Source organism: Gallinula chloropus (assembly GCF_964237585.1).
Source record: "Gallinula chloropus genome assembly, chromosome: 3".
NCBI classification, from domain to species: Eukaryota; Metazoa; Chordata; class Aves; order Gruiformes; family Rallidae; genus Gallinula; species Gallinula chloropus.
In genome coordinates this window covers 101,395,434-101,683,791 of record NC_140087.1, presented here as the reverse complement: position 1 = coordinate 101,683,791, position 288,358 = coordinate 101,395,434, and the positions used below count along the sequence as shown (strand labels likewise).

The 288,358-nt window shown below is 41.6% G+C and overlaps 3 protein-coding genes across 3 annotated transcripts; 1 reads left to right on the top strand and 2 right to left on the bottom strand.

The window, feature by feature from the left end:
- Positions 1-70,987: 70,987 nt before the first annotated feature.
- On the top strand, positions 70,988-98,864 carry FBXO25 (F-box protein 25; the record flags this gene model as incomplete). Its single annotated transcript, XM_084261829.1, has 10 exons — positions 70,988-71,124; positions 76,639-76,748; positions 77,967-78,016; positions 80,969-81,061; positions 85,354-85,447; positions 86,181-86,365; positions 88,171-88,353; positions 90,780-90,923; positions 94,840-94,866; positions 97,670-98,864. 10 exons carry the CDS (start codon positions 70,988-70,990, stop codon positions 97,757-97,759), a joined length of 1,113 nt encoding a protein of 370 aa, XP_084117955.1. The 3' UTR covers positions 97,760-98,864.
- Positions 98,865-106,898: 8,034 nt separating this feature from the next.
- Positions 106,899-131,726, bottom strand: TDRP (testis development related protein; the record flags this gene model as incomplete). Its single annotated transcript, XM_084262038.1, has 4 exons — positions 106,899-107,244; positions 109,496-109,599; positions 118,632-118,691; positions 131,604-131,726. The coding sequence occupies 4 exons, from the start codon at positions 131,724-131,726 to the stop codon at positions 106,899-106,901; spliced, it is 633 nt and encodes a 210-aa protein (XP_084118164.1).
- A 385-nt stretch (positions 131,727-132,111) lies between these two features.
- Positions 132,112-283,033, bottom strand: ERICH1 (glutamate rich 1; the record flags this gene model as incomplete). Its single annotated transcript, XM_084261167.1, has 6 exons — positions 282,920-283,033; positions 266,839-267,033; positions 250,685-250,819; positions 221,025-221,402; positions 218,452-218,646; positions 132,112-132,503 (listed from the first exon to the last, which is right to left on the bottom strand). Exons 1-6 carry the CDS (start codon positions 282,939-282,941, stop codon positions 132,112-132,114), a joined length of 1,317 nt encoding a protein of 438 aa, XP_084117293.1. The 5' UTR covers positions 282,942-283,033.
- Between the last annotated feature and the right edge of the window lie 5,325 nt (positions 283,034-288,358).

Here is a 288,358-nt window from a genome sequence, read left to right as displayed (position 1 = left end):
AACATTAAGATAAATACTATGTACAATTATTCTAAATTCAAGCCACAGGTCTTCAGGTCACATTGATCCTTTATACCTTAATATGCATCTGTAGTTGGAGCTTAAGGGGATCTGTACAAATTAGAACCTCCTGGAGCACAGCCTCGGGTATTATACTATTCACACACAGTTTTGTGGCTTGCCTTGTCTAATTAGATAGAGGGTTAGTGCTGTGGTCATATAACCTTCATGAACTCACAAAGCTGTGTATGTAAATGACTACAGGTACAATTGCCATGACCCCAGCAGTTTCTGAACCTGGTAAGATCCCACTCTTCAGGGACTGGGAATTAATCAAACAAGCCTCCCAGGAAAAGAGGTGAAATCCTAGCTGTACTGCAACAAATGCCAAAATTGATGGCAGGATTTTATTTAGAAAATTTGGCTTACATTCTTAAAAGAGGACATATTGGATTTCTTTTCTTATAAACAACCTTTGCAGTACAGAAGTTGCATGTAACGTGCAATACCCCATCCATAGTAACCTTCCTGTGGTTGCATCTTCCAGTAAATAATTTTGAGACAAAGGCAAGAGTTGAAAACAAATCTCTGTTTGTGATGACTGTGCAAACAGAACAAGAACCAACAGGACACAGGGAATTCAAGGTAGGGAACTGTTGTAGGAAAAATGGACAAATATTCAGGTACCTGACCGTTCAGGTACAGCCTGTGCCTCTGAAAGCCAGTCTCACTAAGTCAGTCAGATAGATGGTATTGTCTCTGCCTATAAACCCTGGCATGCACATAACTGTACCTACTAGGCTACTGTTAGACTGATAACGCAAATACATTTGTTTCTGAGTTAGAGGTTGACCTGGGGAAGGTAAGAGGGTAAAACCAAAGAAAGACAACATAAAACTTGTCATATGATGTTTATAGGCTTCATTAAATATATTTTACAGGAGTCCAGTCACTGAATGATTCAATTGTTCGGGGCATTTGTGTTAAAAGTAAACTATAGATTGTCTAATTATCTTGAATTTTCAGTAAATACACAGCCTGATGTTCATAGATAGGCACTTTGATGTGAGTTATGCATGATGTGGCTTTTTATATAACTGTTACATGTCACCACCACCCCAAAACAGTCATCAGCAATTTGTCAGAAAAAAATGTTTTCTTACTATGTGACACATACCTAATTATGTCTATTTAATTTTGGTGGTGTTTAAATGGACTTAAATTCAATATGAATGTTAGATTTCCTCCTTATTTTATGCATTTGTTATATTTATTTTTTATATTCTTATCAGTTGGATAAACAGCTAAAATGCAAAATCACAGTAAACTGCAGAAATCAAAGTTAACCTTGTTGCTTAAAGACATAAAAGATCAGAATGAGCAGCATCCATTAGTTAGTAACAAACAATTCAAGAGTCCAATTCCTCTCTTTGTCAGCTTCGGAAGAAGAAACAGATACCACCAAATGGAAACGGTGATTCTTTTTTCTCTTCCATTAGAGGTGCAGCTTCTTATTACTTTGTCTGTCCAAGGTTCATTGACTGCTGAAAAGCATTTATCTTCTCAGGTAAGCTCAGAAAAGGGCACATATTTCTTTTCACATGGTCTCTAGGTAACCATGGAAAAAGCTGCATACTTGACACTGGACCTGAGCTGTTCTAACTGCAAGGGAAGACATTTTGTGCCATCTAAAACCTGTAGCATATCATGTTACTGAGGTGAAGGTGATATCAGATCTGGGGGCCAAAAACACGGAGTGATTTTCTGTAGCACGGCTCTACATCAGTTAACTGGCAGCCCACTACCGAGGACGGCTGACCTGCAGTCTGTTACACAATTAAGGTTGGGCTTTCCACGCCTCAGCAAGCAAATCAAACCCTTCTGTTTAAGTCCCAGAGTTCAGATCCAACAGTGATGAAATAGCCAAGAGGCAGAAGAAAGCATTTGGCAATGCCTTAAGCAAACAAGAGGCCATGGTTTGCTCTAGGAGGCAGACAATAGTAACATTTTACTCCAGGGAGAAGCTTTATGTAGCCAAGTATGCAATCATACATACTCTCCCATACCTCTTCCTAAAGGAAGTGGGCATTAAATACATTTTCCAAGTTGAAAAAGAAGGTGGCCTTTTGTGACATTCAGTTAGATACCCCCATCTATTGTGCCAGAGTCTGCTGCACTCCACATCTTCTGGATGAGAAATTGGCAAATCAGGGACAAAAATTAAGGCAAGTTTCTTCACACATCACAAAAGCATTTTATTGGGTCATTTAACATTTATCAGAATTCACTATACATTGTTTAAGTTATTTCTGTGAGGTCTGCTTTTATCAGTTATGGTAATGTCATGGTTCAATGTGTCCAGCAGCTAAAACAACCATGCAGCCCTTCACTAACTCCCCACACCCACTGGGATGGGTGAGAGAACCAAAAATGAAAAAAAAAAGTAAAACTTGTGGGTTGGGATAAGGATAGTTTTATTGGAAATAATAATAATAATAAAGAATAATAGAATACACAAAGCAAGTGATGCACAGCACTATCACTGACCACCTAGAACCAATGATCAACTAGTTCCTGAGCAACCCCGCCTCCCGGCCAACCTCCCCAGTTATGTGTGGAACATGTAATTGCATGGTATAGAGCATTCCTTCGGACAGTTTGGGTCACCTGTCCTGGCTGTGTTCCCTCCCAGCTTCTTGGGTGTCCTCCCCCCCCTCCCCAGCTCATTGGCAGGGCAGCGTGAGAAGCTAAAAGTTCTTGACTGCTTGGCAACAACTAAAACATGCATTTGTTACCAGCACTGCTCTCATCCTAAATCCCAAACACGGCACTGCACCAGCTGCTAGAAAGAAAATTAACTCTATTCCTGTCAAAACCTAGACAGTAAATAATAATCATACAGAGTTCTGAGATGCAAAAACGCTGCTTTAGTTTCTATTTCATGGAGAAGACACTTTATTGTTTTTTTTTTTTAAATTTTGATTTACTTTTGTCTCCCTTGGATTTTTTTCAAAATCTGCAGCTTTGGCTGGTTTGAAAATGTATAAAGGGTAAAAGGCTTCTAAAATGACATTTTTGACCAAACAGTAAGTGCATCCACCCTAAGTTACAAACACCAGCTTGTTATAACTCAGCCATGTTCAATGAAATAAAACAATATTAACTTGTAATTCCTAAACCTGGCATCAGTACAGTGCTGGTCAGTCAGCAATTAAACTACAGGCTGAAGTTGCCATCAGAGAGAAGAGTGGAGAGATGAAAAGGTAAGAGTGCAAAAGAAAACTGCTGGCTTTTGAGAGATTCAGCTGGAAAAAACAGGTGCAGGGAAGTTTTAAAAGTGATTTAAATGCTTGAAAATAATAGTGCTCATATTTCTAGAACTGCAGTATGGCATGGCATCCTTTCATTTGGATATAGCATAAATGGCTGAATGTGCTTATATGCTTGGAAGGGAAATACGGTGCAGTGAACTCTGTACATCGACATAATCCCACCAATGTTCAAATAGAATTTAAATATGATTTTTTTACCAGGTCTTCTTTATCTCATCAGTTATCTACGTTAGCCACCTGAGGTTTCTCTTCTAGTCACCAGAGAAGCTCTTGCACTAGTGGGATGGTAAGAAACACTCATCCCCCACCTACATTAGGCAAGATGAGATCGTAAATTCCTGGAGGTTCCTATTGTTCCTTGCTGACCTCAAGGGTGCCTGCTTTTCCAGACAGTTGTGGTGGTTTAGCCCTGGCTGGAGGCAAGACACTCACCAAAGTCAATCCCCTTTGTAGTTGAACAGGGGAGGAAATACATATTGAGAGGCTTAGGAGTCAATGTAAGGACAGGGAGAGATCATCCTGTTATCAATGACATGGGCAAAACAGACTCAACACAGAGTGAAGGAAAGAAAACTCTCTAATTGATTATACTACAGAAACAGTGAAACCGGAGTCAGAAAATAAGAAGCGTGACCAGATCTTAAAACAACTTCCCCCACCCCTCCCTTCGTAGCAGACTTTAGTCAGGATTCTGCTCCCTTCTTCCCTCCTGTTGTGGCACAGGGTGGGCAGGGACTGGGGAAATGGGATTCTCGGTCACTTCTTCATGAGCTGTTTTCCTTTTCCAGATCTTAAAACACCTCTACCATCTTTCCATCTGAGCCTTGTCCTCTATGCCTCATACTAGAGCTGCGTGACTGGCGAGTAATGACTAGCTGAGAATGATGTGGTGACATCCTTCCTCTAATGCACAAACCATTTACTGGAAAAGTGTTACAATACCACAGGAAATTTTACTGATTTTTGCCCAAATGGTTGGGTTTTGCTGCAATTTTCAGTGCCCATTCCCAGGTAGCCTTACTGCTGTAATACCTAGCTATGAAAACAAGTTCTAGGAGAAAAAGTTTCCTGCCGATTTCTCATCTGGACCACATCCTGACTTGCAGATGTGACAAGGCATCTATCCTGCTCTTGCTAAAATTGCTCAAGAAGACAGTTTTCCTGTTAGCAAGAGACTGAAAAACTTCAGGGAGGTGATTAAACAGTTTACAGCCAGATATCAGGTTGTGCATAAGTGCTGAAATTTAAAATAATTGGTCTTATAATTACCTTCTGCTTTTCCAGATCCAAAACCTTTTATAAATGCAACCTTTCCAGAGAGCTCTCACTAGGTCATATTAAACAGCTTCACACTCTGAATGCTGAACTTTGAGCAGGGGAAAATCTGTTCTTTTGTTTAGTAGTCATCAAACCTGGCTTTTTTTTTTTTTTCCTCTGTAAGAGAAGGACAGCTTGACTGCATCATAAAATGGAAAAGCTGTATTATCATGATCACAAATTTCATTACTTCAATCTGTGCAGACATTCTTGCATTTACAGTTAAATTCCTCCGACAAACAATTCATTACCATATAACCTACCGCAAAAATCAAGGCATCTCTGTGAAACAATCTGCCCTGTTGCAGTTTCATTGAGCAGCAGCTGGGAATAAAGGCAATTTAGGTTGCTTAACAAATAGACAAATTAAATCAGTACAATAGCAGTGGAGAAATCCCTAAAAGAAAAAAAACAACAACCAAAAACCAAACCAACAACAACAAAGAAGTTGTAACTCTTTCAATAAATAAGAAACATTAAAGACAAGCTGCTCAGGAGTTTTGCTTTGCTTTAAGTAGAGCCCTTTTGTAGTTTGCTCATTACAAGTAGATATTGCCAGCTTGTAAGGCTCAGCTTTGTGCAGTGCTGCACATGCTCAGTTTTCAATGAAACCCGGATGGGGCTCATGGAGCAACGTGGCTTTAAGTCCCCATTAAGTGCAAACAAATGCAGGCACTTGGTCTGCCAAGGAGAAGAGGCAAAATGTGTTTCATTCTCCAGAAACCAGGAAGAATGGAAGAGTATCTGCTGCGTTGTGCATTCACAGTCAGGGGGAGAAGCTGCAGCAGGACGTACTGCAAACATTTCAGTTCAAGGACAGGTCATGGGAGCAGCAGCATGTGGAAATCCCAGTGGGCTGATGTATAAAGCAGTGGCATCACAAATCAGCACCACTCTAATTGTACTGACAGGTGAGGTGCTGAGAGGCGAAGGGGAACACAAACGTAACTGTACTTTACCCTTTCACTTAAAAGATCAAATGCAAGAATCATTCCCCTAATTTGTACACTGTGTAAATTCAAGCTGTAGGCTTTTGTCTTTTCAACCTTGTTCTTCTGGTCATGTTCTTGATTATCAAGCATTATTCACGAGCAGGCCTTGGCTAAGTTTAGACTCCTTGAAAGTAGTTCATTAGCTGTGCTCATCCCTCACTGCGAATTCCCAAAGCACAAAGAAAACTGCTCTGCTAAATTTCAAAGGCGTTAAAGATAATCTGGCCAGCCTAAGAGGCATTTTTCTTTCCAAAGGATAATACAATGCCTTAGAGCTTTTGTTGTGGGGTAATTTTTGGCTAAGCTTCAGACTGCACGGATGTGTCCCACGCATTTGCCAGCTGTTGCTGCTTTGCCCGGGACATCCTGTACCTGTAGTACAGATTCATGGCATGTAGCTCTTTAAAAGGGCACAAACTCATCCAGTTCCAGCATAAAGCTGTGCATAGCCTAAGCACTGCTTACCAAAAAAACCTCTCAATCTCAGGGCAGCTCTGACGTTAGAGGCATCCTACAGATACTCTTCGTCCTCAGACTCTGGGAAAAATGGATCAGAGATTTGGCATCTCCAGCTTCATCTGTATCAGTGAGTAAAACGGGCCCTGAGGCTAACTGGCAGAGCACAGTGCACCTTGAATCCGTATGGCTTCCGCCCTTGCTCACACCGATTTTCTAGGAGCAGTCCCTGGCAGACACAGTGGTCCAGGCTGTGCAGGGCATTTCTCAGGGGAGAGGCAGTTGGTGCATGCCAAAACCTGTACCAGGGATTATGCTAAGGCCACGTCCCAGTGCTTTAGCCCTGGCTTACTTAGTGTTATCACCTTGGCCTCTGTTCGCCCTGCCAGCCCAGAGCTGTTCTCTCCTCTAAATGGAATGAACCCTTTAGGAGATGGAAAACCAAGATCACAGAGTACCATGACAGCACTGTGAATAAATTAAACTAATATCAGGTCATAACTCAGTGCCAGGGAGTAGTGGACACTATCTCCAAAAGCAGAAGTGGGCATCTGTGGCTTCAGCTGTGACACAGCCACCGAGGTGCAGAGTTGAGTCACTTGGCTCCAAGTCTGCTCATCTGAGCATCAGAGAGAGGCAACCATGTATCTTATCTCTGCACGCAATTTCAAAGTCCCTTCCCCTTCAGATGTTTATTTTCTGCAAACACTTGGGCAGAGTAGTGTGAAGTGAAGGTGTCAATACAATCCAGGGTTTGTAGCTGCTACAGCAATGTTAACACAAAGCAACTATTTTCTTACCACTGAACTATTTAAAATCAAACATTTCAGAGTTTGGAAAAAAAACAAAAGAGCAAAACTTTCATTGATTTAATTGAAAGCAGAATCCCACCACTCAAAGCAAGGCACAAGCTCCTGTTTGGTAAATAAGCAATCTGTTAATTGTCCAAATAAAACCACAGCTTGGCTGGTATTTCTCAAGCACCCAAGACCGTGAGCCAGAACAAGTTAGAACAACTCAATAATTAAGGTTTAATTATTTCAGACTGCATTTACTTGGATGGAGGGATCACACTTCTTTTTCCTCAGAGTAGCCTGTCATGGCAATTAGTTTGGAACTGAAAAAGGACTGGTGCTGTTCCTCCTTACACCCCAGGGAGCTCACAGCAGTTAGCAGCGTTTGCAGATAGTACAGCGCAACAGATGGGAGGAAGATAACTTGTACCAAGAGATGAGCCTGCATGGAGCTGAGCAGATGTGTCCCTGTGGTGGTTTAACCTTGGCTGTCCACCAAGCCACTCTATCAGTCCCCTCCTCAGCCGAACAGGGAGGGGTCCTTCCCAGGATCTTACCTATCCCCAGCCTATTTCTGAGGGAGAGAGAAATGTTGGAGAGGCAGCCTTGATGTGCAGCAGCACTGCTCAGTAACAGCCAAACCCCTGGTGCGTTACCAACACCTTGCTGGCTACCAATACACAGCACAGCACTGTGAGGGCTGCTGTGAGGAACATCAACTCCACCTCAGACAGACCCAATATAGACCCATTTGCCGAATCCTGAGCACAGCAGCTGCTCCATTCATGGGTTAGTCCTGGTTTAGTTTCCATGCAAAGGAAGGCACAGTCCCCAGCACGCGCCAGCCTGTGCCCATATGATCTTGCCCCGTTCACTGAAAAAGAAGGTGTTTCAGGGGTGTTCAGAGCTCTGTTGGAATCTCACCAAATATCTGTGAATGCTGTGGACCTGTGGAAATCTGTGGAATGCACCAGCTGTTCAACACCAGACCAAGTCTGTGGACAGCAGCCATGCCATCTTTAGGGGAAGAACTTAAATATTCATCCCTGAACACATGGGCTGGTGTTAGAGCACGCAGCTGAGCTGGCATGAGGCTGCAAACTTCAAAAGCAGTAGCCTGAGAGAGCTAATTCTGAAAGGCAAAGCATCTCAACATCCTCGAGCATATCCTTGAGTTGGAAAGATACGTCTGCCATTAAAAGGCTGCCAATGACTGTCTCATCACACACTTAGTGTTGCCTGACCCTTACTCTCAGCCATAAACCCTCATCACCACCAACCTGCCCAAGTCAGCTCCCCACACTTCTCCTTCAGGGCTGTGGGGCGGCCACATGAGTTTACCAAATCTTGAGCTCACCTCCTTGGCTGTCATATGAACCCCTGATTTTCTGAGCATCCACCTGCCTGTGTTGATATTGCTGTGTCAGCCCCATCCTGTCCCCAAACCATTTTGAAAAGGTCATTCTGTGCATTCAGTTAGTGAAGTATTACCATCATACCTTCCCTGGCACAAAACAAGAGGTCAGAGCATGCTCTAATAACCAAGCAGCAATCAGTCTTTAGAAAATCCCACTACTCACATTTCTGTATGCCTAATTCAAGTTCCTGCATCCATATATAGCCAGTAAAATGAAATGTCTCGATTTTCAGAGATGCTCAGCTCTTCCACATAAGTGCCTTCCCAAGACAGATGATTTACAAGGCTGTGCTGCTAAGCTTGTTAGCTGCTGGCTCTGAAGTTTAGAAGGCTAATCTAAACTGACAGAAATAGGAATTTTGCAGAGGGACTATCTCAGAGGAGAAATATTTTATATGAATACTCGCTGAATCTATATATAGAGAGATTGTTACCTGTCTTGGACTATCAGCCAGGGTTTGCAGTCCTGTGGGTTGTTTCCACCAGAGAGAGGAATTGATAGACAAATCAGTTATTTCTTAAATGTGGTCCCATTTATTCTCAACAGTAACAAGAACAAACATGCAAGCAATCATGTTCCCTTCATGACACTGATTTAGCAGGGGAACTAGTAAACCTACAGATCTCCTTTCAGTAACCCACCCAGTAAAACATGACCTCCCAAAGACTGGAGAAGAGGAACTGCTCCTTCCTCACCATCCAGACTACATCTGCTTCGGAGCCCCATATGTGGAATAAAACAGTTCAATGATGTTTCTTCCTCCTTGTCACCAAGCCCCTTTTCTGCCTGCCTGTAAACCCCCAAACTCTCTTTTTCTTAGCATCATGCAACACACAACCTTTTTTTGTCTTTTATCTATTTTTGCTGATTGCCCTGCTTCTTTCTAACACATCCAAATATGCCCTGGCATGAACCCTTTTTCCCTGGAAGCTACTATTATCTCCACTGCAAGTACAGCTAGCTACCTGTTTCCTGAAGTGAGCAGTGGCTGTCCTGTCCCTGGTCACGTGCCCACAGAAATCATAAGAAAGAATTTCACAGGCTTTGCTGTGCCTCTCACCGGGTTCTTCCTTTGTGTGAGAGGCCTTCCCCCCACAGCCTTCACAAAGTTCTCAACATTCACTGACAGCTGCAAAACCAATTCAGAACCCAAAGTCAGTGGGGGAAAAAAAATAAAATTTTGGATGAAGCAAGAAATGGAAAAATATAAAAATAATTTTAAAATCCCAGTTTGGACCAACTCTAAATCAGAGGGAATGGCAGCAAAAAATATGGCTTGAGTGGGGCGTTTATTTCTTACCTAATGACTATGTGCAATGACTGATGTTGACTTTGTGATAAGGGGAGATCAGCAACATAGCAAACTGATGGGTAACTATTCAATACTGTATTTGCACACTCTTCAAAATTTTAATTATTCCGGTGAGTAGACAGAAAGTAATTTATTCTTCCCATGAGACAGCAAATGAGCAAAAGACAGACAGCAAGCTCTGTTCTTTTAATTCATTAATCTAGTAATCTATATTCCACATTTTTGCAAATCAAATTTATCCTGCATAGTAAATGTAGCCTGGCAAGACTTCACTTCAGTATATGTGATTTTACTAATCTCCTTTCAGAAATCCTTGACCACTCCACTTTTTTCCAAACATCAAAGCAGAGATCATGGCAGCTGTCTTTTTTCTTTTGCCAGGCTGGAACTGAAATATCCCATGAGTATATTCTGAGAAATAAAGATGCTGATTTGACCAGTTTTAAGATTCTGTGGTCTCTGGAAAGCTGGGTGCTCACAAAGGATCAGTATTGCAGATCTCTCCTAAACCTTGGGGTTGGGTATATAATGATCACAAACACTTCACACACATCCTTTGTTAATTTGGTTTTTTCTAATGGGTTTTGCCTCCTTCAAGCCCCTCTACAAACTATATTATCAACCCCTTTTGCTTATGTTACCAACTTGCTACACTTGCATATTTTCTAACAAGGCAAAATAAAAGTATGTGCACCCAGTAATGGCTCCTCCTGTTTGTGCCACACATTTGGAAAAAATATAGACTCATCTTGAGGAAAAAGTGCAGTTTCCTGCAATGCTGGTTAGAGGAAACTGTGTAATTGCTTATAATCCAAAAGCCTTTTCATTTCAGTATCTGCATACATTCATTAGCATCACAAGAATCACAAGAATCACAAGGTTGGAAGACACCTTTGAAGATCATCGAGTCCAACCATTCCCATCCTATGCTAAACCATATTCCTAAGTACCTCATCTACCCTTTTTTTGAACACATCCAGGGAAGGTGACTCAACCACCTCCCTGGGCAGCCTGTTCCAGGCCCTGACAACTCTTTCAGTAAAAAATTTTTTTCTAATATCCAATCTAAACCTGCCCTGGCACAGCTTCATGCCATTTCCCCTTGTCCTATCTCCTATCACCTGGCTAAAGAAGCCATCGCCCACCTCTCTACAACCTCCCTTCAGGTAGTTGTAGGTGGTGATAAGGTCAGAAGTATTACATTTCCCTACACTCAGTGCTGCTAATCTGCTCATTCAGAAGCATGAGCTGGCAAAAGAGCATCCCGTCAGCTTGAGGAACGACACAGAGCGCAGCAGGGTGAGGACAGGAAGCCTGACCCATAGCAAGTACTGTAGATATTCTGTGACTACTGAGGGCACCATAATTTAAACACAGCTTAATGTCATGCCAAAGGTCCAAGTGCAGTCCAAACAAAATTGAGCCTTACAGGGCTGTGTGGAAGTATTTCTTTTCCAATTGAAGACCCTACTTGTCTGGCTGCACACTGGAAGCACTATGCATTTCCATACACCACTAACCGTGTCTTCTTTACGCTTCAACCACAGCGTATGCAAAACAAGTCTCAAAGCAGCTTGGAGACATGGTTTAGTGGTTGGACTTGGCACTAGGTTAACGGTGTGACATGATGATCTTAAAGGTCTTTTCCAGACCAAAAGAATCTGTGATTGTATGATTTTACAACTCTGTGATCTTCCAGGCCTGGCATTTTGTACACATCAAACAGATCTTCCATACAACTCCTTTAAGCAGCTTTCATTTTGTAAAACAAAATTTATTTTTTGAAAGCCCCCACATTATTGCAAAGTTATTAAAACAGCTTGATTCAATTAACTTCACGCTGACAGAGTCCAGGAAATTATGATTTCTGGACCTGTTTAGAGAACCAAGCAAGAGAAGAATTTTATGTTTCAGCCAGGGTTTAAATCCCATGTTCTTTTAATTTCTAGAGCACTCCTTCTGTGAACTGAATTTGGATTCTTGTCACATGTATGTGAGTTGTCACATGCACATCTAACATATCGTGGAAATTGTTTCCAAGCTCTAAGGTCAAGTTATATATGCGTAGCAGAAAAAAACTCTTTCAAAACTGAAGATCCATGTGTAAACCTGCAGCTTCTTCATACTAGGAAATCTATCGATATTCCTATTAGATCCTATAAAACTTCCTTGTATGAGACTTCTGGATTACATTTCTTGGTCTTAAGGTCTATGCAGAAGCATTAATGTTATTTGTGTATTTTTGCTCCTAGACCATGTTCAGCTTCTTGCTACATGTCCTTATCATACACCTCTAAGTTAGAAGTCTCACAGGGACAGACATTCCTGTAGATACTAATGTTGATGGGCCAAGGCAACAAATGGATGTAAGCATATAAGAATAATTAATATAAAAACATACCTTAGTTATTCTGCTTTTAATAATTCACCAGCATTCAGTCATGGTAGGAGACTTGTTGCCCATGAGGAAGGTGTTAGGTTTATCCTATGCCACACTGGGGGTCAACAGCAGCAGAATGTCTCTGTAGTAGTACTGGATAAAAGACTGGGCTGGATTAGATTTAAAAGATTAAACAAGGACAGGAAGAAAGAGATAAAAGATTAAACAACCAAAAAAAGATTATAGTAACTAGATAAGAGCAGGTACCTGAGATGATGGTCAAAATAAGTCTCATTTGATACATTTTTACAAATAATTATTTCAAGTGTACAGAAGATGGACCTCTTAAGGTCCTTCTATCTTCCCTACCCACTTGTCTGTTACTCCCCTCTTTTCATTGACATTCTTTTTCCTTCCCCATCATATTCAGCTTGAAGGATAGGTCCTATTTCATCTTTTGTTCATCAAATACACATGCGAATATGCATATTGTTAATCCTAATGTGTATGAGAACTGTGGCCCAATTTAGGGGTGTGAATTTCCTCATGGAAAAAACTATAGTGGTATAAATCCACGTCAGGAAGAATTAACACTAACGATGCCAGTGTAAGCAGTTTTAAACAAGCATAGCAGTCTTTACATGGACAAAATTACGGTATGGAAACAAAACTAATGAAAAGAAAACTATTGATTTCAATGGTATTTCTTGCATGAATAAACTGCTACATTGAGCAATCTGTTGTGCACAATAGACTTGCTTCCTCTTCACTAAAAAGAGAATGCTGACTCTGAGTCGCAGAGTCATCATATTCATGAGCTGTCCCAACCTTTAAGATGTCATTGGACTGTCCTCAAATAATGCAGTTTTTAAAAGAAAAGCCACAAGTGTTCCTTTGCAAAATACATCAGGACAAACATCTGATTATGTTTTCCTGCTGCACCCTTATCACTTCCAGTTCTAAATTAACAGAGCTGCATCCTGCACAACAGCTACATGTTCTTGTGTTCTTAGCAGAAGCCAGCACAGCTTGCTTAGAAACTACATGATTGAAGTGAGGACAGTCCCCCTCTATAGGAAATAAATAAACCAAAATAGAGGTACTGGCAAATGCCATACCACCAATGAATATGTCTGTAGTATATCTCAGGGAATTTCTGTTAAATTTGGATACAAGAAAAAGATTTAATTAATAAGAAACACTAGTGTTGCACAGACACAGAGACAGAAGTGTACAACAAATTTCAGTATGTAATGCATGGTATGTATTTACCATGGACATTTAACTGACACAAGGTTCCCATCCTGTTTAGATTAGGTATCTGGTGTTTGATTTGTCAGGGAAGATCATTCTAACAAGGATGTAAAAGCTTCCTACCATTTGTTCACATAACATTTGTGCTTCTCATTTGCAAACCCTGGGATCATTATTTATAGATAAGGGTACTCTGGACTATCATGCAAGAATGAGAGAGTTCTTCATCTGTTCATAATTTATTCTAGTACTGCTGTTACTTCTGGCAGTTCAACCATTAGACACAGTCAAACAATAAACGCTCACAGCGTGGTGTGTATCTCTGAAGTTTTGCTCTGTTTTTGTAATTTAGGCAGCAATATTATTTTGTGAAGTAGGGGCAAAATTCTGTGTACCATGCAAATATGTTTTTAGGTCAGCTATGTGCATTTTCTGCTGTTGAAACAAATATAAGCCATATATAACCAATGACAGAATCTGGTATTTTATTTTCAAATACTTTATGCTCACCCAGGTTCAGAATTAAGTTTGGATGTGACATAATAAGCAAAACAAAATCCACTTTAAAAAGATTAACTGTTTTATAACCCTTGCACATTTTACTATTTTATCCTTGTAATCATAGCTATGCTCACAGGTCCAAACGAATATCTAAGATAACTGACAAGATCACCAGAAGCTGACAGAAATTATCATTAGTTATCAGTCACTTGTACCTGCAGCAAGGCTAACATGGCACTACTGTCCTGTTCATCATTCTGCTTTTCCAATTCCTTATTACAGGGAAATTTTGACAGGCGGTTTGGCCAACTCTCCTAAGACCAAGTAATTCCTATTTCCCATGTCTACAGAAGGACATTCGATGGTTTTGGTCTTGCTGCCTGGACAATTGGCTTCCAAAGGAGGGTGCGTGGTGTGTAGGCAGCTCTCCAAATTCCTTTCCTGACAATGGTGATATAACCCCTCCTTATGTGGCCTTTTGCAAAAGTTAAATGACTCCTATGGCACCCAGCCTGACAGGTACAAGATGATGCTAGAATGCCTGATCTGTTCCAGGAACTGAAAGATAGATGGTGACACACAACCTCATGTACACTGGGCACAGAAGACCTTGCATTTGGATGATACCCATTATACTTTGAAGATACAGAGCCCTTTTGACACTAAATACAGAAATACAACTTCTCTCAACAAACTTTAAAGTGCTTTAGAAATGCAAAATACACTGTTTGCAAGTTTGCAAAATGCATTGAACTTCAACCTGCAATTTTTTCCTGAGGGAAATAGCTATAATTTTTGTTGGGATTTCTACTGAACAAGGCTAACCCTTCAGTGATGAACCTAAATGAAAAAGATTCAGGTTAAATATTAGGGCACATTTTAAAATGAAACTCTGGATGAATTTTGCAAGGACATTGATATCCATCCCTAGAAATCTTTGAAAAAGAGAAAAAAGATGTAGTGGGGCAGCTAGTTGAACTATATAAATGCCTGAGGTCAGGTCCAGCTTTATTTTTGTATGTTCTGTAACTTCCTTTGAGGAATATCACAGGACAGTTACCCTCAGCCTGGCTGAAGCATGTCCATGACATCTGACAGTGTGCTGAGATGAGCAGCATGAAATAAACCGCCGCAGCAGATGAGATGACCCACAGACACCTCAAGCAGCCACATAGGAGGTTTAAGCCACGTCAGCTTGGGTGAACTCCTCCTAATGCTGACCCTTCACCCTGATAAACATGAGGGACAAGACGTGGGGACAAACAGAATTAAAAGCAGAATAATTATGTGAGACTCCCCTTTCTCAATATTAAAAGGGGGAAAAGGGCTGCCTGTAGATTTTGCAAGAAAGCCACTGAGATATTATTAGCAAACGTACTCTGATTCTGCACTTTCTGCACAGCTAGAGCACAAGAGAGCTCTAGACTTTGGCTTTTTTAATCAGTTTCTTGCAGGCTTCATTCCAGCATGGATTATAGAATTGAAGAGGAGCAGCAGGGTAGGAGACATCTATTAGGACTGAAGAGCAGCTATGACACTTTTCAGAGTAAGCATGAGAAATGCTTCGTAGGATGCCAATAATGAACAGGAGGCCTACCCCATCCTATAAGTTCTTCAAAACACTGTCCAGAAAGTGCTTATTGCATAACTTCTAGAATTTTAGAATTAAATATAATCACAGTGATGGCCAGAGAGTCTTTCATTTTAGCAGCATTAGATAAAATGCAGGTGACAAGTGGTCACTGTCATGTTGAGAATATTTAGTCTTCTTTATGAATTGAAACACTGTGCATAATTCCTACTGATTACATGTTTATATCCTGAACAAATACATTTCCTTATGTCCCCAACTGGTCATTTCATCAAGGAGGCTAAGATTTGAAAGAAGTCTAAGGAATTAAATACTAGGACAAATGAGTTGCTGTGGGGGTCTTGTAATTTTAATTCAGATTATAATATAATTTTTAAAAAATATTCTGGAGTATTGGAAATATTGCCTGATCCCCTTACAGCTGCAAAAGAGAGACAAGATAAGGAAGTATTAGCAAATTTACTTTGCCAAGACAAACACTTTAACAAACCTTGTAATGCAGAGCAAAAGATTTATTTTTTAAAACTGAAGATGTTTTATATTAATGTGGTATCCAATGCCTAAAGGTTAAATGTAGTCTCTCTTTTAACATGGTGTTTGGTTTAGATGATGGCAGGCACAGATGGGAATTTTCTGTCTCTTTTCCAAGGCAAGATTTCTGACGTATCCAATGACTGATCCCAAGACATAACAGTTGGACAGCCAAAGGAAGATTAGTCCCATTTCATGAAGAATTAAGGGATTTCTTGACACTAGCAGGATGCATCTTCAGTGACCAAGACTGCAGCACAGCTCTGCCACGCAAGGCTCATTAATCCACAAATAGCCACAGAATATGGCTTCTTCTCCAACTCCTTGCTCTGATCTTTCTGCGATTTGCAGCCATAATTAAACTTTAAACATGCATTTTAATAAAATGGCAGAAAACAGACATCTTTCAGTGCCCTACATTCAGCTTGTGAGGCCTGTAATCTTCCTGTGGTCAAGGTCAGCAGCCTCATTAGCTTTGCAGTGGCTGAGCTGTAGTGAATAAGCCAAGTTCACAAAGTCTTCTACAAATGCAGCTGTTTACAGTACTTCAACACTTTAAAAAAAAAACAGATTGAAAAATAGGAAGTTGATCAATAATTACTACTCCCACAGTGAGAAAGATGTGAATTATTTTAAACAGACTGGAGTGTGCTCAGCCTAAACATTTATTTCTGCTGCATTCCTTTTGAAGCATCTAGAAGTTGTGCTGTTGAATACAGTGGGTTTCTCTATTTTAGGCTGAAAAAATAGCACCAAAAGAAGAAAAAAAAAACAGAAGCAAGGAAGCATAACATATCATTTCTCATATACTAACTGCTTAACTACTTCTGTTGGCCAAATAAGCAATAAAGCTGTGTACTTTTGCTTTTAGGGTTACAATATTCTGTATGAATACATTTGTGACTGTGACACTGATATATTTAGCTACATCTGTGGACAATAAATGGAGATGGAGAGCCTTCTTTCAAAATTATATAAACCCAAATAAGCAAGCTCAATCTGATGCCAGCTGATGCCATGAAACTGTAGGGTTGCAAGTAAAAAAAAAATAATTTAAAAGATGGAAGGAGATAGAGGTAGAAAACTGGCCTGCTGGAGTAAAGTAGAGTTTACATCTTGGGCACTTTTTCTGCTGTAGTTTTTGTTCTTGTAATCCATTGAGGTGCAAACTGCACCAATGTACCTCTATGTATTCTTAGTGGAATACTCTAGTTTATTTCAGGTAGAATTTCCATCTCAGATTTCTGCTTTTTCTGTTTCAAAAAGTTCAGTATTTTAAAACATAAACTCTAAAACCTTGCACTAAAAAAAATTATCCCCCATTGGATCAACCTTTTTAATTCCCCCAAAACATATTCAAGCAAATTAAGGGCAGCTCTATTGTTCTCTTTCCGTGCTTTCTAATTTTTTTCTCCTTCATTAAGTCTGCCTCAGAGCTTTCCTTTTCTCTGGCTTGAGGATGAGCCTGTACTCTGCATCTGAGGCAGAGTGAGTCAGGGGAAGTGATGCCTCTCCGCAGAAACTTTGCACTTGCCATTCTGCTGACTCAGCAGAGATTTCTGCATGGCCAGGCTGCAAGTCCTGAAATTCAATATTATGCAACAGAATATATCACTTTGCAGCAACATTTTAATAAGATATTTAGAAATAAGCTAATAAAGCAATGAAAAGAAGAGAGAGATGAGAGGACAAAACTATAATGCATGGAAGTTATCTTTAAATTTACTGTTTCGTCAGACGCTCAGGCATTCATTAATCTGCTGCTGAAATAATATATTGAACCTTTCCTGTTATTAATTTGTGCACTTTATCAATGGCAGTGCTTACTGGCCAGCGTTATACACGTACATGCAAATGAACAGAGTTAAGAATTTCCCTTTTTTTTTCAGTTTGACTTCTTAAGGATTGTGGAGCTCTCAGTTTTCCAAAGACTGAGCTTTCAGCACTTTCATCAGGAAGCATCCTTATCAGAAAAGGCACAGAAAATGAGTGACTGAGTTATCTTTTAATGTCAGACCAACTTCTGTGGGCAAAACAGGTTAGTCCAGAACAAAAGAATCATTGTGTTAAACTTAAAACAAAGGAGTACACAGGTGCTCCAGCTTGGACTGCTAAACGCATTTTCTTTGTCAGGAATAGAAGAAAGAACAACGTCCTAGAAGACAAGAAGCAATTGTACAGGGGACTTCTAGGGCTACTTCATTAGACGCTGCTGCATGTTGTCCAGCCATACCTACCATGTCATTTGCTGAACATGGTATTGGATAGATTTCAGTCCCAATTTAATTCCTGTGAGAGAAAACATAGCTATGACCCTGAAACACAGGAATGGGAGTGTAGGTATCAGGAAGTTCCTCCTGGCTGAGCCCCAGAGGTATAGTGGAAAGGATAACCATGCACATCACAGACTGAGCACAAGCAGTTGTTCTGAAGGTATCAGATTCACATGAGCCTCTGCTATGACAAAATTTTTGCTCCTTTCCCTCTTCCACCACTCAGCATAGTAGCTCAGAGGCTGCATGGCACAGAATCCTAATAAAATCACATTGATTTGTTATGTATTAAGGTTTGCCAAACACTAACCCACAAACTTGGGAGAAGATTAATTGCTTCTGCCAAAGCAATTCATCTAAATGCTGCAACAGTTTAATGAGGAAAATGTTGATTTGAAGGTTGCCTGGGAAAAGGATACACGTAAATATTTATGCCGTGAATCTAAGAGATAACAATATGACAAAGTTATTCCAATAAAAACTTGCCGATTGAGTAACTATTCTGTCATGGAATCAGTAGGAGAAAAATCCTCCCAGCCCAGCATGGAACATCAAGTAAGAAAATATGAAATCTTTAATTACAAAATTCCTCCTTCAGCATTTTGCTGAAATTATTAAGGGATTTATGTGAACTACAGTTGTTTTCTTTGGCACGCAACTTGAATCAGGAGGTTTTATACTCCCTGATAGAAGTGACTGTTGAAAACAGGGCAGAAATAATGAGGACAAAAGCACACGAGTTGTGGCAGGCCTTTTATTATTTCACTGAAAACTGAAAGGGAGAGGCAGGGAATATTTTATGTGTAACGTGTTTCTCATGTTTTGGAGTAAAAGAAATCATAGAAATATGGTGGGAAACACCAGGAAAGAACGTCTCAGAGCTGTGAAAGTCACATAGTGCTCTATTTTGGGATACAAAGGGAAAAGAATAGCTAGAAAGAAATAAAACTCGGCAAAATTTGCCTCCTGTGTCTCAGTGACCAGAAACACAGTCCAGAATGTCTACTATTTTGTACTGCTGGGCTGAGAGGTGCACACAGCTCTCCTGAGAGATACAACACCAAGGCAGCAGCAGACAATGGTCCATGCATGTGTGGAAGCTGGGAACCAAACGCACCTCTGTTCCTGTAAGGTCTCTCAAATCACACAAGGGTTTAGGTTCTTGCTTTATCTTTCCTGATCTGACTGTGCTCCCACCCATGCACTGTCTTGTGGATCAGCCCTGCCCAGCCACTAAGGACCACATAGCTGCTCGTTCCCTTCTCCCTGGGGGGAACAGGGCAGAGAATCAGAATGGTGAAAGTGAGAGAACTCATGGGTTGAGGTAAAAACAACTTAATATAACACATAAAAGAGAAGATAATAATAATAATAATAGTAACAATAATATATACACAAAACAAGTAATGAAAAGCACAATTTCTCTAATGATTTTTAAGTATGTACTAAAGCAAGAGCTAAACAAAAATAAGAAATCCACTCTGGAACAAGTTTTTCAGCTCCAGGTACTGAATTCACTAGTCCCTTTTCAAAGATATGGATGCCAAAATTTGGATGCACTTCTGTTCCTTATCTATATCACACATGGGCATTTACGGTTCTCGTGCAGCTCCGTATTGCATAATGAAAGTGGTTGATAGTGGTGAAAAATAGATGGTGGCCAAACAGAAATGTTGATGTTAGACATATCTAATGATTCAAATAGTCCAGAGATCACAGACTGACCCCTCTACCCAGGAACACTTTGAAGATCCCACTCAGTCACCTTTCCTGCCATCCATCTCAGCTAGCTGTTGTTTCATGCAGACCCAGGGAGGTGCCTTTTGGGGGAAGCCCAACACTGGTTACATGCTGATCATTTTAGAGTTCTGATCTACTTTTGGCTGAAGAGTGTTCACAGAGTAAAAGTATTAAGCTGTGTTCTGTAGACTTCCCAAAGCAAAAGTGTTTCCTGATCAGACTTTCTAGGACTAAAAATGCATATCCAATTCCTATGCCAGAATGGGCCCTTTCTGGAGTTTCTCTTTCCTTTGGCCATGGTGAGTGTCATTTTCGACTATTGAATCATTCAGACTTTCTAAATCACTTGTACTGCCATCACCTCCAACATTTTTACCACTTATAGCTGAAACTTAATGGAAAATGCTTTAAGGTAGTGCTGTTCTGGTGATTATCTGTAGGCTTTCAACTGCAGCCTTGAAGACCTCTTGAGGATGAGTTTGGGAAATCCCTTTTATTTTCTAGTATTTTTAAAAGGAAATCTGTTTTTCATTATTTCCCTGCATTGCAAAGAGCAGTATGACTGGCAAGCCTGTAGTGTGATCATAAGCCCTGCAAGCAAACCTAGCAGAGAATGAGATCAGGGATGTAGAAATTGCATCTCTGGTAGATGGGAAGGGAGTCAGTTCCTGAACAATGACTGCTCTTAGGTCATCCTCTTCCTTGCGGTCAGAAGCCCCTTGATCTAAGCTAGCAGCTCTGTGAACAGTGGCTTTTGTCTGCAGAAATATGTCCTTGCTAGAAGACTGGCAGGCTTAGTGACACCGAGCAGACCGGCAGAGAGCAGCAGCATCCCTTTCAGGAGCATGAGGCAGAAATAGCAGAAGACAGCGTTTCAGCTGCTTGGCTCTGTGAGCCCTATCTCCATGGAGAGGAAACCAGTCACTTTCTAAGATTAGATCCACCTCCGCTTAGCATTCCCTGCACATCCTCTGGTGAATATACACACAAGATGGCAAAGTCCACACACTTATCCCTTTTCAGAAAAAATGCAACCATGAATTGGGTGCACATACTGATAGTGCTTGTGGAGAGCAGAGATATTGCCCAGAGACCGCTGGGATGTTCAGCCACGCACTGAGCCACGTCCAGAGAGGCGCCTGCCCAGGCAAGGCAGAGCTTGGTGGTCTACACCTCCTGGGATGCTTCTTCTCCCTGGATTGGAATGAGCACATGCAAGATTAGAGGTGCAGAGCAGAGCATCTGCAGGTCCTGGTACTCTGTAAGGACATCTAGTCGTTTCAGTCTTCATTCATAGCTGGCACCAGACTGACTCAGAGACACAGTGACAGAATGTCACAAAGACATTCTCCTCCAGGACTAGGTGCAGCAGTTCACTGCTAACTTCCCAGCTGCCAGCACAGTGCAGCACTGTTAACATCCAGTTAAATGCATACTATTTCTCCCCATCCCCAAATGTCAGCTTACCCCATAATTGCCATTTCTATAAAGCCTATGACTTTAAGAGTTGGGTGCTATCCACTGTGTACAGGAGAGGTCTAATCTCACCCAAAACGATTTTCTTATCACTTTGACTAAACCACCACCCTCCTGTTTCTCTTTACTGACTGCCTTTTTATTGATGAGAAAGAAAACTGATTTTCAGAGTGACAAGAGAACTATTTTTCTCTCATTTATTGCAGTATCAAGATGGAGAAACTATCAACATCAAGAATGCTGAACAGCAGAGAGGAAAATCAGACCCCAGTAGTTCACAGAGGATTTAAAGAGATCACTGGTTCAGAAAAGTTATAATGCAATTTTCTCTGTCACCAACAATTGTACCTTTCCACCAGGAAGGCAAACTTCAAGATGGTTTTCTTTAAAAGGTCACTACATACTCACTCATCTTCTGTTGATTGTTAATTAAAAGATAGTTTAGGTAAAGCAAATGAGATGATAGGTGGAACCTTTTTGTCATCTCATCTCCCACATTAAGTTGTGAGGTGCTGAGCCACCTGTGGACCACCAAACACATGATTCTGAAGTCTGTTTATTTGTACAAAATCCTGCTGATGGATTTCATATGCTTAAGCAAAACCAGTTCACTGGAACATTGTTTAAACTCCTGTTCATTCACAGAAATATTCCATAAGGAAAAAAGTGAATTTTCTGGTTCACAGAGCGTATTTGAACTCTGTCCTGGACTGCAGAATGTACAGTTCATACTGCCCAGAAACACAAAAAAAATCAAAAATATGAGTGACGTGCTGAAATAAACTCAGACTGTCAAGAGCTGACATGAGTGATGTGTATTGTGAACAGCTGCCATGTAAGTCATTCCAGATATTTGGTCCTTAGCCCCACATTTATAGTTCCTTTATAGTTGTTATTTTTATCCATTGCTCAAATTCCCCAAACAATGCAGTCAAACAAATATGTCTTTTTTCTTATTGAAGCCAGTAAATTTCTCGGCCTCTTGCTTCACAGCTCAGCTATCACATCACCACTTCATTTAACTGCATTCAGCCAATCCTTTATCATGTAAGAAATCCGTGATGGTTAATGTTGTCTTATTGACTGAAGTGATATATTGATCATTATATTATTCCATTCTATAATATAACGGTCTAGATTACATATGCTATAATTAGAATCATATATATAATGTAATTATATAATTGCAGCATATGTAATATAGGCTATTACATTACTGAATAGAATAATGTATATGATATAATGAGCATTTTATTATATCAGTAATAAATCATACAGCCATCATACATTTATATTTTTGTTAATCATCTCATTGATTTTTAACAATCTGCTCAAAAGCTCATACCAACATCAAAAACTGTTTCTTGCCCACAAAAATTTGCCCTAAGAAAAAGGCTATTTATTAGATATTATTCATAATAAAAGATCATTTCACTTCCACAACTCATAATATTACTTGGCTCCCCGACTGAAGAAGTAAAATTCTTTTAAGAACATTGACCCTGCAGATCAGGGTGCTGATACTAAAGCTTTCAGCTGCATCACATCTCTACAGATAAACAGGCCAAATATATCTACAGCATGGATCTTCCCTGGAGTTCACAACATAGTTTCTTGACATATCTTTTGGGGAGTATTTTGAAGCTTGGTCATAGACCATGATCTGTTTACAGGAAAGAGCTTCCGACCTAAATGCAAACACACAGACCTCTCTGGCAAAGACAATTAGTGAGAGTCGTTATGTAAAAGGGGATATTCCAGCAGAATTTCTGCTTTATTTATGGTGCCAAAGGCTTTATTCAAAGAAATCACGTCCCTTGATTCCTGCTTATTTAATAACATAATTTAGTTACTCATGCACAGAGAAAAACATCCAAATGGTATCGAGACACCTTTTCTCTTTCAGGACAGTATTGGTTCTGAAGTGTAAAAAATCACTAGGAGTACTAGGTCATTACACCAAAACTATTTCAGTGGGTTTAGCTCTACAAAAAACACTGATCTAATTACTTTTCTTTTTCATGCTGTGGGGGTTTTCATTAGTCAATGTGCCAGGAAAAAATATATCTCCATCTATCCACTTATAAGCCTGCTTGATCCTGGCAAAGGGAGCATAAATATCCTATCACTTAAGAATGAGAACAAGTGGTGAAAATAATAAAAAATGAAAAGGCTGCTCTAACAACAGAGGAGAATGGACCCAACATATTGTTTTCTTTTACAGATTTGAGCAAAAGTCATGATACACTGCAATAGCTGTCTGAAAAGGGAACCTCCCCTTCCGAACTGGATAACACCTCACCAAAGGGAAGCATACACCAGGTATTTCCTAGGCAGGCACCCACTGCAGCTCTTGCATCCTGCTATAGCTCATCCACACCTCAGGGTACTGCACGTGTCTCCACCATCCACTCTGAGAGCCTCCAGTTTTGCCTCCTCATGTCATACATGCCTAGCTGCATCCTTCCTTCTGTTCAGGTTACAGGCAGGCAGTGCTGCTCAACAGTGGCATTACCTTTTTACACTTAGGCACTGTCCCTGGATGTGTTTAAAAGAGGGGCAGATGAGGTACTTAGAGATATGGTTTGTAGAGGACAGGTATGGTTGGACTCGATGATCTTAAAGGTCTTTTCCAACCTTGTGATTCTGTAACTAAATTCTCCATGCACTGCCTTGAGGGTTACAGAAGCCATCCTTTGCCTCTGCACTACTGAGATCTCCATTGGTTGTAGTGGAAACTTAAGATATTCAGTGAGTTTGCACATACCTACAAGTAGACACCTATATGTAACTGTCTTAACTTCTGAGCCGAACCCCGGTGTGTATGCTTAGGTGTAAAGCTTTGAGATAATCTCATCATTAACTCAACTTAAACCACTGAAGCCACTAACAAAAGCAGAATTCAGATTTAATGACTCTGTTTTGTAATGCGTTTTGAAATATTTTGAAGGCAGAATACTTATTGTTCTTATCATTAGGAAACAAGCAGCAAAACTAAGAAAAGTAATTAAGATCCAGGCCTAAAGTAAAGGGTTCATCCCACTTTTGTAAGGCAGCCATGCACTGCAATAAAGAACAGCTAGCAGAAAATGGCTGGATTTCCCATCCTCCCTGGCACAAGAGGCAGGAGGTCCACTGTGAACACCTGAGCTCCTCCCTGATGGCTGCTATTGCTCCATGGCCTTGCTGGAGCTGATCAAGGCACCTTCAGGAGGCTAAAATGTCAACAGTTTGTAACTTTGTTGTGATTTAATCCCAGTCAGCAGCTAAAATCCACTCAGTTTCTTGCTCACTCCCCCTCATGGGTTGAGATAAAGAAAACTGAATAAGTGTGTGCAAGCAAAGCAAACCAAGGAATTCATTCCCCAATTTCCACAATCAAGCAGGTGTTTGGCCATCTCCAGAAGAGCAGGGTTTTATCATGAGTAACAGTGACTTGGGAAGACAAGTGGTATCACTCTGAATGCCACCAGTTCCTTCCTCTTCCCAAAGGCCCTTATTAGCTGAGCTTGACATCATATGTTGGGGAGTATCCCTTTGGTCATTTGGGGTCAGCTGTCCCAGCTGTGTCCCCTCCCAGCTTCTTGTGCACCCCCAGCATCCTTGCCGGTAGGATAAGAAGCAGGAAAGGCTTCTGTGACTCTGTGTAAGCACTGTTCAGGAACAACAAAAGCATCTCTATGTAACAAAGCCTTCTCTGCACTGTGAACACTGCTCTGAGCACTAATTGAAAACACAGCTACTATGAAGAAAATTAAGTCTCTCCCAACTGAACCCAGAACAAAGCTCCTCTGGCCCACCCTTCCACATGCTGCTTGGGATAGCACCAGCAAGTCAGACTGCATCTTGCGTACGTTGTACTTTCCTAATGAAGCCAATTTAAAGACCAAGTCCCAGCTTGACAGTTAAACCCAAAGTAGGAGGTTTGGCTGCATCTGGGCAGGAACTGCAGCTGCTGTGGGTTGGCCTTTAGCCCTGGTGTCATTTTTGGTTAGGTGTGGACTCCAGAGGATGGTGCCAGTGGAGCCAGTCCATGTCTAGCACATACACCTTGGGAAGCAGAGCCCCAACACATGTGTTCAGATCTGACCAGTCTGGCAGAAAGCTTCCCATGGTAGGACTGGTGTCCTGTGGGAATTTGCATCTCCTCTCCTTAAGTAGGCTGATCAAAGGAACCATGACTCACTTGAGATTTGTACCACTGTAAATAACACCAAAGCCTTAGCCTCAAACGCTTTACATATGCTACTTAGCAGTGTGTAAGCTATATTCCTAGTCCTTTTTGGTTTTTTGCAACTAGTCCAAGATTCATTTATTACCATTCCATGTGTCTAACACTATCCTGCTGATCTATAGGAAAAAATACATAGTAAGCAACAACTGAATATTATAAAAGGCTCCCACTTTTGCTGCTTAATGCATTATCTGACTCATATATCTTTGCATTATCATGAGGTTTCTGGAAATTAAAGTGTTGGGACGTGACTTGCATGGTAGACAAGATTTTCTGGTAGGCTTACAAGGTATCAAAGGATCAACTGAAATCTGCGTAAGATGTAGGTCTAATAAGTGGAAAAATGGGTGCGTGGTTGTATAACTGTTAACAGCTGGTGCAGGCATGCTCTCATTCCACATACAAGCACTTTATGTACTGCTGCCTCACAAGTAAACATTTCTCCTTTCTAATCTTGAGGGATAGTTTTAAAGCTGAATGTCCAAACACACAAGATACAAAAGAAAACTTTCAGCACTTCAGCATTCCATAAATGGGACTGATTTGTAAGCAGATGTTGCATCAGTCTCAGAAGCCAAGGTATGAAGCAGAAATGTCCCAGGGCAAGAGGCTTCAGCTCCACAGTCTGCAGCCACAGCAACCTGCTGCTGTGACCTTGGCACATCACACGGGAGCAGAGGGGCAGTGTGTGTCAGATGTGCATGGGAGATTTGATACTTACCCTCAGTCCTACAAAAACCCTGTGGCTGAACAGGGAAACTCTGTTCCAGTGAGGTACACTCAATTTTGAAAGCAACTGCCAACCTAAGGATAACACTGAGGTCAGAGGCAAAAGGTCATTGTGCTGTAATTTAAAATGTTTGGGGAATGGACTCAGGAGAGGCTTTGAGTAATGCAGCTTCCATCCTTTCTCTTTAGATTTTGCCATTACCAATTAATTAGAAATAAGCAACATCAGAATTAGTCAATATACTAATTAACTAAAAGGGCACAATTAAGCAAAGCATTTAGCATACCCACAAGAACACTAGGGACGTATCACATTGCATTTTAAGCAAATACAGGAGAGAGTAAAATTTTCACAAGTGTGCAGGTCCGACAGACATGTACAGGAGAACTTATAGGGTCAGTCAGCAAGCACAACTGGAGTCCCTAAAATTACAAGTGGCAATTTCCCGTTTTCCCGAGGGATTTCACACAACATGAAATAACTTTGCTGAAGACCAATTAGAAAGAATATAAAGACTGGAATTTGGGACTTTGGGGGACCACTCTGACAGGTACATAACTTATTGCTTCCCTGCAGAAAATTATAGCCAAATCTGATCTGAAATTAATGTCTTAAAATAAAATCTCAAATTATTTAAATGACAGGCTTAGTGGATGGATTTGGGATGGAGGAGGATGGTGTACACACAAGGATCTGAAGAACTTTCTCCCCTTTTAGTTACTAGCACTACCTATGAGGGATAAACATGAAAAGCCACACAATTCATAACCCCTACCTGGAATACTTGTCTAAAGAAGTCTTAATCTTTCTGATGTTATTTTCCAAGAAACCTTAGAACTCTGGAAAAATTCCAGACAGCTGAATGCCAACAGGAGTCAGGTATGAAAAAGGACTGACAAAGAAAAATATTATGTAGACTACTGCTTCTGAGTAACATAGATAATTGGCTTGGTGATTTCTAATCAACACTTTATGTATTGGAAGCTTTTCAGGTGAATTTGAACACTTCTGGAATTTTTTCAATTCTGTCTACTATGTCATCATCTTCAGATCTCAAATGATTTTTTTAAAAAGTTACTGAACCAAACTTTATAAATGATGATGATGAATGCAAGCCAATTTAAGCAGTTACCTGTAGCAGAGGGTAATTAATTCACTCTGACAAGAGGGGAAAAAATTGTGTCTGAGTCTGACCAGACTTTTGTAGGGTTACCATGGTGTCTGTATGCCCTGAAAGCCAAATCGGGGGGAGGGTTCTCACCCCAAACATACCATCAGTCCAAACCTGCTTCGTTGTCATCACTTCCAGGCTCTGTCAATAACTAGTAATAAGGCGCTTTCATAATTCTTCTTTCCATGTTTATATAAAACATATTTCTGATATATATGATATAAAGGCCCATGAACTAAGGTTTATTCCACTCCTTAACACTCTGCAAAGAATGTTTGATTCTTGACAGGGCAATGGTCTGTTTATCATCAAGTATCAAGCTACTCATTAGAAGCAGCCTCTAACCTACGTTTCGATTACTGTCTGGACAAGTGCTAACTCTGATATGCCCTGGGGACATCCACATTTCTAAATCCACAGTTCTTTGGAATATGGTTTAAAACTGTCAATATTTTTTATTAGCAGACAACCAGATGATTACATCTGATTTTGAATGGAGTTCCCAGAGAAAAGGGCCAAAAAGTAAAGGCGTGATCTCAGATAACATTCTGATCCTGACAATGCAATCACGAAAAGAGGTGTTTTAAAATGCTGGGGCCCTAGCTGGTAGAACTATATGACTGCCAAGATGTCATTGGCCAATGGACTAGGAAACACCTTGAAGTTACTGAGCAAAGCAGCAGTAGGTAGAAACACCAGGATTTCTTTCTATATACATGCTACAAATAAAACTATTTGTCAAGTCTTGCATGTCAACATGATTATTGGTTTGTTTTGCTTTTACTTATGGTCTCCCCATTCTTCACACCATTAACCAAGCACCTGACAGGCCGCAGAGAGTGTGTCCACCCAAACAGGGTGACCAGACCACCTCTGTGGTGTGCAATGTGCAGGACAAGGCAGAGACTTTTTGGAGCTAACAATGGACACTGTCAGATGGGAATGATCTTTCCTACGGGACATTTGCTGACCAGTGCACCCTTCACACCAGCAAGAATTTAAGGGAAAAAAAGTCCTATAGGTATTGTGTAAATTTTAACAGGTATTAAATTCTGATTTGGCTGTTTATCCCCAGCTACTTGAATTCATAAGTATGATAAAGCGCTCGGGTGAGTAGCTTAAAGTCATGGTATTTTCAAAGCAATACTTTGTTTCCTGCCTTTTTTAATATCTGCCAACTGAACTTTGAGACTTGCGACATGTAGTTGAAATTGTTTCCCTGCAAGAGCTTTCTTTGAGCCCAGTGGACTCCAAACCCTTCTTTTTGATGGGAGTTCATGCATATAGTTTCAACATAAGCAATACTAAAAACATCTATGTTTCCACCTCCAGATTGCTGGGTTTTTCATAGAATCATAGAATTGTAGGGGTTGGAAGGGACCTCGAGAGATCATCGGGTCCAACCCCCCTGTCAAAGCAGGCTCCCTGTGCCAAGCTTTGCTTTCTGTAATATGTAATATTAAAGACATTCTTCCTATGTTCTCTCACTACGTTTTATTTTCTGCTCTTGTCACTTGCCTTAATTGAAATAAAAGAAGCTGTAGACTGCGAGAGCATGATTTGTTCCTTGTGCATGAAAACATAATGCCCTTCTAGGTTATCTCAGTGGGGTGCACTGTGACTGCAATGCACCAAAACTCTCTGAAATTAAAAGCAAATAAACAAACTGGGTTTATGTTAAACAAAACAATGGAAAATTCCTATTAATACAAGAGAGCGAGCTTGCAGAAAAGATATGTTCCCTGCTCTTTGCCAAACACCACACTTTCTTTTCTGCTCAGCAAGAAAAGTGGCACTGTGCTGCGTTTTCCTCATCAGTGACCATGTTATCATAATGATTCTTTCTTTCCTACCATCATAAAATATTACAAACAAGTAACTTAGAAAATTGGTTCTATTACAGCTGCTCCTTGCAGTTGCCCTCACATTGGGATGTAGCGCTATTAGCCACATAACTCAGCCTCGATGTTACAGTGGAAGCAGCACCAGCCTGAAAGTACTATAAAAGTTTTCAGGGTAAAAGGGACATTTTCATCTCCCACAGCTGAAATCCGTGTGATCACTGTCTGTGACCAATAAAATAATAATTTCTACTTCAGCTGTAAGCCTTTGTTAACAGTAACAGGCAAGTCCATTCTATTTCCCTTTACACTACCAGCAGAGACATCACAGTCATAAATGAGGGCCCTTTTTGTACAAATACAGAACAGAAATGATGATCCTTGCCTCTAAGTTCCCTGTTTGAAGTATAGGTATTACTTAGTGATGACAAATGTCAGGTTGGCTTCCTATGTGCTTTACATGACACTCTCTAAAATATATAACTACGCACCAGTGATAGTAAACCACACCTGTCTGCAAAAAAAAGTACTGATGATAGGAAATTAAGCACCTCCAGATTTTCTTTGAATCCCTACCAGCCTACCTGTGATTATTTCTGCAACTTGAAAAAAATTAAGACAAAACATACCACTTCATTCTGTTAAATCAGGAAAATTACCCCAGAATAAGTTTAGATGGCCAGAGTGGTCAGAATTCCCATGCCATTCCTGTAGGAGTTTGCTGGGTAAACAAAATTCTCTTTTATTTTTACAGAACGGTCCAAAGGCTTGAAAAAGTCCCCAGAAGCCTTTGATTTGGAACATATTTTGCAGACTAGGCCAGGTAGAATCCTGTTGTGTTTCGGAAGGAATTGCAATGGTAATGTCACAGGTAATAGAATTCAGCACGAGGGCGGAAGCATTTCATGTAACTGCTCTTATCAGCATTGAGAGCATACTTGGACATAGATCATAGAATCACAGAATATCCTGAGTTGGAAGGGACCAATAAGGATCATTGAGTCCAACCCCTGGCTCCACACAGGGCCAGCCAAGTTAGAACATGGGGCTGAGTGCATCGTCCAGACACTTCTTGAACTCAGTCACGCTCGGTGCTGGGACCACTTCCCTGGGGAGCCTGTTCCAGTGCCTGACCACCTTCTCAGTAAAGAACCTCTTCCTAATAACCAGCCTAAACCTCCCCTGACACAGCTTCATACCATTCCCTCAGGTTCTATCGCTGGTTGCCAAAGAGGGGAGATTGGCACCTGCCCCTTTGCTCCCTCGTGTCAGGAAGCCACAGACCATGATGAGGTCTCCCCTCAGCTTTCTCTTCTCCAGGCTGAACAAACCAAGGGACTTCAGCCTCTCCTTGTAAGACTTCCCCTCCAGACCCTTCCTTCTTGTTGCCCTCCTGTGGACACTATCCCATTTTTTTTTGCTCCTTTCTAGCTAACTCTACCTGTGTAGCTAATCCAGGGCCTCAGAAAGCTTTAGTACATGCGGATATATAAAGGGAAGGTTTCTTATCTCCATAGTTTGCAATTAGCTTTTCCTTTCTTAAAGTCTTCTGCCTTAGTAAGCTTACACCCCCACAAAACTGAGTTAAAAATAGAAATAAGATACAGAATTGCTTGCTCAAATGCCAGGAGTTAATCTGTGCTCCCAGTATTTCTCATGAGAGGTTATCTTTTTGATCCTCCCTCTGACACCTGGCCATGGCTGTGGCTAAAACTTGAGCTATGATGCAACATGCAAAAGGAATTCAGGACCTCAACACTCCCAAGGTGTCATAACAACAAAAATGCCATCCACAAACACATTTTTGTGCAAATACCCATAAATATAGCACTTTGTCTACTAATAAGCACTGCAGAGCACAAGTCCCCAAAGGTAAGCACCAGGGATATGATAACCAAGTCCTTCTGCAAATCTTACTGTGACTCTATTAATTTCTTTTAACAGCTACATCACCTCTGGGTGACGTTTCAATGCAGCACTCATCTTACTAGAATAATTTCCATTTCTACATATAGAGAAGTCAATTTGGATTAATCATGGACAAAAAGATAAAGCTGCTCAAAATGTATTCATTCCCCAGGTTTGGCAGTCTGCTTGCCTTAAACAGTGGTTGAACTGTTTGGTCTCTGAGAAGCAGCCTGCTGTGTTTTGAGGAAGCACACCAAATATTGCACTACAGTAATTAAACAGGTTTAATGAACCCAGTATTCTAATTCAACCTGAAGTTCAATACCAGTTCCTGTTACAAAGTAGCTAAGAGCTTACATTAGATACTTAAACATGAATTAACATGCCTGAAACAAAATAAGACATCTGTGCTAGTAAACAAAATGAGTCCGGTGACAAAAACCATACAGCAAGCCTCACACCCACATGGCAAACTTCTCTTCCAGTTCAAAATAAGGTCTTAGCTGCTGGGATGTGATGGGATGGCCGGTGATCTTCCCTGAACTATAGCAAATATGTCACCATGGGGCTGTATCCAGTCCCTGTAGAGTTTGTGTATCTGACTTCAGCAAGCCACATTTTTAATTGAACCCATCTGTTGATAGTGCTTCTTCAGAGCCACAGTATGTGTTCAGGGCTTTGCTATTTTAAGGTGGTTTATGCTGACAAGCATTGTCCAAGACTGTCCTATGGCCAACATATTAAACCCTCTTACCTGGCAAAATGCAGCATCCCCACACAAATCTCTCATTTGGAATGGCCTGTGCTAACTCAGAAGTTGTGCACAGGAATTGCCAAGTGCTACATGGCATGGGTCAAATCTTGGAGAAAAAAAAAAAAAATTCTAAGAATTTAACAATTGAGAGCATCTAGATCCCATACCCAGGGACATACACTGGTATGGCTTAATTTATGAATACAGATATAGCCAGAGAGGCTGCTTTTATCCATACATATTCCAGTAGTAGCTACAGGCAGTAAAACAGCACACAAGGCAGGCCTTCCTTCAGCAGTCTCAGTCCCCATGTTCACTGTCTACAGAACAATTCCATGCAAGAATTAACTATATTGAAAAAAACCCCAGACAACATCGTATTTTTCTCTGGGAACTTTCTCTACCCAGGGCTTTTTATTAGCAACAACAACAAAATTACGTGACTTCTCTTTTTTAAAGGTAAATGTTTGTTTGGACATTAAAAATTAAATGGTGTATGTGGCATACATCACAATAAATCATTTTGAATGCGCTAATGTATAAAAAGAACATCTTTAAGATTTGGAGGCTGCAAATCCGAGACTAATGAAATCCGTGGGAAGATTGCTACATACTTCAGTAAATGCAGGCGCTAGCTCGCAGTTCCAGCAATGTTAAATTTCCAGTAACTCTGTTGGTTAAGTGGGAATTCCTCCAGCTTTGAAGAAATGTGCCTGAGAGCCAAATTCAGTCCTGAGTATTTTTGAAAATGTTGTTTTGATCATGCCAAAATACCTGGCATGAAAATAATCAAGATACAGGAAATTCCTGCCACGGTTACTGACATTTGTTTAAAATATTATATACCCCGAGTATAAGGGCAAAATATATTGTCTCTGGTTTTGGCATATCCAATGTTGTGTTGGGTTTCTTATAACAATTTTAATACTAAAAATACACAGTTTTTAGGCCAAGACTTTTATATACAGCATATTGTATGAGCCAAGAGGATGTACTGAGTAAAACCTTGAGGCAGTCTTTCCTGGCTCTAGCTGTTATTCATGGGACAGAGTATACTTCCTAGACATGCAGACTTCATAAAGCTGAAGAACTGATTTTTACAGCCTGGAGAAGAGAAGGCTGAGGGGACACCTTGTCACAGTCTATGGTTTCCTGACACGACGGAGCAAAGGGGCAGGTGCCAATCTCCCCTCTTTGGCAACCAGCGATAGAACCTGAGGGAACGGTATGAAGCTGTGACAGGGGAGGTTTAGGCTGGTTATTAGGAAGAGGTTCTTTACTGAGATGGTGGTCAACACTGGAACAGGCTCCCCAGTAAAGTGGTCCCAACACTGAGCTTGACTGAGTTCAAGAAGTGTCTGGACAACGCACTCAATCCCATGCTCTGACCTGGCTGGCCCTGTGTGGAGCCAGGAGTTGGACTCAATGATCCTTATGGGTCCCTTCCAACTCAGGATACTCTGTGATTCTGTCAATTCATCTGCAGGACAGAGTTATAATCCAAAATTAATATGACAAGCTGGAAAAGTGTTCTCAAAACATAGGTACAAGTGCAGAATATTACTTTTAAGGAGTAATAATGATTTGCAAAATACAGATATGGGGATAACTCAGTTCATACTCATTCAAAAAAGGTTTAGCACAGAAGCCAACATTAAGATAAAAAATCAGACTGCAGGGTAGTGGAGGAAAGCCACAGTGGCATATATAAACATAAATATGCTTCTACAGACACATAAGGAAGTAATATTTCTATTCTACTCTGCTTTAGTAAGACTTCACTTGGACAGCTGTACCTTATTTGGGTGTCAGCATTACAGTAAAAGCATAAGAAAAGCATACAGTAAAAAAGGTATCCATGACAGTTTCTCCACTGGGATGGCTTTTTGAGTGTGATGTTTGACTATTTTTATTACCTTAATTTCAGAGATGTTGGCATTGAAGCTGAAGAGGATGTGAAGAGCACTCGCTGCATCAGTAATATCTTCTTCTGGACACTGCTTTTTATAAGTGAGATAAATTGTATAAATATACAAACACTTCTCCCCGTCTTAAGTACTTCTCCAGACTTGAACTGAGTAGCCAATGTACTGCCTTCAACAGGATAAGGGTAGAGATAAAAATGAAGCAGACCCCAAAACTGTTTTCATAGCCACAAAAACGCAGATCCTCAAGAATCTATTGTTAGAAAAGTCAATATTAATTAGGTTGCAAGTTCTTCTCCTCAGCTGAACTCATGATTCACCTTATTTTTTATTGGTATTTATATTAGAAATAGCAATAAATAAAGAAATACCACAGTTCCTTTGAATTCTATTTCTGACATGAGATGGATTTATCGCTCTGCTTGCAAAATGAGCAGGTTTCTGACGTTATTTTCTTTGTTCAGGGCTCTGAAGCACTCTCGATCCCTGGGGCAGTGATAAGAGATTCGACATTCTTACTTTTTGTCGTGTAGACCTTTGACAGCTTTCAGAGAGAAGCAGTTACAATGAAAAAAAACCCAAACGTGTCAGCACCGAGCATCTCTCTCCATTGTGCTGTCTGGAATGAGCCATTTCAGTTCTCCATGCTGCTGTGTAAAAAAGGACAGAATATCACTGTGTTGTCATACAGGAACAAATATTTCTGGCTTCAAACCTTCAGTAATGTCATAAATTTACTCAACAACAGTCAAGTACTTCAATAAAGGCCAACATAAGTGCTTATGTAAATATAGAGGATTGTTTAGTTCTCTTCAGGTGAGGAAGATGATTATTTCCCTCAGCTGCTGCCTCTCCCTTCGGAGTTTATAGATGCTTAGCATTTTTTAGGGTTTTCTCCAGTAATAGCATGAAAAGTGTAAATACAATTCAGCATTATGTACTCATCTTCACTGCTTTGCAGATGAATATTGCATACAAGGGAATCAGTGACCTCTTCAATGGCAGACTGTAACAGAATGAAATACAGTTCAATCTATATTCCTTTTCCCTTTCTCACTCAGTACTTAAATCAACATACCAAAAGGACAGAATCTCCCTGCACCATAGTGCTTTTGCTAATACATTAGCAGCTATGAACCCACAATAGTAATTCTTTCCTCTCCATACCTCTTTCACTGGCAACCATCCCCAGCAAAACATACTCAAAACAAAAACAAATTCTGCCCTAAAATTCTCCACAGCCACTCTGCTCCTAGATGCCTTTTCAAATAAAAAAAAAAAATTAAAAGGCTTGACAGTATGCCAAGTATGGAGGCTAAAACTCAGGGATACTTTTGACCAAGTAGCTCTTCTGCTTACAAGACCCTAACATATCCGGCAGCACAATGACCTGACTGCTCCTGTTGATACTAGCCAGACCCTCACCACTGTTTATGTAAACCCTTCTCACTGGAGCCAGAGGAAATGGTTACTAAACACTTGTTATTAAAAGCCCTAGCAAAGTGCAGGACTTTTCACAGCAAGCTGATAATACATTTGGCTTGCAAGTACATAGAATGGCCATGGCGAATGGGGAGGGCAGAGTTTCAAAGTTGTAAGCAGAGAAGGTCTCTTCTGTACTGCCTATTATAAAAAAAAAAAAAAGAAAAAGAAAAAGAGAGGGAATTGGCAGATGGGTGGATGTGACAGCAAGTTACCACCTCACCCACACACAAATCAGATCCCTTACCCCTGTTCACTGCAGTCCCTGGGTTCAGTCAGAAATGGGAAATACTGAGACACTTTGCAGTACCCTGAGCTCAGCCGCTACATGTGTAGATCAAATGCCACATATGTAAATCAAGTGCAGCCACATACTGGACTGGATCTCGATATGGATCTGTGGGTGCTGGTTGACACTCGCCTGAACACGAGCCAGCAGTGTGCCCAGGTGGCCAAGAAGGCCAATGGCATCCTGGCTTGTATCAGGAATAGTCAGCAGGACCAGGGAGGTGATCATCCCCCTGTACTGAGCTCTGGTGAGGCCGCACCTTGAGTACTGTGTTCAGTCTGGGGCCCCTCACTACAAGAAAGACACTGAGGCCCTGGAGCATGTCCAGAGAAGGGCAGTGAAGTTGGTGAAGGGTCTGGGACACAAGTCTTACGAGGAGAAGCTGAGAGAACTGGGACTGTTTAGCCTGGAGAAGAGGAGGCTCAGGAGAGACCTTACTGCTTTCTACAGCTACCTGAAAATAGGTTGTGGTGAGCTGGGGGTCAGCCTCTTCTCGCAGATAACTACCTAAAAGACAAGAACAGATGGCTGCAAGTTGCACCAGGGGAGGTTCAGGTTAGAAAACAGAAGAAGTTTCTTCTCAGAAAGAGTGTTTGGGCATTGGAATGGGTTGCCCAGGGTGCTGGTGGAGTCACTGTCCTTCAGGGTGTTCAAGGAAAGGTTGGACGAAGTACTTTGACACAGTTTAGTAAGTAATATAGGTGGTAGAGGAACGGTTGGACTAGATGATCTTGGAGGTCTTTTCTCTCCTCAATGATTCTGTGATTCTGTGTGATTTTTTTATGAGCAAAAATATAGTCAGCAACTTCAAAGGAAGTTGTTATTCTCCTGTACCTAGTACTTTGTGCTGATGGAATACTGTGGTTTCACATCTGGCCCCCAGAACAACAGTGACAAGACCAAAACATAGCAAGCCCAGCAGCAGGTTACTACAATGGTTAAAGCACTGGAGCAGCCAATGTAGAAAGGGATACTGAAGGAACTGCATTTGTTCAGCTTGGAGAAGAGAAAGCTGCAGTAGGGAGACCTAGTAACAGGTTTCCATTTCTGAAAGGGAATTTATATAGAAGATGGAGTTAGACTCTTTTCAAGAGTTGCACAGCAAAAGGACAAGAGAAGATGCAATCTGCAATAAAGGAAATTCCTACCACATATGAGGAAAAGAAATCCACACCAAGGGTAACCTGAACAGACTGCCCAGAGAAATGGTGCAATACCCATTCTTGGAGATACTCAGATCTAGGCAGAGCCCTGAAAAAACACTATCTACCTTCAAAAATAACTCTGCTCTGAGTAGGAGTCTGAACTAGGTAACCCGCCAATGTGCCTTCCAATCTGCATCTTTCCATGAGTCTCTGATGCTAAGTATTCACCATGAAAACAGGCACACATGTCTAACAGTAATTTCTCTATTTGCTTGCAAAGCAATCACTACAGCAGAGCATGAATTTCAATGCACAGAGATGGAGCAGAACTTCAGGGGCAAGATCCTGCTTGTGGCTCAGGAAAAGTGTTAGGCCTTGACAGATACTGAAAGTCTAAGAGTCACTCATAATTATAACCTAATGTTAACTGAGTTATACAAAATGTCTAGAGTAACAGCAAAACTCTTTAAAAATTAACTAGGACAGAGGAGGAAAAAAAAAAAAGCAGCTTTGCCAAACACTTCAGGTTTTACAGGCAGAGAATTTACAGTCAGGGAGCAGCAAGAGATGGGGCCGTTTCCTAAGGAGGGTGAGCTGGGAGCTGGGGGGTGACTTCCCACCCAGCAGTGCCCTCAGAGGCCAGGGCACAGCCCCACAGCATCTGAGCTGCTGTGCTGGTAATAGGGTACAGGGACAGTCCCAGTCATAGTGAGGACATGAATCAGGTCCATGGTCCACCCAGGGACCATCAGGAGAATAAAGACAAAGACAGTACTGGAGACAAGGCTGTAGCAAAGGTCCAAGATTCATCCAGGAGACAGGACCAGAAAGACACAGCTGGGCAGAGGCCCAAACACAGCACAGGGCCAGGGCTGGATGCCCAGACCTGAGCTAAGATGGAGCCCTCAGGCAGTGGGAGGCCGGAGAGTCCAGATGAGGGCCATTCAAGACTACTAGTGAGAAATTCATTCTGTAAAGGCTCATCTGTTAGAACACAGGTCTTATGAGGAGCAGCTGAGGGAGATAAGGAGATTGAGGGGAGACTTCATCGCTCTCTACAACTACCTAAAAGGTGCTGTAGTGAGGTGGGGGTTGATCTCTTTTCCCTGGTAGTTGGTGACAGGACAAGGGGAAATGGCCTGAAGTGGCACCAGGGAAAGTTTAGGTTAGATATTAGGAAAAATGCCTTTACTGAAAGGGTTGTTAGATATTGGAACAGGCTGCCCAGGGAGTCACCATCCCTGGAGGTGTTTAAAGGAAGAGTAGATGTTGTGGTTAGTGACATGGTTTAGTGCCAGACCTAGTAGGGCTGGATAAGTGGTTGGACTCAATGACGTTGAAGGTCTGTTCCAACCAAAACCATTCTATGATTCTATCTTGTCTAAAGCTATGTGGTCCCAGCCTGTAATTATCAAAACACATTAAGAAAAAAAATACTTGGTGACTCTGAAGACCATTTTCCAGAATGCAGCACAAGATGAAATTTATTTCTTATTAATGGAAAAATTACAGCTGAGTGTGATTCAACTAAACAGACTTTCCTACTGCTTAGTAATAAATCAAGCTATGACAAGATTCCTAAACTCCTTAGTATCATGCCTTCTATGTTTATAGCACCATCTCACAGGTCAGACCTATTCACTGCAATATTAGAAACTGATTGGCATCTTGACTTTTTACCTCCATTCCAACTTGTGCATGGTGGTCACACTTCCAAGAGAAATTGAAAATGCTATCTAGGCCAGATTCATTTCAGTGAAGTACACAAAGGATAAATTTGACCAGCTGTCACAGATTTCTCAATTTATTTTAGAATAGCTTCAACAATGTTAAATAAGCCTCCCCAGAAATTGGAAAGGCTCCATCAATAGCTATACTTAATACCAATAGATTAAATGCTGAGCACCAGCTCTGGCACTGGTTGGAAATGTGACTCTTACTGTATCCCTTATCACATGTCAAAGGACATGTAAGATATGTTCCTATCATTCTTAACTGTAGGAAGTTCCTTCTGCCCTCCACATGATATATATTGTTTCCTAATCATCTGACACCCAAATCTGTTTTTCCAACATGTACAGCACCCTCACTTATTTGCATCCCTGAAATTTGTGCATGTTATGAATTTACATGAAACAGGCCCAAAATGCTATCTTTAGGGGTGGTTCATTGATGTTATGATATCAGTGACAGCATCCACCCAAGACATCCTGAAAAAATTAAAATTTGAGTCTATGCAGAACTCCTGCCAAGAAAATAAAGCAATGCTTCCCACCATGAGATAAAGTTATCACCAGTATGGGTGAGCATATGGGTAACAAGCTAAGAACTGCTTGAAGTCTCTTGCTGGCATTTTAGCAACAGCTTTTGTATCATTTTCTTTCAGCAAAGTTCACAAACTGAACTAAGTCTTCTGTGTTTAAAAAACAGATAGGAAAACTAGTTTATCCCTTCCTAACTACTTAGAGGTCCACCCTACTGATCACTGTTATTGTTGTTGTTACTGCCTCATGGAGCTGCGCAGCATATCACCAGTTTTCATCTTGAAGGTAGGTGTCCTACTGATCAGGGGAGAGGGGAACTCTGCATTCACAGTGCTCCTGATGAGCTTCTTCAGGTACCAGAAAGCACACTGGTTACAAAGTCAGGACAACTGTGCAAGACCGTTCATCAGCTGTCTTAAGCATCTTGCCTCCCCATCAGGCAGGACTGCGCTGATAACAGGCCAGGGTGGCAAAGCTTCCAGCCCCACTTTGAATCTCAGCAGCCAGCTGAAACTCTGCCAGAAACACTCCCTCCTCTGGGAATGCTGCACATTGGTGCCGCTGTTGCTTTTCCTTCTGGGCTTCCCATAAGTCAACATGATGTTCGTTCACTAAAAGAAAGTCTGCAGCAGTGTAATTAAAAGTTAGCTTTTAATTGTGAGGTTTCTCATTAAGTGAAATCAGCATCTTCTGTATAAAATAATTCTTCCCTCATGTTTCCTTTGGGCCACTGTTTTTTTCTCAGTGCTGGCATGTTATCATTCTGGGGCACTGGTAAGCATGTTTATTTGCAAGAGTGCTTTGTGGTTTCCTAAGATCAGAACCCAAAGCAAATGGCCAGTACCCCGTGAATGACCCACCCTCCACTCTAATGTCATTTCACAAAGACACGTGCCTTTCTCCATGGGAATAACTGCCTTTCCTATATCCAGTTACATTCCCCTGTAGTCAGAGGTTGAAGCTATTCTTTAATTTCCTCTTCTATAAATAAACAGTTATCTCTATACCCATGTCACTCAGCCGTCTGAGTTTCCCTCCTGGATCCTTATCAATGACTTCATCAAATTCTATATTTTTTTGCCAGTACCATAAAAAGGTCTGCCTATCCCTTTGATAATTCTGTACTCTTAGCACCAGAGGCTGTCTGGAAAGCACAAGTGAAGTCTACAAAAATCAATTATTATTGTCACTAGTCTTATAGAACCACAGCAACTACAAAAGACATCAAGTTCATCTATTTCACCATCCTACACCAAAGTAGGATCACGTGTATCCAGATTATTCCTGGTAGACATCTCTCTAACCTGTTGTTAAAGTTCTTCAAAGACACAGATGCCATGACCTTGCCTAGGCAGCTTTTTCATCCCTTTTCTATTCTTACTGCTAGAAAACTTCCATGGTGTCTAACCTGCATTTTCTGATGTAATTTAAGCCCTTACATCTCGTTGCATTAATATATCATAGAGAACAAATCATTCCCTTGATCTTCACAGAAGTCCTTTACTTACTTGAAGATTAACACTCCTTGTTTTTTTCCCCTGACAATCCTCTCTTCTTTCATCTAAATAACCCTTGTTTGTTCAGTCTTTCCTTGCAGATCATGTTTTTCAGACCTCTGATCCTTTTTTGTTGATCACCTCATGGATTTCTCCTTTTCTTCTTCCACAAACTGCTTCTTCAGAAACCTCACTAATGTGGTGTAAAGGCTAAGGATTACTTCATATATCTTGCAAGCTGTGTTTCTCTTCATCTGGGCATCTTTATTTAAATGAGGTGTATTAAACATGTAGGCATCATTTGTGTGTGCACACAAGTAGCAGAATAACAAGTCACATCTATTGGTTTTCTTTCATCACCTCTTTCTTAGCCTCAGGTTTGTCTGGCATTCCAACATTTCAATTATGAAAGAAAAACAGAGTGAAGTCCTGGACAAATTCCAGTAAAGATGAGACAAATTGTAGCACTTGACATGAATACAATTGTCAGAGGCTTTTCTAAGGACAATACTGAGGAGACACAGAGAGGTCTGAGTGACAAAGACATATTCACAACTGGAACTTTTTGTTTAAAAAAATATGGAACTTGGGTTTTAAAGGTGCCTGTTCTCTTCTGCCTGTGTGAGACCTACACGCAGGCAGTTCTGCTGAGAAGCTACTAAATCACAGAATTGCAGAATGTTTTGGATTAGAAGGGACCTTAAAGATCATCCAGTTTCCAACCCATCTGCCATGGGCAGGGACACCCTCCACTGGACCAGGTTGCCCAAAGCCCCATCCAGCCTGGCTTTGAACACTGCCAGAGAGGGGGCAGCCCCAGCTTCTCTGGGCAGCCTGTGCCAGGGACTCACCACATTTATTATAAAAATTCGCTTCCTTATGTTCACTCTTTCAGTTTAAAACTGTTGACCCTTTTCCTGTAACTACAGCAGTCTTTGTATACTGAAAGGCCATAATAAGATCTCCCCAGAGCCTTCTCTTCTCCAGGCTGAACAAGCCCAACTCTCTCAGCCTGTCTTCATAGATGAGGTGCTTCAGCCCTCTAATTATCTTCATGGGCCTCCTCTGGACTCACTCCAACAGGTCCATGTCTGCCCTGTTCTGGGGGCTCCAGAGCTGGATGCAGTACTCCAGGTGGGGTCTCACCAGAGTGGAGCAGAGGGGAAGAATCACCTCCCTCAACCTGCTGGCCGCAATTTACTACAGTTCCAAATGAAATGTAGAGGACTCCACACCGGCTTTAGGCTTATTCCTGTTCATAAGAAAAGGAGTTACCTGAACACATCATTCCCATCTGACTATAAAAATAACTCCTCAGGATCTGGTAGACCAAAAGAAATATTGTTAATGGGACTAAATAACCAACAGTAATGACAGAAATTTTGGCAGCGATTGAATACAATTTTGAAAATGAATGTTACAAAAAGTCATGTCCTCGATTATTTTTGCCAACTTTTTAATTAAAAAAGTGAGTCATACTTCATGTAACTGTGCTTCCTAATTTTACTGACTCACTGGATTTAGTGATCAGGAAAAGAAACCCATTATCTGGAAGGTTCACAGACTTTCACACTGTTGTAAAAAGTCCATGGGCTAAACCTGTTAAAGCATAGTGGAATTATAATGTTATTTTCTATTTTAATTGTGGTTTTCTGATAGAAATTTGTTGTATTTTTAAATTTTATGTTTGAAAAATAAACTATAAACAAATGTGTAATCACCAGAAATGTCAGTTACAACTTAAATAACTGGCTAAAATACTGGAAGTGTGAGAGAAGACTACAGGTTAGAGGAATAAAAACCGCTTACATAAAAGGATATTCATTGTTAAGGAATACAACTGAGACTCAAGAATTAAGAATTTTGAAGGTAATCTTGAAGTTGTTTCTGTTACTACCTTGATGTACCTTTCAGCAAGTCACTTTACCTTTTCTAGTTACATTTCATTGGTAAAACAGGAATAATCATATCTCCTTACTTTATAGGAGTATTAATGAGGGTATGCACATTGGTGAGGAAGGCTATTGTGGTATTGAGTCATGTTGAAAATTCTTCAAGTAATTAAAAGAGAACTTGCATTTATATTCTTCCTTTCAACTAATGTTTAATAGCTCAGGTGTCACCAATAGAATATTTGTCAACAAGTGAGATAACAACCTAGCAACCAGAGACTTAGAGAAACAGTTTAATTTCCACAGTTTGTCCCCATATTTGCATGCTTCAATACCATGGAGCAGCTCAGCCAAGAAAAAGCGACTGATACAAAGCAAAAGTTGGTTTAGTGAAGTTCTTTCCTGCTTCTGAGGAAAGCGTTACCTTTTTCTGAGCACTGAATTGGCAGAGCACAGGCCTGACAAGGAGCTTGTTTGCCTGAGTTAACTCCACAACCGGTAGACAGCGAAAGCACATTTTGCTACCAATGGCACCTGTACTGCTGCATGTGAGTCAAGGGTAACTGAGCTCGACTTGTCAAAGGCTGTAGCAGAACAAGTTTCAGAAGGAAACATGTAAAGCCACCAACAAGAAGTTGAAAAATGTAACCCTACAACCCCACTGCTAAGGGATACTCCTCAGCTGGAACTCTATGACACCCTTTGGGAAGACAAAGTACAGAAAAGCAAAGGTAAAGATGAAAGATGGTGTGAAGATGCCTTTATCCTTATCTAGGTCTGAACTACTCTGTAATGAAAGCAGTTCTTAACAACCACCAGAGCAGCCAAAAGATGCCGAAACTAATGATTTCCTTACTTCGCAGCCTTCAGTAGACAAGATGCCAAGTAACTGTATATATTGTAAGAACATGCCTTTTATTCCATAAATGCCCTCTTCCCCTCCCCTCTGCCCTAGTCTGACTGACAGCACTTGTAGAAGCTTCTACGTGGAATATTGCTTGCTTTTGTCTCTCTGTCCTCTCTCTCTTTTAATCTTTTGAAGAAAGGTAAAAGGTATTGCCCAGGACTGGGGATTCACAGTTCCTGAATTTTTATACAGGCACATTCAGATGGGTTCCTTCTCTTGGACTTATGATTTCAGAAATTAAATGGGAGATGTTTAATGGCTTATTGGACAATAGTGAAAAGTTAGGCTGATAACCTGCTTCACAACTATATAAGATCTGCATGTTATGTGAATTTACCTCTCATTTTCATCTACCACTGCCACACAAAAAAAAACCCCAAAACAACATTTTTACTAATAATGCAGGAGTTGCACTGTGTTCAGATGTTTCAGAACTACGTAAAAAAATTGCAGGTCTTAAGCCCCTCACAGAAGCAAAAATTTTTGCAGACTTGAAAGGCAATTTAAAAGTCAAGAGAAACCCCCCAGATTTTATATAATGAAAAGGAATCAAGACTCTGACAGTAGACATCATAACATTTAAGACCGATATATTTCGCAATTGATGTTACTCTGTTATTCTGTATTTTTCTACACTTTTCTCTGAAGTATACTGTCAGATTTTCACTATGACTTCTACAAATCAAACTCACCAGAAACTTGGCTCCTGAACCATCTCTTATTCTAAGAAACGCTGCTTGGGTTTTGCTTTCCCTCATTTTTATTCTTAATGCTAGGAAGCTTTTAGCAAACAGGTGGATCTTGCAATCTGCTCCAAAGGGAATTTCTCTGTGGTTGTGTCTAATATCTGTTGGCTTCTCTGAATCAAATCACAAGGAGGTTTAGAAAAATGCTCTGAGAATACACTGCTACATGCTGCCAGTTACAGTAAGCAACAGTTCAGCAGTGCAAACAGCACAAGGAAAACAACATGTCCCCATGTTTTTTTTACATACCTGAGGCTGTGAAAACCAGGGTGGGAGAAAAGCTTCTTTGAAAGGAGAATTTTGATTTTTCCTTAATCCTTTGTGCAGCTAGGATGCACAAAGACGAAACCATAGATTGAGCATCACAGCACTCCTTATCAGGGTGTATGATCAAAATCCTACAATAACCCAGTTACTTTAGTGATGGGACTCTTATGGAAAAGAGTGCTAGTCCTAGCAAATGTTGCCCAGAGTAAGAAAAACGGTAGCAATGGAATGACATATCTGTTTCCGCATCGTGTGGATAACAATATTGAGCTCTCCTGTACATCTGCTTTAATACAATGCTTAATTGCACACCGCAAATGGTTCTTCCCAAGCTGTGCTGAGGATCAAATCAAGGCAGAATACTGAAGGAGGCTCTTATTTGTAGCAGTCTCATTTCCTGAGGGAATAACAAGGTCTCTAGTGAATGAGGCAGGGTAATTCTGGAACAAAAAAGCTGATGTCAAGCTTAAAGCAGCTGATTTTTCGGCTTATTGTTTTTGCTTCCAGCCTTCTAGCAATTGTTTTCCATCTGCAGCTTCCACAGAGTTCCTGTGTGATGCCAGGCTGCCTCTTAGATAATCTTTTACAGATTATCACTATGTTTTCTGTCTTTCTTAAGAGCTGGAGGCTTGACAGAAGTGCTAAATGCCTCTTTGTCCCATCCCAAACCAACCAATTTGGAAGATCTGCTGCAAAGGCATAAGAACTTCATACTGTTTCAGAAAAGAAGGCTGTCTGTATGTTCTACATTGAGAAGATAAATGTATCTCTCTTTTACTTCATTCTTAGCAAAAATTCCTTTGTTTTAGTTGAAAATTTCCATATAAAAATCAGGCTATGACCACATTAGTAAATCCCACGCTCCAGTAGTAACACTGCTAACAACTGAGAACAGCATCTGATCATGGCAGTTTGATATGTCTGTAATAATACGTGGAAGACATGCAAGTACTGATCATCCTGCCTGAAATTACTTCTTGTCGGAGGGGGCGGCTTTTACACCTGGCATTCTCATACTCTCTTTATGAAGGTACCATATGAGTTTTATATCTTTTAATTGAAGCACTCTAAGATCAGGTCATTCATTATTTCTAGTTCATCCGAGTTTTTGGAAAAGGGAAACATATCTGATTTTTTGCAAGTAGAACAGTTTGAAGTTTGCCTTCCTATGACAATGTCATCTGAAGTGCTATGGATGATTTACATTGATTCTGTGTTTATAGCTCAATACCAGTATAATTAGAAGGACTTATTCCATTAAATTACAGCAAAGCTATATTTGTATTAAGTACTTGATTAAATAACTTTCAGAAACATTTGGTGTTTAAAAAAAAAAATCACAATTAATTAAAAGTTATTTTCTGAGGACGTGAAGCTAATGAGCGATGGTATTTGTATGTAAACAAGCCTGTGCAGATTTTCTTGCAAAGTATCTGCATGAGCTCATGTCTGCAAGTCAAATGAAAACCTACTAACGATACAGAAAACTCATTTTTGTTTCTAGATAAAAAAAACATGGTGGGATGTTTGTCTGAGACACCAGACACCACAACAATTAACAGCATCATTTCAGAGCTCATTGAATCTGGATGACATCTTACTAAATCCCTTTTATCCTTAACTTGTGAGTGTCACTGTGTGCAACACGTTATATCATTCCTCTCTTGCAGTTACTGTAGTGCATTTCACACTCAAGTATGCAAATATCCTCCATAAACTTTAATGCTTCAGGCCTGACTCTTCAAGGCCTTGCATCTTTATAGCAATGATTCACTTCTCGGCTCAGAGAAAATACAGATGACACCACACTCTTAGAGATTTTTTGTGCTAGACCAGACACTGAAACCTCTCTAAGACCATCTGTGCTATCAGATCTTGACTTCTGGGAACTATGGATTACTTGGGGACCACCATCACATCCCCCATTCATTGGAAATTCGTCTTCTAATCTAGAATTGCCAAGATGCTTCTCCTGTTCAGAGGGAGATGGAAGACTGAGTTATTCTGTAGAGTAAGAGACTTATTTTTTTCTAAAACCATCACCTCAGCCAGGAAAGTGAGTCTGATTGCCAGGGGAACCCCCCCCCATGACATGTATGACCTGCTTCCTCCTCACACAGTTTTGTGGCACTATTACCTGATTTGCTCCAGTAGCCACCTAAAGAAGTGTGGCTTTAGAGTTCACTTGCTTTAGAAACTATCAATCAAGGTGATACAGCTGATCTTCACTGATGAGAAAGCAACTGAAGGAAAAGGAGTTTCACGGGCAGTCCAGCAGAGAATAACTTCATAGTCAATCTTCACAAGCAATTACAATGCCAGTAGAGAGCATAACTGAAATTGTTTGGTTTCCCCTATACATTGGAAGCAGTTACTCTTCAGCACTTTTTATTCTGCAAGATGCAATGGGGGCACAGCTCGAGAGCAGACATTGTGTTTTTTCCCCTCTGTGCAGACCTGCCCTCTCAACTGCAAACCCTCTATTCTGAACCAGTTGAATCTGTCCATAAAAACAACCCTCTGAGGAATACCAAGAAAATATCCACAATACAAATGCTCTTTACCTCCTCAGTTTGGAGTTTGACCTTTAGGACTGGTTCCTTAATGCACTGCAATATATTTGGTTCCACAATGTATCTAATTTCAAGACAATTTGACCCTAACAGCATCTTAATCTTCTTGTGCCTTAACATACTTCAACAGTTCAAGAAAGAGGTGCTTGGTTTTACTTCTATTTTACTTTCAAATCATATTACAAGCTTTAGTCAGATGTGTAAAAAAATACTCGCGACATTCCCAAATTCTTTCTTGTTTCACCATAAATATAATAGCCCAAATCCTTAGGTCACAACACATAGCCTTGGGAAGCCAATTAAATTCTGAAAGGTTTGGGAACTGGAATATTCTCTGCAAGTTGTAAAGCAACAACAAAGTGCCTCATAACTATGCCTCATACCCATGCTACGCAGCTAAAGGCTTCAAATAAGGCAGGTACCTTAGTTAGTATATGGTAAAATCCCACTGACTTGTGAGACATTTGCATGTGCTTCATGCCGAGCATGTCTTTTTGTTGAATCATTGTCCTTGGAGATGTACTAGCCTAAGAGCTAATGCACTGCCTACACCAAAGAAGAGGGTAGCTCATGTAGACACGCATTCAACAGGTCCACTCTTGTTCAACCTGAAAATCTCCCTCTGTACAGACATGGAAAAGTTCCTGCAACGTAGCTTTTCAGTGCCCAGGAGATTCTCCCTGCTATTCCCAGGCACCATAGATTCTCTTCCTTCCCCCAATGAAAGGATCATTTGTGGTTCACCCTGGGTCTTCTGCTCACGCTGGCTGTGACAGGAAAGGTGAGTGCACAGATTCTGTCCCATATGCAGACACATTTTTCACCAGACGGAGACAATAAAATTGTTCATATCTGAAAAGGGAGAGAAAATAAGCAGGTATTATCATTCAGGGTCGAATGGAGATATGTCCTGACATACAAAGGCTCACAGAAGATATTTTTTCCTCTCTGTGTGCACTGTTGGTACCAAGCCGCTTAAAATTTCTCACAAATACCTCAAAAGGGTGGAAAAGAAAGTTAGTGTCAGGAAGCAGACATGACTGCAAAGTCATTTTTACAGGCTTTGGAAACTACATTTTGAAAAACAATAATAATAATAATGGGATTTTTTTAGATAAAAGCAAATCCAAGGACAGTCCTAGGAAGGCAAGGTTGACACACCACGTGTTTTGCTGGATTTAGATTGTGAATGCTTTGAAGATGAATAAATGCTTATAAGAGTTAAGAATGATTATTGCTGCACATTCACAAAGAAGTCCCTTCCTTATCAACAGTACTAATAGCATCTGCAGTGCTGAGACTCATAAAGCATTACCGTTGGCTTTGCAGATGATTCATAGGCCTATTTTAACAGAGAGAGGTATCTTAGCATAGCACTGGGAGTCAGCAGTTCCTCCCTTCTGATCTGGGCTCTGATACAAAATTTTCTTTATAGCCTTGAGCAGTTCACTTAATCTTTCTGCCTCATACTCCACATCTGTGAAATATGAAGTTACCATATTCACCTATCAGGAAAGAAAGGTCATTGTTTCTCTTCTCCAAAAATATTTCCCTTAGGACATGCCTCACCTCAAAGTCACACGAGAACTCAAAGTTATCTTGTGGATCATGAACCTTTGAGACTGGGTTAAAAGTTTGCCCCTGTTTGATGCTACAGAATTTCTTTCCACAGAAATACCTACTGGCAAGCTCAGAACTCGAATCCTGCATACACTCACTGTCTGACCATAGCACTGGCCTGCATATAGATAATGTGGATGCTTAGTGAGCTTCTGCTTGAAGGTGGAAGGAAGAGTCCACTTAAAAGACAATATAGATGTAGCTCTTGCAGTTGGGAAGATGGCTTCAATGCCTATGTTCCAAATCTCTACTCTGCTGTATGATTTTTATACAAAGAACAAAAAAACCCCAGAAAACCCAACCAGGTAATTCTCACTTTGACCCTTAAAAAGATCTCTTTCTGTTTATTGTGACCCCATGCTGTGGGTTTAGTCCTGCAGAAAACTGCAGTATGCTGATTCAGTCAATGCCCACTTTGTGTTAAAGGACTACAAAAGAAAATGGTAGCAATATCAAAGGGATACATTTATGACTAGACCGGAAATTTTACTTCACATTTTGTTAACCTGGAAACAGTCCATTCTTCTATTTTTTAAAAGTCCAATATTCCCATTTCCTGTAGAAACTGCATTGTGGTATCACAGATCTAATGACTCATCAGCATTCATTCCACTCATCAGTGGGATGTTGACAGTTGTCGGATGCTCCATTAACATTGTCACTGGGAACTGAGCAAGTTCAAATGAGAGTTCACTGGGAGTGCACAATGAGAAAGCTGTATTCAGAAAAAATATCTTAAACCAACAAGCAGTGAGGATTAGGGACGTTTCCTTAAGCAGCTGGGAAGTCCTACACAGGTATATCGATGCTATCCTCCCAAAGGAACTGCCAGCATCAAAAAATCACTTCCTTATGTTCCTCTAATGACACCCACCAAAGCAAAAGGTTTAGACCACTGTGAAAGAAGTGCAGCTGTGATCTCTCCTCCCAAACTAAGGCCACAATTTCATCTTTCTGCAGTCTTTCCTGCTTTTTCTTTTTTTTGGTTTTTTTTTCTTTTTAAATTAAATGAGTCACACAGTACAGTGTATCTACTACTCTGTTGCAGAGCTGGAAACGAAAATTTGATTCATAAATTTATCAAATGTATTTGATCATAAAACAAAGCTCCTCTCAAGCTCTGCGCATACACCAGCTGGTTTAGGGAGTTGAGGAGCAAAGGAGTGGAGCCTTTGACCTTCAGACCGTCTGTAGTAATCCAGTCAGTAAAAGCTACATTTAGCCTTTGTTAATATTGATAAATCTCTAATAAATATTGTTTCCTGGGAGGGCAATTTCTAACTCAGAGTAATTACAAGCTTTTTTATTAGATTTAGATCAGTTTCTCTAGGTTCCATATCTCGATAGCAGAAACATATGATACTCTAAACATGCTTTATTTTTTGTAATTTAATGTAAAAACTAGTCTAAAAATAATCTATGTGATTTTTCTTCATTCAATTCCTTGAGTGTTGTTTATTTTCACTGGTTGAGAATTCTCTATTTCTAATGTATACTGTTGCCATCTAGTGTCTACACATAGCGGTGTATTTGAAGGTCGATTTTCTACCATTTATGAGGTTAAGCACATATTTTTTTGCCTCCACTAATCTTTAAATTAGTTTGATTCTCTTTTGTACCCATTCTTCTCGTTTTATCGACCACTAGTGGTAAAAGCCACCCAGTTTCTACTACGTCTACTTCTCCAAGGTCAGTCAGTAGGCAGCAGTGCTTTGGTTTCAACTCTGTTGGGCCACGTAGCCATGCTACAGCAGTTAGGAACTACACTGGGAACTGAAATTGTTCCCCAAAAGCTGTGAGGAATATGGGACATCCTGCAGGAAAATGAAAGGTGATCACAGAGGGAGTGAATCTCACCTAACCAGACATAGCTATGACACAGACACCTACCTTTAAGGCTCCCCTTCAAGTCATTGGAAAGACACAGGCACTCTCAGGGAACAAGTCATCTCATCCGAAAGCAGAAGTGTAAAATAGGCCAAGTGGTTGATGTGCCTTAATATTGCCTATTTCTCCCCCACACACACACACCCCACACCCCACACCCCTGCGTACATAGACAGCCAGCTCAGGTGGAGATACCTAAACTAGAGATGGCTACAGTCAGATGAGACAAATCCTACTTTAATTTACCCTCATGAGTTCTGGAAAGAATTTACTAGCTGTCCAAATCTGGACGTGAGCCTGTCATTTAAATAGCCCTGTTCTGAATATTCCTCATGAGTGGTAATGAGATTTTCGAGTTATGTGCTCACTGAGGGCATCTAGTATCCTCTAAATCTTTTCTAATCATTTCAAGAGGTCTACAGAACACTGGAAGAGGAAGGACAATTTGATTACATAATTGATTAAAGCGAAGATACAGCAAAGCTGCCAAGACAATCCCGTTAGACCTGGAACCCCAAAGCACGATGCAACCCAGTAATTCATCATAATGGCAAGTAACTGAAGAATAGGGATCCAGTTGTGGCATTTTCCTGTAATACTCAGAAAGACAGAAGAAAGGTTTTTTGGTTTGGGTTTTTTTTCAAGCCAACATTTTTCAGAGAATTGAATGTACATTAAAAGACAAATCCTGGCTCACCCCAGTCCACTGGAGTCTTGCCACTGATTTCAGTGAGATCAGGGCTGCATTCTCAGTGTTACTGCTGCCTACTCTATCAAGTAGTTAAAACTTATGGAGCACAGTGATACACGACAGAGCATATGAGGTGAAAGCTTAAGCCAAAAGGGAGAGAGCCTTGGAAAGAGTAAGATTCGAGAAATGTGCAACTTTTTCCTCTCTTCACTGTCAAGTGTTCCTGCCTGACTATTAAATGTACACTCCCAGGACTCATAATTCCTGTGATTCTCCCCACATGTGTTTAAATTTCTGTTAACACAGTTAGCTCTGCATCCATATGGCACAGCAGTGGCACTTAGTTGCTGTGATTAACTCTAAGCATTGGCTGAGAAGGTAAATGAAAAGGCATGCTTTCTGCTGAAGCAATTTGTCGGTGAAGTACTGCAAGCCATATGTTTCTCTATCTTCTTCCAAATATTTGTGCTGATGTTGCTGGAAGGTGATTTCACCCAAGGAAAAGGAGATGCATGATTGATTGTGCTGTGATAGATTATTGAAAGTACATAGCACTTGCCTAATGCATTTTCATCCTCTGAACTCAGTGCTTTACAGCCACTGAGCTGCTGCCACCACTGGAATTCATCAGACTACTATTCCCACCGCCGGCACCACCAGTTTGTGGGGCCCACTACATTCTCACAATGTTGGAAGCTGTGAAGGCTTTTGCTAACATTTATCTCCTGGTGGACTTTATGCTCAATGCATGTACACACTACATAAAATTGTAAAAAAACCCACCCCAAAATGATCAGATCAGTGGTTGGTACTGCGTTAAATTAAATGGATGGTCTCAAGTAAGGGTAAATAATTTCAAATTTGGTTTAGTTCAGTAACTTTTCTGACATGAAATAAAGTAAATTCTCCAGACTGGCATAGAATTATGTGAACTGTATTTATGCCTGTAATTAACCTACTGCCTCTCTTTTTACTACATTTATATCAGCTAAGATGCAATAGAAGGTGGGAGTGCACTAGTCTTAGGTAAGGAGGATAAAAACAATAGAGAGTGGTCCATCACCTGTCTTGTTCCTCCTTCTTCACCCACACAAAAGTTCTGCCAAGTTCTGGACTTGGGTTACGAGCAAATATGCAGGTGGTTCCATTCCCTTAGCAGCGAAGGCGGCAGCTAGACCAGCACATGCCAAGTACAAGGCTTTCAGCCATTTCCCACAGAAACTGTGCCACATTGCTAGCTATGTTGACTAATCAGGGCAAAATTATGGGTGGAAACTGGCTTCAGCATCCTCACAGGAAAGGCACTGGATGTAAGACAATGTTGTCAGTGCTAATTCACAGTTTGTGATCACACAAAAAGTACTAAGAGCTGCATAGATTTTCTACAAGTCCAGTGACTGCGAGAGCCATGGGATGTGATTGAGGCTGTGTTGAGAAATAGATGGGATCTTTTCTAAAAGTATATGGACTAAATTCGGTACCCACACCCCACTGCAATCCTAACCTGGGGTTCCACCAGTTTAGGGTGCAGTTATTTCAGCAGGGAGCTTTTCCAGTGTAGCAGAACCATAAAGTTATGGAATAATAGAGCATGTGTTCAAGAGGTGACGTGGCTCCTACTTAACTTCTTACACAACAACAGCATCTTGGGGCCAGTATTCACCCTGCCAGGTTCTGATTGACGTTACTGAGCCCAGTTCACCTCCCAGATATAATGTCTGCAGCACCACCGTATTGACCTGTCTCCCTAAGACAGGCAGTGCCGTAAGAGCAGCATGCAAGCAACTATGAAGGGAATAAGCATCCAAATTACTTCATCAGTCACTACAGGAACTTGAACTAGTACTGCTTTGAGGGTTGAAAAAACACTTTTCTCCCGATCCTCTCACCTCTACTATGCCAAATACAGTTTTTACAGAGCCTAACTCTGGAGATGAAAGATCAAGTATCTAAGTTCTAAATTACTTCTTCCTTCGGACTTTTTATTTAATTAAATGAATAAAATATAACTGTGCTATAAAATGGAGACACAAAAATAGTACATGGCATGCACTTACATTTTAGAACTGTCAGCAAATTTAATCAGGAAATGATCTCCTTAATATAAATGAATACAGGAAGGCGATTAACTGTTTTTAATTTAGCAGCAACAAATTGTAGTATCTTTCAGGCAGGTAAATCAGAATGATGTGCTAACTGTAATGATCAACAGATAACTGCTGCATTCTCCCAAAGTTGAAGAATTAATATAAGGGTAGAGGTTAACAGCAACAATTAATTATTAGTAGAACCATAAATATGTTCTTTTAAGCATATTGATTTAAATGTCATGAAAAATGTGATGAATTCTAAGGGGTGTAATCCTGCAGCCATTACCTAGGCAAAATTCCTTTCAGTTTTCCATGAATGGTATCATCACAGAACTGGACCTTTATGACAACCATAGGATACAAAAGGATCTCACTGGGTCACCTTTAACCAATTCAACTATACCTCTAAACAAACTGGCTACCTCTTTTCTACACGCTATAGAGTCCTCCAAATTCTAATTCATCCCAAAGACCTACTGCTAGTGACTAAGGGCGGCTTGCTGACCTCTCCCAGTTATGAATGGTTCAGCTTTGGGAAGGTAAAACAATCACAGACAGACCATTAGAGACAGCACACCTTTCTGATTAACATACTGCCCTCACACGCAGCCTGCATTCTGGTTGTTTTCTATGAAGGAACCTTTGGAGCTCTCCTTTTTCTGCAAGAGCAGCTGGAACATCTGCATAGCAGGTGATGTGCTCTGTGGGATGTTTTAAGCACTGTACAAACCCAAAATTTCCTTTGAGGGACACTAGCAGCATACATCAGAGAGTGCTGTGATGCCTGTTATGTTACACCAAATATTTAAAAAATGCCATTTTTTGCCATAAAATTCACTGTCCAGTTGTCTAATGAGACAGTGTGGATATAATAACTGGGTACCATTTTGTTTTCTCAAAGGGCCCACAGGATGATCACCATATCTTCAAAAGAGCAGAGAGCCACCACAGTCTGGGGAGACAATCCTGGTCCAGGGCAGCCTTTTCCTCGGGTCAGAACTGGGAAGGATATAAACCTCCCCAGTACCCAGAGGCCAACTGAAAGGAGACAGGCCACCGGCCCACAGCTCTCTGCTGTGTGTGTAGGCAAGTCCTTTGGTTTTTACTGGGGAGCAGTGTGGGAAGTAGACTGTCTGAAACCTAGAAAGTCAAAGCAGGAAGAAGTAGAAGAAAAAAAAAAAATGAGAATCAATGAAATGTCGTTCCTGTTCCATTCTCAGACTTTCCAAGACCTTTATTTATCCTTTGTGTACAGATGGGTGATCGCTGCTGCAGTAGATGCTCTGTTCATTTAACTAGGGTGCTTGCGGGAGTAAAATATGTGAGTCATTCTTGCCTCTAGATGGTGGGATAACTGTACACCTAGTGACGCGATGTCAGTCTCAATAGCATTCCCAATGCTACCAGCAAGACTATTTACATTGTTTATTGGTATTCACTAGCATAAATTTCCAACTTGAAAGGCACATTGCTCACTTCCTGCTGTTTCTGCAGTGTAATGCGGGTGTTAATTAGTCAGTTTTATCTTAATAGGTTTTTAAAATGATTTAATTCTTTGCATATTACTTGTGTTCAAATAACAAATGAATGAAATCTTCCAGTCCTGTGTACTTCTGAAAATGACTATGTTTAGCTTAATTATAATCCTCCTTTTTCTGTCAAAATGTAGCAGGGTAAAGAATTTCACTACGCCCAAGGCCTTTAACTGTTTCCCAATAATTCCTATCCATTTCCATAGATTTTTATATTTAGGATAGCCACAAAATCATAACCAAAGTTTGAGTTAAACTTGAAGAAGTGCACACTTGGAAGTAATTTTTCTAAACCTTGCTGAGAACTGGACAAATGGGCTGCCAAGGAGTCCCCTTCTGCATAGCAGAACAGTCCCAAGAGCTAAGCAGAAATCTATTTGTGACTCAACAAAATGCTGCTTTTGTTTCTTCCTTCTTATAAATAAAAGGAAAGAAAAATGAAAAAAAAAACCACCCCAGAAACCCAAGGAAACAAACATGAAATTTGTCCAGACCTTTCACGATTGCTTTTAGTACTAGACTGACACTGAATTCAGCTATAAAGTTTAGAACCGTAGTTACATATATGCAGTTGCTGTATAATTTTCTTACGATTCATTTCTTGTGAAATAAAGCTCAAAATCTTCCTTCACTCCCTTGAAGCTTGGCTGTACTTAAAGGCGGCTATCATACAAAGTGGTGTTCATATTAATGCAGCACGCAAAGATCAGATAACCAAATGCAGGAAGTTCAACCCATAAAACTTTACTGGACAAACTCACAATAACAATAAAACCCTAGCATTTTGGGTTTTTCTGTAGGAAATGTGAATTTAGGGATTGTAATTACATGGTGAGAAAGACTATGAATAGTGATCATAAAAATATATTGTGCTCCTATTTCACAAAATATATCACTTTTAAGGCTCCCTCAGTTTAGTACTTCCAAGGGGAACTCTTTACAACCAGAGATCGTGTAGGATTACTAATGATGAGGTACAGAATTACTGATCATGCACTAATCTCTGGGAGACTTCTGAGTAGTTAAATTAGCTGTAAGTATACAATATAGAGAACATATATTATAGACCAACCTCTCTATAATAGTCAACCTTCAGATTTCGGCTTCACCCATTAGAATCACTTATCTTTGTGCCTCTCCAAGAAAGGATAAAATTATTCTGAACCCCATCACTCTAACACCTTGCCAAGTAAAGGTTTTGTCATATCTGGGTCAGACTGGTAATCCACTGGTGCCACTCTCCTTCAGCAGCACTGCAAATTACTCTGTTAAAACCAAATGATGTTATGTTATTTATAACCACAATTTATTTCTTGAAAAAACCCCATAAAATAAAAAAGAGAAGCAGCCTAACAGGCACGCAAGGTTACGTGCTTGTAGACTAGATTAAAAACACTGATTTCCAGTGGTGGTGCATTTTAAATATGACAGTGACTCCCTCTGGCCAAAGCCACGAACAGCCTGAGCTCAAGAATGAACAATGGCTTTGAGAACGCCAACACAACTCAGATCTCCTGAGAAAGGAGAGAGTGAAAATGAGAGGTTTCAAAGTCATTACAGGACACCTGAAAGTGATGAAAGCTTACACGGTATCTATCCATCTGTCACTATTAATGGCAGCTATAACACATCTCAAAGAAAATAGCCATTAAAACCCCACCTGATACATAAACGTCTACAATGACTCAATGCCCCAAAGCTGCTAAAACATCACTTCTTGTCAAAAAGACACACAATTTTGTTCTTGTTTTAAATCTTAGAATGAGGCAATAAACATAAAACATGGTACCAAATATGTTTGTAAAAAATGAGCATCAGGGCAAAGCCTGCATCCCACAGAAGCAGACATTGACACTGGCAGAGTTTACAATGCTCCAGTGTATGTTGTGTGATTATCCCCAAATCCTAATTCTGCTACCTACCTTTACAGAAATAATTGGGTTTATTTCAGCATCTCCCCTTCTTCCTTGAGCCCCTACCTCATTCCAGCCTCTTCCCCTCCTTGTTCTACAAATTACTCTGGAGTCTTCTATGTCAGCGGAAAGACACCCTGACTTTTGCACAGAATCACAGAATGTTAGGAGTTGGAAGGGACCTCGAAAAATCATGAGTACAACCCCCTGCCAGTGCAGGAACACCTAGACTAAATCAGACAGGAATGCATCCAGGCAGGTTTTGAATGTTTCCAGTGAAGGAGACTCCAGAACTACTCTGGGCAGCCTGGTCCAGTGCTTCAAGGGGCTTCAATCAGATTTTGTGTTGCACTAGACATTTCCTCTTTCCTTACTACACACGTGCGGTTCACTTCAGAAAGCAAACCTGAAGCAGGACCGTTAGGAAGCCAGAGCCACATTTCTTTGACACCACTGAGCTAAAGTACAATAACTGAGTGTGTGTGCAAACCACAAACACATGGAAGTTTTACCTCGAATTTAGGATTCTGCATTTCATGTAGATGAAGCACTCAGATTAAAATGTTTGTTGGCTTGCATTAAAGCTTTTGATAAATCAGAGAGCCCAATTCTGTTCTCACATTACTATAAGCAAGACAACATAAAGTTGACTACCATAACTATTATTTAAGGGTGCTTCACCTGTACAGGCAAAAGCCAAGTAACATTCAGTATTTTTAATCTTCTTCAAACTGCTTCCTTTTTGATTTCCAGAATGGTGAGGTTTATCCAAATAATGTTACTGTTATATCAGACACAGCTTCTGCTTTTGAGATGAAGACAGTTACTGGTAGCACTAGTAACTTAGTTTGGTTTTATGTAATTTCATTAAACAGTGGTTATATCACAGGTATAGTCATAAAGGACAGGAGCATACTATGGGCAGACATTTTAATTGTGAGTGGATATATAAAAGAAGGTCTGCAGGGAATTTCATTCTGCTTTTCAAACTACTACTACTCCAAGGTCACTTTTAATTCTTACCATATCTTTCCACATTCTTAAAGATCCTGCCAGTTTCCTACCACCTACCTATCTGTGACACACTCTATTCCATATTCCAGCTCACTAAAGAGGTTGCGTTAATTCCATTTTTTTCCACTAGAAGTTAAATTTACAAATTATAATTTCTAGTTACTATTTTTTTCCCTTTTTAAAAAATAGACACTTCATTTGCCCTTTTGGCAGTTGTGCCATACTTCTCCAATCCTTCATATGTTTTTGGCATAATTGCTAGTATTTTTAAGATTGCTTACCAAGTAATTCAAGTTTTCAGGTCTAGCCACATTGGTGAACAACTGATTTCTCTAAATAGTCTCTAGCTATGCTTCCCTCTCTCAAAATACATCTTTTTTACTCACTCTGTTTTCCTCTGGAAAACTACCCTTGGCAGCTAGCAGTTGTGTTAACCCTCTCCTTCAGTTGAGGACTGTAGCAAACACCACCGTGTATCACTTTGTAGGACAGTAGACTAACAGTTTAACACATTTCTTAGACTTTCTGGTACCTCTAGCAGTTTTTATTCAGTTCCCTGCAGTCAGATTCAACTACATCATACAGCCCCCTTCATATACTGATTAAGCTTCTCTTTAAAATTAATTAGATTTCTTTGTTTCAGTTCTTCCTATGGGAAAAGTTGAAAGAAAGAAAGAAGAAAAGGAGAGAGAATCTCTGTCCTGTAGCATATATCTTCTCATTAACAGATTAATTTTGTATCTATTTTAATTATTACAATGTTGTCTTCAGTTTCAATCCATTTTCTCCTTGAGCTTGATGTCCCTGGATTTTGCTGCAGCACTTGTTTTCTCTTATGAACATATTTGAAAACAAAGCATCTCAGTGGTTATGTGGATGCATACAAATTATGCTGACAACAGCTGGCAACTTACCAATATGGGAAGTCTCCATCTAAAAATTGTGGGGTTTTGATTAAATGTTCAAAGTAAAAAAGTTAGAAAATCTCTCACCATCCTTCATTAGCATAAAAGCAATAAACCTCGCTTTTATATGTCATTTGTTACCCATTTCTATAGCTTGAACTGCCATGAAATTCCACCCCACAGAGCAAATTCCTAAACTAGCACATTTCCTTTCTAAGCCATCTCTCTTATACGGACTAAGCTCACATTTTTTGAAAAATGAAAATTTCTTTTCCAAAACTTAGTTCTGACCTCACATTTCCCCTACTGTGAATGAGTTAGTTGCAGTATCCAACCTGTCATTGATCAAGCAGTGTAATTTCTGTCGGTGTCCCAGTGCTTTCAATTAAAGATTTCTCTCAAGATATGGTACATGCTGTTTTTCAGATTGTTTCTCTGGAGTTTAACTAAAATCGTGGCTTTTCCCTGCAACACTGAAACTTCTTTTATTTCTCCCTAAATGTTATCTCCCAGCAAAGTGTTACCATTTTTTCCTAGAATAATTACATTTTCAACATTCTTTGCCCTACACTATACAGGGTTTCTTCCAACCAAAATAAATGTTTTTACATTCAGCAGTGAATTATTATATGATAAAACATATTTCATATTAAAGTTCTACATCCAGCATTGATTTGTGAATCGATGCTGAAAATAATTACATCTTTGAATGTAATTGTTAATAACCTACTGTATATCTGTGAATTCATTCTTTCACAAAGCTCATATAAAATGTTTCTTTTCATAAAGGCTTTCCATTCCCTGTGGAGTCTGGAGTGCACTTTGATTACGTTATGTCCCTGTGGACTGGGAAGCTGAGAGGAATCAAAGCCACCAAGGACCTTGCCAGCCAAGGGCTGTCTGCATGGGACAAACAGAATCACAGGTTCACAGGACAGTCAGGGTTGGAAGGGACCTCTGGAGATCATCTAGTCCAACGCCCTCTTAAAGCAGGATCACCTAGAGCAGGTTGCACAGGACTGTATCCAGGCAGTTTTTTAATATCTGCAGAGAAGGAGACTCCACAACCACCCTGGGCAGCCTGTCCCAGTACTGTGACACCCTCAGAGTAAAGTAGTTCTTCCTCATGTTGAGATGGAACTTCCTTCGTTCCAGTTTATGCCCACTGTCCCTTGTCTTGCTACTGGGCACCACTGAAAAGAGTCTGGCCCCATCCTCTTCACAACCACGCTTTAGGTATTTGTAAGTACTGATCAGATACTCAGTCTTCTCAACTGAACAGAAACAGATCTTTCAGGCTTTCCTCATACAAGAGATGCTCCAGTTCCCTAATTACCTTTGCAGCCCTTCACTAGACTCTCTCCAGTAGTTCCCTGTCTTTTTTGAACTGGGGAGCCCAGGACAGTACGCCAGACGTGGCCTCACCATGGCAGAGTAGAGGGGAAGGAGAACCTCCCTTGACTTACTGACCACACTATTCTTAATGTACCCCATGACACCATTGGCCTTCTTGGCCACAAGGGAACATTGCTGGCTAATGGAGAGCTTGTTACCTACCAGGACTCCTAGATCTTCTGCAGCACTGCTTCCCAGGAGGTCAGCCCCTAACCTATACTGGTGCTTGGGGTAATTCCCCCCTAGGTACGATACACTTGCCCTTGTTGATCGCCATTCAGTTCCTCTCCATCCAACTCTCTAGCCTGTCCAGATCTCACTGAATGGCAATGCAGCCTTCTGGTGTGTCAGCCACTCCTCCCAGTTTATTATCATCAGAAAACTTGCTGAGGGTACCCTCATCCAGGCCCTTGATGAATATGCTGAATTGGACTGGACCCAGCACTGACCCCTGGGGCACACCACTAGCTACAGGCCTCCAACTCAACCCTGTGCCGCTTAACACAACCCTCTGGGCTCTGTCCAGTCATCTGGCCCACACTTCCCAAGCTTGCCTATGCCAGCTGGGGGCAGGTTTACAAATGGTGGTGAGATTCAACCAAGAGTCCAGATCATTTGGCAAGTCGTGAGGCAGAACCGAGGTCAAGCTGGGAAGTCAGCCTGCAGGTCTAGGTTGGTGCTGAGCTCAGCAGGTTACATGGTCAGGCTGGGCTGGTTGCCCACTGTACTGTGTGTGTTTCTCTCATCATTGTCCCTGGGGGTAAGGGGATTGCCTTGGGCTGCACCACCCCCAAGCTGGCTCTGAGCCCCAGCAGCCAAGCCTGTAGGAGGGGGGATACTCTCTTATGCATCTATAGTTATCCTAACACATGTAAATATCTCCTCACAATATGGGGGGAGTAATAAACATAAAGAAGGAAGAGCAGCAGCATCACTTCTTGTTTTGGCAGTAGTGATGATAAAGATTTAGGAAAAAAATATGCCAATCACAAAAGAAACTTCTGAGCATTGTGTAATGCACTGTAAATCACACGTTAACTAATATTTAGGACAATGAGGCTTTTGTCCAAGTTTTGCTTTTTTCCACAGTTTGGAAGCTTTCCTGAAAAATGAAACTAGAAACAACAGACTCCTTGGAAAAGTTACAACTGCTTGGATAATGCGTTCTTTTCCAGTTCTGATTTACCTACAACACTTCTGTCTTCATTAGTGCATGAGTTCCCTTCTGCTGTCTAATGATTTTTATTGCTGCTGCATCACATTCCTGTCTCTTTTTGTTAGTGTTAAATGTTGCTAAGAAACTGAACCAGGCTGTGGTTATTATTTGGTATAACTATTCTTTGAAAGAAGTACAGAGATTACACAGCAAAATTAAAATGAGTGTTCCAAAGGAAAGAAGGCCATTTGCATCTACCACAACTCATTTTCAGATGATTTCTAAGAAAAAATGAAAGGGAATCCTATAAGCATGACACGTATTTTTGAACCAGGTAGGTCAGGAAAAATGAATACTGATAAAAATTGCTTCACCTTCTCCATGATGCTATCCTAAGCCACCCTAAAAGATAGCATTTATTTTGCTTTTAATCACGTCTCAGCTCTTATAAGCAAAGTAACTTAAAAGCAAACCAGCTTAGGTTTCCACCAGTGCAAGCTCATATAGAGAATTCACCTTTGCTGTGGCTTGCTAGACAGAAATCATGACTTAAGTAATTTAGTAAGAAAAAATGGGAAAGATTGAATTTTCTGTTTTATTTAGGCCTCCTGGTTTCATGTTAGCATGGCAATGATTGCCTGTACTACTCACAAGGACCTGCTATCAACAGTAAGGGTGACCCCCGCCCCCCTGCAAAACAGGAGACAGTCTGGGTTTAAGGCAATCTTCACTTTATGTCCCTCTGAAATAACTAGTTTGTTCAGCTTCCACTGCAAAGGTTTAAAATGCTTTAGTATTAAATAAAACGTAGCAAGAGAGGTCCAGATGAAGACTGTGATGCCAGAATAGAAAAACTCACATAGAATTTTACCAAGAATGTCTGAAACAGAATAGCATCAATCATTGTTAAATTATTCAACAATTGTTTGAGCTGCTTGGTGTCGATTAGAATAGTCTTAGAAGTTTCCACATTATTTTAATGTTTAAAATCCCCCCCCAAATGACCAATATACTGTCTTTTTTACATTTTTATCATAAGCATGCACTACACATAAAAAATATTTTAAAATAAATTTCTCAGTCTTAGAATGTAAATCACCCAGGTGAGTTTTTCACAGACAGAAGCTTGGACTGAAGATAACAACTATTCTTTCCAGGGGAAATATCTCTAAATTTGCTAATTTGAAAATTTAACATATCTTATTTTAGTAAGTAAGTAAGTAAGTAAGTAAGTAAGTAAGTAAGTAAATAAATAAATAAATAAATAAATAAATATGGAGAAATATCATAAATACTAAATAGAAAAAAACCTGGGAGTACAGAGAGCTAAAATTACACTTGTGATAGAGAAGATGGCTAACTACAGGCAATAATCACTTTACATCTGCTTGTTGAATTTGCACACGATTTTTAGACATTTGGAATGAAATCACACATACACAAAGTGTTACAAGAAGTGGCTCTGTACTAAAAAGAAAATAAATTAAATCCACATCATTGTAGCTCCCTCTAATGTATAATTAATATAAATATGCTGAAGCCAGCAGGTAACATACTGTAATTGCTGGATATGAGTAGCAGTGAATATTCAGGAAAGAGAGCTGTCATACAAAACCCAATTACATATGTACTTCAGCTATTAATGACTTTATTAAATTTTCAGCACAAGTTAGAAATTGTGGTTGCCCATGCTGTGAAGGCACTCTTGTCCCTGACCTTCTAGAACCTATACCATAAAAGACAAAATAGGTACAAGAAACACACCGCTTCCTTTGCTTCCTCTTTCTATCTTGTATCCTTGCTAAGGTGTTAGTTACTCGCCCAGGGTACCATCTACCAGGCAGGCTTCACAGTGAAGGGAGCAGGATGGTGTCAGGTGCCCACTCAGCCACTCTCTCACTCCCCCTCCTCAGCTGGACAGGCAGAGAGAATAAGATGAAAAATTTCTTTGGTCCAGATAAGGACAGGGAGATCACCCATCACAGGTAAAACAGACTCAGCTTGGGGAAGATTAATTTAATTTTCCATGATTTAAAAATAATTTTTAAAAATATTAAAACAGGAGAGTGATAAACCTCCTCTCCCCCAAACCCCTCTTCCCAGACTCAATGTCACTTTTCTGTTCTTCTCCCCTTCACAAGTGTCACATAGGGATAAGGAATAGGGGTTGGGGTCAGTCCCTAATGCTTTGTCTTTGCCACTTCTTCCTCCTCACCTTGCTCCAGCATGGGGTCCCTCTCTCAGGTTACGGTCCTTCACAAACTGCTCCCATGTGGGTCCTTCCCACAAGACTGCACTTCACTTACTCTTTTTCAGTGTTTTAGTACTGTCTGTTCCTCAGGTAAACACAGGAGTACTACATCATATTTTCTGATCTGCACAACTTTTGAATTAGGTGTTTCAGCTGTGGTGCTCTACTAGTCAAATCCCTACTGAGCTGTGAGGTAACTCTGTAGATCTATGTCCACACCACAGGATACTTCAAGAGGCAGAGAGAAAAATGCAGAAGGAATGTAGAGACATAAGGATTTTTGCCACATTATTAAGGAATTTTCTAGATCTAGATCCAAAAGAGAAAAACGACCTTTTCATGGGCTGGGCAAGGAGCCTTACAAGATCCTGGCAGAGTAGTGTTGTCAAGACATACATTTATGACAGAATCATTCAGGCCAGTGAATGTGAGGGTAACTGAGGGTAGGCTCACCTGTCTTGTTGGCTGTGTTTGGCTGAAGGCTGCCCACATCAGCCAGTGATGCCAGCAAGAATCTAGATGGGCTAAAGACATGAGAGAAGGGGGCTAGCAAGGTTAAAACCTTTATAAGAAATCGCACTGCCCCATAAAATATTCCAGACCAGCATAAACCATCAACATTGACTCACATCTTTTCCCAGTGGGAGACTGGGAAACACTTCTAAAGCACTGTATTCTCCTGTGCAACAATCAGCCTGGCAGGCACCGTGGCCTACAGCCATCTTCCTTGCAAAGGCAGCTCCTTTGCCATGGTTGTATTTGTGTCAGGGCTACAGGGTCTCAAAAAACCCCTAGGGTATAGGGGTTTTTTCCTCTCTTTGTGAGAAGAGATGAATCCTACCTCTATGTCAGTAGTTTAATTAATAAGTTACATATTGAGAAATAATCAATCTTGGGCCAAAAAACCCACCTACTTTTAAAACTTTTCCAAGTCAAAAGAAAAAAAAAAAGCCCTTCTAAAACATTTGAGCCTACACTGAATTTTGTGCTCTTACAGCACTGAGGTTATAAGATCATAAACTCCAGTTTCATATGGGAAAAAGCTGCAAAAGGATTAGGGCATACTTCTACACAGGGACAAGCTGCAGCAATTGTAGTACTGACAATCCTGAACATTCAAACAATTGAAAGTCAACCCCTTGTTCTACAGCACAAAATATTTAAGACATGTAAGATAGTAAGTCCTTGACTTACTCTTGTGATACTCTCCTCCACTTTTGTACAGGGGAAAATTACTGAATTTTAAGTGAAAGCTGAAAAGTTCATACAACTTAAAGCTTTAAAAACAAAGGTGCTTCATGTGCTTGTTTTCCTACAGACTCATTTCCCATTCCTTCCAAATCTCTCCTTTACGACAAGAAGCCCAGCATAGCTCCAAGCCACACACAACACCCATAAGCCACCTAGAAACGTGCCCTGTTGAGGACGTACACCCAGGCCATAGCTGGCCAAGTCACCAACTGACCCACGTTCCACAGCTGCTCCTGGGTGCCCAGATTCCTCCTGCTCCCCACGGCAGCTCTGCACTGGTGTCCCCCCAGCCACTGAATCTTATGGCTCCTACAGGAACTTGAGTGTCTCTAAGACCACTGATGATTCAAACTCGGTTGAAAGAACGGGGTTTAAAAAGTGAAGGGCTGGCAGCACAACCCTTTCTTCCCTTAAGGCTCCTGTTGTACTTTTGCATGGCCAGGTTCTGGTGGAGGAGGGGGAACTGTAGGGGTGGGTCCTGCAAGAAGCAGCCAGAATCTCTCTGCAGGCCCCAGAAAGTAAACACTGGCCGTTTCAAGGCCAGAGTTGCTGCTGACCAAGGCCGAGCCAATCGGCAATGGTCACAGCACCTCTGTGAGTCAATTTAGGATTAAAAAATGCAAACAGCTACTTTTTGCCACAGAGAAGGGAGTGAGAGGATTTATAACACCAAGGTCAGTGAAGAAGGGGTGGAGGAGGTGCCCCAGGTGCTGGAGAGAAAGATGCCCCTGCAGCCCAGGGAGAAACCCATGGTGGAGCAGGTGTCCCACCACAGCCCATGGAAAAGCCTGAGACCCCACTTGTAGCCCATGGCAAGGCACCACACTGCAGCAGGTGGAAACATACAGAAGCCACTGTGACCTGCGTTGGACCAAGCCTCCACCAGCACTTGCAGCCCATGGAGAGAGACAGAGACACAGAGATGAGTGAGAAAGACCCATGCTGGAGCAGGTTTGCTGGGGTGGGGAAAGCTTCTAACCCCATGGGGACCATGCTGGAGCAATCTGGGCCTGAGAGACTGAGATGCATTCTATGATTTTATAATCACAGCAGTGACCCACGTCAATGAAGCCCTGTGGGAAAGGACTCACGTTGGAGAAGTTCATGGAGCCCTGTCTGCCATGAGTGGGACCCCATGCTGGAGCAGGGGAAGGATGTGAGGGATGACCCCCCTCTAGCTAAGAAGGAAAGCAACGCTTGAGTAACTGACCAAAACCCCCATTCCTCATTCCCTGCCCCTCCTCATGCCACAATGAGAGGGAAGAAGGGAGAGAAATCATGACTAAAGTGAAGTCTGCTAAGAAGGGAGGGGTTGGGGGATGTGCTTTAAGATCTGGTCACACTTCTCATTATCCAACTCTGGTGTCACTGGGTGTGCAGTGCAGGGTAATAAATTAGAGAGTTTTTTCCTTTATTCTGAGTTGAGTCTGTTTGCCTGGGACGCTTATTGCCGAATTATCTCTCCCTGTCCTTATCTAGACTCCTAAGCCCCTCAATGCATATTTTCTCCCCTGTCCAGCTGAAAATGGGAGTGATAGATTAGCTTTGGTGGGTGTCTGGTCTCCAGCCAGGGCCAAACCACCATAGCCCTAGCGAGGCTAATGCACGCACCGCCCGGGGCACACACGACCCTGCAGCAGACAGGAGACCACACACAGCCTGGGCCTCGCCGCCACCCGGCCCCACACCCACCGCCCGGCCCCACACCCACCGCCCGGCCCCACACCCACCGCCCGGCCCCGCTCCCGCCCCTCAGCCCCGCTCCCGCCCCTCAGCCCCGCACCCGCCCCTCAACCCCGCTCCCGCCGCACGCCCCGCCCCCAGCCGACCAAAACATTGCCACGTGCGCCTCGCTACACCCTCACGTGACACGCCCGTCCCGCGCCTGCCTGTGACGCCATCGCCCCCGTTGGCCAATGGAGAAGGGCGCTGCGGGGTAGCAACAAGCGTCGCGGCCGGCGGCCAATCAGCGGGGTGTGGGGGCGTGGGGAGCGCAGCCCCATGTTACTTCCGTCAATAGCCCCGCGGCTGGGGCTGAGTGCGAGAGGCGGGTGCGGGGATCGGTGGGTGCTGTGTGGGGCGGCGGCACCGCTGCCGTGAGGTGAGCGATATGGCCGGTGCGGGCGGGGCCCGGCTGTGCAAACGCGGGGGGAAGAGGGAGTCCGGATACTGGGTGTGTGAGGCCCGGGGGTCTGGGGCTGAGTGTGGGCGTGCTGGGCCCGGGGGCATGCAGGGCTGGGGCGGTTCGGGGCAGGGTGCTGGGGCCGGGCTGAGCAGGTGGCCCGGCGAGCGAGGAGCAGCGCTGAGGGGCCGTGGGGAGCTGACCGGGGACTGCCTGGGGGAGCGGGGTATCCACCGACCTTGTGAGGGCGGGAGCGTCGGGCGGTGCAGGGGCAGCGGCAGGCTGGAGGGGAGAAGGCGGAGGTGGGGGGCTCGGCTGGAGAGGAGCAGCGGTTGTGCCTCTCGGGGGCTGACCGCTGTGTGGCCTGGGTGCGCTGACGCGTTTGTATGGGGAAGGATAGGGGTGGGCGAGAGCGAAACCGGGGGCTGATGGATCGTGTCTTTGCTGGAGTCTGGGGCTTAATTTGAGACAGTCGTTTGATGTGGATAAACACGGGGTGGGGTGAAGCCTGTAAGCAGACTCTGACCTCTGAGTCATAGAGGTTGGTAGGGCCAGCTCCCTGGAAGAAGGTAGTGTGGAACTCATCTGCCTTTAATGAGCGCGTAAAGGAGCGGCTTCTATTAAAAGTTAAGCTGCTGAAGAGGCTTCCTTAGCATGCTGAAGGAAGGGATGGGTGTGCCGTTGGGTTGTTATGGAAGGGGAGAATATCCCCTGTTCACGTGATGTTGGAAACAGTCTTGCTACTTAATTAGAAGAATGGTTTGGGTCACAGTAACACGTTCTTACCTGTAGGAAGAGACATCCAGAAGAGATCTTCTCCAGTGCAGTGGCAGAATAATAAGATGACTTACTGCATTTCTGTGTGTCTTTGCAGGGAATTTTGCTCATGTTGAGGTATCTGCCTCGTGGAAAGCAGAACTCACAGGTGTAAGCATGGCTAGAGCATTTGCTGAGATATTTAGCTGTGCTAAGCCACCATGTGCAGCTCTCCTTGGCTTCTTTCTGGTAGCTCTTGTTTCCTCAGAGCTTTTCCCCTTTTTGTGAGGAAAAGGTGTATGATGCAAAGCAGAGAACCTTTGTTCTTATTTGTTTTTAGGAAAAAAGTTAAGTGCAATCAATATCTTGTCTTAAACCTTTGCTATTAGATAATGACCACATGCCTTTCCTGGTGCCCTTTTGCTTTAAGGAACCCTGTCTCACTGCATCCTCTCCAAAGCCCAAGTCAAGGGAGCTCATCGTTTGTTGTGGTCCAAGTTTTAACTAGTAAGCAACTGCTTGCTATTACTGAAGATAGACTACGTAAAGTATGCTAGAGCTCCTGAAAGCAAGCTCTGGTCTGTAAGCCACGGGAATGTACTGGGAAGCAAAGTTTGAGTGGAGGCAGAGTAATAGTGTGAACCTTTGTATCTGTCCAGGAAGTCAAGCTCCATTACTTCTCATATGGGAAACGCAGAGTTGAGAAGTTGGATACTTGGCAGCATATTAAAATTTGGTGACTTTCTTCTGAACAACAATTGAGTCTATACTTCAGTCCCACAGGAAGTGAGAAGCAATGGGACTTCTATTTTTTTTACTAGTTGCATGTGTGCTGTTACTAGGAGTAGCTCATGGAGTCAGAAATGTATGAGTATACAACTTCTGAGGGGGAGTACAGGTCATTTGGTGGGATTGCTACTGACAGATGCAATCTTAGTTGGACCAGTAGTGAAGCAAATTGGACTTGTATCTGCTTTTTTGGAAAAAAGATTAGGTCAACGTGTACCAACCTTGCAGAATTACTGACTTTCTGTAATCATCCACAAATGTTTAAGTAATTTTAAATAAGTTCAAGTGATCTGTGATTTTTCTAATACCTTATTTTTTTTTCCATTAGAAAAAGAACGTGCTGAATATATACACACAAATGTAAATCATTCATATGTCTCAGCCTTTTGTTTTACATATGGCTTTCCAGGATTTCTGGAACAGACATGGGTAGCCTTTGATGTGTGTGCATGCACTTACTGATAACCACTGCTATTATTTTGAAGACACTTAATGTCATTCTTGGAGGGCAGATGATGGAATGTTTATTCTCTGTTGAAACCTTGCAGTGAAAGATCATTGCTTTTCAGGCTGTGAAGAGCTGGGAAGTGCTTTGGTTACATGCTCTGAACTATTGAAGTGTGTCACAAAGCACTTAACACTGGCAGCCCCAAACCTTAAAACCATAGAGGTTTTTCCCAGAGTTTAAGAATTTCTAAAGCAAGTAAGCATCCTATTCTGTAAATTATCATTAGTTTTGGATTTCAGCCACTTCCATCCACTTGAACAAAATGCTCCATGTTTTCATGTATTGTTTTCAGGATTTTTTTTCCTTTATCTTCAATTTTTTTGTAACTTAGGCTGTTAACTTCTAACAATAAACATTCCCGTCATGCTCTCCATGTTCTTGGAGTTTTCATTTCCTTTTCCCAACAATTCTTCATCAATGTAAGTATTACTGAAATATTTTTTTAATCCTTTTTTTTTCCCCCCAAGTTATACTATTGGGCCTATAATGCTTTCTGTGGTTGTGAATTCTCCCTGAATTTTAATATTTTAGTAGTGATATGTGGCTACAACAGCTGATTTTTATATCGGAGCTGCTGACCCGGAATAGATAGTGAGATCTGTAATTGCAGAAGTGGTTCAACCCTTTTGGTTTGTCTTTAAGATTATGGTTTTGACTTTATGCTGTTGGCTGTTTTCTTAGTCTCTTTCATCAACTTTACAATTTTTCAGGTAAATTCTACTCATCTTGGCAGAAGTAAAAATGCTGTAACCTATGTTGTTCTGAAATGCACTCATGAGTACCAACTACTTAAACAATTGTCAAAGACAAGAGGCCTTAGTTTCAGTCAAAATGACATGAGTTCCAAACAGTTTGGGAAAAAAAAAATTATGGCTCATACCACTCCTAGGAAGCACTAAAAAGATTGGAAGAGTGTGTGGGCATGATTTGTGGTGACTGGAGGAAAGGATGTGGTACATCTTGGAAAAGATTGCAGTTAGGTGCAGAGGGAGGCTGAGTTGTGATTAGCAGTCAGTGCTGGGGGCCAGAGAATGCACTTTGTTTTGTTGTGTGAGGGGTTATTTAAAAAAAAAAAAGCTAGCTTGCTCAACTTGTACTTCTTCAGGGTGTTTGTATGCTTCTGTGCCTTCTGACTAGTAAATTGTGCAGATGCTGGTCAAGAACACAAATGGATAAATAAATTCATAGTGATGTTTGCCTGGTGTGGACTAGTATTTTTTTTCAAGATGAAGAAATACTAGGGAATGCATACTTGTTAGGAACAAAGTTGTTGGTGTTATCAAATTTGAAGCACGTGTTAATGTATAATACTGTTTTCCTTGTATAGTTTGCATGTAAAATTTCTAGTTAAAGAGCAGCATATATGTATGATGAATGGGAAAAGGGCAAAAGCTAAGAAGGTCAGAGACTTCAAAGTGTAGGAAGCTGCTTTGTTCAAATTATTACTTAATGTGTGAGAAGTCAATCTCCCTTCTGAAAAGGGTTACAGAACACAGTTTGAATTGTATATCTGGGAGGACTTGTATCTCTCTGTAGGAATTTCAGGAGATATTTCGCAAACTATTTTGTTGCAGTGTCCCTTTGTCCTGGTACCTGGTTAATAGCCAAGCGTGGGAGGTGACCCTCAACAACAACAGAAAATATTTGGGAAAATGAAAAGCCCTTTAACATCACTACACAAACTCAGTATTTATAAGGCTTGGGGAAAAAATAAAAGGAGTAATGTTGATTTTTGTGGACTGTCAAACACTTTAACAACCACTTACTAGTCAGGTCTCAAAATCAGTAATCTGATCATGGTGGAACAGATTACACAGGGTTTTGCTTCTGTTGGTATCAGCCCTTTCCTGGACTACCATGATTCTTTTTCCTTGTTCTCTAAAGACTTGGGAAACCTACCTTAGTCTAATAAATGCTGGAAAACAAGAAAAATAAGGTTACAGAATCAAAAAGGTACTTAAGAAACCACTGAATCAGTTTCTTAAAAGGATGGTCTGCAGAGAACTATCTTTCCGCTGGGTAATCATGGAAAGAAAAAACTGGTACAATTACAAGAAGTTTTGCAAGTTTTTCTACTAATTAAATATACAATCTTCTTGCTGCTTATAGAAAAAACATGCCATTTTTGGGACAAGATTGGAGGTCCCCTGGATGGAGATGGGTTAAGACAGAAGATGGATGGAAACGATGTGAACCCTTCAGTCCTGCACTTGAGGATGGGAATAATCAGCTGAATGATATCAGTCATGCTGTGTAAGTTAAAAGTGATTCTGCATGAGTTAATATCAGGTGGAAAGGCAAAGGTTGAGTTGATATCCATTCACATTGCAAATGTGTGTAGTAGGTGTTGTCCACTGGGTATGCTGAAAGCCATGTATTTTGTTCAGTTAGGTGGACAGGAGACCCCTGTGGAGGTTGTCCTTTGTTACTGCTTTGTGAGTTGCTTATTTTAGGTAGACAGATCCCATCTTATGTTATAGGTATTCAAAAATAATATAAACCCTTACAACCAACCAAACAAAAAAACCTGTCAAATACTATGTAAATATGAAAGTGATACTTGTCAGTGCAGCAGGCATATTGAAATGTTACCTGGAAGTGAATGAAGACCTTCTGTTCACTGGGTGCTGCATTAGGGCTGTTCATATTACACCTTTGCTCCAACTACACAATTAGTGGTAGTTTTCTGGTAATTCTGTAACACAATATATGACTGTACGTGCTCTGGTAGAACAGGTGAGAAAGAGATTAGTTAAACTAATATTCATGGCAGATGTCCATGGATTGGTGTGCTATAAATAGCTTTGTCCAAACAAATTTCTGCTTAGTTTCTCTACCAAGAAGTAATTCTCAGGGATATCTCTCTTGGTCATAAATTCCAGTGTAATGTGTTCATAATGAGAAAAGGGAACATTCAGTGTTTTGTTGTTAGTCCAGTAAATGATACAGTATAACTGATCTGATTTAGAGGGAATTTACTGGCAAGCTAGGACTTGCTCTACTCATATGCCTGTGTTTTCTAAATTTGTGAAATAAACCTCAAGAGAGTTATCAAGCAGAGAAGAATTATTATTAAGCTTATAAGCTGTTTTCTTCATGCCTTTTTTTCTTTTTATGTTCATCTGTCACTGATATTATTTGGGCTTCTTTTTCCATACACTCTGGCCACTGTGGATACAAAAGTCTGTTTGTCTGGAAGAGTGTTCAGTAAGCCTCCAACATAAAAGTTGCCTTAAATACCTTTCTGAAAAAAATTTTTCCTATTTTCTATATTTTTAATAACATAGTTGACAAATGAAAGGAGATCTAATTTAATTTTGATAGCTATTTGCACCACTACTAACTAGATGTTGCATATTCACTGAATATCGTTTGGCAAGTGTGACATAATGATATTCACAAAGACAATGAATGTTTAAAGCTCTTGCTTTTCTGATCCTAACTTTTTATATATATGTATTCTTCAGAGAGCAAGGTGAGGTACTTTATCAGTTCTGCAAGCAAAAATGGTTGCTTTCTTTTGTTTGTTTTCCCCTTAGTCTTGAAAGAACTTAGTATTGAACTCCTCTGGAGTTTTCTCACTAGAAGCATGCTTAAATCAACTGTTTTTGGAAAGAAATGAGTATTGAAATTCAGGGCTAAATCAGGTACGTTAATTTCAAGGGACTAGCCATGAAGTGCTCTCAGGGAAGTTTTTAATTAAGTCTGAGGTTTTTCATGTCTTGGGTTTCTTAGGTGAGGTTGTGAGTTTGTCAGAATCCCAAACTCAGGCACCAGCTTAGTCTACAGTAGGTACTATTATTTGTATTCCTTTCTGTGAGAGAAAGTATGGGTAGAGTTAAGCGCCAGATTTTTGTCATATATCAATTAAATACTTTGTTTTCAGAAAATAGAGATCTACTCACAAACAGATCCAGAAAGAAACTTACTAAGCATGTAAATAACTTGCATAAATTGAAGACTAATATGCTTTTATTAAAATAGAGGTTTTTATTTTATTCAGTTAGTCATCCAATGCTTGGTGAATTAGTCAAAAATAGTCACCTACAGAGAACTGTGCCTGAACAAATCTAATCACTTGTGCGGGAACAACTTAAAATTATTTGGAATAATGCTTGAGTAGTTGCAGTTTGAATTAGTTTCATTATGGAAACTGAGATGGAAAAAAGAGACCCTTGGTTGTGTAGCTCATATTTCTTTGGATAATTAATAAGTGAAGAATGCTGTGTATTCAAGGTAGCTGGAACGGAGGCTGAGGCAGTACCTGTGGGCTGAATACTGGCCATTCCTACCAGCAATCTGTACCTATGCATTCTAGCACAGATACACATTAACAGTGCTGTGGCACTGTGTTCTTGAAGTTCGGTGGGGGAGAGAACAGTATTGCCCTAGAGTTGTATGCAAATAGCCTCTCAGTAGTCTGCAATCTAGGAGTAAAGCTGTCTTACACTTTCATTCTGAGGTACAGGAAAGAGTCAGACTAATCATACTATGATTTTCTTGATGGTAATACTGTTTTTTTAAGTGATTTAAGTTCATACGAGCTACTAGGGCTGGCAGGGTGGTGATTTGAGTCTGTAGTGTTTAAATCTGTAGGTGAGATACAGTGTTCACAAAGTGGTGGCCCTGGATTGAAGCCCTTGGATTTGAATCTTGTCTTAGGTAATATTGGCATTTGACAAATGCATTATAAGGTAATTTGGTGCAGGCACTTACCTCAGGATTTTCCATGCATGGTCAAACTGTAAATTGCTTTAAGCCTCTTCTAAAAACACTTATCATATCTCTGTATGTAATTGCATGTCTTGAGGGCATTCCTTCCTCCATGAGAAAAGAAGCAGGTGGATGAGGAAAAATAGTTTTGAGTTCGTAAAGGCCTGTCAAGTTTTCTGTCATTTTAAGTGTCGTACCCAAGAGGTTGTTGAAATTCTGTTATAAAATTGCTTGTTTGAAAAAGCAGAAATTCTTGTATGCTTTTTGTAGGGTGTTGTAGTTCTAAGGACACAGGGTACTTTGCTTTTTAGATGCTTCAGAGTAATTTATTTTTTCTTATGGAGTACATCATCAAGACAAAGTAAGAACAGCTCTAAACTGGCAGTATTATGCATGTATTTAAATCCTCCCAGGTGTGCTCAGATGTCATGTGCAGCATTATGGCAAAAACATTAAATTAAGGCTTCTGTTACACCATATGGCATGTGTAGCACTTGATCCAGTTTCTTGTATCTTAGCTTGGTGTCTGGTGGGGGAGATGAGGAACAGGAGTTCCTCTTGGAAATGAGGAGCGGCTTTGTTACTCATCAGCCAGCTTTCCAGTTTTCCGGAAGGAGGATAACCGTTGTGGGAAGTGCCTGTGTTCCCATCCTGCTCTCCTGATGCCAGCAGGACCCTTGCTTTCATTCTCAGTGAGGGACTTAATGTTTGCCAAGAAGAATGGTGCTGGTTACAGGTAAGTAGGGAAAAACTCTCAACATAAAGCAAGGCAGATTATGAGCCTTATGGGAGAAGCTCCTCAGATAAGAGTCAAATCCATCGTTTATGTAAAATGGCACAAAGTGTTCCAGGAATGTCACAGGCAAATTTGAATGTTGGACAAAAGTGCTTGAAACAACTCTCTTCATCTTTGCAATTCCATGTATTAAGTGAATGTCCTTAAGCTGCCTTCCATGTTTATCTGATGCTTGTGGAATTGTGTGTTACTGGTAGGCAGGGGTGGGCTTTAAATCACTTCAGGTATGTTCCTGGCCTAAATTGTTTTCTAAGGACACTGCCTCTCCAGGTACAAAAGAAGGAATCCTACCAGAGTAACTTTGTTCTTCTCAAATGGACCTTCAGGAATGCCACCTTCCCTTTCTCCCCATTGCCATCTTCCCTTCCTGAGTCAGTGGGAGGGGGTGTGTTTCTGTTCCTCCTCAGTTACATTGCGCTGTCAGGCCATATCTCCCTAGTCTTGTGTCTGTTGCAAGGGTGATAAAGCTAGGTCTGGGAGCTTTGGGCTCTATTTCTGATTCTGCAGCAGCTTCTTGTGTGATAGGCAGTGCTGTCAATATGCTACAGTGTAATTAAATTATAATTCTAATTAGTTTAAAAGATATTTACTTTATTATAGCTCTCTAAAAAAAAAAGACAAAAAAACCTGCAGCACCAAAAAAACCCCAAACACATGTAAAGTAACTTTTCAATGTTGATGTTCTGCTTTTGTTGGTTGCTGGTTTCTTTTCTCTAAACTCTTGGTGTTCAACCAGATATGGTATTTGGCAGTGTTGAAATAAGGTTGTTGAGTCTTTAGCCTCTACTTTAAAACTAATAAGGCATGAACTAAGGCTCTCACCTTGGATTGAGCTCTATCTGAATGCCGCAGAGGTATGTTAGCTTTTCTTTTTTTCTTCGAGCTTTAAACCTAAGATGAAAAAATACTGTCTATTTCTGAGTCTTCTTAACTTGAATATCTTTAAACTGGACAGGCATTAACTAGTCACAGCAATTAAAAAAAATAAAGCATTTTTACAGTGTTTAATCATCCTCCTTAACAGATGGTTCAAGCCTGGGAATTTTAACTGTATAAGCTAGTAGAAATAAGACTAATGTAATTTGATTTTTTTGCCACTTAATGCCCAAATACAGGTTATTTTTGACTAAACTGGTGTCCTTCAGTTTTACAGTGTTCAGCTGGCACAATTTGATGTTCAAACTGACTTTATAGATTGATCTGGAAAATTTAGATTAAAAATAGTAAAGAAAGGGAGGAATGTAGTATACAACTTGCTTGTCAAAGAGTATTAATGGAGCAATAACATAATCCTACAGTTAAGCTTCACTACCACACATCCTTATTTACTCTGCTTATCTGTGCAAGGCTGTGGCCTTCATATGAAGCATTCCCTGTGCTTGAAAAATGAACACCCATTCCAGTCTGTATTGCAATCCCTTATACCTAATAGCAAAAATGGGAAGCAGAACTTAAGGAAACAGTGTAGACTTAAGGAAACATTGTAGCACAGCCAGTGTTTAAATGTATGTGAATGTTCAAAAGGTTAGAAGGACCCAGAAAAGCTGTTTTAATGTTTTTTATGTGTGTGTATATATACACTTGCACTATCCATATATACATTATGTTTAAATGTTCTGTATAGTTCTTGTTATTAGCTTACATAATTAACTGACAGAAGTGACATAGGTATAGTTGATCCTCTCTGGTAGAAAGGAGACCACGTGATTCTTGGTGCTGTGTAAGTCATGGTAGAACATGACTGTGACACCCTAAATTATGTACAGTGTCGTGATTCAGGCATTTATTGAGAGACAGACTTCTGTTGCCCCAAAGTTGATAGTGGTAAGAAAGAGTCACTGCTGGATTTCTGCCTGTGCAAGGATGTGCAGTAATTCTGCACAGACATCTACCTGTGTGCCCAGTTTTTTCAAGGCTTGGTCCATTTCAGATAATGAATTTTTGTGCACTAGAGCGTTGCAGACAGACAGTTGTCCAGTTAGTACTGCCTTCTCAGTAGTAACTTCTAAATGTCAACAATGATTTGAGATACACAAAGGTATCTTCCTAATAGGTGTTTAATCACTTTGAAACAAAATTCAATCCCACTAGGAAAAGAACTTCTCTCTTAACATATATGTTGCTATAGGCTGTTGGTTGGTTGAACATCATTAAAAATATGAATATTTTTTCCATCTGACAAACTAATGCAGAGAATTATAATCCATATACGTCTCAATGTTTAATCATTGCTGTTCTAATTGATGTGTTTATTTCAGCATCTTAACTGGTGATGATGAAGATGAAGAAATATACAGTACAGAAGATTGTGAGTCTGCAGCCAAGAAAAGAAAAAAAGATCATTTTAGGGATAACAGGGATTCGCAATGTAAGGCTGTTTTTATTATTTATTTATTAGGAGATTATTGTAGGTTCAGCAAAGCTTTCTAATAGCCACTCATTTATACTCATATGTAGAGTAGTAGCCTTCTGAGTTACGTTTACTTCCGTATTAGCAACGAATTCCGGTGTCAGGAGTCATAGATCTTGACTGAACTGTGACATTGATCATCTGTTAATTTTTTTTTCCAAAGATCCAAAGGGAACTGATTTAAGAATACTCATTCCTGAATAATAAATGTCTTCTGATACTAGCCACTGTTTAGTGGATGAGTTTGAGATAAAATTATTCTGGATGTCTATGAAAGCTCCTGCTTATCAAAGCAGTTGTTTTATTTTTGCTTAATTCAGATTCTGATTAGTGTTGCAGCTCTAGAATCAGTTCATAAATAAAGCTATTTTGTCATAATACCTATAGTTCTTGTAAAGACCTTATCACTATTGAATTTCTTAAACTTTTTAGCATTTCTGATGCTCTGATCTTGAAATGATCTCCATTATTTTTCTGTTCCCAAAATTGTAACAGAGATGGTCTTGCAGAAAGCTGCAAGTTTCCCCAGGCCTGTCTGGGCATAAAGAATTTAAGAGATTAAAGTAGCTGTATGTAAGAGCATGCTTTCATTTGACAACTTATCAGACTTCTGAAAGCTGAAGATGTGCCTAGTTGCCTTTGTTAGTTTTATATACTTGGCTTCCCTGCAGCGTTCTGCAACTAGTTGAACCAAGCAGATGCTGAGTAGGCACCTTTACAGAAGAAAATAGATTAAAAGTGTGGATTGTTTGGGATCAGAGATGTTCTTTGTTAGTTCATTTTACGTGCTAAGGAGCCTGTTGGATTAAAAAATATTGGGGATTTTGTAGGATAAATTGACTGTTTTTGTCACGTAGTTGGCAAAAGTTGTGCTACATCTGCCAACTGTGTATCAAGTCCTGTGTTTGGTTTCTAAAAATATTTTTCCTTTAAATTTTTGAAGTACATAGCTTCTGAAATTTTGTAGTCATCCCTTTCAGCTTTTATAAACTTCCTTCACTAAAACTTTTTAACCAGGAGTTGGACTTTATGATCCTTATGGGTCCCTTCCAATTCAGTATATTCTATGATCTCTCCTATTTATGAAGCATTTTATTGAGCATGGTCTGTTTTGTTCAGTTTCTTTCTGGAAGGTATTACCTGAAGTGGAAGCTTAAAAATGCTTTTTTTTTTTAGGTTTTTATCGTGAAAAGTGGATTTATGTTCATAAAGAAAGCACCAGGGAAGTAAGTACTGCATGCTGTGGGTCAATTCCTACAGTTTTTGTGCTGCTTAATTGACAAATAGCGCATTAAAAAAAAAAAAAACACAAAACCATTTTTGTTGTCATCTTAGGGTTTATATTCAGCTCTCTTCATTGGCAATATAGTACAGCTGCATGTGGTGAGGCAAAGGCAGCCACCAAAGTGACTTTTACATGGGTCATTGTGGCAGAGATGTGGTGACTTGCAAGGATGGACATAATAGTTCTCCACTACTTCTCCAAGCCCGTCTGTCTCTAACAGTATATCTGAACTAAAACTTAAAGTGTTTGCAGAACCTGAGTAATGGCTTCAAAGAAGGTGTCAGCAGGCCACTACCTGATCTTCTCGAGTTTTGATGTAAATTTGAATATAAGTTTAACTTCAGTTTCAAATTTTGCAAAGAGGACCTTTGTATTCCATAAAGTCCAGATGCTTTCAGTTTGGGATACATGAAAAGTCTTGGAATGACCTCCTGGAAAGGCAAGAGTTAAAACACATCCATAGTATGAAGAGGTAAACTGGTTTGCAGTTTCATTCTTGTGGTTATTTGGGATGGGTGGGACTTGGACACCTGTAAGAATGTCTTTCATCACAGTAATGCCAGCTGGGAGAGGGGTAAGGAGGGGATTGTGATGACCCCTAGTCATACAGCCAGAAGTTGGCTTTGCATTTTGGAGCTGAGGGAGACCATGAAGAGCACTGCACTGGGAAGAGCATGGTGCTGTGGAGAGAGCTTACTTTGAGGAGACACTGAAAGACTTTACCTTGCAGGCTGGGGACCCAGAGGTTGTCCTTCTGCATCTGGAGGGTATTACAAAGCCTTTCACTAGATTCATAGCCCTCTTTCCCAGTTTTGTCTTTGATAGATACGTTGGTTTGCAAAAGCCTCGAGCATGCTCTTTCCATTTGTGCCATCTCAAATTGAGGGTAAGAAAGACAGGAGTGACAGACTGTCACCAGTCATCATGGTGTTCTGAATGAGAAGCTGGTTAAGCTGAGTTTTCAAAGTACATTCAGGCCAAAGTGCTTAAAATCCCTCTCTGCTGCCCTTCGTAGCCTGCGTGTTAGGATTTCCCCTACACACACACCCCGAATTTCTGCAGATGTTGGGCTGCTGGTGATATGTGACTGCCTGCTTGGGCTTCTTGTCTAGTCAGAGAGTGGACAAATATTTTGATGTAGCAGTTGTCTTATTCCTGTCGCTGCTGTTGTCTTCTAATAATGGACCATTCACCTTTCCTCTTAAAATACCAAATCACCAAAAACTAACAAAAACCCCAACAAACAGCCAACAAAGATGACTCATTCTAATCACTAATCTTTTTCCAGTAATTTCTTGTATAAATTCAAAAGCTTAAAGTAAAAAGTTTTGTGGCAGAATGAAAAAGCAGTAAGGAATAAGCATACTGAACAAAATAAATTCAAAGCAACAATTTAAGTTAATCTAAAATGTAATTTACAGAGGCTCTAGTCTTCCTTACAGGTTGCAATCTTACTTGATTTTGACATGGCAAAGTCACGCAACTGGGAGGCTTCTCCCAAGTGGGTACAGAATTTTAGGGCAGAATAACAAGAGTAGGAGGTTCTTGATTGAACACATGAAAAATGGTGTAGGAGAGCATGGGAAAACCAAACCAAAACAAGCACAGCTGAAGTAAAGTAAGAGATGCTCTTTGAGTAATTTTAACATGATAGTGTTTTGGGAAGGGTAGAGATGAAGCTTCATAGAAATGTGCTTCCAGCTGTTGGTGGAGGGAGTTCTTCTGTTAATATATTTAAGCATAGCCTTTTGGTAACTTTAGCTAGAGAACAGCCACAAATATTTACATTTCAATAAAAGGATCATTGTCTGCAAGTGTTAATTCACTGCTGTTGGCTATAAGCCAACCAAGTTGTGCATTCTGTGAGAGTGCAGCATGCTTGGAGCTCGGTTATATTAACTGCATGAGCAAGCAGTATGATCCTGAATTGAGTCATTAACCAATAGGCAGTAATTACCTGCAGCAGTTAACTATCTCCTGTCTCACTGTGGTACATCCAGGGTAAGCTTTCATTGGGTTGCAAAAAGGAGTGTCAAATTGTGATGCCAGCTTCTCAGCATTGCATCATTCACTGAGGAAGGCTGTCTAGGAGTGAACTTCAAATAATTATCACTCCTTTCCTGGGCCAATTCAGCGATACTAGCACACTGCTCTGCAATACCTTTCATGAGTTGCAGGGTTTCTCTAGCCTCATATATAGCTTGTGCTTCTAAATTTACTCAGTTGATTTGATCCCATGCATTTTGGGCTGCCACTTCCACCTTAAGTAGTTCCATGACAGCCTCTGAAACTCCCATTTTTCACCATGAGACACCTGTGCAGAAGAACCAAAAGAAAATTTAATTCTTCTTGGTACCTAAGAAAAACTATGCCTAAACTTCTGTCAGCAGAAAATAAATTCTAGATGTTGAGACCATTTGATCTCCAACCCCAGGAGCAAGTAGGTATGCTCTTACCCTCAAATGTGAACGTAAACTCAGTCAGTTAATGCCTGTGGCTATAAGCTCAGTGCTGTACAAACAAGATCTACTTTGTGCTCAGGCAAATGGGGAGCATGGTACCTATGGAAGAATACTAGCATTCTTGTCATGCAAAAGTAGAATAGATTCTGCAGACACTCAGCTACCAGTGACTACAGTTTGCTTGATAAGTATGAATTTCAAGGCCTGGACACTGAGTAATGTTGCCTATGTACCTGCTAGTTCCAGCTAGCATATCTGGTTGCATTTGTTCTACAAGAAATTAAATAAATCCTCAGTACTGATACATTGTGTTTCCAGGGGCCATGATGTATATATAAGCATCAGTTTCATGGTAAAGTGCTTTTCTAAATATTTTCCTTGATTCTATCTTTGTTTCTTTCCATTTAAAGTGTGCTTATTTCTCTTCCCAGAGACATGGCTATTGCACTTTGGGAGAAGCTTTTAACCGCTTAGACTTTTCAAGTGCAATTCAGGACATCAGAAGGTTCAATTATGTAGTCAAAGTAAGTTCTTTATTTTATATACATATTTTAAAAATGCATTTGCTGATGTGCCTGTGTGTACAAAAGAAACAATTTTGCACTGAACAACTGATGATTTGTGACTGTATAAATATCCTGTTCGTATGTAATTTATACTACATGAAGCAACTCTAAACTAAGTAATTTTTCTTTGGTGAAAGCTCATTATGTTGCTCTGTGAAAGCCTATTGCTCAAGGAGGATGGGGATGGTCAGTAGGCTGTGTATTTACAGGGAAACAGTGGTCGTACTATGTTGTGTTTTATCAGTCTGGGTAGTGAACTGTTTGAAAGTAAAATAATTCCTATTCAACTAAAAATAGCAAAGTGTAGTACACTTTAAATAGACTTTATTGCATCTTAAATATGCTTAAAATACCAACTGAAGAATATTTGATGTGCAAATATTGCATTTGTGTCTTCTGCAGCTTAATAGTCCTGTGGCTTCCTGTGCTTTATTTTTTTTAATCTAGAATCAAGATATAAATGCATTAACCTTTGTTAACATCTTGTAAAACTTGAGACTCCAGCTTTTTTAGTATTTCTACTCTTTTTTTTTTTTTGTCTTCTAGAAATGACTTTATTGCAAGTTGTCTTTTATAAATGATGTAGTGACACGAAGTTCACAGAAGCAGTTATGATGCCCTAATCTCATGATTCCTTGGAAAGTCCCATTCTCACTAGACCTGACCCAGAGATTCTAACATAGGCTTTAGCTGAGAATTAAGTGCGTGTAACTTGTAAGTTCTGGGCAACAACAATGCTATCTGCCTGTTTTCCAAAGCTATGTAACCTGTATTTTAGGAAGGCACATAATGTCATGCCTTAATTTCCTCGATGCCTAACCAGTTGCCCACTTTAAAATACCTGTTCTGGGAGATACTGGTCTTTCTCTACCCCCAAATTTCTTTGTCATCTAACTTTAGGTAATAAAGTGCTTGTCCCAACTCCTAGAGCAGCTCAAAATGTGAGACATAGCAGGATTAGAGGTCAGTTCAGTGGTGAGGCTGTTCACAAGTAATGTAGTGGTTGGAATGTATCCAGGGCTTGAGAAGACAAATCAAAATTAAATAAACATATGAAGAGGACACCCTTAGCACTAGGCTGTGGAGTATTTGGATAGAAAACACATTCTACCTATCCTGGTGAAGCTGAGACACAGTGTATTATACTTTTAGAAAAGCAAGAGATGTGGGACCAAAGAGAACAAAGCAAAAAGGATTTGCTTCCAGGCTAGTGGTTAGGGTACTTGCCTGCTTTATTCCACTCACATCATTTTTTTTGTGTGTGTATGCATTGTGGCTTATTACCTTGTTTTTTAATGCTGTTTGGGGAGCAGAAACAAATTTCTTGATCTTTCCCAAGATTTTTCAGCTTCAAGCAGTAGGAAGGAAAAAAAGTGCCTTAAAAAGATGAATTGTGTTATAAATGGGGTCAACCTCGAGGGCCTCACTCGAATGGCAAACTGGTGGAATGAATCCAGAACTAGAATTTTACATGTTTTGTCAATGCTGCAGTGCCTATCCTGTGTTGCTCAGAACAGTTCATTAGAACACAGTGTGAAGTCCAACATAGTGAACAGAAGAGAAGGTGGTCAAGGTGTTTCTTAAAAAATACCAAGTGGCTGGTTTAGTTAACCAGACTTAACCTTGTTGAGAAAGGAGCAATGCTTAAATTCAAAAATTTGGCTTTGTGATCCAAACTATTGCTAGAGTAATGATAGAGTAGCAGGAAGGCTTCCAAAAATCCCTTTAACATTTTAGAATTTATTTAAATTTTTTTAAAATTTAGAATTGTTTACAATTACAAAAAATTAATTATGTCTTTGCATCATTTTCCATGAGGTGATGGAGGTTAAACTGACTTTATCAACAGGTATAGAGACTGTACAAAAAAACCTTACAATTTCCTAGGTTGCTAATAGATGTGATCCATATAAATGAGAGCTGCTGCTCATTCTGTAGCTGTAGAACTTGTTGACTTGAGAAACATTTGTGGTGTTGTATCTAATAAATTAAAATATTTATGTGGATGTCAATAATATGTGAAGTTGCAAGATTTTTTCAAAAGATGTTTAGTCTGCTCTACCAGCTTTTGAGCCAGTCTGCTGCTGAGCCTTAATGAAGAAGCAAGTCATCCCATACACACCTGCTTTATACAAGGTCTTACTGACCTGAAGTTTCTAATGAGGTGATGTTTTGTGTAGATCTCCCTTAATGCAGTGCAGCAGTTCTTATTCCTTCTCTAAGAATAATTCCTAGTTATGCATGAGCACAATGATGATCACTTTGTGCCTGGTGTTCTGCTTGTTGCATTTAAGATAGCAATATATAAATTAAGAAGACTTTTTTTTAAATACTATCCCAGCTGGATAGCTGTTCTTTGATCCCAGACCATCAGCATGATCCATTCTGATGCTCCAATTAACTAAACCCCTCCCAATTATTATTAAAAGTTAATACAGATGTCTGATCAAGGTCTTTTTAGGGTGGGCACTGGTAGGAGGAGGTGGCAGGATAAGCTGTTTTTCTGTGCTTGTTGGTACTGTAGTATAACAATCCTTTCTTGGCTGTTAAGTGCCTGATAGGTTGAATTTGATATGGATGGTCTGTTTTCAGAATGATTCCATGTGAAAAAAACAGTTAATCCACGCAAAATTATAATCTGTAGTGGACAGCATAAACCATGGCTATGCACAGATCAGTAAGGCTCAATTTGGGTCTCAGATCCATGTACCTGCTAAAAATCTCCTAATCCTTGCGTGCTAACTTTCACTGAAACTGGAATCTTTGTTAAAGTCAGCCAGGTGGGGTTTGTTTCTTTGATTTGCTCTTTAGTCTGAGTGACATAGCTCCTTGATTTTTTTTTTAATTAAGTCAAGAGAAATGTACACACTTGCTTGAATTGGCAAATTGCCAGGGACCTCTAGGTGTGCTCCAAATTATTACTCCAATTAAAAAGCTTTGACAATGTCAAGGAAGTGGTCCTGATACCTACTTTCAAAATGTAGAAATACTGTTTTTATTTAAATACATTGGGAGAATTATTTCCTCCTTTGGTAGCACACAGTGTTTTGTCAGGGATCATGCAGAGAAGCCAGAAGGAACATTATCATATCAGGGAGAGAACAGGTGTATTCCTTTGGCAGAAGAAGGAAAGTTAATGTTGAGTGTGGTGTCAAAGGAGTGTTGTAGAAATGAAGATACAAAATCACTTTTGGCAGGGTTACTCTTTGTTCACCCTCTGTGCCAATAGCTGACGCTGCCCTACAGAGCACGGCTCTGCGGGTTGGTGTTTAGAGCACTCTGTAGGGGATGCTGGGTTCCGCTCCCTGCTTCCCCATGTGTTGAGAACACTGGGCTGAAGTCAACACTGGGAATAGCAACTGCAAAGCTCAGTGTCTCAGCTCTAAACACTGCGATACTGTCCTAACATTGAAATCTCTCTTGCATTTCATACTAAGACTGTTTTGTTGAAGAGGCAACAGTCCTTTATCAGGTACAAATCTGAACCTAAAATGTAAATGCACAGGTGTTTTAGAATGGAGCAAGGACTGCCTCCAGTAGCGAAAACTCCATTCACGTGCTGCAAAAGCTTGAGCTGCTCTGGCTACTTTCCTCCAGACCATTCACCCTGTTCTCAATGCTGTCTTTACCACAGTGGTTCCAGAGAGAAACGTAGGTAGATAGTTATTGTCACTTAACTATATAGTAAAGATGTCCTAACGCAGTAATTGCATTAGTGATACTGCTCATCATTAGGTTACAGTGGTTTCTGAATGAGGGAGTAATACAGATTTATTTTCCCTCCATGAGCAGAAAGCAGTGTGCTACACCCTCTACACCTGGATTTGACCACTATGATACTTTCACTCAGAAACTGGAAGTCTGGTAGTTGGTATTGGTTCAGAATGATGTTCCTGGCCAGTAAATCTGCCAGGGGCTTCAGGACCCAGCCACATCAAAGACTGTATTTCTCTTTGTGAGCCTCCAAACCGGACTCCCTCCACTGTTCTGTTATAGCTTGTAAAGACCACATATCATGTGTTCTATCAGAGATGAACACTAGTATCTGCGTAGTATTTTGTATAGTAAGTTGTTCATGGGAATGCTTGAAGCTTGTTTATCTAGCTTCATTTTCTGAACTCTGTAGTTATGCTCCCATGAAATAGAGTTGCAGTGCTCTGGGCTGTTGTAACCAACGTATGTACTGAAAGTGTATATATGAAATTGTCCTTTACTTCTGTCATTCTTCTGAGTTTAATTCTTTGCCCTAGCTTCTGCAGTTAATTGCAAAATCCCAGTTAACTTCACTCAGTGGTGCAGCCCAGAAGAACTACTTTAACATTTTGGACAAAATCGTGCGGAAGGGTAAGACCCAAAGTTTGTAGTCAGCTTGTTTGCATTTAATCACTGTGACTATGCTATCTGACTTTTTTTGTTGGCTTTATTACCATTTTTGCATTGTAAGACAAAGCAATAGCATATTTAATGAGTAGAAGTTTTCATACTTCCCATCCCACAGTTTCAGTAGGTTGTTTTCTCTTGATTATTGAATCATGTCTGTTGAAACAGATGGGTAAAGTTAAAATGGCAGTCAGATTCTATTCAGAAACTAATGGCTACTATTAAATTATACTCTTAATGAAATGTGAAAGCTTTTAGATTAAGTAACATGTTTGTTTTTCAATTTGCATGATGTACTGAGATTTAAAGTATATAACTGCTTTTCTTTATTGTTTATTCTTTAAAAAGATATTACATAATATAGAAAAAAAATCTGGCAACCACACTAAATGGAGATGTGATATTGTCAGATTTGAACAGAAGAAATCTGATTTATTCCTGGCTATTCAGCCTTAAGTCTATTAAATGCATAAGATGAAATGTTACATTAAACCTATCTGGGAGATTCTTACTTATTGATCTTGCACTTGTGGAACCGCATTAACAAATGTCATGGTGGGAATTAGGGCAGCTGTTTGCACAGAGAAGTTGACTTGTAATTAGTTTATCTAAAAAGTGTCACTTAGCTTGAGCTAACTGTACTAGCATGCTTGAATGACTTAAGCCAAATATAAATTCTGGTTGTTTTGTTTTCCAGTCATGGAAGACCAATATAACCCAAGATTAATCAAAGATCTTCTCCAGGATCTGAGTTCTACTCTCTGTATACTGATTAGGGGAGTAGGAAAATCAGTGTTGGTAGGGAACATTAACATTTGGATTTGTCGATTAGAAACTATCCTTCTGTGGCAACAACAGCTAAAAAACCTTCAGATGAATAAGGTATTTTATTAAATCATGCTAAAAAAGTAATTGGGGAAGGGGGGTATGTTGAACGTTGGTTTATAACTTGTAAGTGATTGAAGTTTCAAATCTTAAACAGTTTTACTTGTTTTCTTTTGGTTTTAGAGAAGTGAAATGGAATACGTTGGAATCAACTTGATTTTCTAATGTTTTAATAGCTCATTTATAATGAGGGCTTCTCTGGTGCCTGTACTGCTGGTTTCTGGTAGAGATAAATTTCCAAAGAAATTTCCAAATGTTTGTCTCTAGATTGTCCAATAGAGGTGGAAAAAATACCAATTTTTATTCCAAAATTGTATTTCTTCAGTAGTAAAACTCTAATCTAAAAGGAATTTGAGGTGGATCAAGAAAACAGAAATAAAATATTCAAGTAGCAAGTCTACAGCTTTATTCATTAGCACAGTTACTTCTTGGAAAAAATAAAAAGGCTAATGACTTCAGCATCTGGCCACTGATCATGTGGTATGCACTGCTCCAGGTCTTCATGATGGAAACTTCTGATAAGTGGGCAATTTTTTTATAGCCTGTCTGGGTTCCTCCTGGAGGAAGAAATGCTGCAGCATGTTGCTCACAGCAGAGTCATACAACAGTTTCAACTGCTCGCTTTCAGCTATGAAACTGTCCTTGCTGTGTGTGCCAGGTACCTGAATAAAAAGCTAGGCTTGGAATAGAAAGGAGAAATGAGGAACCCCATCCTGGCAGTTTTATATGCCAGGCAGCCACAGCATAGACAGTTTTGAGACGCTGCAGTCGCTGCGTGTGCTCCTTTCCAGCATGCTGCTTCCATCTGAGCTGTTCTACATCGGTTGAGAAAACCCATGAGAAATCTTGTGTTTGTACTGCTCATGTATTCCTGAGCAGAACGATAGTCCCAGAGATGTTTATAACAGATGACACTGGAAAGCTGAGTCTTTAAGTGAGATGAACGGTCATGAAATAAACTGACACAAGTGAGAGCCTGCTGGAGTACAGCTGCTGTGCTGCCAGCGCCTTGCGACTGGGCTGCTCTGCTAGGTGGGGCAGCTGCCCACACTCCCTCCCTCCCTTATGCTGGGACACCACCTCCAGCCCCAGGCTTAATGCCACCTGGCAGCGTGGGCTCCAGAGTCAGTTGTGTGAGTTGTGCTGTAGGTTACCAGGTTAAAGAGAAAGTTGAGCGGAGGTGGGATTCCTCATTTATGTGCAAGGGGAACCATCTCCCAACTGTAGAAACAAACCTGCTTTCTTCTGCCTTCGACTTCCATAATGTTTGAATTCTGTATTTCTGCTCTTCGGTCCTATATTCTGTACTTTGGTTGTATTAAGGAAAATTGATGTGTGCTCTGTTTCTTAAGAAAAACTGAGAAACTGTAGTTATCCTACAGATTATAAACAATTAGCTTGTACCTTTGTTATTGTTAAGAGTTCTAGCACACTCCTCTCCAGAATTAAACATACCATAGCTTTCAAGACTACAGTTCTGAATTCTCTTCTGAGAACAGAAGTGTTTTAAAATGATTTGAAGTTTCAATAATTTAGGATATGTTTGTTTTAACAGTAGGAAAGCTTTAAGTTATAATGCTATAGTAGGTCCTTCTGTACCTGTTGTCATTTAAGTTTTCAATGGCAGCACTTAGACAATAATAATAACCGAGTAATCAAACCGTTACATAATTAACCACAGTTATTACTCAACAGTTTTGTACAAACTAAATGAGACCTGAGACACCTCTAAACTAAGACTCTTTTTTGTACCTCATCCTGTCACTTTTTTGTAGTTAAAAGTCTTTAACTCTTACTTCCAGCACGTCAACAATGGTCTTACGCTTAGCGATCTCCCTCTGCATATGCTGAACAACATCTTATACAGGTTCTCTGATGGCTGGGACATTATTACTCTGGGTCAAGTGACCCCAACTTTGTACATGCTCAGTGAAGACAGGCAGTTGTGGAAGAAACTCTGCCAATATCATTTTGCAGAGAAGCAGGTAATATATAAGCTCTATCATTGTATAAATGATAAACTCTAATCATTGTATAAATAACTATATCATTGTGTAAATGTGGCTCTTATCTTTGCATTATGGTATACTGATAATGAAGTGTGATAATAATGAGCTCACCCTCTTGAGATAAAAAGGTGACAGTGCGCAGTCATAGTGACAGTGATCTCTTTTTTGGGGGGGGGCTTGGTTCATATGAAAAGCTGTATTCAGCATGTCTGTGAGTTTAGGGTTTATCAGGATGTTTCCTTGTGTTACTAAAAAAAAGGCTACTGTAAGGTGATTATTTTTTCTTTAAACAACCCAATCAGCAGCAAGTGTGGTAGAGGATACCTCTAAGGTGCTTCTAATTTTAGTACCTACAGTAGAAATTCTTTTATTAATCAAGGTAGGCAGATAAATTGCTCAGACTTTTAGGCTACATTAGCAGACTGGTAAAGCCAAAATTGGAGTTTTGCAAAAAGGAATACAAGAAAATGTTTGAGATTTTTTTGAAATAGAGAGCAAAAAGAGAAATGGTATTTTTCTGTCACTTCCTCATAAAGAGCATGAAAGTAATCTAGGAATGCCTCCAGAACTGTCTTTGTTTTCTCACAGTAATGTATGCTGCTCCAAAATGAAAACAGAAATTACCTCATTAGAGCTGGAGGAAGAATTTTAAAGACCTAGTACATTACAGACTGGAGGAAGGGAAAATATGCATTCTTAAATCTGACAGGTTGGAGTGGTGCCACTTGGTTGGTTACCACCAGGTTAAGTATTATTGTAACAGGAGAGGTAGAAGTGAAGATCAACTAATTCACGTGCAGCGGACCCAGATAAGAATTTTGGCAAGACAAAAGGCTTTTAAATTAATTTAATGGAGCATATAGACAAAGGTAAACCTCATTCTTTTTATGAGGGTGGTGAGGCCCTGGCACAGGCTGCCCAGAGAAGCTGTGGCTGCCCCCTGCCTGGCAGTGTTCAAAGCCAGGTTGGACGGGGCATTGAGTAACCTGGTCCAGTGGAGGGTGTCCCTGCCCATGGCAAAGGGTTGTCTTCAAGGTCCCTTCCAAACTAGCCTGTGGTTCTATACTATTCATCAGCCTTTGAAACACACATTATTATAGGAAAAGATTTAACTTTATACAACATTCCTCCTATTTATTTTAATAAGTACATCATTCTTTTCTCCTCCACAAAGAATCTGTGATCATAGAAGACCAGACAAAATTATGGCATTTAAATGGCAGCAAATCATCTTTATCTTCAGATCTTACAGGGCAGGCGGGTTGAAACTGGGTGATCTTTGAAATCCCTTCCAACCTAAAATAGTCTTTGATTTTTAGCGAAGAGAAACACCCACCTCCAGAAGCAGTTCAGGAGAGGGCAAGGTGAAGTTAGGACAATAAGAAGGCTAGGCTTAAGCTTAATGTAGCAATTGAATGGACTTTAAGGCTGGATGAGGTAAGCTCTATTGAACACTGACAGAGCTGGTTGGAAAGGAAGCTGTTGTACCAAGGTAATGCTGGCATTGAGCATCTCAGTAGAATTAGTTAGCCCTGTGCCTTACAAAGGACACTTGTACACAGTGTTTCCAATGCATTCAGTTTCTTACTAGGTTATTAATGATAGAAATATAATGATTCTATTTAGTTTTTCCAATATCAATTCTGCCTTTTCTGTTTTAAGTGTGCTAGCATAATAAGCTACAGAGTCATTTTAGGTTGTTTTTCCTGACCTGTGCAGTATATTTATTGAACCCTTGAAACAACCACAGAAACATACTTGATATTTGAAGAGCACTTTTGGAAAAAATGAGAGCTCTACAAAGGGAAGCTGTTATGAAATGAAGTGTAGGTGAAATCATAAAGGCAGCGTTGTTCTCCCCGTCTAGGTGTTGTCTCCTGAATGAAGCAAGCCTGTAATCTATTAGCTATTAATCCACATCCAGTGGAACAGAAGCCTTTTGCAAATACATACTTAATAAACCTTGGCTGTGTATTAAGATGGGGATGAAATAGCCATTGTGCATCAGCTAATCTTTACATGGAGATTATGTCCTCAAGAAGTATCATTCCTGTGTGTCTTTTTAAAACCCATAAAGCTGCTTATGCCTCTAAATATCGGTTTTGTTATTTTGTTCTTGACTGCAGTTAAAATAATTTCAAGACAAGAGTTTGATCAGCTGTGTATGGCCTACTTTTTCTTGGCAAATATGCACCCTCCTGTTTTTAGTGTATTACAGGGGTTTTTTGTGGCCAGACCTATCCCACTGCTTTGCAGAGATGTATGATGTCAGGTTATCATCGACTTCAAAGAATTCCAGTTACAAAACTTCAGTTTAACTATCTTTTTTTTTTTCTAGTCCTTTACCTGATTTGACTAGTTCGTGAACAGTTTTTAAAGAAAGACATTAACTTTATGTTCAGTTTTGTAGGCATTTGATTCCATCAGAGAAAGGTCACATTGACTGGAAACTGATGTACTTTGCACTCCAGAAATATTACCCAATAAAGGAACAGTATGGGGACACCTTGCACTTCTGTCGACACTGTAGTATTCTGTTTTGGAAGGTAAGAACTTTGAAATAGATAATCAGAAATAAGTTCAAACAGCTCCTGGTGAACATCTGAAAAGAGAAATATTAAGGTCATCTTGTAGGTTTCTCATGTGAAATATGATTGGAGAACTAGTATCTAACCCTTTAAGTAATATATAAAACTTGCATATAAAAATCAGTATTTAAGTCCAGAGTTGCTCTCTGTCTGGCATTCTTATCTCTTCATATCTGACAGCCTCAATACCTAGCTTGTAAGAAGTGCTATGCAAGAGTTGCACTCTGACTTCTTGTATCTCTTCAATCTTATGCAAAATTACTAGGAACTTCTATGAAGTTAGCCATTTCATGGCATCCCATTTCTAACGATGGCATGGCAGTCAGGATGTCTCTAATGAACTTACTACTGTAGTATTCCTACCACATGGGTGTAAAACGTTGTATTTTCATAGTCTTGCTTCTGTCCCATATGAAATTCAGAGGACTGTTTCAAACCTTGTTCAGAATGCATCTGATGTTGATTCTGATGTTTGCCATGAAGCATATCCTGCCTTACAGGATGATTTTAATTTCTGTAGAGAATTCTTATGTTTAACTCCTGTGGGAACACACAGTCCTGCTTTTACTTGGTGTTGCACTGTAATCTAGCCTTCTCGTTCTTGAGACTTCTTAATTTTGCACCTCAAAGACCAGATATGAGTAGTGGTGAGCAGACAGTGAAGAGCACAAAATATTTGAGAACTTCTAAGGTACTCCTATTCTGAGCCACAGAAAGAACTTGCTCTTATGTTGTCTTTCTGTAACTGTAAGAGGAGTTGTGTATCAGTGTGAGACTTTCTTATTTGCCACAGCAAAAGCCTGGACTTTAACAGGATAAACTAGTTTTCATAAAGTAACGTTACTAAATGATGTTGTCTTAAAGCTGAGTATCCCTGACATCATGGGAGCCCTCAAAGGTACTAAATGTTTTTGCTGAATTCATGGTAGGAAAGCAGGTAGTCAGAATTGGCTTCTGCTGAAGAACCTGTGTCAGGAAAGGCATTACAGTGGAGTTGGTCTCAATTGTGTTGCTCACTGTGTCAGGTAAAGCTTTCCCTGTGAAAAAGGAAATGTTCAAGTTAAGCTCACAGCAGGCAGGCATTGTTGGTAGCAGATTTGTTTGGATTGTCTGGCTTTGCTTAAAGGGTTAATGCTTTCTACAGTAAACTTCTCTCATTCTGGCCTCGGGAGAATGGAAAGTATAGCACTTTGAGGAATGACTGGAATGTCTTTGGAATTAAATGTTTGGCTGCAGAGCCCTGTGTGACAGTCAGAGGCAGTGAACCTGTGCAGGCAGATGCCTTGTTACCTTGACTACTCCAACCTGCTCCTTTTGTGGTTTTACATTTTCAGTGACAGTTGTACAGGTACTTTGTTTGGATTGACGAGCAGTACCTGCTACATCACTACTCCAGTGCTCACTGCCTCCTGCTGGAGACTTGGGCAGGTCTTAAAGTGATGGTGTGGCAGTTAACCTAAAATTCTGTGGTTTGTGTTGGGTTGCTCTAACAAGAGCATGGGCAGCAGGTTGAAGAAAGGGATTATCCCTTTTCACTTGGCACTCCTCTGAGATACTGCATCCAGCTGGGGATCCCAATACAAAAAGCATACTGACAAACTGGATGGAATTCAGGTGAGAGAGAGATGGTCAGAGAGGCTTGAGGACTTGCCCTGTGAGGAGAGGCTAGAGAAGTGCTTCAGAGGAACCTGAGAGCCTGCTGTGAGGGCAGCCAAGCAAGGGCTTGACCACAGAGGTGGTATAATTTCCATCCTTTGTTGTCAGGACCTGACTGGATAAAGCTCAGAGCAACCAGGTTTGATCTCATAGCTTGGCCTGCTGTAAGCATTGTTACACTTCCTTATGCACAACTGACACCTCACTGCTGGGACACAGAGGTTAGTCAGAGGCCTGAAAAACAGGCTCTCTGTTTACAGGGCAACGTGAGTACAGTGGTGCTACCCAGAGGTATGCAGGTGTGTGGGGGAGGTGGGGATAGTTCTGCTTTTTTCCAAATATTTCTGAAGACACATGACAAACAGAGCTGGGGGCAGTGGAACACAGAGGTGCTTTATTAGCTCTAGAAAATTTCTCCACTAGGGGAAAATATTTCTTAAACACAAAGAACTCTTATCAGGCTTTGACAACTCATTCAAGCTCCAGTATCATATCTGACAAATTTCTAAATTAAATTTATATGTGAGTGGTTGACATATAAGTGTAGCTATGATGTACAGATTTTTGTTACTAACTGAACCTTTTACTCAGACTTTTCATTGGGCAAATGGGGGAAAACCCCACAAAAATAACCCAAAACGAACTTTAAAAGGGAAATCACAGTTACTTTGTAAAGGAAAAGTCTCAAGTGTTTGGAGCTTGAAATAAATGAAAGCACTGGATTCTTCAGGCAATTTATAATATATAAAAATTTCATTTTCTCTTTTAATGGCTCACTTGCAAGATCAGGCAGCTTTTGCTTTCAGGCACATTGAGAAGTAGTTCAGGCATTGAGCTGAATACTTCTGTATCCTGTGTTGCTTCCCTTGTTGTGGGTTGTTTTGGGGTTTGGGTTTTTTCTGCTGGTGGCTTTTTCTTTTTCCCTCTTCCCTCATTCAAGAACAAGGCCAAACATTGGACTAGTGGCAAAGGAAAAAGTACTTGGGTGATCGGGGCACAAAGAAGACTAGAAGGCATTAATGGTTTTGAACTTGGCAGTATTAATGCTGATAAGGAAATGTGACTGACCTCCATAAATTCCTCTCAGAGACAAGAAAAGGGGTGAATAAATGTGAGGCTACTCAGGGAAATTAAGCAAAGGGACAGCCTTGTAGCAACTAGTTGTGGGTGAATTCATGCAGTGAGTTGAGTTTCTAAGAACCAAAGCAGCGAGGCTCTGAAATGGCCACAAAGCACAGGCCTAGCCAGTGGTGAGGAGAATTTTCATCCGTTTATGAAATGGATCATGTAACTGCTGGCAACGTGAGAAGGCACTTGATAACCCAGTAGAGTCTTTCAGTCATGCATTTTGTGCCCTTTTAAAGAAGGCCATCTAAACAGAGGATCTGGTGGTTACTAAATTGAAGTAGCAAACAGTTCAAGTAGGGAAGTGGCTTCTTGCTTCTTGCTATGCTCTAATAATCTTAGTGTTACTTTTAACAAGTCTTTAAGAGCTTTTCAGGAAGCAGCACTTGTATTCCTCTATCTGTTAAAAACCTGTGACCATAGTTATGTTAAATACAAGAAGGAATTAATTGTAGAATCATTCAGGTTGGCAGAGACAGAATCACACAGAATCACAAGGTTGGAAAAGACCATTAAGATCAAGTCCATCCAAATCCTAAATTCATTGTAGGAAGTACAGTGATACAATAGAACATCTTGTACTCCTGTGTTAAAAGAGGAAATGATTTCAAGAAACTCTAATCTTTCAGAAATTACTTTTTGGTAAAGGATTTGTCCTACATAATTTCAGCAGTATAAGAGTAACAGCAATCTGGTTACTGACTGATACCTCTGTGAATGCTTTTAATGTATCCAGTTCCCACTGTTCCACCAGGCAACATGCAATTGTGGGCAGTTCTTTAACTTCCTCAGCTAACTCAGCAGCACATCATAGTTATCCCAGAGATGTCCACAGAAGCTGAAATGCTTCTTTCAATATTGAGGGCTTTATGTAAATTAGTGTAGTTGTTCTGCACAAGTGATATGCTTCACACTTGGTTTTAGTTACCTTGGGGCTTGGGCTGGTTTTGGTTCTCCAGCTGCTTGTGATTTGCCACAAGAATTAAGGCTCATGTGACATTTAGAAAAATAGTATTTATCTTCAATAAACCTTAACTCTTGCTTCTTTTACTTTACGGCTCTCCTTCCCGCTTCCTTCTTCCTGATCTCAAAGGACTACCACCTTGCTTTGTTACTCAAGGTATTTCTTCTGTGTGTGTCATCTGTTTTCATTGCTGACTGTTCTTGCCATGTCAAAGTGAATAACATGTTCATTTCTGATTGTTTGATACTCTTTGTTTTGATTTTTTGTTTCCCCACATCAATTTAACAGCAGGAATATTTTTGTTTCTCGGCTCTCTATTGGATAAGGTAGAGATGACTTTCCATCGTGTTTTTTAAGCAGATTAGGGTTTGTTTGCTGCAATATTCCCTGTTAATGTCATTTAAACTAGGGACCATAGGTGGGCTTCTAGATTGCACGGTGTCTGAGATAAGGCAGATGTTGCTAAGAAAAGGGTTTCTCTACACTGGGTGTTACAAAGTGTTTCAGCGCTCCCCGATGGTTTGAATTCAGTGCTTAAATCTGAAAAGAGTAACAGGAACTTCAGGTAACTTCCTTTAATGCAAAGGTACTAAAATGGGTTTTACTCCAGGTAGAATGCTGTAGTCACACATACTCACATGGAAAAGTCTCTCTGAAAAGAAGTGCCCAGAACAGGCTGCATGTGACTTGGGGGTGGGGGGAGGCAATTGTGGGGTTGCTTTTGGAATGAAGAAATGGTGGAAATGATTATACAGAAAAGGTCAGGAGCTCCAAAGTTGTTACTAGAGCTTCTTAATGTCCAGTTGTGATTAAAATTTGAGGAATGAAAGCAGCTTTATTGGCCAGCCAGTACTCCTGGTGAATTTTCTTGTTAATTTTAAAGAAGGTCTGCTTTAGCTTGAAATAGATAGGGTTCAGATCCTACTGACTTTTCAATGTGTTTATTAAATGTCACTTCAAGGGAAATCCCTCTTTCTTGGGAGGAGGAATACTCATAATTACAGGAAAAGTTGTAATTCTTCTTTTCAGTCCTCCTGTTAAATTGCTGTTTCTCTTGCTTTTAAAAATTAAAAACCCCAAGAACTGATCTTACTGAGATTTTTTTCACCTGCAATCCTGACTGAGCAGAGCGTTCAGAGGCCTTTTAATGATAAATGTTTAGAACAAAACAGCACGTTTACAAATTCTGTCTAAAATATTTAGGAGTTTAAATAAGCACTAAAAGGGGTTAAACCCTAACTTCTTTCCCAGAATCCTGATTCTGATGCAGGGGTGTTTTGGGCCTTTTTTCCTGGAAAATAGTAACATAATAGCATGACATTGACATGGCAGCGGGTAGTGAAGATAATAGTTCATTAGCAATTACCTTTGAGTGTTTTGTGCTGCAGTCTATCTCTTCCTCGCAGATGTCATCTCAGGGTGAAGGTGTTAAACTTAACACTTCTGGTTTTAGACTCTTCCTCATCTGCAACTTCCCCAAACAAGCAATTCTACCTGGTCTCTAATCCTTCCATCTGTTCTTTTTTGTGTGGTTTCCCCCTGTGTGTCACGAATGTATCAACTGGTTCTCACATGGTCAAAACAATTACTTTTAGAAAGTGGGAGGATGAGGAGGTGAACCATGACAGCCATCTATAGGTGGATGTCATGGCAAAGTATAATGGGAAAACACAGATAATTTATCTGTAGAGTAACGATTTTCATTGGAAAAGCTGAGTAGTATTTGGAATGTTGTTTTACCCAGCGCACTTGAGTGTTGCAAAGACTTAGGAAGGGAATGTGGCTTCTTTGACAGCACTTTCCTTATTTAAGTTTCTCTGTGTGGGAGGGGAATTTCACTTACAGGTTCTTCTCTTAACTGGATCACAGGTAGCTTCATTTGCTATGGAAACAAAAGAAATGAAGGCTTGCAGTGGTCTGTGATCTCCTTCCTATGTGATTTACTCTAATTTTCTTGCCCCACGTGTTGAATTCATCAACACTGGTAGAAAAAGGAGAGAGATCCCTTAAAACCTGGGGAGGACAGTTCTGAGCCTTTTACTGCATTATTGATCCAAGTGTTTAACCTCTCCATTGAACTGTCTGGGACTTTGTCATTACATTTCTAGCGCTTCATTCCTTTTAGAGGGTTCTAGTAAGGTGCAAAACTAAAATCTTTCATTTGAAGAAGAATTTGAATCTTAAATAACCAACCAGTTGTGTTGAGATCGTTTCTGTGATATTAAGCCACTGAAGGCTTACTGAATCTGTAATGACAAAGCCTTTCTATCCAGTCCTCCTCCTAGAGTCCTAACTTCTGGGCGGTAACTTCTGTTTGAGGGCAATGCTGGCCCTTGGGGAAAAGGTAGGAGGGAAAGAGGAGAGAAAGAACTTGGGGAGAAACTAAAAACAAACGAGGTAAAAATCTTTTATGACCTGGATTTCAAATGTGCTGTTGAGGTTTCTTTGGGAAGTGTCAGCTGCCCACTGCTTTGAAAGCAAGGAGCTCCTGTTCATCCCTGAAGTAGTAGTGGATTTCAGATTTTCATTAAACAGGTACTTTGGGTTCAACAAAGTTGTTTGTTTTGTTTTAGTTACACTTACCAAAAAATAAAGAATAAGGACTGAAACGTTTTTTTTTTTTTAAAGAGCTCTGCGTCATGTTCTGGTTTTGGTAGGAGGAGAGGGGTTAGGTGAGGGCTTGTTTTCTTTATTCATTTCCCTGAAATCTGAAGCTATCCTGCATTACTGAAGTCAAACTGGGAAGGCCAATTTCCTTAACAACTTAGCCTGGAACAGTTAAAGAGAAATACAGTGAATTCTTAAAAAGAGCAAGTTCCCATCAGTTTGTTTACAGTGGAAGCAGTTACATGTGTCTGAATTTTCTCTGTTCTTTTTTTATCCAGTTGGGAGTAGAGGGAGTGTTTGGGTATGGAAAGACAACTTACTCTTTTTTTTTTTTTTCTCCTTTGTTTTGCAGGATACTGGACACCCCTGCACAGCCAGTGATCCAAACACCTGTCTCATGCCAGTGTCTCCGCAGCATTTCATTGATCTCTTCAAATTCTGAGATGTTCAGTAGCTGTTCTCCTGTGTTTGTGGCCATTTTTGTGAAGAGTCAGGCAGGATGCGTTATGCTTGTTGTGCAATATATTTAAGTGTCATGTTTTGTTGTAGCTTAAAAAAATATGGGGGGAAATTATCAGACAGGTTTGTTTGGTGTGTTATTTTTGTGCAGAGAAGAGCTGAGGAGGAGGAGACACATTAAGAAAATTTCTTTGTCAGGAAATCTGCAGCGGACTTCTTTTCAAGTCCAAGGAAGACCATTTTAATTTCAACCTTATATCCATTCTACTGACGCCTTAATAGTTGGTTAAAATTATGTGGGGGAGTCTTGAAAGCTTAATGGAAGAGTTAAACTACTCTTACAGGGACCAAAGGAGGGTGTTTGGGGGGGGAGTTTTTTGTTCATTCTTCCTTCAAGCCACTGCTTTCAAAACACCTCCATATAATTTGCACTATTATAAAGAACAGGCCAATATTCTCTTGGACCCTTAATACATCATTTACCAAGGTGGCACTAACCGTGAGCTGGGGAATAAAACACGGCTGTGGTTGTGTCGTGAGGGAAGGAAATCAGCCTATCTTTGTACATACATTATACAAAAGTATTTATTTTTCTTAAGGACTTTATTAAACAAACATATAGCCTCTCTCAGCACACCCCACGTAACTCAAGCAGCAGATCTGGGGCTACTGGAAAGTGAATCTCTTTTTTGATGGTAGCTACAGCCATCACTTAGTGTTTGGTATGTCTACAAATGCAGTGGCATTAATTCATCTTCTAAGAAGAAGACATTATTGAAAACTAATGAGAATGGAGTTGCCTGTTTCTAGACTGGTACAGCAGCAGGGCATTATGCTGCCAACAGAGACTCTAACCTGACAGGGCTCTACAAGTTACAGGAAACACTGAAAGTCAGTCTGAGCTGAAGCACCTTCTGCCAAGCTAATCAGGTGACACATGCTCCAGGAAGCTCTTTTCTTCTGTCCTGTAGAACAAAATTAATTGCTTGGCATGGCCAGGTAGAGGAAGAAATTAGGGAAGTTTTGGGTTTGTGGATGAAACTTAACAAATAATCTGTAATGTACAGAAAAATAAATCATGTACTATATTCTGCACTTGAGCGTTCTGAATCTAGTTTTGTACAGTGTAATAAATCATGCTTTTATTTATTCTAGGAACCTCTTCTGTATAGAGATGAACCCATTTGAATTTTGTAAGGTTTTTCTCTAACCTGTTCTTTAGTTACTGGTAATGGGAGGAGAAGCAGACAGGCAGCCCAAGTGACACTGCTTTTTGGTAATTGGTTATTGCATGTTATTACAGCATGTCTGCTGTAATAGGACAGCTGGACTGCTAATGGGCTGTACAGAAGAGGAGGATGTTCACTTCCTCAGGAGATAGTTTTATTTGCCTTTAAACTTCAGTGTTACACCAACCTTCTCCACTGAATTTGCTGATAGGTGAATTTTTTTTAATACAGGTTTTTGGGTGCTTTTCCTTTCTTTCAATTAAGGTGCCTGCTATGGCAGTGATCTGGTGTGGAGCCAAGGATGTCCATTTTTATTCCTACATGCTGGCTTTGAGAGCTTTAAAGAAGGGTTCTAAACTCAGCATTTGGTTTAATGTGGTGCTGAGCTCTGCACCCATCGTGCTGACTGAAGGTCTCTGCAAGGACCCATCCCTCCTGCAGACAGAGTGGAAGCTTTTAAGGGACACACCATTCCCTGGACACCTGCCCACTACTGAAGATGGAGATAATGTGGGAATTGGAGAAAGGCAGTGAGAGCCCTCACCTCTAAATTGAGGAGGGGAAGTAGTGACTTAAAAGGGCTTATAAGAAGTTTAAAATAAGAGTTGGAAAGATCAGTATCTGTAGTGAGTGAGTTTCAGTTCTCTTGGCAATGTCATGTGCCAAGAGTCGGGCTTTATCCTCCTTTCCCTTCTACCATGTGCTGTCCTGTTCTGTAGCAAAAACAGGCTGAGGGATAGGTGGTGATAATGAAGGTGGCAAGAAGCAAGACTACAGATTTTAGTCCTCTGTTCTGGAGGGTCTCTCAGCCTTTCCTCACAGGGGAGATGCTCTGGTCCCTTCCTCATCTTCCTGGGCCTGCACTGGCCTCGCTCCAGTATGTCCTTGTGTCTCCTGTAGGAAGGAGCCCAGAACTGGAGGTGAGACCTTGTCAGCAGAGGGGACTGTTCACACTCCTGTTCACACTCCTCAGATGCAGCCCAGGAGTTGAGTAACCTTATTTGTGGCCAGAGCATGATGATGGCTCATGGTCAGCTTGGTGTCCACCAGGACTGGTGGCTCCCTAAGCCAATGAAGTGGCTTTTATAAAAAAAAAAGCTGGAAAAGGGGGAGGAGACATGCATGCATGCCCTGAGCCATTTAGTATTAGCTCATTATACTATTCATTTGCATGTTTTCTATGGTTTCAGCTGCAAGGCTCAGGTCCAACCCCTTAAGAGACACTGGAATGTAATTCCTGACTCCTGCAAAGGTCAGCAGGATGAAGGTTACCTTTAAAGTTTGGAATGGCTGTACCCAAGAGCATGTGAGGTAAGTGGATTCAGAATGCCACTCAAACTCTTTTCTTGCTCTTCCAATGAATCAATTTCTTGGACAAAGCAATTAACAGGGCCTGGCTAAAAATGACTACATCATGTGAAGTCACGGGATCCATAGGATAGATTTTAATTGTATCACCCAAGTAAAAAGCTAAGGCAGTAGTTTTTGGTTTTTAAATGACTTCATGTAGATGGGAGAGGATTTCACCCTCAGAAAAATGATCTTGGTCGCACCTCACCTGTAGTAAAGAACATGTTTTGGTGGCCTAAATATCTGCCCTTTAGCTTACATGACTAAGTGTTGGTGTAAGAGGTTGCCACCTGTGAGAAGGTTTATGCCTTAAAATAAAACCTCCATCCCCTCTTCAGCCTCCTGTGTGCTGGCAGTTCTGTGCAGAGAAAAGCAGGTGTGCTCTCCTGCAGCAGAAGGCATGCCTTGAAAGGTCTGCCACATCTCAACAGGTTTTCTTTGCTCCACAGCTTTTATCACAGGACCTGGGTCTGTTTATATGGAGAGATTATGCAGAGGCAACAATAGAAACCATGTCCCAACTCTGGCTGCTACATGATTGCTTCAGGCTCAGGTGATTTGGGTTTTCCTGAATTCCAGTCCTGAAAAACAGCACTGATTGAAAGGCAACTGAGGAATAAGGAGGAAAAAATATTTGCATTTATGTTACTGCAATAACTTAAAAGGAGCTTGTTTGCAAATTAAAGGAGCATGGCCAGCAGGTCAAAGGAGGTGATCCTCCCCCTCTGCTCTGCCCTGGTCAGGCCCCACCTGGAGTATTGAGTCCAGTTCTGGGCTCCCTGGTATAAAAGAAGACCGGGATCTCCTGGAGGGAGTCCAGAGAAGGGCTATGAAGATGATTAAAGGCCTGGAGCATCTCCCCTATGAGGACAGGCTGAATAAACTTAATATCTTACGTGTGGGACACAGGGGGAAGTGGCCAGCCTCCTTTCAGTGCTCTGTGGAGACAGGACAAGGGACAATGGCTTCAAGCTGAAGCACAGGAAGTTCTGCACCAATATAGGGAAGAACTTTTTCACTGTGAGGGTGACAAAGCACTGGGTCAGGCTGCCCGGGGTGTTGTGGAGTCTCCATCTCTGGAGATATTCAAGACCCATCTGGACACCTCCCTGTGCAATATGTCCTAGGGGACCTGCTTTGGTAGGGGCTTTGGACCCGATGATCTTTGAGGTCTCTTCCAAACCCTATGATTCTGTGATCCTCCCCCCAGTACTGGCTGCCACATGGGTTGCAATGGTTTGGTCCACCACACGCATGCTCTCTTGTGTGACAGGTAACCACGCTTCCAGAGACATGTGAGTTTATGAAACAACAGCAGAAGAAAGAGCAACTATATGTTTCATTAAGTCTGTGATTTTCCCAACAAGCCTATGTGCAACACTACTGTATCTGCAGCGGCTTCTGGAAATCTTGTGCTCCATCCTATCAAACAATAGTTTACTTCCGAAAGGAAATGATGCTTGGCTTGTTTTCCTTTGTTTATCCTGGCCAAGGGGGTTGCCAAGTTTCTGTCCAAATGTTCAAAAGATGAACTGTTTACAGGCATTAAACTGAAGGTGAGCCTGCCTGGAAGGGGACGTTTGCCATGAGAGAAGCAGCGCCTTTATCTAACAAGAGGAGATCTTTGCATATGTGGCCTTCTCACAAAGAAAGCTAATGGGGGAAAATATGAAAATAAACCAAAGCAAAGAATAGTTAATAATCATAGATAATTATCTTGCAAAGATGACAGCTTTAGCAGGGAAAAAAATAATAGTACACCAAGTACAGCCCTTGGGCTGTCACGAACACCTGTGCCATGGTATTTTTCCCACCTCTCCAACACCAGAAGCATTAAGCAGTGTGATCTTGTGGAGGACTGCATGTCTCCTGGACAAACAAGTTGTTTGGGACAACAGCATCTGGGGCTTTCAAGGAAAGAGGCACAAGGTAAGAAAGGCCAGAAGACATTGCTAACTTAAAGAAATGATTCTGAATAGAATCTGAGCTGTTGTACTGTACAACCCAATAATTCAACTGGCCAGTTCTCTGAAAAATTACTCGGAGTTGGTCATCTCAGTACAACGGGTGGGAGCACCTAGAAAGGCAACTATCACAGGATTATTTTCAGTTGTGGAGTCTTACAAAATACAGCTGTGTGTTTTTCTCTGAGGAAAAGAATGTGTTTTCTTTTGTGATAGCAAACTCAAATGTGTTATTAAGCTTTCCTGAGTGTTACTTGGGTCTCAAGAGAACAAAAATGGATGTGCCAGCCAAGCTTTACCAGATTATTAAGGACTTGAAAAGAATACAGGAGCTTTCTTGCATCTCTTAGTAAATACCAGACATACAATGGGAAAATTTTCTTCCCAAATGCAGAGCAGGTACTTCTCTATTCAGTATCAGTGATAAAGAGTTGGTAAATATCGTATGAAAAAACATCTTCTCTTTACACTGTTTATTTATTTCATGTAATTTTCTATTCTTTATATCTATATTTCCTGATAGAAATATATAGAAGCAGCATTTTTCCTTGCTATTCTGCTGGTTGTACTTACAGTAAATGCAATTCTATTTCTAAACTGGTTTCTTTGCCTATCTGTCACTTGTTTGGTAAAAGTCACGCTATGAGAAAGTTTCAGGAGACAGACCCGTATCTTGTGTTTTCACAACCTTTCACCAGGAACTAAGCCTTTTTGGAAATTATCTTTCTTATTATTATTTCTCAGACAGCTGCACATCAGAAACCACCCAAGGAAAAGAGTCCCACCGTGGTCCCCACAAACAGTTCAGATATGCAAGAAACACCTAAAGGCCACGTGCACTCATGCTGTCTTCCGCCGGGGCAGGGGTAGGACATACACTTTTGGTGTCTCACACTCACAAACAAGGGTTTGGAAAGGGAGACGGATGCCAGGCTGAACACACACGATATAAATTTGTCTTCCCAGGGCTTGGAAACGCAGGTCCCCCCACTGCCCTTCCCTGCCCAGGTGTGGCCTGAGCCGCCTGGCTCTAGCAAGAGGCATCTCCATACAGGGCTTTTCCCCTAAGAAAGCAGCTTGCAGGAATAAAGCTTTCTGGTTTGGTTAGGTGCGTGTTCTGGTAAGAAATGCTTTGCCCACATCTTTCCGGCTGTTTATCTAGACACCAGCAAAGCCAGGAGACTGGAGTGTCAGAACACTCACTTTCTGTGTCCCATCTACTGGCACCAGTGGCTGTACCTCACTGTTGTCACAGTTGGGACTCGTTACGGGGCCGGTGTATGCAAAAGTGTTCCAGGTCCTCCAGTTTACACAGAGCTGGTGAAATCCTTATGGAAAGAATGTTGCTCTGCCCAAGCTTTCCTCACAGCCAACAAATAAAAAATAAATAAAGGTTTAAACCAATAAATACCACTAGAACAAGATGTTTGCAGTTTGTCAAAACCAATGAATTCTTCCCCCTGGGGAAGCATCGGGTGACGCTTTAAACCCAGGGTGCTGCAGCTTCTGAGACTGCACTGTTCCTGGTGTTTGGACACAGGGAGTCATTACTTCCTTGGCCCTGTTCTACAGTGATGTAACATCCAGGCAGATGGAAACAAATTCACATGACAAATAAAACAGGACAAAAAAATAAAAATCAAGGAATAAGGCATTTCAGTTCAAACTAAATCTTTATTCATATGGAAAATACTATTTTTCTTTTTGCAAATGATGCTAATAAATAGAAATACTCAGAAAGAACTTTGCTTAGAGTTAGGTGACTAGTTACAGCCACGTGAAGCTTTTAATTCCCGTTAGAACCACGCCGACAGTCATGCAGATTGGCTACGAGAAAGCAATATAAACTATATTTTGTTTTGTGCAATCTTATCATACAATCTCAACGCTACCTTCTTCTAAACCATTTCACATAGATTGAAATGCAGTTTCAAAACAAATAGTAAGGGACATATCCTACACTTATTCCACATATGGAGCTGTGTGTAGCGTAAGCCCATAAATGTGTAATGTAGTTAAGCATCTAAAGAAGGTGAAAGAAAAGAGGAAGGACCCCATTCTGAAAATTCAGAGAAGTTTATAAACAGAAGAGAGGAAAAGCTCGCACCAGTGAGCTCTAAAAAGACAAATACATTATTAAAGCATAACAATAAATTATATTAAATTTAATCATGTTCATCATTAGAACGGTTATTTCTGAGGAAACACCTCTTAAAAAGCACACCAAAACTTTAATCACTAGGCGTTAAACCTTGAGTTTACACATCTCAATTTCCCACTTGGATGCAATTTTGCCTTATAATCGGCTTCAGCTTTGTGAGTGTATTCTTTATCATACATTTGAACTGCAACGGTTTTCAATTTGTTTTAAGCTGTGCACCAAACACATCAGCAAGGTGAGAAACAGGCACTTGACAGTATAATGTGCAAGGCAAACCCTTTACTAGTCACAGTATAAATAGTTTCTTCAGGAAGGAAATGAAAAGTTCTCAGCCCATCTCTGAGAGCAAAATACTGAGGGCTGCTAGCGGATCTTTTTCCGTTCTTTTAGGTCAGCACCAACAACCAAACTAAATCCTACCTCCTACCTCAGAGGGTATTCCATAAACTATAAAATGCAGCATACTTCTCACCCAAGAATACTAATTCCTTCCTATAATTACCTTCAGCATAGATACTTGCCAAAGGCAAATACAGAGTTTACTCACAGACTAAATGATGCAATACAAATGCTAACCCTTTCTCCTCTACTGGTGTGTTTTAATATATAATGCCAACTTTACAAATACATTTGCCAGTCACAAGATCCCGTTTTGTAGCACAAAACACTGATGTTCTTTTTATATAAACTTAAGGACAATGTGTTTTACCATCTTATTACAACAGGAAAAAAAAACCCAAGCCATTTTGTAACAGTTTCCCTCCAGACACATCCCATCAGCAATCTCCAAAGAACAGCTACGCGGGAGCCACAAGCCAGCAAACGGCATGTGCGTTGGGAGAGAGAGGAGAAAGAGCGAGCTAGGAAAGGAGTCATGTGGCAGGAATGGAGACAAGGGACAAGCTCAGGAGAAAACTGCATGCATCCCTTTTCGTCAGCATAAGCTTCTTGCAAAGACAGGTTTGCAAGGTACCCATTACATAAAGGTGTATGTGTTCCTGTAACAATGCTGATTCTCTCCGAAATGCTAACCTGGTCTTCCGGCTGTACTGGCAGTCCAGAAGTGTTCAGTCCTGCTACACCAGCTTAACAATCAAGAGAGAAAAGCCCTACTGTTTATTTTTATTAATCTTTTGGTTTCATTATTCCCCCCCACCACCACCCCCCACCCTGTGAATGTTAACTTAGTATTTATATAGGTCATATAAACAACATGGAAACCCAACTTTGGATCTGGCATCGGCTGCACTGCTAGTGAGAGACAACAGGCTAGAAAGAGGCACTTTTAGTATTCTTATATACATTTCAAATCTCAAGTTCAACACTTTACCTTCTTTTACCAAAAATTACAACATCAGTAGCTAATAAGACAGAGCTTTATAACAGAAATGCTTCAGACATCGTGTGCATGCACGTACTTTGATGGCTCAGTTACTCGGTTATCCTGGCAATGTGATCCAGGGTGTAATTCAGTCACGGTTTATGGGGCAGGAGTGGAAGGAGCGACACAGTGCAGAACAAAGCAGCTGTTTGTAGAACAAGGATCAGCTCTTGCTAAGAATGAAAACATATTCCCTTCCATAAGAAGCAACTTACCCCTACATTCAGAACTATGGATACTGAACATCAAGACCTTCTGAAACCCTACTCACTGCCTGCTTTCCAAACGTTTTATTTTTGGCATAACATGCATCTTAAAAACTGAGCAGCTTGGCTTTGTCAAAAAATGTTCTGTATTAAAAAGAAATAAAAAACAAACCAACAAAACCTCTGGAAGACCCATTTGACCTGACTATTGGTGGAGTTCCTGTGATAGAAGGAATTACACTAGAATAGTATTTTCCCATTTCATACAGAGTATAGCACATTGTGACAGCTGAGCATCTTGTGTGCGCAAGCTGAAGCATATGCTGAGGCTGAAGATTTGGAAAACACAGTCTATTAAGTCTAAGCATTCTCCCTGCAAGCGACAGATCAGTATTCATAGTTAAGAAGGGACAGCATCAAAACTAAAATTTTGAGTGGCCCTCAAATACCAGGAAAAAAACCCAACAACCCAGGACCTCAAGCCAGTGGAATTTCCTACATAAGGCAGTCAAATTTACAACCAGTGTATACATTCACTAAGGAATTACATTTTTTTGGTAAAACCAACAATCCAACGTACTGCAGAGTCTGAATGTGAAATATAGGCACAAAATAGATTCTCTACTTTTTTTTTTCAGTGTGGAAAACATAGCTATTTAACAATGTAATAAGAAAATTTACTATCAGGTGAGCAAAAATTTGTAACAATCTGAATAAAACAAAGTACTGTATAAAGGTGCAATATTGAGCAGATTCGATTTTGGTTTAAACATACAAGTAAATCATGGAACCTCTCTCTTCTTAACTATAAAGTATTTCACATTACCAGTATCATTCTAGTTCTTCCCAGTTGTCAGTAAGGTTACCTTTGCTTTGACGTCGAATACTGACCAGCTTTCCAGCTGACTTGATACTCCACCTGGAACTGTTTCCTGAGCTGGCCAGGTTTGTGTATTTTGTGGAGCCTTTGGTTTCATCTTCCCAGCCAGACCAGGCTGTATAGTCACTTAAAGCAGCTGCTGCATCGCCGGTCGAGTCAGCAGCAGTAATCTGCGGTGGTTCCCAACCCTCAATCTCATCTGGTTTTCTAGACTGGACGTTCTGCTTTATCACCAAACTGTCCCAAAAACCCGACTTCTTTTCAGACTTCATCTCCTCCTTTAGCTTTAGGTTTGTTCTAGAACAAATAACAATGATGAGGTGATTACAGAATCACAGAATCGTAGGGGTTGGAAGGGACCTCGAGAGATCATCGGGTCCAACCTCCCTGCCAAAGCAGCTCCCCAGCTCATATTGCACAGATGCCTTCACTTAGCAATGCATGTTTACAGTTTACAATAAACACTCAATTTATTCATTATATTTTATAGTAAGGAAGGGTAGTCAGTTGTTAGCCTTCAACACATCTATTACTGGCAACTTGAGGAAAAACACCCTCCTACACCTGTAAGCCTGAACACGGTACAATCTTGCAGGGATAAATCAGGAGTGAACTGAGAATGGCCATTTCCTATTACAGAGAACTTAACTCTGCCTCCATAAATTACTCAGAACTGCCTTTGGGAATGTATGAAGCATATTAGCATGTAGTAGAACAATTTAGGACTTGAACAAAAAAAAATTCCCTGAAAAACAGACCTGGAGGTAGGGTAGTAGAAGGAATATCAAAATGCTTGGTCTACCACCAGCCCTAACAGTCATTCACTGTATTCCTCAGTTTCATATACCTGCTATCACCTTGCCAATTAAGCCTTATGCCCTAAAACTGCTGATGTACACTGTATTAGGATGTTACAGATACCAGCAATTTTTTCATAAAGATCTGCACAACATTTTGAAAACAGTTTGTATTTCTGGTAAGAATTCCCCAAATTTCCTCCCCAAAACCAAGAAAAAAACCCCAACTTCTGATGTATTTTCTCTCTCAAATAGGCATTTGGAATGCTCCTCATGTTATTACATTTCTTATCCCATTAAGAACCTTCAAGCTATCTGACTTATTTCACATTTGCAGCGTGAAGCATTTAAAATACAGAATGTCAAATATTTATGCATAAGTTTATATGCAGGGTTGTGTCTGCAGTCAAGCAGCAGACCACGAGACCAGGCTCAACAGCAGTGGCAAATCACACAAACTTCGGGGTTCAATGACCTAAAGAGCAAATTGAAAACATTATCTGCTGGTAGCATACAAATTCCTTGGCTACAAATAAAACCACCACTGAATTATTTTACTATTTCTATTAAAGGAACTTTTTTCCCCATTAATGAAAGCTCGACACCATCATATTTAAATAGAAGCAACTAAAGCAATACCTTTAAAATTACTTTGCCCTTACTGAATTTTGAATTTACGATTAGATTTTTCGGAAAAAAATCAGTCTATGGCTGAAGCCAGCCATAGACTCCAAACACTTCTCTCACATTTCATGAGTAGTGCACTTAAAAATTTGCATTTCTCTTTAAAAGTAAAGTAAAAATTGTGGTATGCCATTATAGGAAAACACTGCCAAACTCAAAATGCAAGCACTTTTCAGAGTAGTGCTAAAATAGCTTTGCCCATTTGTGGTAACTCAGTTTTCACACTACTGCACTCTTCACTAGTTACTTGATTCCTATATTCAGCATCAACTGCAAAGGATCCTTGAAGCAACCTAGTAACTTGATAACACCCTGAACACTGTTCAGGGAGAGGTGCTGGGGAATTTGGGGAAGTTTTAGTGAACAGGCCTCAATGAAAATGGAAATATATGTATTTATATTCTATACATGCAGATTTACAGACATGCATAGTAACATATAGATATTTCAAAGTAGACTGGAAGCAAAGTGTACGATGAGGAGTCCCACCAAAGCCAACACTGGCTGCAACAGCTACACTAACAGGTGGCACGTTTTTCCTGTTCATAACCTAGGCTTTTCTGTAGCACACGTAGGTAAAACCTACATGTACTTGTAGCAGCAGAACAGTCTGCCCTGGGGAGAGGTCTGCTCTGTTCAGAGAACAGCCAGCTCAGACAGGGAAGATGTGTGGATCCTGGAACAGCTTTAACCTTTTCAGGTGTAGACAAGATTTCAAAAGAGAAGTCTACAAGACTTTCAACACATAAAAAGGAAGGAATTTGTAAACTCAACCATAACTAATCCTTAAGAGGAATGGGAGAGGGTGAGAAAGACCCTTGTATTCAGAAATCTTTACTCCTTTACTACAGTAAATTATTATGCAGCTAAATTCCCTTTTCTTCCTGACAGACCTGAGAAGTTTACCACTGGTATTTGTCCTGCCTTATTCACTGTAAGCCTAACAGATACATAATTTTGAAATGTACATAAATCTTTCTTTATGATTCAACTTCCCTCTTAGCATCCACCTTCACTACTCTGCACAGCTACTTTCTATTCCTGACAGACCATTTGGTTTTACTCACCCTTTGGATTTTGGAGACTTGCATCCTGCTAGCAGTTGCTGTTCATCATCTTTATTGAACATCGATGTTACTTCCTTCCAACCCCGGAAACTCGCACCTTGAACCTACACAGAGAAGCAAAACATCCTCATGAATGAATCACAGCAGGGAGTATTGCTGCCGGGCAGCCAGAGCCCTGCGTCCTGTGCACCGCAGAGGATGGCCCTGCTGAGAAAAAGAGCAGGCTGGGTTACTGCAGCAAGAGCTCTTTCCTGCTGAGCAGAGTACTAAAGCTTCCCGGTTTGCAGGGCATGGTAAGGGATGTTGGTGAGTACAGCCGGGCTCCTGGATGATCTTCTGCAGGTAGGAGCTTCTGGCTCTGTTTTAGTCTATCACAGTAAGAAGGGAATCTGGGCAGTTCAGGAAACAGTTTAAGGGGCTTCAGTAGACAGGAATGAAACACACAGACGTTGCTAGAAGGGGGCACGACAGGACAGGACAGCCAGCTTTATCAGGAAACTCTTAAGATTTAACCTGTTTTGCACTCATTGTTCCTGTTTTTAACTCACCAAAACTACTTCTTACGGCCCTGCAGGCAAAGAGGGTAGGAACACTGGCTCACCAGTGAAATGTTAATATGTGGCACTGGTGCACTGCAGTGTGCTCTCTAAAGGTACTGCAACATGGAACATAGATCATTTGTTCAGCATTTTTAAAGGTTTGATTCCCTCTCTCCCAAAGCAAAAAAGCCAAACCAATGGTATTTGTTATCTTATTTTGATAGCACACTTAGGGACTCTAAGGGAAATGCACAAGTACAGCGTATGAAAGGTGCTGTTCTTTCTGGCAGGGTCTGGTAAGAACCAGAGAGTGACAGTCTATCAGTGTTACTTGATTACATTAAAACCTACAACAATACATTATCAAGTATAATAAACAATCAAAACAAAATTGTCATTGTCAACACAAGTGAAGGCTTATTCATCACCTATAACTATGCTTCATCATCCTTTTTGCAGAACTCATTGGTGCTAATTAGTATCAATTTGATGTTTCAGTTTTCATTGATTACAGTTTAACTGGTACATCCAGACCTTCAATATATGAAGCATCACCTACAAACTGAGCACAGACACCAGATAGCAAAGACACTGGTACCACCAACTCCTCACCTTTCAGAAACCTCTACCGTTTACAGGAATAAAACAGCTTCCTTGTTACTGCACATTAGTCACAGAGCATTTCCATCTCTTGTTCTCCTATTTCACTGTGTCCTACACCCTCACTTCTCACCCACCCTCCCTACTCACATCTGAACCGCCTCAGCTAGTCTGACTCAGGAGACATAGCAGGTCCATTTCAGGATCAGGAGGCTGGTTTCACCTAGACTCAGTTTCACTTGGTTAGATACAAACAGGGATCCAGCTTTGGGCAAAGCTCTAAAGAACTCTGAAGAGGAAAAGCAGAGCAAGCCCAGAGCAACGTCCAGCTCTCTGGGATATGGACAGAACAGGTAACACAAGAGCTAGGTTCACCACAACCCAGGCCTCCATGACTGCTCTGCTCACCTCCTCCTAAACCCATGCCTAATCTTACCATAAACCACAAGCCTTCCTCATGGCTTCACAAGAAAAGCAACAGCTTCTATACATATTTTTTCCACTGTGAGAATAAAGGGAGTACAGATTATAACAAGCAAACTCTCGTGTTTAAATTAAACATACGCTCTCTAATTATGTTAAAAATATGTAGACAGCTACCATCAACTTTGCATCCCTGTGGCAGACTCACCATACCCATCTCACAGTGCAAAGCAAAGCCAGGCAAGCAGCAGATGATACCTTCACACAGATACCTTGCAAAATCCTGGCGTTTAAACTACCGGGCTCCCCAAGCAGTACTAAACATACACTGCTGCTGTGGTGTAGAAATGGCCTAAAACCTCAATATTCATCTGTGAGGGGGTCTGATCCTGTTTCTCTTGTTCAGCAGAGTCCTGTAACAAGTTTAACATGAGGACTTGCTACTCTGATTTGGCCTCCTCTCACTGCAAATTACTTCACCCACAACAAACTTCCCAAAAAAGGAAGAAGCTCCAAGAAGTTAGCTGCTAAAGGAAGCAGTTTGTTTAAAGAAAGAAGGAAGAAGCTGGGGAGGGAAAAAAAAAAGGGGGGGGGGGGGAGTTAAAAGAGAAACTCTACAAAGCACTTAGCTTTTCATATGTTAAAAAACCCCATCTTGTGCTATCTTACTCAAATTCTACTATTCCAGACCTTTTGGGGAAGGAATACCTGCAAATCCACAGTTAAAGGCAGCACCTAAAAGCTCTCACTGCCTTGGTACTTTAGGCCTTTAAACTGGAAAAAGACACAAATAAATCTCAGTGATCTAGTTTATGTATAAGCTTGTCTTTCTTCATTAATGGTGCTTCATCAAGCCAGTGCCACATAATAAATCTGCAGATTTAAAAAAAACCCCATCCAATAGAAAAAAAAAACCCACCTCATTAGTAGTTTTCAGGTAGCAATTCAATACAGAGAACTTGCATAACTTACATGCTATGTACCTTTACAGAACAGCCTTGCTGAAAGACTATTTGGAGATAAGAATTTATACACACAAACGTGCTCAATGTAAAAAATATATATTTTTATATATATGCACATATATACACACACATACATATATATACACACACACATGCATATATATATATATATGTATATACACACCTACCCATACACCTTTTAATCTAGAACGTCATCTTCAGTGATACAGCTCCAACCTTTGCTGCATTGTTTTGGATACCCAAGTAATCCTCCAAACAAACAAACAAAAAAAAAATCCCAAACCAAAACAAAAAAAACCACAAAAAAGACCTCAAAACATTTCTTAATAAATTCCTGTTAATATCCAGCCACAAGCATTCTATATTCTTATCTTGTATATTTTTAAGTTTAATCTCATTAAGCCTGATTCTGATTTACAGATCTCTTCAGGAACAATTATTAGGGAAGTTCTATTCTATGCATACACTGTAGCATTCCTTCAGTATTTTCATAAAGAAGTACTTCCACAATGAATCCGTGGCATTTTGCTAGGACATACTTCCACCACTGCTTGGGGTTTCCAAAGGAAACACTGCAAGGACCACCAATGTGACATTGGTCTACATAAGATCACCAATGTCCAAGTAGACCATATTTTGCTCATGTGATAAAATTAATTGCACAATGCCTACTCCATATTAATTGGACTAGACTGAAAGAAACCCCAGAAGGGCAAGAGTACAATCAGAACCTCTGCCTCCCATGCCTGAGCCTCCTCTTTCTACACCTGCATACACCACGCTGAACTTGTGAAGCATCTTTTCACTCAACTGAAGAGGAGTGAACAGCTCGCTGTTGAAAGTCTTCTTAGTGTTCCCATGCTTGTGAATATAAACCTTAGCAAAGGAGGAGATCAAATACTTACTTCACACTTCCAGAAGCTATTTTTCTGACTACTGAACTGTTTAAGACAACAGTCTTTCTTTTTGCCTACTGCTGTCATGTAACTCGGTCACATACTAAAAAAATCCTTCAGAAGAGCCCACTGCATTTCTGTGCTTCTTCTCAATGCTCCTTGAAGCCCTTTAATCAACGGACCAGCACCGCCACCAATGCAGCCAGAACACTTACAACTGTCTGCTGGTAGGTACAGCTCAGGAAGGAGATCTTCAAGTCACCAGTCTCTGAAACCATCAGTTTGACACACAGAGCTTCAAATCCATCACAAAAAGGATCAGACAGACAGTAGATGCATAAATGGATACCCTCTATTTAGAGGGATGTATCCACTAATATCTCAAAACAATGATCCCTGATGTTGGGAGAAGAGGTCCTAGAAACATGACAAGATACACTCTTCCTGAACAGCATCTCCCGTTGCCTCAGTGAAAGACAGACTGGCAGACTAGATGTGCCAGTCTCTGAATCAGCTGGGAATTTCGTACATTCTTACAGAGCACATGGAGAAAGACCCAGATCCCAGAACTATCAGCTTCTTTGCAATGGGATGTCAAAGGAAGGTCAAATAAGTAAGGAAGAGACTTTGGTAAGCTGACTCCTAACCACACTGGAGATTTATCTCATGTAAAAAGATCTAAGTTGTGCAAAGTATGAAAATCCAATGCTGATATGGTCTTAAAGCATCAAGCCACTTGCAGAGGTTCTATATTTCATTTTTATGATGTAACTGTCTACACAAAATGCAAAAATACTACTACAATTTTCAAAAAAGTTTATGACTCACTAGCTTGTATTCTCAAACCTTTAAAGTAATTTTCCATGTGTCAGTGGAAAATGAAGTAATTTAACATCCACAGTTCAGAGAATCACACAGCCATTATAGCTGGAAGGGACCTCTGGAGACCATCTAGTCCAACCACACCGCTCAAAACAGGATCAGCTTGAGCAGCTTGCCAGGGATCACATACAAATGGGTTTTGCGTATCTCCACAGCTGGAGTATCCACGACCTCTCTGGGCAACCTGTTCCAGGGTTTGACTGTCCTCATGATAAAAACATTTTTTTTCCTAATGTTTACATGATATTTCCTCATTTCAATTTGTGCACATTGTTTTCTTGCCCATTCACTGTGCACCACCAAGATGAGTCAGACTCCATCTTCTTCACACCCTCCCTGCTGCTGGTGCACGTGCAGAAACCTTTCTTGTTGCTCTTCATTTTCCTCACCAGATTTAACTCTGGGTGGGTTTCAACTTTCCTCTCACTCTCGGGTGGGCTTTCACTCCATTTCTGCATGCCCAGACTGTCTCCATATTCCACTCAGGTCACTCAACCCTGCTTCCAATTCCTATATGCTTCCTTTTTATGTTTGAGTTTTATCAGAGTCTGTGTGAAAAAAAGTAAAATTTTAAAAAAAAGATCAAATGAAATGTCCATAAGGGACTGCTGTGCAGCACAGTGCCCTGTGCAATCATCTAAAAGGATCAGTAGAAGTAAAATTACACAGACATATTAATCCATTAACTGATGGACTACAGAAAAATATCATCATCTGTCCCAACAGGCATCCGAAAAGCTCAAGCCCAGAGCACAAACTCTTCCCCTTCATTAGAGAAAATTCCAGCTTATGAAGTACTTTCTCCGCCACAAGAAAGCTGCCATTTAATTAGCATTCTCTTCTGAAACTGGAAGCACAAGTAGTCACTGCTAGAACATCATGTAAAGGATGTGGTGTGTATCCCTAGTCTGCCTGCTCTTCTTCCTCCCCTCCGCACTGGCGCCCATCTGTCAGTTTCCCACAGAGAAGACTCACAAGGTGGCAGATCTGGTTTATCAGATGCTGCTGCTGAAAAGGGTCAACCCAGCCAAATCCCTGCTCACATATATTCTGCCTTCTGGATGCTATGGTTCTGTACCTGTGTGAGCTGTGGCAAACTGGTACAACTCACTCAGCCAGAAGAAATCTTACTCACTAGTTCATTTTTGCATTTTTTGCATTCTTTTGGGTTAGTGATAAGAAACAGCTCATTGTCCATCAGTCACCAAAAAATGTGGAAGTTAGGGGCAGTAGCACCTTCTCTGTAGCAGCAACTACTAGATCAGCTCAAGCACCCTGGGAAAGTTGCAGCCATCTATCCATTCTGCTCCATAGGTACAGTGTGGCTTCCCCAGACTCACCCCCAAAGCTTCACTCTGTAAACTCAGCCCATCCAATATGGCTTTTGTGCTTCATTACCTATATTGAGTCAAGTGAATCAACTGCATCACATTTGATGACTACAATTTTTCTCTTTAGATAAAACAAGGATGAAAAGTCAACTCAAAGTTAACTTTATAAAAAGTATCCCAGAAAAGGACAGCCCCTCTTAAACTGGATATATCCTATGGAAGTCAAAGGCATTATTAGCAAAAAATACTATAGGTATACTATTTTCACCACATGAACAATTTCTGATGATTTACGGGACACTCAGCTTCCCACGCTAGGTAAACAGGCAACAAGTAATAAATGAGCAATCAAAGAGTCTACCAGGAAACAGTAAAGCATCACTAAGAAGAATTTTCAGTTAATTTTGCCATCAAATAAAACCATCATGGTTAATTTTACCATAGTTCACCATTAGAGCTCTACTAGAGAGCAAGAAGGTTCATAAAAAAATCAGGCTAAAAGGCAACAAACCAGGAATACTAACAGTTGGGCATAAACTAAAGAAGTAGATTTGCCTAACAGCAAATTTAAAAAGTACATTGCACAAAAAAGCATGTAGTTGTAGGTGAACATGTACTATAGAGGAAATCTCTGTAAATTTAACTGAAAACAGTTACATCTATTCATCAGATGGATGGGGTTAATATACACAAACATCTTATTATGGGTGGGGAAAAAAAAGCACAGAATTCAATCAAGAGAAAGAATAACAGCAAAGACTTGGGGCACTATGTTAGAGGTACAAGACAAAGAGGTTTTATTTCAAACAAGAGATTCCAGTAAGGTCCAGTATTGCTCTGATGCTAAAATGGCTCTGCTTGATGAGCGGGTACCTTTGCTTTCAATACATTCCGGAGGCTTTTCCTGGCCAGCACGGCCCCGTAGCACAGAAACCACTCTCTGTGGGCTACAAGACGCCACATAACAAGAGTCTTAGCAACCAAAAAGAGCAATTACAGGGGATTCTAGCTGTATACCTGCAGTGAGAATCAGCATGTTCAATGCCACTGTGCAGTTAAGCAGCTAATCCCTGAAAAGTCACCGCTCAGCATGTATGAAATTAGATTTCCAGAAATCTATATTTTGGCCAAGTTTTAGTAGACCTTCAGAAGTATTTTCAGAGAGGATTGACAACTGATGAATCAAAACCCTCCAGCAAAGCAGAGACACTCCACAAAACACTTCCAGGGTTTTTTTTTTTTATAAATATAAACAAAAAGAACGGATTTTCCTCTCAACCTTGACAGAGAAGAAACAATTGTTTGTCCTAAACTTCCCTTCCTATTCCCCCTGAAAAAAAAAAAAAAGAAAAGAACCTAAAAAGCTAGGGATGGAATTTTCCATAAGTACTTTACAGCTCAATAAAGTAACAACTAAATGTTTTACAATAAAAAAACACCAATCAGCTTTAATTAATGTTCCCACATTATAGGAAACCTATTCATAACATGCAAGAACTCACGTAGCAGAAAGCGGGTAAAAAAAATCCAAACCAACCTCCAGATTTGCCTTCTACGTATCAAGGCATTTGGGGAGGAATTTCTCAACTCCCTCAACTGCTGGTGTGCAGACCAACTCTATTTTGTGGCATGCCTTAGCTGGAACTTCAGGATTTGGCCCTACCAGACTGTCCTAATATCTTCAGTTTTGTTGCTAAAATGATATGTTTTGTTTCTCAAAGCTCCCTCTTTTCAAGAGCTGGCATAATGACAGCTATCAATGAAGTCTTCACTGTACTTCAAAGCTCAGCATGTAGGTGAGACCCCCAGGATAATCTTTGCAGAAGCCAAAGGGCCAGGCACAACGCCAGCATGGGCTCCAGATATCTGCATTCTGTGGAGCATCGCTAGAGAGGGAGGAACTGTGAGCCCTGAGATGTCAGGAGGCTTTCTGAACTAGCTACACTTGCCTTTCAGGAGAGCTGTGAAGAGGGAACTTGGAAAAATCCAGCACTGCAGTTAGCCTGTCCTCACTGCTAAGTGGGCAGATTCCTGCATGAGCAGAAACTAAGGCCATTTTCCAACCTCCATCTCCAGCCCTTACCACTGGCCCCCACTTTTGCACCTCCAAACCTAGGTCAGAGGCTTTTCTCTGTGAATGTGCATCAGGATTGTCTTAAAACTCAGGTCTTAGAGACCAGGACTGCTCTCTCCCTAAAGCTTCATCCACTGCCCTTTTCTTCAAGAACTTTGTTGTTCTTCACCATATGGCTTCAGCATGGAGACAGTTTTATTCATGAGATGTACATACTGGTAAGTCCACACATATAATTCATCTACCTTTTCTTCATGTATTAAAGATTTTGGAATTTCTGGAGTATCACTATACTGAGAGCCTCTAAGATGAGAGAACAACCAAATAAAATACAGGAGTGCTTTCAGAAACAATAAAGAGACAGTGAGAAGGATAAGGTGCTTTTTTGTGAATACATTTTTAAGACAAGGGTGGTGTTTTACTTTAAAACACAAAAATACTGCAGCTCAGTGGTTTGCCTGATGAGGTTTTTTTTAATATATATAAAGTCAAAGCACACACTTAGCAAGCCTTCCTGAATGACTAAGTAGGGGATGAAAGACCTTGAATATAGAAGAAATTAATTTAAAGAATGTTTCCCTAAACATTCATCATCCAGCATGAAACAAATAGTAGTTTATGTTTTCATAAAAAGGAATACATTTCTTCTAAAAAGCAGAAAAGGTATAGTGCAATCTGACTTCTATTTTCACTGAAAATAGAGCTGCATCTGAAGTAGAACAAAAAGAAGGCAGATGTTCAGTTTATACATATTAATATACAGTATCCTATTACACTAATGAACCTATTTTTAAATGCTTTTCTTATACCTATGGAATTTCAAAACAAGCTCTAGCATATCATAACAACTTCCAGTTCTTTCATCTCCTACTACTGTATTTTAAGAACATTAAAAAAGATTCTTGGACACATATCAAGGTAAAAATAATTTCACTTCTATGCCTACTTTTCTTTTCTGAAAAAGACAGAAGATAAAGTCCCTAACATCTTGCAGTCAGAGAGCCAGCTGAGTTACATACAATGGAATAAATAACCCCAACCCCTTCTGGTTTTTATGTTTTCATTGCTGGTTACAGATAGTATTTAGTCCTTCCTTAGACTTTGGTTATTCCTGTGGCTTATTTTTCATTTCATGTTTTAAAATGTATCGTGTGGAAGAAAAACACTAAGAAACTTTCCCTACCCATTAATGAAAGGAAATAAGGAAATTTCTAACTAATACCACACTGTTAATGTTACTTCAGCGAGAACCCTGTGACCAAGTACCATACGTAATTATAAAATAATGAATTAAGCACATAAATCTCCTCCTTAACCAGGCTGTACATGAAAAACTGGTAACTGCCTAACACACATTGACTGAAATATATGTAAGATTTTACACTTCCAAAGAACAGTTATTTACCTTTGTTGCAAGTTGTGACACTGAAGATGAAACTTCATCATGAAGAAACTGGTCTTTATTCTCAAAAAAAGGATAAAGATAAAAAAGGCCCACAGTCAGTTTTGGTTTGGCAATTAGCAGTGAGACATTTTAGATTCATAAGTGCTTTTATTCTGTTCAGCCCACCATGAAAGAAAATTGACAAAATACAATCACAATGCACAACTAAGTGAACACTACTACTAAAATAAGAAATGGGAACAAAACAGCACTCTGAATGATGAAAAATGCTGCAGCAGATGTACAAAACAAAATCAAAACCCTACAAAACCAAAATCCCCACACCCCAAAGGGAGCTCAAGAAAACCTTTGCATTGCAATAACTTTAGTACAATTCAAATTTTTAAAAATGAATTTGAATCTTAATAAGGATCCCCATATTGTTTGTATATACACGGATTTTCTGTATACCACACTAGATGATGGAGTTTGCAGCATGTGTAGGCTGGGGAGAGACGAATGCCCCAAGGTTACTTCCTCCTTCACATTAAAAAGCATTAAATTTCCCTAACTAAAGGACAGGCTTTTGCCCTCAGTCCTTTCCTCTCCATTTATAACTGCAGATTTCTGAAGCAAGCCAGAGTGCTGGAGATGCTGGTGAAGGTAATTCAGTAGGGTAGCATTTGTGCCCATCTGTGAAGTAAGCCGCTGTCTTAGTACACTCACCCAATCCTGTGTTTAAGCCACTTATTGTTTCAAAAATCTAATTTATCAACTTCCTTTTCAACTGAAGTAAATGCTCTATGCTCCATAAGCTTAGTTTTTGGTTTAGGGTAGCTCCACAGACATATCCCAAGACACAGAAAACACACAGTATCCCAGCTCCTACGTGTTGCCACACACCAACAGCATCGGAAAGAGGTGCGAAAGCCGCCACGAGAAGCGTTAGGTACTTCTAGTCGTATGGGCCCTCAGGTCTATCAGCTTCATTTTGAGAGGCCAGCTTCAAATCCCATGTGTCAGAGTTGGTTTGATTGGATTTTTTTTAATTATATTTATTTATTTGCCTACCAGTGTTGCTACTCGCTTTGTAGGCAATACATTAGATTATACAAGGGGCAAAGACGGAATAAGGAGTATTTCCAGAACAAGTATGAAGACCGCCACGCTGTAGTTCAATAATAACTGTATGCTGAACCAGAGTGATCTGTAGATAGCTAGCTTTACTTGTTGGGGCAGAACACAGTCAGGAACTCCTGTGATCATCCACAATGAGAATATTACTTCCTGGGGATCTTAATAAGTTATTTAACTTCCAGATTTCAGTTAGCTCCCTTAAACATGGAAGAACACTATCATAGATGGCATACAAAAAAATTACAAAGTTAAGATTTGTGTAGTACTCTAAGATAAAATTACTTTCTCCTTTTTTTTTTCTTTTTTGTTTGCTTTACTTTGAAGAGAATCACTGACAATATTTTAAGTGGAAATGCCCCACACATAACATTTCAGAAGTTTCCTCATTTCTCCTCAGTACTGTCAGCCCTCAAAACCTGTGGTAGAGGTTGCAAAGCCTTACACTTAATGTGGTGGCACCTCTGCTCAGGCACAGGGTAAGAGCTAGAGAGTACTTCATTTCATTTGTCCAAATTTTTACCGAAAAGAAAAAAGAATAACAAGAACTAGGAAAACCTCAAGGAGACGTATAGTAAGAGGAGAAATCTCAGACCTCCAGAGCTGGCACAACTACCTGTTTCAACAACCAACACCACTGTCTCCAGAACAAACATGACACCGTTAGTACCTTCCAAAGAAATAACACCTCTCACTTTAATTCTTCCAGCTCGCCAAATATCTTAAGAAGAATAACATAAGTATGAAAGTGTACAAAGAGACATCATGCTCTACTACAGAGAAGAAAAAAAGAGCAAAGTATGAAAGCATACAACCTCTAACAAGCCAGAGCACAAGGAAGCAAGAGTGCAAAGCAACTTTTACAGCGTAAGCTTTTAGGGGAAAACCCGGAGATGCAGCGAGCACCTCATGTGGCTAGGAAGTCAGCATAATAAAATGTGAATACAGTTGTTGATACGAGATGAATTCAGCAGGCAGAAAGTGTGACAAATAGGACTATTCTTCTCTGTCAATACAGCGCTTCTAGTCACAGACAAGGTGCTGCCTGCCTCCTAAGGAACGAGTCAGTAGTTGCCCTACGTTCATGTAGCAGGGGCTAATGGTACGAAGACAACACAAAGTTAAAAGATACAAAATAAAAGATTAAAAGATATGAATCCATCAAGAAAGCAACTGTCAAGAATCCAAAGCTAAAATACATTTTGCAGAGTGGAAGACTGTTGTGGTTTTACATGGCAAGGTTCTGGTGGAGAAGAGAAGGCAGCGGGGGTGACTTCTGCAAGAGCAGCTAGAAGCTTTCTCTAGGCCCAGCAGAGTAAGCACCAGCTGGGCTCAAGGCCAGAGTCATTGCTGACCAAAGCTGAGCCCATCAGCAATGGTCATAGTGCCTCTGAGTCACATTTAAGAGAAAAAAACCCACAAGCACCTGCTTTTTGCCACTGGAGAAGGGAATGAGAAGATGTAAGGAGCTGTGCAGACACCAAGGCCAGTGAAGAAGGGGGGGGAGGGAGGCACCCCAGGTGCTGGAGAGAAAGATGCCCCCACAGCCCGTGGAGAAACCCATGGTGGAGCAGGTGTCCCTCTGCAGCCCGTGGAAGATGATGGGGAGCAGAGACCCCACCTACAGCCCATGGAGAGGCCCCATGCTGGAGCAGGTGGAAATACACAGTAGACACTGTGCCCTGTGTTGGTGGAAGTCTCTTGCCAGCACTTGCAGCCCAAGGAGAGAGACAGAGACCCATACCAGACCTGGTTTGCTGGAGGGAGGCTTGTGACTCCATGGGGAATCAGGCTGGAGTAGTCTGGGCCTGAGAGACATTCTAGGAATTATAACTGCACCCCATAGCAGTGACCCACACTGGGCCAGCTGGTGAAGAGCTGAAGCCCTGTGGGAAAAGACTCACGTTGGAGAAGTTCATGAAGGACTGTCTGGAGCAACGGAAAGGTGTGAAGGATGCCACACACACACACACACACCCCCCGCCCCTGACACAATGGGGAGGAAGATGGGAGCAAAATCATGACTAAAGTGAAGTCTGCTAAGAAGGGAGGGGTGGGGGGTGGTGCTTTAAGATCTGGTTGCGCTTCTCATGATCCAACTCTGGTGTCACTGGGTGTACAGTGCAGTGTAATAAATTAGAGAGTTTTTTCCTTTATTCTGTGTTGAGTCTGTTTTGCCCATGACACTGATTGTGGGATGATCTCTCCCCGTCCTTATCTCAACTCCTAAACTTCTCAATATGTATTTTCTCCCCTGTCCAACTGAAAAGGGGAGTGATAGATCAGCTTTGGTGGATATCTGGCCTCCAGCCAGCATCAAACCACCACAAAGACCTACCAAGTATCTATAGCATCCTTTCAAGATGCCCAAGGAGTCTTGAACAAATGTGCATTGTATCTACCCATATATTAATCCCTTGATTGAAACTGGCCAGTAGGTTTTTCAGCAGTGTCAAAGAGACTAGATTTCCAATCTGTGGAAAATGCATTACTAAGGAAAACAGAGAAGCAGACCAACGTCCCACAGCAAAAGAAAGTGCAGGAGGAGCACGTGTTGGGGCTCAGAGCCAGCTGCAGCCCACGCTGCAGGGAGGAACCTGACACTGCGTGGTAAGAAGGGTACCGGTGCCACAGAAAAAAAATTGAGAAGTCATATACAATCCATCTTCATTTGTTACCCATAGAGTAATTTGCATTTTTTTCCAGTGATACATTAGTCCACCCCCTTTTGATACTTATTCTCTACTTTCATAACCATGCAGAGGTCAGGGAGCCTACAATTTGCTTTTTCAAATTTTCTTTAGAGGAAGGTGTGATGATGCAAAGCTACATGTAAAGAGTGAAGACAAGCTTTTTTTATTATCCTGCCTAACTCATGCTGATGCTGTACACTTATAAATTTTTTTTTTTTTTTTAATCTGGGTGGTTTACAGTTATGAAAATGCATTTTTTACTTCAATTTAAGAGACAAACATGGATCACATTATAGTATTTAGGTGACTAACTCTGAACGCAAGTGGGAAATGCTGATCAGCAACCTGAATAGCCTTCCAGTTCTGGCAGGGGAAGGCTGGTATGCACAGTGTGTTTTCATAAGGAAACAAGTGCCCTTTTGTTGGACATGCTGCAAGCCATAAGGTACTCAAGGGATTAATTCAACTAGCACACAAACCTTTTTGTAGAGAGATCAAAATTGTAATCTACTTCCCTCAGCTTCCTTTGTGGTAAAGTAATTAATTAGTCTCTTTAGATCATTCACTTTCATAAATCAGGCCAAGATGAGGAAGGCTGGACATCAAAGAGTTAAGGCACATAATGGCATCATCTCACCCTGCATGCCCTTCTTTTGCTCTGGTACATAAAATGATATATTATTGATTTTCCTCTACCCCATTGTGGAACCTTCCTATCATACACACACTATCTGTCAAAGCCGAGCACGTGTAAGAGCAAACAAGCTATTATTAAAAGAGTAAGTCCCTTTGGTAAAAATTCTCGCCCTTCCTCTGACCTATTACATCCCCTCTGCCTATTGCCACACCTTGTTTAAAGTCTAGGTTATCATGCCTGGAAATGCAAATAAGATTAGGAACCACAACATATAATCAAGAGAGACACTCCAGGGTAGAATTTAACACAGTTCCTCGTACTGCTCTAACCCCAGTAAATAATTCAGTCACATGAAATGGGAATGTCACTCAAAAAAAAAAAAAAAATCAGAAAACTTAACCTCTGAAGTCAAAAAGATTCCCAAAACACCAATGACAAACCAGTCACACAACTATATGTACACACCCTGACCAGAGACAGTCCGCACAAACTCAGAAGATCACACTGCCAGATCACCATCTTAAAACACAGCTAACAAAAGAAACTGTTTCCTGGGGTTTGAGCAGGATCTTGCTATGTTGAACGAAACAAACAGGACTAGAGCAGACTACTAATGTAAAAGTCACTCTGGTAACCTAATTTTAGAACTGAATGAAAACCAATGCAAAATGCATGGGTACGAAGGAAGTTATCAGTGGGAGATGGGCGGCATCTGGCCTCGTTTGCTGCTGCACCTATAATATACACCTGGAATGTACACCTTTGCTGCACCATAATATACACCTGGGAAAATGCAGTGTGTGGATATATACTCTCTGAGTCATGAAATTGAGGAAACAGTGATCAAATGTAAATGGGCACTGAAAGAACTGTACTGTTCTCAACACATCCTTTGAACACAGCTGAAAAACAAAGCCGAGCAACAAAGCTGAACTGTACCTGAACACTCACTCAAAACCAAACATGACATTTAGGGAAAAACAAGGTTTGCAATTTCAACAAATAAAGGATGCATTACTCAGTGGTACATAGCTTTCCTCTGGGACACGAGGCTGAGTGTTGAGCAGACCCAATTCCCATGCTGAACCATCACTTGCCTCTGCACCTTTCTGGCTGAGGAAGCCTAGACTGAGATCAAGACTATTTCATTAGTCCTGTCCATATTTCATCTACTGCTAGATCTCAATCTGCCATTTGTATGTCCCTAAATTAAGTGAGTGAACCAAACCAGCCATGTGGGTAGGTGGTACAAATTGAAAGTTTTCTATCAATATCACCAATGAAAAATATTAACTTAGACATTTCTAAAGTCTGTTCATGCTCAAGAGTAACTCAGTATTTTAAATTCATTTTTCTCTTCTATTAAAAAATACTTTTCCACTCCAGATTGCTTACTATATATCTAGAAAAAAATCTATGTTACGGCAGTAAACCATTTTAAATGTCACTGTGATTAAATAGTGACAGTGACCTCTATCCTGAATGTTTCCTCTGCCAGCCTTCAGCAAAACTGAAAATACTTTGTCCATAAGGAAAATGAAAACATAAACATCTAAGTATGTTAAAGAATTATACTTTCATCTTGGGATATATTTAGTAGACAACACTAATCTTGAAACGTGCTTCTGAAATATAATTCACCAGACCATTTCCGAAAGAACTTATTTCACTCTGCTGACTGTACTTCAGATTCAGCAGACAACCCCATCTAATGTATTTAAACATGCTTCCATCTTCCAGGCTCCAGCCTTTCGTAACAAACTCTGTGTCATACAACCACTTCAGTTACCACTCCACATTCCTTTAATTTCAAAGCAGAATATCTAAATTATTTCCATATTTTTACTGTCAATTGATATAAAAGGCCAAACTTACTGGAGAAGATTAATTTCAGAATGTAAGTATTTACATAAGGATACTTCTGTAGTTCTCCATTTTATTGGCATCACAAAGATAAACATCAGAACACCAAATTCCTATGCTCTGTTTTAACATCAATACACATGGCTATTCTATTGTTACATTATTGTGCATCTCCATAGCAAGTGGTTATAATACATCTTACTCAGACTTTACTTCTCTGAAACCTTTTTAGGAGAATGTTATTAAAGATTAAACACCCTAAAAATACTTTTAAAAGACCATCTCATTAAGAATTTCATTTTGCCTAATTTATAATATTTCTAATATGCTTCAAGAAATGGAAGCAGCTGTATTAAGATCAAAATACCATCAGTGTCAAAGCTGAAACAAATAGGAAGGTCAGAGAATCAATTTGTCTTCAACTGCTACGACAACTCACATATTCCAGTGAAGTTTTCAATTTTGATGAAACTTCTGACTGAAAATCTGTCAAATATTTTAACAACTTTTCCATCCTAGAAGTTTGTATTTGCCTTTTTTCTGATCCAGAAGACAAACCAACAGATGCTAATTCAAGAGAGTAGCTGACATAGAATTTTTATTGTCATGGCATTTGCCATTAAATTACATATGTTAAAAAATCCCAGCTCTTGCCCAAGTAATGGCATTACTTTCAGAGTATTCTTTCTGCAAAACTGGTTGAACACATTATTTTGACGTGCAGCCTTTATCGGAACTGTTGATACTGGCACAGAGCTAGTAGAACCCATCCTGGAGCTCCCCACAAAGAACCAATGATGAGACTCATTGGAAATGTACCTCTAATGAGGGCAGAGCTGAAAGATAATCTATCTATCTACTAAAGCGTTCAGTAACTTCTAGTAACTCTAATTATGTCATGGATGTCTTCACACAATCTCACAAATAGATAGATTCTATAAAAGCATGGGAAAAAATAAAGCTATTTTATCTAAAAGATTCAATACACTAAGCTTTTTTTTCAACTCAAAAAGCAATATATTTTAGCTTGTATATTACTGGTAACAAATCCAGCAGTGCTAGGAGAGTATGGCTCCAGAAACCTCATAAAACCCCATGAAGATACAACAGATAGTTTAAGGCAAGCGGATCTCAAGAAATGATGTGGAGGAGAAGATAGTGGTTTTGTGGATCAGAAAGGGAATAATTCTGTATTAGGCTGGAGGGGAGGAAGACAAACAAGGCTTCTGGCAAACCCAGGCGATCCGAGCCGGGAGCGCAGGACTGGCTCGAGGAAAGATACAAGTGATAGAAACCACAAAGAGGGGGAGAGGAAGGGGATGTACTAAGAAAAACCTTGAAAGCAAGGCCCGAGATTTGAATGTAAATGTCCTGAAACAAAGGGAGGCCAGCTGAAGAAATGGAAACCGAAGGATGAGGAGGACTTAAACTTTACGCCATAAGCAACAACATTAATATTAGCTATGGGATTTGCAGGGACTAGGGGATGGGGAAGCGCAGAGTAGGTATTGGAAGCTGCAGAGGAAGTAATCAGTGTCAGGATGGGAAGTGAGGGTCTGCACAAGAATTTCAGCTGTCTAGACAGAAAGAATAATAATAATAACAATAATAAAAAAACCCCAAAATAAAACAAACCAGACCTGGATTTACGGAGGAAACACAGTAAAGTATTGGACACAAATTCTCTTTTGCACAATAGATAAAACCACTGACAACCTTCAGCTTACAGACTTGACTGAAAGAAATAGACAGATGCTGATGTTGTCTGTAGTAGGAGAGAAAGCAGACAACATGTTCTCCATAGGACTTTTAAGAGTCAGAATAAGCCACAGAGAGGGTTGGTAAGAGGGGAGAAGCACATCTGATCTGGGTCAACTGCGTAAAGATGACAGTATAAATGCTAAAGTGAAGCATCTCAGAAATGAAAGGGGCTTAAGAAACAAAAAAAAGGCCTACAGGCCTGAAAGACACACTCAGCTCTGTAGGGCTCCAGGAAGACTGTGAGAAAGAAACAGGACCCACTCAAGAAGCTGCTGAAAGATGAATGTGACAAGGAGGAGGAAAAGCAAGAAAGGCAGGCCAGGAGAGGGCTCCGGAAAGTCTTCGCTGTCAGTCCCACAATCTAATGTTCAAGAATGATGACAGAATACAGGTGATGGATTTTAGCCAGGAAAATGTCACCAAAATGTCACAAGAACAAGTCTGTTGAAAGGAAAAAAACAGGCTAGCAGAGAAGAGCAGGTATGAAGGAATTATGGGAGTACTGCAGGCACACACTGAAATGGTCAGAAAGTGAAGGAAAGGCATTAGCTGGATTAACATTGACTGCTTTATTTTTTAATTAAAAAATACCCTTATTCAACATATTAGCAGAACATAAGAAACGCTGCTCAGCTCCCACCCATTCCTGCAGGGCCTGTCTGAGTTCGATGGATTCCAAGATGAAAGGCAGTATTAAAATTGTACCAGACACTTAAACATCTTCATTAAAATAGATAGCTAAAATTCTGTATAGCCAAATTTAAAACATCCAGTGAGCAAGTCTAAACAAAATTCAGCATAAAACATGGTTTTGCACATACTCCCTTTGAACATAACAAAAAAAAAATACAACTGGGGAAAACAGATCAAGGCAAAGGATCTGAAATATTTTTACATGAAAGATGAAGTTGCAGAAGATAATATAGGTCAGCTTGACACCCAATCCCTACCCTCATATACAGATGTATTTTAAAGTTGAGCACCATTTTACATCAGGTGCATGCCATACTGACATAGCACTGGCATCTCTGAGGACTGATTAGAGGATAGCAGGCTTGAATCAAGGCGAGCATAGCATGACTGCCAAAACATTGCCTTCTAGACGTCGAAACCCAACATTTTCCCTTTCCAAAAATATAACCTCAGTTTGAAACATAATGACTATGTTACAAACTGAATGCAAGTCTGGCCTGCATCACTGTACATTTATGGTGTATTTTGAGACACACAGAAAGAACGTGAATTTCATGTGTACACGTGTGTAGTATTTACATTGTGTTAAGTTGCCTTCATGTACTAATTGCAACTTTAGCCAAAAAAGCACCTTCATTGCATAAATTAAAAAACTTATGCTTCAAAGCATAAATTAAACTTCTAAGATTCAGTCTAAAACTGTCTGATCTAAAAAAATATACAATAATCCACACATTTATTTACACAAGTACTGTTTCAAAATTTACCTCTCTGTCTTATCTCAGGAAACACCTTACTATTTTAAATAAGTGTTAACAATCAAAGTACTTGAATGTATGCAGAAACTTTTGTTAAGAAGTGGCCACAGGCTGACAATTCCCTCCCACTGCAATTTTCATGTTCTAAAATTTGTCTCTGTTCTCCCCTGGAACAAAATCAAACCATTCTGTATTCCGCAAAACCAGACCTGTCAAAACTTCCTCTTTTTAGATCAAACTGAGCTTTTCTATTTAAGAACTAGCAACTTCTACAAATTCAAATCTGTGCTTGATTATCCCCAGATAAGTCTTCCATATCTAAATAAGATTATTAACATTTCTGTAGACTAACAAAGGATTTTTTTCTTTGTAAACTTATAGGAGCCCGATCCTTTGTTGCTGTCTGCAACTGCAATGTCCCAATTATTAGGTTAGAGCGAAGGAGTTCTCATCGTGCTTCTCAGCTTTGAAGAAACAACATATAGAACCAACATGTCATCACACTGGAACACTTTCAACCTGGTCCGTTTTATTAACGACACAGATGTGATTACCAGTTCCTTTGCTTTGAAGTAAAATGTTCCAACATTATTTATCGCACAAATGGTACAAGCTTGAGGATTTTCTTCCCATTAAACAAGAAAATAAAGGCAAAAGAGTTTTGGGGGAAAACAACATATTAAAAATCAAAGTCAAAATGCGATGACTATGGTTCATCCTCTCTGTTACCAAATGACATGTGAAGAAAGAACCCAGAGGAAATTAAATCTACCAGTAAATTTCTCTACGAAATCTAATGTTGGGCTTCTTAATTTATCAAAAAGTACTCAAACAAATTATCTAGATATCGGCCCCCAAGACAGAAAATTAGGGAAGCCCCAGATCTCTTCTTGGTGAGGTACAGCTTATGCAGGCTGTACCATGACAAGTTAAACAGAGGAGAGGCCAAGGAAGACCAACACTTTCACATGGACAGCTAAGGTACAAAGAGAACTTTGCCCTTAACTATTCCATGCTCTGGTAGTGCTACTGTCCTCCCAGGTCAGGAGTTTGGGCAATGCAGGTCAGGACGCAGTAGTAACGGAGTGTAGATCATTACCAAATCCCCCTGGATTTCACTCCCTTACAATCATATTATTGGGAGCAAAACCAGGTTCTGATGAAACATCAAAAACATCAAAAACTAAAAGCAAGGCCCTTGAACCAGATCAGCCATAACAAGCTGAACAAGCGCGTTCGGTTACCTCACGCTTTCTCCTCGACACCTGCCTAAGCCACAGACATACCCTATCTGTGGCTGACCTAGAAGCTGCCTTTGATGGATCGTGAGAATCACAACGATAATCAGGCAGTCACAGTTTTACATATAGTCTACCATTCTGTAAAGTGTACATAAACTCTAAAATAACTGCATTTAAATGGCTTTTGGTGGGTTGGGGTTTGTTTGGTTTGTTGGATTTTTTCCCCAGGTGTCAAATCTTCTTTGTTGTAACAGGCAAAACATCTAATAGCTTCTGGTTTCTACTTCAGTTTCTGTGCCAAGCCACACTACAGCCTTGCTAACTTTTCTGAATCCTTTATCTTCAATAATATTTCATTTAGTGCCTTAGAATAATTTATTTTCCCACTGACACCTTCCATAACAAAAAAGCATCTTTTATTCCAGTGCCATTGGTAATAAGACACTGGGAGCTGGAAAGGAATTTTCTTAAAGTTGCTGAAAATGGCAAAGCATTTGTACCAGAGATCACTGTCATCACCATTATAACTTTTCACCACTGGTAATGGTAAAGAAGCCCAGGATAGTAAAGGCCATTGGACAGGGCAAAAAACCCCACCAAATAAACAAACAAAAAACCCAAACAAACAAAAAACCCCAAATAGCCCCAACCTCTGTTGTTAACAGAGCATTGGGAGAACTGTCAGGACAGAAGACTGAAGAATCATCTTCTGAACAAGAGGCCAAGTTCAGGAGCCTCAGAGAGTGTTTGGAGCATTGAATCAGTGAAGCACTGAATCAGTGAGGTTTACTGGAAGCTTTTGGTATTGAAGGAGGGTTTCAGGAGGTAAACAAATCTAGGAGGGCTGTGGGTAGCACAAGCCAAGCAGCTTAGCAAAAACGATGGAAGTTTCCAAGCACCTGATGATATGAAGCCTATGAGGCAGATGTTAGATGTTGTATGAGAGATTGTGAGAGATACTTCAGGTCGCGCCCAACACCACAGTCACTCTTCACCCCCTGAAGAGGGTCTCCAAAATGAGTATCTGTTCTTCCTATCCCACAAAACAAGATCCTATGCATCCATATGAATCTTCACAGCTGCTGTCAAACAAGTAGCAAGGGCTCAGTCTATTCCGTTCACTGTGCAGGAGAAAGGACAAGGCAAGGCTGAACTGGGGAGCGGGTTGGTGATTTTGGCTGCTGGAAGATGGACTTACGGAGTAACTGCTGTGATTTGTAGCCAAGCATGTTGACAACCCACAGCAGTTGTCAAACAGAAACTCAAGCACAACAGATTATCTAGATGCTTACTTACTGAAAGAGCGGAGCCTGACAGCCATAGGGTGATACAGTTGGGTGGGTTTTTGCACCTTCTTTTGAATACAAACCTCATCAGTTTGCAGCCCGGAGCAACTGCTTGATTTAGATATGCAGGCCTCCTGCAACATCTCATCCAACATCTAAAGATACTATGTGGCAGCAGGAGATCAGTTCAGCAACAAAGCAGTATCGGCCAGTGTAACAGGCTTCTGAGCTGGATGGATGCCTAATTGTTATCAAGTTTTTGAAAGCAAGTCAACATTCTTTTAAGCTGTTTTGCCTGATACTCAACCGATACCCTTCCTTTCAGGTTGCATTTGTCTGGCAACCAGTACTTTGAGAAGGTCACTGCTGGTATTTAACTTACCACTTAACAATGAAAGCTTTCAAGTAAGATTGCGGCTATTTAAAGATAGCCAACTACCATTACTGAAACTATAGGAAAAGGAATCCTGCCAAAAGGTCAGTGCTCTACACAAACGCGAACACATCTGCAAATAAAGATTATGTTCTTACAAATCACTGTTTAATGTATTGTGCTTAACAGATAGGTTGCAGTGCCACTGTCTAGGCTTGGGAGAGAAAGTACCCTGCGGTATGAAGCCACTGGAATGAAGGGCAGCAAGTCCCAGCAATGCCGGAGGCCGGCTGCTGGAAGGAAACAGGGGAGAACAGACCAGTCAGCACCCCAAAAAATCGGGTGACAGTTGCACGCCCCGCGCACACACCCCCTTCTCCGACCACGGCCAGCCTGCCGGCACATCCAGGGCTGGGAAAAGTGATTACTCATGCCGCCGGAGAGGAGGGGAGCGGGAGCAGGGCGCGGGGTCGAGCCTCACGACCCCTCCCCGGGGCCCACGGGGCTCCCCCCCGCCCGCCGCCCCCTCCCGCCGCCAGACTCCGCGCTCCTACCTGGGGGGCCGCGAAGGCGGCGGCGGCGCAGGCAGCGGCGGGCGGCGGGCCGCGGGGACGCGTCTCCTCCTCCTCGGGCGAGTCGTCCAGCAGAACTTTGCTGCTCTTGTTGAGCTTCCACATGGCGGGCGCGGGGGTGGCGGCTCCCGCCTCTCTTCGTCCCGGCAGCGAGAGGGCCGAGGCGGGAGCGAGCGCTGCCTCCGCAGCCCCGTCCGGGGCGGCTCGGCTCGGCTGGGCACGGCTCGGCTCGGCAGGGCTGTCACCCCGCTGGGGGCTCCCAGGACGGGAGGGAGGAGCGCTGCCTGGCAGTGCCGGGAGTCCGCCCCCCGCGACCGCCTCGCCTCGCCTCGCCCGCCGGCCTGCTGGCGGCCCCGGCCCGCCGAGCTGCTGCCCCGGCCCCGCCGCCCCGCCTGGCGGCTGAAGGGAGCCGGGTGTGAGGAGGGTCCTGCCCGCGGCGGCGGCACAGCGGGCAGGGGGCAAGAACGACGCCTCCCCGCTGTGCTGCTCCTCACCTGCCACCGCTCCCCGCCTGAGCCGCCGTCCGCAGCCGCCGCGCCGCTGCTGCCATGTTTGCGGGGGCGGGGGCACGCGGGAGGGGGGATGCGGGGGGGGGGGGGGGGGCTTTCCCGTCACCACGGCAACCGGCGCGGCGCCGGCCCCGCTCTGACAGCGCCGGGCCGTCGGCCGGGGGTCCCCTCTTCTCGCACGGCCGCCGGGCGCCTGGCAGCTCCCCGGCCTCGCCGCGGGGGGAAAGAGCCCCCGCAGCGTTCCGCTGGCACGGGAGGGGCCCCCCAAGGACAAGGCCCCGCCGAGGGCCCAGCCAGTTCTCCCAGAAGAGGGGCCGGCGGGTGTTGCGGAGGGTGCGGATGCGGAGCTCGGGCGGCGATGTCCGCAGAATGTCTGTGTGAGCAACGCGGGGCACTGCGGTGGAGTCGGGCCTGTCCGTCGCGCTGGGGGCAACGGCACCCACGCCGCGCCAGACACCACCTCAGGTGGTCCTGGCCTATCCACCCGTGTCCAGCCGGCTCCTCAGCCCACGGATCCCCTGGGGTGCATGGCAGGAAGGGCAGGCTCCATAGCCATGGCACCGGTTGCCTTCCCCTTCCCACCTCCACCAAGCCCCGCAGCCAGGGTGGAAAAGCCCACAACCCACAACCACCCCTCCCCCCTCCCCCTCACCCCCTGTTGTATCCGACTGGAGTCCAGTGAATCCCAGTAACTTCCAGTTTGGTGGCTGAATGATCCGGATATAACACTATGTGTCAGCTGGGGTGTTTTGATCATTCTTGTTTTTAAACAGATTCACAGAATGTTAGGGTTTGGAAGGGAACTCCAGAGATCATTGAGTCCAACTCCCCTACTAGAGCAGGTTCCCTAGGACAGGTCACACAGGTAACCCTCAGACATACTAGCATACTTTTCCATAAAAATCACCACTCAGGCGCTCATTTATCCACTATTTTGAACCATGAGTTGAGGGTCAGGTGTCCAAAGAATTGAGAAAGTAACCATGACCAGCCGGTTTTGGTGGTTCTGTTTGTTTAACGTTGCTGTGATTTCTCTAGCAAAAGGCCGTGATACTCAAGGATCCCTCATGAAAGACACGCAAGCCTTGCTTTGACCTGATCTCTTCGGGGGACAAGCAGCAGCGATTAGGCGGCAGCAATGCCTTGCTGAGGGTGGTTTCAGCTGCAACGTGCTCCTACCTGCTTAGCTGGAAAAGGGCTCACCCCGGGGCTGGAACACCAGCTCCCACAAGCAGGTTGCTCTGCGTGCTGCCCGTGCGTAAGGGGAGTTGCTTGGGATTGCTTTAATTCCCCATCGGTGGTGTACAGACACCCACAGAGTCAAGGGTTATAAAGCAATGAATAAACCGCTACATTTTCTGTCATAAAACATCCTTATCCATAGTAGCTAGCTTCAGAGGCATCATGGCCCTAACTATAATCTCACTTTTGTACTGTTTAAGATTTTCTGCAATGACTTAGGAATGCCATGTAGGTAAATATAATTTATTACCTAACTGCACAAAAGGCACATTTGCTTCACTTGAACCTGAAATCACGGAATTTACACCAGTGCAGTTTTAGCCCTCTGTCTTGGAAATGAACTTTGCAAAATAATAGTGATACCCATAGTGCAAGTGCACGAGCGTTCGAAGGACTGGAAAAATGTAGGTTTACAATGAGCTTCCAAACAGAATCTTTTTCTTTGTCTCATTTTCAATCCCTTCTGTTGCAAGAGTGAAACCTACTAAAAAATGAAGCACAGAATTCCCTTTCACATCTTGCGTTAATATTAACCAAATCTCAAGAGAGTAGGAGACAAAACACATTCTCAGTTATTAAAGACAGATCTGGTTTAGCATGGGCTTCCTTCAGAAGGCCTGGTCAATTTATAGCAAGTTCTATAACCTACTCCTCCTCCTCCGAATTTATAAACAAAAATATTGGGTAGGCAAAGCTGAACGTTTCCAATTTACATTGACATGTTTGGGTAACTTTACGTAGTAAACGACCGTTTTGTTTTATTTGAGTTCTGCATTTAGACCCTTGAAAAGATCAAATAAGTTATTAGTCACCAAGTGACCCTACTGTTTCAACCTGGTGCCTCCCTTGCACTATTTTTCTTACAGTTATCCGAAACACCAGCTCTACCATTTGTCTTAAATCCTGAAAATGGTTACAGGACCTGTGCAGGTTTGGTCTCATGAATAAATTCACATGGCATTCCCAATATACACAAAATTAACTACGTGCCTTTGGTATTTTCTAGTCTTATTAATTTGTTGGTTTGGGGTTTTTTTCCTGTAGATTTTCTCTTAAGAATATGGACTTTGGTATGAAATCCTGGATTTACTTCAATCACTGTACATCATTCTAGCTAAATTCAGAGAGGTCAGAATTTTAGTCCAGACTTTCTATTTGTCTTCAAGACCCAAGGCATGGTTGAGCACTATCTGATGTTCTGATAGTATTTTCTGCTGATCTGTTCTACAGACTTTGTGCTTAAAAATGTATTATTTCCTTTTAAAATTAAGTGTAGGAATTTAATCGAAAGAGTTTTTCAGTGTAAGAAGCTGATATCCCCAGACTAGGATGGAGAAGAATACAAAACATTTAAATCCAGAGTTTCTTCTTCTAAGCAACTACATTGTCATGTTTCCCTAAATTGTGTTCCTGGGAAGGCTGTGAAATTCTGTTTGAGAAACTTCTTGCACAGCATTTAAAATGTTATGAACTTCTATATAAATATCATTATGAGGAAAAATTGATGATTTTACTTCCCAACACTGATCCTGTTTCCCTTAAGGGACAGGCACAAACACAGCAGGGGAAAGAAAAGGTGCGGGAAGTAACAGAAAATGCAGCCTTTGTTTCTGACTCTGGTGAAAGACTGAGCTGTTTTGAAAGCAAAGGCAGACAATATGATTTTAGCAGCCACTTCATGACCTGGGAAAACACTACACTACTGAAAAACTCCTTTGCTCTTTTGCTCCAGGCTCTCACCCAGGGGAGAAAAGGGTGGAGTTCTTTTGGCAGACTACACCAGGCTCTCAGGAGACAGAAAGGAAAAGTGGGAAAGGTAGGAAAGAGCAATAAAGAGATGATCCCCTGTGTCATACCAAGTAACTGTATGACACTTAGTGGCTCTAGCATACTTCAGTGACCCCAGGCTGCAGGCCCCTTGGATATTGCCACCCAGGCACACATGATGGTTTCAGGAACTGTGTCTATCCCAATAGCTCTCAGGATTTTCCTTTCAAATCTTAGTTACTATTCATGGCATCCCTCACTCATCTGTGCCACAATCAGTATCTTAAGTGAGGGGCTCTCACCCTTCACTTGGCAAACTAACCTTTGCCATGGCTGCCCGTTCTGAGAGCGTGCAAGCTGTGCTAAAGTGAACACAGTTACAGTGCTGCTGCTCTAAACAAGAAGTAAAAGCAGCCCAGGGGCAGTGGTCCACATTGAGTTGGAGACCACACATCCACCACTGCTGCCACCACCACCAGCAACCTTCTTGGCTGAACCTGGCACTCAGAGCAGTTAACCAAGCTGTTGGAGACTGTTACTAGCAAGTTGAGGTTCACCACTTCCCAGCACCACAACTGTTAGAGAGACACCTTCTCTTCCTGTGGTGGCCCCTTGTTAGCAGTTTTATGGTGAAAACTGTCCTTGTGGCACTGTGCCAGAACATGGCACAGGTGTGTTGTCCCGAAAGTGGGGCCGTTACCCAGTGTGCAGTATGCCAGTATACACATAGAGCACAGGTATTGGAGTTACTCCATATCTGTGCAGAGGTGGATTATCCATGTATCCTTTACTAGCTTCCTACCCCTGTTGAGAAGTGGCAGAGTCCTAAACTGCAATAAATCTCAAGAAGTTTTTAATGCCTAGATGTCTAATCTCAGTTATTCTCCCTTTCTAATTGGTAGAGAGAAATACTGCATGGCTTTGCCTTTTCCATCTTCGCTCTCTGAGGTGTTTGCTGTAGGCATCTAGCTGTAAACATACCAGAGTTCACAAAAATAAGCAATGCCAGGGGTCACATCCTCCAAACGCAAAAGGGGAGGAAGGTTCAGCAACTAGCAATAATGGAGTCCGCTAATGGGATGGTAAGACTTTCTTCCTTGTGTTTTGCCCTGTACTCTAGCAGTTCCCTAGCAATACTTTAACCTAAAACATATGTAATCTGTATGAGAGAATACATATTGTGAGATGTGATACGCCGTTTTTATGAATATAAATTCTGGATGACTACAATACATGAGTTCTGCAAGTCGCCACATTGTCCAAGCTCTTTCAAATAAAATACTTCACCTCCTTATACACATGCACAAGTCCCATTTACTACAGAAAAGCTGTTCTAGAGCAATTTCAAGAAGGTTGCTTCTTACTTTTTTGGACCTTTTAAAGCAAATTGTAAAATACAGCCTTTTTAGGAGCCAGAAAATACCCCCAATTGGTCTAATCTTATTTTATAAACTCTTATACAACTATTTTAATCCTTACCAATAAAATCCTTACCTTTACCTGTAAAGGGTATGAAATCTTCTGTCTCTAACCAAAACCCATTCTTAGTGATAACAAAACCGATGCAATTTAAAATACTGACATGTATAGGAAAGCTCTTTCTGGACTGGCATATAACATACTCATTGTGGCCCTTTGTCCAAAGAAAATGAGTGAGAGAGAAAAACAAAATACTTATTAAAAATACACTTATTTAAAAAAAAATGACAGCTGGTTGAATCAACTGGAAGTCAGCTCAAAAAATACCAGGAGTCTTAGAGGAAGCAGATACAGTGCGTGCGAATGCACGCTAAATTAATTTATACTCTGTCATTATGATTTATTATAGAGATTTTCTGTCCCCAGGGATGACATAGCAAAAATAGAAGGCCAGAACTGATCACAAAGTCTTCTAGACATACTGTTATGAAGATAGATTAATACGGTGCTTTAAACCAGAAATAAATAAGCAGAAATGGGATAAATATACAGAAAAAAAAGACCTTAAGATTTGCCCATAAGGTGACACAGGTAAAACTGAAAAAGCTAATATAATGTATCACGCTCAGATTTCATGGAATATGCTGATTTTTCACAATCTAGCTGTTAATGACTGAGCTTCATGAGAACAGATTCCATTATTTTCTACTGTGGGATTCCTTGTTGTAATGTAAATCAAATTGGCAGTGACTTCTACTGGAAATAGAATATTAGCTAAAGTATACTATTACCTAACCTCTCTGGCCTTGTGTTCCTTTTCTTTTCCTGAAGTCTTTCTCAAAAAAATTTCGTAGGCACCAAAGAGTTAAAATAAAATACCATGAAACAGCGCTGTTCTCTGCAACAGGTACATTGGGTAGGAGTGCCCACAGAAGACAGCAGGTACTAAACTTTCATTGTCTTTGGGAAACAAATGTCATAATCTGAGGTGGGTGCAGTTCTCCATTTTTTGAGGTATGCTGTGTTTTGTATTGTGTTGGTCAGAAACAGTTTTTCAACAAATCTAGTGCATTTACAATTTTGAATTATCGAAAGTTAATGAAAATGAAAAATTACAAGATTAACTTTTGAATATTGAAACCACAGGGTACAGTGCTCCTGAGAAAGGTTGTCCAGACTCACACAGGAACAGTAAATGTAATCAAACATCCATCATCTTCTAGACTACTCAGTGATCAAATTTGCACAAGAGTTAAACCTAAAGAAACCTCACCAGAATTTTATTTAAGTCCAGAGTAAAACTTTGGTTGCAGCTTCTCTGCCTGGTGAATTGGTGGTCCCAGCCTGAAATATTGTCACGGATCTACCAGTACTCCAATCAGGCAAAGCAGTTTTACTGCAGATAGGGCCTTTTTCTTTGTAGTTCCACCCTTATTTGAGGAAAACAATGTGTATTAGTGGGAAAAAATAGGGGACTAGTTTGCCTACAAGCAGCTATCATCTACCAGCGCAGCTGCTCTGGCCATGAATGACATCTCTGCACTATGGACGTATGCCAGGTAATCACAGAGGTGACATCTGTGTTCTTTGAAGGGACAATTCCTACCTGCAGTTTTGGTGCAAATCTACAGCAAAGTTTACCTCCACATTCTCTCCCTGCCCAAAGCTTTGTGAGGCCAGTTCTCACAATAATCTGAAAAGGCAGACAGAAGAAAGAGATTGGCAAAGAAAACACTCCAGAAACATTCCAGTTCAATGCTTCTTCTGCTGGTTGACATCAGCAACAGAAAGATAACGAAGGAAACTACTCACTGTGAAGGAAGAATCTCAAGACACCAGTATATGACTCTCCTGGGGCCAATTATTCTGCAAATATTTCTCAGTGATGCAGGGAGCACATAAGCTCTCACTAGACCATGCAGGAAGGAGCTAAAAAGTTTTAATTAAGTCCTGTTTAAACCATGTTAGCTGTCATTCTCCATTTTAGAGCCAGGTGCTAGCCCAACCGTAACCAAACCTTCAAGTCCTCTCAGCAGAGAAAGGGCTAGAGGAAAAAAGAAGCAAAAGGAGAACAAAAAGTGATTCCAGGAGGCAAGAAAGGTTCAAGGGAAGGTGTGTGAGTATCACAGACTCAAGAATAGATTCAAGGGCACTGGAGGAGGGCAGCCCCCAACACCATCAATCATTGCTGGAATGTGCTGAGGGAAGCAATGGATGCTGCTCACCAGTGCTCTCTTTGTTGTCATGAGAAGATGGGGAACGGGAAGCAGATGATGCAGTTGGCAGGTTCATCCCCACTGAGTCTGCTCCTTCTGGTGGCATGAAAGGCCACTTTGGCCGTGACAGGGAGGAGACTGATGAAGGCGTCATTTCTGCCCATTGTGTTATAAACTTCTCAAGTGCTCATTAATGAAAATGTGTTTGAAGAGTAAATATTCTTTAATCTAGCAAGACTGAAATACTGTTCTGCAGTGAGGAAGCCTTTTTTTTATAGGTCATGTGCGCTTTAAGACAGAATTGTGTTTATTTGTAACTTCTTTCCTGACGGTTAAAATGTTCCTTAGTTGCTATATTAATAAATGGGCTTCGGATATGAGAAAACAAATTACGTACTTCCTTTATAGTGCAGCTTCAGTGGAATGATCTGAATGTACTCACTTATATATTAGTGAATTAATCCTGACAACAGATTTCTCAAATAACATCTTCATAGCTGGAAATGCCATCTTATCTTTTTTTCCTCTTTCTCAAAGTTTGCTATTACTGGAATCAAACAACAAATCATGATTAATAATAAAGTATATATATATATATGCACACATATGCTGGAAGCCAAAATACACAGATTTTTCTAGCAAGCTTTGTCAAATCCATTACTAAGCAAGCAGCAATTTCCTGACTTTGCATTCTTGCCATTTATCCACTAGCCCACTTTCTTTTGAAATACCACATCTACACTAGCAAGTACTGCTGCAGAACTGTCAACAAGGAGTCACGGATTGTGTAGCTACAAAGATGGCTTTTTAAGAGTTCAAAACCTTGTATTATTCTCATCTGAGTGATACAAACTCTACAAAGCTCCAGAAGCTTTTACCCAGCCTACAGAAGAACAGGAACATGGATGTTGCCTCATTTATGGTTTTTTTCCTAACAATCTTCCAGTTCCATGATGTCCTGTTCCCCCAAAGCAATTGTGCTGTTGGGGTTTTGATTTCTATTCCTATAGGATCAATGTGATATGAAACCTTCATTTTTGAGAAATACTTTTTATTTTTCTCTGCTGCTAGCTCAGATTGCAGGCAGGCAGACGTTGCAGACATTGCTTCACATAAATTGAGAGGACACTGAAATACCATTCTTCTGTCTGGAGACAAAGAAAATTAATCTCCTCACCCCGGAAAGAAGGAAATGTGCAGGGCTATTTATGGCTCAACTGTAGACTAGCCATGTCTATGAGGAAAAGAGAAGAGGTGCAAACCCAGTGAATAAGAAGCAATACTGCTAAAAGACAAACATCCTTCTGGAACAGTAAAGGTATGCTTGCTCTAACATGGCTGAATCAAGCCTAGAGTACATGTGCCCCGGCATCCTGTCTTTGACAATGGTGTTTAAGAAAAGAAACAAGGCACAGGGCAAGTTCAGGGTGATACTTCCCCTGGCATATCCTGCCAGCATCAGCTTCCTACATAGGAGGCTGTATCAGCATCTTTGGAGTTTACAAAACCTGATGTGCTTTTCTCCCATGAGTTTTCCTTATGGATTCAACTCCTTACAATAATACATAAAAATTATTTCCTTTTCTTTATTTATTTAATAAAGAAAACTAACACAACAAAAAACAAACATGCAAAGAACTTTGCTTTTAACCAACAGAACAAAAATTAGGAATGTTAATGTCATGATGGGGAAAGATAACATGGGACAACATTACCCAAAACAATCTGTTGGTGGAACAATGTCATGTGCTGCATAAAGTCCCCCTGTATATTGCCACAGGACAGCCACCTCCCCATCTGAAGAGCCCTCTAGTTTCCAGCCACCTCTGTACACAAGCAGGGAGCCCAGCACCCCAGTACGTGTTTGCAATAGCAAGGACTTTGAGAGGATGATTGGACTTCTAGTAATTTAATTTTCTATTGCTGGCAGATAAAGGTCTAGCCTAAACTATGAAGCATTTCAAATTTTATTGTCATTATAAAATGCAGTCACATAATCTCTTGTCCTTTCAAACATTCAGCAGTCTAAAATCTGTGAGTATGAGTACACCAGTGGAATAGTGAGGCCAGAATCTGAGAAATATGCTTGATTTCTAATTCAATGAAGTAAAGAATTATATATAGTGCAGAAGCATACTATGTAGCCATAGAATTTTGGTTAAATAAAATAATGCAATTAAATGCACTGAGAAATTAGAAGTTTGAAGGGAATTGGAAAAAAGTAACAAAATACTAGCTAAGCAACAAAGCCAAGCCAATTGTGTGACAGATGGAGTTAGAGTTACAGCTCATGAAATTATACTCATATATTCCCCATACAGTTCTGTAGCACAGGACTGTCATTCATGGAAATTGAAAATTCAAAATAATTTTCAAGCAAGTTGTCACCTCAATAAAACTGCACGTGAATCTCTTACTGAGAATGAAGCGTTTGGCAGTTAGGAATCTTGCTTGCTACACTTTGGAAGTCTTTAAAAAGGTTGATTATATTTACTTCTTTACATATAGTCTTACTATTGTATTGACCTTGATTTCACTTTCTTTACTTTGCTTCTGAAGTAAAGTATACAAAATTAAATTAGAGGTGCCTTAGTTCTCAACCAGTGTCCACACAGGATTAAAAGGAGTTTTACTATTACACTCCAGAGTCACACCTGCAGTTAATTCAGATCATTTTCCTGAATTCTCCTACATAATCAAGGCTAGTGTGGCACACAAATATGGGAAACTCTGCTGTAGCCTCAGATAATGACAGAGTAAAGAAGAGAGCTATAAATATTTCTACATGTCATTACTCAGTTTTGATTATTTATTAGTTTTATAATGAAGTATGCAGGAGTCAGTGGAATTTGCCTAAATTTGCCTAGAGTATTTGCTGTTCCTATTAATTTTCTTTAGCATGAAAAATATGTTCCCATGCACAGGCTAATGAAGCAAGATCGAGTTGGTTTTTCTTGCTATGCTTAGTTCAACTTGCTGGAATCTTGGCCTCCTTGACATGGTTGATACAAGCTTTCACTGACTTTAGCAGAAGTGTATCTTAATTTAAAATAACTTGATAGAGAAGAAAGAGAAAAAAAAAAACCCTGCATACATGCAGTGTAGGAATATCAGTGCAACCTAAGCAGGTGTTTTAGCAGATAAGCTCTTGGTAAGACTTTTCTCTATGGATAGATCAAGATGTTTGCAATTTGAGGTTTCCTAATCTGTTAATAAAAGCACTAATAATCCATACAAGTAGTTTTATTCCTTTTTGCCTTTGAGATCAATATTAAAAATGAGATTTTATTTTACTCAGGTAAATTTCAGAAGAGTAAGATCCACTTCGGTTGCTTTGGAAACTAATTAAAGGAGCAAATTTTTTTCCCCTCTCTGTTCCCTCTTGACCAGAGCAGTAACACCAGATATGTAACATTAAAGGACACCTCACATTTGCCCTGTTTCTTCTAGCAGAGACTTATTTAAAATGTTTCTGGATGAATGCTTGAAGTGAGTGGCATAAATTTTAGTGATGTTGGACCAGGCTGTTAAATTCTATTTTGGTAAAATTCAGATTCTTTAAAAAAAAAATTAATTGACCTGAAACAACTTTCCAACTGAAAAAAAAAAAAAAAAACCCCAAACCTGTCTAAACACTGAGTCATCTCTCACTTAATGGCAAGCTGAGCTCCAAAACTGGAGCTCCAGCCCTCTGAAAATACTGGTCCAGTCTTCCAGGGAGGTTTGAGTTTTCTGTATAGTGTTGTAGACATAAAAAGTATTCAGTATTAGAGTTCAGAGCAGAAGCATCTCCTAATCATGGCACTTTTGTTAAAGTTAGTCCTTGGAGACTAGCTCATACAAGCAATTTTAGCAATTTTTGACATACTTTATCCAATTGAGTAGATAATCTAAGTTTAGGAAACCTAGGTTATGCAGCTGAGTCCTTGCAGATTTGCCTATCTCTAATTTTGCCTTCACTGAAAATATTTTTCTCAGCATTTAATTATTCTGAAATGAGAACTCAAATACAAAGTGCTTCCAAAATCATCAGGTTTTCAACAATCAGCTGCTGCTCGTCGCTGTTCTCAATACACTATCATGTAAATCCAGTGCGGATCACCAAGGAAACTGGCAGCTTGCTACCTTACAATTTTCTTAGCATACCTCCAGCGAGACATAAATCTACAATAATCTAGATTTGCCACTTTTTTTACAGCACTTAACATTTTAGCTCCAAATAATTTTTTCCTCCCGGGTGTTCACTAGTAATATGTTCAGTCACACCTGACAGAAAGGTCTACTGTAAAGCAGATGCAAGTGAGAGAGTTACTTTCTGAAAGCTTATAGCACTTCGTGTGTCTTATGCTTAATGTAGGTCAGAAAAAGGAGACTACGTCCCTTAGGCTTGGGAGTAAGGGAATATAAAGCTTGCTGCAGCCACGAGGGCTTTGGTCCAATCTAGGAATGCAGTTTAGGCTAAAGCTGGAGAGATTTCTACTGGCGGAGAATTTGCTTATGCTTTAAGAAGCTTACTTTGATTTAAAGAGTTCAGAGATTTTAGCAAAGGCTTCCATTAGAAGAGTTTATCTTCTGTGGGGAAATTTGCATACCAGTACTTACTTCTCAGAAGAATTTTGGAACTTAAATTTGCATAGTTTTCATTTAGATTTAAAATAATGTAATTTAATTTTTTTCATAGCTTTCCCCTCCTTTATTTCATCCACTGGCAATGAGTTTACATGTTCACATATTACAGTTATACTGGCAAAGCACTAGCTTTGAAATTCCACTGTATTCTCCTCCTGGCTTTAGTAGTCTCACTACATACTTTGCATAAATCCTTTTGCTCTTAAAATCATGATAATTTACTATCTAGTGTAGTTTTATATTTGATCAAGAACTTTATTGTTAGCAACAAAAAGAAAAAAAAAAAACAAACCCCCAAACTATTAGTTATTGGGACCAAGAAATTCATATGCTGCAGGAAAGGTGTAGATCAAAATCAGAACGGGTAAGCCTGTGTTTCCTATGAGGAAAAATGTTTAGCTTTACAAATGCCATTGTGTTGTAGTGCTATAATCTCAAAATCCTGCTTCTGCAAAGCTGTTTTTGTGTCTTCTTGTTAGATTAGGTAATTGGCCTGTTGACCTTGAAGGTAAGAGGCATTGTGTGTGTGTGCAAAGTCAATCATCCTGCGCTTTGCTCTTAAGAAATACCTCGACAGTAAAGTTTCCTTTGAATTTCAAAGCAAATAACATCTGGTTTAGTCATCCTGTGCAAGGTTTCTGGATGACTTCAACATAGAAGCCTGCAGCCGATCAGTTTGCCACTGCCTTTAAAGGCAGATATTGAACTGTTTCAGATGGCAAAAGATAACTCACGCCACCAAATTAATCAATTTATACGTAATAGATCTTAATGCTCTTTTGTTTTCTTTGCAAAGAAAAGCTTGGCATCTTAATACAATATTGCACCACATCTTTCTTGTGTAAGCTGATGAAAACCCAGCAATGAGGTCATTTCAGTAGAAGGGAGCTCATTCCGCTGACCTAGATTGGGAGCTGGGTACCTGTTGTCCTGCTAAATCCTAGTTTGCAATCCAGAAAGACTGATTTACAGCACAGTTTAAACTAAGCAGCAAACTCCCTAACTATGGGGCCTGCAAGATCTCAGTAATGCACCATTCCTGGGTTTAGGGGAGATGGGGGTTTGTCGCCTACTTTACCTTCTCTGCAGCCTGTTGTTAAGAAGGAAACTGTCTTATTTCTGCTAAGCTCCCTCAAACGTGTTTTGGTTATCATCTGGCCCACAGTAGGCCTTTTCAGGATGCATGGATGCAGCAAGGGTGATGCCATCTGGTGAGTAATTCAACATGGAGACCCAATCAATGGTCATACCTCAATTCCCAGTTTGTTCAGTGACCAATGTGCCATCTTAACCTGCTACCAGTGTTCCTCATGCTACTGAAGAGGCCCCTCCACACAACAGGCAGGACCTGATACTACAAAAATGAGGGATTCCTCCCGCAACTCTTCAAGAAACCTGACACTGTCCCTGTCTTAACCACCACTGCCAAGAAGAATGGGATTTTTTAGAGGGCATGTACCTGAGTATATAAAATGTTGCATATTTTTCTTTAATCACTTCAGCTGTGAGTTCTGTGGAGATGGGGCAGCATAATTTTATTGTGTAACTTTTGAAACTTGGCCATTACATTATCTCTGACAATAAGTATAACAATAACAAGGCAAACAAAACAAAAGTTCTTAACCTAATTACATAAAAGTCCAAAGAAACTCTGCTAGTCGTACGCAGAGGTTTTCTCCATTAAACGAGCCCACAGGGAAATGCTGGAGTAAACAAGTGAATTACACTAGCTTATGAATCAATAGATCTAGTCAATAAAAATACCCATCCTGGTGCTGACCCCCCTTCTATGAAAAATGTCACTGGTGTTTCTCCTGAGGGTTTGTGGAAAAATTAATATAACATCAGTAAAGCCTGGCTTTTGCCTTTCAGTACAATCCTAACCAGGGGTTATTAAGCATGACATGAGTTAGGGAATACCTCACATGCCCAAAAGGTATTTGCACATTTTGTTTGGGTTTTTTTCCTTGTTTTCTGAAGGCAGGAGAAATCAAGAACATTGCACAACCTTAGATGTGCAGCACAATGTCTAAATTGTGCAAGCACAGCTGGTAAGTGACTTGGATGGTGAATACTCCTTCACCCACCCATATTGGTAGAGTAGCTGCATTTCTGATGGGTTGTGCTTACTAAAGATGCAAACTATCTGATTATTTGCGCTCTAGAAATGCCATATCATCTAAATGAATATTGGCTCCTTCTGGTCCCACAGCCCTCATGAAAGCCCTATGGGGGAGTTCCTTGTTATTCCAGCAGAATTAGGAGTTGGTAGATGATGTGCTTGAAAGCAGCCCTGTGGAAAAGGACTTGGGAGTATTCACAAGTGAGAAGCTGGACATGAGCCACCAATGTGCATCTGCATCCCAGAAGGCCAACTACATCCTGGCCTGCATCAGAAGAAGTGTGGCCAGCAGATCAAGAGTGGTGATTCTGCCCCTCTACTCTGCTCTGGTGAGACTTCACCTGGAGTACTCTATCCAGCTCTGGAGCCCTCAACACAAGAAGGACATGGACCTGTTGGAGCGTGTCCAGAGGAGGGCCACAAAAATTATCAAAGTGCTGGAGTGCCTCTCCTGTGAAGACAGGCTGAGAGAGTTGGGCTTGTTCAGCCTGGAGAAGAGAAGGCTCTATGGGGACTTTATAGCAGCCTCCAAGTACCTGAAAGGTGCCTATAAGAAAGCTAGGGAAGAACTGTTCCCCAGGACATATAGCAATAGGAAAAGGAGTAATGGTTTTAAACTCAAAAGGGGAGATTTAGGTTGGATATTAGGAAAAAGTTCTTCAATATGGCTTTGCCAGTAGATTCCCACCATTGATAAGGTGATAGATGCCAGCTTAGTCAAGTGCATTGGCTCATAGGATGGAGTACTGTCCATAGCACCAATGTGTAGGACCAGGGTAAGACACTTCAATTTCAGTTTCTACCCCAATTCAGCAACTGCAGGATAATGAAGGAGAGCTACAGTTGCAGTGATCTATAATTTCCACCTCAAAATGAACACAACTACTGCCCATAATAAAAGACATCAGATTGTCTGTGTAATGGAATGTTTGTTTGGTTTTTGTGCATGTGTCAAAATGATTGTTAGTGTTGTATTGTGCTATAAATCTGTATGCTAAATTTAAAATCTTGTATAAGAAATCTGTCATGCTCATTTCTATCTATCACCCTTCTTTGTTATGTGCTATCTTATCATTCCCATCTGTGAATGATGAAGACATCTGAGTAGGTAACGTTATAAAATGCATTAATATCCCACAAAAATACTTTTGTGTTATGTCTTCCTGTAGTATTCATCTCCTAGGAAATGGAAGTGTTTTAACGTTGGTGTGGAAGAATGATTTACAGTGCCTTAAGAAAAGTTATTTCCAACAGAATGAAGATGTTCTTCACTACAGAGAGATACTGGTATTCAAAATTTTCTTGCTGATTTTTTGTGCATTTTTATCTGGTCATTAATGCTTCTTTGTTAGTTATAATGTAAGAAAAGAACACACCAAGGTAACACTGCACTTACGTCTCAACCAAAAGCTTGAGACTACAGTGTGTATGCGGTGCCACCAGAAATAGCAGAGTCCCGCAAGATTATTTAGTGCAAGCAGAAAAAACCTCTCATTCATAGCATTGGCTCTTCAGCTAATGAGTATCTTGTGTGGTTGGAGGTGTTCCTTGAAACATGACCCTACTGCCCATTACAACAGTCAGTATCTATTTCACAGAATCATGCAGTCACAGAATCACAGAATCATAGAATTTTTTTAGATTGGAAAAGACCTTTAAGACCATCAAGTCCAAATGCTGACCTAACACTGCCAAGTCTACCAATAAACCATGTCCCTAAGCACCTATTCTATATGTCTTTTAAATATCTCCAGAGGTGGTGACTCAAGCACTTTTCTGGGCAGCCTGTTCCAGTACTTGATGACCTTTTCAGTGAAGAGATTTCAAAATCTCATTTTAAGCTACTGTATAGACATCTAAAGCTTATGAGTTACCAGGCTGCTGCAAGATAGCAGTTGAGTCTTTTAGGGAGGTTTGCAAGTTGTAGCTTGAAGGTATTACATCGTGGGTGAAAACTGCATTGAAACTTCATGAGTTCTTACTGAGCTAGCATTGCTGGAAAGATTCTGGTTGGTGCTAATTTAACCTACGGTATAATAACACAGATGAAAGTATGTGAGTGTTACTAAGGTTATGACATAAACTAGAAAGCAAGAAAATTGGAAAGATACATTTTATATTCAATTCTATCCTGGTTCAGGCCAGGTCAGTGTTACCTCCCCAGGCAGCCAGCACAGGTGAGCTGAGTTAGCCCAGGTGAGCTGAGTTAGCCTTGGCTGTTTTCCACACCACCTGACATCACTCTCCAAAAAAGGGGCTGGCAGGGAGGGGTGCTCCTGGGTGCCTCTAGGGCAGTCTGAGTGTGGCAGGGGCATCTTGGTCCTCTCATCATGCAGCACTTTGTTATTGTTGAATCTGTTATCATTGGGTGTATGTGAAATTTGCTATGGGCTGTTATTGTTCCCCTTTCGTGGTGCTTTTGTCAGTAAACTGTCCTTACCCCAACCCATGGAGTCTCTGTCTGTTTCTCCTGTGGAGTGAGCAAGCAGCATGTGGTGCTCAGCCACTGCTTGGGGATGAGCCACCACAGATTCAAAATTGCTGTGTACAGTGTACAATGTGACATACAAAGAGGCCAATATTAGCCACTGGGCTAAAAATTTTGTTATATCCAAATACATTGTAACAAAGCAAGGTAGAAATATCAGTTTTGTAGATCCTAGAGCCTTGTGTGACCCTGTTTTTCTCAAGTGTTGATCTGGGTACAGAACGGCATGGTATTATAAGTAGAAAAATCATTAACAAACCCATGCAGATAAGCTGTTCTTCTATGTGTTTCTTCCTACAGAATTGCTCAAGCAGTAAAAATCCTTTTTTTTTTTCTGGTGATAAAAGCTATTTCGTTAGTGGGTTTTGTTTTCTTTCTTGCAAATAGTAGAAGGACAGAGAATCTGGCTTTTTCAAAGGTCAGCTGGGCTAGGTCTGCAAAGCAGAGCTCCTGACCTCCGAGACTTTGTAGTGCCCCTGAGCTGTTCATCCCAGAGTACACAGGCTCGCCTTCCCTGCACTTTGGTTTCCACAAAAAGCCTCCCCAAACCTGCAGGATGTAAGGTGGTCACAACATGTCCCAGGCAAGTTCCTTACAGTGTGCCCCTGAGCATGAGCACACCTAGCAGCACATTGAGACACAGCCTTCCCCAGATGGGGAAAGGGAAAAAGAGGGTGGAAAGAGGGAAAAAAAAAAGGAGGGGACACATGACACTACTGAAATCAAAGCTAAAGAAAAGCAGCAAAATCAGATCCTCAGTATTACAAAGCAGCACATTCTGCTCCCTCACAAAGCTGGAGTGAGAGAGAGATCTAAATCTGGTCAAATCTACAAGACTACTTGCCTTTGTCCTGGGAAGGGGGAAGAAAGAAGATCAAATAAACAAATCGAAAAAGTTCAGATGACAAAATGGAACACAAAGTGTGTATTTATTTGTTATTACTGCAGTCATTTATGCCCAATTTAAATTATGGGGTTTTTGTTACTCTCACCAAACCTCGGTTCATTCACTTGAGAAACTGGTATACTACTGACCTAGCAGAAGCCCTCCAATATAAATGTGTGGGTTATATTCATTGCTTGACTCAGTGTTTCAGAACTGCTTTTTGAGATTCCTGAGTAACAGGCACAGGAGAACTATAAAATGCTACTGTTACTATTATTCTGAGCTTTGGTGAGGTCATGGATTAGGGAACTGACATCATGGAAATAATGACAAGTGACCCACTTCAATCAAATTCTGTATTTCTCATTTGGGCAGAGTTTTGACGAAGAACTTGCAGGGTTTGTTCATAAATGTGAGCATGAAGGAGGGCTGTGTTAACAGTTAAGGAGAAGAAAAAGCATGATTAATATCTTAAGATGTAGGCACTTTTTTTTTTTTAAATCCATGCCTAGACACCTAAAGAGGATGGAATTTAAAGCTGCTGGACAATTCCATTTGTCACCATCTTCAAAGGATGGCAGGAATACTGCAGCCCCTCAGCACAAGGAAAGAACTGGCCTGATACTTAATGATGGATTAAAGTAACCTCAGACATTCAGTTTTGAAGACACTGTCTGCAACCTCTGGATATCTGAAACATCAAAAAACCACCACCCCAAACCCCCTATTAGTAGCTTTTAGCCTTTCCTTGGAAGATCTATGGGACAGCTTCCAGTAAACAGTAGTAAAACCATGAGGAAAACAGGTTTATTCTTCTCTATGTGGTGAAATAAATCCCTAAATCTCATTCTTTTGGATCAACAGTTGGCAGCGCTCTGGCTGAGATGCTAACTGCCAACGTAAGGATGTTGGGCTGGAGTCAGCAGACGTGGCACGCTGTAAATATTGCAGCTCATGGAAAGAAATGCAGCAGGGGGGGAGTAACCTTTTACTCCCTTCTGCATACTTGTAGGTGCTTTCTGCCCTTTCACACAGTTGTAAGTGGTTGAACGTAAAGCGAAGCGCTGTGGGAGGCTGCGTAACGATGCTGGAAGCAGAGCTTTGCTGCCAAATAGTTTCAAAGGTACCTTTAGCCACAGTGCGTGGGGCAGGCACTGAATGAGACCAGAGTATGGCTGAGGGAGGGTGCTCACTGATGCATCTTGCAAGGTGGGACGTTTTCTGCCCTAAAGAGACCCTGTACCTCCCTTTTCACTACCGCAGAGGCAGCCTGGGCTTAGGGACACATCCATGCTGGGTCAGGCAGAGAGTCTCAAATTAGCTTTCAGCAAATCTTGTCTATAGGAGGCATCCAGCCAGTGTCTGGATCAGAATAGACTCTCCCTTAGGTTTATATACCAATAAACAGAAAATACTCTTCTGCCTCGTGGGTATATCTGAGACTTGGTCCTTCCCTCCACGGCTTAATAGTCTATAGAGAACTAAAGAGCCAGTGAAATGCTTACTGCTTTCTCTTTGGCACCTGGTAGCTGTTGATTGAAGAAGATGACACTGCCTAAGTGAACGTATTGTACCTCTGTACACGGACAACTGAATTAACAGCAGTAATAATACATCACACACATTCATTTCCTGCTGACTCAATGAGGAAATGACAGGGATTTAAAATGCCACAGCACACCAAGCCAAATGGATCACCAGATTAACTTGAACATCAGTATAATGTTCTCTCCTTGTGCTGTCAGATCCCCTTGGTTTTAGACTTTCCCCAGTTGTGTGGGGTTTGTTGGAAGAGCTTTTGTCATTTTCCCAAATGGCATAAAAGGTAAAAACAGGGAAAAAAAAAGTAGCATGTTTTTTGTCACTATAATTATTCTGTATAATTTTTTAAGTTGTAAAAATGGCCCTCCTAGCCAATATCACCATAGCACAGCATCTTCTAGACTCAGGTTTATGCTTTTGTAGGCTGAACTGAGAAATAACAGCAGCTTTGGCCACACTGGCATTTCTGCTGCTCCATCTCAGAGGTTCACAGGGAATAGGACATCATTCCTCTCTCAGTGCCAGCCAAGCAGAACAGTTCTCGTGTCTTTCAACGTACACAAACAGGGGATTAAAACTTCCAAAGCGAGTGTGTTTGGTGACACAAACCAACTGGGCATGTTCATTGCTTCATTATGTGAAGTTGGTAAAAATTTCTATGGAGGTATGTAAGTATTTTATATTTGAATTGCATTAAAACTTGAAAGAGCACCCTACTTCAGCTAGACATCGTTTGGCTACATCTAGGAACAAAAGAAAAATACAAGGTGGTGGGTTGGGGTTTTTTTGTTTGCTTACAAAGGAAAATGTTTTTCTTGAGGTTTGTTTGTTAAGGGTCCACAGGATGTCCTCCAGGGAAAACAAAGGCCAGAGCTGTAGGAGCATGCAGAGAAGTAAGTACTGTATTACAGCAGGAAGAGGAACAGAAAAAAGATCAGTTCAGAACATACCAGTCATTAGTGCTGGGTAGGAAATAGCAGAACTAGAAGGTTTCTTTAAAAGAAAACCCAACAAAATCCAAATGCATTTGCATTCCTATTCTGCCAAAGCTCATGAAGTCTCCCTCTACCATCAAAAACTGTCCCCAGCCCTGTAGAGAGACCTCTTCCATTGGGGAGGGGCAGTGGCCAAACCCACGCAGGGTGACAGTTGTGGGCAGACAAAACCAAGCAAGTGAGGCCACCAGCCTGGCTGGGGAGGAATGGTGCTCTGCTCGCAGGGTGGCTCCATACTGTTTCCATAGTCAGGGTCACTGAGCTTGGCTCCAGGCCCCAGTGATTAGAGGTCTCACCCTGATCTGAAAGGAAGTTGTAATCATCCCATCCACTTCACAGGACTCTCTGGTGTTTCACGTCTCGGCCACATATATATGTAAAACCAGTGCTTTTGTGACTGAGCAGATATCTTTTGTTCTTCTGAAACCAGTGATGAAAAATGCACATTCATGCAACATTTCATATCTCTCATCTCCAGGACATATCACATGGAACACAATGGCTGGCTCTCTTGGCAATTTCAGGCAATAATTGGACCATATTTCAGCACATAAATAAATGCTTTATCAAGGTTCTTATTGTTTCTGCACAGTTTTATCTCTGTGCTATCACTATATTGCTTTGGTAAGTGCACAGAATGCAAGAGGAACCCCACCCCTATGATGGCACTACCATCTTATGTTTTTCAAAATTATCCCTTAGTTTTGCCTCGTGTGAACTACTGGTGTGAAATCCCCTGAAAAGATGGACACTTTTCCATTGCAGGAGCAATACAGCATGCAGCAAGGGGAGGAATGCCATGGTTCAGAGATGTAAGTGATCTGTGAGGATTCAAGATTTTCTATTCTGAGGTCTGCCATTCTGAGGATCAGGTAGAGGGACTTGGAGAATGAGGATATATAAGCATAAACTTTGATGATCTCCCCTCAGAGGACCTCACTGCAGCCTTCCAGTACCTGAAGGGAACATAGAAACAGGAGGGAAATCAACTTTTTAAAAGGGTAGATAATATCAGGACAAAGGGGAATAGATTAAAGCTAAAAGAGGGAAGGTTTAGATTAGATATTAGGGGGAAGTTTTTTACAGAGAGAGTGGTGAGGTGCTGGAACAGGCTGTCCAGAGAGGTGGTGGATGCTCTGTCCCTGGAGGTGTTCAAGGGCAGGTTGGATGGGACCCTGGGCAACCTTGTGTAGATCCAGGCCTGGAGGTTGGTGTCCCTGACTGTGGCAGGGGGGTTGGAACTCTATCATCCTTGGGGTCCCTTCCAACCCAGACCATTTTATGATTCTGTGGTTCTACTATTTTTTTTAATTAAACTTGGTATGAATGAGTTGTACCATAGGCATTAAGATTCCCTTTTTACAGATAATACTTTGTGCACTAACCACAGCAGGGCATTTGGTGTCCCACAGAACACCCTGGTGCCACTTTGGGTAAACTTACTACACAAAAAATCTGGGTTTGTCCCCACCATCTTTAATAGAGTTGAGCTTCCTGTGTGTCTCAAGTGAAAATTATTTATTATTTAAAAATCATTCTGAGGCATCTATTTTCCTTTTAGTGACCCTACATTACAGAATATGGCATCATCTAAAAAAACCCCGTTTCTGTAGGACAGAGTCATGCAGCTACTGATGAAAAGCAAGTTTTCATCACGAAGATAACAGCAGCAGCAGTGAGTCAGAGCAAAGGGCTGTCCTTCTGCTGGCTGACAACCGCCGGTAGCTGTTCCTCAGGGGAAAAGCCTTACGATGTAGAGCGGTGTTTCTCCAAGCACACTTTGCCTTTAGCTTCCAGCCATCTCCTGCTTAGCAAAACTATTAACGCTTGACAAAAGGCAGCCCTCACATCCAGCAGCCACGCGTGTTTACACTTCAGCTTTCCAGTGCACAAAAAGAAAGGTGGTGTCTACTTTTTTATTTCAAAGCTTTGCCTGATGAGTCCATTGGATGCTCCCTAGTTCTTGCATCCATGCTATTCATGGTTTTAAAGACTTCTCTGGCATCACTCTTGCCTCTTTGAAGGTAATGAGCCACAGTCTTTTCGGATGATTTGTCTTCCATTCTTGCTTTCCATGGCACCATCATGACCTTGGTCAGATGTTGTCATCAGAGACACACATAATTTCCTGTACCAGGTTCTGTTTTGCTATATAATGTGGAAAAAGAGCAAAGAAAAAATGTGGTATTCGGGATGGAGCTACACCATGAATTTCTGTAATGGCATCATGTTTTCTGGTTTGTTCTCCAGTTGTTTCCTAACACACCCTAATTTTGTGTTACTGATATCTGCAGTGACTCCTGCTATCCATTATCTCCTTTTACTGCTGAACCTTTCATATGTCTGCTTTGAGAAGTGGATCAAGGGACTTGCCTAGCTAAAGAGCAACAGCAGAACAACCTGTATTAATATCCTGTTTTCTTAATTAGCCCCCTAATCTGGCTTATGGCCTGTACCCACAGACAGCCCCATATAATGCTCATGTTGCTCTCAGCACTATTGCATCAGGGACGTGCAGTCTCAGCACATTCTCTCCCTTCCCCTGCTTTGCAGCTGCTTTTCCCTGATACCAGCCTTACCTACCATCACCAAGCAATCCTAGCTTATTCACTTCAAGCTCCAAATGTTTACCTAGGTTTTGTTTGGATTTGCTCTGAGCCTGAGACATTTTTGTTTCAAATGACACTCTGGCATCATCATACGCCATCAGCCCTTCACTCGGATCAGTTCTGCCTGCCTGCACTCAGGGGTGCAAGGGGACTACTGGTCTCCTGCTAAGGGAAGAGAGCTACAATGTCTAGAAGGAAATGTGTAGAAGTACAAAATTTCCCAAAAATAGCTTCTGAGATAGTAGAAATACAGAAAAAAAATAGCTCAGGTACAAGCTTACCAAAACTGCACTTTTTTCAGAAATTATAGATAGCTTGTATATTGTGTAGATTAAAAAGCACCCTCTTTCTATACATCTTTGAGATAGATGTTTATTTTTGGTTTCACAGAATCATAGAACCATAGAATGTGATTCAATGAAACCAAAAATAAAAATTGATTTTTTTTCAATTTTCGATTTTTTGATTGCTTTGAGAAATAGCTTGTATTACATTTATAGCTGTGAGGAATGTAAAGTTGCTTACATATATACTGCACTTGTTAACATATGTCTGCAATAATAGGTAAATAATAGAAACACTGAAAACAAGGCATGGCTGTTGACTCACTTGCAAAAAGGAAAGCTATAATTGTATATGTAAATGGCTTACAATGCAACAGAGGGGGAAAATTGCATTTCTGTAGAAGAAGCTAGGAAAATGAATATGTAAATCTTTTATACTTTCATTTATACATTCGTTATACTGTAAATAATACTCAAATAATTAACTCAGTGTTAACTCAGTGTTCAGTCCAAGAAAAAATGCTCCACATGAAGGTGTTATTTCAATTTTTCTTCAGATCTTTGTGGCAGGTGTGGAAAGAGAAAAGGAATTGGAAAAGAAAAGCAATTTTTCTCTGAGAACTTACTTCTTTTCAGACTCACAGATCTGTTTGGGACATCCTTGCCCTTAGTGTTGCTCAAAAAAAAAAAAACCAACCAACATCTAAGACATTAAAATAAAGAGTTACTGAGTGAAAAGTGAAAAGAAGATCCCATGCTGATACTGGCCTTGTAAAAAGGCATCAAAGAATGGAGGCAAAGGAGTACTTTCTAGGTAAGGCATTACAGGACAGATGAGAAGCAGAAAATTAAAATGTGTGTGTTAGTGTATTCAGTATGTGCTCAGGCTACCTCTATAAAAGTAACTGCAGTCTGCCAAAATATGAGAGAGGGAGAGACGGGATGAAGCTAAAACATCCTGGCAGGACCAACAGACACCAACGGCCCGTTCAGGATCATAGGTACTCAGATTTGTGAGCTGGGAGATGTGTGCTTAAGGATGGGATCTGTTTCTCTGCAATAATCCTGAAACTCTCCAGGAGCTCCACAAAGGGCTGGCAGTGGCAGCTTTCCCTGCTCCACCCTAGGTTTGACAGTACTTTTGCACTACAGTGATGCAAATCTTGGCCACCCTGATGCTGCTGGAAAAATTCAGATCGCCTGCCCTCAGGGCTTCTCAGCACTTGGAAAGCTCTGAAATAGCTATTCCAGATTATTCCTTGGGCATACATCCTCCCTGGATGCTCCTACTGCAGAATAGGAGTGCTTTTTTGGACTGACTGGAATCCATATTCAGAGCTAATTCAGAAACAGTATGGCTGCACAGAGATCTAAACCAAAATAGCTATTGAAAAGTAACCCTTCTGGAATAATAATTACAGCTCTCATTTCTGCCTCAGACTCAGTTCACAGAATCACAGAAGGGTCAGTGCTGGGAGGGACCTCTGGAGATCATCTAGTTCAACCCCCCTGCCAGAGAAGGATCACCTAGAGCAGGCTGCACAGGACAGCGTTCAGGAGAGTTTTCAATGTCTCCAGGGAAGGAGACTCTACAGCCTCTCCGGGCAGCCTGTCCCAGCACTCTGTCACCCTCAGTGAAGTTTTTCTTCATATTTAGGTGGAACTTCCTGTGTTCCTGTCTGTGCCAGTCACCCCTTGTCCTGCCACTGGGTATCACTGAGAAGGGTCTGGCCCCTTCCTCTTGATACCTAATCTTTAGATAATTTTCAGGAATACTTTTTCCAATGTATTGCCATGTGGAGGTGAGCCCTGAGCCTTCTACCACCTGTGCTTTCTTCAGTCAGGTGAAGAAAAACCCTTGTGCTGACGTCCTGGGAAATAAAATGGAAAGTCTTTAAAATAAAATGCTGCTCTAAACTGCAGTTATTTTGACAATAGATCAATCAAAGGTATCACACTTTATTTCTGGTGCCTGAAGACATGAATTTTGAGCTGTAGCTTCTGTTGCGTCATTGAGTTACTCATTGCCTTAAACTTAACTAAGGATGATTCATGTGCAGTTAATGGCAAGGAAGAGAAATGCCGTTTAGGATGCTGAAATGATACAGTAGTTTATTTTTTTTTGCCATTGTTATTCAGACTGGCTTTTACAGGTACTGACAACAGCTGCCAGGCTCTGGTACACACAGGGCAATCTCCGGGTTCTACTTGGGTCTCAAGATCTCATTTAAACCAAAATTACTTGATTGTTCAAACAACCTGGTGTGAGCCAGCAGGCTTCTCAGGAGGGGAAATTCAGGTAGCAGGTAAGTGTTGGCTCAAACCCAGGCTCACCAGCAAGGTGGCATGGATACAACCAGTTTAAACTGCACTGCACAGCTCTTGTCCTCGTGCTCAATTTGCTGGATTCCTACAACAATTTCCAGGTGGTACGAAGAGGACAGAGTTGGCTCTGTGCCTTTCTGCCTGAAGGACACTGCCCAGGGCAGGCTTTGTAGCTTTTGTTTTCTGTGTTTGACCCACACAACTCTGCAGTGAGATGCCAACTGCAACAGAAATGATGCCACACCAAAGGAATCAACCAGTTGTTTATTGTACGTATTCCAGTAAGGACCACTATCCATTTAATTCATTTCACAGAACCACAGAATGGTAGGGGTTGGAAGGGACTTCTGGAGATCATCTAGTCCAACTCCCCTGCCAGAGCAGGATCACCTACAGCAGGCTGCACAGTACAGCATCCAGGTGGGTTTTGAAAGTCCCCAGAGAAGGATACTCCACAACCTCTCTGGGCAGTCTGTCCTAGTGCCCTGCCATCCTCACAGTAAAGAAGTTCCTCCTCATGTTTAGGTAGAACTTCCTATATTCAATTTTGTGCCCATTGCCTCTTGTCTTGTCACTGAGCATCACGGAAAAAAGACTGACCCCATCCTCTTGACACCGACCCCTCAAGTATTTATCAACATTGACAGGATCCCATCTCAGTCTTCTCTAGACTAAAACGTCCCAAAGTCCCTCAGCCTCTCCTCATAAGAGAGATGTTATATTTACCTGATCATCTTTGTAGCCATTTTTTGTACCTCCTTGAACCAAGGAGCCCAGAACTGCACACAATATTACTGATGAGGCCTCACCAGGGCGGAGTAGAGGGCCACGCTTTTCTTGATACACCCCAGGATGCCATTGGCTTTCTTGGCCATGAGGACACAGAGTTGACTCATTTCATAGTAATGAATTGCAAAGCTGGGTGTCAGGAAGCATGGAAGGAAAGAGATTGGTGCCATGACCCTACGGTACTCGGGATGCTACCCTTCCTCCACAGCCAGTGGTCCCTCAAAGGACAAATCAGAGCAGCCACTGAGCTGAGGTGCTCTCTAGAAGACATTCTTTCCCCATTGCCTGTAGAGGAAGATTGGCTCACTCCCAAACAGACGTTATTACAGTGTGTGATGTTAAAGCTTCCAAACATTTAGGTCTGTAATAAAATTACAGCATACAGCAACAACAGAAAGGCTGAACTTCCCTTAAATCTACTCTCAAGACCAAAAAAGTAAGATGCTACTCCTGTCAAAAGACAGATGTCAGGCTGCTGGGACTGTCATAGTTATTGCTACAAGGCCAAAGAATAATAAATATTCCTAAAGGCAGTCTATTAATTACTTTATTAGTCCTGGCCAAAAATAGGCTACCACTCTTTGCAGCAGAGAGATAAATACTGGATGACTACAGAGGAATAGCTGTTGTGAATTATGAGGTTGTGGGTGTTGAAAATGTATAAATTATAAATATGAAATAACTATGCAAATTACATTCCTCCATAAAATCATTTGTTTAGTGGAAACACTTATACAGTATCTTTACAGAGTGACTGTGGTGGCAGAAACAGTCCTATTGATATATAACCTGTAAGTGTAAGAAGTAAACAAACTTCTATTATAAATGTTATTGTCTTCCTTTCAGGGACCTCAAAACTTTTCCTGATGTTTAATAATGTCTTAAGGTGGTCCTCAGATCTATAGGGATGGGCAATCTGGGACACAGACCTGGCAAGGGACATGCAACACGGGGACTTTCTCCTCCTTCTCTTAAGTTTCACAGCTGGTGGCCATGCTTGGCTTGACACATTGCTGGGCCTGTCACCCCAGGCTAAGCTATCTATTGCTCCCAGCCACTCTGTGCTCCTCAGCTATGTCTGGACAACTGCTCATTGGACCACTCCCACACATGAGATTAACTCAATCTAGAAAAAAAAAAAAAAAAAACAACCAAAGTATATTAAGTAATGCTTTAAGAAATGGGTTACTTCTGCAGAGCTTTTCCTGTTCTGTTTTGGGGTTGGTTTTGGCGCAGAGGATCAGTGCTCTCCGCATGAGAGGCTCAGTGAGCCTTAACACAAGATGACGGCAGCCCTGCTCTGAACACACTGCAGAGGCAGCTTTTTGCAGGAGGCTGGGTGGAATCCAGCAAATATATCTTTGTTTTTCAAGCAGGTCACTTATAATCCTCTCTGAGTTTTATGGTTATGCTGGCTGCTCTCTCTTCAGAATAAATGAGCAAACAATTAAATATCGCACTGCTCAGTCAGACCTAAAACAATGGTAGTGGCTGCCAAGGGCTAGACTGAACATAAACACTAATGCTGGGAATTAATTAGTTGAGGGTTATACGTGTGCGTCCCGCATAGAACAGGCAGAATTTCAGCAGCAAACCACGGTCAGACAGGAAGAGCCACATTTGTAAGTCAGAAAGAAGACCAGAAGATCACTTTTCGAACAGAACGCTAGCTGAAGGCCAGGTTTGAAAATATGAAAAGGAAAATTGGCTCTGTATGATCATATGAGAATGTTATTTGCCAATAAACATGAGTGTAGCCAAGAAATAGCCGACTGTCCTCGCTTTCTCCTCTTGAAAAGGGCGCACAAGTCACTGCACACAAGACTGATGCTTGTGACAGAAAGAAGGAAAGGGTGATACCTGATCTGCTGCACCTGAGGACTCTACTTGGGTATTTTAAAACTGCCTGATAATTTGAAACTGGAAAGCTTTGATATCCCAGGGATGAGCTCTGCTGAAAGCATCCCTAGCCCTGCTGTCAGCACGGACATAGCCCTCGCTGCAGCCCCGGCCACGGCACAGGCCTACTCATTGCTCAGCAGCTACCCCAAAACTCTTCTTTCACTGAGAGCTGCTGCAGGGAGGGATCTTTTGCTGCCACGTGGGATTTTTAGGTGTATTTCTTGTTTGTTGAAATGCAAACGTAGTTCATACAAAAAGCTTTCAGACAAAACTGGGATGAGGTAACTTGAAAATGAGATGATTTCACTGTCTTACCAGATATCCTGCCAACATGTGTAACGCATTAGGCATGTGCATATAGAGGCTGCTGGAAATTGAAGTGTGAGTACACAAACTCTACTACCAGAGAGTAGTAGCCCCCCACACTTCCCAAAGGACAACTGAAGAACCATCCATCGACATCCTGTCTCAGTGGCATCAACCTCTCCTCAGTGAGAGGGACAACGCTCAACCTGTGGCTTGTTTGATGTGTTATTCATCAATGTGAGATACCAAACCACTGTACATTGCTATGCTTTTATCCAAAGGATGCTCATTAGCAAAGACTTCAAGTGTCCTCGCCTCCACCATCCACAGATGTCTTGGTCCCATGAAATGACAACTCTCCCTGCAGTGATTTCTTTCCTGCAGGACTAGCCTGGGATTAATGACCTGTTTTAAGTGTGTTGAGTAATAAACAGGTTTCAGCAGGTTAAATAGCTGCTGGTAGCTACCACAGAATGGTGCAGGTGCCTCAGTGTTTTCCAGAGCAAGTGACCACCGATTATTATTAATATATGACATTAACACTAAGTAGTAATGATGACTGAATTGGTTTTGCTGAAATGTAATGAACACAGAGGATGCATTTTAATGAAGAATGAATAGACAGTAAATCCTCAAGTAATCCCTGCAATGAGTATTACCACGCAGAGGATTTCCTTTTCTCTTTCATATTCCCAAATCGAATTGTATTTTCCCTCCTTTCTTTTCCTCTGTTTTCTCACTATCATTCTCATTCCAACTTAAAACATTCCACTTTTTTGCACATTTCTTTTCAACAAAGGGGAAGGAAATCCTGTGGCACTTTGCTTTACCGCTCCTTTGTAGTGATATCAGGAGAAAATACAGCAGAGGAAATAGAAGCACACTTAAATTCCTGTTAACTACTGCTGTCACCGACATTTATATTTGTTTGATTTATACACATTCTAATTAATACAAATAGTAAAGGGGAGAACTCAGCAGCGAAGCTACAGAAGTTTACCAGTTGCTTTCACATGTTTATTGCTTTGCTAAAACCCAGAGCACCTAATCAGCTTCCCGGATTATCCTTTGCATTCAGAATGCCCCACTGACAATGAAATGTAAACAAACTGCTGAGATGGAAGAGGTAAGATCTATAGAGCAGATCCCAGTGTTAATATATGTCTGTGTTCCTTGTGTCAGGAAAGAAAAATAAAAATAAAGCCTCAAATGAGTAGTTTTTCTGCAAGTGGTAACTATCTTACAAATCAAAAGCTGTACAAGGCTGTATCCGAGGAACACATTGTCCCACAGTAACTAATTGTTGATTGTCAATCACTCAAGTGATCAGAAACAATTTCTCAAAAAAAAGTGCAAAGATAGTGACAAAAAAACAAATTTGTTTTTTGAGGAAAAAAAATTAAAGCGTCAAACAGTATTAAAAAAATTGGAGTCAGAAACAAGAGCTGAGATGATTTCTTCTAGTACCCCCAGTACGGCCTTGAAGCTGCAAGGGAGGTACACCACAATATAAGGGAGAAGACACTTCACTACCTGGTATTTCCCTTCTGTAATTTAAAGCAGAGATTCTTTTTCCTTGTACCCAAAGGAAGATGGGATTCAGAAAACCTGGATATTTTCTGCAGCTTTTAATCTAAATTACTTTTTTGCCATCTGCTGCTCATGGCAGTCTCATAGCATTTTTGTCTTTATGCAGGACACAGAATCTTCAGAGAGTGCTGAGCATCCCAGGGAAGACAATCCTACTTTCACTTAGATAATCTGCAGGTTAGGGGTAGATCTTGCCCCAAACTATATCTACAATCCTGTGAGCAGTCCCCACTATGAGCTAGTTGTGGGTGGAATAAACCCACAGCACCTTGATTTTCTATCCCAGAGGTGATGTCTCTTCAGTCAGCATCTCTAGGAGTCAAACCAAACCTGTCAGACAGACTGTATGCAAGCAAGCACATGGGAGTAGGCCAGACTGCACCTACACGTGCTGTGTTGTCAATTAAACACGTGAAAAGAACACATGCATTGTCTCAGTTTCATGCAAGTCATTAGACTTTTCCCTTACCACTTCATGCCACGATCAGAAGCTTTGGAATAAGGAAATGCTCCTCAGTCACACCCAGCTGTAAGATATGGGTCTCAGAAGGTTACAATCATCGATTCCCAGTTCTTGAGCCCTGAGCGATGAGTTTAATTTGTCCCGTGTCACATTAGACTGCGAGGCAGCCTGACCTGCGGTACAGAATTCCACAATGGGAGGAATTTATATGTATTCAAATAAAAACATCTTCAGTCTACCGTGCAGTCAGGGAAGGCAATGACTATATATCATAGTCCCCTGGTGTTGGTTCAAAAGGCCATTGCGTTATGGACAGAAATATAGATATAGGCTGCTTTCCCATCACCACAAGTCAACAGCGATGACAGGCCCACTGACAGACAATTTGAGTGCTCTCCTCAAGCCAATATTTCACTGGTTCAGCATACCTATTGCATTGATAGAAGGAAATATCCAGAGTTTATTCAAGGGCATTTTACAATGTCAAGCCTTTTGTTCAAGAAGTGGTCCCAGCACAGGCTGCCTTAAAGCAGCTTTCCCATCACATCAGACGAGTAGCTGAAGCCTACACCTTTTCAGTGGCCTTTCTCTCCAAGGCATATGTGCAACCAGGGGGATGTAGCCAATCTGATCTTGTCATAGGAGCTGATACTGGTTTACCAACAGCTCTTCTTGCTGTCTGATCTAACCTCTGCATTGCTCCTGCATTCTGAAGGAATTGTGCTGCCAATGGACGGTCAAGGTCTTCATCCACATCTGATGATCTTCCAGTAGAGGCCCCAGTGCTGACTCAGGGGAGAGCATTTACAGAAATCTTCCCTAGGAAGAGACTTATTGCAAGGTGGGAACAATGACTTCGCTAACTGGAAGAGAGTTTTGACCTTGTCTATTCAACACAAATCTGAAGAGATTTCAGACCTGTTATTAACCTTAGAATTTTCTTGGGGTTTATGCAGGTCTATAGTTGCAGGTGTTTTAAGCAAATCACCCACCAGTGTGATACTTGTTTACAGAATGCAACAACTGAAAGCAAAGTGCAGGCCAGACCACATTGGAAGGCTTGAGCAGGAATTAATTTAGGTAGAATAGTATTTGGATCTAATCCCAAATGCAGGCGTTTGGGTATTTAATTATAGAGCAGCTGTTCCCATTGATGTGCCAGCAGCAAAAAGCATCAAGGAGGCTAGGAGAGCATGGACAGTATGGCCTCAGGGGTTGCACAAGGAAGAGAGATGTAACTTATTTAGAAATCACTTACTGAGTTCTACTGTACTCAGAAAAATATGAATGTGCAATGGTCACAGCATCTGATTTAGCTGTTGAATTACACTTCTACACTAAGCCTCTTCCTCCTTCCCGAGAAGGAGAAGGAAAGGGATCCCTCATGTAGAGAGTGTACCTCCCTCCTTTTGTGCCTGCTCACTGGAGATGGAAAGGACAGCACCAGGGACATTCCTGATTCACATCACAGCAGCAGTAAGGCACGGTTGGATACTTCAGCCCAAGGCAATTGCAACAATATTCTTTAAGGCAGTGAGGTACAAATGCTTCCCTTAGGATCAGACTGTGCCACTGGCAGACAGATCTCACCTGTCGTCCTCAAGGGAACCAGTCTTGATTCACATCAGTGTAACCGAGGACGTGGACGTGCCGGGGATTAATAAGCTACTTTCATTCAACTCTTAAAGGTAACGGCCAGAATACATTTCTCTTACACAACAGGAAGCAGAGAGCAGCTCCAGAGGAGTTGCTTCCCTTCCACTGAGAGTTTCTTGCGCTTCATATTTGCCATGGAGTAAAATTGTTGTGTTGCTGTGCCATAGCTAACACAGAGCTAACACACAGGAAACTCAGAGGATACCACACCTGCAGGTGTGAAATCCTGAGAGCAGCATCAGGCTCAAAAGCCTGGGGAAACAGTGGCAATAAGTTATTCGATAATTGAATTTAATTAGGATTCCAATCAGAGTGGAACAAAGGAAATAAGCAAGTAATAATCTTGTGCTAAGTAATCAGGATAATTAAGTTTGCACTTGTTTGTATACTTAGAAAACCTTTGCAGCTGTGTCAGGTGAGGACACTATTACCTCTTCCCAGATTTATTTATTTCATTTAAGAAAATCCTATCTTGAGAGGCTTTTTTACTTAATACAGGGAGAAACTGCTGATGGACAAATGGGGGATCCCTGCTTCCTTCCCTGTGGGGGTGTGCCTGGAAAGTTGCTTGTATTTCCTCACCTTGGGCCATATTCTAGCTCCTGGTTTTGGCTTTGGTTTCTCTAGGCTCTATGTTTTTCTGTTTCCCCTTGGAAAGCAGAAGCTCACAAACTCCCTCCATCTGCCCTGCCTGTGCCTTGGTCTTGTGGGCTCAGTCTGAGGGTTCTCTGGTTTCTGCCATGCCTGGCCCTAAAATGCCTCTGCTGTGTCTCACAACTGCTTTTAATGAAAGCTGGAAAGGGACTGTTTACAAGGACGTGGAATGATAGGACAAAGGGTGATGGGTTTCAACTGAAAGAGGGTAGATTTAGATTAGACATTAGGAAGAAATTCTTCCCTGTGAGGGTGGTGAGGCCCTGGCACAGGCTGCCCAGAGAAGCTGTGGCTGCCCCCTCCCTGGCAGTGTTCAAGGCCAGGCTGGATGGTGCTTTGGGCAACCTGGGCTAGTGGAAGGTGTCCCTGCCCATGGCAGGGGGTAGGAACTGGATGATCTTTGAGGCCCCTTCCAACCCAAACCAATGTGTGAAACACATACAAGGGCTGCAGCTTTAACATGACACAATGTTGGGGGGGGCTCACCATGTTTTCAGGGACTGTCTGGTTTTCTGTATTTTAAAGCAACCTTATTCCTTGGTAGCTCCAAATCCCTGTGCCATGGAAGTTTGTTTGCTTTTCTGATGGTAGTGTTAGTAAGAAAACGGGCTTCCATTTTCAATTTTAACTGGTATATATAAAATCATATCATAGAATCACAGAATATCCCGAGTCGGAAGGGACCCATAGGGATCATCGAGTCCAACTCCTGGCTCCACACAGGACCAGCCAAGTCAGACCATGGGACTGAGTGCATCGTCCAGACGCTTCTTGAACTCAGTCAAGCTCGGTGTTGGGACCACTGCCCTGGGGAGCCTGTTCCAGTGCCTGACCACCCTCTCAGTAAAGAACCTCTTCCTAACATCCAACCTAAACCTCCCCTGTTGCAGCTTCATACCATTCCCTTGGGTTGTATCACAGGTCACCAAAGACAGGAGATTGGCACCTGCCCCTTTGCTCCCCCTCATCAGGAAATGGTCATACAGGGATGTGTCTGCACGTGTAGGTCTTTCAGGAGCTGTACATCAGAGCTGTTATTGATGTCCTGAGGTTGCATGTTAGCAGCATTAAATTGCAACATGTAACTCGCCCTTCTGGCTTACTAACAGCAGAATCACATTCTCAAAGCAAAATACAGAGGATGGGGGTGTGATCTGAGCACGGCTTTCAGTACCTGCATCAGATCCAGCTGGTTTGACAACAGAGTCATAGACCTTGTGCAGGGAGGGAATCCAAAAACCTCCGTGACCTTGGAGTGTTTTGGCTTGCTGTCATTTAACCATTCTGGCTCCGCTCAGCAGCTCCTTCTTTGGAGGGCCCTGAGAAAGGATGTGATGTTTGTGAAGTCCTGAGTAAAATTAAATTGCTATCTGCTCTTCAGCTGCCTTTTATAGCAGTATCAGGTGCTACTGGTTACTTCTGTAAGGTGAAGTAACCAGTGCTACAAGAAGATATATGATCTGTAATTATTTATTAAATTAATAAGATGCTACACAGAGCTGCTACAAGGTGAAGTAACCAGTTAGGAAGTTACACATGAAAGGATTTTTATTTAATGTTGGTCTTGACTGGTTTCATTGCACTGATTTACACCCACTGCATTGCTGGTTTTTGTGGGAGGTGTTAAATGTCCAAGAGCAGAAATTAGTTAACCTGAGGTGAACAGTATGAAACATAATGAATATCACAGGTGAAAGACTATTTCCAAAGCCTTACACATAGGTGATTCTGATTCCTCCAGCATGATGATGGGAGCTTGAAGACCATGCTGTTTAAAGCAGAACATGTTGATAAAATCTAAGTCATTGAAAGGGTACATTTTTGTGTTACACAGTAATACATAAAACTAAGAAATTGTTCTTTTTGACTCAAAATTTGGCCTAGTATCCAGGCTGCCTTTGGTTCTGTCCATCACAGCACAAAGAAGGGGCTGTGGTGACTAGACTCTAGAAAGATCCCAGAACCTGGGTGGCTGATGAAGCTCTGCTTGACCCCAATGGTCTCTTGTGGTGCAGGCATGGAGGTCCCATGTTCTGTGTTGTGACACACCGCTCATGCCTTGGTCTTGGTCAAGGCAGCGCAACTGACTCCCACAGTACAGGGGCAGGGAAAACAGCAGGGCTTTGCTCTGCTAAATAGATAATTAGGAGGAGGGATCACTGAAGGCAGCAGTGAGGTGGTAGCAGGTCTCCATGCATCCCCAGGGTGAGATGGGGCAAGAGGACCAGGGGGTCTGGAGCCCACTCCAGACTTCACGAGCTATGGGTTGAACTCATGCAGGCTGCAGTAGTTCATGTGCTTGTGATTGGCCTTGTGGAGTTGACTTGCTTTCCTCTGCAGCCATTGATTGAGTGATGAACAGATAGCGGTGGTACCGGGGTGGCAGTACAGCCCCAGATGGCTGATGGTCAGAGGACAGTGGGGCTCAGACTGGCTGGGGGAGAAAAGGCCAGGCATGGGAGCAGATGAAACCCTGGGGAACAGTGATGGGGAGATGGTGCATACCTTCCTCCTGCCACCCCCATGCCTGGAGGAAAAGCAGTGGGGCGTGCCTCAGCAGGAATACAGAAGTGCACAATGAAAATAATAACAATATATAATACAGTTAAATAATGATACATTTATAAGTTCTGCAAATGTATTGATTAATAATATAAAACATATACAACCACATATAAAAGTGCACACATAGATTTATATTAATCATAGAATACATTAGGTTGGAAGGGACCTTTAAAGGTCATCTAGTCCAACCCTCCTGAAGTAAGCAGGGATATCTTTACTAGATCAGATTGCATATCTATTGCATATCTATTCATATTTTCATTAATCATTTAAAGCATATAAGATTAGATGAATATATTTATATATTGTATAATGTAAATAATACATTTATATAATAGTATATATGTAATGATATATATACATATACTATCTAGAGTATGTAATATACATATATATTTATGTTTTAATTTATGTAACACTATTTTATACAATATATACAAAGAATAATATATATTTATATTGCATATAGTGTGTTTATACATTATAATATACATAGCATCATATGATATACAGTCCATGTATTATATGTATTATATGTACTTAATATGATATGTATTGTCATTATACATAAAGATATATATGAATACATAAAAACCTCAGCTGAAATAGGCAAGGGGATCTCTTAGGTTGGGTTTGTGCCTTTGCACTGAGGGGAGTATTGTCATGGACTGGCAGAGTGCAGAGCAGCTCCTGAAGAGGAGGTGTGAGGAAAGGTGAGATGCCTTAATATGCTGTCTTACAAGATCTCCAAATGAGATGTAACACCATGGGGTGACCAGCTCTCGATTCTCTTCATTTCAATACTGTTTTTTCCACTGATAGCATTTTCAAGCTCAATATGCTGGTGGTAATACAAGATCCCTGCTCTGACACACTTGCCCAGATGCTTATTATTTATGGGGTTTTTATGGATTGTGTTTAATTTGCAGGAAATATCTCACACAAAAAGTAAGCATTGAGTAAAGTTTTCCGAAGCTGGCTCCTACCCTGAGAGTGGTTAATAGGACATTTCCCCAGGAGTGGTGAGATTTATGTCCTGGGATAAAGGCAACACACGGTACTCTTCAGACCTGTGAAGCTGCCTCAGCACAAACATCTGAAGAGCTGATTATCTGTTGTACTCAGAAAGTATTTCTTGGGCAGAATGTGCTGTTCTGTGCTTTCAAGATAACACCTACCATTGCATTTGCTTCTTACAGGAAGAAAATACTCAGAATTCTTTAGAAAAATGAGAGTTGTTACATGAAGGATGATGTTGTGGTTGCAGAGATTCCAGGCACGAATTTCAAGAAATAGCTTTGGGCACTTGGACACAGCCAGAAATGTGTAGAGACAGCCCAGAACTGTGACTGATGTCCCAGTCTCCAGTGACACTGAAGCTTATCTGATCAGGTCAATCTATTTCTTTTTTTTTAATTTTTATTTATTTTTGGGGTGTCTGTTTTCCTCTGTGGTTTTCCACAGAACTACTTTCAGTTGAAAATTATGACAGAACTTTCAGTTCATTCATTTAAATTGACAGGTGTAGAGCTTTTTGTTAGTATTTATTTTTGAGAAAATATTTGGGAAGTTCATGCTCCTACAAGGGTAAGGCAGTAACTGCATGTTAAACATGGATTGCTAAATAACATCTCAAATTTTTTCTTTCTTGATTTTCAGAAACAGCTCTACAACATAATAAAAAAACCCCTCCGACTGGAGAATCCTGGAAGTAAACAAAAAATGATGGGATTTGTGATGTTTATTTGGTGTCAAGTGTATAAATTTAGATCTAATCCAAATTCAATGAAGTCAACACAAGGGCTATCGTCGTCTACAGTCTGTGGAGTGTCAATGCATTATGACCAGTGAGCACTTGCTGTCTCTCCTTAGCACGTTTAAATACATCCACAAGACTCAGTAGTCAGAAGTCATCCTACCATAAATGATGTCAGAGAACAACAGAAACTCATGAAGGTGAAGCTGAGCGGACAGCATGAGCTATAAATGAAGTGCAAGTGAGGAAAAAAAAGGGTTAAATCAGTTTTGGTGCTGAAGGACTGCCCTGTCAAATCATTGCCCCTGGTAACACTGCAGGGTGCTGTCAAATCCACTGGGGTTAGATCAATGGGATTAAAATTTTAATATTTCCAAAGCGATAGAACAATGCTGGAGATTCTTAGGATCTGGCTGTTTTGAGATACCTTGTGCCTTTCATCCCATGAGCTGAACCGTCTCCTACTTTAGGTTCCCCAAAGTCAGTCAGCTATTTCTTCAAAAGGGTTTTGGTTTTTTACTACCCCTTGAAAAAATACTGCATCTCATGGAGTCACATTTCACTTTAGCATTTCTCCCTGAAGAAAATGCTACTAAAGGGCAGGTTTTTATCTGCTCATTGATTAATTACAGAGCATTCCTTTGTCCTGCCCCCTGGGATATATCACTAAGAGTAAAAAACCCCAAACAAACCTAACAACTTGCTGAAGGGTTACATATATAGCTATATACCTGGTATACTTCTAAGTATATGGAAAAACTTGCTAATGGCTTCAAGATTTGTTGCCTTGAATCCATCCTATAATAACCACCCATCTCTATTTTACCAGGACGTTTGACCTCATGATGATATGTTTATTATGTAGGGGGAACTTGGCTCAAAAGGCTGCTCTGGGACCACCTTAGTGAAGAGGCGTTGCTGTTACAGCTGCACGGTGGTGGTGGGTGTGATGCTGGCTGGCTCTTCTCCCTCAACGTACACTGAAGCCTCCCAACGGTTTTGAAGGACGTCTATGAAATGAGAGCGCTTTTCTGGCCAGCACAGGCAGGTGGGTGACTGACCCTGTGGTGGGGTTGTGGCGTGGTGGGGCTGGCAGCACCCAGGGAGCGCGAAGAGGGTACATGTGGCATTTGCAGGCAGTCCCAGCCATGACATGGCAAATAACATCTCTCACCTTGGCATTTTAATAGCGTGAGTTTGGCAAACAGCGGTGCCAGTGAGTCTTACTGGGGACTATTACAGCTATGTATGGTGTATAAGATGTTTCTGACAAAAGGATCAATTGTTTTTAATACTTCCTCATGGGGAAAACTGGAATGGAGAGATGGTGCTCCATTGCAGCACCTGAGTGTTTATGTTGTCCCAAATCATCTCTTCCTAGTTCATGGGATGTTTCATCACAAAGGAGTTTCATGAGACTTGTGCTTCCATGGGGGATGTTACAGAATCATCATCAATATTTAGAGCAGTTAAAAAGACATACTGGTGGCACAGGTGTTCGCACTTCAATCAGAACCGAGCTGGATACTCTAAATCTGAATGTCCAAAATTGGAATGAGGGCCCAGAGTCAATGAAAAAAACCACCAAAACCCACCCTTCTTTGGACACAGAAGTACTTCAATGACAAATGCACCCCAGAAATCAATACCCTCTCATCCACATTACATGGAATAGGCTTTGCTCTATGGCACTTGCACATGGGTGGGATTTACAAAGCTGCTCACCACACCTCCAGCCTTGATGCAATTTCTGTTTCCACAAGTTGCAGAAAGGAGCAAAGCAGACCGTTACAGAAAGGAGCAAAGCAGACTGTTACAGAAAGTCTGGGCCTTGCACTGGGTCCCCAGCACTTCCCACGGCAGTAGTAACTCTGTGTGTTTCACCCCATTCTCTCTGCAAGCGTGTGAGCAGGCAGAAAGCTGTGCAACCAGAGTGGGAGACCAGAGCATGTGAAAAAGAACCACTCCCAGAGCTTTTGCACCAAGTTTATAATCTCTGCCTTCTTTAAAGGTATTTAGAGCTGTTTCAAAGTGAGAGAGATGACTTTATTCCCCATAAGGTGCTCCACGGGTGGGGCTGTTCCTTTGCAGGACTGAGGAAGATTCATTTGCCTCAACCTCTTTACACACTGAGCTGGTGAATGGCAGTCACACCCAGACTGGGTCCCGAAGAAGGAAGTACCTTATTGCTTGTAGAAACTAGAAAGAGTTAAATTTGCTAACTTTAGAGTTTTCAGGGCACTTAAAATAATAAGCAGCTGGGGCTTGAAAGTTGATGTATTCTTATTTTCAAGTCTTAGTTCTCTTCCACTTCTTCCTTGATCCTTTAAGTGTAAATGTAAGGTGTTGGCCAAATCCTTACTTGTTCCTATCTTGTGAAAGTTTCCTGATTTGGCAAAAACAATTATGCATTAAAAAAATATAAATTTTGTAACTTTGGGAATTTGCATGGTGCCATTACAGGGATGGTTTAAGGATCTTTCCTGGAAATCTGCCCTCAAATACCTTGTAGTAATGGATATTCAGATTTGGTTATTTCAAAAAGGGAATCTACAAGGCACCAGAGATTACTTAAAATGAAACATGTACACCATTTTTATAGAAGAGCCTCAGTGGACAACATGGAAAAATGATGTACAGTAAATCAAACAGATCCTGAGGGTATGCTGAGCCCCAGACCCGCTTTCATTCCCAGCACGCTGCTGGCTGCAGGATGGCTGTGCTCACTTGGAGAGCTCATCTATACTGACTTGACATCTTGGTGAGGGTTTGCACAGAGGTAATCACCTTCACTGGGGCAAGGGCATTGGCTAGCTTTTGCACCTGTGATAAAATTATGCCATTTTTGACAATAAAGGTTTAAATTTAAACCCCACTACATGTCTGTCTGCAAAAGGCAGACAGTATTTTCAGAACACTCTCAAAAATAGTTTTTCATCTGATGTTTGCCTAAGTGATAGAATCACAGACTGGTTTGGGTTGGAAGGGATCTTCAACACCATCCAGTTCCATCTCCCTGCCATGGCCAGGGACACCCTCCACTTGCCCAAAGCCCCATCCAGCCTGGCCTTGAACACTGCCAGGGAAGGGGCAGCCACAGCTTCTCTGGGCAGCCTGTGCCAGGTCCTCACCACCCTCACAGGGAAGAATTTCTCCCTAAAGTCTAATCTAAATCTACCCTCTTTCAGTTGAAACCCATCACCTCTTGTCCTATGCCCTGATAAACAGTCCCTCTCCAGCTTTCCTGTAGGCCCCTTTAGGTTCTGGGAGGCTGCAGTAAGGTCTCTATGAAGCCTTCTCATCTGCAGGCTGAACAAGCCCAACTCTCTCAGCCTGTCTTCACAGGAGAGGTGCTCCAGCCCTCTGATCATTTTAGTGGCCCTCCTCTGAACTCACTCCAACAGCTCCATGCTTGGCTTGTACTGGGAACCCCAAAGGTGAACACAGTACTCCGGGTGGGGTCCCACAAAATTGGAGTCCTTTGAGTTGCCCTATAGGTGGTCAGTAGAAGAGCTGAACTTCAACAGGAGACGAACAGATGGAACTTTTCACTTAGTAATTGCATCTTTTTGGTTTGGCTTGTTTTTTAACCATTTCTGTTCTTTTGAGCTTCATACATCCCCCATGCTGGTGCTATAGGAATGGTTCAGAGTTGAGAAGGAAATCTATACATTTTGTCTTTTGACAAACAATAGCACATGAAGTCATAGAATCACAGACTGGTTTGGGTTGGAAGGGACCTCAGAAGTCATCTAGTTCCAACTCCCTGCCATGGGCAGGGACACCTTCAATAGCCCAGGGTGCCCAAACTTGGACTTCTTGTTTTTATTTAGCCTAATTTTATTTTTTTTTATTGCCAGAGCTGTCCATAAAGTCAGTTTCATGAAAACTGAAATAACAATGTTTGGAAAAAAATTACAGTTCATTTGGAAAATAGCTCAGCTCAGTTTCCTTAAGTACCCCACACAAGCCACATCCTCTCTGTGCCAGGCACTGCATGAATGCCAAACAAACGGTAAGTTCCACCAAAAATAATTCCTTTTTAAAGCCTGATACAAAAGACAGACGGATGCACACAAAGGGGGAAGAGAGTGGAAATGAGTCAGAGACAGTTGAATAGAAGTTCCAATCCTGAAAAATAAACTAGGGATTTCTGCAATCACACTGAATTGACTTTATCTAAGACCATTATTTGTGTTAGATAATATTGAGTAATGGATTTGGAAAAAACATCAAAATCAAACAAATGTGAATTGGACCATGCACAACAAGGAGAGTAACAAAAGAAACCACATGTAGCTGAAGTCAAACATTAAAAGTGAGTATGAGAGACCTATGTGGAAAGAGTGAGAACTCCAGAATGGGAAGAGAGATGGTATTGAAAAGAGCAAATATTTGCATGAAATTATTATGCTGTTACCTAAAAAAAGGACAGCTGGGTGCACAGTTTATGATGTTTCACAGCACAGTGTTTACGTCACAAATCACAGATAACTTTCCTGTTCCCAGCCAGTGCATTAGATGTGTTAGAGATATGAATATTTTTCCTATATTCTATGTACCTGAAGTTGGGATCCTGTGCCAAAGCTGGACACCAACCTCACTTTGTGGTCAATGGGGCAAAGGAGGAGCTCATCCAGAGGAGATCTACCTGAAGTGCCTTGGGAGAGGGCTTTCCCTATGGATGGCTAATGCTGAAGGTTTTCAATGGGTCTGACGGCCCCACATTGTTGGGGAGGGGGGAGGTGAGTGTAGACATGAGACATTTGCTTCTTATCCACCTACATGTGTGATGACAGACTTGCCAAACTGAGCAGTCTTGCCATGTGTGATTCATTTGGGTATTGCACTGGAGATAATTATGGTTGTTTACCATTGGCAAACAATCTTCTACAGAGCGCAGACAAGATCATGGCTCTGTCTCAGAGTTTATAATGGAAAAGAGAATTAATGACATTTAATGGATTACTTATGCTGAAGTTCAGTCAGTCTGTTCTCAGTGTTTAATTACATTTGTTTGGGGAGCCACGGGAAGAGCAGGGAAGGCACCAGGTGCCCGTGGTTTAAAGTTTTTGGCATGCAGCCATGCTCCTGCTCCTGCTCCCTCGGTGTCCTTGTGCTCAGCTCTCCTACAGCAGGGACCTACCCACTCCCCAGGCCCTCTGAGGCCAGGGCTGCACTACTCTTGGGGATGAGCCTGGTACCATCTCCAGCCTTTCTCATCCTGAGCTGCGTGCTTCAGGCTCTGGGCAAGTGGCACATCCAGTGGCACTGGCCATCTATGGATGCCTGCGTTGAGGTTCCCACCAGCTGGAGTGCCCAAGAACTGATGATTGAGGCTCAGCTATTTTGGAGGAGCTACCCTAGCAGGGTCTGGCATCCTGTAGACTCACTGGGCTGTTCTGCAGTCTCCTTTTTTTCCTCTGCCCCCGTGGGTAGCCCTGGTACCCTCCTAGCATGGTACAGCTCATTTTGGCATGGTTGAGCTTTGTGATACCTAAAGAAGGGCACCTGAAGGAAGAAGCACGATTTCAGCTTCAGTGCCTTTACAAACTGAAGCCAAGCTTATTTTTTTCTCTCCCAATATTGTGGACCATTTTCCAGGAGAAGTGAGCAGAACAGCAAAAGCAACTTTGTTGGAACTTAAATAAAACTGAAAACAAACCACTCATTTCCAGCACTGCCTTTGCACCGGAGCCTTGATAGCACTTGGCAATGCAGCCGTGCACATCCTTGTTCCTGGGTGCCAACCTGAGGGATGGAAAAGGCCTGGGATGGCTCATCCCTGCTTGCATGTTAGAGGCATCTCCCCTCTGGTGACTCTGCTGTATCAAGTTCTGGTCGGTGTGTTGGCCCATTTCAGGATAACCAACCCCTCCCCAGCCTCCTGTCTGCACCAGCTTTATCCAGCATTAACTTGGCAGGCACAGCAGTGTATATGATGTATCAGCCAAAGGATCACCAGGGAGGGTGGCCTTAGCTTTGCAGGAGTGCTGTAACACAGGGCATGTGGGAGGTCAGCCGAAAAAAGCACTTGCTTTCTGTGAGTCAGCAGAGGGGCATGTTGTGGTCATAGTACCTACAGTCAGGGCTGGTGAGGAGGTGGTCAGGTCCATGATGTTATCAGCCTTCCCCTCTCCAGGCTACCAGTCTGTTCAGTCTTTCTGTGCAGGGCACATGTTCTATGCTTCTTGTTCTTGTTTTCCTCGGAATTCTCTAACTGATTGACATCTTGCTTGAAGGATGGTGCCCGAAACGAGATACAGCAGTCACCAGCACTGGCCAAACAGGAGCACCTCTCCACACGCCTTCCAGCTGCACACCTCTGCCTCGACAGCCCCACATGGTCGCTTCCCACCCCGGCGAGGATTTGGCGCTGCTCGCTGGTGCTGTGATTCACTCCGTCGATCTTGCACTGCTCCTCACCCCATGTTCCCGTGGCTGCTGCTTTGGCTGAGGCACCAAGCTGTTTGTGCTTGTCCTTGAATCCCACTGCCAACCTGAGAGCACTTTGCAGGTTTTAGGTGATTGTGAATTCCGCTCCTGCCTCTTGGCGCCTGCAGACCTCCTGAGGTTGATGTTTTATGCATACCCACTCTCGTAACATGAGTCATTAGTAAAAATATCAGGCAGCCCCCGTTCACAGCAGCATGCAGCAGCCCGTTCTCTACCTTTTTTTCCCAGACACTCAAAGAATAATGTCCATTCTTTGTAGGTTTTCGGACAAGACCGGGAGTCTCGTTACCGCGGTTCATGTCAGAGCGCTTCCCCCCGGCTCCTGTACGAGAACGCTGTTTGCAGCTCTCTTACTGCAGTCGTGTGTTACAGTGCTTGCTCACTTGGTTGTTATGTTGTCTCAGAAGGAAACTGGGTTGGTTGCACATGATTTATTCCTAGTAAACACGTTAGCTGCTTTTTATCCTCTTATTTTTCTGTGGGCTTGCAGATAGCTCTGATTATTTGTCGAGTACTGTTGAGTGTTTGCTGGGAGCCTTTGAGTGGCAGGCTGATTCTAGGCTTTTCCATCTGAAACATATTTACCCTTTTTCCAGTCTTCCAGGGCCTCCCCCATCCTTCACAAATCTCAGCTATAACCACTAATGGCTCTGAGACTCCTTCAGACAGATCCCAGAGTACTCCAAAGTGAATTTCCTCAGGTCCACCTGATAATAGCATAGTTATTAGGTGAATGCTTGCGCTCAGACTGCAGGACCTCTCAGGTAATGAAAGCAAATGGATGCTAATACTAAAGTGTTACTTAAAATAACCATATACTCATTATATTAATTAGCTGTCACAACTATTAGATACCACTGTTTCACACACAGTATGTATCAGCATCTGAGGTGCTGGCATAATTCCCTTTCAACGTTATCTAATACAGCTGCATTGGCTTTGTGGGGAAAGGGTTGGAGAGGTGGGGGGCTACAGGGGTGTCTTCTGTGAGAAGCTGCTAGAAGCTTTCCCCATGTCCGTTAAACCAATACCAGCTGACTCCAAAACAGACTCACCACTGGCCAAGGCTGAGCCCATTGGTGAGCAGGCTCCTGGCAGGACCTGTGGACCCATGGAGAGAGGAGATCACACTGGATCAGGTTTGCTGGGGGGACCCACACTGGAGCAGTCTGGTCCTGAAGGTCTACACTGTGTGGAAAGGTACCCATGCTGGATCAATTCATGAAGGACTGCAGCCCATGGGAAGTACACTGGAGAAGTTCACAGAGGACTGTCTGCCATGAGAGGGACCCCACACTAGAGCAAGTGCAGAGTGTGAAGAATCTGAGGAGGAAGGAGCAGCAGAGACAATGTTTGATGAACTGACCAAGCTCCATTCCACATCCCCCTGTGCTGCTCAGAAGGTAGAGAATTTGGCAATAAAGTTGAGCCAGGGAAGGAGGGAGGGTGGAATGAGGTGTATTTGAAATGTGATTTTGTTCCTCATTATCATACTCTGATTTGATTGGTAATGAATTAATTTCCCCAGGTAGAGTCTGTTTTGCCTATGACAGTAACTGGCAAGTGATCTCTGCCTGTCCTTATCTCAACCCATGAGCCTTTCCTTGTGTTTTCTCTCCCCTGCCCAGATGAGGATGGACAGTGATAGAGCAGCTTTGGTGGGCACCTGGCCTCCAGCCTGGGTCAGCCCACCACAACAGCACAGACATTTTCAGTGAGCTTGATGGTCTGAGTGATTCAGTTGTTTCCTCCTTCTTGCTGTTCAAGTTTATTGGTATTTCGCCCACTCCTTTTATTAAGAGCCACTGGCAAAAACGGCAGGAAAAAAGAGGAAAAAAAAAGTCTCTTGCTCATCTTTGACTTCTCAGAACCAGCCACAGGTCGCCAGAGTGACTTGCCAATCTTTATGTCTTTCTCATTTGCATGGAAAGCAAATTGGGGCAGGAAATTCTGTTTAGTGCTGGTACGTGCCTAGCGCAGCAGGGACATCCTGGGGACCTCCCGGGGCATCTGCAACAGGAGTAGTAGATGTTCATTCATCAAGGACGGATATCATCTCCAGCTTTAGGACACTTAACACGCTGCTTATGCAGCTGGAGGAAGGACAGACTGCTGAGTCAGTTGCAGATAGATATGGAGCCAGATGACTTAAGATCTTGGCAGGTTTTGATTTTTTCTCAGGAGGAGAGGATCTTAAGCACCCAGGAGGCCATCATTTCCATTCAAGAGATTATTTTTTTTTAAGCCACAGACCATTTATTTTACTGTTTTATCTTCACCTATGGCAGCAGCTCATATTCTGCCCTGCAAAGGGCCAAGGCTCTTCAGTGCAGACGCCTGGTGGTATCACGAATCTGTGGGTGCTGTGGTCAGCCAGGGTAACCCATGCAGCCCAAAGCGCTGCACACAGCCAGAGCAGATCCTGCCTGGAGGAACCAGCACCACTGCCCCCAACACAACAGAAGCATGAGAAAAAGGAAGTGCCATTAGCTGCCTGTGGCTGGTGAGGAACTGAACCAACCGCCAGAGCCCATAATCGGACTGAAATGTAAAACTTGAGCTGTGTTCTCTGTGCACCCTCTCTTTCTGTCTCTCTCTCTCAGTACTGTGGATGATTTCAGGTTCTTGGCAGCACCTCAGCTCACATAGCACAGAGCACACACAGCACTTTATTTACTGAGCTGCACGGACCTGCAGGTAATTCACCCGCCCCAATATTACACCATTACCTACAGATGCCTGGGCTGAAAATAAATCATTATTTATCACGAACTCCACAGGAGTCCAAGGATGAAAGAATACAATAACTAGAAACAATTTATGCCAAATGTTGTGTTAACAGGAAAAATACTATAGTATAAGTATTGAAAAAAGTGTATTTCATTTGAAGGGCTTGTTAGTCTACGGTGTTAGTCTACGGTGGCCCAGCTGTAAAGGAAGCTTGAAAATCAAGATAGAGCACAGCTCACCTTTTAATCAGATGTCAGGGATGACAGTGAAGCTCATGAGCAACACAGGATGGCCCAGAGCTGGAGGGAGTTTAGTACTGACACATGCAAGGTCATCTGCTGTGCTGTTTCACACCCTGGTCAGCATGCATTGCACGGTGCCAGTGTGCAGGGTGTCTCTAGCTAACCTTTCTGTCTGAAAAGGACTGTGAACACCACCGAGCTGTGTGTTGTGGTTGATACTGTAGAGTGAAGGTGTGCTATCCAGAGGGACCTTGACAAGCTTGAGAGGTGTGAACCTCTTGAGGGTCGATATGGCCAAGTGCAAGGTCCTGTACATGGGTTGGGGGAAACCCCAATACCGGCACAGACACAGGGATGAATGAATTAGAGCAGCCCTGTGGAGAAGGACTTGAGGATACTTTCGTGGGTGTCTGACCTCCAGCCAGGCCCAAACCACCACAACTGGAGAACAAAAAATTTTATGTAAGCCTGTCACATGCAAAAAACAACCATTATCCTGGGCTACATCAAAAGAAGGGTGACCAGCAGGTCAAGGGAGGTGATTCTGCCCCTCTACTCTGCTTTGGTGAGACCCCACCTGGAGTATGTCATCCAGGTACAGAGTCCTCAACACAAGAAAGACATGAAACTGTATGAGTGGGTCCAGAGGAGGCCATGAAGATGATCAGATGGTTGGAGCACCTCTTGTACAAAGAAAGGCTGAGAGACTTGGGCTTGTTCAGCCTGGAGAAGGGAGGCTGGAGGCTCTGCAAAGATGTTATTGTGGCCTTTCAATATATAAAGTTATATAAAGATGAAGAGAAACTTTTTACCAAGTCAAGTAGTGACAGGACAAGGGGCCAGTTTTAAACAGGATGGTGAGACCCTGGCACAGGTTGCCCAGAAAAGCTGTGGCTGCCCCATCCCTGAAGTGTTCAAGGCCAGGTTGGATTGGGCTTTGGGCAACCTGGGCTAATGGAGGGTGTCCCTGTCTGACTGCCCAGGCATTGGATTGGATGAACTCTGAAGGTCCCTTCCCACCTGACCCATTCTGTGATGGTATTCATGACTGTGGTTTTGTTTCTCAGGAAAACCAAGTGTCAAGACCTGTGGCTTTGTTTACTCTAGCAGCAAGTTCAGCTTGGCCTTTGGTGGAAGGAGATTTGACATTTAAGTGGATTGCTTTTGGATTGCATTCATCCTAGCTAGCTTTAGGAACCTAACTGTGATGCCTGTTAGAAGCAGAGCCACAGGGATGGTCTCTCCATAATCAGTGGAAATAGGTGCCTCTGGAGGGTGGACTTGCTCACCCAGGAACTGAGAAGCATTTATTTCTCTCCCGTGATAGTGGAAAGAACCTAAAATAATTGTATTCCTAATTTAAATAACTCAGGTATTTTATGCTATGTCAGTTGAATTTGTGCCTTTATATACAAGTTGCTCAGACAACAAAATAATGAGCTCAATAAGATTCATGAGGGTATTCGAAGCACATTTTAACATAGACCTGAGGAGTTTTGAGCTGCATTTTCCTCTTCTTTTTGTTTTTTGTTGATATTGTTCTTGTTCTTGGGTTATGTTTCTCACCCAGAAATGATGAATTTTCTGTTGTTCCCTCACAGCTTACATAAAAGATCATGCAACTTGCTATATTGTATTTGTATGGCAATTGAAATTAATTAGGTGGCCTCTGTGTGGGTGCTATAGCACGTGGGCTCCTCCTGCCTTGGCTGTGTCTCATGCGCTGGAGCCAGCAGAAGGCTCTGGTGGCTGCTGGGCTTCCCTCTAGTCCTCAAGTCCACCTCTGGCCTGCACCCTGTGGGCAGTGGCTGTGCCTCTGCTTCAGGGCAGGCAGGAGGCGAAGCTGCTCTCACAACCTCATTGTTGGTGAGGGTCATTTCTTGGTGGGCCTTCCAGGGAAGGGATGAGTGACTGGACTGGGGTCACTGTTCCAGCAGTGAGGAGATGGGAGGCCAGAGCTGTTGGGGTTGTGAATGTGCTTTGTGGATGGTCCTTCAGAGCTGTTGCTGTTTTCTGAGTGCCTGGAAGCCGTTACATCTGTAGAGGGCATCCATTGCTTCTGGGGAGGATGGTCAGTAGATGTGTGACAACTACCTGTCTAGGGGCTCTCATCATAGCATACTGACAAGCACACACGTGGTGGTGAGAGCTTCAGCTCCCACAGTAACACGGGATGTTCTTTGTGGACATTTACTTCCCATGCAGATGCCCAGACCTGTGCTGACTCGTTGCAACTTTTCTGAATGCTGGTCAGACCTGCTACCATCACCACACACCACTGCCTTCACCGCTCTGGTGCCAGCATGCTCTTAGTGCTGCTGCAGGCTCTCTGAGGCTTCCAGGTGCCTCCATGTGGGACGTGAGCAGCACCAGGGGTGCCAGGGCTGGCTGGTGTGATGGAAAGACACTCAACTGCAGGGTGTTAAAAATAAAAAATAATAATTTATTTTCAACATTCGTGCACGTTCGACGAGCCAGAACTGCAGGTTTCATGGCTACAATGGAGAAAGGCACTATTGCTGTTTAGAAGTATGACTACACGTATCACAACCACAACTGACTCACAAAACCTGCTACTGCCAGCACAACAGTCACGGAATGTGGTGTCACCACCCGCAACAGTCGCGTCACTCACTGTTCCCGCCCGCAGGCAATTCACAAGGTTCAATATTACAACCACAGCAAGTTCACACAACACACTATCACAAGTGCACTAAATACTACACGTGTGTTATTCAATCACCCCAGACTAGAAACTTAAAGCATAGCAAATACTCACTTACCCATCTCTCTGGTAAGGGCTCTCAGTATGTTACCTCAGCCAGCATCCCGGCCAAGGGGGGAGAGTCTCCTCACAGTTGAAGAGGCTCCCTCTTCTCAAACTGAATCCAAGGGGGTTTTATTTGATTTTATGTCTGATGTATGTGACAGTGGGCAGGACAATGCCACCTTCCTTGTGTGTCATTAGCAGTGATTCACCCTTATCTCATGCCCAATCTGTTGCATATCTTTGTATTGTCTGGGCCCATTGAAGCCAAATAGAGACCCTCTGGCTTGCCTTTATCTCACTGCTAGGCAGCTGAATAGTGCCTTGATTGAGACTCAGGGCATATTGTTTGTTGAAGGAATTCAAGGCTCAACCCAGGTTTCAGCTTTTTGAATTATGCAGCCCTGCCCTGTTCAGTCTCAGTTTACAGGACAACCCAAGTCTGAACGATCTAAATAGCACTCCGTGGGCTGTCTCTGCTGAGATGGCCTAGACATTGCTGCCTGATGGGCTTGACATTGCCAAAAACTGTTTGTGGAACTCTGAGCCAGACTATCCTTAGAGCTGGTGGCCAGATTTTCCTTTCTTGGACCTGGAGACAGCATCCTGCAGCTCAGATGGCTGGCTCTCAGAGCTGCCCAGAGCCTGGCAATCATGCCTCTGAAGTTGCTAAATGAATATCCTAGTGTCTGTCTTCAGTGGGAAACTGCTATTAATGGAATAGGCCATTTTTGTAGAGAATAGGGATGATTTGTGTCTGCTACTTTGAGCTTTCTAAAAGTGAGGTGTCCAGCCTGCAGTCACTACGGTGCGGCACACATTCAGAGGGGGAGGTGGCCTGCCTGTTCTACGCACCCTCTGAAGGTAATGAGTTGCTCTCTGGAGACACTTATTTTTTGCACTGACTATGAAGAGAACCTGTGGAAATTGCTCAGGCTGAATATTTAGTGTGCAGTGGCTGAGCTTTAGTGAGATAAAAGTGTGGTATCACACTCCAGTCCTGATACCCCTGAGTAAAGTCTGGGCTTTTTAATGTGCTGCTCAGCGAGGAACCAATTTTGCTCTAATGGGGAAGAGCAATTAGGAAGTGGAATTCAGACTGTATGATTTATTTTTTTTAAAACCCACCTGAAAACACTGTTGGTGACCCCGTATAAACTGGTTGCTTTACATTCATCCTCCTGTCACCTTGGCACAAGTGTGTATTGAGTCCGTCAAGCCACAGCTAAAAACACCCAGAGCTTGAGCGAGTCGTCTTCCCCCCCAGCCCCAGTTGCTAAAGGGTTGCAGGAGCATTAGCTCATTAAAGCCACCCATCGCATGCTGTTCTGCAAGATGGGGTTAGCTGAGGCTTTCTGGGCCTTCCTGCTTAGCAAGGGGAAGGCAGGAGGATGCAGGGACACAGTACAAGAGTGCAATTGTTATTGCAAAATTGACAAAGGGGGGAAGTGGCAAAAAACATTGCAGGTATCTTTTCATGTCAAAGACTCACAGAGTTTCTTTTGTTTCTCGGCTTGCTAGTATGCCATCAGATAAACAGTCACATTCAGCTGGAGAGGAGACCTTGCAAACAATCCCTTAGGCGAGCTTGGGGCTGATGAATGGGATGCAACCAGCAAGAGAGTGGGGAGTGGGAGAAGTTACCAGGAGGAAGAGCTGTTGCCAGCGCTGAGCTGCAGATGAAAGCTAAGACCCCGTGGGAGATTGTGCATTAGGGAAGAGCTGGAGATGTGAACAGATCACGGATGGCATCCTTCCTGCATCCTTCCTCAAGTCCCTCTGGTATTCACCACCTCCGGCAGCCTGCGGGGCAGAGGCTGCTCCCTCCTCTCCCTTATCAGGCACAGACAGACAGGCAGACAGACACAGAGGGTCAGTTACAGCTCCAAGAGCTTAGAGGAGCCAGAAAGCAGCTCTGGCAGCAGTTGGGACAGAGATGTGGAGCCTCACCGAAGGCTCAGCCACGCTGGCGGTGTGCTGACCTGCAGCAGCAACAGAGGGGCTCTTGTCAGAGGGTCGTGGTGAAGCAAAGGCTTCCGTACCGTTCCTCCACCCTTCCTCTCCTTGCCTACAGTGAGGATCTACCCCAGTGCAGCAGAAGAGCACCCAGAGGAGCAGAGCGCAGGCCTATGTGCTTTCTTGGGGCAAACCTTTCACTTCAAAGGAAACAGTGCTCAGCTCTGGCAGGCCAGGCCCGCGGCCTGTGAGTTGTTCCCGAGCAGGGATAGTTCTGCTCAAGCCTTCATGCATTTTAGCTTTACATGCCTCCATCCCTGCTGGGCTCAGAGTTTCATTCATTACTGAAGAACAGAGAGTGAAGGACAAACAGATTTGTTATTTGTGGGTTGGTATTTTTTTTTTTTAGATTAAAAGCTCTTACCAGCAGCAGGGTCACTCTGCCTTGGTATTTCTTCTTTACTCTCGTTTAAGTAACAGCCGCAAGGTACAGTCCCTTCCTCCAGTCAGGAAAAATCACAGAAAAATTGAAGAAACAGCAAACATTAAGGGTCCTCACATCTAAGGCAACCATCCACGTTCCTGCAGCTCCATTTAAGGCACTCTCAGGCCGCTGCCAGCCTCCCCAGGACCCATCTCTGAGGTCTGTAGAGAGCTCCAGGCATCATCACAAGCAAGACCAACCCTTCCTCTGTGCCAGCTGAGCTGAACCTCACCCATCCTTTCTGGATGGAAACACGTGGAAGTAGCCACCAGGAGTTAACTCAAGCCCTTGCTCTGCTTGCCTCCAGTGTCTCTCTGCAGGATGGACTTCGTTGGTGGGGTCCTGTGGATTACATCAAATTCCTAAAAGCTTTTGAAAAGATGTGGATTATTTTTTTTAAAGCAATTTGTGCTCTTAAAAAAGGTCACTTGCAAAAATGCTGCTAAGGAGGAGAAGAAACATCTCTTTCTGGGCCCTTTTGGGCTGATTTTAGGCTTACAAACATACCTACTAGAGACAGGGGTACTCATTAAAAGTCAGCAACTCACGGTAGCTCATGATTACACGCTTAGTTAAAAACTGAAGTGAACATAGCTCCAGGAGCTGTATTAATCTACCGTTTGATTAAACTACCTTTCATCTACTTTATTAAATAGCGGTAGTTGCAGAAGAGAAACGAGAAAGTCATATGAAAGACAAGACTGATTTAGGGGGTTGTTTTGTGTTGTCTTGACTACTCCTAACTGGCATTTTATCCAAGGTAGGAAAAGATGTGACAAGCATTAATACCCATTTTTGCTGGTTTATCACTGGCATATTCACAGGGAAGTGCCGCTGCATGGCACAGGTAGAACCAGTTCCCAGTTAAACCCCTGTGGCCGTGTTGGGCTGGAGCCAGGGAGGGGAACAGATGCTGACCCACAGCTCTGCCGCTGATAGGCCCACTGCTCAATTTGCAGTTGAAAAGGTGACACAGACACAGAACATTTTAAGAAGGAAGCTCCCAGTATTATCGCTGGCATTAATCACCATTATTGCTGTACCTGAAACCTCAGACTTCCGTGCGTTTGGCACTAGTAAAAACCCGTGCTCTAGTATGCAGGACTTCTTGGCAAGGCACCTGTGGCACCGAGGTTACGCTGCCTGTACAAGCCCCACGCTGTGCGGTGCCTCAATCTAGGGCTGTGGTGGAGATGCCATAGAGAGCAGCGCTGCACAACACAACATAGCTGAAGGACAGAAGATACCTGCCTCAGGTGATCTGATTTCCAGCTGTATAAAATTTTCCAGCTGATTTCTGCTGTACAAAAAGACGTGCATGTAATTTATGGGTAGAAAAGGTAATTTTCTTGTTTGCGTTATGTTCTTCGTTCGATATGCAAATGAAAGGGTCAGTGTCACAATGACGTTACCACCACCTAGTAAGTGATGGAGTAAGTGCCCACTAATGGGCAGCTACACATATTTGCCTTCCAGGTCTATGGCACATTCAGAAATGCACAATCTGCAACTCCAGGGTCAGAGATAAACAATGCTCTAGAGCAGTAATTTTAAAGTGCAAAAGTAATTCCAAGAAGATGCCTGAAAATGTCAGAGATGTTTATAATATATTCATTTTATACTTCCCTTATTAGTAAATGAGTGTCACCTCGTGTAACTGTCCTTGGCTGCCTGGCCTGATGGAAGACGACAGAGATTCTGCTTTAGACACCTGACTATGTACCATGAGACAGTTTTTAATAAAACATTCAAGTGAATTTAATCGACTTTATTTAGCACAAAAGATCAAGCTTGAATGCTCTCTGATATTCCCTGGCAATGCCATTTGTCTCAAGCCACTTTCCAGTCTACGCTACATCTATTTGAAGAGAATACCAACCATGTTTGACTTTCTGATTATTTAATACTTGCAGGAGGTGGACTCAGGCATACAAACCAAACAGCTACAAATCTCTTCGGATTCCTTCTCAAAGAACGAAATAATTAACTTGATGTATTAAGACACAATCCAAGCTTTGAGAAGTTACTGCCGTTAGAAGTGGATTGGTTTAGTTAAAATTGTTTGGCACCAGGAGATATTAACCTGTATTTGCCTGATATTAGAGGTAAAACTGATCCAATAAATTTTATGAAATGGCTTTTAAAGTACATTTGTAAAGAAGGTCTAATATTTACTAGCTTAAACGGTACTTCTATTTAAATATTTTTACAAGCTAGGGAAGGTAACAAGTAATTCCTGGAGTGTAATTCCTCAAACATAACAATTTATGTGCCAAATGAAATCCATTGCTGGTGTTTCTTAGAAGCTTTGCAAAGCAAAGGAAAGCAGCATTAAGCTCCCCGAGCTCACCAGGCTCCCAACTTTCATCAGCATTCAATGCTGATGAATTGCCAACGTTTTTGAAGTAAAAGCTGTATAAACAAAAGTACAAATATGTTTAAAATGTAAACGCTTTTTAGGGGAGATCAAGGAAGTGATTAAATGCCTCAGCCTGGCAAAGGATATAAGGATGTTCCTTAACCCACCCCCCTCCTTCAACTACAACAGGATGTAAACATATGCCTGGTTTGGCATGTTCAGAGCTTTGAAGACTCAATTTGCAGGCAGGTTTGGGAATTGCCGCATGGAGCCGTGTCCTGCCCAGATTTTCGGGAGCCCAGCCATGTACTGAGCCTGCAGGCTGGAGTCAGATGTCCATCAATGTGGCAAAAGGTCCAGGCACATGGCACACTGAGTGCAGGTGTCCAGATGGAGATGTAAGAGGGATACACTTCACTCTTGAGAGAGGGGCAACAATGTGTTTATTGACATAAACAAAGGGTGTAACAGTGTTTGGTAATAAACATGACAGTGATTAAGGGTTCAATGGCAAGGTAATCTTGATTATTTAGTGCACAGAGAACAGGGTCAGATGAAGCTGTCAGGGACACCAGTCAAGAGGATCAGAAAGGACTCCCTTGCGTTCTAAACTCCTTCTCAGAGAGGAGCCTAGGTGTGTCTGGATCTAGCCTTAGTCCCAGACTTGGTCAATGGTTTATGTCTAAAAGATTATATATGCACAATCAATCCTTTATACTTCTTAGCTAAGATCACAAAGTTTAGCGCACTTATTCCCAACTCACTTACCGAGGATCTGTTGCGGATCTGTTGCAGCAAGGATTCTCTTGACCTTGAGGAGTAACCTTTGAGAGGTGTCCCTTTCAAGAGGAGGTCCTGACGTGCAGCCTGCTGTCCTTTCAGGAGAGCTCAAAGGGCTCTTGAGCCGCTCACTATTTATGGAGCAAGAGGACTGGCTCATAGTCATATTTACATACCACCCACAGGTGCCAGTGGACACTGACCAGGCTCTGTCCAGGTGGGCACTTCAGCATAGATAGCCCTTGGCTATTGTGTTGTTATCTGTCTTCCCTGAGGCAGATGCAGACATCACAACCATCACCAATGGCTACCTATTAATCCAGATTTACAGGAAAAAGTCCAGCAAAGGTGGGGGCAGGGGTGGTGTGGGGTTGGGGAACATACTGTCACAGCAGAGGAGGGGACAAACTTAGCTGATAGGCAATTAGAAGGAGGAAGTCCTTAGCTTGTCCTACTTGTGGATATTGGCCCCTCGCTGTAGTGGATGAGGATCTGGGACAGGTTCACATGACTAGCCTCCTCTGGTGGTCAGCACCCCACAGGACCATGCTGGTCCTTCAGAAGAACATGCAGAGGGAAGGCACAGCCCCAGGCTCCTTCCTGCGTGTTGCTGTGCAGGTGCCTGTCCTTCCTCTGCAGAAGAGCATTTGCTTTAACAAACAGCAGCACAAAAGGGGCCAAGGGACATTAGTTCCAGTCGTGTCCTGGGCAGCCCCCAGTCCACCTCTGTGCTTCCAGACACAGGGAGGAAGAAAAGTTGGGCATGTTGTTGGGATCCCCTGCAAGATTTTGGTATCTTGGTGCTTAACACCCCTCTAGCTGAGGGGATACCTGAAAACCTAAAAGCATGTCTTTCAAAGGCATAGGCACATGGCTGTCTGGTGTGTCCAGCATGAGGTGACTTAGATTTTTAGAGGAGCAGACAGGTTAGCTAGAGATGCCTACACCTCCTGCTGGTGAATTTCAGCCCAGGCCATCAGCAGAAAGTTTAGGTTTGTAATCACAGAATCACTAGGTTGGAAGAGACCTCTGAGATCACTGAGTCCAACCATACCCATCCTCTACCAAACCATATCCCTGAGCACCTCTTCTACCCATCTTTTAAATACATCCAGGGTTGGTGGCTCAACCACCTCCCTGGGCAGCCTGTTCCAATGCCCAATAACCTTTTTGGTGAAGAATTTTTTCCTAATGTCTAATCTGAACCTGCCCTGGTGCAGCTTGAGTCCATTCCCCCTCATCCTGTCACCTATTGCTTGGGTGAAGAGACCAACACCCATCTCTCTATAATCTCCTTTCAGGTAACTGTAGGCAGTGATAAGGTCCCCCCTCAGCTTCCTGTTCTCCAGGCTAAACATCCCCAGTTCCCTCAGCTGCTCCTCATAAGGTTTGCTCTCCAGCCCCTTCCCCAGCCTGGTTGCCCTTCTTTGGACACACTCCAGGACCTCCATGTCTTTCTTGTAGTGAGGGCCCCAAAACTGAGCACAGTATATGAAGTGTGGACTCCCCAGTGCCAAGTACAGGGGTACAATCACTTCCCTGGACCTGCTGGCCACACTGTTTCTGATACAAGCCAAGATGCCGTTGGCCTTCTTGGCCACCTGGGCACACTGCTGGCTCATATTCAGCCTGCAGTCAGCCAACACCCCAAGGTTGTTCTCTGCCAGGCAGGCTGTACAAACCAAGGGACTTCAGCCTCTCCTCATAAGATTTCCCCTCCAGACCCTTCACCACCCTCGTTGCCCTCCTCAGGACACTCTCCAATATTTTTATGTCAGTGTTGTACTGTGGCACCCACAACTGCACACAGTACTCGAGGTGAGGCCACACCAGCGCAGTGTAAAGTGGGACAATCCCCTCCCTGGACGGGCTGGCAATTCCATGCTTCATGCACCCCAGGATACAGTTGGCCCACCTGGCTGCCTGGGCACACTGCTGGCTCATGTTTAACTCACCACTGAATTTAAAAACAGGAAAAGGCAAAACATTTCCACCCGATTTCAACCTGTAGCTTGCAGGGCTGCAGTGTGCAGACTTGAAGCCATCCAGCTGCGTAGGATGCCCCTTAGTGGCTGGATATGAACACTGCTGGCAGAAGAAATAATACCAAACACGGGGTAAAAACCCCACCAAAATAATATTTGTATTTAGTAACTGAGAACAAAGGGGCTTTAAACGCTAACATACGCACAGAAGAGCCTACAAAGCCGTGTTTACAGAAAACATCAGAAACAGTCGGGAAAATGCAAACCAATAGTAAGAGGAGGTTCCTGACTAAGCCATTGCATTGAGTGAGAAGAACAGGGAGAAAAGAGGAAAATAAGGGTCAATCTCTATTTTTCTTTTAATCAGCACGTGCACCAGGGGATGAGTGGGCTTTGCAGAGGAACACAATTCAGATGCTGAACTCTACAATGAAACCAAACCCAGTATTTTTACTGATACTTTCTGGGGTAGAGTTTCTGTACAGAACTGTGAAGTTAGCTGGTCTGGTGCCATGGGTCCTTCCCAGCAGCATATGGACAGTGCAGCCTGCAGCCATCTCTGCTGTTGCAGATGGCTACCAGCTCGTGTTACAAAACACACACGATTCTACACAAAAGGCATCAAGAAATGTTTAAGACTCAACAGGGAAGATTAGAGCCCACAAATTCCATAACACACAGAAATAGCTGCTTAAATATAACAGTACAAAGAGTTTATGAGAGATTATTTTTACTTGGTCTAATCCTTATCATGGGGAATATATTGCCTCCAAGTCCTCCTTTTCAAACCTAGCCTTCGATTGGAGCCCATTTGCACAAGCTGCAAGAAGGTGACACTAACGAAGCGTGGCACCTCATCGATCTGTTTACACCTGCTCCCATTTTAACGGCATTTCATACCTCCAGATCTCTCTGTGCATACACTGGATAACAAAAGAAGTCCCTCGTATTTACAGACAGGTTGTCTTATGTGGAAATCTGACGCCTATGCTAAAACATCATTCTTTTCTTCTTCCTTGAAGAAGTCTGTAGTTCTTCCATCTTTTTAAGGTTGGCATGTAGAAATCACGGCTCCAGAGTGTCTCATTACCTCCCCACCAGTAACTGAGGCAGAAAAGCCACTCATTGTCACCAACGACAGAAGCCTTTACTTCTTGGGTCACATCCCAGTGCAGCTTAAAGGGTCAAAGGAAATCTCTTCTTTTGAGTCAGCTGGTGTGTGCTGTAGCTGGATATACTGATGCCAAACATTCCCAGCAGCAGTGCTGTCCGTTGCAGCAGTGTGTCCGATGAGTTGATAATGATTTTTCCTGCAGCTTGAGTCTATGGGAGAGACAGGGCAAGTTACAGGCCGATTCAGCTGAGTGGAGGACAAAAAGTGGGTCTTTGGAAACCACAAAGTATTTTTTTCTTCCCCATTGTATGACTCTGCTTTCTGCTGAAGAGTATTTGGCATGTTTTGGAAGGCCCCACTTTTTATCACTTTGTAAAAGACAAGACACATTTCTGATGTGATTTTTCTTTCATTTGTAACTTACTGATTTCAGTGACTTTCATGGGGATTCCCTCTGGCTGCCTGTCTGAGGGGAAGAGCTGAACCAAGTGTGGAGGCTCAGGCATAAAGGAGAAGGGACTTCCTTGTTCTGTGAAGCACAAAGATCTCTTCCCTCACACAGATTACCTACTAACACAGTGATGCTCCCATGAATGACAGTTATTAATGCAGGGAAGCAAGGCTAAAAGGGATCAGTAACATCTTTTAGTAGCTCCACAGGCAGGGCTAGACCAAGCAGACAAGTCTTAACACAGTCTCTGTCAAGTCCAACAGAGAAGCAGGGAATGCCAATTAAAGATAAAAAATGAGTAACTGATTATCTGAATACAATCAGAAAATAATTGAAGTTGCTGTTGCTTGCCTAGTACGTGTGCTACAGTGACTGAGCAGCAGAAACACAGCTGCATGGATGCCCTAAAGAGCAAACCACAAGTTCCCATACATAACGGCACGGTGAATTAACACATGCCCTGGGCCTTTCTGGTAGCAGCATTTCTTACAGGAAATAACAAACAGGCCTCAAATAATGATTTTTTAGAATTATTTTTGTAATAATTTTCCTTGCAGTCCATGGACAGAAAGCACAGCACCACTCACAGGAGTGACAGATTCCAAGGAGCCTGATTTTAGCTTCCAGATTCAATGTTTTTTATGTTAGCTGAAATAATCAGAGCTGAGTGCTCAGACCTTGGTAAATACAGCTGACAGTGTGGCTACTCCAGCAGCAGAACAAAGAAAGACTAAAGAAATTCCCAATAAAATTACTATGTGGGCTGGTATCAAAAGGTATGCAGGGAGGCATGAAAGGAATGCACTGCCAGAACTGCAGCACAACATCCTCAGCTCAGCCCCAACCACCATCACCTCCCAGCTACCACAGCCTGTGAGCTTGGATGGAGAGCGCATTGCTAAGAGCCGTGAGATTTTCCAGTGGGGGGATAAGTACTCTGTAAGTATCAAAATATGAAGTACAATAAGGAAGATGCTCCACTTAGGAATAGATATTTTGGGCTTGGTTTATTCTCAGTTATTTAGCTGATTTAAAGCATTTTCTATGCATGCTTTTATTTTTTTCTTCAACATAATGACTAGTACTCTGGTCCCCCAAGCGTTCCACAGGTCAATTCTGATTGAGGCTTCTTTATCGTAAAAGCTGGCTGAAGTGTTTCACTGACAGCTCATTTGAGCTGCTTAGGAACACAGCATCCTTCCTCCTGGTAACACCTTCATACTGCCCCAAACACACAAAGCCATTGCAAGAGAACATGCTGGAGAAGTAGTTTCTGCCCAAGCACTGCAGAAACATTAACTCCTTCCAAGTATTCTGCGTTCGATATTCCAGCATGATACCAATTATCAAGAATTATCATAATTCATTTACTTTTCAGCAGAGGCTTAATTAAGACTTCTTCAAGTCATTATGCAAGTTAACCCACCAGAAGCCAGTGTTCCCTGGGCTGGTCACGCAATAATTTGAAACAGAATCAGTCTGAGAAGCAAGAGAAATACAGGAATTTCAAGGATCCAATTAAAAGCAGAAAAAAAGAGACATAATTTTCATACCTGCAACAACCTTATATACCCAGGCGTCATTCTCCGGAGAGGAATAACCATGGTTTCCAAGTGTTTGGACAATTCCAGCCCCTACAATTTTAGAACACACAAAACATTACTCAATCCCAAGGCTTTTTTTTAACGAGTTGACCTCTTATTGAAACACAAGATTAAGTCTAACATGCCAAAGCACTCCAAAAAGCAACGTATACAAACAATTTTTCCTCACCTGATTCTCTTTCCCCTCGAGCCCTTGAGACTCTTAGGGTCTTAGGGGTATATAAAGCCCAGCTCGGTTGCATAAGCTGTCACATGGGATCTGTCTGCACCGCTGAGGTGTTGGCAGAGCCTTAAGTGTCCTGCCCCGGGCCAGGTATGTCTTGCAATACTGGAAACCTCTCTGGGAATGCCCGAAGCTCGTGAAGAGCAACGCGACAGCTGACCTCCTTAAGAAGAAAAGGGCTTAAGTCTGCTTTATAGATAGCACCGGGCACAAAAAAAGCAGGTCATTATCACAGAGTGACAATGCAAATAGGATTGGATGGTTTTTATGTAACTTAGAGCATATATTTATACCCATAGGATGAGCTGACCGGGTAGGAGGCTTAATGCAGCCGTGACCTGAGTTGAAAGGATGTGCTAACAGGGTTATTTAGAGGCACATTTAAAAATAAGTTCATTCTTTACTGGTAGCATTCCCTTTTACTCAGCATTATGCCTCTTCTTGCCCCTTTTTTTTTAACACTAGAGCTTTACCACTAAAAACACTTGATCTAATACTCCCTATAACTGTTATTAGCACTTTCTCTTAACAGTGATTTCTTTTCACCGCAGTGAGCTTGGATTCAGTTCTGCTCCTGGGGTTGTATAGTTCATCTGAGAGAAATGGTGGTAAAATCTAACCTACAAAATTAATTTATCTTTCTTTAAGGAATCCATGGATAGGCTGTGCTTTTTGTCCCATTGTCAATATATGCCACCTCGAACGCAGACAGCAAAGTGGAATTTGGCTCCAGCTGCGTGGAGCCTGTGTACTTCCAAACATGAGCCAAGATCTTCAGGAGGTGTAAGTCAGTATAGCACCAGCCTGCACGGTGAGCCCACATCAGTTTTCATCACAGCACTTATTCACATCCCTTTAGTTTCTGCTGTGGCAGCCTAAAGCTCTGTGAGAAAAAACGTGCAATTCTTCTACTTGGAGCAATACTCTCCATTAGGTATTCCACAATGACACCACTTAGCAAGAATGCTCCTAACTCATTAACTTGTCAGCAGATGCTTAATTAGTGTTATATAAAGGAACGATGCTGTTTTCTTCTGAGGCTCTGGCTAGTGGAGCACGCAGTGGGCAGACCTTGTTTTCCTCTCACCACACCCCGTTTACAGCCCGCGGACCCGGTCAGCACTGTCGGAGCTACGTCTCGTTCACAAGAAAGGCAACTTGAGTTGAACTCACCCTATAGCCTCAGTCTAAATACTAAGAGGAAGAGATGGGGGACCTGCTGATCTGGGGGTTTATTTTAATGTGCCACTCGCACAGTGACCCCACGCTAAACCTCAACTGCTGTGTACCCCAGCTGTAGGAAATACGGTACTGACAGGAAACTATCGAGGTAAAACTGGGAGCTGACTGCAGTTAACGGAAAGCACACCTGTAAATACAAGCCATGGTGCCCTCCCAGATGCATTTGGGATGAAAATCTGTCCTATAACAAGCCAAGGGCTTTTTTCTCGTTATTGTTCCTGACTGTACGCCCTGTGATAACTTTCCTGCACAAACAGGAGAGCGCCTGGGCTGGCTGCAGGGCAGGACAAGGCTGACACTGCAGAGTCCGCAGTCCTCTGGCAATACACACAACGCTGACTTTTTCCTTTGGATTTCCAGCCTTGCCTGCATTCAAACAGCAAAACCCTACTTACTGCAGTATCAGTAAGTCACAGTTTCAGGAGTCACAAAAAAATGCATTACTAATGATCCCTGCCATTCTGTGTGTAATTCTTTCCATGTGGAGAACAGCAGCGAGATTCCTGCGGCACAGTACTCAGAGAGGGAAAGCTTTCCAACCAGTTACTTAGTTCAGAAAATAAAAGGGAAGGGAAACAGAATGCCTTGAATGCCACAGCTGTCTTTAAAAATTGATTTCTTGGCCACGCTCGACACAGCTGAGTTGCAGAATGTTTTCTGTAATCACAGGTGTTACCAAAATCTGTGTTACCTTCCGGAGGATTCTGAAAGGATGTATCTCCTGGACTGTTGCAGGAGAACTGTGATCAAACAAGGGCTTGCCTCCATTCCTGACCAAGTTCAGGCCACTAAGGATTGAGCCCCGACTGCCACCACACAGAGATGAATGTGTCCTCCTGGGCAGGGGACCAGCTGGCAGAGGAGGGGAAGCACAAACAGCACAAGGCTCTCTGGGCAAAGACGTGGGCATGCCACATGCAGCGCAGGTTACTCACCTCACCACGACGGTGCCCTCGATGGAGAGACCATTTTCTAACAGGCATTAAGCAGCTAAGAATGCAAATGTTACACTCCCCATCCCAAAATCAAGGGGCACTGAGAACCTGTCTGTCAATACTCAACATCTTGTGCTCTATTTCCATTAAGAGCAGAAATCAATAGTTACATTAAATGTTTGTTTGCTGTAATGCTGTGCCTCTGGGACCACCAAGGGCTGTTTCCCCAAACGCAGCAGGAACAACTTATTTTCGCAGCATTAGAAGTCCCTCCTTGACTGGTGCTCCCTGCAAAGCAATTTGTGCTGCCTGTGAGCGCATCCCTGCCTCTCTGGGGGACACTCATGTTAGCACTGCCCACCACAGCTTGGTGGCAAGCAGCAGGGCAAGCGTGGCAGCATGGGGCTCAGGCCCCTGCTCTTTCGGTAGGTTTTGTGGCCCACACCAAGCCCATGCTATTAACTGCTCCAATACAGATGTCTCAAATACTTAGGCTGAAACTACACTGTCATCACAGACTCACAGAATTGTTTAGGTTGGAAAAGACCAGTAAGACCATCAAGTTCATCATCATCAAGTTAAGATCATCACCATTAATCCAGTCCAACCATGTTCGTAAGCACCACATCTACCTGTCTTTTAAATACTTCCAGGGACGGTGACTCAACCACTTCCCTGGGAACCCTGTTCCAGTGCTTGACCACTCTTTCAGTGAAAAAACTTTCCCAAACACACAATCTAAACCTCCCCTGGCACAACTTGGACTATTTCCTCTTGTCCTATCACTTAGTACTTGGTAGAAGAGACGAACACCCACGTGGCTACAGTTTTCTTTGAGGTAGCTGCTTTCTTATTTCTCAAAAAAAACCATTTCTGTAGCCATCGTGAAGCAGAGGGAGGGAGGAGTGAGGTCAGGCGTGTGAGTAAAACCACAGGCAATGGCAGCTGGAGAGAGCAGTTTCTCTTACACCTGGGTGGAAGCCCAGAGTAGGGTGCTGCAGCCAGTGTGTGGCTATTACACAAAGGATGTCCAGACAGGTTCACACGAACAAGGATCCATCAGTGGGGTCTGTAGCTAGCGGCATGCATGGAGTCTGGCATGAAGAGTTGCTTTTGGTGAAAAATAGAAACCAAAGAGGGATGATGAGCAGAGGGGAGAGAGATAAAATGGAAAAGGGAAACTCCTCAGTGGCCAGTAGAAAGGATAGTGATGGGGGTCCCCAGGTGAGCAGTCCCTCCAGGGCAACAGGGTCACCCCACAAAGTCCCTCGCAGGAAGTACACAGGTCTCACTGGAACACACTCAAACTGCTGGTGGTGGTTCCTGCTTGCAATGCTGTTATCACTGACTGGTGCCCGCTGAGGGGGAGCTGGTGTGTGCTGACTGCCTGCTGCACTCCATATATGTGTTATTTGGGCCACAAGGAATTGCAGGAGAAGTGAGGAAAATGCAGGAGATTCTCCTGGTGAGGGCAATCATTTCCTCACAGCCCCATTACTGGCTTGGCTGGGGAAGGCTGCGAGAATGACAGTGGGAGAGTGAGAACATGAGAGCAAAGAGGGGAAAATGCTGCCTGAGGGTGGCTGGGGTGGTGGGCACCCCTCTGTCAGGGGAAGGCAGGCTGCGTGCTCACACACAGGAGGCTTTTGGCTGCACGAAGGCTCAGGCACCTTTGGCAACATGGTGGAAAGTGTGCACGCTTGGAGGCATCAGGTACTTGTGTCAAGTGTTTGGAGCTGATACCTCCCAGCAGTTGGTCCCTACCTGATGGATAAAGACTGCAGGTGGAACTCCACAGGGCATTGCCTATGTGGGGTTGCATTTCTGAACAATAAACTGATTTAAAGCAAGATTTTCCACTGGCTTCAAGGGTCATTAAGCTTGATTTACCCTAGGCCTTCCACACTTACAGGAGGGTGCATTTTAAAAGTGGATTTCAATAAAGCATACCAAATTTCCAATCTATACTTTGACAGCAACAGCAAAATTTATGATCTTGAAGAGACAATTTTGAAAGAAATCCTGATATTTAACTAAAGAACTACTTCCAAAAATTCATCATCCCTGAAAATGCCAGGGTGCAAGGATATGGGCAGGATCCTGCACCTACCCATGGCTTCCCCTGCAGCTCCTCGTGTGAGATAGGAGTGAACACAAAGAGCTGTCACTGTAGGCAAATAGATTAAAAAAAATAATAAACAAACCAGCAAATCTTTCTCTACACACAAGCGTATGCATCCTCACAAATCACTCTGTGCATTACTTAAACATTAAAGCTAAGCTAAAAAGAATGTTGCCCAAACCAAAGGTAAGTAAAACACCAGCTCTCCAGGGTAAAAGAGCCGGGCACTGTCGGCTCATAGAAGAAAGATGGTCCTGCCCCGAAGAGCCTACAGTCCATGGGGAGGCAGATGGATGCCAACAGATGGAGGAGCACAGGGAAACAAAGAGAATATATCACTTGGCATGCAAGGCAATGTTCTCAGCTCACTCGCAGTCAGATTGTTTCCAAATTTTTGTGGGCGTTGCAGCAAAGCACGGTGCTAAGGAGGGATGTGAAGGTGGTTAATGAATTTTAAGATGACAGTGCAGGCAAGGAACAGGAACAGTGTTAGTCATGTTGTTGCGTTACACAGCAGTATCTTTGTGGAGCACAAAATTAGGGAGATGCACTAGAATATGTCGATGACAGAAGTAGGAAATACTGTCAATAGAATAAGACTAGAATACTGCATAGATGAGCTGAGACACAGACAATTGCAGACTGTTCAGTCCTCAAAGTCACCTAAGGTTACAGAAAGAGCAGCAAGGGCTTGTGCTGCTGAGGCTTATGGAGTTACCACTGAAGTAGCTTAAAGTACTCATCTGTTTCCTGCTGAGAATCGACTCGTTCCCTTCCCACAGCTCTGCTGCCAAGAGGCTGCTCCTGCATTCATGTCTGCCTACCCAGAGTGCTTTGATGCCATTGAGGGATGAAATAATAGAAAGAGACAAAAATTTAACAGCAAAAGACTTAATAGCAGAAAATCAAGTTAATTTCTGCTACAGAGAAAGGAGAACTTCTGCCATGAAAGAAAATTTCGTGTTAGAAATTGCTGCAGTTTGTATCTGTTAGAAACTACAGGGAAAAAGTAATCCTGGAATGTTTTAGGGTTTTTTAGTATTTCCAAAGCAAGGGCAGGTAAGTGCTCCAGTCACTGGCAGCATCATGGGCGTAGTACAAAGGGACCAGCACAGCTCATGTGGAACCCAGATATGGTCTAACAGGGCTGGATACATCCCTCCTAACTCCAGCTGCCCGCCTCCCAACTAGTTGCTCTAAGGTCCTGTCATAATTTACCTATTTTAGGTGTTTATGTTATCATCATGGCAAGAAGCGATGCTTGATGGTACAGTGAGTTGGCATGGCAGGTGTAAACACAGCCAGTCGTGTGAACTGCACCCCACCTGTTAGAGCAGGAGAATTCAAAGCCAAGCTGGTAAGAAGAATGGCTACTAAGGTGACCAAAGCAAATGAAAAGAATGCATTACATGAAGAAGCTATAAAACATTGTTTAATCTCACAAAAGGAAGATCATCAAACCCTTTGTCTCCTCCCAGGTACTGAGGACTGGTGATGATGTCCTTGAACGCTGAATTTTACCTGTTTCCCAACTACTGGACGTGGTCAATAGCCTAGCTTCACCTCTCCTCATTCAGCGGAGGTCTTTACAGAGGGAAAGCAGTACTGGTAAAACTGAGTGGCCCACTACACACCAAAAAGCCAACCCGTGAGGAGGAGTGCATCTAATGCTCTGCATGAATAGGTACTATCTCACCTGATTTGCAAGTACAGCACCTTTGGGGGACCATCTCCAATGTTACAGTAAGACAGTAGTCCTACAGAACACCACCAGTCCTGTCTGCTACTGATCCGTGAGCCACCACCCTGGTGAAGAAACCCACTGTCAGTTTTTCTGTAGCTGAGGTGTGTACTACTACAGATGTATCTATTCGTTTTATAACTGAAAACTAAAAAGACCCCACCAAACCAAAAAATCAAACCCAACCATCCCCAAACCAAGAATATAACCAATGGGCATTAACAGTGAGACCTGGGGTCAGGTCTGCAGATCTTGAAGGTAGCTAGCACCTATCAGGCCAACCACAGACAACTCTAATGTTTGCGTCCCCCTTAAAGATTTGTACAGGTCTGCAGAATCAGTAGGTTGGACTCCAACACACAAATGGTCTAGAAGATATGGGCAGGGAGAAGCTTGTCTGCCTCCGTTGTGCAAGTGACACTGCACCACAAGCACTTCCCCACTGTACCTTTTGTTAATCCCCACTTCTAGGAAGCGGGTTGAGTGTTTAAAACACAGAGCAGAATAATGGCTTCTTTTCTGGGCAACAGCTTTATGCCTTGCCACTTCTGAGGTTGCTTCAGAAATTAACCAGTAGAACACTGGAACACTAGTTCCACACACTTCCAGAGAAGCTGGAACACTACGTGCCATCATCACTGGCCTGGGAATTATCTGGGTGCACACTGGTGGAAAGATTTATCTATAGCTGTTATTCTGGGGAGGTTCACATCTGTCAGGGAGTGGACAGACTTCCAGTGGAGGTCCAAGGTCCCCATTAACCCTGCAAACAGTTGGTAACTGAGCTCCCTTGTCTTGCAATGTGTAATGTGCTGTCTTGCAATGATCCCAGTATCCAACCCCTTTAGCAAGGTAGCACAGCAGAAGCACGCTCAACACAAACCTGACCACTGGCAAAGAAGGTGGGTATCATCCTTTAATGTAATTTTCCATCTACCAAGGCACTGCTGATCTGACTAAGGAAGCCTACAGCACATCTATGGGTATATCTGGATAAGTAAGACTTGCAAGGCATATTGTTACTCAAGAAGACATCCACTCCTGCCAATGTGTGTGCCAATCAGCTGCTATTAACGCAACACAATATATTATTTGTTGCTCTAGAGGAGTGACATACCACGGCCACTCTTGTGCTAAGAAACAAGGCACTAGGCCCTTCCCTGTGAACAGCCTGCAATTTCCTTTCCATTTAGAAGAGATGGAGCAAAGAGGGATAAGCCTGTAAAGGAGCAAGGCATGTCATCTCACTGTGCTCTGCTCCCCAAAGCCCACTAAAATGGGTATCTACATCAAGACACCCACCAGATCTTGCTCCTGTGCCAGGCTGAACATGTGTGCCTGGCTAGCCAGTCCTCAGTGGGTGTTTTGCTCTGTGACAGCTGACAGGCGAAATCAGATTACAATCTGTGGTAAGAACTCTTCCCATTGTGTCCTTTGCTGCTTCTGTGCCTGATGAGACAAAAAGTGTGACTGTCAGACTCCATGCACTCGTGGGTATCCCTCACTCCAGCTGCGGAGGGTCCCAGATCACGAGAGGCTCCACTGCAGCATCCCACACACCTTCTGCATATTGGTACTCGGCATACACCTACACGGAGTTCTAACCCATCCAATGCACGTAGATGCACAGACCCAAAGCATTTTTGCTTTGAACCACTGGTTTGTACCAAGCTGGATAGATCCTTCCTAGCAGCTCTGTATTGCTGCTGGAAAATCTCCTCAGTGAAGCCGTGCACAGGAGGAGCCCCATACGCAACCAACTGTTGAACTGGGTTCTTCCTCCTCATCCTCTGTGCCCCACATTGCAACCCTGTTAGGCACGTGATGAGTCTTCACTGTGAATGACACAAACAGGAGGTGAAGCAGCAGCCTTCTGACACGTAATGCCAGAAGTGCTGGTAGTGGGGTATGGCAACTGAGGACAGAAGACCATGAGATCTCCTGCAATGCCTGCGAGGCTTGCAAAGAGCTGCCACACTTTATGTACAAGAAAGCCCCTAACAGCGAGCATCCTGTGTTTTTCTGTAGCTAGGGTCATCTTTAGTTTGTTTCAGAGCACAGCCACAGTGTAAAAAAACAGCCACGGTAGGGATATCTGGAGTACCAGGACCCTGAAATGGAAAAGGACTCATAAGAGAGATACACTCACAGCATGACCACAATTTTGGTTCTAATCCTAACCCAGTGATCAGCCACAGAAGTACACAACTTGAGTCAATCATTTCCCTGCTACCTCTCTGTTCTTTTCAAACACAATTTCCCGATAGCCAGAATGAGTGGGTTACTATGTTCCATATGGCTTTATAAACTGTGAGTCATCAATCCTACAAAGACAGCTTGTGGTATGGGTTGGTTTTTTTTTTTTCCTTTTTTAAAATCCAAACTTTAAGCTCGACACGTCAAAGCACCTGATCCACCTTCTAAACAATCTTCTTATTGGAAGGGCTGGAACTTGCTCTACCTGCGATCACAGCTAAAATGAATCCAGAGCTATTACCCCAACGCAGAATTTAATCGACATTTACTGTTCCTGCATAAGCAAATGTATCTGAACACTGAGAGGTTCTGGAGTCTTCCTTAGAGGTCTGCAAGGACTTACTTACATTTTGGTGGGTATCTAGATCTGTAACAAACAAAACTGCTTTCTTATTTAGAAATGGTAAATGCTTTGATCCATGCTTGCAGATACAGAGGCCTGAATATGCACTGCTGTGGGTTTCCAATGCAACAGCTAATGAATCAGTCCACCCAAACCACAAAAATTCTGTAAATTCTCTTGTAAGACTTTAAAATTTACTACAAAAAAAGACATAAAATACTGGAGCCTTCCAAGTATGTCAGAAAATGCTTCAAAGCTTTAAACTGCATAGCTCTAGTGGGAATGTTACTGGTTGAATTTATCTTCTTGCACACTTTCTGACACATGCCCGTGCTTTGTTTCCTTGTGATTGCCTTCACACTGCCAGTTACACAGGGTTGCCATCCCTTCCTATCCCTATTCCTATTTAAATGTTCTAATCCCTTAACGAGACTTCTATTATTTCTGGCATGGCGTTGTGCCAGTGCAGTTGTGGCTATTTTAACATGATTGATAACCTATTTTTAGGCATAATCCCGAGTAAAGGTACAGGTCTTATGTGGTGAACTCTCCAGCTGAACACTGGAAGGTTCTTTCATCAACTTAAGAGGGCAAAACAATCTATGGAGGAAGTAAAGCATGAAATATATATTAATCAAAAGAGTAGCATTTTGTTATGTTTATTTTTCCATTAGGTAGTCTTTATTTTGATTAAGTGTGTGGCTGTCTGGCTGTGAGGCCAAGAAGAAATGATTGAAGCAGAACTCAGATTACCTAGGAGTGGAAAACAAACCAAGAGGGGAACGGCGGCGAACATTTGCGCTAAAGCACGACGCGCTGGACTGGGCGCAGAGCTGCCTCCTCGGAGACGGTGTTTCCCATGGCGCAGCACTGACAGCTCACTAGGACCAGATGGTGCTCACCCAAGAGCGCTAAACCCGCCCAAGGATGAAATAACACAACCACGAGCTGCGGCGTGCAGCCTCTCACCAGGATCTGTCTCAGTGTCAGGGGGTGGGAAGGGGGTGAGGTGGAGAAGTTTTACAAAGGATTCCGGGGGTGATCTGAGGGACTACAGGCCAGTGAACCCAGTGTGCTCATTCAGCAGTCACTGGGGACCGCTGCAAGGAGCAGAATGAGCAGATGCACAGAAAAATACATTGGGAAGCACCTGATTAAGCTTCTGTGAAGGGAAGACATACTTCAGAAGCCTACTGGCATTTTTGGTTTTTTTTTGAGGAACAGACAAATAAGTGGATAAGGTGTACCAAAGTGCATTTTTAAAATTCACTGGGGGAAAAATGCCCTTATAATGGAAGTTTCATGGGTGAAGAAGGTCCTAATTTGAATGAATAAGCAATTAAAAGGTATGGAAGAAAAAGCAGGAATGCAGTTTTCCCACTGGAAGGAAATCACAAACACAATCCTATGGGACTTTGTGCCAGGATCTGTGTAGCTCAGCAAAGTCCTAAATGACCTGGAAAAGGTGATGAATAACAGGGGAACACAGACTGCTGATTCCACTACGTTTATCACAAGGACTAAAATTGAGAGCTGACCGTGCAGAGCTGCAGAAGAGCACTATGGTCACGAACAACCTGTGATAAAATGGCAGAGGCAATTCCATGTAGAGTACGGCAAAGCGGTGCATGTAATTACACAAACTGATAAGGACCATTCAGGAATGAAGTAACAGGTCGATGATGATGTCAGCTCTGTACCCAGTAAGGCTGGGGCAAAAAAGCAAATGAATTTATTTGAAAAGGACTAGAGAACAAATCAAAATGGATGGTGAACCTGTACATGAGCAGTTTTGGTCCTCCCATCTCTACAAAGTTGAAGCAGACTCAAAAAAGATACAGGAAAGGGCACGAAGGGTGTAACAAAAAGTTTCTTTATGAAGAATGAGCAAACGAGACTCAAGTTGGATGTGTTCTTTTACTCTGCTTCCTCCCATCCTTACCTCCTCTTCATGTCTCCTTCTCACATTCCTGTGCTCTTACCACTTCCATAGTCTTCCCAGACCTGAAGGGAAATGGAGGTTTGGAATACAAGTTGCTGGGATTTTCTTTCCTCACCCAGAGTCAAAGTGAGGGCTTCCTCTTCCCATACTCCTCCAAGGAGGCAGGAAACAGATTCAGTGCTTCCCTCCACTGCCCCAATACAAAGGAAAAAGCCCACTTCTTTGAGTTTTTTTACATCCCTCCTGCATCTTGTCAACAAGATTTTTAGTGATTATGAGACACTGACTTCTCCAGTTCGGAGGTGGACAGACCACCCCACTCTGAAGTTATTTTCAGAGCTGATTGCAACCTCTTCCCGCTTCAGAGCTTACATTCCTCAGCCAACTGCTTTTCCCTGGCAGCAAGGTGATACTGCTAGTTAAGCATAGTTCAGTCTTACCTCTCACTTATGGGGGGTTTGTCAACTTAATCTGGAAACCTGAGCACAGGTTCTACAACAGCTAGAGGGTGCAAATGCCCTGGGCGCTTCATCTTAAAATTTAGCTCTGAACCAGCTTTATGCCTCTGATGGAAAACTTGAGAGCCATGTTCATGGATTCCCACTCATCTGAGCCATGTTCATGGATTCCCACTCATCTGAGCCCAACAGACACTGAGTTACTGAGAAATGCTCTGCCTCAATCCTTGGCTCATGCCACTTCAAAGACGGGTGCACAGTTCAGTGCAGGAGGAAGGGGACTGACGGGCTGCGGCTGGAGCTGCCCTTCCTACAGGCTCTACAAAGACTTTCCACGAGGTGCCTATCAATGAATCCCTATGAAGTTCTGCACAAAAGCCTCTCACTGCCAGAGACGATTCAGTTTTTACACTGGTCTATAAGAAGTGTCCAATTACACAGATTATGCAGAATCCTCCTTTGCTTGATTCCCCACAGTCTGAAGCACCAATCCCCTTTAACTTACTGTCACGTATTTTTGAGAGCATTAAAAACTCGTCGGAAGGCTGAGCGCAGCATCCTGGAAGAAAAGATTGCCAGTCACTATAAAAATGCAAAGCACAACCAAGGGAGGGTGCTTTAATTTCAGACAGACAGCTGTAGTAGGAAATTTGTATTTCTTCCCAATTGCAACGCAGAGGTGAATGGCTGTGCACTGATAAAGCCATCTGTCTTGTGGGTGCCTGGAGGAAGGCTCTGCACCAAAGCAATATTGCCAGGTTTACAGCTAATATCCTGGTGCACAATACTCTTGAGCCAGGAGCTGGACCGCAGTCATTTCCGCCGCCTTGGGGCATCCCATGGCACAGCACGCTCATCTGTAATGACTCTTGCTCACAAAGACAGGCTGCCAGATTGGGAAGGGGAATGAACATCCCTGCAAGGCACAATGGGGACTCAGCAGCATTCCGTGCACTGAGAGAATATTCAGGTCCATGGACTCAGATTTGAACACAGAGAAGAGAAGGAATGGTGACTGTGGATAGAATGCTTTCATTGGTAGGTTCTTCAGGTGACCTGCTTATGCTGGATATTCACAAAAAGTAACAAGTTAGGGGCTTGGTTAAAAAGGTGACAAAACACATGCCTAGTCTGGATTTCTAACAGATAGCTTTGTGGGGTTTGTAGCATTATGTAGATCTTTTCAGACTTCTTTTGTTGGTTTCAAACAAAATACCATGCCAGTGACTGCTGTACAAAGCATCCGTGGCTGCCTGATACCAGTAATTTCTATGATTTGGATCAGCCTTGGGCAACTGGAGCTGCATCAAGGTTAACAGAGAGGACCCTTAGTTATTACTCAAGACTAATTACTCTCTTAGAGATATGTGCTTGATTCCATCTCATCTTTGTGACTTTTACTTCACAAGTTTCCCACCTCTCTCATTTGAAAGTGCAAGTTTCAGGCTACCCATGAGAATGTTGTTGAGCATGAGTCTGTGATTCACCATTGCAACCTAAAAGCTTCACACAGGTACCATCATCTCCCCTTCTCTCCTGTTCACCTCACCTCGGTAAGTCACTGCTCCAGCTGCTTTCCAAGATCAGCCCAGATGCTCATCCTATGGTACTGCAAAGCAGTTTTTGACTGCTTTTCACCCTGTGAAACAGGGCACGGCTTTGCCAATCATGGAGAAAGCAGATGGGCGTTGGAGTTGTGGTAACACCAGTCTTGTGTGTACTGGGAGACACAGCACCAGTGTCTCAGGTACCCTGACAAGGGCAGATGAAATGGTTTTGGCTTGCTATTGAACTTTGATGGTTTCTGCTCATGCATAAAGGAAGAATCACTTTTCTTTTCTCTATAACTTTTGGTGCTGGGGGGAGTTCAGGGACCTTTTGGAACCTGACAAGGCATGTTCTATGTTAGAACAGAGCCAGAACCTTGGAGCCAGAGGCTCTACCCTGCTTGTACAGCTAGGGCAATTAGACTCACCTCAGTTAAAACAGCAGAATGGCATTAACCAGCTTTATTCACATTGAGAAAACAGCTCAGCGTATCGATCTCTGCATCTGTCATCTTTGGCACTTCTTTTGTAATTTTGGGTAGAAAACACTTCAGTTTTCCTGCAGCTGATGCAGGAGTGGTACTTCCAGTTGCAAGTTGTTTTCAAGTTCTTTATCTTTGACATTTAACTCCTGTACTAACTGGCCCTACTGTGACTTTGCTAGTTCCTGGGCTGGATGCTGTTGCTGCTCCTTTGTTTTTCTGTTGTGTAACCTTGGGGCCAGGCTTTGACACTTCACTAAAGGAACCCTGAGGGCAATAAGCTATGGTAATGATATGGGGGAGGTTCTGTCATATAAGGATCCTCCTGAGAATCCACTCCTGCTTCTCTCCAGACTGTGACAGCTCTGGGCAGAGAGTTACTAGTCTTCTCTCTGCCATTCCCAGCTCCAAGAGAAAGTGTTAATGCTGCCTGCATTTTGATGCATGACACCAAATGCAACTTGGTACTCTGTAAGCAGCAGAAGCTGGTGTCCCAACTACAAGAAAGATATTTTGCTGCTGGAGTGAGTCCAGAGGAGGGCCAGGAAGATGATCAGAGGACTGCAGCACCTCTCCTATGAAGACAGGCTGAGAGAGTTGGTCATGATCACCCTGGAGAAGAGAATGCTCCAGGGTCATCATACTGCAGCCTTCCAGTACCTAAAGGGGCCTACAGGAAAGTGGGGAGGGACTGTTTATCGGGACTGTAGTGTTAGGACAAGGTGCAATGGGTTTAAACTAAAGAGGGGAGATTTGGATTAGATATAAGGAAGATATTCTTCCCTGTGAGGGTGGTGAGGCCCTGGCACATGCTCCTCAGAGAAGTTGTGTCTGCCCCCTCCCTGGCAGTGTTCAAGGCCAGGTTGGATGGGGCTTTGGGCAACCTGGGCTAGTAGAGGGCGTCCCTGCCCATGGCAGGGGGTTGGAACTAGATGGTCTTTGAGGCCCCTTCCAACCCAAACCAGTCTGCGAGTCTATGAAATTCAACAAATATTTCTGGTGAATCCTTACAGTGGTCTCCAACAAAAGCTTAGGGTTTAGAAAATGTTTAGATAATGCTGATACCCAGAGTTAACGTGTCTGTGCTGTGGGCTGGAAATCTGTCAGAGAACTGCTTCTGTAAAAACTGAAAACACGCACATCCCACTATGACACTGAGAATGCAACTTCCCAAGTAAACCTCTAAGGTCCAAAGTTGGGATTTTTTGCATTGGTAGTTACTGAAATTCTTCTGAATCCTTCTTCAATTACCAGGTGGAAGAAAGAAAATGCAACAGATAACGGCTACGCCAGACACCTTCATAACCGTATAACATAAGTTAAGGATCACATTGTGCAGGAAAAGAAAGAAATACAAAGCTTTCCTTGCTGATTAAAAATAAGAAATCTTTCACAACAATCATTCTTAACTCATGCAAATCATTCCCCACAGGGCAACAAATTGAAAACACGTAAGAGAAATCTGAGCAGCTATTTATTTTTAATAGTTTTCAATTATTCTGCTTCCTCTGAAGTATACTCTAAAACACAATTCTAGGGGTTTTTTTGTACAGTATCTTTAGTTTGGACTCTTATCCTTACCTAAAAAAATTAAAGCTTGTTCTTGTAGGCAACTGAAGAAATACTTGACAGCAGCAGAAAACCATTACACCTTGTGCCATTTAGACTCCGGTGAAGTTACCTAGTGACACATGAGTTTATAATCAAAACAAAAAAAGCATCTGTGACAATAAAGTATATGTAAAATATATTAGAAATCTGACAGATGACCTCAGTTTCCTGTTTTGAAAAATAAGGTATAAGTAAGGAACTGGGACTGAATGCTGTTCTTTGCCTTTGGATCCCATAAAGATTATGGGATCCCATAAAGATTATGTGAATATTCAACACTGTTCAGCATTTTTATTAATGTGCTGTAAGTAAACATGTAATCACTGCTGGTAGAATTTGCAGATGCCACCAAGATTAGTAGATAGTTGATACCAATGAAAGCGATAGCAGCACACAAAGCAATCCATCATTTACTAATCTAAACGTACCCACAAAAATTAATGCTGATATAGCCAGATAGAAAGTCAGACATTTAAGAACACGAATTATGGAACCGGGGACTAAACCTTGGAAAACAGTAACTTTCAAGAGTACTTGTTTATTATGAGAAACAATTCAATGTGTAGTCCCTATACAATCCTATGGCAAAAAGTGGACCCACAAATACCAGAGTAGTGAGTATGGAAGTTGGTGATGCTGAGATTTGGAAGGAAGTTCCAGCATGCTGCTTCTCCCAATGGTAAGAAAAAAAATTGGAGACAATGTACAAAAAGAGCCACAAAAACCATTCCAAGGCTGTAGAAAAAGCCTTAAAGCAAATAATTTAAAGAGATAACATTTAGGGTAGTAAAAAGGAGGTTGTATTGTAGCTTGATTACGGTGTTCAAAATCTTTCTCAGATGGAGTATAGTGGCTAGCAAGGGACTACTTAACCTAGTGAAGAAAAGCGTACCAAGAACTAATGGCTGAAAGCTAAATTTAAATTTAAAATTCAAATTTAAAATAAGACACATGTTTCTAATCATGACAGTGATTGAGTGCTGGAATAAATGACCAGAGAAGAGGCTAAGTCTTCATTTCTTGGTGTCATTAAATCAAGCTTGCTTGTCTCTGCAGAAGGCTTGCTTTCGCAAAAAACACAAATTTTGCTTTTTTCAGTCTCAGGTTACTGGTCTTCAGCCTGAAGTAAAAGGAAAATTTATGAACAGGGATTTAGATGGGGTCAGAGAAGATAATCTTATGTCCGTTTCAGTCTTACCCTCTATGAATCTGTCAATATCAACTGAGCGAGTACCGAGAACAACCTTTCTGAGGGACTTTTGCCATATGGATAACAAAGTGATCTGCAGCAGATTGTAAATCATCCAGTAATAAATACATGCCAGAAGCTACTGAGATGAATACATTCTTGCAACACCTTCTACTTTAGAAATTTTGAGTTATTTAGTATTTTACACATTAATTTCGTATTGGGTAATTGAATTAATGTGAAAGGGTTAAGCAGACAGGCTAATGAAACACTGCACCATGTACTTAACTTAATGTGGTTGGAAAAATCAATGCACTTTGGTCTGTCAGTTAGCAATCACAGATGTAATTGAATAACATGTCAAGTATTTTAAACTGTTTACCAATGTAAATAGAATCCAGCACTATAGTAATGGTAATAAGCTAAGATGCTTTCCCTGAATTCCAATCAGATCTGAACATGACCTTCATTTTAAGCTCCAACATGCCAGGCAGAGATCAAACAGCTATCATCGTGTCTACACAGTTTGGTGATTATTCCCGTGATTCTGAAAAAAAGTATTTGCTATTGATTCAGTCTCCAGAACACAGGTAATGGACTATCAGTTTGATATTCCTAGCAATGGTTACTCCTCCTCTGTGCATTTGTATTTGCTTCCAGTTCATTATTGTTACTGGGAGGAGGAATCAATCATGCAGCAAACTTTCACTGAGCCTTCTTTTTACTGAGGCCACTTTGTGCATGATTGCATGGACAGAACAAGAGGAAGAGCAGGAGAAGCAGCTCCTCAGCTTGCATCAGCTGTATTCCAAGCACAGCCATACAACAGCTCCTTACTACTCCTTCTCCTCCTCCCTTTTACACTGGCAGGCAATGGCTTCCCTACAGAAGATGTGAAAGCAGCAAGGGTTGTGGGGGTCACAGCCCTGTCTGAGTTGAAGGAGCTTGCCACTGCCAGCACCAGGAGCAGTTCTGGTCACGCAACACGTACATCCCTGTCCCTTTCTCAGATGCAGGAAACTAATTTTCTTTTCTTTTTTTTAACAAGATCCAGATGCCTGCAATGCAGATGCTTCCATCTGACCTATCTGTTTATGCTCCCATAAAAGCCAACATAAAGCCATAAGCTCTCATATTTGTACCACCCTGCATGCCTCCAAGCTCTCCTTAGCAAGCTGCAGATGAACACCGCCTCCAAAGTGTCTGCTACGGAGAACCAGGTCCCTGTTTCACTGGACTGATCATACATGCAATGTGCCATTATTCTGTCACTTTTAACTATCAGCAGCCTTACTTTCATGTTCTAGCATATTCTTGATTGCAGTTAAGTCTATTAGATTCCTCTAGCACACTGGTGCCTCAGACATAACAGAAATTCGCTGCGCTGGGCGCTGTGTGGCAGGGCAATCCCTGCACCGGATTACTACTTGTTTAGGAGAGGAAAAAACAGAGGAGAAAATAGGCAGATTGATGTGGGAGTACACAGATAAAATACCGCAACATTAGTCAGCACAGTAGGCAGTTGTCTTAGAAAACTACTGACCTAGCTGTTGCCAAGCTTCTGGGCAGCATCATGGCAAAGGAGAGTTTTAAAGAAGGGAAGGAAAATGCTAGAAAGGTTGTTCTGTGGAGAGCTGTGGAAGGCGTGGTGGGAAAAAGCACAAATGTGTTAGTCTGAAAATGTAGCAAGTGGGTGACAGAAGGTAGCACCAAGGGCTGAGAGGATGGAGGAATCATCTGTGCACTCATAGACTGAGAAGAGTGGCAAAAAATGTAGAAACCAGCCTCTGGCTGATGCAACAGAAAAGAAGGTATTGAACCATTGATTCATTCATTCCTCTATTTTTGTGTAGTCATCTTCAATCTTAGACAACACTTTATTTTTTTATCACGTATCCTAAACCAGGATGTAGCATCACAGTAATAATGTAAAAGAGACCTACAGCTTCCTTATACATTTTACAAATGTATACAGCTCATTAAAATGACTACAGACTCTTAATTCTACAAAGGTAAGCGCTAACTTGGAGAACCTCCTTATTAAAGCTATATTTTTGACCTTGACTGACTGTGGTGCATATATACACGTCAAATAATCATAGAATCCATGGGTTTTTTTCCTGGATCGTTAAGAGATAGGAAACGTATACAGTTTTTGAAAAACCTTTATCCTTATGTAGTGATTTTCCCCCCATAGTTGAGTTCAGCATCTACCTAGCAGTTAAAAATACACATTTTTTTTCATCTAAGAAAAACACACATTAAAAATAGTGAAATACCCAGACATTGTGATAAGCCTATTTAACAAAATTTACTTAGATGCAATGCAGAGGATAAAGTAGTTGACAGTGCAGCTGAACTAGGTGCATAACTGTATGCAATGCAGCTGTCCTTAGGTGCAATCTAGGGCTGAAGCAATTAATCACAAAATCTATATAGCTGTAACCTGAGATTGACCTTAATGTTACATATATGGCATTTTTCCGATCTGACAGTTTTCTGATTTTTTCCACTACCATTCTTTGTTATTGTACTTAATGTGTGGCATGCTGTAAAAGCACAACACACACCACTTTCCACTCCATGTCTGTGGACTGGTTTTATGATATACCAGATATTACTGGGTGAAGTATGTTTTATTTGGTCAAAGACAGCTTAACAGTTTTCTGCCTTCATGCTGCCACTCACCATTTTTTTCCTTCCTCGATGGTTTTTTTTAAAGCCTTTTTTTCCCCAGATGTCATTTCAGAGATTCAGCCTACTGAGCAGTATCCCCTGTACAAAGCCAGCTGTCATAGAAAACACATTAAGGAATTTATAACTCTACATAATTGTAAAGTACTACATAAAATACTGCACCACTTATGAAGCTGTAAAAATCTGTAACATTAGGGACTGATTCCCACATTATACAGCCACAAAAGAGAAGAATGAAGGTCTTACAGGCAATTTGGGGAGTAAAACATGTACCTGTATATATAGATAATGGCTTTGAACTCATGCCCTTGCATACAAGCGTAGTGAGCAGCTGTTTGGTGCTACACATTCCCAAAACTACTTCAGCCTCCATGGTCTTCCTTGTACATGGAGCCTAGGGAAGGGACCACCACCTACTCGGAACCCAATTTCTCTCCACTGTGATGATGTTCCTTTCTTACTGAGTAATGTTTAATTACACAAACTGCAAAGTTAAGTCTTGAAGCCACATGCAGGCTACATTCTAGCTGATCCTTAAATACTTCCTACTGTTGGAACCCATGCACGTTTTAAAACCAAATTTTAAAGTTCTTTCTTCCCAGAAGTTTGAAATAAGCTGATAATAGCGTTTGTAGAGTTCAGTCTGAAGTTTTCCAATGCTAAGTCCACTAAAAAACCTTCTTCATGCCTCAGAAATTTCATGATACTGCACATTCATTAGACTGAATGTGGCAAAAGCAAAAATTTGAGGTTGTGTCCTTTGCCATTTATGAGTTTAGCATGAAAATCCGAAGCAATAAATGTTTCATGGCTATGTTGAAGGAGCCATGTATAGGGAAAGTAAAACACAGTATTCACTGGTGGATATTAATTTAAATTTTTCAGTTTACATATCCCAGCTGTGTTGGTTATACTGCTGCTCAAATAAACCATAAAGGGTGTAGGGAGATTTAGTACAGAAGAATGACTAAGTATTAAAAATCTGGTGCAACAAATCTTTTTGACTGCAAACAGGATGTTAAACGTGGGACCAAACACCGCCCCCCCTGCCATTTTCAGTACACTGCCTAATTTATAATATTATAGGATGAGTAATGTCCATTCCTTTTGCTTTTAAACTAAATCTTTCTGGTGTATTACTCTTAAGTGCCCTCACACACCTTGCAGTTCAGCACACCATTGTCTGACACGTTTGTTTCAGAAACAAACATACCCTTACGCAACTGCATTTATCTACAATCACAATCCACAATTTATCTGCTTGAATTTGGTCCAATTCTCTAAACTCTCCAACATCTCCTCCACTCTTTATAATCCCTGTTAGCGTAACAGCGGCAGGTTTGATAACGTAAGATTCAGCTCCTATCACAGGTCATCTACAAAGACATCAGATATGACTGACTAACTAGCTCCGCTCTGACATTGTTCCCAGGCTTGCTTTGTTAGGACCAGCTGATTTCTGCACAGAATGTAAGGCTCTTACAGTGGTTAAAGTGAAAGGAAACAAAGGAGAGACCACAAGCAATCTTTTCCACATTATTATCCCATTCAAGCAGAGTACCATTTTGACTTGTGAAATTTTACTCATTCTGGGATTAGAGTATTGATAGTACAAAATGCTTCTGTTGGGAAAGACACCCAAGCCTGCTCCTCTGTATGCACCTATTTAAAAGTCAGTGTAATTTTAAAAATCACTTTATTATTATGAGAAATGGCCAAGCACGGAACCAGAAATTATTAATAAATAATTTATTAATTATAATAAGCTGCAAGATGTGTGTGTGAGGGTTTGTGAGACGAGTGTGAGAACGTGTGACAGCATGTGTCAGGCTCAACCAGCTGGTGAGTAGGAGACCTGCAGAGCAGGTCAGAGGACCGAGGATGCAGGCAGGGATATGGGAGAGGCTGGGAACCTGTGCTGGTATTCAGGGAACTGCTTGTGAATCTACGAAGTGTCTGCACTCAGGGACTGCAATTCTGGTCAGCCAGAGAAAATGACTGTCCTTGTGTTTTATGTGATGCACCAGCCTGAGATCCTGAGGACAGGGAGGAGGACTCATCAAGTCCTGGGGTCCACCCGTGGCAGCAGCCTTGTAACATCCCTCAGCACAGCCACTGGAGTATCAGGAAATGCAGGCACTACACTTTGTTGTATGGTCCAAATTCTACCTGATTTGTACTTTATACTGTCTTTAATTATACAACTTCATTTAAATGTTTTTTTTCATATTCTATGTATAGGACAGATGATGTTTACCTAATGAGTTGCTGTCTATCTTTTTTGGGCAGTTCCTAGGCCTCATTTACTGCATGACATTCAAGCTTTAATCTGAGGATGAAGTGATTAATTTCCTGTATGGTCTGTCAATAGACTATCTAGGTGCTTCACAGTCAAGTGGTATTTTCTTCCTTCTCCAGCTGTGGGACTGAGGCACACAGGCTATCAGTGAAAAGTCACAGCTGCAGTTCAACACCTAAGTGTTAGCAAGTCAGGAGCACTAAAACAGGGAACATACTATTAGCTTTCCTTCTGAAAACCCTGCTTTAAATTTATTTCCTCGCAGATACAGACATAACTCAAGTTCTCTAGAGCTGCACACAGCTGTCTTAGCTATAAGATCATTTTTTCTGCACCTGCAGTCCTTTGGAATCCTACTGAATCCCTTTTAACTTCTTCAATTACTAAGGAAGAGACGTGATTGTATTTTTATTGCACATTTTTGAGCATTACTAAAGACAATGCCTTGGAATAGGAGATATCAGGCAATACAATAAAAACCAAAGCAAAATAACCCACATAATGTTTATGTAGTCTTTTCAGTAATTTATCTCCAAGCAGATGTTAGAGGAGATAAATGGGATACTGATGAGGAAGCTAAAACACTAAGACATGATCATGGTTTCCCCTGTACGAACTATCAAGTGAATGACTTGGCTGAGAGAAGACCCTCTTACGTATGAAGCACTTTTTTCTCCAGGATTCCAAAACATTTTATAAGCACAGATATTATTCACTGAAGCATCTACACATGGATAAATTCAGTTGCAGAAAGACTACACAGTAATCAGTGAGAAAACCTGGTCCCATAATTCTGCAGTCAGTGAATCCCATCGGACTGTGACAGGCTGGGCTGGGGAACAGCTCTATAAAAGCCATCGAAGTTTCTGCTACCTCCAAACAGAACCGGCATGACCCACATGTAAAAATGTATCTGTATCTATAGTTTAGCAGTTTATTCAGCAAAAATACATTCCTCAGACATATTGTTACTTAGATTTAAATATTTATAAATTTATATTTTTTTAAAAATTATAAATTTATATTTCTGATTTCAGATAAACAGATACATCAGATAAACAAGTCAAGAAATAAAACTTCCAGAAAGAACAATCAATTTATAAACACCCCTCCATACTTCTTAAAGAAAATACTGGACACAGACCTCATCATTTCAGGTAAGTTCGTTATCCTAAAGTAAATGTACACACTAATCCAGCTGAAGACTGAGCATATGCATATTCTTGATGAACTAAACACAAAAATCATGTGTAGTTATACCCTGTTTATTTTCTTCTGGAGTTTGCAACACAGAAAAGATAATTCATTTACCTGAAGGTGTAGAATGTGAATGGACATTGCTCTTCCTGAACAATTGCTACTTGGTTAAGAGTCTGCATGTTAAATTTTAACTCTGTGCATACGGACACAGGCAAGGCTTTATTTCCTGCTCTTCACAGGAAGGATATCTGTAATCCAGTAGTGAAACAGAGACGTGACTATCTTGGTATGATCTGAAACAAAGAAAACACATTTCACTTGAAACACCTCTATGACATTTCTGACATCAAAGAAAAAGACCTGTGCAAACATCTGTTTCCATTTGATACTAGCATTTTGGTAGAAAAAACGCAAGGATTGGAGCTCAAAGACTAATATGTAAGAATTTCTAAATGAACAGGTGCATTTTGTTTTAGGAGGTTAATAATTTGTAGGAAAAATATATCTGGTTCTATATTTTGGAATGTCCTATTTGCTTTGATTTAATAATTCCAAAAAAATGAAATCAAAATGACATCATCATATGGGTAAGGCTAAAAGAGTGCAATCTTCTCCACTTCTTTCTGTCTGGAGAGTAATTTCACACATTATTATTTAACTCAGAGTAGCAACTTGAAGCCCTGGTTGAAAATGAGTTGCCTTGAAGAAAGCTGCATTAAAGCCTCAAAAAGCAATGGATTCTGTCTTAATTCAGAGATTGTCTATGTGACTTTATTTATTTTTAATGACAAGCCTTTCTACAGAACTTATCACAGAATATCACATTTAAGATGATTCTATAATGTTATGCTAACATAGCCTTCACATTTAATTTCCTTTTCTTTGAATGTTCACTTAAAAAAAGAAGTTAAATTTAATCATTTTAGTACCTCTGTATATCCAGCCTGTGCACCGTTGGCACACAGTAATTATTTTACTTCTGGTCTGCAAAATGTACCCCCCACTCTCTGCAATGGAGACTTAGATAAAGGACAACCTTCCAAAAAAGAGGCAGTTAAAAGAAGCTTCTCGTTCTTCTGCAAGTGATAATTTCCTAGGCAACAAGGGAAGAGTGTATTTGAGACTTGATACTAACCAACAAAGGGAAAATGTTAATAGATAATGGAATGAAGTTGATGAGTATAAGCTGAATGAGTTCATAAATGAGGAGATAATGACCTTTTTCTTTAATTAGGTGATCACCTATGCTTTAATAATTGATGTGAAATGGGAATTAACTAGCTCTCATTTCAAAAGCTACAGTTTCCAACCAGCATTACTTCCAGTCAAAGCTCTTCTCCTTTGCCCACTGGACCGTGCAGGACCATGAAGGTGTCTGGCTTCCTTTTGGAAATGTCCACCAACCTTCTGACAGAGACCAGCCAAGTCCCTGTCATGAGAAATGATTCTCTAAACATCCTTTTCCCTGCTTTTATAGAAGACTTTAGTTTAAGGAAAGTACTTTTTGTTAAAGACTATCAGATAAAAGGAAATGGTAATAGGACATTCTTTTTTTACAGTCTGAGAACAAAGACACTTTAAATAGCCATGTTCAAACAAAAACTTTTGACCAACTTCAACTTTGGATGATTGCTGACGTTCAAGATCAAAGGAAACCTGATGGAGTAACTTGAAGCATAAAGGACAAGGTTGAGTTGATGGATGATGACAACCAGAGAGCAACCAGTTCTCTTAACCACAGAGATTCTTGTTCAAGTATGCTTTCTCATTTAAATGAAGGGCTAAAGACAATATCAACATTAATGCTGATCATTTTTCTGTTTCGATCTCCTTAGCAATTTTGTCTTCCTGCAACATTTTCCAGATCTCACCAGCAACCTTGTTGAACCTTGCCTTGACAAGACTATAAATATTGCAACCTAAGAGCTTAAGATAAAACATAAACTTCTTTTCTTCAGTATTTCTTTTTTCTTTTGGTTGAACCATGATTCCAAATCAGAATAATATGTTAAGAGGTGTGAAGGAAATACCAAAGCACAACTCTGAATCAGTGGTTTTCAATCTGTGGTCTGCAAACCATGGGCAGTCCTTAGCCCAGGGTCTAAGAAAAGCATAAAATTTCCAAGTGGGACTTGGTAACCCAGTGGAAAATTAGATTAAACTATAACATATATCTTTGAGGAAAATAATTGTATGCTTTGTAAATAGTATAATTTGTAAAATTATACAACTGTATACAATTATATGATTTGTAAAACTCTGTAAAGTTTTTTAATGGAGAATATGCACATATATGAAAGATATGGAACACTTACAATTTTTTCCTACTCTTTCTTTCCTTAAATTAAAACCAAAACTGAACAAAGCACAGTACACATTATTATTCCTGATGCTAGAATCTTCACTAGGATCATAACCATGGGAAAAAGGGTTAACACATTGCTTCTTGAACTACAGGGAAAAAAATAGTTTATTTCGTATAAATAATAGACCTTGTTAAAATTAAGAAAAATTGTTTTCATCATGTTAATAAGGAACGACCTTTTTTTCTAGTACATCATGCCTCAGTAAAAATAAACACAACAGAAAAAAGGCAAAATAATCAAGAGAAACTTGTAAAGGAAATACGAGATTACTGTGACGCAGTATACAGTTTTATCTTCACAAACAGCACTAATCTGTATTTCTATAACAAGAACTTGAAGTTACTGAGACAAGAGGTTTTTTGTAATAGCTCTTAACTTTTATCACCTGTTTATTGGGAATGAAATCTAAAATAATAAAAAAAAAAAATTGGCCAACATGACCAGGGAAAAATATAATTAAAAGCCTAATTCAAAACAAAATTTCAGAGCACTATATTCTCATTCACTGAATTTCCCAAACTGCAAATAGATTTGTTAAACTTTGTTGAGACAAACTTCTCTCTGGCATTTGTTTAATTGCCCTTTAATAATTCATAACACTGTATTTTCCTCTTTCTTATGTTGTTGTACCTTATGAATATCAAATCAACTACTATATCTACTACTATATGAATATCAAATCACCACCCTGAACTTGGAATGAGTTTAGAATTGAGCCCGGAGTGACAGCAGCTACTAGGAAAAAAAAATCATCTGGAAGGAAGAACAATTTCAGGTTGTATCAGCAGAAACAGAAATTAATTTTAAAAATCAGTCAGAAAATTGCCTTCTGGTTTTTCAAGTGACAAATATATACATCAGAAAATTAGGGTAGTTGCATGGATTTGTTTCTAATTTGCTTCTGTCTTCTCTCTTCAGTTTGACATTTCTGCTACATAAAAGTAAATAGAGCAGCTTGCCTCAAGGCTGCAAAACCCAACAGAATTCCTACTGTGTTGAGTAGAATTTTGATAATGCCTGTAAGGAACATCCTGAATGTGGTCACTTCAACAGCTTCATTCTAATTGAATCAATAGAAGCTGAATTAGGTCATTTAATAAGGGGCCAATTCCATTACCACTATTTCTGCTGAGTCCTACTTTGCAAATGTGTAGTACATCCAATGAGACTATCTGGTTATAATTAAGATCATAGAATCCAGGCTTGAAATTAATTATTGAATGTACCGGAGGATTCTGTTCCATGTATATATGGGTAGTCAGATCTATCAGAACATTCCATATCTACACTTTAAAGAATACATGCATACTTCAGGAAGAGTGTCCTTTTCAAAACCTAGGAACTCTACAGACAGGAATTCTCTCTTTTCTGTGCTTTTACAATGCACAGCATGCAGTAAGCTCCAGTCCTGACTACTGTTATAAGGAGCAGTCTCTAATTTGAATGTTGCTGCTAAGCCTCTGATGGCTGGGATAGATCTCACTCTGTCACCACTACTACCAGCTCAGATGTTATTCTTTAAAAGATTTAGAGCACTATCTAAAATGGTTGAGATTCTCCTGTGCCATAGCAAGTGCTCTCAACTCTTATTTCATTCTTTGGGAGGCAAGAAAATTCAGCACATCTTGAAGATTGGGCTGATGCTGCAACAAAAATACCAATGACAAGTAACAATGACTGTTTAAATAAAGACTACTTGGAAAACAAATTATTATACCTTCTATGGGATACCTGCTGATCCCACATTCACCTGAGGAACTATTAACTGTCCAAGAAGAAATTCTACTAAAATTACATTGGCTATGATAGAGAACCAAAAGAGCATGAATGAAATCAGACTTGTGCCTCAGGGATGGAACAGTTAGTAAAAGAATGATTTTTCTTTTTATAAATGGCTTTATAATATAGTATCATTTATGATAAAGTGTGATATAATTTTTTTACAACATCAACAGCATTTTTTAGAAACTCAAACCAGATGTTTATATTTGAGCAAAACCAAAGCTGTAAATCAAACTTTGGCATGGAAAATCTAGGTGTTAAAGATGCCATGCTGGTATCTAAAAGGTGACCAAGAAGAAATGAAATAATGAGCTTTACTGATTCTTAGGCATGTAAAATAAAACTAATCCTTAACTGGACTATTGAAATCTCCAAGACAAACAAGCTAATTCCCGTGATTTAAAAAGTCTGCAATGAAAATGTATTTAAAATATGCTTAAACGTGATTACAACTTACACTATATTTTTAAAGTATTGTTTTAAAACCTTGAATCACCTTGTATGCTACAGTTTCTGCATTGCTGCAAAGAATGAAAAGTTAATGAAAAGTTTCTGTATTGATGATAACCAAACAAGAAACAGGGAAAATCACTGTGTTTTCAGTGGGAATTATGCTTTCACATCTTGTATAAGCACGTATTTACCACTAGATAATTATTTAAAACTTCTTAATAAAATAACCTGTGATAAATCTGAATTTTAATCCACACATAAAATAACATCAGTGAATGAACATGACTGAATGGTACTTACCAGGAGGCATCACAGATTGTTCTTGGAATTTTTTCAAAGCATCCTTCAACCTCTCAATATCCTGTAGCAATACAAGGGACTTCAGCTGATGCAGAAGAATCACATCTGAGGAAGAGATGGTGCGAGATTCAAGACACTGTAAAAGCTCTTGGGCAGCTACTGAATTTACAGCAGAATCCGTGCATTCTGATTTATCTGCAAAAAAAATTGGAAAACCACATTAAAAATATTTAGTGAGCACAGAGAATTTTTCTAATTATACTTTCTCTTCAAAGAAAGCATCTTTCTTTTTTGGTACAACTTAAAACCAAGTATCAGGTACTAAAGAACAGCTTGCTCTTCCCATTTTTCATTAAATATTAAAACAATGATAAGATTGGAGAGTATCAAATTCAGAAAGTAGAAAACCCAGTAAGATTCATAGTGACAGGAATGCAAGAGGAATATAAATTTTGAAGATTATCACAGGAAGAAGGTGTGATGAAGAAACTGTACTGTGGCCAAATTGGTGATGGTTTTGCTTCCCACTGTATGACAAAAGGACACACACACACATGGAGATGGGGCACAGCTCTGGTATGACCACGCAGCACTGGGAGGCATCCGACTGCCTTGTTACTGCACCTTTTTGCTTTTATTTAGAAGCAGGTATTACAGCATACAAGATAGCAGGTGAGGACATGTGCTGTTTCTACTGTACTAAAGCATAAATTCATTCTTCTATTCCAGTAACAATGCACAGTTTGTCCCTTTAACCAGGCTCCCTGTAATTCTCCTGTTTTTACTGGCAAGCCAACTGAGAAGAACAGGGTTTTCCCGATTCAGCTTTCTGACATAAGTACAAGAAGTATAATCCCATGTGACCATTTGAAAATGTTGCTAAAATTTTATCTAAAAAAATGGGGAGTGTTAAAGTCACTCAGCTAGAAAAGGCAAACAGCGTAATGTCACATCTGTATATAGACTGGGATTTGCCTAACAAGAAAGTTAGTCATAATCTGAGTTATGGATGTGAAACCTTATCTGCAGATGAACTTTTTTCCCCTGAGAATTTCCCCCTGTTGGCTTCCTAGGTCCTCACTGGCTCAACCACCTGATCTGCAGTTTTGACAACCAGGGCCAGTCAGTCTGTCAAATACTGCTAAAACCCAAACTTGACTTGTAGGGAAGTTGGAAGCCCAAAACTTTTTCTTAAAAATCAACCTGCAACGCAGCTGTGGGCAACCGACCAGGTTTCTGTTCCAGGTCGTGTATCAACTGCTGAGTTTGCAAACCTGTTTGGTTACTCTGGAGTTCCACTACAGCAAATGCAAGTCATTTAGCTTACATTTACTTAGTAAAATTCTTGGGTTTGGTGATGGAAGTACATTAGCCAGAAAGTAGGATGGATTTTGAATGCTAGGCTTAGTATGAAGACCTGACACAACCAAAAGAAATTTAGAGTAAGCAAAGAAAATTCTATGTATCTATCTTGAGAAAAAAAAAATTAACAAGAAATCACTATTGTTATCTGAACAGGGGTTTTAAAGTAAGTCTGTAGTCTAAAGATGAATTTAATGGGAATGGAAGCGGACAGCTCTGACTTAAGATGGACTCGTGCAGGTAGGTAAGCTGTAATATTCTTCTTTCAGCTCCACAAATGCAGTCAAGGCCATGTACTTTGAAGAAAAAAATCACTGCTTTTTTCTAGCTTTACAAGACAGTTATAATTTTAAAGCTGTGTTCTGAGCTGAGCAACTAAAGAGCACACCAGCTTGCCCTGAAGAAAACACATTTAATTCTAGATGATACCAACATAATCTGGTGTATGTACAGATAATTACTACACTTGCCATTAAAACGTCATTACCTCTGAAAGGCTCAGATGACATAAGCACCATACAAGCAGCTTTTCAGGAAGGCAACGGAAGAAACACACAGTAGGAATTTCTCTGATTTTAGTGGCCAGATGAACACTGAATAGGCCATTATGGGTAACATCCATGCAATCCTTTTTAGACTGCTATGGAATGTGCATTGAGCACCAGTTCACATCCATCCTGTTCACAAGTGCTTTATGCCAATACACTTTGCCAGTGCCAACAGTACCTCCCCCTTTCCTCTTGGATGCTCTCTGTCTACATTTCCTTATATATCACAAATAAATGTACTCCTGGGAAGGAGAACTTTCTGAAAACTAGGTTGGTTCAGAGATAGCAAGCATGAAAGTAGTTTAGGAAAGCAATTATTGCCCTCATTTGAAGCTCTCTGAAAGCAAATAATCTTTATGGATATTTGCTTGCAGAGGAAAGATGAATACGGTCCATTTTAATCACTGCATTTTACCCCAAATTCACTGACTTTTCTTTTCTTAAAAAAAGCAAGGAATATTAGGGTTTTTATACTGGTGCAGATTGTTAGATATTCATATATACACCAGAAAACAGGATAAATACTAAGTACCCCCATGTCTTACTGTGTTCAAAGGAGACACTTTGCTAGCAGTTTTGGCCCATGCTACCACCATAAGTGCAGATCTATTTTCCTCTATGTGGTAATACCCATGAAAAGAAAGGAGAAAGATTGGTACATACTGTCAGCAAAATAAATTTGTTGTGTTGCCTGCAGGAAATCCAGAATGCTATCTGCCTTTTCATCTACATCTTTTAATCCTGCTGCTTCTTCTCTGTTGTTTTTGTCAGGCTGATATGTAAAATCCACACCAGTAGTTTTTGTTACCAAGCCAGCTGCTTTTATTTTTTCTTTCTGTCGCTTCTTTTTCATTTTCCTCTTTTTGTTTTTGCTTATTTTGGGACCATCTATCTGCTGCAGCTGTAAATTATCTTGAACAAGAGCCTCTTGCATTCCAGATTCTGTTTGTTCTCCATGTAAATTATTAGAGTTTTGCAAACTGCTCTTTTGTTTCTTCCTTCGAATGCGCTTTCTCTTGGTTTGTCCTTGATATTCCTCCCCTGCAGATTCAAAAGAGACAAGATAGTTGTAAATACAAAGATCTGTAATAAGCATTTGGGAACTGCATACAATGAAATATTATTCCCTTCAAACTCTGGGATGTCTGAGAGGCTCTAACCTTACGTTTATGCTCAGAATGCCTTTCAGTACTACAATGTCAGAACCAACTTTTCTGAATGCACTGAATTAGAAGACAAGTTCTTTTCCCTTCTGCCTTCAATAAGGACTGCACTCCATCTTAAATACTTTACATCACATTTACTTTCTTAAGGTAGATAATACACACAGAGAGATATCCAAATAATCTCCAGGGCAAAAACCCATTATGGTCAGGCTGGGGAACATGGGATGAGAGGTCTCCTGAGAGCTGCACATCACCAGCTGGTAGATTTGACCAAGAACACAAGAAGACTCTGTAATTCACAATCAAAGACAATAGTGCTTATATCGGGGACATCTCTCCATGAGAGTACTGTGCCTTAAAAACAGCAGGCATCTATTTCTTCTGCCTTCTTTCTCCTCCTTAAACATCCTCCTCCTTGGTGCTAGCTCAGCTTTGGACATCAGCTTTTTAGGGAAAGCATACAAAGCATGAGTGACCTTGGCAAGTAATCTCTGATCTCTTTAACAGACTGTCTTGGTTCTGTCATTCTCTTGCTACATTATGATTTCCTTACTAACTAATTCTTCAAAAGGCTCAAATGTCAAGGAAAAGAAGGCTCTCTGGCTCTCCAAGACAGCTTTCATACTTCTTTACTCAGATCTTATCGCTGTACACAAAGTCAGAGTTCTGAAGCCATCTCTGACCCTAGGCTGACTGCCTTTCCCACATGCTCACTTGTGAGTGTAAAGGCTCCTGGCACCAGCAAGGGAAGACTGCCAGAATCCATCTTCCCTTTGACTGCACTGCCACTGAAGTCTACATCCATGGCTATAATAATTCCCGTCTAATTAACTGAAATTCCCTCTTTCATGGCCTAAGAAAATCCTCATGTGTTTAAACATCATGCAGCGCAGGATGCCAGTGTTCTAACGTCTTGCTCTAGAAAGTTAAGCCATTTACTCTTCCCTCAACCTCTACCTGCACGTTTCTCAATTCCTCACAGTGCTCTTACTTATCTGGCTTTGCGCCCTTCTCTCATTCACCCGCTTCTCCACCTTTCCCTTAGGGCTGAAGGATCTTTGCTTGGTGGTGTAATGCAGGAGAGACACCTGAAGCCCAGTTCTTGTTTCCAAATCATCTGCGCAGTCTCCTGAACTGCCTCTGACATTCACAGCTTGTTTGGCTTCCTCATCACTCCTCCCCCTACCAGTCTTTGCCTCTATTTTCCCCATGGTTGGAGGCCCTCTTTTTCATTTCTGTTTCTTTTTCTGTCTTGAACTCTGTCAGCTCTGAGCCACTTTCTCTCTTTAAATATCACTACAAGACTTTTAGTTCTTTAGCTGACAGATGACTCACTGCAAAGCAATTTTCCATACTTTCTACGGAGAAAGCTGCATAAAAATAAATTTGCTGTATTGTAACTGAACACCACAGCATGTTAAAGACACACCAAACGCCACCTCGTACCCACAGTGGGGAATCTTTCGCACGCATGGTATTTGAGCTAAATACCTTGGTACATGATTTGGACATATGGGATGTGGGAAAAATAACGTCTGCGTCGTCCTGTAGGAATAAAATACCAGAACCGAAGGCAGATAAGAATGGTGAGAGATGCTATAAACAAAACATCAGTGTTTCATCTTAAGATCTAATTTGGATTTTCATGGGAGTATTTGTGTTATAATGGGTGAACTTCCCTGTAAACATACATCATTCCATAAAATTGCTCAGCGCTCAGTTAACCTGAACCACACTATTTTAACCTGTGCTCTCAGCAAAGTGGCCCAACTTGCTCTCAAGCATCCAAGAATCACCAAATCTCAGCAAAACAAAGCATGACGTGCAGCCAAGCACCCCCAATTGCTTTGAAGCCTCTTGAAAAAAATGGTGTGGAAGATAGAACACGGCTCAAGATAACTGATGCTTTGAGTTAAATCCAAAAGTTTGCTTATCCGTGGTAGCTCAGGACAGCAGAAGGTCTGAAGAGACCAGGGTGAAGCTGTCAAAAGGCAGAATGAACGTAGTCTTCCCATGTGTATGTTAAGATAAATACCCCACTGAAAGGAAATTGGAACTGTGCTGTGTCTCCTCCAATGCAGAAAACAAATGAAACACCAAACTCAGTTCTCCTGAGGAGTTAAACAAAAACAAAAACCAAACTTAGTTCTCTTGAGGAGTTAAACTGGCAGTCCTCTAGCAGTTTCTGTCATTCTTTGCCCTGTTTTTTAATCTCTCTTTAGTATCTACTGCTCCATGTGTGGGAGCTACTAGTGATTCAACATGAGGAACAGATGAAATTAGATGCTGACAAATGCAAACCAATGCACACAAAAGGGATTAATTTGCACAACTCACTGCTAGGGCTAGAGCGAACTGTTATCAACTCAGGAAAAACAAAACCAACGCCAGACCTGTGTGCTGGTATGGAAAGCTCAACAAAAACATTTGCTCAGTGGCTATCAGTGATCAAAACAGCAAACACCTTGTTTGCATACAAAAGCAAGAGGATGGAAAATAACAGGAAAAGCATTCCAAAGTTATGGTACAAATCTGTGGTACTCCTCAAGCTTGTAACTGGATGTTTCTTAGCATAATCCTAGCAATGTAAGGCTTTGGCAGACAAGAGAAAGACTCAAACAGAAGTTACCAGAGGAAAAAATACTCCAAAAAGATTTCTATGATTTGATTTGAAAGAAAGAGTAATGGGCTCAGTTTCTGCCACCTCATGTAAGAATAAGGTGACATCTAATTAATCTGAACAGTTTCACAAGCAAATAGAGGAAAGTAAATACCTGCTTTACAAGTGGTACAGTTAACCTGCTGAATTCACACGTGTGTGGTACGCAAGGGAGCAGAGGGCTTAATGGAATTCCAGAACTTGTTGTTTATGCAGCCAGCAAAACTACCTGCTTATAACAGCCATGCTAAAATATAGCTAAGAGTTGTACAAGCAATATAAACCATAATGTTTAGGTCGCAGCCCACACAATGATCTTAACAAATGAAATGCTCAGTGGGATTCACCTCCCACCACTTCAGCTATCTGCAAAGAAACTACTTAGCGCGTGCTTAGACCTACTCTCCCTCTGATAAACCAAGAGAAGCCAGCATCTTCAGAAAGCAATTTACCTCATCCTAAACCAGCTGGGATGGAAACGCACACTGAAGGTCATCTTCTCTCTCTATCCCCCCTTCCATTAACTACACTGGAAATGTAAACAATGAGTTTGGGCTGGATGCTTGCAACAAACTAGGAAGAATTACACTTTTTTTAAAAAAAACCACAGTATGGAGGAAGGTGCTTCTTAACATGAGTCTGCTCATCATGCTGATTTTTACTAGTTGAATGAAAGAAAACCACTACCCTTTTGACTGATTCTCCACATTTCAAACCAGTAGGGAGGTTGATAAAATTTCCATAGATATGAATCTGGTTTTAACCTTTTTCCCCACTGACTGACAGGGTTTGTTATGTCAAAGCAGCATCGTTATAACAAATGCAGGTAATATATACTACAGAAGCAATCTTTCTAAGCAACAGTGACAGGAATATCAGCTTTTGGATCACACTAACTGTAACACAGATGCAGCCACAGTTTGTCCTAATTCCACAAGAGCTGATGATTCCTCTCCTGTCCCATAATGGCCTGTCACCTCTCTCCCTCCTAAGACCCATCTCTGCTCCATAAGGAGTTTATCACATAATCCAATTATCCAGAAGCAATTATCTTTAACCTGTTTAGTATGGATTTGGTGCCCTCTCAGACTGAGCAAAGTGGCTTCCAGACAGGATGTCCACATACATTTTGGTCCTAATTTCATATGGATTTCTTTCAGCCTTAGTAAGAACACTCTTCTCAGAACTGTTGAGTTAAAAGTAACTATTTTCTTTGGGGGTTTTGTTGCTGTTGTTTTTTTCTTGTACATTATTTTGTCTAGATTACCTTCCTGATGCAGTTTACCATGAAGTTACAGTAGTCTGACTGACAGAATGATATTGAAGTGGGAATGAGCAGCCTGGAAAGGAGTGTCAGTATCAACAGAAAAAGTCATCTTCTAACAGCCTATCTCATCTGGTCTGAAACATTAAAAGGTTTTCTCCATACAAACTGCATGTCTCCTTAACAGAAGAGAGGCAGAAGAAATATGTCAAAAAACAGACCTAAAATGAATTAGAGGATCTAGTTTATAGATACCACTTATTAAATTTTGATTATGAAAAGTCAGCACAAACAGTTTTTATCTTCAGGGAAAACCAAAAAGTAATAAAAGTAATGATTTACATCAAGACTCTGAATAAGTTTTTATTTGTTAACTTCTATTATATTACCAAGTTATTCTGTATTCATCATCAAGGCAGCTAGAGACACAGATTAAATACAAAGCTTAATACAGGCTAACAGCAACAGCTGAGTGTTCTGCCATCCAGACTAGCCATCAGCATGAACACACATTGATGGCAACTCTGTGATTGAAAAGATAAGCTTCCTCAAGTTCTTCTGTATTATTTCAGTTCCTCCAGACAATGGCAGATGGGAACAATCAGGGAAAGCATCATAAAAGACCATGAAAAACGGGAGGCTATTTATTAGGTGTCTGCAAGTCTAATGTCTATAAAGTTCCACAGCATCCCAAACTGGAGTTTAGCTTTGAGTATCTGAGAATAAGCTGAAGATGCTAGGGTTTTTTAAAAATCAGGTCCCTAAATATTATTAGAACAGACCTTTAGAAGAGCAAATTAAAAAAAAAAAAAGATATAAAGCTGACTGAGGAAAAGATAGTCAATATCCGCTGAACTTTAGAAATCTTCTCCATAATGTGCTCATCATGAGTCAAGGATGGCAGCTGGCTCTCCTGTTCAAGGACCAAGTCCCACAAGAGGCTCTCTGCATGCTGTTGTTCATGGTAATTTTGCTCTTTTGCTCAGATGAAACAGGACATGTGCCTCTCCTGATGTTATATCCAGTTTAAACGCTTCTCCCTGATACACTGGATGGATTTTCCATGGCGTACCAAGCAATCAATGCAGAGGAATTTAATTTAGGTTTAGGATCTTGAAAGGGAAAAAGTAGTGTTATTTTTAGTGCCAATTAAGCACAGCAGTAACAATTTGGCCAAGAGTGAAAAACTGTAGCTTACAAATGCAATAATATGTAATAGTTCATTAGAATAAGAGTAATACTGAAAAGATCTCAAGAGCACAAGATGCTGCTAAAATTTTTACACTCTTTTAAAAAAAAAAAAGTTTCCAACCATAATTTGAAATCAGAAAAAAACCCAACCCTGACTTCAAAGTTTTTAATAAGCTACAACACTTTTGATGTTGGAAAAACTGGAGAAGACTGGAAGCTGTTTTGAGAACTGATGCATTCTCTTCATCTACTTATGCATTCTGGGACTTGCCCTTTCTTGCTGTCCGTGTCCCCTTTGGTGAGGGGCTTTATAAAAACTTCGTGGAAATTCAAGGAAATCACATCAGCAGTCACACCCTCATCCACATACTTCCTGGCTCTTCAAAGAATTCCAAGATATGCACAGATTTCCTCCTTGTGAACCTTGTGTTTATCTTTCCCATGCAGATTACAGGTTTTTGGGCATCTACAAATCTTATTTTGCATTATAATTTATGCTGAACTGCCTAAGGCAAACACCAGAATTACAGGTTTGCATTTACCTGGATGATTTAAGAACCTTTAAAAAAAAACCTGGCATCACACTATCAGGCCTCAAAGTCTCTGATAACAAGGTAATTTGAAAAGCAAGTGGTTATGCACCTCTGCCAGTAATGTCGGCAATTTCCCCCCTTTAATTCTTTCAGAAATTTTAGGTGAATAAAGTCTGGTACCTCTAATTTTATTTTATCATTTATTCTGTTGCATGACCATTAAACAACTTCAATTTCACATATCCATTCAGAAAGCCCAAGAAGGGGTGTTCCAGCACGGGATTCTCTGTGGCTTTTTTCACAGGTAACGTTAACGCAAAGAATTTATTTAACTTCTCTGAGACAAGCCTCTCTTTTCCTGCTACACCACGATCATGGCCTAAAAAAACCAGTAGGCACGTTGCTCTTGATGCATCAGAAGTAAGACCTATTACCAGTTTTTAATTCTTTGGACCATTTGCTCCGATACTTCTTACCACTTTTTTACATTTAAATCTGCTTAAAACATTGTCTGGGTGTGAATTCAGCTTTTTAAAGGACACCTACTTGTATCTAACAACCTCCCTTACTCTGTAGTCCAGCTCTGCTGCCTTCCTTTTGCTTTTTCTCAAGCCTTTCATGACAGGTGGTGGGTGCTTGAATACCACATATGGTGTCCTTAAGTAGCTTCCACACCACCTGGTACCATTTCCTTCTCTTAGCCGACCTTTCTTAGGTGCTTTTTAGCAAATATCTACTTTTCTGTAGCACATCACAATTGTTGTGGATTTTTCTTTGTTTCAGGGGGGTTTCTTGGTGGTTGTTTGAGAAGGATGTTAAACATAGTGGTTGCTGTTGCAATGTGAGTCTTCTGAACCAAACTCCACCCAGGAAAAAGTTGAGAGTCACATTTCCTTTCACAAATCCACCAACCAATGCCTTGGTTACTGACTATTTCTAAAAACTGAGACTTTTCACAACAACCTGATGCGACAGTCATACCATCTGAACAGGAAGAAACTGAAGATCCCATTACTACTCTCTCTGCTGCTTCTCTTCCAGTGTTCATCAATCCCTGCTGGATACATGATGAAACAGACTCTAAGCTTGCTTTGCTTTCTGGTACTTTCCTGGTCTCTGCAGGAATTGTGTTAATTTTCATCCTAGCAGTTGGTGTAGTGCTGTGTTTTGGATTTAGAATGAGAATCATATAGATTTTTTAGTTATTACTCAACTGCCCTACCAAAAAGGGGCAGAGACGGCATAAGAACCTCAGAGGGTGACACAGCCAGGACAGCTGAAAAAAACTGGCCACAGGGATGTTCCATACTGTATATTCCATATGGTATAGTGCCATATTCAGTATATAAACTGGGAGAGGGAGGTGGTGGTGGTCAGGTGGTGTCACAGCTTAAGAACGAGCTGGGCATCAATCAGCAGATGGAGAGCAACTGTGCTGGGCATCGCTTGTTTTCTATATTTTTTTACCATTATTAGTATGCTTTTCTGACCTATGAAACTATTCTTATCTCAACCCATTAATTTGGGCTGGTTGTTTCCTTCCCACTCACCCCGATTCTCTCCCCCATCCCACTGGGAGGGGTGTGAGCAAAGGGCTGTGCAGTGGTTATAGCTGCCTGCTGGGTTAAATCACAAAAGTCCACAGACAGACTGATCTAAGGCATCGAGGAGATGTTTGAAACTATTCCAATGAATAAATTAATTTTGACAATAATTCTGGGCTTCCTGTCGCTTCATGGAAAAAGCTATGCTTGGTGAATCCCCTGAGTTTTCTTTAATAACAATTGTTCTGATACAAATTCTGTACCCTTAAATGAAAACAAGTATTTTGACCTTTTATTGATCTTACTCCTTTTTTTTTTTAAATTTCAAGTTCATTGCCTTCATTAATTTTACCTTTTTTTGGGGTGATGAGCAAACAATCTGAGTCAGTCACTGCTGTGTAGAGGCATCACACAGCACTCCTGATGGGGGCTCAGCGGTGCTTCCCAAGAACAAGGAGAATTACTACAGCGACTCGGTGAGTAAAATCCAATCAAGTCCTGGAGCTGAGCACATTCACAGGCATGAGAGGAGGACAGAGAGTCAGTGACAAACAGTAACTGTTTCGAAGGCTACTAAATCAGAAATGCTCAAGGATCCTAAAGCTGCCTACAGAGTTTCCGCAAAGACTAATTGCTACTAAATACAGAAATCTTCTTAGCCTTTGCCTAATAGGATTACATCTTTGTGTTTGAATAGAAAACATCACCATGAATCCAGAGAGGGAGATTTGTAACATTTAAAAACTGGAAACATTTTTTGATGTCATACTTACAACTGAAAAAACCCTGTTCTTTCTTTTAACTTTGCAGGAAAAGACACATTCAGAGTTTTCTTTAAAGTCTTTTTTTCTCCCAAAGCTGGTTTTCAAACAATGCTTAAAGAATCCAAAGCTCTCCCCTTGCTCAGAATAACAACAGAAATGATAAGAAAGCTGCAATCTTAAAATCCAGTTCTTTCCAAGTATACTACCTAAAATAGCATAAAGTGGAAGAAGTTATTTAGACTACAGGACCACAAACTATTAAATGATAAGCAACTTAATGTAAAACTGATATCTAGTTTTGCTCTGTGATAAAGCAGTATCAAAGAGCAGATCTAAACTAAAAGTACAACCTTTTGTACAAAAGAGTTATCTGAAAGTACTGACACAGCAAAATTAAGATAATCAGCAACAAAACCCAGCCCCAATCTATCAATTTCAGTGACCCAGTATTTATATACGACACCTCAACTGCTGCCACAACTGCATGTGTTACATGGTTCGCTCAGTAAATGCTATTTCACAGAATCACAGAATGTCAGAGGTTGGAAGGGACCTTGAAAGATCATCTAGTCCAACCCCCACTGCCAGAGCAGGGTCACCTAGATTAGGTCACACAAAAATGTGTCCAGGTGGACACCTCTCAGTCTCCTCTTCTCCAGGCTAAAGAGACCCAGCTCCCTCAGCCTGTCCTCATAAGGAAGGTGTTCCACTCCCTTAATCATCTTGGTGGCCCCATGCTGGACTCTTTCAAGGACACAATATTCCAGGTGTGGTCTCACCAGGGCAGAGTAGAAGGGGAGAAGGACCTCTCTTGATGTACTCACCACACTCCCTCTAATACACCCCAGAATGGCATTGGCCTTCTTGGCCATGAGGGCACTTTGCTGGCTCATGGTCATCCAGCTGTCCACCAAGACCTTCAGGTCCCTCTTACCTACACTGCTCTCCAACAGGCCAGTCCCCAATCTATACTGGTACCTGGGGTTGTTCTTCCTCAGGTGCAAGACCCAACACTTGCCCTTGTATTTCATTACATTTCTCCCCACCCAGCTCTCCAGCCTGTCTAAGCCTTGCTGAACGGCAGCACAGCCTCCTGGTGTGTCAGTCACCCCTCCCAGTTTTGTGTCATCAGCAAACTTGCTGACTGTGCACTCTGTTCTCTCATCCAGGTAATGTAATTTCATGAATGTAATTTCAATACATTTTGGAAAAGAAAAGTTTTAAAGAATGCAAACCTTACAAGTGTCGTTTGTTAAACTATTTCCTTTACCTGTTTATCTTTGGAACTTACCTCTGATTTGAATTTGATTTAATTATATAGTTTCTATGCAGCTCTGTAAAACAGGGATATTTTAGGGTCTGGGTTCAGTTTATTTTTACTAAAAGCATTCTAAATTAACAGTATTTTAAAGCATAGTTGAAAACAATATGTAATTTCTTAATGACCAAGTGCTCTATGTTCAGCTGTTATTTATACATATAAATACACAGACAGGTATAATGTAAAAATGAAAAACACCATAGGGAAGAGCCTGAACAGTTGTCTAAACTGGTAATTTGTCAGTTTGTAATAGATGGGAAACTGGTGCCAGAGTCTCCCCAGTGCTGTAGATCTGCTCTTACCCACATGCTCTGCTGCAGTGGGGCTCTGCCCTGGCCAGGGCTGTAAGGTCATACTGCTCAAACCCTTTTTTTCCCCACGCCGGATCTTCCAAAACAGCTTTTAAATAGGAAAGGTGGGTTTTATTAGAACATAAACTAGAACAGGTGATTTTTGAGGGGAGAAAAAGGTAAGGAAAATCAACCCAAAACAATATATAACCGTTTCTCCTCCTTGCCTCCTGCACCCTGGTAAATCAATGCTCTTTGCTTAGGCTTGCTCTGAGACCAGCACATCAGCGATTTCCAGAGAAGTCTGCACAGCCGCTTTTGGGTCTCCAGGGAACGTCCCTCTGAAGCCTGTGTTCCTGCTGTCCTCAGAGGACAGCTGGTCTCTGCTATAGATATGGCTTGTTCCTTGGCCAACATCATTCCTCTGCAACCTGCCTGTCCTTTACATTACAGCAAGTTACTCTCAGCAAATGTCTCCTCATCTCCTCAGGGCTCCACCCTGGCTTTTCTACTAGGCAGCTACAGTTTTTCAAAGAATGAAACATAATATAGGATATAAACATATGATTATTCATAATAAATTGGAAAACCCCTACCCAACTGACACCAGCTGCTACACAAATGTATGTTTGGGAAGTGACTAAAATATAATCTTGTCACATGTCTATCTTCCTAAGGGTTGATCCCATTGTACATCATATGCTTTGTACTACTAGATCACTTAGTTCTAGGCACAACAAAATGTTACTGGGATAACATGGATCACTCAGTCATTACCATTTCCAGGATTTCTTGTGCTGCTTCCCAAAAGGAAAGCACTGAAAACTGCAATATGAGCACAATGACTTGGTCAGCTCAGTAAACTTATTTTTAATTCCCATTTAACTTGTGGAAAAATAGGAATTGTTCTGCATTTCACTGAAGCACGGTATCTTCACTTCAAAGTAACAGAAACTTCCTTAGTGTTCTCCAGTTATATGACATGATCTATGAGATAACCCTGGTATCATAAAGGGAAGTGTGTGTGTCTGCTTATACTTGACATTGTATTTCACAGAAGTCTTAAAATCGGTCATCTGCTCGCAGAACACATTTTTTTCCATTACATGGTGCACCCCCAATCCAGATTGCCAGTGATGCTATGGCTTTTTTCTTTGCTTGGTGCACTGACTGACACCTCTACAAACTGAAAGCTGAACTTTCCTACTTCATAGAACTTTAGGTATCAATAGCTGTTAAGTCACAGACTACACATAATATGCTATTAATATGCATATTTCTTCTTTCCCTTCTTTGATATAACATGCACTTAGAAGTTTATTACTAACGAATCTCTCACATGCTTTTGTGAACAGGCTGATGTATACTACTACTAATCCCATGGGGAGGAAGGTACATCCCCTTGCTGGCGTAAAACACCACTGCTTCAGGGAAGGAATAAGAGGGCTCTTCCAAAGAGAACTGACTCTGCCACAAGAATCTACTGTTAACCTATATGCTGACTTTCAGGCAGGATGCCCTCCCCGAATGAAGTACCTGGCAACAGGTGAGAAATCTGGGAGAGGGGAGAGGAGGAATAAATCAGGTCTAGTAAGTCCTTCTCTACGACTTAATGATGTTTCCTTTATGGATCTTCCACAATCTAGACAACAGAAATGGGCAAAACCAAATGCAACACAAGTCATTTAGTAGATCTGACACAAGAGGCTATAGTACTACCGCATCACTTGGGGACAGACTATGATTTGTTGTAAGCATCTCAAGCTGTACTGGATACAGTCAGTACACATGCCATTGATTAGGCAGTCAGTTTTGAAGACTCTTTGGACTTAGGGAGGACAAAACTTCAAAGAAAAACACCTTTCCTCTGTCTTAATTTTAAACTGACCCCTTTCAGTCTGAAAAAAAGGAAACAGGGATGGTTTAACCTTGAAGGAGCCAGACAGCACAGCATGTATTTCATCTTTCCTTCAATCCTTCTAGACTTTCTTTTGCTCTTCCTAGCCTTTTAAGTAGTAATTAACAACACAGATCACACGGGCTTACACATGATTAGGACAGCAAAAAAAAAAAAAAACAACAAAGAAAAGTAAAACTGAGCACAACTGTTCTGGTCATCTTCAGCCATTACAGTTCTGAGGGTGCCTTCTCAGCTAGTCAATAAAAATTCCTTTAGTTTGCTGCCAGCATTTGTGCAATGCCTCTAACACTGCTACAGTTCATCACTAAAATCTACTCGATGATTTTTTCCTGAAGAGATGCAATTATATGACCAGACTACAGATTAGAAACTTTCACAGGCGCACACACATTGCCTCCTGTTTCTGGAGCTGGAAGTGTCTCCACATGTCCTGTCGTAAAACCACGACACCACATCATTCCAACAATGAGATATTCAGAACTTTATCTTACTCCAGTTATGCTGAAGGTTTGACATGTAGCTTGAAGTCAATCTATTATTTTGGAGTAGTGACAAGGTTACAAAAATCACATTACTTGATATAGTATATCTTCTGCATTGGATTTCTGCCATGCTTTAATCTGAACCTTTTCAAAAGCTGGAAACTAATTAAGTGATATATCTTTTCCCTCTCACAAAGACTTCGTTTCTGGTCTGCCTCATCTGACGTATGTTGTCAAAGCAGGGGTCAGGCTGCCCATGCTTAAGCTGCAGAAATTGCTTCCACCAATACTTAGGGCAGCCGAGTCATATCTGATTTTTCTCAAAATAGCTACTACACCACAGGAACTTTTGTGACACTAAAGGAATATTGCATTTTTATATTCACATCCTGATGACATATCCTATACAGAACTTTGTTTAAACAAGAATACACACTGTTTCTTCACTTCATTTGTACTGGACAAAAGGGAGCCCCCTTAGAGGCTCCAGTTACAAGATTGTCCCCTACATTAAGGCAACTTCCTGACATGAAGATACTGGATTTAGATGCAAGGAACATAGGTCTGAGAACCATTTTTGAATTTGCTTAGGCTGTAACAGTTTCCTTAATGAACAAACAAATGCAAGTGTGGTGGAAAAAAAAAGGTCTTATTGCAAATGAAGTTTTGCTGGAGTCAAAGACTTCAGCTTCATTTGACCTTTTCTTTTTCACCTTGAGAACACACAAATTTTTACAGCTGATTAAACAATGCAAGCTGGATAAGTAGACATCATTAAAAAAGATCTGTGTGCTTCTATAATCATTATGAATCTTAGATGACTGCTGCTGTTCCTATCTGTACAAACTATCCAAGTGCTTTGCACAATGCTTCCATTACTCTCATGGCTGTACGACGCATTACTCATGAGGCATGTGAAAAAAAGTATCGCACATGTACCAACCCAAATATTTTCTTGTGGGGATACAAGAGATCAAAATTTCTGTCTTGGGAAGTAAGGGTGGATTTCTGTGTTTGGATTTTTTGAGTTTTTGTTTGCTTTGGGTTTTTTGTTTGTTTTTAATATAGACTCCTGGATGTTTATTTTATGAAAAAATGCTTTAAAAAAACCTTAGTAAACCCCCAACCAAAACACCAAACCCAACATGCTATGTTTTATACAGATCCTACAGATGAGGGATTTACTCACATCTCAGCTCTGCTTTAGTTCTTTCAAAATACAACCAAAAGCGATACAAGGTTCATTAACCATGAGAAAGTGGGTCATTTTTTCATATACTGATAAACAACAAAGAGAAAGTAGGACAAAACCTCAACAAAATAAACTTGTTTAATTCAAAGATAAAGTCTAAGAAATCTGCAATAAAGTTACAAGCTACCTGTATATATCATTAGCAAAGCCAAGTTTCTCAAGGTTTCACTGGAATGCAGAGTTTGAAATCACCACACATAATGGCTGACAAATTCCCCTCCTGCCCCCTTCCTAAAAGCTATCTCTAGTCAAACTGGACAGGAGGCCACACAGTAAAGGTTTCTGAATTCACAAAAAACTGACAGCTTGACTTCAGGAGTGAGTTCCTGTGTTCACAGGGCATTTTTAATTTTGGAATAGTAAAGAGTTCACAAAAATCCCTCTGCAAGTGACATGGCTAACAAGCCACAGCAACAGCTCTGGAGATAAGGGCCAGGGCTCAGACCTCTGCGGAAGCAGGACTGGGAATGGTGGCTGCCTGGATGGCGATAGCAGGTACCTGGCTCTGTGGTGTCGGCTACTTCTCAGGCTGTGCAACATCAAGGGAGACTGCAGGCTCAATTTTACAACTCACCCTCTGAAGGACATATGCACTAACCAGGTTGTCAGACAAAATCTGCTTCCTCTATGAGCTGTTACCATAGCAGGTAGAGAGAACTTCCACTGTATTAACAAGTACGGTGACACAAAAAGCTGGCAGAAGCTCACCAAAAAATAAACTGCAAACAGCTCAAAATAATTCAGGCCTTCCCATTTCCCTGGCTTTTAAAATAAGCATTTCACTGCAAGCAAGTTTAAGTGTATGGAATTACTGCCATTAAAAGAGAAGGTATAAAAATGGTAAGTATAAAAACCTTGTAAATACATTTGAGCTAACGGATATATAATACACAATGAAAGTTTATACAGCCTGTAATATAACTGCTAGAGGCATTTCACTTTAATACATATATTTAACCAAGAATGTATTCATTAAAGCAAAAATGCCTGAGAATGAAAAGGAAAACCACTGTAGATGATTGCTATAAAACACACTAAAGTAATTGAATTGTTGCAGTTTTCTCTTAGATAGTTTTCTGCCTACGTCCAAAAGTTATTAAACCATCTACAAAGATTTTGCTGGAGTTGTCTATGCATTCAGCTTTTCACTAAATAAAGTGTGATGTTTGTTTTCAAATGCAAACATTTCTGATGATTTGTGGATGCTATATACCATTATGATTTCTAAATACACATTAAAGAAAATACCATAACAGAATTTTCACGAGAAAAGTAAATTGAGATTACTCAAACATACATCTAAATTCCACGCAATCACTAAAATATCTTACAGTGTGCTTGAAATGAGAAACAATGATTCATACATGCGTGTAACAGATATGAAGTAAAGAAAAAGTGCATGTATTTGATAATCTTTTGTTCTTGAATATATTCTTCTTCCCTTTCTGAGGAAAAAAGATGTCTCCATCCAAAGCTGAGTAATACTTAGCCTTAAACAGCCCACCCATCGATAGTATATTCAAAATTATGGTGCCAAAGTTACGCTGAGCAGCATTTCAGAACTGACTACAAGTACTTACTTCACCAGGCACCTGTATGGCCTAAAACAATCATAGGCAAACACAGTTAAAAGCACCCCTGAAGTGCAGAGAATGCAAAAGGGGCATCATAAAATGTGTGGGTGTGTGGAGAAAAAAATAAATCCCAAAATAAACACAGAAAGCCCAATAGACAGTAAGTTAGTAATGGAGGTAAATGTGTGATTTCCATTGGCAAGTGCCTCAGAGGAGATGCTAAGAAAATCTGGCATTTTTTGCAGTAGGAGAAAAACTGGCAAGATTAAGCCTGAATCCTGAGATGACACTGGAAGAGCTGTATCACCAGTTTATTACTTTACATTTTCCAGTTTATCCTAAGGCTATGTATTTCAGGTTCTTCAGGAGCTGTAACAAGCACAAATTAACATTCCTCTCCTCCACAGTGTTAACCTGTATACCAAATGAAGAAGTACCGAACAAAGAATCAATCAGTTCTTTTCTCTGGCAGGAGAACAGGAAGAATGGACACTCTGTTCTTTTCAGTAAAAATGCTACAGTTCAGCTAAGGTATTTAACCGAGAGGTATAAGCTGTTATAATACTCACTCCCCTTTCCATGGTCATATAAAGAGAGACAGGCTCCTCTGTACTCTAAGTCTGATCTTAGCCAGACTTTATTATCATCACTTGTTATATCATCACTAGATGCCTCACTCTTCCAATTACACGAACACTTTAGTAGGGTATTCTGATATGCTTCAGTGAAGAGGTGGAATAAAATCAGCTCCTTGCAGCAGTTCAGGGTATGAAGTGTCACAGAGCTGCAGACCAGCCCTGGAGCCTGCAGCAGTTGCTGCCCCTCTGTGCCTATTTATCCACACTGTCTCAATTCCAACCACATTCCCATATGCACATTTTTGTTAGTCTTCTTCATTTGGGCTTCCACAGCAGAGTCTTTACTATTTTACACTGTTGTGATACAAAAAGTGCATTGAGCTGAGCACTAAGTGAAGTCAGTCTGTCTGGGGATGACTCTTAATAAAGGTGCTATCTTGTCTTTAACCCCAAACACAACTGCTTCTTAAAGTAGCACCCCAAAGATGCTTGGGGTTGCTGTGCTAGTATGCATACAGACGACAGACAGAGATAGAAAGACGCAAGAGAATAGCTAAGATTGAAACCAGACAAATAAAGGATTTAAAAGTTAATGGAAAACTAACCTAAATTTGTTAGTTAAGTATAAAAGAACTAAAACTTGTTAGCATATTAAGTGAAGGCTGGAAAAGAATAGGTGCTATGCTTAAGCACTGAGAACCACTTGAGACCTTCTCACTTCAGTACTGCTTTCTCTATAATGCTTGCTGAGTAACTACAGATATAAACCCTACTTTTAATGATAGCCACTTTTCATAAAGTTTCACAACAAATAATTTTCCTATCAACTATACAGCTGCATGCCTTTGGCATTTTTGGAAATCATATTGTACATTCATTTTATAATGAGGATAAAAAAACATTCTGCTAACAAAACCCCACAAGTAATAAAGAGCTTCTAAACCTGCGTCTTTAGAGAAAGACAATGACCAAGAAATGAGAGCTATTTATTTGTCCAGACTGAGAAAAGATGTTTCCATCTGTAAGAGGGAATGCTGATATATTAATGGAGAATGGAATGGTCTGTGAACATACTGCAAACCTAACCTATCCAGATGAGAAAGTACCTAAGTGGCATTTAAGACAGAATTATGAAAGGAATTATGGATGCTTCTTTTTTATTAAAGTTCTCTTTAAGGTATCACAACCATTACAGATCTATGCCAGTTTAAATATTTGCATCTAGTTAGCCTATTATTCAAGCTAAGATGACAAAGTTTTTATCTAGTACTATTATCTGGCATTGTAACAGTGTAATTGCTATTTACCAGTGAAAAGCAAAGCGACAAAATAAATGTATTTCTGTAGTGAGCTGTGCAAAATCTAGTTCCGAGTTCCACTCACACTTTGGTCCTGTTTCCAAAAATCCCACCACATCACCCACTGAGACTGCTGTACTAAACAGACCTGAGATGCCAGAATCTGCTTCCAGCAGTCAGGACGTCAGGTCACATGGCACTTTTCATCCTCTTCTGCACACCTTAAAGTTGGATTCATCAGTGAAGTAGGCTTATGTTGCATTCTCTCAACATTTGTAACATTTGTGAATTCAGCTTTTAAATAATCCCTTGTAAAAAAAAAAAAACCCAAACCAAGCAAATTAATCATCTTTTCATTCATGCCCATTACATTAGATTGGTTAAAACTTGGTACCATCAGCCTAACAAAGCAAAAATAGTTCTGTAAAAATGGTTCTGAGTTCTCTCCTGCTCCCTCAGCTGCAAGATGCAGATAGCTTGTAGAGTGAGATATAGGGAAGTTCTTGTCAAGTATCATTAACCCACCCAGAAACAAATAGCTCTGAGAAAGTACAGTAGCTCAGTTCCCATGGAAAAATACATCATATTTGAAAGGTCCCAGAAGCCTGGTGAAGTCCCCACTGACTGAAAAAGGGGAAATAAACACCCAATTTTTAAAAAGGGGGAAAAGGAAGAGACAGGGAACTACCACTGGTCAGTCTTACCTCTGTGCCTAGCAGGATCATGGAGCAGATCCTCCCAGAGACTATGCTCAGGCACATGGAGAATAAGGAGGTGATTGGTGACAGCCAACATGGCTTCATTAAGGGCTAATCATGCCTGACAAATCTGGTGGCCTTTTATGATGGAGTGACAGAGATGGTGGACAAAGGAGGACAGACATCATTTTCCTGGACTTGTGCAAGGCCTGTGACACTGTACAGCACAACATCCTTTTTTAATAGATTGGAGAGACATGGATTTCACAGATGGACCACTCGGTGGATAAGGAACTGGATGGATGAAGGCTCCAGGGTGACCTAATCGCAGCATACCAGTACTTAAAGTGGTCCTATAGGAAAGTGGGAAAGGGACTGTTCACCAGACAGTGCAGTGGTAGGACAAGGGGCAATGGCTTTAAGCTGAAAGAGGGTAAGTTTAGGTTAGACTTTAGGAGGACATTCTTTACTATGAGGGTGTTGAGGCACTGGCACAGGTTGCCCAGAGCAGTTGTGAAAGCACCATCCCCGGAGACTTTTAAGGTCAGGTCAGATGGGGCTTTGGCCAGTGTGGCCCAGTGAAGGGTGTCTCTGCCCATGGCAGGGGGGTTAGAACTAGATGAACTTTGAGGTCTCTTCCAACCCAAAGCATTCAATGATTCTATGATAAAAGCAGGCAGAACAGGCACGAAATCATGCAAAGGTCCATCTGCCATTAGAGCATTTAGGATAAGACTATTGTTTTAGTTATCTGCATCGAGGAAAAGAAGGAAGTGTGGGATGTCAGCAGTGGGCTGCAGGGCCACAAAGGCCACGTTCTCCATCACAATGGCACAGAGGTAGGTGGTCAGCTTCGGTAAACTAGCTGATTCACTCACATCAATACAGCTGTGCTGGCTGTACCAGCTGAGACTCAGAACACTCAGATTTCATGCAGAGGAGTGTATGATCATCATGGAGCATCATCAGCTGAATACAAATCATCTAATACTGTGAACCAGAGATGTAGCCACTGAACTGATATGCTCTTTGTAAGGAGCACCTGTGGATTTGCCCTAATGCCTACTCATGCTGTTGCATACTGCCAGAGCAGCCAGGAAACAAAACTAATGGCACCTACATGGAGCAAAGGAATACACAACTTTGGTAGCAATAAGAAAAACTGTAGTAGCTCTGGTCCGCTAGAACATGATGTTCAAAGTGACTGGGGATCCTTGCACTGCACTTCAGACTGCCTGCGGTGCATTTTGGCTAGATTACAGCAATAAATTTGTGCACTGGCATTTCTGCCTTTTGCTATATCAACAGAACTTCCATTTTTTTCAGCTCTATACAGGTTGCTGGGGAGAGAGAGTGTGAGTAAGGCTGATGCATGATGTGCAATGCAAATAATGTAATACTAAGCAATCATGATTCTCCAGTGAAGTAAGGGACTTCCTTTCTCTCCACAAGCCTACTATACCAAGGCTCTGATAGAGTTCAAATAGCTAACAGGGCATACTCCAATTATAAACCAATTTCCACTTGCAGGGATAAAGTGGAAGTAAGACAGCATGAAACTTACAAACAAAATTGTTTAACAGAACTACTGGAAAAGGGAGATGGCTGGAGGATGACTTTCAAAGCTTCCTGGGTACAGGGTGCTCTTTTGAAGAGGCCTAAGAGTGCTGCCTGAAAATCTTACAGAGGGCAGTAGCTAAAGGCAAAGGATAAGAGATCAAGAAATTTCCCAACTGGAGACAGTCTACTGGAAGCTCTATTAACACGTGGCTGTAAGCCTAAAAACTGCCACAAAATAAAAGCAGCTGCTCTAACAAAGTAACAATAAAATGAAATCACTGGCTAGGCCTGATGCTGACTTCCAACATCAGACAGTAGCATTTTCTGTATTTTATACAAAATGCTTATGTAAAACAGTGTAAGACATTACTACTACTCCTCACACATTGTTCCGTGGCCACTCAGCCATACGGATAGTAAGCCCCTTCACATTAAAAACAAACGTTGTTACTTTGTTTTTGCAGTGCCCAGAGCATTTAAATAGCACTGTAGTATATAACAATAGAAATTCTGCATTTAAACAGCTTTCTTCTAGCCCTGCTCACTGGTGTTTGGCTTTTTTCTGTTTTGGTTTAGGTGTTTTTTGTTTTTTTGTTTTTTGAATGTGAGAATTGAAAATGCTGCATTGAAACAAGTCTCTTTGGAGAGAAAGAGCAACATAAGCCATAACAGTGAGAGGATGAGCCAGGGTCACATTCTTATACCTAATATTGACAAGCGCTTTGTCTGTCAGTGGTTATGTGCATCTTAACACGCAGGGCAGCGACACGTTGCTTTGGTTCAGCACTAGCAGGTTCGTAGGCAATAGCAGAGCACCAGAGGTTGTAATTTCACATGCAACTGGCTATACAACTGAGAGCAAAACTGAAAATGCCATGTATGTTCACAGTGAACAAGTTCCAAGATCTACAAAACCACCGAAACACCTGTTTTTACAGGGGATGAACTGAGATACAGAACAATGAAAAGCTTCGGCAGCCAGAGACCAAGCTGTAAGTTTACCCAACACACCTTTCCCCTTAATCCAGCACCCTATTGACTTCATCCTGCTGTTCCGTGATAATTTGAGTTTAGGTCTTGACTACGTTTTTGTTATGAAATAAGGAGATGAAAACAGTAGAGTAGCATCAGTTTTCCAAAGTGCCAGGTGTCTGCTCAAGTGAGGCAGCAATTAGAACAACACTGGCTTTCTGCTGGGGTCTGAGGTGATGGGTTGCTGGTGCTGTTCTCTCTTCTTCCTTTCCCCATCAGTTGCCTGCAGACACTGTGACAATGGGAAGCGTGTGACACAGCTGCATGGAGAGAGAAAGGGGGGGCATGCTGCAGCTGAGAGGGGAGAAGTGACTCAGCAGGTGGGGGGCAAGAATAGAAAAATGATAAGGGAAGCTAAAGGGATGCCATCAGGAAAGAAGAGAAAATAGAAGGCCACAGTTCCTCTTCATTCTGTAAGGCTCATCTATTAGAGAAGGGGGTGCTCAACCAAAACGTTTGCCATCACCGTAATTTAAAACAAAGCAAAAAGGGAAAAAATGGCATAGAGATAAAGGCCCTGAGCTCCTCTCCTCCTGCTTCACATACTGCCACCTAACCAGCTGAACCTACTTTAAACAGAGCTACTTTCAGATCTGTGGATATGTAAACAATAGGAGATTAAGTCTGACACATTGATTGTATCATGGAAGAATAAGAAACAAAGTAAACAGGTCTCATTAAAAATGCACTTGTTGGCAGTTCTAGCTCTGCTTAAAGCCCATTTGCCCTCCGGGTTCCAACTGAGCGTTCTCTCTACTTTGTTAAAATGTAAAGGCATAAAGGAGGTACATTGTTTTCCACACTATAGAAATACATAGGAATGAGATCTGATTTCAAAGGGTAAATTTCTGTTATTCAAGTATTCAAAGCTCTCTCAAAAGCATGCAGAAAGTAAACTAATAGTTATAGCATCTACAAGGGTACTTATTTACAGTTATAGAAACATAAAAGACCTTTAATAAACCATTAACATGCAACCATGGCTAAAGTAAACCAGTAACAGTGTTATCACATTCGTACAACCTTTTTTTTTTTACCTTTCAATACATTTCAATACATTTCCAGCATTTACAGCCAAATTCCACTTCCAAAGACATTTTCCAGAGGTTTTGTGTGTGTGTGTGATGTTTGGGGTTTTTTTTTATTTTTAATGGGGTGTCTACCAACGTTTTAACATTAGAAACTATCACACAGGAGCTACTGAAGACTTCAGTGACATTAAACAACGCCTTACCATACCATGAAGCATGAGTTCTGTAATAGTCCCATATGTTTGTAGATACACTGGCATTTAGAAAATGTAAATAGTTACAGAAAGTGGTAGTTAGAAAATACTGTCTCTACTTTGTATATAAACTTAAAATAGTGATTCATACTGGAGTTTGATAGCCCAATCCTGTGCTTAAAACCCTCCATGGGCAGCAGTGACTCTCTTGGTGAATTTCACATTCACCTTCAGGAGGTTCCCACTTGCTTGTTGTGAAATCAAAAGAGGCGATTGCTGACTCTAGCTGGCTGCTGGACAGATGACTGGAATTGCTTGTAATACTGCTAGAGGATACAAGTAGTCTGGAGATATTTCCTTCCCAAGCTACACCTACCTCAAATGTTTATAATCTGTATCACATGTAGTACACTAAAGAAAGGTTTCCAAAAGGAAGCAATCACACTATCCAGGCAGCTTTTGCAGCTTGGTACATCAGCAAGCATCTCCTTTAAATAAACATTAAGTTCTTTGGAAGTCAAGACGATAGAAGTGAAATGCATGACTAGAATTCCAGATGACTCTTAAATCAGGTGTCACATTAACAGGAAACCTTCTCCTGTTCACAAAGAACAGGATTGAGAAATTTAAAATGCAGTATTAGAGAAGTTGATTAAGGTCATTCCTAACCCTGCAGTTTAATTCCAGTGATGTGAGTCAACTGGTAACAGCGTGGAGACCACCACAGTGAAGGAGGTTAATGCATTTGAAGGAGGCTGTGACCGCATGGCAAGCCCATGCTGGAGCAAGCTCCTGGCAGGACCTGTGGCCTCATGGAAAGAGGAGCCCATGATGGAGCAGGATCAGACTGTGAGGAGTCCTTCCCCCTGAGGAGGAGGGAGCAGCAGAGACAACGTGTGATGAATTGACTGCAACCCCATTCCCTGTCCTCTGCTTGGGGAAGTAGAGAAATCAGGAATTAAGCCCGGAAAGAAGGGAGAGATGGTAGAAGCTGGTTTTAAGATTTGGTTTTATTTCTCCTTACTCTGATTTGATTTGTAATAAAATAAATTAATTCTCCTGAGTTGAGTCTGTAACTGATGAGTGAGCTCTCCCTGTCTTTATCTTGACCCACAAGCTTTTCATCATAACTTCTCTCCCCTGCCCAGCTGAGGGTGGACAGAGAGTGGCTTTGATGGGCACCTGCCAGGGTCAGCCCACCACAGTAATTTTTTTTTAATGGAACAAAACTAAATGGAAATGCTACTTTTTTAAAACAAAGAATCTTCATTCCCAAATTGCCACAGTTGCCTCAATATGCCTTGTTCAAAGCTTTAAATATTCAGAACACAAGTTGCCTCAAGACTCAGAGCAGCCAATCTAGAGGAGGCAGACAGAGGGTACTCAAAGACAACGCGACTCACATGGCTTTAACTTCCATAGCTCCTCCTCTCAGATACCAGATTCAGAAAAGCAGTTCTACATCTGCTATATTAATATACATATAGAAAATAAAGATACTTACAGCTTTGGATACTCTTTTCTTGCAACACATAGCCTAGGACCTCATAGCACTGAGATTGTAAGACATGGTCTGAGACAACTTAAAAACGTTACAAAAACCTGTCAGTTCAAAAAAAGCTCAGTTCTGCAGGGACTGGCAGAAGCTTGCAGCTACTTGGCTTCTTCATCAGTGATTAACATTAACAAAATCACTGCTGATATTAAAAATACCAGTGAGGGCAGGGAAGTTTTACAGAAGCATATTAAAAAAATCCCCACAAAACAGTAGTGGGTAGAAACACAAAGACTGTTTTATTTCAACATGTGGCCTGGTTGAAACCACAGATCATACTGGAGTTTATGTTCTTAAAAAGATGCTGTGAAAAGGGAGATACATAATAGAACTACAGAAGCAACTGGAGGATTGAAGTAAGTGTCCTAGAGCAATACACAAGCAAATCTGTTTATCTAATCAAAAAAGATTGATGGTGACTTGATTACAGTGCTGCTTTGTGGGAAGAAAATACTGCTTAGCAAAGGCTCTTAATTCAAGTAGAGGAAGGCAAGAGAAAAGCAATTTTCAATCTATTTTTTTTATTAGAATGACTCAGATTAACTATTAGAACAAAGTGCCATCACTGAAATGCTGATCTTATTTTTTTTAAACACAAACTGCTGTGCTCAATATGGGGCAAGACCCCTATAACAGGTACAGAAGATTACAGTTTAATTATCCCTTTGGTTTGAAGGCTACAAGATTCATCATGCTTGAGTTTCAAAACTGGTGCTACCTACCAGTAGAAAAGGCTTGCTACTCATCTTCTCCCCTAATTTTTTTCCTTGGTGTGTTGAGTACATCAGTTCTGTAACATACCCCAATTCCCAACAACATCACATGACTCATACTAGCACCTTCTCACGAAGAACCACAGGCTTGAGCGTTATTAAGTCTTCCTAAAATGTCTGCCTTAAATCCAAAGTGAATTAGGACACTACAGACAGGTATGTGACTACCTGATTATGTCTTTACCAGGTTTTATCTTCTGCTGATCAGTGGAGCCCAAACATTTTTGCAGTATTTTTTAGGAGGTCTGCTGAGGAAGCCACTATGTTGCAGTGACATAGCTAATACTTCCCTGGGACGCATCTCATTCGAATACTTTGATTTAGTTGTAAGGCAATGAGCGCTCCCTCTACATGCATTCCCTCACCTTGAGCCTCAGGCTGCAGCCGTAGCGGTTCTTTTCGGTATTGCCCGGTTAAAAAAGCACAAGTCGGGAGGCCAGCTACCCTAATGCCTGACCTGTATACACTTACCACGTACAATAGCATTGCCTCAGGCCCACAAAGAGTTTAACTATGTGACAAAACGCGTCCCACAGAAGTACCACCTTCTGCATTATTTCAGACTTGCCAGCTGCCAAAAGGTAGTAAAAATAAATAAATACAAAAATGGGTTGCTTCCTTCTGTTTCCCTAACTTGACTTCTCAGCATGGGAATGGGGTGTCCAGACTGGACTCTCCCTCCTAGCTAAAGCTCTGCTTCATAACACACCCTTTAGGAGGTGGGATAAAGCACTGATATGTCTTGCTCCTTTCAGCTTTATAAAGGGTTTCACCAAAACTGGGCAGGTTGTCATCAAGACAGTAACAGCATGAGTACTGCACTGTAGTTCAAAGACATGAAAGACAAATGAGTGAGACTTGACAACAAAACCAACGGGTCATAAAATTAAAATCAAAAAACACCCTAAGAGCACTTTGCTTTGAATTTTCTTTATTCTTCCAGGTGCCCTCAGCTATTGCATACTCCTGAACTCCTTTTTATTTTGCACAGTCTCTGGGTCAGGAATTTGCTCTGCCACGAGTCTAAGAAACACCAAATACCACTTTGGGACGCTACATAAAAATATGGATTTAATATGAAAGCACTTCAGAGAGAAATTACAATCCAACACAGTGTTTTGTGCACAAATAAAATAATTTTATATCTTATATTCTATTATCATGGCTTAGAGTATCCAGAAAGAAACACTGCTGGGGAAATAAAATCAAACCATTTATCTTTAGAAGGTTACATTTATAGCATTCGTATTTTAATATAAAATACAGTATTTCCTATTGTTTCACCTGTCTTAAAATAAGAAGAAAGAACTACGCAATTTAACTTCATTTTAGGAAACTACAAATCAAAACTAAGCTACCGCTGCCTAGCAAGTTAAGGAACACAATTCAAGTTTCCTGGATTCTCCTTTCACATGTAACCTCCTTTTAAACATAGCTCCCAAGTGACAACTCCTGAAAATATTTCTCAATAAATAGATAATTATTATTTCTGATTTGAGAGCTTTAAGCTCTGAGGATACTGAGTTTGTGACCAGAATTTGGTAGATGTTATCTGTAGCTTGAGCATTACACATTTTTAATGCCATTGTCAAAAGTATAAGGTCTACTGCTAAAAGAAAGTTAGCAATGCACTAACATACACCAAAGTCAATACAAAAATCATGTGAAAAACAAAGTAAGTTCTCCACATTATTTCCTCCCCTGACTGTCTAATTCCTGTTACTCAATTTAGTAAACAAAAGGCTGACAGGATCACGCCAGTCCAGTGACTTAATTCCTTTGTAAGAGTCAAGTGAGTTTTTTAGGAGTTATACACCTGATTATTCTAAGAAAGTTAGATACATTTAATTTTCATTATTTTCTTGAAAGGCACGGCAGTCTTAGATTTTTCTTCTCATTACTACAGGTTCAATGACCTGCTTACATGAAGAAAGCAAACCTGAAGGAGCAGCTTTAGCCTCCCCACCTCTAGGAAACACATAAAAGAATTACACAGGGAAGCCAAGATGCTTCACAAAAGTTTCATCCTGATGCCATTACTCATCAGTGCATGCATCACAAGGTGACTGATCATGTTCAGGGCATAACTGACCATAATTTGACACAACAGATAGAAGTATTCAAATAATTTGAAGTACTAAAAATAACATGTAGAGACAGATGGAGAAAGACACACAAAAATATTCCCACAGATCTGCTCTGTGGTTCCCCCCCCTTGTTCAGAAGCTAGTCTGGGCAAGATTCATTTCATTCTGACAGTATCAATCACAACTACAAGTTTAAAGAAGAAAAATAATGGACAAACCCAAACATATTTTAGAACTGGCAAGAAGTTATTTTAATTAATATTTGTAATTAAACTTTTAAATAACTTCTTAAAAACAGCTGATGCCTAGATTAATATTCAAGTCACTTAATATTTCATTACTCCACAGATTAATTTAACACAAATGAAATATCAGCCATGGCATATCTATTCCTCCTAATAATCCTTTTATATTAATTCAGATAGACATGAATTTGGTTTTCTTATTTATTGAAAAGACATACTAAATCAAACCAATATGTAACTAACTTACAAACTAAAAAATTTAATACCAAAATACGGTCTGATTATTTTCAGGAGACAGGTTTGATGGAAAACCATTTTGTTGTTTGAGTCAGGTTTCTGTTTGTTTGAGTTTTCACAGAATCTGCTTCCTTTGCCTCCAGGTCTAAAGGCTAGAAAAGCCTAGCAAGGCAGCCTTGTGTTACCCAGCACACATACAACATGCTCCTCTTTCTTTTTGTTAAAGGAAACACAGCAGAAGATAGCCTGTTGCCCTTAAACAGATTCTATAGATAGTGCTAAACCAATGCAAACACCAGGTGTGCACTTCCACCTTACCGAGCTGGTTCTTTGGGAACACCTGAGGCATTTCTCAAAACCAGAGATTTGTCTCACATATAGAAGAGGTTCATACATACACACACACACGCACGCTCCCTCTTTCCTTCAGAGCCAAATGCTCACATTGGAGCTTTCCTTTATCTTTTCAAAAAAACAGCTAAGTGAGGGATACACAACTGAATCTAGGCCAGTAAACTACATAACCCATGGCATGATTGTCTACAAACTGTTCCTTTTGCATTTTATGAGCTCTGCCTGAAATCACAACCTTCATCCTGCAACAGATTTTATGTATATGTTTAAATACTACAGGACATACACGTGAGTAAATTTAACCATATCCCCCAACCTTGCAGGATTAGCACAGAGCTCTAATTCTGCAATCCATAATTAGATGGAACAAATAATAAGGGCCTTAAACTGCAACAAGAAAGATTTAGCATTAAAGGTTGTGAAATGCTAGAGCAAATGGAAAAGGGCATATAAGAAAAATCTCTCTACAAGGAGGTTTAAGAACAAATTAGGCAAATTCTTGGCAAGAGTGATATTTACAGTCAAACCTACCTTGCAAAGAGAACATAGATTAAAACCCCCCAAAGACCACTTCAAACTTATTTTTTCTTGATTCCACGGTAAACTGTAAAGTCAAGTAACAACCAATCCAAAAATAAACCTCTCAAAATTCCAGATGCATTTGTTAACTGTTTAAAAAGGGGCTCTAGTCTAAAACCTTCTCTTCCTGAACACCAAGACTGGGATCAGCTAAAAGATATCACCATCCAAACAGCCAATATTGTCACTAAGCAACACCAGGACACTACTTATTACTACTGTGGTTGAGTATGTTTGTTTTGAAATACTAGAGGAAAAGATTAAATCTAAGAAGTGAGCAAGTAAAGGCACTGTTCAATAATCTATCCACTGCAAAACCCCAACAACTTGTTATGCCTCTAAAAAGGGACAGTATAGTGCAATCCTACATTCTGTTCTACTTTACTGCTATGCAATACATCAACACCTATTATGTACTACATACTGATTTATTCATAGATTTTAAACAGAAGCTGAGTAAATCTGCCACAGAAATTATGGGCTGATACCTTAACAAGGCTGTATCTCAGCTGCAGTAGTGCTCAGGGGCCTGCATTCTAATGTTTTATTTCAAAATCACTTTAGTCCCTGTATAAAAGCAAATGCTATAAGTGTCTCTACCTACAAAGTATTATGAGACTTCATTTAGTCTTACTGGCCAGATACAGCAAAGGGGACCGTCCCTCTAACATATGAAAGGAGACCACAACAAAGAACAAACAGAGATTATACAGCAAGAAAGTGAGAGAAAGACTACTTCACAGCCAGAACAAGCACCTTGAATCCAACATGCTGGGAAACAGAAACCAAACGAACTATCCAAAGAGAACCACATAACTAAACAAATTCAAGAGTAGGAAAAAAGACCCTGGGTTCTGAACATGAATGTAATCTAACATAACAAAGAGAAAAGCCCAACCTTGAAGCTGTGTGTTAGAACACCTTGCTATACATAATGTCAGCAGTACCAAAATCTACCATTATGTAATTCTGGAGAAGCAGTAGCTTTATCAAAGAAAAAAAAAAAAATCCTTTACACCATTTCATACCAAGAAAGAACACTCTTGATCTGCCACCAGTCATGCTGTACTTTGCTTCAGTCTCTCAGGCCACCCTGATGGTGGTTTCATTCATATTCAGATTCTTAATGGAGCTCAGAATAGAGTGCAGACCCAATTTCCAAACCAAAAATTCCCCCCTGTGGGTACTGTTTCCAAAGGCAAGGAGCATTTGCCTTTCCGTATCTGCAGGATTTCTCTCAGGTTTTCCTTACACTTAAGCAGTCTCCAGGCTGAAATGAATATAGCGGTTTAATAAGTGCCACTTATCAACTGTTTTACTTCAGCAGGCTCACCTGGATATTTTCTTTGCTGCAGACTGCCCCTAGCAACAAGTGAGAGAGATACACAGTTCTGGACCAAAATACATCCAGAGGAACATAGCAATTGAAAAAACCAAACAAGTTTGTCTTATCTAAGCTCAGGCTTTCTTTCCAAGACAGACAGAAGTAATTTAATTCTAGTAATGCTACTCAGAAGACCATGTTTTTAACTAAGGTCAACCTAGAGCCAACTTCTTTACAGACCCTGTGCTTCTTCCTTTGTATCCTTTGACAACACTAAATACTGGTTCTGAAGTTACCTGGTCACAGTTTCTCATCAGAAAGCCCCTCAATGCTTGGTATCTCCCCCCCATCCCCATCAACTTCAATCAGGTGAACATCTATTCTCATTAGAGGAAGTAAATTTGAAAAGTCATTAAGTCTTTGCCCAATTCCTCAGAACATCAGGACAAAGACTGATTAAACTAGTTTTATCTAACACTTACTCTTGAAAATAATGACTGTATAAGCAGGCATAATATGAATTGTACCCGTGGCACTTGAAGGGAAGAAGCTGGAGACTTTACCTCCAGTCATACTTTATGCAACCAGTAAGCCCAGTGGCACTGTATGGCTGTCACCAAATGCTGAACCTGGTCTGACAACGGAAGTGAACCCACAGGGACGTACATCCTCATTTTGCTTATGTTGCAAAACAGTGACACCCACTGGCAGCAACAGTTTAAATACTTAATTGTTGCAGTTTGGATCTACTTGGAAAGAGTTGCTAAGAGGTTTCTCTTGAGAAACATTCTTCATAGTAACAGCTAGACAGACTCACCTGTTAAGTCAGCACTGCTGTCTGAGTCCTCAGAAAATGAAGCGTTAACAGCATCTGGCGTAACTGCAACGTAACCATCCGGAGGAAGAGCCACTGTGTACATTCTCATTGGAGATGGAATTGTATTATCACTACCTACAAAACAGAAAAAAAAAAGCATCTGGCTATTGATCTCAATATAGATTTTCTCAAACTTTTTCCAACTACAGTGATGACAGTAGAGCGTTCTCAATAATCCTTATAGAGGAAATGGAAACAAGAGAAAGTGAGGGTGTGGAATGCTGAAATGATCCTGCAACCAGTAAATCTGCACTGAATGCTGTAGCAGCTACAAATAAACAAACACTCCACAGGTTAGTTCTTTCCACCAAAACCACTTTGTTTTCCCTCTGTAGGACAACTCCTCTGCCCTAACTTCAGAAGGGGCTGATTTTTAAAGAGACACACTACACATCTTTCCCAGTTCCACATGAGCATACGCTGTTTCTTAAGAAATGCTGATTCATAAAAAATGGACTGAGAGATAAAAGCTCATTATGAGGTGACAGAAGCAAAAGAATCACAGAACTGTGGTTTGTCCATCTGCAGACCACCAATCTTCTATGATCTCATCACCGGCTGGCTGGATGGAGGGAGACCAGTGGATGTCATCTACCTTGACTTCAGCAAGGCTTTCAATACTGTCTCCCATGACATCCTGATAGCAAAGCTGAGAGAGCACAGGATAGATGAGTAGACAGTGAGGTAGGTTGAGAATTGGCTGTCGGACTGACCTCAGAGCGTGGTGATAAGTGGAGCAGAATCTGACTGGAGACCTGTGACTAGTGGTGTTCCCCAGGGCTCAGTGTTGGGTCCAGTCCTGTTTAATATCTTCATTGACAACCTTGATGAGGGAATAGCATCCACCCTCAGCAAGTACGCCGATGATACAAAGCTGGGAGGAGCGGCTGACACGCAGGAACACTGCGCTGCCATCCAGAGAGACCTGGACAGGCTGGAGAGCTGGGCAGGGAGAAACCAGATGAAATTCAACAAAAGCAGGTGTAAAGTCTTGCATCTGGGGAGGAATAACTGTTTGTATCAGTACAGGCTGGGGGATGACCTGCTGGAGAAGAGCTCAGTGGAGAAGGACCTGGGGGTCCTGGTTGATGACAGGTTGGCCATGAGCCAGCAGTGTGCCCTGGTGGCTAAGAGAGCCAAAGGGATCCTGGGGTGCATCCGGAGAAGTGTGGCCAGCAGGTCAAAGGACGTGATCCTCCCCCTCTACTCTGCCCTGGTCAGGCCCCACCTGGAGTATTGTGTCCAGTTCTGGGCTCCCTGGTATAAAAAAGACAGGGACCTCCTTGAGAGAGTCCAGAGAAGGGCTATGAAGATGATTAAGGGTCTGGAACATCTCCCCTATGAGGAAAGGCTGAGTAAGCTGGGGCTGTTCAGCCTGGAGAAAAGAAGACTGAGGGGGGACACCTTATTAATGTTTATAAATATCTTAAGCATGGAATGCAGGGGGAATTAGCCAGCCCCTTTTCAGTGCTCTGTGGAGACAGGACAAGGGGCAATGGCTGCAAGTTGGAGCACAGGAAGTTCTGCACCAACATGTGGAAGAACTTTTTCACAGTGAGGGTGACAGAGCCCTGGGACAGGCTGCCCAGGGAGGTGGTGGAGTCTCCTTCTCTGGAGATATTCAAGACCCGTCTGGACGCCTATCTGAGTGATATGAGCTAGGGAGCTGCTTTGGCAGGGGGGCTGGACCCGATGATCTCTCGAGGTCCCTTCCAACCCCTACAATTCTGTGATTCTAAACCTAGCCTGTGCTGGTGTTATAGGCACAAAGGGAGTTTGAAAACAACGCTTGACAAAGGCTCAGCAGCCTTACTCAAGAAGGGTCATCTCCTCCTGCTTTCTCTGCTCCTTTCTAGGGCAAGATGACTACCAAGGACCAGCTTTCCAACCATTTCATTGTAGAGGGAGTTATCTGCAATGACAAGTCAACTGTTTTTGTAGGATTTCTTTCCTCCTTACAAAGTATTTACAAGTACATGCAAGAGTGGCACTACAAACTTCATTTGTTCACTAAATGAGAAGTAACTGTATAAGCATCTCTGCTGCAGTTACACAAATCCAGCCCCAGTAGCAGACTGTAATTTTTGCTCAGTAGTGTTCAATCCCAGGAAGACAAAAGCCTTTCCAGAAGGCCAGGATGTTCAGAGTGTCCCCAGATGCTGCAATGTGATTTTAGATGGTTCAGTGTGGTGTTCTACACTCAGCCAGCTCCATAAGCCAGCACAGACACAGCACTAGCCCTCCCTTCTTGGGAGCAGTGTGCCCCTTTTAAACACAGAGAACTGTTCAAATAATATAAAATAAAACCATTTTTGTCAGGTAGACACAGTTAACCTCCTCACATCACACACTTGCTAGAAAATCCCCAAAGATGCGAGTCTGCTACCAAGCTACAGCCATGGTTGGAGTAATACTGACGTATTTAAATTGTAGTTGTGTTTCTGACAGAAATAACTCCTGTTAGGGATCTATATTTCTAACATGTAATTTAACTATACACTAAAATTTCTCAGATAATGCGATTCAAAGAACTCAGCGTGGCTGATCATCTTAGATATGCTAGACATGCATCATCTTATACAATGTTTTGGATTGGAAGTGACCTCAAAAATCACCTAGATCCAACACCCTCCCCTGCCATGGGCAGGGACACCCTTCAGTAGACCAGGCTGCCTAGAGCCCCATCTGACCTCAACTTAAATACCTCCAGGGATGGGGCTTCCACAAACTCTCTGGGCAACCTGTGCCACTGCCTCACCACCCTCATAGTAAAGAATTTCTTCCTAACATCTAACCGCTCATCCAACCGCTTCATGTCTTTCCTGTACTGGGGACCCCATAGCTGAATGCAGTATTCCAGGTGGGATCTCAAGAGAGCAGAGGAGAGGGGCAGAATCACTTCCCTCGACCTGCTGGCCACACTGTTCTCGATGCAGCCCAGGACACAGTTGGCCTTCTGAGCTGCTAGTGCACACCAGTGTCTCATGTTGAACTTGTCATCAATGAGCACCCCCAAGTCCTTCTCCTCAGAGCTGCTCTCAATCCATTCTCTGCTCAGCTTGTAGTTATGCTTGGGATTGTGGTGACCCACATGCAGGACCTTGCACTCCACCTTGCTGAACTTCATGCAGTTTGCATAGGCCCATCTTTCCAGCCTGTCAAGCTCCCTCTGGATGGCATCCCTTCCCTTCAACTTGTCAACCTCACCACACAGCTTGGTGGTGTCAGTAAACTTGCTGAGGCTTCACTTGATCCCACTGTCCATGTCACTGACAAAGATATTGACTAGAGCCAGTCCCAGTACTGACTCCTGAGGAGCACCACTTGCCACAAACCTCCACATGGGCATTGAGCCATTGACCACAACTTTTTGGGCTTGACCATCCAGCCAGTTCCTTATCCACTGAGTGGTCCATCTGTTGAATCCATGTCTCTCCAATTTAGAGACAAGGATTTTGTGCTGTACAGTGTTGAAGGCTTTGCACAAGTCCAGGACGATGATGTCTGTCATCCTTCCCTTTTCCACCATCTCTGTCACTCCATCATGAATGGTCACCAGATTTGTCAGGCACAATTAACTGTTAATGAAGCCGTGTTGGCTGTCAACAATCACCTCCATGTGCCTGGGCGTAGTCTCTGGGAGGATCTGCTCCATGATCCTACCAGGCAAAGAGGTGACACTGACTGGTCTGTTTGTCTATGATAAAGTACATTTCTGGACATTCGAGGCACTTTTGAAAATATGTATCACAGTTGTTTTCATCACCATTACCAGAACGTAAGAAATTTTGAGAGTATATTTTTTTTCTTGAAAAACACAGAAAATTTCAAAATAATACTGCCAATACTTACTTTAATGGATGATAAAGGGAAATAAATAATACAGAAAGATAAAGAACAATTATGTGCTTTGGAACAAAAAAGATGCACTGAAAAGTTGGAGTAATTCATCAGCAGATCCTTTCTAGGAAGGTGAATGCCAAGTCACTGAACTGGCAGTACCTGCATTTATTCCCCCCCCACACACTTGTCCAATTGATTAATGATGAAGTGCTAATTAGTGACAGTTTTAAATGTATAAATGTTTGAGTTACTCTTCTGATCCATTTCAAGTTTCCTCTTTTTCCTTTTACATTTAGATCTTGTAAACCAAACATGACCATGAAAACATTAAACCTTTGTAGCAGTTTTGACTAACTCAAACCTTTTAATCATAAAAGGAGTAGATATATTTGGATACTAACTTCTCAGGTCAAAACTGTTAGACATGACAGAATTTAGAGGACTATCTGTAACACCTATCCTACAAATAAGAACAGTAACAATTTTTACTATGTAAATGAGTGATGACTCAACCCATCATTTTTAAGTTGACCTATTTAAACAGAAGTCCCCAAATTACACATTTATTCACCCCATATGCATCTAAGTAGGTTAAAAAACATAAGCCATGCATTAGATATGCAAATCCTGTGCAAGTACACCAAGCCAAACTGTTAACGTATCATTAAAAAAATCCCAACCACACACACAACTGTATGATCTCAGTCTATCAGCAAACCTTCCAGTCTCAAAACATTACGTCTGGATTTTTCCAGCTTGGAGACATAGAGTCCTTAGGCTAAGAGATGGATTGGTTATAATCTCAGAGAGTCATAAACACTGGTGCAAAGCAAATGGCTAAGATTAAAAAAAACATGACAAAAAGGGGTTTTTTTTTTCCACTAACAAAAATAATCAGATACTGTTGATGCTCAAGAACTCTCTTCTACTAGTTCAAAGCCATGAATCCCATTTCTGAAGTTTTTTTGTCTTATGGAAAAAAAAAATAGAAAGAAGCATCTAAAGGATGTTTACAAAACCAGAAAAAAGAACAAGCATTACTCTTAAAGGCAAAATAATAGCACAGAATAAATATTTTGAATCAAGTTGTCTCATATTCATGTTCTTCTCCACAACATTCCCCACATGAGAAGCTCCTTTGCATGTAAATCAACCTTGTGCACAGAGTAGGGAAATGCATCTAAACTACACTGTTACCAAGGTTACATCTGCAAGTATGTCAGCAGCTTGGCTACTTATTATCTTTTGCTATGCTACTACAAACAAGTCTTAGACCTTTTAAGGAGCTGAGGGTAAAGCTTCCATCTTTTCTTAGTCATGTAGAATTCCAGTAGCTGCCCAGTTTGCCATCATCTCAGGTAGTCACAGTATATTTTAAGGCTATTTTTCAGTTTCTTTGAATTTCCCCCTGCCTCTCTGAATGGTGGTACAGAATACAAGTATGGATTCCAGATGCCCTGAACATACCTCAATATGGACAGAGCCAGACCACACATTCGCATTTTTTTGAGTGATAAAACCCTGGGCAGAGACTTAATCACTCTGGTTCCTGTGGTGGGTTGGCCCTGGCTAGCAGCCAACACTGCTCTCTTCCCCAGATACTCACTCACTACTCACTTGCTGTGTCCTCAATAGGGCAAGGGCAGGGAAAAAGCGGGAACAGGAGTGAGAATGCTCATGAATCACAAACAGAGAGATGACTTAACCAAGTGCTGCTGTGGACAAACTAAACTCAGCTTGAGAAAACTAACTTAATTTATTGTCAATTACTTGAAATATTTATTTACTGACTTGGGAATTGGGAAACAAAAGCAAAATAAAATGCAGCAAACATTAAAGTACTTAGGAAAACCACCTTTCCTCCCCAACTCATATTCACTACAAACTTCTCTCCTCCCCACTTAATATCACTGCAGGTTACAGTCAGTCCATCAAGTGAGCCAACAAGCAATGTGAGATGGTGGTGGCCATCTACAGTCAGTATATAATGGTTTCTTTCTGCTGGTCCTTCCTTCTTGCTCTTCCCCTCCATCATCTGAAGTTCTCCATGAGCTGCAGTCCTTCAGGAGACACTTGCTCAAACACAGAGCTCCTCCTCTGACCCTGGTGTTCCCATTGTCGATTGTTCCTCTTCTTCATCCCCTTTGCTTTCAAGAGCATTTTCTCTTTTCTTAAACATGTTTCCCCAGAGACACCTGCACCAACTTGGTGGTAAATACAATACCCAAGTCCAGAAGTCAACTAGAACCTCTTACAGCCTTCCCCAAACAACTCTCAAGTTAGACCAATTTGACCAAGACTGTGGACTTTTCCACAAAGTTATCCCTTGGAAAGACCCATCTATCACTTCTCCTTTAAAGGTCATTTTGTCCAACCCCCCTTGCAGTAAGCAAGGACATCCTTACTAGATCAGGTTGCTAATGGAAGAGGAGATTTCATCTCCGTAAAGAGGTCTTCACAGAAAGGCACAGGAGAGAACAATTTGTGCTGGATCAAACCCAAGGTCCAATTAGTTCCGTGCTGTACCTTCTACAAAAGTCAATACACTTAGTAAGCACTTACCATGTGGTGTTACAGTACAAATGAGAAAATAAGTCTCGAAGTTCTGTTGTCTCATTTCAAGTTTGCATTACAATACGTTTTTACTTATTATGCAATCTAGAATATAACTATGTTTTACCTATTCCTCATTATTATATAAGCAAGATTGAGTTTACACCCTGAAAGCTCTGACAATCCCTGTTGTGCATATTTGACTCCTCTTTCTCTCTGCAGAACGTAGATGCATTACTGTTTTCCCCTTCACTGACTAGCAAGACAAGCGCCTTTGAAGACTGTGCATAAGCAAATCCTGGGCAACATACTTTGTCTCCTCCAAAGAACCTTCATAAATTAAAGTGCAATAAAGGTGGTATCAGTGACTTAACCACAGAATGTGGACCTTGAGGGTCCTCCTGAGCTGTGGTACTGAGAGAGATACTTTTCCAGTTGATCAATGAGAAGACATCAAATTGTCCTTCATCAGTATGAACATTAACACAAACCTGGTGACCCTAAGCACCTCCCAAATACCACAATGTATACACACCTTTGTTCAGATGATATCTGGGTTCCTGAACATGAAGCTATAGTTACTCTAGTCTGTCATGGTGAGGTATGAACTTCAGGGACATGAGACATTACATTGTGTACAACCATCCTTTCCTCACAGGTTGACTTGCACAGGATTATTTTCAAGTCTCAAGTCAAAATAAATGGTAGACTTCTGCCTTTGTGGAAAGCACTCTTTAGCTCAAGTAATCTTCTGTGCAATCAGAAAGTACAATCCTTTTCCTCAGACTGCTGCATAATTCCTGCTGCTTGACCTCAGCCTTCAACAGAATTCTCTTCAGATAAATCACACTGGATAGAGAGAAAAGGTGACGATGATACTAAGTAACCTAGCAAAGTGCCAGTCATTTGTTTTACTCAAATGACAACCATCACACAGGAATGGACATGTGCTACTTTGCTGGGTGAATGGAGCAGTTGATGGATTATTTCTGTACGAATTCACTACTGAAAGTTGGAACATGCCTCTCAAAGTTATGGAGCTCCCTTTTGGAGAATTAATAATATAGTCTACTATTACAGTCTATTTCCATTAGATTGTTTTAACACCTCTAGTGACAAAAGTCTTATTAATTTAACTAATAGAAAATTTTCTCTCATGTGAAAATACTAGGATCCAACACATGTCCCCCTCATTATCTCTAATTTATTGAGATAATCAAGGAGTGTCATGCAAACCAGGTTTTGGCTCAAGATACTCTTTCCATTGATTCTTCATCTCTTTCTCAATTAAAGAGTCTACTGAATGTTTTTTGGACATCTACTCATCTCATGTGACATTATTTACTGTTGTCACTATTTTATTGGCTACATACAGTACCTGTAACAGAATACTAAAAAAGTATTAAGCTTTAAAATTATGAAGATGTCTGCTATTCTGTTTAAAGTAAGTTTCCCTAGTTGCCAGGTAAAACTTAAGCATATAATTCTATTCCAAGTTGCAGTTACATCAATTGAAAACATAAATGCAATGAACCCCCCCCCAAACAGATAATTAAACGGATACATGTTGTTCTCTGCTCTGAAAATCCTCAAGCAGCAAACTGTTGAGGAACATCGTCGGGAGGTAGTACGATATGCTCATTTCATTCCAACACTCTTTGGCAATACTATGGGCCACTACACAGTAGTGTAGAGAGCAGTACTGAATTTTTTTGGATTGACCTTAATTTCTGCTACTTTATTTGGCTGTCTTTAAACAGAAAAAAGTTCACTATCCTTTGATGTTCAAGAAACAGCATGTTTTCACCGCAGACATGGGTATTATTTTGTAAAAGCCTAGCCAAATAACAACAGATTCTTCAGGTACATACTATTTGTGCCTGGTAGCATGCTGTCACTCAAGCCAGTTCATTCCAGCCTCCCTCCTGACATATCCGTGGAAGTGCTTCACTTCATTAAAGAGAGCAAGCCTAGGTTACAGAGGTTGCTCCCTCCTCTCAAATAATGGAAACAACTACAAAGTCAGTATCTATGACAGTCTTTCCCAATAAATGCTTTTTAGGACTTCGTGACTCAGTACACTTGATTAGATAACCAAAACTCAAGATTTATTCAAGATTTATTCTTGAATGAAGATTCCTTTTTCTATTTGTAGCCTCTGGCCTGTAATGACCAGTTATCCCCACTAACAGAAAGCGAACAAGATGGATGAGTGCAAGTAGCTTCTCTTTATCCCACCTTTTCCACATGTGAGGAAAATAAGATTAGTTTATGTCTGAATGCACCTGGTCCTCATGACCACCATGTTTCTTAGGAGCTCACACAAACACAAGGTCTCGCTAGGCAGAACCTAGACAAAGAATCTGTAACCAACTGTGATGGCAGCTCCTCTCTCAGCTCTGTCCCCTGGGGAGAGCATGCAAACTGAACAGAATGGAAAAGGGTACCTGATGGCCAGCTGTAAACTTTGTCCTTTTCAACACACTAAGGTAACGATGAGATTTCCAGTGAAACCATATTCAGTGGTACCCAGGAGTTTGGAGGGATGGATTCCCAACCTTTTTCAGCTAAAGCACACTGCAATACTTTTTTTGGAAGAAGGGTCCACTTAGTATTTGACAAGCTACATTTCAGCCTTCCTGTTCAAGCTTGAGTATGATTACAAGGCAGGGAGAATGGAAGAATAATGGTATAAAATAATGATAATCCACACACTCACCTTGTGTTAAATGTCTCAAATACCTCTACAAATATTGTTTAGTTACCTTTTTGTTAAGGCCTCTGCACTTTGGAAAAGCTGTCTATTTTGGAAAATCCAACTACTTTGGATTTCATTTAAGTTGTTCAATTTTATTAAAATCTACTGAACTAAAAGGTCAAACACAAGTTACAAGTTATATTAACACTTCCTTATTCAGATTCATCATCCAACCAAGCAGCAGATAACTACAGTAGTGTTGCCCAGCAGTGCTGAGATCTTCAACTCTGTAAGGCTGCTGTTGGGGTTTATTTGCAATTAAGGGCAATCAAAGCCCCCGTCTTGAGCGTTTTGGAACAAGTTGGGGCTTTCTTGTGGCATTTATCTGCCCAGTTTTGTTTCTCAAAGCTGTCTCATTATCTACTCCGCAGGCCTAGCGTGGCCTTTCCCATACAATAGCAGTCTGCCACAGCACCTTATGACTTCTGTCACTCTAAGGGCTAGTAGCTTCTTTCCACAAGCACATTTGGATCACTTACACTTTTTATGGCTGTGCATTTATTTCAATGTAGGTTGCAGCTTCTTCAGTATAAAACAAACACTCTTCCATTGAGTGCCAGGCCTTACATTCTCACTTGCATTTAGAACAGGAATCATATTTTTCAAGAGCTGAATCAGGTGCAAGATGACCTAAAAACTAACACAAAGCTGGCTGCCCCCTGCCCCCATTTCAATATTATGCCACAGGTCATTATATATCTATATAAAGTGAAGCAGGGAGCATGACAAATACTAGTTGGTCAGCAACAAACTATGTAAAGGATGTGCAAAGCTCTGCCTAAAGGACTTACAATGTTAGCACTGTGCACATTGTTATAGCTCAGGAGAAACAACTTATCTCCAAGAAGGGACTACGCAGACTTGAGGTGCCCTCTTGTTCTTCAGAACCAGCTTCGTGGCTTTGTTAGCAAAACAAAAGCTAAAGCTCACCAGAAGGACATGTAATGTAGAGTAAATGAAGTAAGCGGCCATCAAAGGTCTTTGAGGCCCACCACAACGTGCATGCTGGAGCAGGTGATAATGCATCCTCATGACAGAAAAACTAGCCATTTCTTGGAAACCCTATGATGATGCATATATTATGAATACGCATGTGTCCTGTATAAAAGCTGTGTAACTGACCCTTTATGGTGCATACATTTGGAGGAGCAATCCCCTGTGTGCCCAGCACTGCTGTAAAGAATACCTGTTTAACAGTCACTAAGGCTACTGAGTTCTGAATTCGGCTTTTCACAGCATCAAAAGGAAAAGTAACCTACAAAAAAAAAAAAAAAAACCAAACCAACCTAAAACCAAGGCATTGCTTTCCTTCCTTGCAAGCTTTTTTTTTGGTGGCTAATAAAAATGACATCACCTTCTAAGTTCAGTTTAAACCACATTTTTAAACCATTCTGTTTTCTGCTAATATTTCCACTGGAATAATTTCAGAAGTTATCATTGAAAGTAACAGGGTCACACTCAGAATTTACAGACATTATTACATCAGTAAAGTTTGCAGGGAAGAGGGAAAGGGTTTGCTGCTCAGAGGACTGCAGCAATAAAGACAAAAATCCTCAGAAGTACTTCCTCATCATTGCATTTCCTTCAGCTTGATGGAAATAAAAAGCTTCTGAAGGAAATGAAGATCTATCATTTTTACAAGGCCCACATGTACACTAACTTTTAGATTAATTTTTTTTTTAGACACTTAGACTGGCTGTATTATAGCCTATTCTAATGGAGACAGGACTTAACGTTGTAAGTCAGCCTCAGTTTCATTACATTAGAAAGGGCAGACTAAAACCAGAATAGAAGTAGAAATCCTTTTTCTTATTATTCTCATAGTCTGATAAAGAATTTTTACTTACAAACTGCTACAGCATCTATTCCCTTGGGAAAAGCAATGAAAACAAAGCAGGATAAAGAGCGAGAGTGCAGTAGGGAAAAAGCCTCGATCCAGGAAGCCAAGCAGCAGTACTTGCTCCAGAGCAGAATCCGACTACAGGCAGATGGCAGTTTGAAAAATTACAAGCTAGGTAATCTTAAAAGTGGCACAAGCTATGTTTTTGTTTTCTAAAAGTTGAATGTCTGAAGTAATGATGAAACAAACTGCACAGCTAAGTGTTATTTAACTTAACAGTGTCAGTGTCTCTTATATCCTGGGATATAATTGCAGGCAATATTTTGATTAGATGTCTAAGAATTCTAGCTGCACGAACAGGAAAGGAAGCTATCAGTGTTAGGTTAGTACTCAGCAGTTACTTCTTCTAGTGTTGCAGGCCTTATTTGTACAACATACTTTTCAAAAGCCAAATACATCCCTGCCAATCAATATAGTGTGGGTTTTTCTTAAATAAATGCAACAACACTGAAACTAAAAGACCACATCGAACGTGCAATTAGTTAATTGCCCTCACTGATTGAGTGATTATTATGTCATTACTGGGACTTACCTGAAACTAGATCAAGAAAAACACAGATGTGCTTATCAGAATAAAAGTAAGCAAAGTTTAAGCTCTTAAACTTCCCCCCTCCTCCCCAAACACTTTTTTTATTCCATAATTAGAAGTCATCAATAAGATTTTGTGTCCCTCTGTGTACAAAAATAACACAAATCACAGAAGCACAAAAAGTTATGGAAAATCATTTGCCCTGAACTGAGTTCAGTATCAAGTTCACATTTCCACTTTCCAAATAATGGTTAGAGGGTACAGTTGGTAGGAAAGACAAGTAGTAAGTAAGTAGGAAGTAACAGCAGAAAACATGAAATCTTGACTCTGAATAACTACAATTTTTACAATGCCAGCTTAAAGTAATAAACTTGCCAGCATACACAGGAGCAGGAGAAACATCTCACACAACCCATTTTGTCATCAATGCATTAAAAATAATTTCAAACAGGGAGACAAGGTGGACAGTGAGAATGCTAACACAAATAATTACTGTACTACAATTAGATTCACCTCAGGACTATCTATCAGTCCTTCTCTAGCTGAAAAGTCCATTTTTACCAAGTTCTTACACAAGTCTTTTCTGTTTCCTTTCTCAAGATAATTAGTTTTCCTGCAGCTGGCTACATTTAGGTTTAGAGCTTGTTTACACTTAGAGCTAAAGCTGGCATTTTCTACTCCAATTAGCCGACCGCTACATGTTATTAGATGAGCTACTTGTTAAATTGCTTTCAGTTGTCACAGGGGCCAGCAGATTTCTCTATGACAGCTAAGCTGTTTGAAACTAAGATGAGGAAGAGAAGAAAGAAAGACTGAAATGTATATACACATAAGAACACTGGAAAATGAAGGAATCTGCCAACCAGCAGCAGAAGAAAACCACAAGCCAATGAGCACTGCCAGGCGAACTGGAGACTGAACTACAAGGCTTTGGTTTTGTCACAATGGAAGTTACAGACACATTACAAGCAGCCCACTCAGTCTGAAAAGACAGGGTTTTATGTTTATGTTTTGGTTTTTTTGGTTGGTGTCCCCCCCAGCCCTACCTTTCCCCAAACCCCAGATCTCTACATTTGCCCCAAGCACAGTTGCCAACTTGTTAATCTGGTTGGGCACCTCTTCTACCACAGCCAGCAGAGGTTGGGGTCTTCAGTCAGACACTTGCTTTTGGATTGATCTGTCCCATTTTCACAGTGTAAGGCCACTGTAACGCAGCATGGAATGAGAGAATTCTTAAAACTGAGAGGAGATCATTATAGTGTGGCAACACTTCGTTGTATAATAGTCTCCATCACTCTTTAGCTGATTCAGAAAAGACAGCTTTTCAGAGTAATTAACTAAACCAAGCTTAATTGTTTAACCAGTCTCTAAAGCTGTTTACCACAGTGGGAACTGAAAGAGTTTAATTTCTCAAGCATATGCACTTTGTAATTCAATCAACTAAAAGGCAGGACTGTTCATGTGTTTTTATTTTTTTAGACAAGTTTTGTCTCTAGGCACTCGGGTCACAAACTTTAGTTTTGTGTAACAGAATGGCTGCAGAAAGACAGGATTAGGATGAGTAAGGACAGTCTGGGCATCCCAAGGATGACTGAAGTGCAGTGTACTGTCAGTATTAACAGCCTCAATGGAAAGAGGAAGGAGAACACAATTACACAGCTGTACTGAATTTTGACAGGAATTCCTTACACAGGACAACAATGCTGGGATATTTCACAGCTGACAATGTCACTTACTCCATATTCATTAAGTAAACCCATGAATGTCTATATAACATGTTATGGATTTCTTTTTGTAAGAATCTGAAACTCAGGAGTAATAGCTTCATTACCTCTTATGTAAATAAACGGAGACAAAAAAAGTGAACTGGGTTGACTACACAAGATCTGAGATTCTGCCTAGGCTCTCTACATTTCAATCTCCTTTTTCAGAATCAGGGAAAACAAAACCCAAAGGCTAAACAACACGCTTTATTCAGAAAAAATGAATACTATAATTGTATGCAAGCAACATCTATCCTTCTTCAGCAACTCAATTTTAGTTTTTGTAAGGAAGATGCTAAACATCTTAAGACATTCAGATAAACATCTGAGACTAAGGAGATCATGAAAAATGCCAATCCTGAAATTAGCAAGTCTCTAGTCAGAAGCATCTATGTCTATGTTGAATGTATGCTGAAGACATTAAAGTATCAACAAAAGAAAAGAAATCACAGAACTGCAGACATGAAGAGAAACATTCCCCATGAAAGTAATCCTTGTTGCAAGTAGAATCTGCCCTGACAAGGGTCAGAAACAAACAAAACCAATCATCAGAACAAAGTTTAATCAAAGACCATATCCCAGTGAGTAATTCGTACTTACAAAGGCCTTCTCATTTTTTTGCCAGACTGTTCTTGTTTTGCAGTACAGCAAGTTTTAAAGCATTTATAATACTGCACTTGGAAGCATATTTGCAAGCTTAGGGAAAACGAAATTAAGACCTCTTATTTGTAGGAGCTTTCAGTTTTCCATTTGCTCTCTTTAATATTTTCCCTGCCAAGAGAGCTCAGGTTTATTGCATGTATGTGTAACTGAACCAGCTTTATTACCTTCAACCATTTATCTAGACTCTCTTTATGTTGAGGGAAGAAACCCTCTTTTCTTACATCTTCTGGAATTAAGAACTACAGCACTTGCAATGAAAGAATCAGGCTCCTCAAGGGGAAAAATGTTTAGGAAGTCTTATCTAATTGTCCTGGGGAGCGGGAAGGCCCTATTGTGATCACGTACATTTTCTTACAGAGTATTTTGCTGGAATGGAGGGAAAAAATTCTCGTTTAGGACAAATAGAATCCAAGGGGAAAGTACATCTTATTATGCCACTGAATGGAAATTTTAGGTACAGCACAGGTTTTGGGGGTTTTAATTTAAAAAACCCTATCTTTTTAAGCCCTCCTTTGGGCTTCAGAAGAAAGACAGCATCTCCACATGTTTTCTCCATCCCTAAAAGAACTACCACATTCCTGAAGAAAATGCAAATACCACGAAGAAGATCACACTGCAGTCAAAGGACAATGTCCTTCAGGATTCTCCTTCAACTTCCATTTATTCTGGGTCTTACTGTAAGCTTTATCTCCACTACTATGTGGGGAGCTTTATGGCACAACCCCTTTTGATACGAAATTATTTGTTTTCCAAAATTAAATGAGAACCAGTCATTAACATTGGACCTGTTCTTCTATATACTTAAATATCTAACTTCAACTTGACCTCAAGAGGCATATAAATGCAGTAAAAGAACAATCTTTTAATTTATGGACATAAGACCCTCTTATGCTTCAAGATTCAGACATTTAAAGCAATGCTACAAACTGCATTCCAATGAAAGTAACAATCTAGAGGAGGTTTGCCTGTGCTATCAGAAATGGTATTTTTCACAATTTGAAAATAACTGTTAAAGCCAAGTGGAAGATTGTGATCAGTTTTAGAGTAAGAGCTGTTGCTTAATGCTAGAAAATGTTTAGAATTTAAGTCAGCTTCTTTTTAAAGAAATCTTCAATTTCTTATTGACAACAAATTAATTTTCAGTAGATTTTGAAGGAACAAAAAACTTGTCCCCAAACTATAAAAACATCTGTTCTTCTGTAACACCAACGTTCGATCCCTGCTACTCATTCTTCTCACTCAGTCTCCTGCCCTTGACCACATCCATGACCAGTTCTTCATTGTTTGTGAGTAACAGGTCTAGCTGAGCAGCACCTTCAATAGAGAAAGCTCTTTATGTTCTTGGGAAACATGCCTTTTTTATTTCAGGTCAGTTTAACAACCTCGTTAATTTATGGTAAAATTTGGTTTTCTGTGAGCTACAACACGCAGCAATTCACGCTTCTATACTTAGGCACAGAGCCTTTCACCCACAAGTGATATCACAGCTACCTCATTGTACAACTCCATCTTTTGGCAAAGCACCCACATTTTACTATCCATTTGAAAAAGAACTTTTACTTACCTGTCAAAATATTCATGTGACACATCATTGCATTAACACACACAAAATAATGCTCTTTAGCAAGGCACAAACACAGCACCTAAACTGTAACCTGCCTTCCTGCCTTCTGCTGGGTTTATGCTCCCCATGGGGCTTGCAACGTGAGTGCAGGAGGAATTGCTGGGTCATGTATTCCCACCAATCTTTGGATGTATATCTAATAGCCACACAGAGTTGTGCCAGCATGTGTCATTTTCTCACTGTTCAACAGATATTACACTGAAGACAGTTAGGAAACTTCAGTGTAAGCTCTATTAGCTACTGCTAAATGCTGCATTCACACATGCGTGCCAAGATGATTTCTTGGCTTCCACAGACCTAAGCGCTGACCTCAAATGTTCTAGATATTAAGTACCACTGGTGTTTGCACTCAAATTTTTCTGTTGGTTTCAATAGATGAAACAAGTAGATACAATACTGTTCTTGAGTAAAATAACTATACTTAAAAACATATTATCAGAAAAAGGACTATGCAGTCTCACCTTGATGTGATTTGCAGGATGTATCAGTCGATGTGCTAGCTTCTGCTGACGAAGTCTGAACAGTATCCAAAATCTTTTCTTTGGATTTTGAGCCCAGATTTCTGAGAACTACTTCCTCTTCTCTACTTGAAGTGTGCACAAGAGAAGATGATGATGTTTCAGCATAGAGTCGTTTCAGTACTTTCCCTATAAACACTGTGGGGTAAGAAAGCTTTTTTAAATGAAGAAATGCAGTGTTTTAGAAATATTTTAAAGACTTAAAAAAAATGAAAATCAACTAATTAATGCAAGATATTTTCCCTCATATTCCACACAAGCCTGTCTTCAGTAGTCCCTACCTCTAATAGGTAAGCTGAAAATACTGTATTGAAGTCCTAAGCTCAAGTCAGAAAAGCAGCTTTAAAACCACAGAGTTCACTAGCAAGGTTATACATGAAGTCTCCTATTTCACTACATTTCAGCAATAAATTAATACAGTACATTTACAGACTAAACACACATTATTTAAAAAAAATCCTTTCAAGCCAAGTACTTTCCTAAACAAGACTGCTCAAAATGCAGGTCTCTTCTGGCACAGAGGCCCTACAATTGAATCACTCATTAAAATCAGTAAGCTGCAACTATTAAATCACATCGAGAAACTAGAAGTAGACAGCAGCAGAAACACATGGTAACCCAATTATTTCTACAGAATTAGCAGTATTCTTATACGCCTCTTCCTCTTATGGGCCCCTTTCTGACGACACTGGCAATCTGCTACTAGCTACTCAAATGTAAGCATCATTTGATAAAGAAAAGAAATATATGCAAATAATCTAATCCTCACAAATCTACCATCTTTATAAGGGTGCATGTGTATTTTAATCACCTGAGATTACATATTATAAAAAATATAAAGTAATATTAAGAATCTTTTTATCTATTGCAAAACAAGATCCCTGGTTTCACGAATTCCACATGGTCAAGCAAATATTGTGGGATGGGGAGGAGGGAAAAGAAAGATTTGCAGAAAAACATATTACATAAACTACAATTTTAAATTGAATATATAGTGTATGGACACTATACAAGCAACCTAGTGCAGATTCTTAAAATATAACAATGCAAGTCCTTTTCTTTTGGCAGAAATAAGAAAAACGTCTCCTACTGCAGCTTCACAGAAGAACATACTGTCACATAACTCCCTTCAATAAATCATTCCAAAACTGAAAGAAGTCACCACCATCAATCTGAGAAAACCTTGAGCCACCCATCCTTGACAGACAAGCTATCTCCACATGTACCTTGGTGATACACTTCATTGTCATGTAAATGACTAAATATTAGGGGAACGTCTTGGACTTTTTTGGATGTCTTTCTAGTTTATACATGATCACTTACTCTCCTTGTGCCCAATCTCTTGGCTAATCAGTGACCTTGTGAAAAGCCTAGGACAAGGAGCAAGCCTGAAAACATACTTGTACAGTAAACTTCACTTATGAAACCCTAATTTTAGTTTTTCGACTGTTGCCCAACGTTCAATGGCATGAAGAAAGACCAATCCAAAACTGTGACAAGCTGCCAGTAATGTTCCCATCAAGTAAGCACAATGTAGTTTGCAAGCTATAAGACTACCATTCCCTGCAAGACAAACACCAACAAAAGACTGTGTATTTTCTTTTCATAAGGTTCCCTCACCAAGATAGTCTACAGCTAGAAAGACAAAATCCAATCTCCTCAAAGGGCAGCTAGAGAAAATATGCAGAAATAAGCTGTATAAGACAAAGGTAACTGTCCTTTGCAGATCTCTGACTCTAAAGCAAGCTATCCTAAAGGTTTCTCCTGGATCTTTTGCCTGAGTATTGCTAGTAACCCTGCAGCATTTTAATGCACTCTAGTTCAGACATTACTAAATGTCATGGTTTAACCCTAACCCCCACACAGCTGCTTGCACATTTTCCCCCAGGGTGGGATAGGAAAGAGAATGAGAAAGGTGGAATTGTGACAACTTGTGGGTCGAGATAATTCAGTTTAGTAGGTAACAAAAGGTATGTGCACATGCAAAGGAAAGCAAGGAATTAATTCCCCACTTCCCATGGGCAGGCATGTATTCAGCCATCTCCAGGAGAGCAGGGGTCCATCATGTCTAACACTGACTTGGGAAGACAAACACCATCACTCTGACTGTCTCCCATTTCCTCCTTCTTCCCCCAGCTTTATAAGCTGAGCATGACATCATATGGTATGGAATATCCCTTTGGTCAGTTGGGGTCAGCTGTGCCAGCCTACTTGCTGGTGGGATGGTGTGAGAAGCAGGAAAAGCCTTGATCGTGGAGCGATACTTCCCGAGTCAACAACAAAAACATCCCTGTGTTATCAACACTGTTTTCAGCACAAATCCAAGAAACATTGCACCACAGGAGCTGTTATGAAGAAAATTAACTCTAGCCAGACCACAAAGCTAACATTCAAGTGCTTGTGTTGAAGCAGCTATTCTTGCAAAGCAAGTGATCATTGGGATGAATCTATATATGGAAATACGTCTTCCCCAAGCCTGCTGCAGAGTGCCTGCCTCCTCAGTGGATTTTATACTCCCCATCTTGAAATCTGATTTCATCTGTTCAGTTCTCTCCCCTCCCCTCCCCCCCCAAAAAAAAGAAAAAAATTATTTCACTCTCTTTTTTCCTTTTTAAAATATAGTGACTATACTTATGCACTGATGCACTGTTTTGGGTTTGCATGGCAAGATTTTGGAAAGGTGTGTGAGGGGGCAGTACCTACAGGGATGGCTTCTGTGTGAAGCTGCTAGAAGCTTCCCCCATGTCAGATTGAGCCAATACGATCCAGTTCCCAGACCGACCTGCCACTGGCCAAGGCCGAGCCCATCAGCAATGGTGATGGTACTGCCTGTGCAGTAAGGGAGTTAGGAGACAAGAGAAAGAAAAAAAGCAGTAGCTGTAGCAGCTACAGAGAGGAATATGTGAGAAACTAGAGAAACCAACGTCAGTGTAGGACAGGGAGGAAGTGCTCTAGGCATCTCAGCAGAGATTCTTCTGCAGCCCTTGGAGAAGACCATGGTGAGGCAGGCTGTCCACCTACAGCCCATGAAGGGCCCAACACTGAAGCAGGTGGAGGTACCTCAAGGAGCCTGTGACCCCATAGGAAGCCTACACTGGAGCAAGTTTGCTGTCAGGACTTGTGACCCCATGCTGGCGCAGTCTGCTCCTGAATGTCTGCACCCTGTGGAATGGGCCCACACCGAAGCAGTTTGTGAAGAACTGCAGCCAGTGGGAAAGAATCCCACTGGAGATTTCCATGGAGGACTGTCATCTGTGAGAGGGACCCTGGGCTGGATCAGGGGCAGAGTGTGATGAGTCCTCCTCCAAGGACAAAGGAGTGCCAGAGACAATGTGGGATGAACTGAACACAACCCCCATTCCCCACCCCCCTGTGCTGCTCAGGGAGAGGAGGTAGGTAATTTGGGAATAAAGTTGAGTATATGAAGACAGGAGGGGTGGGGAGAGGTGTTCTAAGATTTGGTTTTGTTACTCCTTACTCTAGTCTGTTTCACTTGGGTAATAAATGAGATTAATTTTTCTCCCAGTTGAGCCTCTTTTGCCCGTGACAGTAACTGCTGAGTGTCTCTCCATGTCCTTATCTCAACCCAGGAGCCTTTTATTTTCTCTCTCCTGCCCAGCTGAGGATGGACAGTGACAGAGCAGCTTTGGTGGGCACCTGGCCAGCCAGGGTCAACTCACCACATATGCACATGGCTTCGGAAAGCAATACACCACCAGCTTTAATACATTCCTTCCTTCACATGGGGCTCTCCCTGTCTCTTATATCTATGCCTGAAGCAGCAACCCAAAACAATGCCTGCTTCTGGAGTGTGTGAATACTGAAGAAAGCTTTCTTCCACAAAAATCTGTTTTACTTAGGAACAAGTATCTAGATGAGCAGTGGTGATAGATTCATTTCAGCAAAGGTCTGGTTTAGCTGCCAACACCAAAGCAGTATACAATCTTAGGGGCTGGAGTTCTCAGCAGACATGGAAAGCAGCAGCTGGGTGCAGAGCTCGCTCTCTACTGCCTGCAAATCTTTCACATCTCTGTCAGTGCACCTCAGCACTGCAAACTCATCTGTTAAGATGACAAGCAAGTCCCAATAACCACAATATAATGCAAATGAGCAGCAGGAACACCTAGGCATGGCAAGATCCCTGTTTGGAAACATGAACTTCAAGCCTTCCAAAGCCAGTGGGTAGCACTGCAGCCCAGCAGTACACCTTCCTCAAGAGGACAAAGGTGGCTTCATTAGAGAGCAGCTGGAAAAAATGACTGATTTAGTCTGAGCTATCTGGAAGCCCAAGTATATTCTACTTTGAAAAAGAAAATTACTAGAAAAAATCCACCTGCAATCCAAAACCTTTTGTACAACATTGTCCTGTGTATCAATGAACAAGGAAATTCGGCTCTGAGGAGTATCTATCCTGCCATGTGCAGCAGCTTTACATGCTCCAAAGAAGTACTCTGCTTTGCAGTTAAGAGTCTCAGAGCTGACCTACCAAAACATTTTTCAGATGACAGGGATGCTGTTTCCTCAGGGTTTTATTGCTGCAATCACTTAAAAAGAAATCCAGGAGCACTGGCTTAACCACAGGAGGTTGGTCTTGCCTGATGCTACAAAGCAGCTTTCCTTTTCTATATAAAACTCTCCCTAACCTGAGGTCTTTGGCACTATACAGCATCAGCAATCAGTCCATCTGGTAAGAACTGCTCAAACTCTTAAAAATAACTACCTCTGAACAGGAGATTAGCAATAAAGAAAACTCAAGGAACAATGTCTACTACAAGAGACATATCAAGCCTACTGGAGTTCCAAAATGGATAAGACTTGCTCTCACCATCCCTGTACCATAGCCAAATACATACAGTTAATTGTTGCTGTTGTTTTCCAGTCAACATAACTGATGGAGAATTTGTATAGATTCATGAAGTCTTTCAATAAACCAGCCTGCAAACACTTTTCCACTTTTTGTGGCAGCCTGATGTTTCTTTTTAAGACGACTTCAGAAAAATGCAAGGGAGACCACATAAAGATGAGGGATACACTATCTGGAGTCAGAACCAAGGAAAATTGGCATATTTACATACAGCATTAATGTACAAGGTACAAGGGACTGAATTTAATATATTCTACTGGGTACCTTTTTGAGGACACTCTTGAAAATTATATTCACATATTACAAAACCTGGTGTTCCAGTCTGGAAGAGAAAGCATAGTTTCAGGGGAATTATCTCTGGAACTGAGCCTGTAATCGAACAGGAAAGAAATGTGAACAGCAATAAGGAGCCAATTACAATAAAGAAAAAAAAAAAAAAAGAAAAAGAGATAGCCTCATTGCATAGACTACTGCAAACGTATCTCTCCTCTCAGAACAAAGCAAAGCAGTCTCCAGAACTAACAGATGAGAAACTGGAAGTGAGAAAGGAAAGCAGATAAGCTGAGGTTTAGGGGCCAGGAATGGCAGCGACACTGATGCAGCTGAAAACAACTGAGACTGTTAGCATTAGCTCTGCCTTGCTTTTAACCATCCTTACTTCTCCACAAAATCTGGGACAGCAGATAGCAATCCAAGTTTTATAGGGCATAAACCAGGCAATAATTAAAGGAAGACTTCACCCAATTCACATTAAGTCCTTAAAAACTACTACAGCAGCTTATCATGGCTCTGTTTCTCTGAACACTGGTCACACAGTGACAAGTGGAGGAAGCTCTAAGACTCTAGGTTAGATGATCACAGCCCAGGGACCACCATACATTGCAGTTCTGTGTTACCAGTACATAAAAATGCCCCTGGAGAACTCAGAATATTAAGATGAGATTTTGCTCAGCTTCCTCACAGAACCCCCCCTAACTTCAAGTTTTTCACATAAAGCGTAATTTATCTTACTGTAGCGGCTAATAGGAGAAGTTAAAAAAGGCAACAGTAGAGGATTTTAATCTGTAGAGTCACTGTACTTTCATTCAAAGTATATTTAAAAACATGAACATTCCTCACAGCATTATTAAGAGCTTACACGGTGAAGTATATAGCTTCCGTACACTTCTATAGCTTAAAAAACCCTACTGTGGTCTTGTGTAAATACCAGATGAAGGGACCAGTTGGCATGTTTCCACAGTTCATAGAATCACAGACTGATTTGGGTTGGAAGGGACCTCAAAGACCATCCAGTTCCAATGCCCTGCCATGGGCAGGGACACCCTCCAGTGGACCAGGTTGCCTAAAGCCCAATCCAGCCTGGCCTCAAACACTGGCAGGGAGAGGGCAGCCACAACCTCTCTGGGCAGCCTGTGCCAGGGCTTCACCACCCTCACAGGGAAGAATTTATTACTAATGTCTAAACCAAATCTACCCTCTTTCAGTTTAAAGCCATTACCCCCGACCTATCAACAACCGAAAATAATTATTGCCATTGGAAGGGAGCTACAATGATCATCTAATCCAATTGCCTGGAAGTTTTCAGTAGAAGACTTCAAGTCTACTAGACCTACAAATGTGAAAGGTTTACTCAAAACACAAAACTAGAGTATGTAAATTTGTTATTTAGATTTCAAACTGAAACAAATTCACTTTCCAGACAAAAACATGCAACACTACCAAAATAAGCAGCCTGTAACTGAAAGCACTGCATGTTCCTACTGTGCAACGAGCTGAAGCAAGATCAGAAGACATATGACTCCAGGAATTCCTCAGTGACAAAAGGGAGACAGTATTTTCAGAAATGAGAACAAGCTATAATACCTACCAATCTAGTTCCATGGCTAATTCTTGACAACTCATGTGTAGAAATAGTGAAGTGCAAATAAAACAGAAAATCGAAAAAGCACAAGGTTTCCATAGTTTGACCTAAACAAAGTATAACTCCAATAAATAAGAGTGCAGAACACATGCTGGCTAGTAATACACATTTTGAACATCCACAATCTTTCTTTGTAAGAACAGTAAAAAGCCTCTTTCAAATAACAGCATTGTTTGGCATCTATGTATTAAACGACACCACTTTCTTATAGACATGAGGAGACTACCCACAAGCACACATGTGCCAACATGCTGTGATAACACTGCAGACGTATAAAGGTTCTCCTGGGGTTGACAGCATGGCTTAAACCTCAGTTAAGACTGCAGACTGTAACAAAAGCATGCTGAATAACTGAACAATTAAAATTCTGAACATCAAAAGCGTTCCTGTCCAGCTGAGTGTAGGAGGCAACAGTTTCCTCAAAACCATTTCCAATGCTTGCCACGCACCTCTGGTTCCTTGCCCCACGTGCTGTAAGCACCCCCACCTCGGGTCTCAGTCGGTTGCCTTCTGCCTACTCAAATGTAACTTGGGCAGAGAGAGTAAGTCACATAAAGAGTGCTGAGCACACTAGAACTCTGTGAAACTTGTAAGTTGCCCTACTTGGTCTCTCTGCTACAAACAGGAGAATTTTCAAAAAAGGAATTTCTTCAGAAGCCTTCCCATGTGTAAGATGTGCTAAGATGCTATTTCTGCTAAAGCAGAATAAAAGACAGCACAGCAGAACAGAAGAGGATGGAAAGACCAGACGGAATGATAATCCACATGCGGAACATATGGACAAGGCTTCATTAAAACCTCCAGTTCATCTCTGCTGGTACAGAATTACTCTCCAGTATTCAAAAAATGTAAATTTTTGAAGCATCTTTTATTATGTAAATATCAGATCTCCTACAAAGGCCGTGACAGGACACTAACTTTACAAAATGGTCATAAAATTAGGGTTGGAAGGGACCTTCAGACATCATCTAGTCTAGTCTTAAGGCTGAGTAGGATCAACAACAGAAGATTACTCTGGGCCTCATCTAGTTGTGTATAACCATACCTTTGCCTGTATAATCACCTCATCCCTAATCATGTTTGGACAGTCAACTCTTCACTGGAGATGCTCAAGGGAGCCACTTAAAAAGAGGTGGCTCCTGAGAGAGAGGTACCTGAATTTCATTAGGACCCAATGCAAAAGGGTATAAAAGCTTTTTAATTTTAAGAGACAACTATATACAAAAAATGTTAGCCAGATTGCTACTCTTACCAGCTAGTGGGTGGTAGACTGATGGTAACTTCTGTCTAGCAGCTACTATCCATTCCCTTAAACCATTCCCCATGAAGCTTACTTGCCCTTTGACCATATAGGATAGAACCCAGAAGACCTAAACCATGAAACTCATTCTCAAGGAGTTACTCAACTGGCCAAACTGGTGAACAAAGATCTTTACTCTGTATATCTGTTCTAAGACACAGTGGTTTTTGGTGCATGGCTCCATAAGTCTCAACAAGATTAAGGTACCTAGCTTGTATTTCAGACACAAGGGGCAAAATTCAGTAGGCATCATTACTGCAAACTGTACACACATGCAAAGCATCATACTCTGTTTACACAGAGACCTTGTGCATAAAAGAACACCAATTCTGCTGACAAGCCACTGGTTGTCCAAGATGCCAGTACTGATGAGATTGCACTGAGTACAAGTCCTCATTGTAAGTTAATGGCAATCAATACACAGGGTCTCTGAGGATATTTATTACTTGATATCACGTATCACTGAATCATAATCTTAACATGATTTTCACAACACAGGTAAAGCCACACACACATTGATTCTCAACAAAAACAGAACCTCCAACCACCAACCCCTCAGGAAAAACAAACCCTAGAACCATTGATAAAAGTGGCAGAGGCCAAAGGCTTGAATCAAGTCAAGAGTGCACATGTGGACACACACACACACACACAGTCTAACCCTGAGAGCAGTGACTGGCTATTTAAACACCAGCTTCAAAAAACCTTTGAGTAGAGGTCACGCAGCTACAGAGATTCCCAGACTTGAGATACCAGTTCAGCAACTACCAACAGATTAAAAATCAAAGCTGAAAACGGAGGCTTTAACTACAACAAAGTGTTCCATGGCAGCTGAACATGGTATCATTTTCCCACTCCCCCTCATTTTTATACAATTTTCCCATTTCCAAAAATGTTTAGGCTGCAGAGAAGTGAGGAAGAGAAGAATGCAGTGACATGCAATTACATTCTGTATAGCCTGACAGATCAGATCACTGTACAGATGTATGTTATATTTAAAAAGGGATGCTCTTGAACAAGTCAGGAGAAAAGGAAGAATGTAATTTTCCTGCTACCAGCTACGTCAGCTTTGTCAAGAGTGACATACTTCTATTCCACCATAGATAGAGTGTGTGCAAACCAAAGCACTGCCATGGGAATAACAAAATTGATCTTTCCAAAGGTGGGGAATAAAAGGGTGAAACATGAAGAATTCTAACTGTAGTCAAAAAACAGTTTGACATGCATAGGAACAGGAAGCCTTCAACTTTACAGCACTTTCACAGCCTGCAAGCAATCCTTATCCTGCAGGTGAAGCTGTAGTAACAAGCTCTTACATGGGCAGCTAAAGGACAAAACGGGACTAAAGTATGGACTGAAAGACGTGCTGCTGAAAACTCAGACTGAACCTGAGGACCTCTTGAAAGAAGCACTTCTGGACAAGCACAGAAGCTAACATCTTCTGAGATCTTGTGTTTGATCAAATAGGAAGCTATTCTGCAGACCACCTACAACATTTTCAGTTTTCATACTTCTAACTTCACTGCATCCATCTATAAATTTATAGTCCTTTTTTCCAAACAGCACTGTCATTCTCTGAAATTCTTTAAGGAAGATATCAAGTAATTTTTCAGCTTCAAATTTCAGGCTGAAATTTACTTGCACCTTAAGGCCAGAAAAAGCACTAAGCTATCCTGCCTATAGGACTGGAAGACGCAATTTTACACACTTGTCCACACCGAGACGAATAACTTGTGTCTGAATACTTCTAATATATTTCAAAATACTCTGGAGGCCCTTCAAAAAGTAGAAGAACTAAACAGTTCACATTAGTAGTTTGTTGTTCGGTTTAGGTATTTCCCCCCCTCGTGCTTTATCACCCATGGCACAGAACACACAGCATGTTTATTACTCACATCTGAAGAGCTCGAGTATTTCTGGAATCCTGTATTACATAGTAATTTGTTCCCTGTGAAGATCTCCCTCCAGGTTAGAAACCTTGATTCCAAAGAAGAGTCTTTTGGTCTGAAAAGCAGACTCTCTCAGCCTCATATACCTTACTTTTAACTACCTGCTTCTGCAAAGAAAGCACTTTTTTTGGACAAAGGCTGCTTGCCCCATTTCCCCCCAGAGCTATTATCATCTGGGCCAGCAGATGTTGAGGAGGGTGGGTTGCTTGGTTTTGGGTTTTTTTTTTTTTTTTGGAACTGCAAAACTCCAGAGTTAATACTGAGTAGGAACACCATGGTGAAATACTGGTATCACAAATTGGTTATTTTTAACTTGATTAGCTCCTTACACAGTCTACCAGCCTCATAAACTTCCCTCATAAAGGGAAAAAAATTGTAGTTTTTGACAGAATGTCTACACGTAAAGGGAGGGCATACAGTTCTCTTTCCTAGTTTTACAACTGATCTCATTGACATTCCATATAACATACACCACCAGAGCTCTTACTCTTAACCACCAGAAAAAAGAAATCCCACATATTTGATTCCTGAACAGTATAACAGAAAGATTTACTTGTATTCCAGGTCACATGAATTTTGAGCTTGAACTACTAGGTATCAGCTGTTTGAATCTCCCTGAAGTTGTTAACCAACATGTCCTGGGGAGGTGCAGAAGAAACTCAGGTGCGCTACCACTTCTAATCTCGTGTGCAATACTAACTTTAGGGTATCAAGGTTTGTCTCAGGACCTCTGACATTATTCTCATTGAAACAGTGTTCTATGTCCCATTAAATGTTACAATCAGATGCTAATTCCCTAGGTTTTACTCCTGCCTTATTATTACAGTTAAAGAACTACGTAGAACAAAAGACTCCAGTTTTTTGCTCTAATACATCAGTCCATAAAACGTGGCCCCATTTATCTTTTCACCTAGCACTAATTTTTAAAATATACAGAAAACCACTTTGTTATCCGAAACTCGGTAATATGCCATTCTCCTATCTTTGAGGCAACTTTTGAACAAGAGCAATTTATTTCAGTATATACCACGTATCAGTAGGTGGTATATATAAAGAATGAACGTAAAAGGTATATACAGTGATTACACACCCCACATTTACATATTCCCCTAAATTAAGGGGAGTGCACCCAGGCCAACAAACACAGATCCAAACCAGTAAGCTATTCACTATAAAAAGCAGGTATTTGTTTTCTCTTAGCTTAGACAAAACTGAAGCAGCTTCACCAAGAACGATCTGTGCCACACTGCAGTTTCAAATGAGTAAGACTGGCGTTACATCTGTCACCAAATTCTGCATGACTGTAGTTCAGTAAGACTGACTAATAGATCGTGCCATCCTGTCTCAACAAAGGCTTTAGAGATCTCTCAGTAGGCCACCTTAATTGCAGCCACAACCTCCTAGACATCTAATAAACCCGACATGACACAGATAAGCTACAAAGCCACCACAATGAGAACATCAGGATTTTGTTCCAGCTGTATGTAAGAACTCTCTCTGCCTCACAGCGAAACTCAGTAAGATGTGAAGTTCTACTACAGTCCTGGAAAATCAGAGCACCTGAATTATTTCAATTTGTGCATGTTATCCATTTCTCCAATCATCTTTCACCACACTCAAGAATACATTTCTCATACAGCATCCCTTACCTTGATCTTACCTAGCACAAGCAGGCCTTACTCAAAACATCTGAAGTTATCTCACCTACCCTTGCTAAACAAGCTCACAATATTGCAGGGGTTGGAAGGGACCTCAAGAAGTCCAACCCCCCTGCCAAAGCAGGTTCCATAAGACATATCACACAGGGAGGTGTCCAGACAGGTCTTGAATATCTCCAGAGAAGGAGACTCCACAACCCCCCTGGGCAGCCTGTCCCAGTGCTCTGGAATAGGCTCAACTTTGCTCTACACTGTTAATAACAACAATTCTGACTACTCAAAATTGGGCCAAATGCAAATCATGGCCATATGGAACCTCCTCCCCCACCCCCAAGACACATTTTTTGGGGGGGGAGAGAAAAAAAAAAGCTGCATACTTATAATATCACTGGTCAACAAGACCAGACCCCTGCCAGCACCCCTGTAAGCTTTCTAAATTTCAGAAAGTTTAAACCTTACTTCAACCTAAAGAACTCTTACTCAGATGCAAACAGCATCAGGCTTGAAGTTAACATCTAAACTATACCATATGTGGGCTAAAGTTATATGTGGCATATGCTGGGGGTAACAAGGTAACACAAATAGTATTGTTAACAGAAGAGCTGAAAACAGTAAAAAAAAGTCCTTCAGAGTTCAGATTACCGGACAGAAAAAAAATCTGGAAATTTGAAAAAAGAGACAGCGATATCCCTCTACTCATATACAGCTAAACTGAAGATCAATATACTAGTATCTACCAAACCAACCATGAAACTGGCATGGCTAATATCCCTGAACACACAGGCAAAAGTTCAACAAGACAGCACATCATTTAAATTTTATTTAAAAGGCATCTCCATAAATTCTTATTATATAAAATATGAACACAACTTAATGTCTACATAGCCTTCTTCAGGGAGTATATATATTACACTTTGCTTTGAATATTTGATTGTATATCCAGCAGTTTCTGCAAGTGTCCCTACATATATGAAACATTATACCAATTACCCCATCACTACAAACTACTAGAAGTTTCTTTGAGAGAGAATTTTTCTTTCCAGTGATAAAGGGAGTTTAGTTTAAGCAAACTTCTAGAGAACAGTTTTCAATCTTTGAACTAAAGGCAACTGAAAACATAAGGAAACCACATATCGCCTACTGGAAATCATCTGTGTTGGTTTGGACTGGCACAGAGTTAATTTTCTTCATCACAATTGGTACTGAGCTGCGTTTTGGCTTTATGCTGAAAACAGTGTTTCTAACACAGGGATGGCTTTGTTACTGCTCAGCAGAGCTTACACAGAGCTAAGGCCTTTTCTCCTTCTCACCCCACCCCTCCCGTGAGTAGGCTGGGGGTGCACAAGGAGTTGGGAGGGGACACAGCTGGGACAGCTGACCTGAAGTGACCAAAGGATATCCCATACCATAGGACATCACGCTCTACATATAAGGAGCTGGGGGAACAGGAAAGAAATTGGGGAATATTCTGAGATGCACTTGTCTTCCCAAGTAACCATTACATATGATGGACCCCTGCTCTCCTGGAGATGGCTGAACCTGCCTGCCCATGAGAAGAGGTGAATAAATTCCTTGTTTTACTTTTTTGTGGCTTTTGCTTTACTTATTAAGCTGTCTTCAGCCTTTGAATTCCAAAAGCAGTGTCAGGCATCAAACTCCATCTCTAATTAACACTTCCCTTACTGATAAGCATACACTGATGAAAGATACATCTACCCTGAAAATTGGGTTCTATCTTTTTTTCCCCTTCAGAAAAAAACCTGTAAAAACATACTTACACAATTAGAAGGTTGTTCTTAAATATTTAGGGAAAAAAAGTCTTGCTTTTCTGCAAGAGTTTAGCTGTTCAATGTCCAACATGGCCATTTAAAAAACAAACAATAAAACCCTAAAACTAAGGAACTGTGGTCTCATTTCAATTCCTATTCCAAGTATGAGCTTCCTGCCAGAAACCCATGTTCTTTGACTCACAGAGTGATGAAAACATCACTCCACAATGCAATAATGTCACTGTTTAAAGCCTTTTGTTACTGTTACTAATGACCATCAGTTGGCTGCATTTGATTTTCACTTTAATCTGTCAAATAGGTCTCCTCTAGTACTACTAGATCATCCTTTGTGAGTATACTACGTTTTGAGTAACTTTGCACTAGCAATTAATGTCGATACTGCATACTATGCCTGCACCAATATCCTAACTACCCTTTAGCAGCTGGAATGCCACACTCCAACCCTTCACCATAGTGATACCTTGGGGCTGCACAAACTGTTAAGACAGATGACCACTGCTTTAAAGATGCAACTGTTGTTGTTTAATGGCTATGAATTATGAATCCGGTCATCCCAGTGAGAATAACCCTTCTGTTAGTAACACTTAGAATGACAACTGCTAGTATCTCTAGGCCTGTTGCAAACCATTGGTACACGATCAACTAAAAGACAACAAGCCCCACGCAACTCAAAAAAACTTTGCATCTTCTGTTACACCTCTCCAACCCTATCCAGGCAAAGTGAAGTGCATTTCACTTACCTGCACTGCCAGCTTACTGTCTTTCTGCTATTTAGATTCTACTCACTGACAGTTAAACTCATGGCCTACAAACAGACGACAACCTCATTTATTCTGTATTATGACCCAGTTCAATATGAAATAAGAGTTCAGTACAAAATAAGAAGCTTCAGTGTTCACTTGTAAAGCAAAAAACAGTCCATCTTCTGCATCTTCAACCTACTGCTACACAGAGGAGCAAAATATTCTCTTTAGGGTTGCATCTAAACCTTCTTTTTCAGCTCTTTTCTGACACACATGTTTTTAAAAGAAACATATATAGTTCTACATCACAGAAAGTCAACAGCTTCCATATATACATACTATCAGCCGCTGCAGCTGATCAGGTAAGGTCGTAAAGTCTTCCAATTTTGTTATTTCATCTCAGGTGACCATATGGCATCCCATCAGCCTTCTATTCCTCACTGTATTTCCTTCCCATTGTTAAATCATCACTCCTTAACATGTCTGAAGAAAACTTATGTGATTTCTAACCTTACACAGTAAAGACAGTCACTCAGCACTGTATTAGCTTTCTCTTCTGCCCTACAAAAACTAGTAGTTTGATGTTTGACTTTCAGTTTTAAAAAAACTTGAGTGCTTTGGTATTTGTTTCATCCACTCTCAGCTCTAGAGTCATGTGTTTGTTTACAAGTCAATTAACTCACTCTTCCCAACTCACTCTCTCCCAGAAGATAAGAATTTGTAACTCTCTGCCTAACTTCGAAGGAAGTCACACTAGAAGTAGAGTACTTCATCAGCCTTCTCCACTTCTGGCAATGAAGCTGCATCAAAAACACTGCTCTCTTTTTAAACTTCCTTCAAAACTATCACTAGCTGCAGTCGGCCATCAGATACCTTAAACACTGACCCTCGCTGTCTGGTCCTACTCTCAACGCTGCTATCCTCCCAGGAAGGAACTGTCTGAGAACTCAAGAGCCAGCCACGAAGTCACCACAGCAGGCAAGCATCCAGCTCTCCTGTAGCTCTGCCATACCCAAACCCCTCTTAAGGGCAAGATACCAGCTAAACACCACCTGTACTTCCATTACTGCGTTCTTCCTGTACAAAGCCATGTCTCACAACACGTAAGGGCAAAGAAAACGGACTCAAGTTACGCTTGGCTAGAGAAAGGCTTGTCCCTTTGCAAGCACAGTACCGCTGTCATTTTAAAAACGGTGCTACCTCACTTTACCTAAGCCAAGCTGCCCGGTGGCTAACAGCGAGCAGACACGCACCCACGTTCACACCGAGGAAAAAGACACTCGTCTTGAAATACCCCGCGACGGAGCAATTTAATTTACCGCCCCCAGCCCCGGCGGGGAGCGCACAGCAGGGACGCTCCCCGCCGCCTCCGGCCGGCTCTCGGGGTGGAGCAGAGTTCCGCGAAGGGCTCGGACCGGGCCGCTGTGTCCCCCTTCGTCCTGCGCGCCCACCGCCCCGCCCCGGCCCTCCCCGGCTCCCTCTCAGGGCCGCTCTGCGAGGGGGCACCATCGAAGCGGCCGTGGGCCGCCCGCCTCCCGCTCTGCCGGGTTCCGCCCCCGGCTCTGCCCCCACCTTCAGCCACAGGGAAGCGCGCCGAGGAGCGGGACACGCAAGTCCCGCGGCGCGGCCGTGCGGGGCCGCGGCAGCACGGTACGCCGGCCGGGAACGCGCCTCAGCCGAGGACTGCCGCGACGGGGGCCGCTAACCTCCGCCCCCAGGCTCCCCGTCCCCAGCCCCGAGGAGCAGGAGCAGTGACTCCCCCACTCCACACCTCCTCGCCCAGCCCGGCCTCGCCTTACCTTCCCTCCTGCTCAGGGCCATGGCCCCAGGCGCACGGGCAGGCCCCCCGCAAAGCGCCCGACCTGCCCCACACCGCCAGCAGCTCCGCGACCGCCCTCCTTCCTGCTCGCCGCCGCGCCTGTCCGTCACGGGCCTGGGGGCGCACCATTGGAGGAGATGGCGGCAGGGGCGTGCCCGCGCCGCCGGCTGGGAGCCGCGCGGCCCCGCCCCGCTCGCCTGCCGTGGCCGGCGCGGTGCCCGCGTGCTCCGGCAGGGGGAGCGCGGCTGCGCAGAGCCGCCGCCGGCGGGAGCGCGGGCGAGGGTGCGCACGCGGGCAGCGGGGGGGGGGGGCGGCGCGCGGCGGGCGGCCCCGGCTGCGCGCGGGGAGCGGGCGGCGGCGGCGGCGCCCCGGCGGGGTGAGTCGCGCCGGGGTGATGCTGGGCGCACGCCGCTGCTCCCGCTCCCGGCCGGGCGTCTCCTTCACCTGACCCGGCAGCCCCGCGCGCAGCCCGCACCCGCCGCGTTAATAATGCACTAGAATGTCAGCGCTGAAAAAGGTAGGGAGGGACGGGAGGGGGCCTCCGTCGGGGCGGCGGGCACGCCGCTCGCGGGATGCTCCCGCCCGGGCGGTGGAGGGACCGGGGGTGCCGGTGCCGCGCGTCCGGGCGCTGTGTGCTGGGACCGCCGCCGTCGGGGACGGCTGCCCGGGCAGCGGAGCGAGGGCGCGCCAGCCTCGCCGTCGGTTGCGCTCTCTTCCCTCATCGTCCGCGCGTCCCGCCGCCGCGCTGGTCTCTCCGTGGCGGGGTCTCTCCGTGGCGGGGTCTCGCCTCGGCACAGCCCGGGCAGGACGGTTGCGTGGCAGGGTGCCCTGTGCCGACGCGGGGTGACTGCGGGCTGGCACCGGCCGCGGGGCGCGGAGAGAGTCGGCGGAGACGACGCCGACGGACGGAGGCTCCGTGAGGCTGGTCTGGCCGGAGGGAGCGGCGGGGCAGGGGACGGTGCGAGCGGAGCCGCAGTGCCAGCGACGGTTTAAATTTTTGGAGCGCGTGGTTCTGGGGGCTGCCCCGCGGGGAGGGCCCGAGGGAGCGGGGGCTGCAGCCGCGCCGCCGCCTGAGACGCTTCTCCCCTTTTCCTTCCCGGCCGCTGTGCCTTGCGGAGCCGCCGGTACGTCGGAGGGTCCGTGTTGCTCCCTCCGGCCTCTCACCGCCCCCCTCCCCCCTCGGAGGGGAGGCCAGGCCCGGCCCGGCCCCGAGGGGCGGCGGGGCCGCATCCCGGCATCCGAGGAGGAGCGGGCGGCAGGTGCGTCCCGCGCGGTACCCGTGCCGGCTCCGCGCGTCTGCCCCGCCGCGGGCGCGCAGGGCTCGGCGCAGTTGGAAAAGTCCGCGAGCGCGCAGCCGGAGCGCGGAGGCGGCGGCCGGACGCATCTGCCGCGCTGCCCCCGATCTCGGGGGCGATCCCGGGTGGCTCTTGCCGCGGGGAGGGCGATGCCGGCAGCCGGCTCGGCCAAGCGCCTCCGCGGTGCTTTGAAACACGGTCTGCCGGAGAAATAAAGCAATTAACCAGCATCGCCCTAACCCGGCAGTGGGCTGCGGCCCGTCTCGCCTCCCCCAAACTCGCCTCCCGGAGCGCAGCCGGCAAAACCGCTCGGCGGCCGCCACCTCGGGGCGGGGGTGCGAAGCGGGCGGCCCCCGCCGCCAGCCCGGCGCGGCGGGGCCGGTGCGGGTCGGCGCGGGGTAGGGGAGCGGGGGGCAGCCCCTCCAGCTGGCTGAGAGAGCCAAAGAGGCATTCTCCCCCCGGCGCCGCTTTTTGTCGCCTTCGTAACCTAATTCTGGCACTGCCCGTGCCCCGGTTTTAACAGCGGTGCCGGTTCCGTGGGGCTCGGCGTCCAGCGAGAGATGCGTGTGCAAGTGCTTCTGCCTCAACTTCCTCGGAACTTCCAAGGGTTTCCTAATCTGCAGCGACGATTTGCTGCTCGTTCCCGACTGCGCTTCGTTACGGCGCAGGCTTACAGCGGCTCCAGGCGCCTCGGGAGTAGGTGATATTTGCACCTCTTCCCATTTAAAGCACTCCGAACGCGATGATGGTGTGAGCCCCAGAACAAGGCTGTAGCTCAAGTGCCCTTGTGAGCGCTGGGCTGGTTTGCGTGTGTCGCTCCCCGCGGGCAGCACCGCGGAGCGCAGCGCAGCGCTAGCGAGAGGTGTTGGAATGCCGAACGCCTCGGGTCGTGCGGGGGCATCCTGCTCGGAGGAGGGGTCACCTGAGAGTGACCGACCGAGCGCTGAGAAACCTCCTGCGGGGTCGGAGCGGGTCGGTGCTTTGTGCTGCGGCTTGGGGAGTGCGTGAGTTGCACCGGGCTTGTTTTAAGGAGCAGCCCCTGTGTAGGGCAAGAAACGACGCTGTGTGGTAGCGCACAGGCGGGTGAGGTACCATCAGCCTCTCACGTCTGTGATGAGTTTCAGTTCTGTCTGTGTGTTTTATCTGGAAAACAGGTGAAATAGGAAGATTAGAAGTTTTATATCTCGGTGCTTTCGGTAATGCAGCAATTAGACTTCCAGCCCACTTCCAGATGGTGTGCACAAAGCGCTTGCTTTCAGAATTGCAAGTTTTAATTTTACTGCGTGTAGCTGTTTTACAGTGCTGGCCAGATTTTATCACTTGCATTTGAAAGGCTGTTCTCCCTCCCATCATTTTGCACGCTTTTCAAGATGCCTGGTATGTGGTTAAAATGGACTCAGGTGATGCTTAATAGTTTTATGAATTACGGTGTTGCACACTGGAGATTCAATTCCAAGCACTGTAGTCAGACCCCATGTGATCTGACATAATATTCCAGAGTTAGGGCATGCTTTTATTATGTCATTGTTCAGTTACACACGAAATAAAAATCAGGACTGTCAGATAGATTCTTTGATTCTATTTTAGATTATTTTTAGCTTTTTTTTTTTGTACTATAGAGTGCTATTTGCATTTAGCCACAGATACAGCTAGTTTGCACTAGGACCGGTATAGGGCATGCCTCTGTCTTTGTAAACTTTTTAGAGTTTCTAGTCCCTCTGAAATGACTTTAAAGTACTCCCAACTGGTACAAGTTGGGGTTCATAAATGCTTTAAGCAGGCATTTTAAACCAGCAAACATAGATTGCTTTTGACTGAGGTGTCGAGGGGAATGTGTTTTGTCTATATAATGTGTAAAACCGCACAGCCGAATCCAAGATTCGCTGAATCTGTGATAATATTCCTAATGACTTAAGGAGATGGGGATTTCATGTTTCTGTAGGGCAAAGCCCCACCAGTACTAATGGCAATATTGCTGGCTGTGCCAAGCTGTTAAAGGAAAAAGTTAGTAAATCAAGACAAAAATGTCAAGGTCCATTATGGCTAACTAAAAATTATATTCTAAGAAATTGCAGAGTATGAAGCAAGTTGCTTTATTATGAGTTGGTAGATGGGACAGGAGAAATATATCCCTGAGTAGAACGTTCATGAGGAAAGCTGGGGTGTTCAGCTTCCACCATGCCTGAACACCGGGTGACGTCCCACACAGGGGGTACCTACCTCCTTCTGGTCAGGTCACTATTTCACAGTTACAACAGGTTTTTTCTTACAGTGGATGTTCTAGGAGGAAATATTCATGGATGCAGTCTGGATGACTAAATTTCAGCCTGATTGAGAGCTTTGTCTGGCTAAATTATGGACATTGGAGTAAATTAGTGGGATGGTTTTTGTGTGCCTTAACAAAGGTGGTAAAATGTTATTTCACACCTGCCTTTGGAAGGAACATCTTTTCCCTGTTTGCAATTAGACACAGTCAAAGCAATTTCTTTGTTTGGCTATGATAATCCTCTGAGTAGTTTTGGTAATAAAAAGAACATTGAGGTAAACCCTTGTTTTTTCTGCTGTATGCTGTCAGGGGGCTCTTTCAAACTGCACCAGTCGGACAAAACCAGCTGCTTCAGTTCTACTCCAGGAACAAGACAAGCCTTATTTGCTGCTTCAGTTTGTCGCTGCGGTGAATTTGTTGGTCTGAGCCATGCATGGTGAACAAGAGGACCACTAATGCAGAAAGTCAGTGTTAGCTCTCCAGCTATCATTGTATTTAAGAGAGACTTTGTTCTTAGAAATGCATTATATGGGCCAAGATATCCCACCTGAGTCTAAAATACTCTGTTTGCTACAGGGGTGGTTTTGTTTGATTAACTACGGGGGAAAAAAATACATGTAGTTCAGTTTGCCTTGTGAAAATTCATAGTCATCCACGAACCATATGGCTTTCTTACCTCTAGTAGAGAAATATCTCTCTGCATGGCAGATACTGTATGTCAACAGCTATGATCAAATATAAGAAGAAGTGGGCATGGATGAATCAGAATCTCTTTTAAAGTAGACCCGTTGGAGACCACAACTTACCATATTTCAGTCCATATATATATCTCCATTTCAGAATTATATTTCCCGAAACAGATTATAGTTCATCACAGCCACTTTCTGTTGTAGGGGCCAAAATGATTCATTAAAGTAAAATAAGTACTCTTCCCATGATATTTATTTAGGAAATGTCAAGTAGCAGTTTATTCATTTAGTACACGCTCGGTTGTGATGAGAGGATGGAAATCGCTGCACTTAGATTTCTCAATCAGTGTTTCTACGCATGCATATATATTTGGTCTCACTTCGCCTTTATCTGTTTCTCACTGTAGTTTCTTAAATACTTCTTTTGTGCCTAAAATGTACTTATCTTCCATGCGTTTTCATTCCATATTTGTCACATTTCTCTGTCCTTGCCAGTTTTGAAAATGAACAAATATCTTCCAACCTGGCATTGGCCTTTATCCCTCTAAATTTATTTTCTTTTTTTTTATAACCATGTATTCTGACAATCTTAAAAGACTTTCTTTCCACGTTTGGTAGTAAAAGTATATACGCCTGCAGTTAGCAGAGATACGTGGGGTATACCATAGGTGAAGGCTTTTGTCTCGCAGGGGAATCGGTGTCTGTTATCTTCAGTAGATGCTGCTGCCACCACTGTATGTAGAGAGAGAAATTGACAGTAGTGAAACAAATCAAAAATATGGTCAAATACATCCATAAATCCAACAAGGCAAAACTCAGTAATTTATAGATTCAGGCTGTACATATGTGCAAATAACAGAAAGAAAAGTATCCACCAGAGCTTTCTGTCTATAGCTCCCTGTCTTGGGTCCTTCTCCACCCAAAATCCTTCCACCTCTCTCAATTTTGTGTCTTCAATCTTAACTACTATCTGTAAAAAGTGCATTTTTTATGTCAAAGAAAAGAAGGTTGTCAGATTGACGTGAGCTTCATTTGAACACCAAAAGTTGTTGCAAGCCAAAGTTTAATTTAGCAAACCTAAAGGTTAAGTCTTGATAATGGGATTTAAAACAGCGAGGAAAGCATACAAACCAAGAAACACAACTTGAGGGAGAAATTGGGACATCAGT